General features: G+C 38.0%; 2 protein-coding genes and 2 long non-coding RNA genes across 10 annotated transcripts; 2 read left to right on the top strand and 2 right to left on the bottom strand.

Moving 5' to 3' along the window:
- The first annotated feature begins 22,718 nt into the window (after window positions 1-22,718).
- On the top strand, window positions 22,719-165,142 carry PDE5A (phosphodiesterase 5A). Of its 7 annotated transcripts, XM_039253809.1 has the most exons (22): window positions 22,719-22,840; window positions 42,755-43,343; window positions 52,970-53,059; window positions 78,398-78,469; window positions 80,125-80,214; window positions 82,511-82,648; window positions 84,695-84,762; window positions 92,090-92,198; window positions 93,398-93,485; window positions 104,136-104,311; window positions 108,201-108,260; window positions 130,566-130,712; window positions 135,499-135,624; window positions 137,227-137,321; window positions 145,698-145,785; window positions 150,141-150,241; window positions 151,923-152,000; window positions 154,039-154,102; window positions 159,076-159,150; window positions 160,758-160,841; window positions 162,617-162,801; window positions 163,698-165,142. In XM_039253809.1, the coding sequence occupies exons 1-21, from the start codon at window positions 22,719-22,721 to the stop codon at window positions 162,752-162,754; spliced, it is 2,598 nt and encodes an 865-aa protein (XP_039109740.1). In that variant the 3' UTR covers window positions 162,755-162,801; window positions 163,698-165,142. The 7 variants fall into 7 exon arrangements, 5 of the variants coding, with proteins under 5 accessions (XP_039109740.1, XP_039109739.1, XP_039109742.1 ...); XM_039253808.1 differs by lacking the exon at window positions 163,698-165,142 and having other exon boundaries at window positions 162,617-163,088; XM_039253811.1 differs by lacking the exons at window positions 22,719-22,840; window positions 163,698-165,142 and adding an exon at window positions 23,366-23,412 and having other exon boundaries at window positions 162,617-163,088.
- LOC120246343 lies at window positions 95,399-147,527 on the bottom strand. Its single transcript, XR_005532020.1, has 5 exons — window positions 147,449-147,527; window positions 144,624-144,724; window positions 136,808-136,872; window positions 110,319-110,537; window positions 95,399-95,617 (listed from the first exon to the last, which is right to left on the bottom strand). It is a non-coding gene; the product is annotated as an uncharacterized LOC120246343 (long non-coding RNA).
- LOC120246344 lies at window positions 163,536-191,648 on the bottom strand. The gene is made up of 4 exons (XR_005532021.1): window positions 191,563-191,648; window positions 190,031-190,091; window positions 166,926-167,018; window positions 163,536-163,584 (listed from the first exon to the last, which is right to left on the bottom strand). It is a non-coding gene; the product is annotated as an uncharacterized LOC120246344 (long non-coding RNA).
- A 1,821-nt stretch (window positions 191,649-193,469) lies between these two features.
- On the top strand, window positions 193,470-196,834 carry FABP2 (fatty acid binding protein 2). Its single transcript, XM_039253806.1, has 4 exons — window positions 193,470-193,536; window positions 194,723-194,895; window positions 196,279-196,386; window positions 196,784-196,834. The coding sequence occupies exons 1-4, from the start codon at window positions 193,470-193,472 to the stop codon at window positions 196,832-196,834; spliced, it is 399 nt and encodes a 132-aa protein (XP_039109737.1).
- The last annotated feature ends 23,477 nt before the right edge of the window (window positions 196,835-220,311 follow it).

Below are 220,311 nucleotides of genomic sequence, written 5' to 3'. Positions count from 1 at the left end.
AAGAGCTGACAAAGTTCATATGTTTTGTTCTTACAAGGAATGATACTGTGAGCTTTGTTTTATGGGAGATGGAGAGCCATCAAAGATAGTATTCAGGGGCGCCTGGGTGACTTAGTCGGTTAAGCGTCCGACTTTCGCTTGGGTCATGATCTCACGGTTCGTGGGTTCGAGCCCCACGTCAGGCTATGTGCTGACTGCCAGCTCAGAGCCTGGAGCCTGTTTCAGTCTGTGACTCCCTCTCTCTCTGACCCTCCCCTGCTCACGCTGTCTCTCTCTCTCCTAGAAATAAATAAAACATTAAAAAAAAAGAGAGAGATAGTATTCAGAGCAGTGAAATACTCAGATTTCAATTTAGGTAGATCATGCTGGTAGCAACGTGGGACAAGAATTGGAGAAATACAAGACTGGAGGCACAGAGATCCTTAAAGAAAAATGTTTTTGGCACTTTACATGGCAAAGCACTACTAGTAGGAATAGAGATAAGGGGATCAGTTACAAAGATACTGAGAAAGTTACTGTGAGTGAAAAGAGGAGGAAAAATTGAGAATGACACATGTCTGACATCAGCATATGTGTTGTTTGCATTTCTTTTTTTTTTTTTTTTAAGATTTTTAAAAATGTTCTTTATTTATTGTGAGGCAGGAGAAGGGGCAGAGAGAAAAGGAGAGAGAATCCCAAGCAGGGTCCGCATTGTCAGTCCATAGCTTGATACAGGGCTCAATCCCACTGACTGTGAGATGATGACCTGAGCCAAAATCAAGAGTCAGATGCTTAACCATCTGAGCCACCCAGGCATCCTTGTTTTTTGTTTGCATTTCTCACACAATTGCATTTCAATTGTATTGTTGAATTTGAAGTGTTTATTCCAGATTTAGAAATCTAAATTGTAGAATTTTGAGTTTGCAGCTGTGGGGAGAAAGTATTTGGGGAGCTGGGGAGATGAGTTTGGAGGGGCCTTAGAACATATCTGATGTATTGGGAATGGAAATTGAGTAAGAAGAACTGATAGAATAAGAAGAAGAAGAGGAAGAAGGCAAGGACCAGAAACCATTAGAAGCCTAGGTTATGGATAAGTCAGCATAGAGTTCGGCACATATTGCCCAATAATATTTGCCACATGAATGGACAAATGAACATCATATTTGCTCCCAAAGTGTAGCAGGAGAAATGAGGGGATAAATACAGAATGAATAAATAAGAATCCCACAGAATCTTCTTTTCCAGTTGTTTATCACAAGTGAAAATAAAGGCAGTCTTGTTCTGCTTTGGTGGGCATATAATTTTGGAAGTTTTTAGCTCAAAAATGAGATTGCTGAAGACATGAGCATGATTAAAATGGGGGCTGGAGACTGATCCTAGTTGGGAAGAGGAGGCAGGTCCAGCAGCTACGAGAGGCAAGCAAGTAGCCAGTGAAATGAGGTATAGGGAGATCAGACAATTGTCTGGAAAAGCCAATAAATAAAATGGAGAAGGGATGGTCACTTGTGCCAAGTGCTGCTGGTAAAAAAAGTCGGATGAGGATTGAGAATTTTATACTGGATATAGCATAGAGGTGATTGGTGACCCCAAGAAGCACTCTTTTATTGAATGGAAATGGAAGAGAACATAACTGAAATGAGTTCAAGAGACAGTGCCTCGAAGGAGTAAAAGAAGAGGGTCTGGGTGGAAGGTCCAAAAAGAGAGTCAGGAAATGAAGAAAACAGAAACAGGGATGGAGCTCCACAAAAGAGAGTAGAGAAAGGGACAGAAATATAGGGGGATGTGGAGTCAAGAGAGGGCTTTTTAAATAAAAGTAAGAAGGAAGATATTACAACATACTTTTATGCTGATGGGAATAATTTCCTGCAGATGGAAAGGATGATGCAGAAGAAAGAAAAGATCCAGAGAGCCTTGCAGAAGTTAAGGAGGAACACGATCTGACACAAATGAAGGGTAGGAGCCATGTTCCTGCAGGAAGAGCAGAGGATGTGGGTCCAGATGTAACAACATTGATAGATTAGGTAGAATTTAATTTAATTTAATTTTGCAGATAAGAAAAAAAGAGTAATAAATAATTTCCCAAGAACCAGGAAGCCAGAATAGTTAATTTAATTTCTGTCTAAAAATTAATGTGACATGTTAAATGTTGGCCTAAGTGGGATATAGCATCATTACTTAAAAATAATGCTATTGTTTTTATAAAGTAATTTGTCTCTTAGGAAGTTCAGACCAGAATAAGATGATAAAAATGTTTGAATATAGGAAGTTGTTGGTTTTTACATACTAAATAATATGAAAGCAAATACATTGGAATCTATGTAAAGGAAATGTTAACACAACTGGAAGATGTCTAGGGTCATTTGACTAGCTTAACATTAAACAGGAAGCCATCAATAGCAATATTTACATATCGAAATCAGACAAGCTCAAAGGGGTACATTTCCTTGCAAAATAAACAGAAAATGAATGGCCTAATAGCTGTCCTCCCAGTGATGGTATACTTTTCACAAAACACTTTTGAATAACTACAATTTATTTTACATGGGAGGCATTCAAAAATCTTTTGTCGTTGAACACACAAATGGATGAACAAACCATGAAGAAACAGGGAAGAGCTTTCTGGATCCTATGAATAGCTGACTTATCCTTCTGTCCACGACTTAATCCCCTTTCTAGAATATTACCCGTTTGGGTCCTAAAGCAACAACAAAACAAAATAAAAAAGCTTTATAAGCTATAAATCAATTAGCTTTTGCAGAAAAAAAAAAACAATATAAGGGATACATTTATCTGAATATAGTCAGGTTTTTATTGGATATTGTAGAGAGGCTTTAGCAGGCAAAGTTAGAGATATTTCAAAAGGCATTAGGAAACAGTCTTGTCTAAATTTAACACTTAATGAATGTTTGAGATGATAATCATTATCACATCCTTGTTTTGCAACTAGATTTTTTTTTACAGTCAGTGATTAGATTTTCTTTACTGTAAATATAAGTAGTTGGGATACTTGTGTCCACCTCCTGAGATGATGATGTGACTGGAATTTTATGTACAACAGGGAAAATAATAACATTTAAATATATCACTTTGTATGTAGTGGCTGTCAATAGTCAATAAATACTTAACTAATTTGGCTTAAAGATTGTAACTATTTCACACAAAGTAATAAAAATTCAACATAATTATTGGTCCAAGAAACAGTTGTAAAATAGTAACCATAAGATCAACCCAGGAGAATACTATAATTATATACAAGCAAATTCTGAACAACAAAGCAGATATCCTGTTACTTATTCAATTATTAAAAAAACAGTAGAATTGTTGTTTTTTGAAAAATACATAAAGATAAAGCAAATGCAAAATACAAAGAAGAAATCTGAGATTCCATAAGTCAATCCTCTAGCTTACATGAGAGCTGGATTTGTTTTTACCACTTTACTCTAAATAAATGTGCCATAAATACTAGTTGGGAAGGTGAAAAACAAGCAAAGTTAAAAAATAATCTTTCTTTACATAAAAAGTAAATTTTTAAAGTTTGTAATTTGATTTTAGGCCATAATTAATCACTTAAAAAAGTAAAAACATTTAAAATTTTATTTTATTTATTTATTTTTAATTTTTTTATTTGAGAGAAAGAGAGAAAGAACATGAGCAGGGTGGAACGGCAGAGAGAGAGAGAGAGAGAGAGAGAGAGAGAGAGAGAGAATCTTTAAGCAGTCTCCTTCCTCAGTATGCAGGGCGACTCCCGGCTGGATCCCACGACCCTGGGATCATGACCTGAGCTAAAATCAAGAGTCAGACACTCAACTAACTGAGACACTCAGGAGCCCCAACCATTTAACATTTCAAAGTGAATTTGGGCCTTATTTTATACTCAAAAGCTTATATATTCAAATGACAAGCATGCTTTTGAAATTTGAGTGTGACTAAAATGATAATTTATAAGTTGCTAATTATTCTTTCCTTCTAGGTCTTTAAGCCAAATGGACACATTATTTTAGGTTAATTGTTTGAGATAGAATCAATTAAAAACCCTACATTGATAGTTCTATCATAATTTAAATTCAGAATGGTTTTTAAAACTTATTGGGGCGCCTGGGTGGCTCAGTCAGTTGAGCATTCTACTTCAGCTCAGGTCACGATCCCATGTTTTGTGAGTTCAAGCCCCACATCTAGATCTGTGCTGACAGCTCAGAGCCTGGAGCCTGCTTCAGATTCTGTGTCTCCCTCTCTCTCTGTCCTCCCTCCATCCCTCGCATTCTGTCTCTCTCTCTCAAAAATAAATAAACATTAAAAAACTTTAAAACACTAAAAAAATTTAAAACTGTTATCTACTCAAGGGTCCAATGTTCTTTTTAAGGTGTAAAGTACCATTACAAACTTGAAGCAAATAGTAACGGCTCTGATTTTAGTGATTCTCTTTAAATGTGCCTAAAAATTAATTTACAGTCTTTTCTTAATTTGTTGGATTTTAAAAAGCTGTTAAGTTTTTTTTTTTTTTTTAATTCTCATCATTTCATATGGTGTTAAAAATGTGCCAAGTTTCTACAGCAATCCACAACCAAATTATGCACTCATCTTCACTCTTCACTTTCCTTTGTCAGGTAAATTATTACTTGGGTTTCTTGTTATCACAGGAAACCTGTAATTTCACAAAACATGCAATGTACAATGTCAGAGAATTGAAACTTTATGACTTCAGATGAACGGGCATACTTGAATTGGCAAGTTTTTTTAACTAATGTAGTCTTTAGAGGGTGCATATATGGCGTGGCAGACCCTTAAGTATAGACCTCTGGGCTTACAAGAGTCTCATCATTTTGATCCCATGAGCAAGAACTGTCTTTTTTACTTCCCTTAATGACTCAAAACCAGAATTTTATTAAAGCGGAACTGTTGATTAGAATACAATGTTGATGCTTCATAGGTTCAAATACTTTCAACTGTAAATGACAGAAAATCCGACTCAAACTAGCCTAAACAATTAGATATGTATTGGCGCAATTAACTAGAAGAGAAGGAGGTGAGGCCTTGGAGGTAACAGTCCTGCAGCACTAGATTTCTTTTCCCAGCTTTAGATAGAAGCTTCATCTTCACAGTAGTAGCATAGCAGCAAAATCTCCACAGAAGAATAATGGTAATGTCTGGAAGAGGGCCACTCTGAGCATCTCTCTCCTTGTGATGGTGGGTCTTTCTCAGATGTGCCTGAAGAGACTTTCCTCACACATTAATTGGATTACATGGCATCTCCTGCATACATCCCTTGTTCTAGGGATGGAATAAGCTTAGATGTAACAGAGCTACCTCTGGAGTGAGCAGTGAGCTCAGATTTTCCTGAGGCCCATGTGAGGTGTGAGGAAGGGGAAGACACTTGAATAAGATCTGGGTACTGTTGGAAAGAGGAGAGAAAAGAATGCTCTTCGGCAGCAGAAATGTCCATTTCAAAGGGTGATTGGTGAAACATAGCCTTCCAAAAATCAAAACCAAATAAAACCATTGAGAGGGCAATACTCTTCCACGTGTAGAGGATTTTTGTTTTGTAGCTTTAGAATTATTCAGTTGGGAGATGTTTTGTAATCCTGTCTTTCAAATTTATGATGTGTTTTCAACCTTTTTGCCAAAAGGAGTTATATAGCAGATTTGTCATTCTGTAGCCACTATTTTTAAAATCAGTCTGTAACTTTGGAAATGGTATCAAACATTTTTTTTTTGCCTCTCTTATATGTTACTGTGCATTGCAGATTATGTTTTTGCTAACCTTCTACTCAACAAAACTTTAATGAGCACTTCCCAATTTAAAGTATGGTGCTATGTTCTCTTTATCCATCTTTTATAGGCTATTGGGATATATACATTTCAGGTAATTGGTGAAGAAGATGAAGTTTAAAGGGGATATACTGGGCTAGTTGCTGATAGAATTTGTTTGGAGTGATTAATTGAAACAAAATGAGAGCTATGTAAACTGTTGTTATATTATATCTTATTATTTATATCTTCATTTTGTTGCTACACTAAGTGTATTCAAGCACTCTAGCAACATTCATGCCTCACTTGCCACTTGGTTTAGGTATGATCTTAATTAATGCTTATGGAACCACAATAATATGGTTAGACATCCATCTTTCAGAGCCAGCTAGAAGAAATTCCTAAACCCTATTAACACATTTCTTCATTTATAAAATAGAAAGAAAATCTATCTCATTGAACAGTGGGAAAATTTAAATGAGATGAATTATGTAAAATCATAATGTATGTATAAAGTAGACACTCCCTAAAGGCTAAGCAACTTCTGGAAAATTCGTATGAGGAAGGCACCCAATTAAAGAGGCTGATGTTATAACATGAGGCATATAAATGCAACTCCTATAATTTTATAGAATTGTAAGATTATTTATTCCACTTTTTAAAATGAAGAGCAAAAGTAAAGAATATAGAAACTGAAGGGGAAAAAAAGAATATAAAAACTCATGTAGTTTCATTTCAGAATCCCAAAAATACATAAGGAGAAAGCTAGAAATTCTTTTATCTTTCTAGCAGAACACAGACATGTATATCCAGTGTGACATGCTATGCGAACCTAGAGTATAAAAATGTATGCATATCTCTTATTTTGTTCCAATTAATCCAATCAGTCAAAATAAAATGTATTAGCGGAGACCCCAGTATATCTCTTTAAACTCCACCCCCTTCTGTCCACCATATTTACCTAGAACCTAATAGCAATTACTCAGTCGCCATCTGGTCAACCCAACTTGTATTTTTTTTTTAATGTTTATTTATTTTTGAGAGACAGAGAGACAGAGACAGAGAGAGTCAGAGTGTGAGCAGGGGAGGGGCAGAGAGAGGGGGACACAGAATCTGAAGCAGGCTCCAGGCACTGAGCTGTCAAAACAGAGCCTGATACAGGGCGAGATCAAGACCTTAGCCAAAATCAGACACTTAACTGACTGAGCCACCCAGTGCCCCTGGTCAATCCTTGTAGAGAGGCCAACTAGAGAGAGAACAGAAGTCCAGTCAGCCTAGTAGGGTTTCTCACTGCCACACTATGCCACTGTTGAAACTTGGTTCCAAAAGTTCCTCAGATCCTTTTTAAGCCTACAAGCTGGTCCAAGCCCATGTCCTGGCTTTAAGGATGACTCTTACTTGGATTCCTACAGTAGAGTTCTCATTATTTGTCCACAATTGCCTTATTCAGCCATTATTCCCTAAAAATGTGGCATCACATCAGGGTAGCAGGGTCCTGAGGGTCTTGTAGACTAAATCATAAGTTGTGCCAGACCAGTTGTCCCTACAATACTTAGGATTTAATGTTACATCTGGGTCAGCCAAGACCTCCCCACTTTCCCAAGAAAACTTTGTTCCCAGGCATCCCATTGCCCTTTTATATGATCGTGTCTTGGTCAGAACCACCCTAGTCTACCCTGACTGATCACTCAAACTCCAAATTTCTGGGTGTACATCTTGGTCTCAATCTCCCTGAGGCTTCTAGACTCTTCATGCAAATTTCATATCTGGGTTTTTAAGGAGTAACAACATGGAGTGCTGGATGCCTCCTCACCCTGTATTCACATAGCTAAGGAAACCACTTTTATTATTTTCCTATTGCTACTTCAAGAAAATTATGGCAAATTTAGTGGCTTAAAACACAAATTTATTCTTTTACAATTCTGGGGTTCAGAGGTCTGAATTAAGTCTTATGGGGCTAACATAAACCTGTCTACAGGGCTGGTTCCTTTTGTAAGATAATCTGTTCCTTGCCTCTTCCAATTTCCAGAGGCTGCCAGCATTTCTTGGCTCATGGTCACATCCCTCCAATCTCTATTTCCATTGTTACATTTGGTTCTCTTAACTGTAACTCTTTAGACTTTCTCTTATAAGGGCCCTTGTGTTTACATTGGGTCCACCTGGATAATATAGGATAATCTCCTTATCTTAAATGCTTAAGTTAATCACATCTGGGAAGTCCCCTTTATCATGTAAGGCAATATTTTCCCAGGTCTTAGGGATTAGGACATGGGCACCTTTGGGGACCCATTACTCTGTCTGCCATACCAGGCAGTAATTGCTTAGACAACAGAGATCTGCTTCAGGCGTGCTTTCTGTTTCCACGCTATGATTAGCAGAAGTAGCAAGATTTTTAAATATATGTTTCAATAGACATTGTTTTTTTTTTTGTTGTTTTTTTTTTTGAGAAAGAGAGAGAGTGCAAGCAGGGGAGGAGCAGAGAGAGAAAGGGAGGAAAGGGAGACAGAGAACCTGAAGCAGGCTTAGAGGTGTCAGTGCAGAGCTGACACAGGGCTCAAACTCACAAACTATGAGATCATGACCTGAGCCACAGTTAGAGTCTCAACCGACTGAGCCACCCAGGAGGCCCCAGTAGACATTCCTTTTAAGATCCACATTAACCAGCATCTGACTCACGTCTTTTTAGTTACACGGCAGTGAGAAAAATACATTAAACCGGAGTTCCTTTATCTAATAAGTTACTAAGTAATATGAGATTAGAGGTCAGTATGGTCAAAGGCATGATTTGAAAATGAAACTCAAAACTTGCCATTCCCATGGTCTATCATGAGTGTCTTCTATTTACTGCTGTGCCTTCCTGAAACTCAGGCATCAGGATACCCTTCATAGTTCTCTGCTTGAGCTCAAAGCTGTCCACTGGTGGAGTACAAACCATTAAGTAGGTTAAACTACTTCAGTTGGGCACCCAGGATGAGACTGCCATGAGCTATAGTAAGCAACATGCCTATCTCAAAAGTTTTGCTGACTTTATATTTTTATCTTGGCTCACTCCTGAAGAACCAAAAAATTTTTGTTGCAGTCCAATTAGAATAACTACAATTCTACAATTAAGTAGAATAATATTCTACTTAAGTTTTTAGGTAGTCTTAACTCAGAAAATAGCCAACAATAAGACAATGAGAAGCAACGTTTTCAGTTATCTAATATGAGTGTTTTTCCATGAGCAACTTTATTGAAAAGTACCAAGAATATTTGGTTGAACTATATGAAATTGCCAATTTTTCCAGTTTTTCTAACCTATAAAATGGTAATTTCATACAATACAACATATTATAAAGTCTGTTCATGGTGACATTACAAATTCCAGCAGAATTCACTTTAAGCTCTATAGGGGACAACTGGTGACACTCCAAAACACACTTGTCACTCCCACCATCTACCAGGAGAAATATTCTGGTGTGTTGGGTATCTCCTGTTTGCCTATCCAGGCCCATTCTCTACCTTTCTTACTGTCACTCTACTCTGTGGTCCTGGGAGGCTGATCTATATGAACTGGTTTGGCCGTATTGCAACCAATTGGGTTAGATAAGCGGGAGATTAGAGGGCAGGAGGACAATGACACAAGAGTATTTATTCACTCCACCAACTCATTCTTGGTTATCTGCATTCCTCCTTGAAGGCCACAACTCTTGTCAGACACTCTACAAATAGCTCCCCTCAGGGTTCTGGTAACTTCTCCCTTTCCTTCAGTTCCGGGAGAGATAATGGCTCTCTGCTGTTTCTAGTCCTGGGTTTCTACATAATCCCTATTTTTTATATCTTTAAGCACTCCTCACACTTTTATAATAATCCTTTTACCCAGTTCCAGCTTGCCCTCTGCTTTCTTCAGAAAGCCTGACTGAAACAAAGAATCATTTAAGCTAGGTTTTCCAAAATAGTAACTCCCACACATGAAACCATATTTCATTTGTGGGTGGCATTTCCTCTCAGCACTCCTGGGACCAGATGGAAGATGAATAGTATTCCAGGCTGCAGACTCAGCCAGGCCCACACAGGACTGAATAAGTCTTCAGATGAGACTCCATGCCTTCTACCTGAGACTCCAGATATAGTGGATTAGAGATGCTGCTGGACCCTCTCTGAATCCCTGACCCACGCAGGCCACGAGACATAAAAACATATCGTTGCTTTAAGCTACCACATTTTGAGGTAATTTGTTACACAGCAATGGATAACTATTACACTTGTCTTCTCTAGTGTTTATGGCCCTAGTGGCTCCCAATCTGTTTCTCTTTCTCATGCTTCATCATCTCAGATGCCTGTGAAAGAGGAGGCCCCAGCAATCACACAGTAGACCACCCAGGCAACTCATTTCTTCTGTTTTCTAAATCATTCCTTGCAAGACTTAACAGTGTAACACAGTGGTAAAGACTGCACTCTATAGCTGAACATTGTGGCTTCTAGTGCTAGTGTGGTTGTGAGCCTTTGGGCCTGCTATGTAACTTCTGCATACCCTGATTCCATTGTCTGTTAAATGGTGATAATAACACAGGGATGATAGGGTTATTAGGAAGATTAAATGAGTCATTCTTTGTAAAGGTTTCTGAAGAGTGCTGGAACATAGAAAGTATAATGTATAAATGATTGTTAAATAAAATAATGTAGTGTGCTAGGGAATGGCCATTTCTCTCACAAACAAAACAAAAGGATGAGTAAGACTTACTGAATCCAGAAAACCTCAAGGATGACCTAAAAGCCTAGTCTTTTCTAAAGTATTTCATTAAGGGCAACACACTAATTATTTGATATAAGTATATAAACATACCATTTTGCTAGGCAAATTTTCCTGCAGCTATCTGAAGCATAATTCTGAACCTCCTCACACAGACTATCCCTTTCTCCCTTGATCTTCAATATGTCTTGAGACATGTCTGTCAAGTCTGGCATATGAGCCAAGATCCTAAGGCATCCCAGATGACACCCCTAAACTGGGTAATTCAGGAGAGCTTAATTAAGCGGTTGTTTTTAAAAGGTGGACAGGATTCAAGAAAGCCAATAACAATGGCTAGTACAGCTAGCAAGGGCTGGGTGCCACTACCTTCCATAGGCTAGAAGGCATGAGGAGCTATACGGAAAGGGCTGCATTGAAGAAACTCGGGCAGTAGAACACAGCCAACCAGAGATGACACAACTGGGAGATTATGTACTGTGTGTAACAATACACCCCCAAACTTATACAAACAAATTTTCTGTAAAACAATAATTGTGTATTATGCTCACAATTTTGTGGGTCAGGAATCCTGGCAGGGCATAGCAGAGATAGATTATTTTTAATGTTTATGTATTTTTGAGAGAGAGAGAGGCAGAGCATGAGTGGGGGAGGAGCAGAGAGGAAGACACAGAATCTGAAGCAGGATCTAGACTCAACTGTCAGCACAGAGCCCAATGTAGGGCTCGAACCCACAAACCACGAGATCATAACCTGAGCTGAAGTCATACGCTTAACCGATTGAGCCACCCAGGCACCCCAGAAATAGATTATTTTTACTTCACAATGCTTAGAGCCTCAGCTGGGGTAGTTTGAATAGCTGGAAATGTCTGGAACAGCTCGGTGGGGGCCATATGTTTGGGATCTCAGTTCTGCTATTGGCTGGGTTTCCTGATTCTTCACAGTATATCTGCTGAAGTTGCAATGTACTCCAAGTCTTCACTCACATATCTGCCTGGAAAAGCTGGAACAGCTGAACAATGGAGGGCATTGCTTCCTTTCTAAGGGGTCTCTCCCTACAGTCCACTCCAGCAGGGCAACCCAAGGGTAGTCAGATTTCTTACATGACATCTCAGAGCTCCAAAAGTCAGTGCTCCAAAAGACATGGGCAGATGGGGGCTGCAAGACTTCTTGTAATGACCCAGCCTTAGAAGTTCCACAATATCAATTCTACTGTCTTCCTTTGTTTAAACAAATCACATAGGCCAGTACCAATGAAAGGGGAGAGAAGAATCAGACACTACCTTTCAGTGTGAGAGGTAGCAAAGACTAACCACCATGTTAGCCCACTGTTTCAGGGTTACTAAAAAGTTCTGAGCTCATTCCCCCTCCTGCCCCATCATTTCTTACTGATGTTCCCCATTAACCAAGGCAACCACTAGCCAGAGGGCAAAGATGCTTCTTGATATAGTCTTTCTAGTCAACCTTCTGGAGAACAGAATAGGACCTGGAGGGCCAAAGGGGAAGATATTCAGCATGTTCATTGACTCTCCTAATCCTCACTGCTGATGTTAGGGCTTTAAGCACTCTGCCAGAGGTCTGCAGGCGTGTGTTTTTGAGAACATAAGAATGACTATAAGGAGACAGAAAACTGTATAATTACCTATTACCTACATTTGTACCTCCCACTCTGGTACCTTTTACCGCTGCAGTTTTAATGAGTGTTCACAAAAAGTTTTCACTTGGACTAGAATTTCATTTCCAGAATACACCCTCCATTTATGGTACATCAATTTTTCAAAGCCTACAGGAAAAATAGGCTTACATCTGGTTGGAATCTCCCCATTGAAATATTCTTCCAAGTGATTCCTACACTAAGGCAGCTAGCAACGAGTCAGTTTGTATGTGCTAGTATACTGAGGTTTGGAGTGCATTGTGCTTGTACCCCAAGAGTCTAGCCACACTAGATGCTGTGTTTGTCTTCTTCCAGGACAAACCTTTGAGGCTTGCTTAAAAAAGGATTAGAGGGTCTGTGTGTGGAGGGCAGAGAATGGTGGAGTCTCAGGTGAAGGCCTTAAAAATCATACCTGACATTCTCTTTACTTTCAGTTTATCTTAGAAATCAAATAGTTAATACGTTCTTCAGCAAATACTAGTAAAATAGCACTTGTCTTATATTTCTTCCAGAATCTTCTCCTAACCATTGAATATCTGTCCAATGATTTTCAAACATTTCATGGTCTCATTTTAAACTAAGTCTTATCACACTATTCTGGTGATCAGAAATCAGAAAAAGTTCGTTTTCCTGAACTAGCCAAATACTTCTGATGACAGGTGATGTAGGGTACATTCATATCACAATAAGACTTCTGACCCTTCCTGGGGCACCTGGGTGGCTTAGTCGGTTAAGCGTCCGACTTTCGCTTAGGTCATGATCTTGCGGTTCGTGGGTTCGAGCCCCGCGTCGGGCTCTGTGCTGACTGCCAGCTCAGAACCTGGAGCCTGTTTCAGAGTCTGTGACTACCTCTCTCTCCGAGCCTCCCCTGCTCACGCTGTCTCTCTCTCTCTCTCTCTCCTAGAAATAAATAAAACATTAAAAAAAAATTAAAAAAAAAAAAAGACGTCTGACCCTTCCTGTCCTGAGACCAGGTGATTCTGAAGAGTGAGTGTAAGTCATTCTCATAACAAGGCAAGTAGCAAAAACTTAATAATACCTGGAATTGACTTTGAACTAAATAAAAGATATCGCCCTTAAACCAAACTAAATGTTTCCCTAACTCAACTTCTCTTAGCTGGATCCCAAAAATGTCTGCAGCCACTCCAGAGATTTTACTGAAGAAGGCCAAGGAGAAAATGTTGAGATGGAAAGAGTCAGTTGTCACAATCATCAGTTAATATGTATGACTATTAGGACACATTGATAGGATCCCCCTCAGAGACTCAGAAGGGGTCCCTTAAGTGAGGATGCTGAAGCTTCTGTAACGTTGGGATAAATCCATTTGCCTTTTGGCAGATGATTTTTCCTTGAGATAACAGAGCTATTGCTCTTGTCTATCTCTGTGCCTAAATCATGGACACCCTCATTCACCCTGACAGACTCGTGCCTCCATCCCCACACCAAATGCTAAATCACAGGGAATAATGACACACATTTTAATTTCTCTTCCGGAAGTTCCAGACTTCTTCTGCAAATTAACCTAATTTCATCCTAGTGACCTTTTTTACTCACAGGGGATCTCAGGGAATGGCAGTCTTTTGTTTCAACTATCTCTTCCCCTTGAAACAGGAAAAGCTTTCCTATCCTATATTTACATCAATAAAGGGCAGAACTTCTGCTGATTCTTAGCAGAACAAAGATCTGATTCAAAGAAACTTTCTGCCTCCTTTCCCAGAGGTTGGAGAGGCTCACTTAATTTTAAACCTCACCCCCTTCAGTGGGTACCAGTACATATCATCTGCTTCAAGAGTTGCCCTGTTACTCAAGAATAAAATTAACCCCTTTGAAAAGAGCCAAAAGGTAGCTATAAGCTTTCTTAAGTGAGAACAAGCTTGATTGATTAATCAGTTATATACTGTAACATTTTAGGTTAGATGATGTGGAACACACACAACTTACTATTCTCAAGGACCCTATAATCTGGAATTCAATACTTTACCTAACATAAAGTAGCCACTATGTGCCAGGTAGTATTATGGGAGCTGGGACCCAGTAATGAAAAAAACACAAATTCAACTTGATGGAGCTTATGCAGATCAAGTAAACAAGTGAATAATAAACATAGCATATAATGTCCAGAATTGATGAATACTATGAAGAAAAATAAAGCTGCATTTGCCAGTGAGATGGGTGTGTCCTATTTACTCATGTGGTCTGAGAAGATCTCTCTAGAATATGTAATTGGAGATACATTAAGTGAAAGGTTGAATTATGTAACTATGTCGGGGAAGATACAGGTTTTTTTCAAGCAGAGAGGGTAACCGCGAAAGCCTAAATTTGGGAATTAAAAAAATCCCCAACAACTCTTAATAACAATAAAAGTTGTTAATGAGTCACAAGAACTCTAAATAAGGCATCAGAAATATTATGTATTCATCTATTCAATAAATAATTACTGAGTGCTGTTATGGTCTGAGGAATCTATAAACATAGATTGGAGGGCACACTAGGACTAGCAGCAATGACAGAGTGTGTGTCCTCCAGGGAGACATCTGATGTGGAAATAAATTTCAAAGAAAGGGGATTACAATACAGTGCAATGAGTGTGCAGATGCCATAACATTACTTAAGAGGGATACGTAAATAAGCTGTAGGTGGCAGGTGGGGTCTAAGGGGTGCCTGAGAATGTGAGCTCTCTGGGGCACCTGATCTCTAAATTAAATCCAGAGGCAACAGTGGGAGTTATCCAAAAGCCAGAGTAACATAGCACATTTCAGCCACTTTTGGTGGCTGAAAAGTCCTGGTAAAGCAAGTGCATCATACATTTAAAAAATGTGGAACGGATGCCATTGCAATAAAATGGGTTCAGATTGCAATCGGCCTTATAGGTTTTACCAAGAAGATTATCCCATACCCAGACAACAATGGGGAGTCATTAATGTGTTTTAGGTGAGAAGCAGCTCCCATCAGGCTTATACTTTAGAGTGATCACTCTGCCTGCAACTTGAAGAATTCATGGGTTCATGGACAAAGACAAGAAGTAGGGTGGAGGAAAGGAGATGGATTTAAGTGTCATGATGCAAGGTCAATCTTCAGGACTCCACCACTGGTTGAAAAGAGAGAATTATGAATTAGTAACACTGGAGAGGGAGAGCTGACTTCAGAGGATAGATTCTCAGTAAGATTTGGATATTGTATTCGATTTGGAGAAAGGAGTTTGGTGGGTGTTGAGGCCAGAAGTCCCTTTATATAGTTATTCCCTCAGTAGGAATTATTGAGCTCTATGTACCAGGCACTCTAATTACTACTGTTATTTTTTACATCACTTAATAGTCACAACAAATCTATGTGGGCTGTTGTGATTCCTGTTATAGATAAGGAACTGAGGCATCGAGTAATGGTGTAAATTGCCTTTGGTCACACAGCTAGCAAATGTAAAGGATAATACAAACTTCCAATATAGAGAACAAATATCCATCCCATTACTCTCTAATCATTTCTCTCATTTTACCAAAAAAAAAAAAAAAACATTTCTCACCAGATCATAGGAAGAATAACTTTTGGCCACTTAAATTTTTGTTAACATCTACTCATTTTTGAGAGACAGAGAGACACAGAATGTAAGTGAGTGAGGGACAGAGAGAGAGACACACACACAGAATCCGAAGCTCTGAGCTGTCAGCACAGAGCCGGACGCCAGGGCTCGAACCCATGCACTGTGAGATCATGACCTGAACTGAGGTCGGAAGCTTAACCGACTGAGCCATCCAGGCGCCCAGACTTTTGGCTGTTTAAAATATACAAAGAAACAAGTTTCCTGTCATCATAAAATAAACAAACCAAAAAATTGCCATTAGTGATGAGACACAAAAAGACTAATGCTAACTCTGAAAGCATCCCAAAGAGAGATTACCAAAATGTTTTCAGCAATGGCAATGCGGTTTATAAAAATATATAGCTTCCAAGGAAATTACTGCAAAGAGAAAATCACTGGCATTGATAAATTCTTGAATTTTAAAACATTATTGAAATGTTTTTCAAATTCATAGCACTAACATAAAAGAGATTATGCAGGCCTTACTCTAAGGATGGAATAGCTTCTGCAGTGCTTCTAATTGATGCACTCAGTGATTTCATCGGCAGAGAAGAATGAAAACAAATGAACTTGAAGGAATTGGGGCCTGTGCTATGGATGTAGTTCCTTCTTTCTATTGACTTACTGATTACACTTCTTGGGTCTGCTATCATTTAAAGACAGCATTTTCTATGAGCATAGCTGGAAAATTTTTATTCTGGAACTTCTAAATTTGTATGGCTGCAAGTTATTCCCTTTCCACATATTGTAATTTCCCTCTAAGAAAGGAATGGAATCACTGTGACTGTATCTGTACAGAATGAACTGCTAGTTTAGTCTAGATTTCTATACAGCTTTTGTTCATTAAAAAAAAAAAGTAGCAGTTTCAAGGCATGGATCGAAGTTGGGTGAAAAATTCTGCACAATTTATACTATACCTACTTTTGGAGTCTTGCTTGAGTTTTATTAAATTACTTTTAGTAACTGGAAAAAATGTTGATTTTTTAAAAAGAGAATTAGTTCAAAGAAGTTTACCCAAAGGCTACTCCTAAAAGATGAAAATTATCACTAGTCATGAGGCTCCTTCTTTTTCTCTAGCTTGATAATTAAATCACATTTTTCCTGAATACTTGGGAGGAGACAAGTTCCACAGCGGTGTCTATAAAGATGTCTGAGATCTTTAAAATAAGGCTCTCAACATCAACCAAAAAATTTTTACCTAGAATATGTTTAAAAAAAAAAGAGAGAGAAGTGATTCTCTAGAATAGAAATACAAGATCAATAAACCTATTTCTCTAGATTTTCTTTTAAAAATACACATTTTTGTTCCTTCAACTTTAAAAAAGTCTATTTTAAATGACCTACTTTTAAACTGGTTTTTAGTTAAGTGTGTCACACCTGGATGTAGTTGACTTAAAAGTGTTTCACTCCTTGCTATTTCTTTCTAAACTAATTATTTTATTTTTAGTCACTCTGACTAGTGCGGGATATTTTCTCCAGAGAATGGAATTTCTTTTTCAGTAGGAAAGTGGACAGGAAGTGCAGAGATTTGTTCTGAGCATGAATGTTTTATGTTATATGTTCTGTTTCTGTGAGCAGTTAATATCATTTGCCAATGAAAACCACATAATTGCTCTGTTTAAGATATTGTCCATATGCAGGTGAAAAGGGTGGTAAGGAACCTGAAGAGCTCCTGAGGTGGATCTGTCTCTGATACAGGACTTCAAAGCATTATCAACAGATGGTTGTCCACTCCATTTGTAAAAGTCTCCAGAGGAAAATCCCACAGTTGTTTTTCATCGTAAATCCATCTGCATTGCATCCCTCTGTCAGGAAAGTGTGTCCAGTATCTGTCCAAAATCCCCCGTTTTGATGTAAGTCCATTTGCTCTATGTGTGACCTTCACTGATAAAAAAAAAAAACAAAAACAAAAAACAAAACAAAAAAAACCCCCAAACAGCTGCTCACCATCTTCTATGTAATTTCTTTTTGCATGGATCAGCCTTCGTATGTCAAGCTGAATTCTTGGCTGCTACAGAGCCTTGGGTAGAAAACTGTATGTTTGATTTGGGAAAGAAAATGCCATGTAATGATTGGAGTGATTGCACTATTACACAGCTTTATTTTTCATAATTTGGCTCTGTCTTTGAAATGGAGAATTATGATCCAATTTAAATTCACGCATTTAAGATAATAGGCTGGTCCCTGTTCGAGGCTGTGCAACAATTTGAACTGTGCAACAACTTGAAGCATGTACTCTAAAACTGTCCTCAGAAAACTGCTGTTTCACATGAGCCTAGTGCTGCTAAGTGTAAGAGGTGATTTTATGAAGTATGAAAAGACTTTCAAAGACCACTAAAAGAAATGACCTTCCTCAAAGATCAATTGCTAACTTATTTACATACAATACACAAAAGTACTGCCAAAGTATTCTAAGAAAACTTTTCTTCAAATTGCCCCACAAATATCTACTGAATACATGCTACATCACAGTCACTATGCTTTATTACACAGTGTTATTCTAGAAGAAGTCCTGCAGTAGCCTCCATGGATCTCCCTTCTGGTGTTCACACCCTGTTGTGATTCCCCTCCCCTTGTCCGAGGGCAGAACCTTGACTTGGTCACAAGAAACAGAATACGGCGAAAGTGATGAGGTGTGAGTGATTGTGTGTCCGTGATTGTGTGGGTATGTATATAATAAGACTATAGTGCCTGTCTAGCCAGAGTCTCTCTCTCTCTTGCTAGCTCTGAGGAAGTAGAAAGGCATGTTGGGATAATGAAAGCAAGGGAAAGAAGGTGGCTTCTAGAGGGAGAAAGGGGCTTCCAGCCAAGAGCCTATAAGGGTCTCCAGCCAGAACTCAGCAAGAAAAAGAATCTCTCAGTTCTACAATCACAATGAACTGAATTCTGCCAAAGGCCTGAGTGTACTTGGAAGCAGATCCTTCTCCTGTTGACCCTCAGGGGAGAATGCAGCTCTGGCTGATACCTGATTGCCTGTGAGACCTCCTCTGAGCAGAAGACACAGTTTGGCAGAGCCTAGACTCCTTATTCACAAAAACTGGGAGATAACAAACATGTGTTTCTTCAAGCCACTAATATTGTGGTAATATTGTTACAAAGTAACAAATAACTAAGGTCCTCAGTCTTTGTCTTTCTTGACCTTGAAAACTTGGAAGCATGCAGGCCAGTTATTCTGTAAAGTCTCTCAATCTGGGTGTGTTTGTTTGGAAATCCCTCAGTCTCATCCTCATGATTAGATTCAGATTCAGGAGTAACACAGAAGTGATGTTGTATCCTTCTCAGCATATCCTTTCAAAAGGTGTATATGCTTTATACATACAAGTGTATTATTGTATACATAAGTAATTGATCATGTGGTTAGATCCACAAGTCTTTCCATTGTAAAGATACTATTTTCCCATGATAACTAATAAAAGACTTGTGAGGAGATCCTTTAAGACTATGTAAATATCCTATTCATCATCAAACTCTCATTCATTGATTTTAGCAACCACTGATGATTTTCTAACTACATAATTCCTTTTGTATTTATTAGTTGTCATTCTCTTCTTTCTTATTGACTTACTTATCTAGTGATTTATTTATATCAGAGTGAAATCACAGTTTCTTATTTTAGTCAGTGGTTACAATTTGCTACTACTTTATGTTTTGATATTCAAATTGATCCAGATATGTTCATTGGAAGCTCCCTTCAGATACATCCTCTGTCCTTCTAATATATTGCCATCATTTTAAGCCTTTCTATTTTTCTAGCACAACAAGATTTTCCAGGCATATTTTATGGGTTTCCTGTCCTAGACCTGGAATTTTTTCTCCAAAGACTCCTGGTTCCTGTTAAAGTGGAGAATGGCATTTAGAAGCCAAAGTCTGGGTACTTAGTGTACTCATTGCTATTGAAATGTTATTGCTTTGAGTACCTCCCAGTGAGAGAGCCAAAGTAGATAGAGATATATTTAACAAAATATGTGTAAAACAAATGCACTAAAAACTGGAATACATTACTGGGAAAACTTTTAAAAGACTAGAATAAATGGATAAATATACTATGTGGATTGTAGGGCTCATTATTACTAAGATGTCAATTATGAAGATGTCTTCTTAGCATCTTATAAGGCTGCAAATCTACACATTGGCTGGGATTGTGGGCACATCTGAGGCTTGACTGGGGAAATACCTGCTTCTGTGCTCAAAAAGTTTGTTAGCAGAATTTTGTTCGTTGTATTGTGAAGACTGTGGGATTCCTTTTTTTGCTGACTAGAGCTCCTTGTAGGCTGTCAGCTAGAGGATACCCACAGTTCTCAGAAACTGCCTGTACTTCTTCATCATGTGGGATTTCCCTGCATGATACATGTGTGCATGATACACACCTACACACCCCTTCGTATTTAATTTTTAACCTCAAATTCTATTTGAACACTACAATGTATGTTCTAGTCTTTCCCCTTCAACAGTGAGAAAACTGAATATCATTATAAGTGCAAATATATTTTCTCAAGCCTGGACTATAGATTGCTGCAAGGGGACAGAATATACTGTGTGGCATCTGGAGGAGAAAAAGCAAGACAGGAAAGTTTCCCATGACTTTTATAATTCATATTCTTTTTTTTTTTTAAGGGAATTTGATCATCAAAGATTTTGTTATTTTTTCTGGTTGCATGATCAAAACCTTCACCAGTAGAGGTGGGTTAAAGCCAAATCATGTAGAACTTTGTAAGCCACATTAGAAAGTTTGGTCTTTATTCCAGTATAATGGGAACTGGAGGGCTTTCTGTTAAATCATTGCACATTTATTTGTTGTAAATATCATTAACAGCATTTTTGAAGTTACTTCCTGGTAACGTTTGTTATTTACTCAATATTCAACTCATTCGACAAGATTGGAGATGCTTAGTACAATCCATACCAGTAAGTTAAAACATTAAGTAATCTAACAAATAGGGATAAAGAATAAAATGGAGTTGGGAAACAAGAGGTCAGGGTGAGGTCGGTGCAAAATATGCTCGCCTTTAAGAACTTTAAAGTTACAGAGGTTTTGTTACAAATTTTATCTGATATTTCTGGAGACTAGGACAGTCTGAAATACCTCATCTTCCAATCTCTTGTGAAACTTTCACTTCAAATAACAGGCCTTCACAATAACCCCCAATCTACCACGTACACCACAGAGAATTCAGACTCGCTGATGGGAGAATTCATGGGTTGCCTTTTTTTTTTTTTTTTTGCAGTAACTTTTCAGAAAACTTCCTGGGTTCTAATAATTTAACCCTTTCAGGTTTTAAGAAAAAATGGACTTTAAGATCGTGTTTATTTAATCAAGACAACCAACTGAAGCAAACAATTCAAGACCAAAATTCACTCCATCTTTCGTAGGCAAGCAGAGTTTTAAATTATAATTGACCGCCTGTTAGGAGAAATGCATGGATTTCCACATTGAAAAACTGAGCACTGAGGACAGTATATAGTTCACAAGGACTGTAATCACGCATCATGATCATACTAACAAATTAGAGCTCACATTTTAAAATCTGACATAATTTATCATGCATTATGTCACATTCTACTGCCTTGCTTACTTTTTATTGGTTTGTGGCTACTTGCATACAACGGCGAAGTTTCAGAAACTGAAATTACAACAGTCAACTATTTAATGCAGGAAGGATAAACCATTGCATTGGGGGGATTGGAAGACATTTTCTAAAGTTCTTACATTATCAATTTAATTATGCATTTCTATGTAGTGAGTAATGTCTTACATTCTTGCCAAGAGTATTTCGAAAGGACTTTGTTAAAAGTATGTCAGCTCAATCACTTTGGGTATATCACTGCTAATGGTGTCCTTCACACGTTGTGAAACATACAACTCCAGATTTAATTCTGCTCCGAAATTAGGTCACTGCAAAATAACCATATTAAAACTGCAAATTGCGGGACAAGAAGATGGAGACCAGAACAAAGCAAAAGGAAGACACCAATTCCTTTTTGTAAAGGATGATTGGGATAGGAAGGCTGAGCCCTTTGGTTAAACAGATACTTTTGCGGGAAGGGGGGGCGAGCCCGTGTGTTAACTCCATTTAAATATGACGAATTAACTTAAACCTGTGCTAACCGGCTGCTCTGCACTGTACCCGCGCAGTGCCTGCGTTCTCAAGTTAACCTCATTGTACAGAGGTGCCCTTGTTCTCTGACTTCATACACAAACCATCATAATTATTTCAGTTTACCTTTTCCTTTTCCCAGGAAATCTTGTTCCAGCCATGAAAAGGGAACGTTTGATGCAGACACCTAATTTATAACTATTACTGTCGTTAATATTAACATTTTAAACACGGGAATGGCTTTGTTGGACCCGCAAATCTGTGGCACACGCCCCAACTCTCCTTAACCCGTTCGGTTGCTGGGGTGCTGAGAGCCCCCTGGGGCTGGCGGGGCTCGGAGGAAGGTCGATGGTCCCGGCTCCTCCCAGGCAGCATTGTTCGGTCGGTCCAGAGGAAGAGGGCCCGGGGGAGCAGCACCTTACTTTCCGTGAAAACTCCCCCGAGCCCCAGCTTTCAGGATTTAGGACGGGCGCACACACCACGACTCTCCCTTTCTGACAGTGGGGCATCTGCGAACACACCCAGCCACCTTCGAGCGCTCCCCGGGATCCCGCTCAGCACACAGCGCACCCCAGCGGCGGCGTGGCCTCCTTCCAGCCGGGGCCACTTAGCTTCCGGAGAGCTCGCCGCTCGCCTCCGCCGCCGCCTTGGAATCTGGGGACCCGAGACACTGCGAGACCTGGTCTCCAGCGGACCCTAGGGAGGGCGCGCGGCTGCCGCGCCTGCCCCACCCGCCACACCTGGGAGCGGTGAGGACCGGGAGAGGAGGGGCGCCGCACGAGGCTGGCCCGGAGCCTGAGCCGCTTCGCCGAAAGCCAGCCGGACTGGAGCAAGGCGGAGGGGGAGGGTCTCGGGGCAGAGTCCTGCTCCTCCGAGGGAGGGACCCCAGCTGGGGTGGAAAACAGCACAAACCAGCTGCAGAGACTCGGGGCGCGGATCATGGAGCGGGCCAGCCCGGGCTCCGGGGGGTCGCAGCGGCAGCGGGACCAGGATTCGGTGGAAGCGTGGCTGGATGATCACTGGGACTTTACCTTCTCTTACTTTGTTAGGAAAGCCACAAGGTAAGAAGAGGACCCCCTGGAAGACCCAGCCGGGGCGCTGAGAGTGACCTGGGGGCTCATCTCTCTCCCCTATTGATTTTTTCCCCTGCCTTCGCCATTCAACAACCTCCGTTCTCAGGCCGTTTGCTTTTGAAGTAGGTCCTTGGTCCTGTTAGGGTATAGAGACCTCGACTTTATGGCAAGTACAGTCGAAAAGCGCAAGCATGGGATTCGATCCAACTTGCTCGCAAAGTTCAAATACAAATATGTCCTTGTGGACCCCTTCCGCCCCCCCAAACACCCCGGCTGCCCTGGCATTCCCTGAAAGCAAGATTATTTACATGCACCCGCGCTCACGGGCCTTCCTCCAGCCCTTCTCTAGGCTCCTGGTCCCCCTAAATCTCCTTAGCGAAACCAAAACAGTTTGGGAGCCCCTTCCCTGCAGCTCCGGAAGCAGCGTTTCCAACTCGGTCCCAGCAGCTCCGCTCCTCCCCCGTTCCCCCTGGCCCCGGCCCTTGGCGGGGCGGGGAAGCCGGGGTAGGGGCGAGACCACGAGGAGCCCAAAGGCTGCAACATGCCGGGATCTTCCCAGAGTAAGTGCTGTCGCCTTTTGCCCCCTTCCAGTCCCTAGCTTGGCCCGCGCGCTTCCTTTCACTCTCCTCTGCCCCCAAGGCGGCGCCGCTGAAAGGGCTCCGCAGAGGGGCTCGCGGCGCGCACACAAAGGGCGCGGGGGAGGCGCGGCGGGAGCGGACGACCGCGGGCTGGCGGGTCCCGCGCGGCCCCAGCCGACCCCAAAGGCCAGCTCCTCCTGGGCGAGAGCCAAGCGCCGGGCGGCCGCTGCGCAGAACTGGAAGGAGGGCGCCTGTCCTTTGCGAGGCGGCTGTCCGGGGGGCCGTTGGGGCGCGCGTGGGAAACGCTCGCCTTAGAGGTGGGAAGGCATTGGGGCCGAAGCCCAGGAAGGAGGAGGTGGAGAGGAGAGTGCGTAGCGGGCGGATCCCTCAAAGCCCGAGGAGTTGGTGGGAAGCGGACTGGGGCCGACTCCAGGGCGCATCTCTTCGGAGAAGGGTCCCGAGTCCGCCGCCGCCGCCGCGTCCAGGCAGCGGCCGTCGGGCTGCGGGCGCTGGCCGCCTCGGCCGCCGCGGAGACGCGCTCGCGGCGGTGATGGTGGAGCGGCCGGCCGGGGCGCCGCGCTGGGGTCGCGCCCGCCCGCGCTCTGTCTCCGCTGTGCCGGGCGCTCCCCGCCAGGGGGCGGCTCAGCGCGGGACGAGCGGGCGGCGGCTGGCAGCGGCGCGGTGGCGGGGTCGGTAGGGGAGCGGGCTTGGAGTCACCGCCTCACCTGGGCGCGTCGTCGCCCTCCGGCGCCTTCTGGAATCCGGAGTCTGTGGAGCCCGTATGGTCGGCACTTCGAACTTCCCATGTTTGCTATGTTGCCCTTTGGAGACAAAACAAGGTAGTTAGTTCTTCAGCATCCCCTAGCTTCCCACCTTCCCTGGGGGCGCGGGGGCGCGGGGCCGGGTGCTGGGTGGGTGGTGGCGCCCGGGTTACACCGGCTGGGAGATGCTTAATTGAAAATGGACTCTGACGTTTTGTTTTCCTTTATTCTCCTGCGGTGTGTTACTTGGGGATCTTAGAAGGGACTCTTTTTTAAGGCTGTTTTTCCTAACGAGTTTGTATCGATTTATTCACTTTTGGGGGCTTTTGATAGAGGCGACAGCGTAGGGCAAATCTTACCTCCTCTGTTTAATTACTCCACCCTCCTTTTCAAGTTTGGCCTTCTTCCTTCAGAATCCTAAATCTCAAGCAAGCAGAGGATAAACCCTGAAAAGGAAGTGGTTTCTTTTCAAAAGACACTTTTCTGCGAGTTTCGGGTGAGGCACCAAGGCCATCTAGATCTGGAATTACCGATTGCTGTGGGCCGACAGTTTTCGGCTGTCACCTGCTACTCCGAGGCCATCTGCCTCGAACATTTCCACCTTTCTGCCCTCATTGAACAGGGAGTGAGCAGGAGAAATGGGCTGACTTTTTTTTTTTTTTTTTTTTTTTGTATGTCAGGGTGTTCTTGGGAGGTATTTTTTGGGCATATTGTTAAGAGTTGAAAGAAAAAAGTGATTTGTCTTATAAATCAGCATAGATTGTCTTTTTCTTTTTTCCAAGACAGAAATTTGGGATTGTTTGGTGGTTCTTTGTAAATAGTGGTAGGTAAGAACACTTCACTCAGAGCCTGCCAAAACTTTGAGAGTAACATTTTATTGGAAAATAAATGGGAAGAGTTAAGTTTCCGTTTCTTTTCCCATTATTTTTTCTCCCAAGTAGCAAACGATTAAAACCCTAATTTCTCAAAGTTACACTGCTCCATGTAAAATTTACATCATCTGAGACTCTATATAAAGATTTTTTTAGTTAGTGTTTTGTATTATAGTTAATATTGAAAACAGGCTGACCACTTTCTCTTATATGTATGTGTTGTATATATATATTCTTATATGTTTATAAGAGCTTATGTTGAGTATGAGTTGGAAAACGAAAGTATAAAATGTTTAAGAGTAGTACAGGCCCTCAATTTTAGGAGTTATGAAGTGCTGAAAGTTGTCAGTTTAAAGAATATAATCTGAGAGCTGTGTGTAGTCTAAATTTCTAGTGCGGTCTTATATTTGATGGCCTTAACTGGAGATTTGAGATTGAGAGATTAGACAGTAGTTGATTATAAAAATGCCAAACTTTAAACCTCCTGTGATTCTTATGGTTGTGGTAAAAACTTATTGCAGACATATTAACTTTACAACTAAGATGTTTTTTTAAACAGGAGCTCACATTACTCTCTTTTTTTCTTTTTTTACACTTGTAAGTGTACAGTGAATAATGTAAGTGATTCAGAAAACCTATGAAACAGACAGTTCTGTAGAAACATTTAACATACTTTAAAATTTAAAATAAATTTGGATTCACTTAGATTGGTCATCTGTGCCTGTAAACAGGCATGTTGATGGAATTGTTTCTGCCTTATTTGATTTGATTGTTGTCATTTGACATTCATGCATGCTTCTTTATCCTATCTCCAGACAATGATCTGTACTTAATAGTAGTCAGTGAACAGAATGAAGGTTCTGGCATTCCTAAATTCTCATTTAAGAACCTGTGAGTTCAGTTGACCTTGAAAGCAATTCTGCTGCTGTATTAGATTGTTTCCTATAAGTGTCTTCAAATACAGAGCTGAGCACCCAGTTAAAAGCTACAAGCTTGGAGCACAGATGCTTTTTAGTAATCACAGACTGTTTATGTGAATTTGAGAGTGTTAGTTGAACAATTCATAACATAATCTATTGGCATAAAAATTAATTCGAGACTAGTAAAGTACAACATATGGAAAATTTCCACCCTCACTATCCTAGACAATTTTGAAGTTCTACCCACCTCAGATACTGTATTAATTAAGGGCTCTAATCTTCATGCATTTGCAAATGAAGTCTTCTGGGTGCTAATGCCACTTAAACAGCTATTGTTATTGTTGACAGCATATTAAGATAATGTTACTTTTCATTAGTTACTAATCGTCTCTGCCATTGTGGGTGATGTTATAGCTTACTTAGTATGGTAGGAGTAACATGATTGACTTTTTATTGCTCTGTTTTGTACTAGGCAAAGGCTTGAGAATATTTGGCATATAATGGAAATAGGAGTTACTAAGTGAGGACAAGTTTTTATGACCACTTGGATCAAAGTCCAGAAACAGAAGTTTTACACTCTCATGTAGCTTTCTGTGATAGACTTTTTATTTGACACTGCAAAGCTGTGCTGAATTACTTGACATTCTTTCCTTTGTAATTTTTTCTCATCTCTGAAAGCTTAATATTTTTATTTGCAAGATATTTATATTAAAATCAGATGATGGATATAAAATAAATATTGCTATCTTTTACAAATTATTGTTTCTGTAATTACATGGGAATATAATTTTCAATTTTCATACAACTGATTTGTTAAGTATATTTGATTAAGCTGTTGCTAGTGTTGGATATAATAAAACTCTGGTTATTGACTCAGTCTGACTTTAATATTATTTGTAATATTTTTATGATGGTAATTCTGATGCAGTAATGGCCTTTTCTTTTTGTATTGTTTATTACCAGGGTTCATATAGCCAGCTCTAAACTGCTTTTTAGGGCCCTAAAAGTACTCTTTTATGTATATCGAATTCTTTCCTCCTAGAAGAAGCTGTAAGAGCCCCTGAAATGATATTTTTCATTGTCCTTCTATCTCTAGCATTTTCAAGGTTTCAAAATCAGATCCATTTTAGAGCCTACAATACAAGGGATCTATTTTAGAGCCTACAGTACAAGGTCATGAGTCCTAAAAATGTGATAGAATTAATGGAGTGTCAATTAGTCATAGATGGATATCTTGAAATAAACCTGTTTGGCTAACAAAAAGTTAAATAGGCATATAGTATAATTCAGTAGCTTTTTTTTTTTTTTTTTAGATCTGTAGAAATCACTAATATTTTCACTAGGATCACGTTTTCAACACCTCATGCAATTTTTAGCATTTTGAGTATGTTGTGCGATAAAATTTTCTTTTTAAGTAATTCCACCTAAATATTTAAAATATCTGAAACTAGCTTTCAAGTGGTATAGGTAAAGTTTCATCCTTATCTGATTACAGGGAAGGCATGTTAGTAATATGCTTCTTTTCCTTTAGATCTGAAAAAACAAATTAACTTAGAACCTTGTTTGAACCTCCCAGTGCATTGTAATAATGTTCAGGAAAGGTTTTTTCCTTCATTGAAAAGGCTACGCAGATCTGCTTGGTGTTTATTAGTTTATCCCCAAAACACTTTTCAAGTTAATAATTTATTAAACCTGTAACCGTTATGTTCAGTTAGATTTGTTCTTTGTTCTCAGAGCTGATTGTAGGATAAAAACCTCTTCCTAGGATGAAAGCCTTTGGTAAGGACTTAGGGCAATTAAGTAAATCACTGAGTTGATTGATGGTGGAGGGTTGAAAAATGACTAATTTCTGAATTTAGGATGCAGACTAGCTCCTGACTTTGCAGGACTTCCTATGAAATTAGTTTAGCTGGACAGATGTAGATTCCGTTGACCAGTGTTTACAGCTGATTGATGTGGTCTTGGAAATATCTGTTATATCAGGTTCTCAGTAAAAAGTGCCTGGGAGCTACATACCTAGGCATAAAAATTGAAGAAAGTCTTTCCACATGAGTCATTCATCTGATATTTAGCTCTGTAATCTTATTTACTGACTTGGTATTCTCATTTTATTTGGAATTATATATATTTTTCATGATGTAAGTGTTGTGTTTATTTTCTCTAACTGGTGGGAAATTATACATATTGCCAACCAAATATTTAAGGCAGGTAAAGCAAACTGAATATTAAGCTCTTAAGAATCATTTTGATAAGTATTCTAAAAATCTTTTTGAGACACTGGGGTGGCTCAGTCGGTTAAGCATCTGATTCTTGATTTTGCTCCGGTCATGATCTCACAATTTGTGAGATTCTCTCCCTCTCTCTCCCTCTCTCTCTTCCCAATCCCTGCTTGTGTGCACGGTCTCTTTCTCAAACATAAATAAATAAAAACATTAAAAAACAAAATAAATAAAAAGCCTTTAAAGATATTTATTTTTTTTTTCTGTTTTATAGTTTGTACAGAGCATGCTTTTTAAAGTGCTATGTGCCATTGTTAGCTTCCATATTCTTCAAGACTTTCCTCTTGATTTTGAATTGTAAAATTAACCTTTTGGAAATTATCTTCTCTGAATAATTTTATTAAATCTAAACATGGGAGAAAAAAAGATCTCCATCTAATATATCTCTAGTGATAACTATAAAAAATACAAATCATTATTTCTACTCTCTGTTGAATACCTATGCTGAGGTTACAAGAAGAGAAATAAGAAATCCTGACCTTTTAAGCTGATGAAATAATTAAAACACACACGCACGCACACACATGCACAGGATTTTTGAATTTTAGATTCAGAAGGGATTGTTTAATCCAGTGTTTCTCAAACATAAGTAGTATTCCCCTGATAAGAAAGATATCCTTATTGATCTGTAGTATGTTATTTGGAAAACTTATGGTCATAAGTGATATAAACTCTACTTGAATTTATACAAAATTGGCTTACATAATTACCTGCCTGGAAATTGGTTTGTCTGTGAAATTCAGATGATCAAAGATTATCAAGATTCTATTTGTATGTATATCTGTTTTTATCTTTTTGTTCTTCCTTCAGTCCATCCATTCATCTCTCCATCCCATCCATCCATCCATCCATCCATCCATCCATCCATTCTTCTGTCATTCTTTCTATCTGTCCATCCATCCATTTATTCATCCATCCATTTTTTGGCCCTGTGCTGTGTTGGCTTTATTCTTTATGCTTTCTTTATGTGCTGGAAGCTTTTTCATGGCAACTTTTTGTGGGTCTTAAAATCCTGATATTAGAGAAGTACCGTGTTATCTGTGTCAGTCCTCTCAAAATTATTCTGGCCTTACTTGCATCATGTGTCTGCTCTGGTCCAGTCAGTGTCCAGAAGAATAGGGTTGTCCAACTCCTTTCTTGGAGTAGGTAACCGATAATGTGATATGCCACTGAGGGAGAGGGAATTCCCAAAAGACAGTGATATAAGCATACCCAGAAATTCTAGGTATCTACCATATCTAATGTTGGACTTCCTTTTATTTAATGTTGGTTAAATATGGAATTCCTAAGAGTGGGTATAATTTAATCATAATTATAGCATTTTTCCAATTGGAATGCCAAAATAAATTTATAAGTTAACTCTGAATAAAAATGGTGAAACTGTAGCCAGATGCAGATTGACAGTATTTATTACATCACTCTTGTAGACTGCTTATGGCCCTGCCTGCTCAATAAAGAGTTTGGTGAGGTCAGTTCACCTTTGCTACAGTTGGCCTAATGATGATTCACTTCTCCTACTGGATCTAAACCGTCATGAAGCTTTTATTGCTGTAGCACAGCTTTTGTTTTTTTTTACTTGGTTTGAAAGCACATTTGCATATTAAATTTATCTCTTTTTTATTTTTTTCTTTATCCTAGAACCATTGAGCCGTTCGTGTGATTGTAAACAGAGATACAAAGCTGAGTGCTAAAATTACAGGCTAGTACTTGGTTTGAAGGTGATCATCCCAGTATTTTAAAGTACACTTCTTTCACCTTTTTTTTGGTTTTAATTGTCATCAGTGTGAAAACACAAAATTAGAACATTTTCATAGAAAAATTACAGATCTTTAAAACGTATTTGTTTTGGATTCTCAGGTCTTCTCATACCTCAGATTGAAAAATGACAATCTAATGCAGTCTTTCCCATATGTCAGCTGCGAAACAAATCATTTACATATTTACAGCATAGATGCCAGTTATTATGTTTTCTTTCAGATATAAGTAGGTTTTCCTTTAAGGAACATTTTTCATACGTGTGATTGCAAATGCATGGAAAATTACAAAACTTGTTTCTTTTAGCTCTTCATCAAATGTGAATGTAAAGCAATCTGAAGCAATTCTGCATTTTATTTATATTTGGTCCCCGTAAACTTCTCAGATGTTTTCATAGCTGGAGAAAACTTGGAAATACTAACCAACTTCAGGCAGAGCGTTCATTTCCTTTCCATACCAGATCCAAGAGAACTGATCACTGTAACATCACAGTAGAGATTATGTGAGGATATCACTTGGAGGTACTCCAAATCTCCCCAGTCTCATTTAACAAAATATTATTATAGTATATTCATTTTTTCTTTGTCTGAGCCAGTGCATCTCAAAAGGGATGCTATTGGCATTCAGTGGTGACCCTTTTTTGTTGTTGTGAGAGGCAGTTCAATGAATTGCAGGTTATTTAACATCCCTGGCCAGGTTATTTAACATCCCTGGCCCCCAGAAACTAAATGCCAGGAGCACTCCCATCATTGTGACCCACATTTCCAAGTGCCCCCAAGGGTTGGTGCTACTACTTGGTTAGGAGCCATTGTTTTGAATTGTTTAGTATTGATTTCTACTGATGGTGGTTAAGGGCCCTATGGTAGGAACAGTCTAAGCTTCAGCCCTAGAACTTTTTCTTTCAAAGAGTAAGAACTTAGATGCTTTATTTGCCTTTTCTGTAAAATGGAAGCAGCATTTACTTCATAAAAATTTAAAGAAAATAATGCATATTTCTTTCCCTTTTGGAGAGTAAATTTCAGTAGTTTACCTTGAGAATCATATAATTACAAACTTTGATAGTCATTTCTTTAATCTGGTAAGTGGGAATTGGAACAATAAAACAGCGATTTTTATAAACTTTAAGAGTCCTTGGGGTGCCTGGGTGGCTCATCGGTTAAGCATCCGACTTTGGCTCAGGTCATGATTCCGTGTGAGTTCGAGCCACACGTTGGGCTCTGTGCTGACAGCTCAGAGCCTGAAGCCAGCTTTGGATTCTGTGTCCCTCTCTCCCTTGTCCCTCCCCTGCTCATGCTCTGTCTCTCTTTCTCACTCTCTCTCATGAATAAATAAAACATTAAAAAAAAGAATCCTCATATTTTACATGAATATTAATTAATGATTTGAACAGAACCATTTGTGGATTGTTGAAGTACTGGAAAGGGAATTGGACCGGGAGTCCAGACCTCCCGGGGTCATCCCCAGCTTTGGGATTGGCTCAAGCTAATAACCCTGGGTTTTAAACTGGGGGTGGGGTGCGGTGGGGGGGGGAGGAATCAAGGCAGAGAAATTAGTTAATGAGCTGAAAAATCTTTCAACTCTAAGCATTCTTTATTCTCACAAGGAGAGCAGATTATCAGATTCTCAGATTGAATAGTTTCCTTCTTTAAGTACTTTCCAGAAATGAGTAGTGTATCCAGGTCAAATTATGCAAACAGTGTAACTAAAACTGTATAAAATTAGGATCAAAGAGCAGGAAAAATATCTAACATTATACTTTATGTGAGTTACTTTTGTGTTTTTCCTACTGATAATTTTAGCAGATTTCCATGTAAATTAACGACCATCCCTTTCTAGACAGGAAATTAGTACACTCTTTGTAACTCTGGTTTTAAGGTGATTAACTCACTCGACTTAAGAAATTTAAAAAGCGCTGGAGAGAAAGAAAAAGAGGTGTTTTAATAGTAAACTTAAAAACATAGGAATGCATTGTTTTTTCTGGATCATTCAGGGCCTGCAATTTTTTACTCTATTTTGTTTGAGGCACCCTACAAATCTCCCCAAATGTTACTCTGCTCATGGACTTGCTGCATCGCCCTCCTTGAGGCCCAGGCTTCAGCCTTCCTTGCATATTTTCCTCAAGTGAGCCCCTTGGGTAGGAGCTAAAACAGACCAATTTTAGTCCCCAAATCTCTAGCAGAGTGTTAAAGCATTCTTTTGTCTAGAATTAAAACCATTCTCCAGTTTAGAATTAAGGTTACTATGAAATATTGCTATGGTTTTCATTGTAGGTAATTAATTATGTTTTCTCACACGTGTTGTTAGTTTTATGTTATCTTTTGATATTTTGAAAAAGAATCATCCCCCATATCTCTAACTTAAGTTTGGCAAAAAAATTTTCTTAAAAGTAGCATTGGAGAAACAAATTATGTTCTCGCATTTATTTTTCTCAACTAAATGTTAAGCTCTTTAGTTTTATATGTTATTCATAAAATTAGGTCATAGGTAAGTGCAGTTATTTGCTAGGGAGTCTTATGTTTTTTCAGTTCTAATTTGAGAAAATACTAACATTAAAGCCACTTAATTTTTTTCATGTAAGTGTTTCTGTAGAGTTATTAGTGTTTTTAACCTAGGAGCTTCAGAAGAAGCAATGGCGAACATCTAGTTATTCCAGACGAGACCATTGAATACTTTTTCCAAAAAATCAATTTTGAAGATATACTCCATTAAATAATGTTTGAGTAACTTAAAATAATAATTATCATGTATTAAACACTGTATTAAACATAGAGTTTGTACTGCCCAGACTATGTTGTCACTGTATATGCATTATTTCCTTTAATTTTCTTAACAAACAGAAGGAAGATTATGTCATTATCTCTATTCATTTTAAGGATGGAGTGAATAACGTACCTCAGGTTTCACCTTTAGAAAGGAATAGCTGTGGGGTTGAAGCCTAAGTCTGTCCCACTTAGGACCCTTCCCCACTTGACTCCACTTAAATTTAGTGTCAGTGTTAAAGGAAGCTAAGGAAAAGCCCATAGATTTAATGTCGTGTGGAATTTAACTCAGGAAGAGGTTAAAGTTTCTCCTAGGGCCACTTAATGTGCATATGCATTACTAAATGATTTGCTTAGAGACTTTGCCCAAGTGGGTTTAATTTCCATCTATAATTTTAGAGTATAAAAAGTGGGAACTCTCCAATGACATTTTAAAATAGAGTGGCTGAATATTTAGGTACTAGGCCATCACAATTATATTTTTAGTATTAGAACACAAATACCCTGAGTACAATTTATTTTCAAGAATTTTCATCCTTTGGTACATTTTTTTAGGCAAGAGTACAAAACACATGAAACTAGTTGCTCTACAATTAAGTTTCATCTAATTGTGTTTTTACTCACAATTTTACTTTTTTCGTAAATTTTCCTTTTTTTCCTCCTTAGTTTTCTAGATGCCAAGAAATATTCTATAAAACCTAGACAGAGTATTTTAATCATTTTTCCCTTTCAAGACATCTGGAATATTAAATATGTATTTTAAAGCATTTCTGTCTTTTTTCAAGATTTATTTTGTAAGATGAGTAAGCACTTCAGCTTTGGTAGAAAGTAAATTTATTGGTAGAAAATAAATGTATTGCTGCATGGAGCCCTTAAGGACATAGGTGTGTGTGTGTGTGTGTGTGTGTGTGTGTGTGTGTGTGTGTGTGTCTTTTGCTAACCATATTTGAAATCTCTACAAGAGTTCACATCCGGCTGTCCTGTCAGTAGGTTTTGCATTTCCTATTTAATACTTTTAGATAGAAGGCATTTGGAAGAAACTGTGGCATGTCTAGATGAGTGGAAAATTTCTAGAACATGAGCTAAAAATTGTAGTTTTCTTTTCTGTCATAGGTCTATAATAATCTTGAGTGAAAATGAGAAACTGGAAAAGGAGGTGAGTTTTGATTCCTAACAGAATATGTGCCTTATGGTTACCTTTCATTTTTTTCAATGCGGATTGCTAATCAACTTGTAATATTTTTAGAAAAAAGATGAAGTGTACCTAATATACAAACTTAAACCTCTTTAAATATCTATAAAAAAGGTATTACTAGATTTGAACCATTAAATTAAATCATTAACTTAGTTGAGTCTGTTACTTTAAGAACGATATACTTTTATCTACTTACAAAAATAGAAGTACACAGGGTTTATCATTTTGAGGAAATAAACTCTGGTACAACTATGGTAAAAAAAAAAAATGACAGTTTATCTTCTAAGAAGCTTCTCCCCCGTCACCCTGAAAATTTTTTTATCCTTTTTTTTTTATCATTCACAAATGAATTTGGTCATCCCTCTTTGTATTACTAAAAATGCAAAATATCCAACACTGGAAATATGCAGATCAGCCTTTTCCTGCTGCAGCTATTGGAACCTGGCTGCCTGGTCTTTTGAGTGTGTGAACTCATTTAACTCTGTAGGTGCTCCACCTACTTTGTAACGCCATTTTGAAGGGTGTAGTGCTCGCAGTATTGTAAAGAACCCCAGTGAAATAAAAATGCATTAAATAATATTCTTCATGACACTTTATATCAAATTGCCATTGCATGAACAGTTTGGGCTGCAAGAGTCTTCCCTGAAGTAGAATATTGAGACTGTAAACTTCTGATTTTATTCATTATTTAGAAAGATTTGAAGTTTAAAATTCAGGGCACATGTATAACTACTCTTACAAGTTTTTGGCAACTGCCATTTGGCTTTATTTCCTATTGTCTAATTAATATCAGTCTTTTAGACTCTTTACACACCCAGGGTGGGAAAGGGTCCCTTTGTGAGCCTCAGCAGCATCTATGGTATGTACAGTTGAAACCGCAGATGGCATTCACATTGTGTTACCTGAGGAATAGCTCCTAATGTTGATTTTGGTGCCTTCCAGCGTTTCTCTACTTATTTTAAGACATATTGTAAAAGTGATAAACAAACACAAAACTAAATTTAATTTGCCCATTTAAAAATGGTGTATAATACAATTCATTTATGAAGTCAGAATTTTTTTGTGTCGTAAAATAAGAAAGGATATAAGTGGCTGGAAGATAATAGATTTTGGTGAGGAGAGAGGAAATGATTTGGATGGGATGTTAAACATCAGGATCTTGTCATCAAATATAAACTCTTGGCACCAGTTTTCACTGCATTTCCCTGGGCCACAGCTTTACTTCCAGTGTCTGGGCCCTGTTAGCTTTTATGAACAGCTTTGTAAAGTGAACTCAACCAAAGGACTCCAAGAGGGCCGCGCTGCTTTTAACCGCTTCCAGGTTTGCAGGGCAGTTAGCAAGAACATGCTTATCCATGACAGCGAATCTCTTAGTTGTTAGTGCTTGTAGCACAGGGTAAAACACCTGTGGGACTTGTGTCTCTTCTCTTTTTGCTCGGATGATTAGGATGCAACTTGCATAGAATTATGACGTAACTCTTATTCTTGGGGAGGAGGAGGAACTTCATGGTATTCTATAAGGAATGGCATTCTGCAGTATCTGCTTTGGCCAAGGACTCGACTCAAGGAGTCGTCAGGATGCTAGTAGCCAGCCTATTTCCAGACCCCATTTAGCCCACTTAGCCTGTGGGCTTGTACACCAGAAACACTCATCTCCCCTCATCCTTTTCTCTGATTCTCTTGGCGGAACTTTATGAAGAAATGAACAGCCACTGGTCCTTAGCCCAAATCCTATATCTCCATTGGAATGAGTACAAAGGGTACAGGAGATAGCAAATTCTTAAACATATGGAAGAGATTTTGAAATGCTTCTATAAGCATTTTCTAATTTGACTTATGTATCAGCCGTGTGTGGTGAGTGAAGGAATAAGGAGGTCTTTCTCCTCTTTAAAGGAGAGGAAGCCGAGGGGCAAAAAGACATTAAATGAGTCGAGGGACCTAATGATCACCCCTGACCTGTTGATAAAGTCAGGCTTTGTAGGGGGTCTTTGTGGCCTGTTAATACAACTGCCCATGTTTACACTTGGAAAAACTTGAACTCCAGAGAAGTTGTGATCGGTTCTGCCTCATATCTGTGTCGTCTTATAGGCGGAACTAGCGTTACCTTTTGACGGTCTGTGTGCTGTTCTTGACTTCGTACCTTGCTAAAGACAGCACCTTGCACTTCATAAAGTAGTCAGAACAGGTGGTGTTTTCCCTGTTTTATAGAAGATGAAATTGAAACTCAGGGGAAGAAAATTGTTTGCCACTGGCATACAGCTCATTAGTAGCAAATGCTTAGATTAGCAGCAAGTGCTTAGATTAAAAACATAGCTCCTTGATGCTTTGTAGTCCCAAGAATTTTTAGCAAGTAGATGGTTACAATTTGTTTTTTCTCCATGAAATTATGGTGTGGTTTTGAGAGTAAAATGAAGGAACTTAGTTTAGAGAGGAATTTTATACTATAAATTAATCTATAAGCTTTCAAAAGGTCCAGTTATTATACACAAGATCACAGTGCGGTAGTCCTTTGTGTTCTTTTGATGATAAAATTAGTATTAGTGATTTGATAATCTGGAACTCATCAGTATGCTGTATAGAACCCACTTTTTTTGTGGTCTATGTGCAACAATTTCAGTTGGGAAAAAAGAACATAGAAGGACTGGCGTCACCATATAAAATACAGGATACTCAATTAAATTTAAATTTCAGATACTATTCATACTAAATAATTTTTCATTGTTTATCTGAAACTCAATTTCAACTGGGTGTTCTGTATTTTTATTTGCTAAATCTAGCAACCGTAAGAATGACTCTTCCCTTGAACATACTCATTATACAGTTTTTCAGTGCACTGTTTTAGATTTATAAGACATGACCTGGTTTCAGAGAAACAGACATGGGATTCAGGCAGATATTTTTCAGGACACTATCCTTAAGAATCTTTGTTCTCTGAATCGTTTGAGACAGTTTATACCTCAGTGGCTTAATATGCCATCTTTTTATGATCTGAGTGTAAAAAATTAAGTTAGACACTGTGTTATTGTAAGTGATCTTTTCTTTTTTAAGTTTATTTATTTTGAGAGAGAGTGTATGCATGTGTGCACAAGCCAGGGAGGGGCAGAGAGAGAGGGAGAGAGAGAATTCTAAGCAAGCTCCACATTGTCATCACAGAGTCCCATTAGGGGCACAAACTCATGAACCATGAGATCATCTCCTGAGCCAGAATCAAGAGTTGGAAGCCTAATCAACTGAACCACCCAGGCGCTCCGGTCTTGTTCTCTCTATGTCTTATATGTGCGAATTTGAGTTTGACTCTTTCAGATGCACCTAGAAGTTAAGGAGTGTTTCCTTCGTAATAAGCATTGATGTTCCGGGAACGTTTTTCTTCTTACTGGCCATAAGACCTGGAAAAGGAGACCTGGATTTGACTCCTGATTTTGTTACCAAATACAGTGTCTTTGGTTCAGCCATTAATTTAGCTCATAATTTAGAAAGTAGGACTGTTAATGCCTGTCTCACCAGGTTTAAATATACTGTTATTATCATTCATATAAATACTTTTCAAAGTTTTACAAAATCAAGGAAGAGAAGTGAAAATAGAGATCTTATCCTAGGTCACAGAAGTGATTTGCCCAGTCAGAAGTACCATCGAGCTTTCTTGAATTCCTTCTGGTACTTTGTACCCTTATACCTGACATATTTATAGTCATCTTTTCCATCTTTATTCATTTTATGCATTTACATTTAACTTCATAGAAAAGTAAAATCCAATATATATAGAAATAAACTCCTGAACACCATATAAACTTTAATTTTGGAGGAGTGGTCACTGAATGATATATCTAGGGTTGTTCATTACTATATCTCTGGTGCCTGGCCGGCATCGTGCCTGACACACTCAGATCTTTACCTTATGAGAATAATTCATTCTATAAAAAAAAAAGACATTCAAACATGAATCCAATTAAAATAGGGGAAAATCAGTGAAAAGGTTTTTTTTGGAACTTTATCTTCAAAATGGAACCACAGATTATAAAAGTAAATTAATCTTAGATTTAATAAAATGTAGATTATAATGAGAATTCCATGCTAAATTTTAGAATAAACAATTTTTAACAAAACTATTTTACAGCCAATTAACTTTACTTTTTATGTTTAACTTTTACAACAGGAGTATAGACTTTTTTTTCAAAAAGAACTTTTTCAGACCTTGAAATATTTGAAGGTTTCATCAGTTTTTCCAAGGACCTTTCTATTTTTTAATTTATTAAAATTTTTTTTAATGTTTATTTCTTTTTGAGAGAGAGAGAGAGAGGTGGAGGGAGGGGGGGAGAGAGCGAGAAAGAGAGAGAGAGAGAGAGAGAGAGAGACAGAATCAGAATCAGAGGCAAGCTCCAGGCTCCAAGCTCTCAGCACATAGCCTGACATGGGGCTCGAACTAACAGACAGCACAGAGAGATCATGACCTAAGCCAAAGTCGGACACTTAACCAACAGAGACACCCAGGTGCCCCCCAAGGACCTTTTTAAATCTTGAATAGAATTATTTAAATAATTTTTTCTTTTTAAGGATCTGTTATGTCATTCCCCTTGTTGATTCTTTGTTAGTTGGTCTTTAATTGGACATAGCCCTTAATTGTCAGTGGCTTTGTGTAATATTGTAATGGTTCTCCAACATCGCTTTGATCTACTCCTAGAAATTCTGTACCTTCTGGAAGAATTTTAATTTTGAGGGCTCCTGTGTGGCTCAGTCAGTTAAGCATCGGACTTTGGCTCAGGTCGTGATCTCACGGTTTGTGAGTTTGAGCCCCGCGTCGGGCTCTGTGGCTGACAGCTTAGACCCTGGAGCTTGCTTCATATTCTGTATCTCCCTCATTTTCTGCCCCTCTCCCTTTCATGCTCTGTCTCTCTCTCAAAAATAAAGATTTAAAAATTTTTTAAAGAATTTAATTTTGATTTGCAGGTGATTTGTATTTGTTTATTAAAAAATTTTTTTATAATGTTTATTTTTGAGAGAGAGACAGAGAGACAGAGCATGAGCGGGGGAGGAGCAGAGAGAGAGGGAGACACAGAATATGAAGCAGGCTCCGGGCTCTGAGCTGTTAGCACAGAGCCCGACATGGGGCTCAAACCCAAGAACCTGAGATCATGACTTGAGCCGAAGTCAGATGTTCAACCAATTAAGCCACTCAGGCCCCCCGAGGTGACTTGTGTGTGTATAAACTGAAATATTAAACAATTATCGGGAGAGGGTAGATGATTTTAAGAGGAAAGCCACATTGGTCATACATTGCAAAACTTCAAGAGGTGTCTGGAGAGAGGTGTGAGGAATGATTTAATTTTATTTGTGGTTGGTTCTTAAGTGATTGTATGTTATGATAACGTATGTTTTCCTACCTAAGCATATGACTACAGGAACTCAGATAATCAATAATGTAGTCATAAGAAACCCCTTCCCCCATCACTCGTGGTTAATAAAAATTGTTGAATGAGTGAATATACGAGATCTGCTTTTCCTATATAATTCAATACTGAGTTCATCTCTCCAAGAAAATAACTAGAAATAAACACTCGTGTGACAAATGAAGTAATAAAAAACATATCAGTAAAGAATTTTTAAGCACTGGCTCTATTTAAGACATATCATAAGCCCTGCAGGATATATGAGGATAACTTAACCACAATCAGTTATGAGGCTTATATTCAAGAGGTAATAAATATTAATAGTTAAACCACAATGTAAATTTTCTGTAATGAATATACAAGCATTCAGATATTCAAAAGAGTGTTGTCTCTCTTGATGGAGTTAATTTAGGAGCCTTATTTATTGATTCTTTCACTGCACTCAAGAATTATTTATTGTAGACACACTATGAGACAGGCATTTTCCAAGTATAGGGCATTTATTGAGGATACAGTATGTAACAGGCATTTTCCAAGTACAGGAACAAGTTGGACAAGTAGTTCTGATGAAATTTACGTCTGGTCAGAGGAGACAGACAATAAAACAACAGATTAAAAAACAAAAATACCTGATAATAAGAATTCGGGTGCTGTGAGATGAGAGCATCGTGTATCAGATGCCACTTTAGGTGGCAGATCAGCGAAGACCTCTCTGAGTGGAGGATGTAGAAGCTGTGATCGGCCAGATGTTAAGTTCAGGGAGAGCATTCCAGATTGGGGGCAGTCAGAGCTTGGTGTGCTTGAGGAACACCAGGGAGGCCAGGTAGGGGATTAAAAGAGTTTGGCTTTTATTCTCGATTCTCTGAGAAGCCGAGTAGGATAATTAAGATGTTAAGATATGCTTTGTTCATATATTGCTCAGGGTGCTATGGGGAAAATGGATTTGAAAGGGGGCAAGTATAATGTAGAGAGACCAGTTAGATGCAGGTGGCCATAGTCCATAGTGAGAGATGGTGGTGCTTGGACCCAGATGTAGTGCAGGAGATAGAAATGAACAGATTGGGATACAAAATTTGGGGCGTCACATTGAAAGGACCTGTGAGATTTGAAGGAAACAGAAATTTTGAGTAATTCTTGGATGTTGGTTTGAGTAAGTAGGGAGGTGATGGTGTTCTTTATTAATATGAGGAAAACTGGCAGGGAGTGAGATTAGAGCAACACGATGGGTAAGGCATTAGGAATTGTTTTCACCATTGTAAGTAGTCTGTTTAGGTATCTACCTGGAGTTATCAAGTTGGTATTTTTATTAAAAAAAAAGTTGATCACCATTTTCCAATGAGAAGGTAAGAAATAAATTGTATTAAATTTTAGGTTGATAGCTGAAATAATTCAAATGACTATTTTTGTATTGATTTAGCAGTTTAGGTTTCCTGCGCATTTTTAAAAAAATCACATAAAATATGTTAATTTAGACATAGTGTTTTTTTTCTGTCTACATTTTACAAAACAATTTTATTCAAAAGCTTCCTGTACGTTTTTGACAGCTTCACATGCATTTTTGGCATCAATGTCTTTGGCACTACTACTGCAATTTTGGGGGGTTATGTGTTTCTTCTTAAAGGGATCTTTAAAAGGCTTTTATAATAGTATCTAACACTTGAAATTCTGAGGTCATCCTAGTAATATCTGTGTTATTATTTTTCTTACCCATTCCATTCTAGACTGGCACTATTTTAGAATAATATACATTTACCAAATAATACATTGTTGTTCAAAATAAAATAATTAAGGAAATACCTCATAAATGGAAAACTTAACAGATTCAGAAATAAGGCAACCTTTTCTTTTTCCCTCTGTATCCTTCTTTTTTTCACTTAATAAATTGTGGAGATTATTCACAGCAGTACATATGACCATTTTTCAACGTCTGCCCAGTAGTTAATTGTATAAATGTACCATTATGTATTTAACCAGCCTTCCAGTGGCGATATAGGTGGCTTATTATCTTAATAAACAGTGTACAGTGACTATGCTGGTACTTCTTTTGTGTAAAATCTCTGGAACAAAGGATAAATGCATTTTAAAATTTGTTAGATATTGCTTGTTTACCTTCCAATGAGGTGGTGGGAACAATCTTTCTATAGCCCAAAACACTGAAGAGTATATACCAACATTCTCCAAAATAGTGCGTTGTCAAACTTTTTTTGTCCAGGTCTTTTAGTGAAAATAATTAATGTATCATTGTAGAGTGGGGATTGCATTGTTTTTATTTTGGGCAAATTCGTTTAAATATCCTCAAAGGTAGCAACTTTTTGTCTTTTGATGGAGAATTTGAGTTTGGGAAAAGAAAGTCTTACGCATTAGAGGTATTAAGTTAGCTGTTTCTTTAAGGTTTGCTTCGGTTTGGTTTGGTTTGGTTTTTGTTCTATTTGTTAATTTTGAGGAGAGGGCTTAGTGAAAAGCAAGATCTAACTTTTAGTGAAAACTAATATTTATCTTAAAATTTTCTTAGAAGTTAAGTTTCAAAAGAAGAGCTCCAAAAATGTCTAAAGCAACGGCACTGTCAGTTGGTATAAGATTAAGTTTTTCCAAGGGGAATTATTTGAATTGAACACTCATTTGGATGTATAGTATGACCTGATGTTTGTTTAAAAATAAATCACCCACTGTGAAGCCTTTAGCTCAGATGGGTTTCTTTCACAGAAAGGTACATTAAAAACACATAATTTAAATTTTCATGGACAGAATTTTTAAAATTAGGTATTGCCTACTTTTTAATTTTCTTCCTTTTCACAAGAAGTAGCTAATCTAGAAAAAGAAGTCATTTTTACCATTATTGAACAAGCATTATTAGGACAATATTTACAAAAGTTTATAATTTTTCTACAAAGCAGATCAAAATATTTATATTTTCCCTTCTAAATCTAATCTGTATGTAGCAATATAGATAAAATTACCTAAAGTTAAATATATTAGCTATCCAATTTAGATAAATATTTGTTTTAAATTTTCAAATATTTAACTTCAGAACAAGTTGTATGTTTTAAACAGCGAACTGATTTTTGTATTTATGTTTTCTGCAGACTTTTGTCAAATTTTGTGTCTTTTACTCTAATACAAACTGCTTTTGAGAGAAGCAGACTTGCAGCTTGATGCATTATAAATCAGATATCTGAAAATCTATGTGTATAGGCATCAGATTTTATTAAAATGGTCATTGCACCAGTTCTCTACAGTTTTTCAAAATGAAACTGTCTTCAATAAACCATCTTGTTTTTATTTTCTGTGAAAAATTGAATTACTATCTGATCAGTTTGCTGTAAGAGAAGTTTTTAGCAGTTTTCAGGGGTAGCACCTTTCTGTCTTAAATATTTAATATGTCTGCATTCTGTTCTGCAGAGAAATGGTCAATGCCTGGTTTGCTGAGAGAGTCCACACTATCCCTGTGTGCAAGGAAGGCATCAGAGGCCACACAGAATCCTGCTCTTGCCCCTCGCAGCAGAGTCCCCGCGCAGATAGCAGTGCCCCCGGAACACCAACCAGGAAGATCTCTGCCTCCGAATTTGACCGGCCCCTTAGACCCATTGTTGTCAAGGATTCTGAGGGAACCGTGAGCTTCCTCTCTGACTCAGAAAAGAAGGAACAGATGCCTCTAACCTCCCCAAGGTTTGATAATGATGAAGGGGACCAGTGCTCAAGACTCTTGGAATTAGTGAAAGATATCTCTAGTCATTTGGATGTCACAGCCTTATGTCACAAAATTTTCTTGCATATTCATGGACTTATCTCCGCTGATCGCTATTCCCTCTTCCTTGTCTGTGAGGACAGCTCCAATGACAAGTTTCTTATCAGTCGCCTGTTTGATGTTGCAGAAGGTTCAACACTGGAAGAAGCTTCAAATAACTGTATCCGCTTAGAATGGAACAAAGGCATTGTGGGACACGTGGCAGCATTTGGTGAGCCGTTGAACATCAAAGATGCTTATGAGGTGAGTGGGGAATCATAGAGACGAGCTGGCGGGGTGAGGAGAGGAACATGGGAATATTGGACAACTGCTGGGAATGGTAGGGGTATTTTAAGCCGAGTTGTAATAGGATTACTGAGATGTAATAAATTGCATGCTTACTTAAAATTGGTATGTGGGGTAAGAACTTTCCCATCTTTTTAAATGCCAGCGTTTCTCTACTTGTGGTTGAGTCAAGGATATGGGCCCTAGAGAAAGCTTGTCTTGTTTTTCTCCTTGGTGATAATTTAACATAACTCATCTCATAGTTGTTTTCTCTTTTTACCGGCTGTCTATAATTATCCTTATCTATTTTATCTTCCAAGGATTTTACTGACAATCTAAAATGCTAGGTCCAAAACCTGTCAAAAATCCAAACCAGTAGTCTTTTATCATTCATTTGTTCTATTCATTGATCCATTTATTCAGATTAATTATATTCATTCATTTGAAGTCCCATTAACACCAAAATCTGATTTTATTTTTTTCCATACTTTGTTTCATTGGTTTTATTAAACTAAATAAATTTATGTCTTCAAAAAAATAGAAATTGTTGCTCTAAAATATGTCAGTGGAAACATTTGGTATTTCTTCCACTTTGCTCCAATTATGTACCGGTCTTTAATTATGTACTTAAAGATTACACTATATGATTCCTCAAATTTTTCATTTAAAATTATCTTTTTTATTAATAGAATTATGCTCTTTTTAGAAGATTTATTTAATTTTGAGAGAGAGCATGAGCAGGGAAGGGGCAGAGAGAGAAGAGGACAAATTATCTGAAGCAGATTCTGTGTTTACAGCAGTGAGCCTGATGTGGGGCTTGAACTTATGAACCATGAGATCAGAACCCGAGTCGAAGTTGGACCCTCAACCAACTGAGCCAGAATAATAAACAAGAATAATGGTTTTTAAATAAAACATCTTAGGGGCACTTGGGTGGCTCAGTGGGGTAAGTGTCTGAGTCTTGATCTCAGCTCAGATCTCACAGATCTCGAAGTTTGTGAGTTCCAGCCCTGTGTGGGGCTCTGTGGTGACAGTGCAAAGCCTGCTTAGGATTCTGTCTCTCCTTCTCTGCGCCTCCCCACTTGTTCTCCACCCCCCAAAATAAATAAATAAACTTAATTAAAAACATAAATAAAGCATCTTAATTGAATGGCATTTTGTTTATCAGGTGTTTTCTAGCACCATGATAGAACAATTGTTCTAGCTACTTACGTATCATGTGGTACACTAAATGTTCCGTGGCAATCCTGGCTTGCAACTTCTCTATGTAACTTGAGGGGCTATTGCTTTTTTTATTCATTCCAGTATTCCTGATGCCTAATGCAATGCCTGGCACATAGTCAGATGTTTTTTTTTTTTTTTTTAACATTTATTCGTTTTTGAGAAACAGAGAGACAGAGCATGAGTTGGGGGGGTGGTGCAGAGAGAAAGGGCGACATAGAATCCGAAGCAGGCTCCAGTCTCTGAGCTGTCAGCACAGAACGTGACAGGGGGCTCAAATCCACGACCCATGAGATCATGACCTGAGTGGAAGTCGGATGCTTAACTGACTGAGCCATTCAGGTGCCCCAGTCAAGTTTTAATAAATATTGACTAAATTAAAATTATATAGTAGATAGGATAGATAAATAGAGTAGAAAGGAGGTCATAATAGATGCCAAGGAAAATGTGGTAGGTTCAGGGAAACAGGAGATGTCATTAGTTGGGGAGATGAAGAAATGTTTCTTTGAGGAAGCAATACTTGATATGGACCCTGGAAAACAGATAAGATTTGAATAGATTGGTTTGTGTGCATGGTGATATCCAGATGTAAAGAGAAGTTGAAAGAAGAAACAGGGCAGGTGCACTATGTGTGCTAGTATAGACATGTGGGTAATAGTGTAGACACTGAGGAGCTATGGGAGCAGAGCCTGAAGATTATTGGGGTCTTGAATGCCAGGCTGAGGGGTATGTATGTGGGCCAAAGCCATGAGGGATAATTAAAGATGGTTTGAAAGCGCGATTGCTAAGATTCATACTGGGCTTTAGCAGGATGAATTTTACAGTGGTCATAAAATGAATTAGAAAAAAAAAAAATACTGGAAACTGGGAGGATAAATTATTGAACAGTGTGAGGAAGTGAGTACCTGAACCAGGACACTAGTCTTAATGAGCAAAAGAAAGGAATGGATTTCCGATAAAGAAGTGGAGTCTGTTGGAGTTGGTTGCTAATAGGAGATGAAAGTGAGGGGAAAGGAGGAGTTAGGATGACTGAGGGTTTGAAGACAGGTGAATAAATATATTAACTAGTGAGGAATATTGAGGGGAGGGATTTGGGTAGAGATGTAAAATCCTGAGGTACTTTCCAGAATCCATCCTATATAAGCAGTTTATTCAATTTTGATTCTTCTTGGAGCTCTCTCTGCAACTTCTATGAGCTCTGGAGCAATGTCACAATGTCACAGACTACAAGCAGGGTATTAAGGACACAGCAGAAGGATTGCTGCCAAATTTGCAGAATTCCCTTCCTGTCTTAGGTGACAGCTGGGTTTCCGCTTTTCAATGGCACTATAGTCCCACGTACGGTAGGACCATAAATATGCTTCAGCTTTGCTGAGAAAGCCTTCATTTGTCTGCGTGGTTCTAAGTTTCTGCAGCCCTGAGAATTTCTTCACTTATATGCATTTTGTTTAATATGCTTTCCATTTTTGACAGTGTCGTTTTTGTTCTGCAATTGGTAACGATGTAATTCTTGCACTGCTGTCTCACAGAGGCCCACATCCTTGATCTTCAGGGCTTCCAAGGGGAAGCCTCTTAGCCTGTGGATTCCTCATGTTGCTACCTTACGCTCAGCACCCGTGATCCGTGTCTATAGTGGCCCTGTAGAAGTTATTTGCATCCCAGGGATTTCACTTAGAAGTTGTGGAGTTGATCTGTGACATACAGTTCACATTGGTGTTGACAGTGGAAGTCAGTCAGCTAATGGATAATTCATAATTCAGCCCCACCCATGATTCAGATAATCAAAATAGTGTCCCATAGCCTCTTGTGAAAGTAGTCAGAATGCATTCTGTTTTCTGAGTCCTACCTCCTACCTCTTTAAACATGTATCTGTGAAAATGGCACCCTTAAAGCAGAGTTCTCAAAGCTTATTTGACCACAGAACCCTTGAAAAGTTGTAATGTAGCAGTGGAAAACCACAAGGTGGCCATGAAACATAATCATACTCGGGTTGAAGCTAAAAATTAAGAAATAGTCTCATAGATAAGTCAATTATAAGAAGTGGTCAACATTTGGTTCGTTTTTTAAAACTTTGTGACAATGATAAAAATGTGAGAATTCAACTATTTTATTACTAACAAAATAACACATTCATATATTTAAAATATAAAACAAGATCCATAACTCAAACCAGTGATTCTCAATCATACCACAAATACTAATGCAAGGGTATTTGCTGCCTATATATAGAAGTTCAATCACACATCGTCTCCTTCTACATCAGCCCATCATTCATGTAACTTTCTTGAATGTGGCACAGCATTTATTGATAATAAGATATTAACACGTAATAATCAGAGCAACTCAGGACAACTGTTTAAATGTGTTTGGTGTTTTCCTTATACGTGAGAACTAGATATCATCCAGTATCTACATTGGATTGTGTATTAGTCAGGGTTCCTCAGAGAAACAGACTCAATAAGATGTATGTATATAAGATAAGAGGTTTATTATAGAAATTAGCTTACTGGATTATGGGGTCATAGAAGTTCCATGATATGCCCACTGCCTGCAAACTGGACAAGTAGGTAAGCTGGTGGTGTAATTCAGAGTCTGAAGGCCTGAGACTCGGGCAGCCAGTGGTCTAAGTCTGGTGTGGGTTTGGTTCCAAAAGCCAGGGAACCAGGAGAGCAGGTGGGCAGAAGAACTTTCAACTTAAGCATTAAGAATGAATTTGCCCTTCCTCTACCATTTTGTTCTGTTCAGGCCCTCAGTGATTTAGATGGTGCCAACCTACATTGGTGAAAATCTTTGCTCAGTTTAGTGATTCAAATGCTAATCTCTTCTAGAGACATCCTTACAGACATACCCAGAAATAATGTTTTACCAGCTGTTTGGTCAAGCTGACACTTAAAATCGACCATCACAGATTGCCTTGAACCCCTAGTGGCATGCCCTACAGAAGCCTCAAGATTCCCCCAAGATTTCCTGTCAAAGGATTTATATTGTCAAAACACTCCTTTTTCTCCTAAGTCAACTAGAATGTGAAACTTAGACTCTTCTCTTGTTTCCATAGGACAGCCACTCCAGGCATGCCATGATTTCTAGGGAGAAGACTTGGGCGGTTTTAGGGAAGGGTCTCACTGCCATTCAGATGGCTTTACCATGTAGCTGCTGCTCTTCCCACCCTGATGACTTAATTCCTCCTTTTACATTCCTTATCTACATAAATAAGTCTTTACCATCTCTCACTTTGTATATCTTACTTTCTCAGGAAATTTTCCTAAAGAATTGTGAGCTCTCTCAAAGAATTTCTAATGAATAAAATTATTTCCAGAATGAATTTCAGAGGGAAGAAGTAACAATATCAATGATTTTAATCTTGATAAATCTGCTAATCTGTCATGATCTAATTGTACCCCAGGGAACATAGTTTGGGAAACACTATATCCGTCTTTGTTTAATATTCTCATAATCTTTAGACATTGTCTTAAAAATGCCACTCTGTGAGAGAAAATTGCCTATAAATTGGCAAGTCTACATATTGTTTTCTGTTATTTTTATTTTTATAGAATTTCAAGCTTAAGAGAAAATTGTAAGGCTAGTAGAAGAAACTTCCATATATATTCTACCCAGATTCTCCAGCTGTTTATGTTTTGTTCAGTTTGCTTTATCATTTTGTTCTTGTATATACAATACATGTAAGTAATATGTGTACACTTTTTCTGAACCACTTAATAAGTTGGAAATATTTGGGGCGCCTGAGTGGCTTAGTCGGTTGAGCGTCCGACTTTCGCTTAGGTCATGATCTCGCGGTTCGTGGGTTTGAGCCCCGCGTCGGGCTCTGTGCTGACTGCCAGCTCAGAGCCTGGAGCCTGTTTCAGAGTCTGTGACTCCCTCTCTCTCTGACCCTCCCCTGCTCACGCTGTCTCTCTCTCTCCTAGAAATAAATAAAACATTAAAAAAAATTAAAAAAAAAATAAGTTGGAAATATTTCTACTAAATCAGTGAATATTTTCTAATAAGAGTATTCTTATATATAATTGTAATATTTATCATAATCAGGACATTTTAGGATATAATCCTATTACCTAATAGTCCATAGTTCAATTTAGTTTATTGTCCCATTAATGTTCTTCTTTTTCCTCTGATTAAGAGTCTAATCCAGAATTACATAGTGAATATGCTTGTCATGTCTCTTTAGTCTTCTTAAATCTGGAATAGTTTCACAGTGTTTCTTTATCTCTCTTAGCATATATTTTGAGTGTTCAGGCTAATTATTTTGTCAAATGTCTTTTTGAGAAGACTCAAAGTAGGCATTTTGGGCAGAAATATCACAGATACCAATGATGAGACCCTGTTTGGTCTTCCAGACAACAGTCAGTTCTTCACTTTTCCTACACCAGGTGGATATCCTACAACCCAATTCAATTCTGATAGTAACTGCTAGTGGTTAGCCCTAACCACTCGTATCTAACTCCTGACACTATACTACTACTAGTTAGCACAGATCCCCACAGTCTAAAGACTCAATCCCACTAGATTGTCCACAGTTCCCAGTTCAGATACCGGCCTCAAACAGGGTCCCTAAGCTACCCACATTTTTGCCCACCTACAAATTAGATGATTCCTCCCTCAGTTTCAATAATTTGCTAAAATGATTCACATAACTCAAGGAAGCACTATATTTACAATTATTGTTATATTATAATGTATATAATTCAGGAACAGCTAAGTGGAAGAGATGCCTTAGGGCAAAGAATAGGAGGTGGGGGACAAATCCATGGATGAATGGATAAAGAAGATGTGGGGTGTGTGTGTGTGTGTGTTTATATATATATATATAAAATGCTTCATTCATACAGAATGAAATATTAGTCAGCAATCAAAAAGAATGAAATCTTGTCATTTGCAACTGCGTGGATGGAACTGGAGGGTATTATGCTAAGCGAAATTAGTCAGAGAAAGACGAATATCATATGACTTCACTCCTATGAAGACTTTAAGATACAAGACAGATGAACATAAGGGAAGGGAAGCAAAATAATATAAAAACAGGGAGACGGACAAAACATAAGGGACTCTTAAATATGGAAAACAAACAGGGTTGCTGGAGGGATTGTGGGAGGGGGGAATGGGCTAAATGGGTGAGGGGCATTAAGGAATCTACTCCTGAAATCACTGTTGCACTATATGCTAACTTGGATATAAATTTAAAAAAAGAAAGGAAAGGAAAGGAAAGGAAAGGAAAGGAAAGGAAAGGAAGGAAGGAAGGAAGGAAGGAAGGAAGGAAGGAAGGAAGGAAAGAAGGAAGAAAGAAAGAAAGAAAGAAAGAAAGAAAGAAAGAAAGAAAGAAAGAAAGAAAGAAAGAAGGAAAGAAAGAAAGAAAAAAGAAAGAAAGAAAGAAAGAAATTCTATTAAAAAAATAAATAAAAGGAGGTGGAGACACAAATTCCACTCCTTTTCCAGGGGTTGCACCACAATCCCAGCATGTAGATATCTTCACCAACCTAGACACTCCTCCAGACTTCATTGTTTTGAGTTTTTTTAATCAAGGTTTCATTATGTAGGCATGATTGATTAAATCCATTGGCAATTAGTGATTGAATTCAATCTCCAGCCCCCTCTCCCTTCTCTGGAGGTCAGGGGTGGGGCTCAAAGTTCTAACCCTATAATAAGTTGATTGATTTTTCTGGTAGCCAGTCCCCATCTCAAAGCTCTCTGGGGCCCACTCACTTATGACTCATCTCATTAGCATGAACACTGGTATGGTGGAAGGGGCTTGTGTTCACTATCAAAAGACTTTCCTGTTACTCAGGAAATTACAGGGACTTTAGGAACTCTGTGCAAGAACCTGGGACAAAGACTTAATATACATTTTATTAAATGCCCAAAGTCTTCTCAGCATATGTTATCAAGAAGCATGTGAATTTCGTTTATCCCAGTGTTGATGTTAATTTTGAAAACTTGGTTACTGGTGTCTACTAGTTTTCTCCACTATAAAGGTATAATTTTTCTATTGTAATTAATAAATCTTATGGGGAGATACCTTGATATTGTGTAAATATTCTGTTCTTCATGAACCTACATTTGGCAATTTTCGTATCCATTGATTTGCTAACTCCGTCATACCTTCTATATGTTTTAGTTGGCATTCTCATGTAAAGAAGAGTTTGCCTTCTTGATTCATTCATTTCTTTATTTATTTCACTATTTATTTATTTATTTCTTGTCAGCAAGAAAATACCCCTGAAGAAAGTCAGAGAATTGCCTGGTTGTCATGTGTATTCCCCCTTTATGTGGTCTGTAGTTTAGTTGTCTCATATATTAGTCTAGTCTTACATTTTTCAGTAGGAGGGTAAGTCTGGTACCAGTTGCTTTATTTTAGTAAGTGGATATCCAAGGCTTATGTTTTCTTTTACACTGTTCTCATAAACAGTGAAAAGAATAATCACCATAATAGTACTGCTCCATTTTTTCTTTGGTGTTTGCTGGGCCTAGAGCAGTTAAAAGTCCTCTATGTGTATTGCCTTTGCCCTGTTTGCATTATTAGGAAAATTTTTTGAGATGCCCAAATTCACCTAACGTGAATGTGAAGCATACATTACTCCTACCTCCTTCAATGAAATGAAATCCAGGCTGCTGTTGATTTTAAACTCCTAGAAGGACCCCAAAGCTTTGAAAGTCCTATTAATGACAGGCTGTCAAACTCTATTGCTTTGATTAGATAGTTGAGTTAAGTCCTCTTCTTTACAAATTGGTCTTGTAATTTAAATATTCATTAACAAAAAATTGCTGAGGATGCATCTTTATTCATACTTTGATTATTAGCTTGTAGAATAACCCACTATATAAGTTAATAATTTATGTTTTTAATTCAATATCAGTATCCTGTCTGCCCTTTTAGAACATTCCAATATAGTATGTTATTTAAGATTTTTAAAAAAATATTTAGCCGAAGTTTTCTCTGTGTCTCAACATAGCTTTGAGCATGTTTGCAAAAAAACCAAAAATGCAGCACTGTTTATTTAAAACATAAAATATTTATACTGATTTTCCACTATTTTATAACTTTTCTCTTGAAATTGTCTTTAAAGCCAAGTTTGGCTCTCTTGGGAAATTTGGCCTTATTTCTGACCCCAGTTGATGGAATCTAGTGTAATTGTTTACTTCATTCATAGCTTTGACTTTGCATGACTTTAGACTAATTAAAAAAAAAATGATCTTCAAAGATGAGGATTTTCCAATCTGCTATTCTATATTCTCTGAAGGGAATTCCAAAAGCAGAGTTTTTAGAGCAGTGTTGCTATTATTATGTTGAACATGTAACTTCCCAAGACTATTGATTGTTGGGGAACAGCACTCCTTCAGATGTTTATTTTTGGTATGTGTGTTTACATTCTAATCTTCAGATACAGTAGTATCTGTCCATTTCCCCTAGTATGGTTGCCCCCTTACTACAAGTTTTGTTTTAAGGTATAATAAACTAAAAATGATCACATCTGATAACTGTGATACTATTTGTTAATTCATTCCTTTATTTATTTAACAAATGCTTTTGAGTTCTTGTGCTAGTGTTGGGAATACAGTGACAAACCAAAAAAAAAAAAAAGAAGAAGAAAAAAGTCCCTCATAGAGTTTACAGCCTAACTTTAATCTTCCCAATCTAAAGTTCAATGAAAATAGCCTAAACCCTTCTTTCATTAACCCACATTTAGAACTTTTATACCTCTCAGAAGTCTTCTGTGGTTATTGGCTGTGTATGATATAATTTGTAAGAGGTAAAGAAATGCAAAAATTAAGGAGTTCTTTACAGTCTGATTGAGGCCACACAGCTTGTTTTATGTACACACACACATGAAATTATTTAAAATTCCTATGAAGACCTGAGATAGAAGAATAGAGTACTGAGGTGATATATAAGAAACTATTATATGGAAAGTAAAGTCGGTATTAAGTTGATCATTTTGGAGTTCTTAGGTTTCATAGGAAAAGTTTCAGAGCAGAGATGCTTTTCTTTGGGATGGCCCAGAAGAATCAGATAGTGGGATGGGCACAGGCAAATTATGTTACTGAGGTGGAGAGTTGCCACTTTTTTGTGAATCTAAGGAATCCTATCTAAATCTGTTAATACTTTGAATTTCCTTTATTCTGAACATTGGTTTGAGTCTGTATTGTTTTGTTTCTCATAAACACTAGCTACTAAAAACATAACATAAACATAAAATTATCTTAGTCAGAGATGATATGTACTTAGATGATTTTATGTCTTTCCCAATGATAAAATTGTCATTCAGAGTAACGAGGTAAGTTGAAGGTTAGATTTTTCTAATCTTATAAGTTGGAAAAATCAAATCTATCCTTGAACAGGTCGATCATTAAATTGAATTTCTTTTCCTTACCAGGATCCTCGGTTCAATGCAGAAGTTGACCAAATTACAGGCTACAAGACACAAAGTATCCTTTGTATGCCGATTAAGAATCATAGGGAAGAGGTAAGCCAATTTTCCATTTTGTAAAAGGTCATTTGGAAACCTTTTCTTTTTTGAAAGAAAGTTTTACTTTGCATATTTATGAAATATGACTGTAGTGACAAGTTAATTACGAAGTACTTAAATGTTCTGCTTGATTTTTTTTTTTTAATTTAGACTTTAGATAGGGCTGAATCTTGATAGAGACTTTACTTTGAGTTAGAAATAGATTTCAGACTTTTTATTTCCTTACCTCACCACCCCACCACCATCCCAGGACCTTTTTCTATTTTACAATACATAATTGTGATTGTGATTAGAATCAATTTATTTCATACTATTTTGGAAATGTCTGAATAATGCTCATTTCATAAATGGTTATCCAATTGCAGCGGTCATCAGCTGATTTTGTAGGGAGGCATTCAAAATGAGGTTTTGAAAACATGAAAATTGTAGCCAATTCCAAGTACATTTTATTGTGAAATTATAACAAGCAAATGAAATGTTTTGGGTTATATTTTGTCTAACTAGAAGGTTTGGATTCTGTTAGTACTAAATTCCCTCTTCACTCATACTTATTTGGAAAAAGTAGTTAATAAATTATCAGTCAAATTGTATGTTTCAGTTAAATGTTCTCAACCCTGGGTGCCCATTACAATCAACTGAGGAACTCTAAAATATTACCAATTAAATCTGAATCTTTAAGGGCAGTGTGTAGACACTGATATGTTTTTAAAGCTCTCCAAATAATTCTAAAGTGTAGCCTGGGTTGAAAATCGCTACTTGAAGTGAAAACAAATAGATTGGAAGCATCTGTACTGGGACATCTTAATCTTGGCTGTACATTAGAATCACCTGGGAAACACTGAGAAATTTTAATGCCCAGGCTTCACCGAAAATCAGTCTCTGGAGTTGGGACCCAAGCATCAGTATTTTGATGTTCCCAGGTGATTACAAAATGCAGCTAGGTTTGAAAACCACTGTCAAAGATACTAAAAACACTTGACTGCTTCTACTTGATTTATATTCAGATTATGACATCTTTCTTTTTTCTCCTCCATCCAGTCCTTTACCAAGTTCCATTGATTTTTTCCATTGGAGTTTTTCTTACTTCAGTTCCTTTCCTTTCATACCTGTTGCTGTAATTCAGATATTGAAGCAGTGCTTGAACTTTTAAAATATTCTTGTAAGAGGCTTCTGTACTTGCACTCAGTTTCCCTTCAATCCATCCTGCTATATGCCCTGGGAATTTTCCTAAAACATGGCTTTCTAAACCAGTGTTCCTAAAACATTAACGTTCATGTGAATCACATGGGGATTTTGTTAAAATGCAGTTTCTGAATTCCGTAGGTCTAGGTGGGACCTGAGGTTCTTTTCTAACAAGCACCAAGTTGATGCAGACGCCCCAAGTCTGCAGATCACAATTTGACTAACAGGATCCTAAACGAGTCATTTCCCAGTAGTCTAAAATGTGGTTCTTTGAGGGGAGAGTTAGAGCCAAAGTCACTAAAAGTACTTGCAGTTAAACCATGAATATGAAATCAATTTATTAATTACTTGGTTAATTAATTAATTGGTTAATTATGTGGGTGAATAAATAAAATTGAAAAGGCCATCGACTAATGATGAGGTTGCCAGATACAGCAACTAAAAAGCATGTTCCTTGGAATATTTGTGATGTACTTAAACTAAAAATTACTTGTTCATCTGAAATTAAATTTGACTAGCTTTCCTGTATTTTATCTGATAGCCCTAGTTATAAACCAAGAGCTAGGATTCTGTGCCCTGAGAAGACTATGTTCAGCTTTTAGTTAGTTAAATATACGGGAAAATTGTGACCCAAAAAACAACTTTGTACTGGCTAAGAGACTCAACCTGAGTCATTCTTTGATTAAACTTCTCTTTCTAAAAGTGTGAACAGTCTCACCAGCATTGGGGATTGGGGGAACCCATGAAAATGTGCAACAAAATCACCAAGGCAGAATGAGTGGGACTGCCCTTCTGTAAGAGAGTAACCACAGGATACATGTGTTTCTTTATGACTACCTGTAAGGATGATTTAATTAAATAGAGCAAACGGCTGTACTGAGGTATAATTTAACACAATAGAATTCACCCATGTTAAGTGTATGGCTTGATGAGTTTTGGCAAGTGTAACCCATTACTGCAATCCAGATATAGAACATTTCTGTCACCTCAGATGTTTCCCTATACCCCTTGCCTCCCCCCAATTCTCCTCCCCCCGCCTTCCCCCTCAGCTGCTAACCCCTAACAATCACTACTCTGTTTCTTGTCACTATTGTTTTTGCCTTTTCTAGAATGTCATATAAATGGAATCCTACAGTATGTAGTCTTGTGTGTCTGGCTTCTTTCACTTCTTTCAGTTCTTTGTAAGATTCATCCATGTTGTTGCAAGTATCAGTAATTTGTTACATTTTTTTTATTTTATTTTTTTAATGGTTATTCATTTTGAGAGAGAGTGCGGGTGAGGGAGGAGCAGAGAGAGAAGGAGAGAGAATCCCCAGCAAGCTTTGTGAGCTGTCAGCACAGAGCCTGACTGAGATCATGACCTGAGCCAAAATCGACATTTGAATGCTCAACTGACTGAGCCATCGAGGTGTCCCAATTCCTTTTTGTCGATGAGCGATTTATTCCATGGTGTGACTATACCAGTTTGATTATTCATTCATCGGTTGATAGATACCTGAGTTGTTTCCAGTTTTATGGAAAAAAGCCACTATTATGAAAGAAGCCACTGTGACTGTTTGCATTTGGGTCTTTGTGTGAAAATAATGCTTCATTTCTCTTTGATACATCTATAGGAGGGGACTTGCTAGGTCATATGTTAAGTGTATGTTTAATTTTTTTAAATGTTTTATTTATTTTTGAGAGAGAGAGAGAGATAGCATGAGCAGGGGAGTGTCAGAGAGAGAGGGAGATACAGAATCTGATGACAGGCTCCAGGCTCTGAGCTAACTGTTAGCCCAGAGCCCGACGCTGGGCTCGAACCCATGACCCATGAGATCATGGCTTGAGCCGAAGCCAGATGCTTAACCAACTGAGCCACCCAGGCTCCCCAGCGTATGTTTAATTTTATAAGAAACTTCCAGATTCTTTCCCAAAGTGGCTGTACCACATGTGTTCTTACCAACAACAGAAGAGAGTTCCAGTTGCTTCACCTTTTTGGCAACATGTGGTATTAGAAGTTTTTAAAATTTTAGCTGTTTTAATAGAGATGGTTTGAATTTGATTACATGAATATATAACCCCACTCTCAACTAGGGGGTCTTCTTACTTCCGGATCTGATTACAGTAGGTCCAGCTACAGGTCCCAGATTGTGATTGTCCAGAGCTCTTCCGAAGATTCCTGCTGGGTTCCTGAGCAACCTTGGTCTGTCTGCTTCCATGTTCCCACATCCTCTCCTGCTGTCTCTGCCTTACCCTGGAATGACTGGAGAGGAAGCCAGGACTGTTTACTGGTCTTCACGAAAGTTCACGCACACCAATCATTTCATGGAGCTAAGAAGCCTTCAGTAACTTCACTGGAGACTTAGTAACATTACTGAGGGGAGGATTTCCAAAAACAGCTTTTAAAAGGTCTTGCTTAGTCTCCTTATTCTCTACCTTCTCCCACCTGCTCCCTCTCCCCGCCATTGGCACCACTCAATTCCAAATTATTTTGAGAGGGGCGCCTGGGTGGCTTAGTCGGTTAAGCGTCCGACTTTTGCTTAGGTCATGATCTCGCGGTTCGTGGGTTCAAGCCCCGCGTCGGGCTCTGTGCTGACTGCCAGCTCAGAGCCTGGAGCCTGTTTCAGTCTGTGACTCCCTCTCTCTCTGACCCTCCCCTGCTCACGCTGTCTCTCTCTCTCCTAGAAATAAATAAAACATTAAAAAAAAATTATTTTGAGAGAATAATTATCCTGTGAGAATAATTTCTTCAGAGAAAAGGAATGAAGAGAACAGAATAGACATACTCTGCTGTGCTAAGAAAAAAAACTAATCTGGCTGACAGAACCAAGGCCACTAAGAAGATGCAGTATATGACTTTCAGAATTATCTTCAAATTTATAGCTATGTAGACAAACCCAGGGCAGTGTTACTTTTGTGTATATACAGAAGTACTTTTTTTCTCACAAAGTTTTTGAAATTAAGATGGAGAGGCACAAGTAAGGCTTTAAGAATAATTTTTTTTTTAATTTTTGTTTTTTAAAGTTTATTTATTTATTTCGAGAGAGAAAGAGTTCGAGAGTGCATGTGTGTGAGTGGGGGCAGAGAGAGAGGGAGAGAGAGAATCCCAAGAGGCTCCACGCTGTCAGCACAGAGCCTGATCCGGGGCTCAATCTCATGAACCATGAGATCGTGACCTGAGTGAAATCAAGAGTCGGTCGCTTATCCGACTGAGCCACCGAGGTGCTGCTGGGAGTAATTGTTAAGACTGCTGGCTCTGGGCTTGAATCCCATGTGTACCACTTGCTTGATAAGTAGCCAGAATGGAATTAGTTAATCCCTTTGGTTTTCGGTTTTCTCATCTACAAAATGGATAAAATGAAAAGATCAACCTCCTAGGGTTTTTGTGAAGAACTAATGCGTTCATGCATGCTAAGGGCTTACCTGGGACACTAAAAGTGATCAATAAATGTTATGCTTTTTTAAAAGGAGACATAGAACTAATAGAGCTTTTAGGAGAGATAAGGAATGATATAATTATATGAAGAGGTCTTTAGCCACATGGTGTAACCAGCTATCTAAGGCCAAGTGATAACCACAGCAGTCCCTGCCTTAACCTGATATGCTGTCCCCTAACTTTAAGCTTAAAAGAAAATGCCTTTCACTGTTTTTACTCATAAATAAGGCAAAATAAATTTGTGTTTTCCCTTTGTGTGATTCCAATTGTATTGAGTAAGCCAACACCGATTCCAACTGATTACTGGGGAAGCTAAAATGAAGTGTGATTTTGTAAACAGTCAGTTAATAGTTTATTTAACTGATTGTTCACAAAATGTCTTGGTACTTGTTAGTGACCAGTGTCAAGGCAGAGGCATTGACTCTGGAAAACTGCTTGAATGGAGAAGCTGAATATTGATTACTAAAGTCTGAACATAGTACGGAAAATTCAGGAAGACTTTTAAGATTCAGTAAAATATTTTATCTCCTCATTTGCTTCTTCTTCCTTTGAAATATTTCATCTAGTTAAACATTTTTAGGCATTCTTTTCATTAACGGTGTAATCTTAAAGTGTGATAGAACAGTGCCTTTTTTAGAAATCAGGATCATAGGTGTTCCTAAACTTCTGTGACAGATTTTTGAAAAGAATTGTAGTGGGTAAGTTTTTGCAATCTTCCCCTCTCCTGCTCCCTTCTAAGAGAATGGAGTTAATTCTCAAAGTATGGGGAGGGGAAACTGGAGAAGCTTGAAGAGACTAAAATAATTTATTTTGGAAAGGTCAAAGATCTGTTGGCTAGAGAAAATAAATGACGACGAGAAGAGGAAGGGTCAAGGGAGAAAAGATAGCCAGCCCAGGCTGTATATTTGAGTGGTTTGAGGACTGTGGGGTAAGGACCTTGGAAATAACTGCCTTTCCCGTGGAAACTATTCTAAGGACCTGGCATATATTAATTCACTTAATCTTTCTAACAGCCATAAAAGGTGGTCATTATTTGTTCCTACTTAACAGATGAGGAAACAGCCATGGAGCATTTAGGGAACTCACCCAAAGTCACATAACTAAAAACTGGCCAAGCTGAGATTCAAATCTAGGCAATGTGTAAGTGAAATAAGTCAGACAGAAAAAAGGCAAATACCAAATGATTTCTCTTATATGTGGAATCTAGGAAACAAAATTAAACAAATATATCAGAAACAGAATCATAAATATAGAGAACAAATTGATAGTTGCCAGAGGGTAGGACGGTGAAACAGGTGAAGGGAAGGAGATTAGGAGGCATAAACTTCCAGTTTGAAAATAAAATAGACACAGGGATGAAAAGTATGGCTTAGGGAATATAGTCAGCAATATTGTAATAACTTTGTATGGTGGCAGATGGACTCCACTTACTGTGGTCAGCATTTCATAATGTATGTAGTTGTCAAATCACTATGCTGTGTACCTGAAACTAACATAATATTGTAAGTCAGCTATGTTGTTGACTGTTCAGCAACAACAACAATGGACAATCTTCTGGCTATAGAGTAATAATACAGGAACGAGGGTTTCTTAAAATTCTGTTGGGAGAATGGGGCGTGCCTGGGTGGCTCAGTTAACCAGCCGAGTCTTGGTTTCAGCTCAGGTCATGATCTCATGGTTTCATGGGTTTGAGCCCTTTCGTCAGGCACTGCACTGCCAGTGCAGAGACTGCTTGGGATTCTCTCTCTCTCTCACTTCCCTCTGTCCCTCCCCTACTCACTCTGTCTCTCCCAAAATGGATGAACTTAAAAAAAATTCTGCTGTAAGTGATGACTGCATCTACTTTCTTCCCCTGCAGTTAAAGGGGTAAAGAAGGGGGTGCGAGGTACACTGGTATATTTAGTGTGGCTCTGTGCATGGGCAGGACTTGAGGGTGAAAACAAGGAGATCTGGCTGTATTCTGATGACTTTTAATGTTAAGTGTTCCAATCACTCGGCAGACAGACTCCAGGAGGAAATTTTCACCGGGGATAAAAGAGTTACAGGAGCATGTTTCATATTTATCTGGGCCAGTGAACCCCAGAGAAGAACCATGATGTGCACATGAAGCATAATGATAAAAATTGCAGCAAACATGATTTTAAGGTCTGCTGTCACATTTCTTTCAGACTTACTGCTGAATTTTTTAAACCTAGGCACTGGACCAGTTTTTATTTTTGTCATTTGCCATTATTTTTTTCTGTGACCAGACAATTCTTTTATGTTTAATAAAGAAGTGCAGGGGAAATTCAACTCTTTCTCTCTATCTCAGATGACCTATTTCTAAACTACTGTCCTCCCCTGAAGTATTGCTTATTATGACATGGGAGAGGTAAGTGTTCTTTTGTATTTATAGGTATTATAGAAGACATTATTGTGAAATAATGCAAGTTCTTTGAAAATGTCTTATTGATCTGAGCTGGAGATTGTATCCAATAATGTCTTTCAGGCTGGGCTGAAATACCTATTTTCTCTGTCAACTCTAGTTACTAAATAGAAATCTAATTTGGAATTGGAGATTTTTTTTCCTTCTTTATTTTTATTTTAGCATACTGATTTTATTTTATCACACTTGATATGCTTACAATTCTTCGATGCAAATATAAGTTGTTATTACAACTTATACATGGGTACAGGATACATGATAACTTTTCTCCATTGTGATAAAGGAGCATTTTAGCTAACTATCTAAATTTATATCTTCTTTTTTAAAAAAAACTGAAAATTTAAAAAAAACGTAATTTTTATGAGTGTTTTGTGAGATAAATACTTTGATGAATCAAAGAAATTTAATGTCTGCCAGAAATCACAAAATAAAGCATTAATGGAATCAAATGTGTAATTCCATCTGCAATTTGCAAACATAAAGTTTTCTAGAATTTAGGTTCTATGGCCTTCTCTGCTTGTTTTAAAGTAATCTCATTTTTTCCTTCTGAATTATCTTGTTTAGACAAGTAACTGTTGAATCACTGAAATATGCAGAGCACTGGTCTAGGCAGTGAGGCTATTTAAAAAATGAAGCAAGGAAGTTACTTGCTGGAAATTTTTTTTCAATTTCAAGATGTAAATCTTGTACACCAGACATTAACTATCAGTACATGGTAATGAGACAAATGTTAAATGAGTTTGGTATTCAACTCACTAGTTTACAGAGAAGACTGAATTTTGAGAGCTAGAGAAATTACCGAGGAAAGAAGCAAGCTATGGTCTCCTACAGCACATCCTGCTGTTTACATCATAGCATCAAGGGAGAAGCCCATACATGCTTTACATGAGACAGTAGAGGCAACGGTAGTTGCTTGCCAATATCTCGTGCTGACTGGGTCTTAAATTTGAAAAGTAAGGGAGGAACAGATAAACATTATGGCTTTCTGCATAATCCTCCAATTCTAAGTCAGGCTAGATGAAAATACAGCTACAAAAAGCAGCAGAGTTTAATTGCAGACTGTCCGTTGATCTAGATCTATTTTAGTCTTAAAGAATTAGCTAGTTTTGTGGCCTTTTTAAAAAACCTATAAATTGTTCACTGCACTTATTCCCCTGCGATACTCTTTCTCGTGGCCTTGTTTTTAGAAGGAAAACAAAAGTACTCCGCAAAGTTTCCGTTTGTTCTGGACTTTATGTTATGATGGTGATGATCTTTTCTCATTGCTTTTCCACATTGCCCTTTAGATAATACACAAGTGTATTTTACAAAAAAGATGGTAACCACTTCCCTAAGGAAAAAACATTTGTTAAGAACAGCAGATGAAAAACACGGTGCTAATAGGTTAAATCCCTGAGGCTACACTGCTGATCCAGAAGAAGAAGGAAGGGTGAATGAAAGCTTGAGACTGATGGGCTATATTTCCCCAAATCTCATTTTTAATGCTCAGAAAATCTGGTTCAGACCAAAGGCTATGTTTTATTCAACATGAAGCTTGTCTTCGTTAGAACTTTCAGGATAACCATTCTAGCACTTGTTTGAACGCATTACATTTTAATGTAATAGGTCATTTATAAATATAATTTTGAGAAGTTTACATAGGCCCTGAAAATAATGAATAGTAGAGGTCTGGAACAAGTTGCAGATAAGCATAAACAATTCCTTTGTATAATATCTAACCCAGAACTACATAATTAGGATTTTTAATTATTAAATAATATTTATTTTTTATGCATTCTTAACGAATTAAGGTGGTTGTCAATAATATTGCTACTCTCAATAGATATATGTGCGGATACCTATATTCATTTAGTAAAAGGTAAGATTACATAGGTAAATTGCTTTATAAATTGTTAAGTACTCTGTATTCTTTCTTATTATATCCTCATCTAAAAATCTCTGCTTATTTCACTTCTACCAAGGTGGAAGTGAATATTCCAGGCTTAAGAAAAAAATTTTAAAAAGCTTTTTAATGCTTATTTATATTTGAGAGAGAGAGAAAGAGAGTACGAGCGGGGGGGGGGGGGGGGGGGGGGGGGGGGGGGGGGGAGAGAGGGAGACACAACCCGAAGCAGGCTTCAGGCTCTGAGCTGTCAGCACAGAGCCTGACGTGGGGCTCTAACTCATGAACCATGAGATCATTACCTGAGCTGAAGTCAGACGCTTCACCAACTGAGCCACCAAAGCACCCCGAGGACAAGAAAATTAATATTTAAGAAGATTTTAAAAAACAAAGAGTGAGAGATGAGGATCTTTAAAAATTTGTGAATCATATTTTTCTATTTGCATCACTTCATGGCAGTGAAACAAAGTGGAAGTAACCTGGATTTAGAATTGCAGAGCTGCTTGTTTATTACACAGTATTTGATGGTCATAAGTACTGTATTCGTGGTGTTTTTCAACATGACAAATTGCCCCAAGCTGAGTGATTTTGAACAACACACATGGCTTATGTCACAGTTTCTGTGGTTCAGGGATTCTGGGGCGGCTTAGTAGTCTGACTGGTTCTGGCCCAGGTTCTGTGCAGGAGGCTGCACTCAGGAGATGGGCAGGGGTGTTTGACTCCTGCTTGAGAATCTACTTCCCAGAGAGCCCACTCACAGGCTTGCTTGTTTATAGAAGGCCTCAGTTCCTCACCAAGTGGGGCTCTCTATACGTTGCTCAGTTTCCTCACCATGTAGCAGAGCGGGGGCAAGAAGGAAACTCCAGAGCCCTGTCTGTCCTAGTCTCCAGAGTTGCTCACCTTCACTCAAGATACTCTCTTTAGAAGTCTGGGCATCAAGTCCAGCCCAGACTCAAGGGGAGAGGAATTCTGCTCTGCCTCTTGAAGAGAGCAGAATCAAAGAAGCCAGCAGAAGTACTACATGTACTTTGAGGCTTGATTCTCTTTCCTTAAAAATGGCCAGATGATAAAATAGGAATTCTGTTTGTCGGTTAAAATTATTTCTCACCGTTTTATGTACTGCACAATTACACAAATTCCCAGAAGTGACATAGGTTGGGTTTAATCAAAGGTGGAGAGTTGGTGTATATTCTGTGCCTGGTTGGCATGGGGGAAAGAGAAAAGAGGAAGCAGAAAATTAAAAAAAAAGGCATACTGAGGAGACACGAGGAAGATGTCTGCTTCTTTGAGCTGTGGCAAATGACTGAGGCATTAAGAGGCTTCTGAAATGTTATGTCACAAAGGCTGATCTACATGAGATCACTGTTTGCATGTAATTTAAATGTTTTGCTTCATAATATCCGCAGGAAGTGCTCACTGGAATATCCTCATTATCTCTCTGCACCATTGTTTTCTACATCCGTTGATGAGTCAAAAGCAGAGGGAATCTGTCTAGTCCTTTGGCACAGTGTTTGCTTGAGTATAAACTGGGCAGGCAGGCAGAAGCAAGATCATGAAGAGCCCTCCAATGCCATGTGGAGGGGGTGCTGAACTTTTTTTTAAGCCAGGAAATATTTGCTATTATTTAAATATCTGTATGGCTACAGCAATAATGATGAACAGTTTTCTTTGTTTAATATATAACCCAGAGCCATATAATTTGACACTTGATAGATCTTGATAAATAAATAATTTCCATATTTGTTCATATATGGAGAAAGTATTGTGTCCAGAAGCAAGGAAATTGGTAAGGAGGCTTTTGCAGGAATCCAAGCTAGAAGTGGACCCAGGCTGAGGCAGAGGAAACAAGAAGTGGATTTATGACACTTCTGTTTGGAAGCTAGAGGAATTGATAAAATGGAGGAATAAGCAGAAGAATCTATAATACATTTTAGGTTTTTTAGATAGGAGGTAACAGAGGAGAGTTGTGATATTCCCTACAGAAAAACATGTAACAAAAAGTATCGGTTTGTGGGGATCAAAATTATAGCTCTTTTTGGGATTATGAAATTTTACTGTTGAATAGTTTCTTCTCTCTCCTGGAATCAAAGGCCTGCCTCCCCACCCCACTTTCACCCCTGCATCTGAGTCCACATACTCTGGTTTCCTTTTTACTTCTAGGGACAAACCGTCTGTGAAATAGTGAGGATCAGTCTCGCATGTGTGCACCAGATTTCTTTCCAAGTCGTCTGCTCAAGGACAGATCTTGGCAGTTTCCCCTCCCCCAGCATGCCCATGTCCAGGATCACCAGTTTTTCCCTCTCGACCAAACTGGTTCGTTAGCATGCAAATATGCTGTTATTTCCCCCATCTTAAAAGGAAACACCACTGGACATCTCCTTTCAGAGACCACCTCATTCCTCTGATCAGCATCAGAGCAAGTCTTGCTTGGAATGAGTTGTCCACAATTGTTTGCCATTTCCATTTCCTCCCATTGTCTCTTGAACATACTCCATCCATGTCTTTGCCCTCCCCACTCTGTGAAAACCGTGCTTGGCAATGTCGTGTGACTTCCAGAGGGAGCCAGTGATCCTTCCTCAGTCCTCACCTGGCTGTGCCTGTCTGCAGCATGTGACATTGTTGGTGACCAGTCATTCCTCCAGGACAGAATTTTTTCACCTACTTTCCAGGACTTCAGAATTCCTCGTTTTCCTCCTGCCTCTGACAGCCTATCTGCCCCATTGACTGGTGTCCACTTATCACAGTGGTGCTGCGCGGCTCAGCCTTGAACCCTAGTCTCTGCTCTAACTACATGCACTCCTGCAGTGATTTCATCTACTTTCCAGGCTTTAAATACCATTTATATGCCAACCAAACAGATATTGCAACTGTACTGGTTCTTCAGTTTAAATTCATATGTTCAGGATGCCTGGGTGGCTAAGTCGGTTGAGCGTCTGACTTTTGGTTTTGTTTGGCCCAGGTCATGATCTCAAGGTTGGTGAGTTCAAGTGTCACATCAGGCTCTGCACTGTCAGTGCTTGGGATTCTCTGTCTCCCTCTCTCTCTGCCCCTTCCCCACTTGCGCTCTCTCTCTCTCTCTCTCTCTCTCTCTCTCTCTCTCTCTCTCAAAATTAATAATTAAACTTAAAAAAACCTCTTAGGTTCGTCTGCTTACTTCCCTGCCTCTGTATATCTAACGGGCATCTTGAACTTAACATATTGAACACTGAACTCCTAATCTTCCTTCCCACCCAAACCTGCTCCATGCTCATCCCCACCGCACTTAACAGCTTCTCTCATTCTAGCTAAATTCCTTGAAGCCATCTCTGCCTTCTTTCTTTCTTGCACAGTAGACATCTAATTTATCAGTAAGCCCTGTTGGCTTTCCCTTCAATCACTGTTCTCCACTTGCACCTCCATCACCCTGGTTCAAGCCACTGATATGTAGCACCTGAGTTACTGTAACTCCATAACTAGTGTCCCTGCCTCAAGCCTTTAAGTCCCTACACTCTATTCTGAACACAAACTTTATAAAACTTGTTAGATTTCATGACTCTCCTATCTTATACCACATCATCCCAGAAGAAAAGTTCCACATGTCCTGGCTTCTGATGTCCCTCTTATCTCATCTCCTGTTATTCCACTTCCCATCCTCTCTAGCACACTGGCAGTCTTGCTGTTTCTCAATAATCAGGTAAGCTCCAACCCAGAGCCTTTGCACATACTGTTACCTCTATCTGGAGGTGTCTCCCTTACTTGTCCACATGGTTCACTCTCTCATCTCCTTTGGGCTTTTACTCAAATGATATCTCAGTGAGACTTTCCTTGCCCATCCTTATTGAATTTCAACCATTACTTCCATCCCTGTTCTGTTTTTTCCATAATACTTAAGCACAATCACCATCTGACACACTACATATTAACTTAACTAGTGTATTTCTGTTTCTCTTCACTAGACTGTACACTCCACCAGAGCAAGCTTCACAGAGGAGGTGATGTTTAAACTGCATTTGTGGTATGCAGTCATCTGGTTTACCTCAACTTCTTTTGCAAATGTTTTTCTCTGCCGTCTTGAAACATGGTACCCAAAACAGATTGACAAGTTAAGTGATCACAAGTAGAAATTTAATCAAGGCTCTGTGTTAAGTAGCATAACAGCTGGGAGCTCAGTGCTGACTCTCAGAGATCAGTAATAATACGGTTTGTTGGTATTACCATCCCCATTTTAGATGAGGAAAGGTAGACTTGGTCAAGTACAGGAAATTTCCTGATATTACATATCTTCTCAGTGGCAGAGCTGGAGGTTAGACCCGTGTTGCCTATATTCTAAGGCTGTATTTTTCTCACCATGAAGTAATTATCTTCTTTCATCTTTATTAATGGTTGTACCTGAAAAGCTACCACCCAACTCTTTTCCTATTTTAGTTTTTGAAAATGCAAATTATGGACTGGAATAATATAATAATAAAATACAGAGTTGCAAACAATGATTCCAAATACTGTTTACTTCTTTGTATATTATCTGGCACAGCTGTGTGGAGGAGGACATGTCTTTTTTTTTTTGCCAGCAGCACCTACAATTAGGAGTTCTGCTAGTGAGACAGATGTCCACATCTGAGCTTTCATGTATGATTACCTTCTTAGGCTCATCTTCCATGTGAAGGAAAAAACACCTAGAGATAAAGTTATGTTTTGGCTATGTGGACATAACAGACTATATTCTCTGTGTGAAGAATCTGTTGAATGTAAGAAAAGATCATAAATATGCACATACACTCTTTTTTTTTTGGCCCTGGATCTCTTAAGCTAAGTGATACGGATATCTATCCTCTCATGGTCATGAGGTGGGCATGTGAGAGCAGGTGAGAGCAGGGATGTGAATATTCACTTCAGCTCTAACAACGGAGAGGGCCGCTCACAATCTTTGATGCCAGCTCTAGTTTGTAAATGAGATTCAGCCTGTTTTGTGTTCTGATTCATGAAACTTGCTTTTTGCCACTTTTGCTGTGTTACTTCTCTTTTGTTTGTATTTAGTGCACACTGTGAGCATGCCACTTCACTGTATAATTATCAAGAAGCTTTATTAGCACGGCATCTTGCCAGGCTGTAGAGATTTGGGCCTCTTATAAGTGCAGGCAATGCTGGAACAGACTTGATCCTGGTTTAACAGAGTCCAAATCCAGCAACACCATCCAGGGGTAAGACTGTGTTTTGCAGGCCAGCACCTGGTAGAATGCAGAACACCACCCTGAAAATAAATCTTAGTTCTTAAATAGATCTCAGACTCTGAAGGCATTTTTGGCAATATCGCATGCAAGGGTGGGCACAAACAGTGGTAGATTTATTGTGACACAAAGTGCAGTTATATAATACATACTGAGTATATAGTATTTTTTGTTATTTTGGACTTAGTCCCAATTAGGCAGAGACAGACTTTTAAAGAGAGAGCTCTGAATTTGTAGCAAAAATGATTTAGTCTTGAGTGCTGGCTTGAGGAATCAGTGATTCCTTTAGCAAGTTTCTTCACCTCTCTGTGCCTTAGGTGACTCATGTGTAAAGTTTCAACATGGAGTACAAACACATAGGATGTTTTTAAAGGTCCTAGTGAGACAAGGAATGTGACAGTGCCCACCACTGAGCTCTTCACCTAGTAAAGGTTCATAAAAATGTCTGTTTCCTCCCTTTATGGAGGGTGACCAGGCCAGACGGATGGGGGGCTGGAAATTTAAATGACAGTAAACACTGAACATACCCTGTCATGGGAAAGATGGCAGGCTCTTCTCGGCTATGTAACCTTTCTGTCTCCGGCAGTTTTTAAAGGGCACGTAAGGAGACTTAGCACAGTGGCCATGTGCTGCTCTTTCTCAGGACTGAATCTCTGTATCCCAAGGGATAGAAAGGTCTAATAAGAAGGCAAAAGGTTCCTCTGGTTCTAGATTTAAGACCTTTACCTCATTGCTTAAAAGCAAGTGAGGCACATAGGAGCACATGTACCCCAATGTTCATAGCAGCACTCTCCACAATAGCGAAAACATGGAAAGAGCCTAAGTGTCCATCAACGGACAAAAGGATCAAGAAGATGTGGTTTATCTATACCATGGAATACTACACGGCAATGAGAAAGAATGAAATCTGGCCTTGTGTAGCAACATGGATGGACCTTGAGGTTGTTATGCTGAGCAAAATAAGTCAGGCAGAGAAGGACAAATACCATATGTTTGCACGTATAGGAGGATTAGGAGGAACTTAACTGAGGACCATGGGGGAGAAGAAGGGGGGAAATGGTGGGGGAAAGGGAGAGAGGCAAACCATGAGAGACTCTTGAATGCTGACAAAAACTGAGGACTGATGGATGTGGGAGGGAGGGGGGATGGGCATGGAGGAGGACACTTGTGGGGATGAGCACTGAGTGTTATGTGGAAACTAATTTGACAATAAACTATTTGTAAAAAAAAAAAAAAAAAGGCAAGTGAGGCACAGAGTTTAGTATCTGGCAGGGGAGAGGAATTTTTTGTGTGCAAGGGGATGAGAATAAACACTAGGATCAAGAATTATGCCCAGCATCCCCTTGTCTGGAAGGAACACAGTCTCGGGTTGGCACCACTCCCACTGGACGTTCCTAGGGCAGGACAGTACTGACTCCCAGAGGCCGGGTTTGTCCTGACCCTGTCTGGGGAGCATCCATCCTGCCTAACAGCGCAGAGCAAGTGGTCAGAACCTCTGTCTGCTTTACCATTACCAAGACAGCTGGGAACTCGGTTGGAAGACCATCACTTTGATGTACCATCAGCAATTATAAATTTACTTTTAAGGGGCGCCGGCTGGCTCAGTCTCTTGAGTGTCCAACTCTTGATTTTGGCTCAGGTCATTCCAGGGTCATGGGATTAAGCCTTGCTCAGGTTCCATGCTGAGTGTGAACCCTGCTTAAGATTCTCTCTCTCTCTCTCTCTCTGTCTCTCTCTCTCTGTTGCTCTCTTTTCCTGCCGTGCCCATGTCCTCAGCTCGTGCTTTCTCTCTACAATTGAAAAAATTACTTTAATACTTTTAAAAACTTTTTGAAAACTGAGTTAAGTTTTATATACAGTGAAGTACACAGATGTTAATGTACAATTTAATGAGTTTTGACAAATGTGTATACATCTGTGAAACTAACACCCCAGTTAAGATATCTCACAACCTATGGGCAACACTGTTCTATGATCTACTTCTATGATCATAGATTAATTCTTCTTTTTCTTGAAGAATATACTTATTTTTGAGAGTGTATTATATATCCCTGAAATATAGGACCTTTTATGTTGCCTAAAAGGTTCTTGGATATATATGTCATAAGATTTATAATGGATGTCACAACAACTTTTGATTTGTCTGCCATTTTGGACCTTTGTTTCTTAAAGTTATAACTTTGAAATTGTTCCATTCCTTCTGATGAAAAGACATATTGTTAGGCAATTTGACAATAAATTATATTAAAAATTAAAAAAATAAAATACACATTAACAAGATAAGCATATGTATGGAATTTGCAGACAGCCAAGGATTTTGGAAAATCCTTGATCTTTACAATTCCTTTAAAGAATAGTACTGAAGAACCTGTATTTTACATTCATGCAGGTTTCGCTTTCCCTTCACGGGGAGTAGTAGAAAGAACTAGGTTTGGGGTCACACCTGCAGAGCATCTGAGTCTGTATGTTCTTGGACTCCTATTTAACTTTTCTGAACATCAGCTACCTCTGTGATAAAGTGGAAATAATAATATCTACCTTAAAGAGTTGTGACAAATTTTAAATGAGTTAACAGATATAAAGTGCCTGTCATATAGCAGACCCTTCCTTCTCCCTTTTTTAAATGGCAGACTTTTTAGGATTATGAATTTTTTTGGCTGGGAATAGATTTATTAACTGTATTAGAGATAGTGGCCATTAATCATGTATTTCTCATGTCAGTTATCCTAAGGGTGTTGCTGTTTATATCTTGTAACTTTCTCAAAGTTTCTTTTCAACTTGGCTGCCTCTTTCTAGCCTCTTGGGCCGTGAGAATAAACTAAAAGCATCCACTTCTCCTGTATTCATACTTGTGTTGTCTTCAACCTTGGAAGATCCATAAACATACTCTTGAGAGAAACAGTAGGTGTAGTGGTGCTTATGCATATAAATGGATAACATGGATCACAACCAAATAAAGTCAGTCTTACCAGTCATTTAAAAAAAATCAAACCTTGATTCTCAAATTTATTAGGAAAAGCCAAACAACAACAGACTGGTCAAAGTTCGAAAGTCACATGTAGGCAATACAGAAGAGGAGAACCAATATAGATAATAAAAATTAAAAAGCTGTTCATTTGCTCTAGTAATCCGGAAGATGCAAATTAAAGCAACAGTGAAATACATTTGTGTAACTGTCAGATGGCCAAAAATTTAAAACCTGATAATACTAAGTGCTGATTAGAATGTAAGGTTAACAAAAACTCTTAAGGTTTGCTGGTAAAGGTATAACTCCTATAATCCCTCTGAAGATTCACCAAAGAAGCTCCTAGATATATGTGCACAAGCAGACCTATATAGAGATGTTCACTATAGATGGTTTTTAGAATTCTATAATAGCAAAAAATTGGAAGCAACCCAAATGTCCATCATTTGGGGATTAGATGAATAAAATTTGGTATGGAATACAACATTATAAAATGAATAAGCCAGACATTGAATACAATAACAGGTTGCAAAATTATGCATTTCTTATTATTTTATTTGAGTAACCTTTTTGAAAGATGAAAGTATTATATCTGGTTTATAGACTCATATATTTCTTAGGAGTGCAGTGCTAGAGGTTGACTCTGGGAAGGAAAGACGGGAGGAAGAAGAATGGGCCTGGAAGGAGAGAAAGTCCAATTTACTTTTCTTAGTTTAATTTTGAAAAGGAAACATTCTCAAATATTAACACCTAGTAGTTCTTTATCCATGATTCTCAGGGGGTCTTTTGTCTTTGGATCAGCAGCATGTGGCATCACCTGAGAGTTCTGAGAAATACAAATTCTCGGGCCGCAACCCAGATCTGCTGAATTTGAACCTGTGTAGTGGGGCCCAGCAAGCCATGTTTAACAAGTGGCACACTGCCACTGTTCTAGGTGACAGACATATGGATGTTTACTAATTATTCTCTGTGATTTTCTGTATTTTTTAAATTAAATGTTAAAATGAACAATCTTAAGCTTTTCTTTCCCACTCTTCCAAAGTCCTTCTAGGCCCTTATTTCCAGCTCCATAACTAAAGGATTATTCAGAGCACAAACTTCTTACTCCCACATAAGTTCTCAGATATGGAGAGATCACTTAATATCAAGCAAAGGGCAGAGAAAGAAAGTGGGCAGATGTAATTAACTATTATTCGAATGCAAATTGTTGAGTAGGTACATCACCCTACAAAAGTATTTGCTCTCTCTGACACTTCCCATTATCATAAACAGCACATCTCCATCAAGCATTGAGTACATTCAGGACAGAGCAAAGTACTGATGCTGCAATAAGGCATAGATATAAATCATGTCCTTAGGAAACAATCTAGTTGGAGAGCCAGGACATGAGTAGAAATGAGGTATGGCCTACCCAGCTGCCACACAGAATCTCAGAAGGGTTTGAAGGAAAGCTTTCTGGAGACTCCACCTCAGTAGAGAAAGGGGAAGGTAATATTTCAAGGAATGATGTGAACAGAGGTCATCATAGCATTCTAATTCAAAGGCCCATTTAAATGATCTTGGTTCAAGCTGAGGGTGTGGAATTCATCATTAGGTTCCATCCTTTAGAGAGATAAAACATTACAATGTTTTGAGTAAAAAGGCGATTTGTATGTGCAGAGCAGTGTCCCAAGAAGATAAATTTGGCATCAGTGTCAAAGGTCGACTGAAGGCAGAAAAACAATTAGCAATGAGATGTCACGGCTTTCAAATAAAGTGAGGATTTAGATGGTGAAACACATGACACAGTATGGGGTGAGGAAAAGTGAAAAAGGAATGGAGAATGATTCTAATGGAATGTATTAGCTTCTTATTGCCTCTGTAAAAAATACTACCAGAAATTTAGTAGCTTAAAACAACACAAATGTATTATCTTATAGTTTTGGATGTCTGAGTCTAAAAGAGTTCTCACTGAGCTAACATCAAGGTGTCAGAGTGTTGTGTTCCTATGTGAAGTCTCTAGGGGAGGAATCTGTTCTCTTGCCTTTTCCAGCTTCTACAAGCTGCTTACATCCCTTGGCCTGTGGTCCCTTCTGTCTTCAAAACCTGCAGCCACCCATCCTCAAATCTCTGACTCCAACTCTTCTGCCTCCTGCTTTTCCTCAAAAGGATTTTCTTTTCTTTTTTTTTTTTTTAAATTTTTTTAATGTTGTATTTATTTGTAGGAGAGAGAGAGACAGCGTGAGCAGGGGAGGGTCAGAGAGAGAGGGAGTCACAGACCGAAACAGGCTCCAGGCTCTGAGCTGGCTGTCAGCACAGTGCCCGACGCGGGGCTCGAACCCACGAACCTCGAGATCATGACCTAAGCGAAAGTCGGACGCTTAACCGACTAAGCCACCCAGGCGCCCCTCCTCAAAAGGATTTTCGTGATTACAGTTGGAGGACCCGCTCAGATGAGTCAGGATAATCTCCCCATCTCCAGAACCTTAAGTTAATTGCATCTGCAAAGTTCCCGTTTGCCATTTAGGGTAACACAGCTACAGGTTCCAAGGATTAGGAGGAGAACATCTTTGGGGGACATTATTTTGCCTACTACATGGACTATGGCCACAATTTGATGATTGTCTAGGATTCAGAAGAGAGGTGAGAAAGCCCAGATTGGTCATGCCAAACCTGTCACTTTCAATTTGCTTACTTGTAAAACAGAAGGAGAAGGTGGTGTAGGGGTGAGATCCGCTTTCACGCCTAACACTCTGAGTAGAATGTCCCCTCCATGAGGACATAGATTTCTATCTGTCTTGTTCTCTGTTGGGTTTTCATTGCCTAGAACAATGACTGATACATGAGGGACTCAGAGATTATTTGTTGAATAAAATATTTTTGTTGAATAAAAGACTGAGTCAAGGAATATTTTGAAAAGAGCACTGGGAAGCCTTCTCCACTGGCTTCTATACCTATTAAATTCTCATTTGCTTGGAGAAATAAGGTTTTGGCTCAGGTTATACATAGGCCAGGGTCCTGTCATTATGACAGAGGCACTCCATGGATGGGAGAGAGGGATAGCTAAGAATTATAGAGTCTGTTCCTTTCCTCCCTTGCATTTTTAGCTTCCATCCTGAGTATTCCTTGGAATTGAGAATAAGGAAGTGTATTGAGATTGATGTATGGCCTCTGTAAGTGTCTGGGGCAGCTGCTAATTGAAGGAGAAATTGCTCACTGTGGCAGTGATCACTTGCCCCTGAATTGACCAGCTGTCACATTCCACACTGTTCACTCAGCGAGAGTCAAATCTTGCCCTTTACATTCCTAAAAGAACACTTCACCCTGTGAGGACATAATATCCATTTATGCTGTGGAAAGTGTCAGTAAAATAGAAAACAGAAGCTTCTTTGTGTTTAAAAAAATAACATAGAGTACAGGCATTTGAGGATCCAGGTAGCCAGCAGGTAGGCAAAGTGATCGGGCTTTCTGATGTGGAAACTAATACTTTCAAGGGGCTTTGCCTCTCAGATACAAGGCCTGACACACACTTGCCATAAAGGCAAGCTTTTGAAACTGACATTTAAAAAGCTTATGGTTAGCATTTACTTGGCTTGAAGATAATGAGCTAATTTGTTTAAACAGGCAATAGATGACCGAAGAAGCAAATCAGAAGGTGCTAGTTTTGCTTAGGATCCTTGAAATTCAAAGAATGAAACTCTTTTTGGTCTTTTACTGAATTATGTGATCTTGGACAAGTGCTACACTTTTTCTGTCAGTGCTGTTCTTAAAATGTCATCCATTAGGGGATGGAGGCACATGTACATATTAGATATATGTTCTTATTCTAATAACTCTCTTAGAAGAACATGCCTGTTTCTTTAATACCAGTTGTATTTAATTAATCATCTCTTAAACAAATTAACCTCAATATCTGAATCTGTAAAATTATTAGTTAGAGAAGTAATTGAGTACCAGAAAGGTTGAAAAATTTATCATTGGAAATCCTCATTCCATAACTTCGCCTAAAAGTATCTTGCTCTAATGTTAAGGGAAAAAATTGTGGGTTGGAGGAATTCAATATAGTAAAGATCTGGTGTGGAGGGGATACAAAGTAGGTATTAAAGCCTATAAGCAAGACTTCTGGTCTGTTAGCCAGACTGTACAGATGCAGAAGAATCCCCCTCCACAATTCTGCAAACAAGCAGAGATAAAATTTTATTAAAAACAAGTTTACAGGTTACAGATGCGCTCAAGAAAGGGAAAACCCTCAGGTGTCAGAAACAGAGGGAAACCCAAGATAAGAAATGTGAGCATGGAGTCCTGGCCAGATGGGCTCATGGAGGTCTGAGATTCAGGGTAGTGACATGAATGTCTAAGGGTAGCATCCGTAGACTGGTAATGCATCCACTCTCCAGGAAGGGCATGGAAGGGCAGGGACGGGAAGTCTAGATGAGTGATGGTTTCATTCATGAAAATGGACCTGGCAGACTCCACCAGCAGTCAGGAGAAGCCTCAAGGAAGCTTGCCTCCTACCTACTGCTGTGAGAGAAAGAAGAGACACCTGCATGAGCCTGTGCCCTAAATGGGCATGGAGTTCAAATTCACACTCCCAGGGCAGTGCCGAGACAAACAAGACATCACTATGCACAGACACTTCATGACTCAGGGAACATGGGACTCGTGTGGAAAACAACCCCTGCTAAAGATGAACTCACAGGCAAAGACATGAAGGACAATAGGTACTAGTATTTAGAGGAGAGGGAAGAAGAAGAAGAATAGACAGGTTTGAAAAATGAATCTGATCGAAATTCCAGAATGGAAAATAGTTATAAGTTTTTGAACCATGTGAACACTTTTGTGTTGGTTGAAAATTGTGAATAATGACTGATAATATGGTTTCAAGGACACTGTTTCTTTTAACTAGAGAGAAAACTTTTCAGAGTGTGGTTAGAAAACTGCTTATCATAGAAATATTCCTGAGTATCAGGGGCACCTGGGTGGCTTAGTCGGTTAAGCGTCCGACTTTCGCTTAGGTCATGATCTCACGTTCGTGGGTTCGAGCCCCACGTCGGGCTCCGTGCTGACTGCCGGCTCAGAGCCTGGAGCCTGTTTCAGTCTGTGACTCCCTCTCTCTCTGACCCTCCCCTGCTCACGCTCTCTCTCTCTCTCTCCTAGAAATAATAAATTAAAAAAAAAAAAAAAAGAAATATTCCTGAGTATCAAACATGCGGACTGAAACTGAGGTTGAAATTGGTATACAATTTTAATAAAGGAAGAGCTGAAGGGATCATCTCCATGTGCACTGAAGAAGCCTTGTTCGAAGAGCTCTTCTCCTTAAATGAAGTTGCTGCAGACTCGCTGGGAACAGGCTGTGGTCCTGTTTCTCTGGTAGAGGTTGATGCTCACTGACCCACTTTGAAAATATTTACCCTGCCCCCCCGCCCCTCCCAGGTCTCACCTACCACCTAACGTCAGTCTGCAGATAACTGACCAGGTTAAGGGTTAGCTTCAGCCTGCAGCCTTGGACCATGGTGAGCTCATTAGCCCATCCTGGCTTTGTTCTCATTCTCAAGGGACTCTAGTGATCTAAATTAACCAATGATATCATTTTTACTGGTCTTGATTTCAGAAAATTCATTAGGCAGCTGATTTTCCTCTTTTAAGACTAGGAAATTAACTGTTATCTCACTGTCAATTTATGGTGACATCACGATGGACTAAAATAGCTTGGTGATTATTTAATAAACAACTAGCTTTTTGTGTCTTTTATTGAATGAGTGGGAACTTTCTCTTTACTTTCTTGCTTGAATACATTGCTCACACAGCTCCACATACATGTAGCCCCTCACTACATACTTGTTTATATTGTGTAGTCATCTGAGAAGGTTTGCTTAAGACTATGTGTCTGTTTGTAAACTCCCCTTCCTTAAAATGAAGATTTAAAGTTTAAAGTTTATAAAAGATTTAAAGTTTATAAAACCATTTATTAAAGACGAATGAAAACTCAGATGTTACCGTGTCTAAGAAGCTGCCTCTTTTACCCATATATTTTTTTTAAATGTTTTATTTATTTCTAGGAGAGAGAGAGACAGCATGAGCAGGGGAGGGTCAGAGAGAGAGGGAGTCACAGACTCTGAAACAGGCTCCAGGCTCTGAGCTGGCAGTCAGCACAGAGCCCGACGCGGGGCTCGAACCCACGAACCGTGAGATCATGACCTAAGCGAAAGTCGGACGCTTAACCGACTAAGCCACCCAGGCGCCCCACTTTTACCCATATTATGTGCCCCCTTCTGTGCTCAGAGCAGTCTGTGGGCATCTGTATCATCCATCTGATGACACCGTCCTATGTGCTTTAAGTGTATGTTTGTGCATCACCCGTCTTGACCCTGAGCTTCTTCAGAGTAGTCTTTCTTCCAGTTGTCACTCCTCAGTACAGAGTAGGCACCTCAGTATTTGTTGGGTGAATGAATGATCACTTTAAATAACCAAGTTGATCGCACTGTATATTAGCCCCAGTGACCTGAAAGTAGCTCTTGTCAGTTATACTCAGGTGAACATGCTAATCCACAGTCTACACATTTTTTTACCATAAATAGAAGTTGATGTATACATTTAGTCATTGAGATTGGAGCATCTGAACATCTGTGAGCTATCGTGGGGCCCCTGGGTGGCTCAGTCTGTTAAGCATCCGACTTCGGCTCAGATCATGATCTCACAGTTTGTGGGTTCGAGCCCTGCATTGGGCTCTGTGCTGACACGTCAGAGCCTGGAGCCTGCTTCAGATTCTGTGTCTCCCTCTCTCTCTGACCCTCCCCTGCTCACACTGTTTCTCTCTCTCTTAGAAATAAATAAAACTTTAAAAATTAAAAAAAAAAAAAGCTATTGTGTATATAAAAATAAGGGAGAGTTGAATTAAGGACAACAAAAAGGTACAGGATAATTGGAGAATTCTGATTGATTGATTGATTTTTATTTTTTTAACATCACTTTACTCTGTCATGGGTCATGGAGGAAGGGTATTGAGAAGACCAGAAAAGTGTATCAGATAAGAATGCATTTCTCCTTCCTTGTTCCGCTACCTTGTCTGGGAATTTTATAGCCTTTTTTTAGAGCTAAGGGACCAGAAGGAGATGAGGAAAATACGATGAGCCATGCACACAAAACCAAGGGCTTTATATTCCTAAAGTGTAATCATTTAGGGGATAATAGCTTGTTCCACTGATATTAAATCACCAAGGAAGGAGAGAGTAGAATTTATAAAAGGAAAGAGGAAAAAAACACAAAAGGTAAGTTTTGAAGGTCTTTAAAAGACTAAGGCAATGACTCAGACTGAAGCTGGAACTAAACAGGTAAGTAAAATACACTTTCAAGCAGAAGGAAGAGAAGGTTCTTAAAGTGTTTCTACACCTTTTGTGGAAACTTAAGACATATTCCCAGAGTTTGGGCTCAGTCTTCTTAAGATACAGTTTACCTTTGATCCATTGGAAGGAAGACTCATCCTGTTAATTTTTGTTTTGGTTTTTCAAGATAACCTCTTTTCCCAAAAATAGGCCTACTGAGGGTAAAACAATTTTTAAGGTCAGATGTTTCAAAGGAAGTTGGACTACACCCCTACATTAGGAATTATTTTTCACCCTAATTGGCCACTGGGTCCTGTATCATTTTCAGTAAAAGAGCATGTTTAACTAAACCGTTTGAAGTATTATATTTAAAGCTAGTATAAAACGTTCATCACACATTTAATTTGAATGTGACAGAAATTTACAGTTTTTAATCCAAAAACCTTGAAAAATATTCACTTAAAATGCGATTGCCAATAATATTTCTCACAATGCAGAGTGAAGTCACAGAATCCAATATAGTAGGACGCGAAAAGCTGACAACATTCAAATTCTTATTAGAAAAGATGGGGGCGCCTGGGTGGCTCAGTCAGTTAAGTCTCTGGCTCTTGACTTTAGCTTAGATCATGATCTCATTAAATCATGATATGGGGCTCCACCCTGAGCATTGGGCCTGCTTGGGATTCTCTCTCCCTCTTTCTCTGCCCCTCTCCCCTGCTTGCATTCTCTCTGTCTCTCAAAATAAATAAATAAATATACATTTTAAAAATATACATAAAAAAAGAAAAGAAGGATGTAACAAATGATACAGAACTAGTTCAAAGCTGAGGGGTTTTGTTTTGTTTTCATAGCTCACTGCTATTTTAAAGCACATGTAGAAATTCCTCCATAAACACATTTTTGTGAATTTATACCAGTAATTTCAATCAATGAAATTACCACTTTTTTGTCCTTATACCAGGTTGTTGGTGTAGCCCAGGCCATCAACAAGAGATCCGGAAACGGTGGGACATTCACTGAAAAAGATGAAAAGGTACCAAAACTTACCTCTGCGTCGATGTCAATTTAAGAAGATGCTTTCTCTTTTTAGTGTATATAGACTTAGCTGTGGCTGAAATTGTTGATCACAAAAAAAAATCACAGTTTAAAATGATCTGAAATGTTCAACAGTGTCTCTTTACTGCAGCTAAAAACAGTGCTGACTTTGGGGTACTAGTGGTAGTCAGTCCTCAGAAATTCCCCAGCTACCTCCTCAGTGTGTCATCAAGTCCCCCCACCTCAAGGACTGTGTGCATGTTGGGGCCATACAGAGGGTTACAAGGTATATTAACTATCTCATTTGCCTTTCATCACCGCCATAAAGAAATCCAACGCTGAGTAAAAACCCCTGAAGCTCCAAGTTCAGAAATCCAAGTCAGCTAAAAATTGGAATTGCCTCCTGATGAAGCAAATTTCAGAATGTTTTATAAGCTTTGCACACAGACGGTGGGGCGCCAAGGTGTGAATTCAGGCTGGATGATGTGAATTTAGCTTCAGAAAGAGCGGCAGTCAGCATTATTTTATTACTCTTCCCATCCAACTCTAAAGGAATACATTCCATGCACCACATCAACATGCTTCCCGTTTAAGGACGGAAGCCCCTAAACCTGTTTATAACTTCATTCTGTCAGTAGGTTTTATTATTTCTCTTCTTGAATATGTAATTATATGTACATCGTGGAGCCTACTGAATTCTTCTTATTCAAGCCTATCGCTATTTATGTCTCTCCCCTGAAAATTAGTAGGAGCGTTTGGAAGACATTCAAACAGGTCAGAGTTATTTTTGTCTCCATGGTGTAGGCCCTACTGGCACTTGTTTTGGTCTCCATATTTTAATTGCTTCAGGACATAGCAAGTACCTTTTTGAATCAGTGTAATAGATATGTAGTCTCCTATTCTGTTAAAGACATCTGAGAATTTTTGGTGGGTAACATGCTCTAGAATGACTTTATGTTTATATTTATTTTTCATCATTTGCCCATTAAGGTAAACACCTCTTGAAAGAGCTGCAATTCTTGAAAGAGTTGCTGTATCATCTGTTGGCAAAATAAATATGATTGTAAATAAAGTATACCATAGAAAGATTTATTTTAATCAATAATTAATATAATTGTCAGCGTACCACTATAAAATATATAATGAGGATGATAATCCATGTTAGAAAGCATACTGAAGCTAATATTTTATACAACATTATATAGGACTGTTATTGCCAATATTCTCTCAATAAGCTCTTAGCTTTCGTTTGGCCCAGTAATAAGTTACAGGCTATTTATATAGCCTCAGCACAGATCCAGCTCTTAATATCATTCAGAGATGACACCAAATTTTGCATAGGGTGAATTTCAGTTTCAAATGGCATAAAGAGATCTGTGTCCTACTCCCTCCCCTCTTCTCCTTGGATATTTGTAACTAGTCTATGACTTTAGGAGGCAGGGTTAATACTTGTCATCTACATACTGTGTCAGTTAGCTAACACTTGCTCTGCATCAGTTCCTAATTTTGTGCAGAATTAACATGTACCCTTTGTGCTTTCTAGTATTTATTTCAACTATAAATACTTTGGGGTGCCTTCTGTGTTTCAGAAAACATAACAAGACAGTTGTGTAGACAGTTCTTAATTTGGCTGTTGTCTTACTTGTTTTCTAGGACTTTGCTGCTTATTTGGCATTTTGTGGTATTGTTCTCCATAATGCTCAACTTTATGAGACTTCACTGCTGGAGAACAAGAGAAATCAGGCAAGTCTGATTACTAAAGAGAGAGTATAGTAATTATTTTTTAAAAAATTGTTAAATTTTTATTCAGGTAATATATGTGTATGATTAAAAATCCACTTAATATTTTAACTGTATGTTTTAATAATTCTTTCCACTTCCTGTAATCCATGCTCTGTTGCTTTATCAGTATTAGAAAATAGTCATTAACTTAACAGATGTGGATTTATTTGATTTACATCACTCTTTACTTGCCATTATCCTATTCCACTAGTATCATTATATCTGTTTTAAGTTACTGATGGGTTGCATTTATAATGTTAGATAAGGCTTTTAGTTCTTGCCTTATCAACTAGAGACCTCATCTGTTGATTCTTTGCTTTGTAAAATGAAGATCTTAACATCTCTCATCTTTCCTTCTCAACTGCGATGCCTTACCTCTGCTTTTGTCATCAGACCTTTTTCTATTGCCCACATTGATAACATATTTTTAGTAAGCTTTGTCTAGTTTAATTCTAAAGTTGTGATTTAAAATAAAGTGCTTATAAGTACCATGACTATGTAAATATTGTTCATGTTGCACTTGCTATACAACTTTTAGTTTTTCCTGATGTTTCTGAATTCCATTCCTTTTTTTCCCCTTGAACTGTTTCCCTGAGCATAGAGCAACACTCATGTTGTTGGTTTTTCCCCAGACGCCCCATTATTTAGGCATTCTTTTGAGTTCTTTTTCTTGGAGATCTCCAAGTTGAGGTTTTCCACAATTTCTCTTCCAAGCTGAACCATATCTCCCCTGGCTGCTGCAAAGGTGTCATCATAGAATTTTCCTTTACTGCTTTCTCAGAAGGGCTCCACTGGTTGTCCACTGGATCCCATAACTTCTTATTTCTCAGTTTATGCCCTTGTTTTATTGCAGCACAATCTCAATTTCTTGAGAAAGAGTATTGATCAGGTAAGTGCGTATTATATCATCCCTACCAGTTTGGCTGGGTATAAAATTCTAAACTGAAAAATCACTTTTTCAGAATTTAGGGGTGGTACTTTGTCTTCTGACTAGCATCCCAGTTGTTCTGATCCTTGGCTCTGTAGGTGTTGTGGTTTGGTTTGGTTTTTGTATAAGCCTTTCAGATCATTTCCCTGCCTCTGCTTTTTATCACTTAATTTTATAATATGACTCTTTTTCATTCATCATACTGGTATCTGTTCATCCCTTTCCACCTGGAGGCTTAAGCCCTTCCATTCTATGTAATTATTTTTCATTATTTCTTTGATAATTCCTCTCTCCCACCCTATATTTTCTCTTTTTAGGTCTTGTGTTAATAAGGTATTGGATCTTCCATTGCCTTCACTTGCAGTATCTTCCTACCTTTTCTTCCTGCCCTGTTCTTGCCACCCATTAATCTAATCTCCATTTTTACAAACACAGCTGCAAGCCGGTTACTTTCTTCCTGCAGTCCATCATAGTCCAAACTGCTTCCCAAGACATACAAGGGATATGAAGTTCTTTTTCCACTCAACTCTGCAATTTCATCTCCCCAGCTCTCCTCCTCACACTCTATACCTCTCTTAAAACTTGATCAAGACTTGTAGTTCATGCTACCCTCTCTCAATTTAGTTGCTTTTGACTGAAATATTTCCCTTTCCCACTTCACCTGAATGATTCCTGCTTATCTCTCAGGCCTCAGCTAGCTTAGCATCTCTTCAAATAAATTTTCTATGATACCCTTTCCTCTTGCTCTTCACACAAATATTCTGTGAGTTTAGAAGACATTCTGTGTAATTCAAAAGAAAGTGATATTATCAGGAAAAAACACAAAAGGAGCTTTCCAAACTTTGTCTGCTTTGGACAGTATTTACTGTGCTATATGAAAATGCTGATAAATGTTGATCTCAGAAGCTTGGAACAGCAGCAATGTCAGTGTGTTTTATGTATCAGATAATATTCAAAATGCTTTATGAATGTTTGCTTATTTAGTGCTCAAAATAATCCTATGATTATTTTTATTATTTTTCTTATCCCCATTTTTAAGGAGCTGGCCCTACATCACAAAGCTCGCAGGAAGGGAAAGCAGGATTAAAAACTGACGACTCTGGTTTCAGAGTCTGTGATTGTAATCACTATACTAACTATACTAACAATCAGAATGGAAGCCTTGGTAGGAAATAGAGACTTACATATTTAATACTTGAACGCAAACTTGGTTGTAACTTGTTAGATTATAAATAAACAACTTGTAAACTGTATAAGTCACTGTATTTAATGATACTTTAACAATTACAAACAATTACTAAATAATAGCCTCTAAATTTTCTTGTCTAGGTGCTGCTTGACCTTGCTAGCTTAATTTTTGAAGAACAGCAATCATTAGAAGTAATTCTAAAGAAAATAGCTGCCACTATTATCTCTTTCATGCAGGTGCAGAAATGCACCATTTTCATTGTGGATGAAGATTGCTCCGTGAGTACAGAGTATGACTTCTTTATTTTTAGAAAGACAGAAACTTATGTTCCTTAAAGCACTGCTTCTAAACCTCATGTTAGCCTCAAATCTCTCGCTAAAACCCAACTGTTTATGGTTGTTTATGCAAAGCCAATCAGAGTAGGAGCTGTTCTGATTGAAAGGGGGTAGAGGTGAGGTTGGAGAATGCCTGCCATGCACCCTTTCACCTTTGTGTCCCTCCACTAAGTGGTTACCATGGGAATATCCATGTGCTGCTTTTGTCAATGGCTATACTCTCTTGATAGAGAAATACATTGTCATTATGGTATGCAGATCTTTTGTGATCAGGAATAGTGGTGCCCTGGTTGCTGTGAACAAGTAGACCCCCCTTCTGAATGGGTTGGGAATAAAATTTTCTTTTTCTCAGAAATCGTGTACAAACCAAAAGTCATGGCCCAATAGAAGCAATATTATTAAATTAGTCCTAAATCCTTTACCAACAATGGAAAACCACTACACTGTTCTAATTGGTGGATTTCAATCCATTGATGTGTAATGTAAAGAAATAGATGTGTATGGAAGATGGAGTATTCTCACAGAGTGCTGGTTACTTCTAGACAGGCCAATTGAGTCGTGATTAGAATAAGAACTTCTAGCCTGAAGCACTTTTCCTCTATGTAGTTTCTTTCCCTTTTTGACCTAGCAACCACTGTTTTTGGGATATGTCTTTTTGATGTCGTCATTTATTTTCTTTTTCCTTTAGACTCTGAGAATAGGCTTTTCATTCGTGGGTTAGGAAAGAGAGTGGGGATCACCACTTGTGTAGTCTGCTATAATCCATATGTGATATCCGAATTGATGGGTTTTTTGGGAAGTAGAATAATAAAAGACATGTGATACTTATTACAATTTTAAAAATTGTTATAGATAGTAAGACTGTACTATATGACATTATGTGAATTATTCTGTGGTGTATGGTGTCTAAGTCTCATTAACTGGATAGCAAATGAGAATTTGATATCAGTCTTCTCTTCGATACTATTTCATATTTTCAGTCAGTTATAATGTCCTTAAATATGGAGATGATTACCAGCAGCTATCCTTTTAAAGTTCAGGTCAGAACTCATTAATGCAGTAAGTCAATTTACAATTTTTGCTCTGTGACCTGTTCTTTAGCATTTAATTTTTGAAAGTTACACGCAAATCACTCCTTTTTTAGACAGCTTAAATATCACTTTAATTAACATTCAGCTCATACGTCTACCAGTTCACATCTGCTATGGCAGCAACTGACTTGGATCATTGGTGCTTTGAAGTATAGCTTAACAATAGGAACGTTAATACATTTTGTTCACTTTTTAACAGCTTAATTTGTTGGGTTTAGGAATCAAGTGGCTTGATGTTCATTTATATAACAACTTTTTGTTTAAAAATATTGCAACAAAAAAAAAAAAAAAATTAAAAAAAAATATTGCAACAACATGAGCAAAAATCACATGTAAGTAAGAAAAAAAAAAAACAGCACTCAGTTCTGTCCCCAAATTAAACTAATATCATTGTTTTATTTCTGTGTTTACCTTCAATTCTTTTTTCAGTTGTAAATGTAGCATGGGTATGAATATGTATTCTGTTTTTAAATGTAACTTTCAAAATACTTCTGTGTTGCTGATCTTCACAATTATTTTAATGACCTCATAAAATATATCTTTTAAGAAAATCTATCAACAGCAATCACTATATTCATAAAAGCTAGAACATGTGGATTTTGAATAAATATGGAGAAAATTTGAAGCTCACATATTCATTAACACCTGGTAGAAAAACAAAAAGCAAGTAGTACACAAATGAGCATTTTTGCAAGTGAATATCAGAAACTGGTAAGAACATGGGAAGCCAACTTAAGGCTGTCAGGCAGTGAGTACTTGTGTCAGTTTAGTCTAAGTTGAAAAATAACATTAGTATTGTCGTCTTCCCTCAGTTGCACAGACTTCCATGTGTGTATCTAAATAGATTTCATTACATTGTCAAACTTATTTCTCAGTCGGTGTTCTCCTGTGTTTTCAGGATTCTTTTTCTAGTGTGTTTCACATGGAGTGTGAGGAATTAGAAAAATCATCAGACACTTTAACAAGGTAAAGTAACTTCTTCTCTGTCTTTATCATAAGTCCAGCTGGCCCTTGAACAACTATTGGAACTGTGTGGGTTCACTTACACATGGATTTTTTTCAATCAGTAAATACAGCACACTACTATAAATGTATTTTCTCTTCCTTATGATTTTCTTACTAACATTTTCTTTTCTCTAGCTTACTTTATTTTAAAAATACAGTATAAAGGGGTGCTGGATGGCTCAGTAGATTAAGCATCCAACTCTTGATTTGGCTTAGGTCATGATTCCAGGATTGTGGGATCGAACCCTGCATCAGGCTCTACACTGAGCATGGAGCCTGCTTAGGATTCTCTCACATAGTAAAGTGTGAAAATACTTTACTATTTGATAACAAAGTTCAAGTTTTGTTTTTTTCTCTACAGTTGACCTAATGGAGAATTCTCAATATAGTGAATGGTGTCAAAATTTGTACAATCCTGGGTACAGCATTTTTGTGGACTGGCTCATTAAGGCCCATAAGTCTAAATTGCAGTTATATTTTTCATTGCATATTGGATGCTCACTGGAAATTTGATAGGCTTCTGAACAAACTTCTCTTCAAGTGTTCTGTGATTTGGAATCAGCCACAGGGATTTAATAACAGAAGGAAGCCTCTGGTCCCTGTCACACCAATGCATATATATATATGTATATATATACATATATACATATATATATATATATATATATATACCCTAAGGCTAGAATTAAGCCAGATCTGTATTGTAGCTCATGTGTTTGTCTTGTTTTTTATAATTTAAAAATTTGTATTAACTTTTTTGTTGTGGTTATCACTTGGATAATAGAATATATTTATAGGATTGGGGTGAGAGATATCATTGCCCCAATTTTATTTGTGCTTTTTGAAGAATTTTGAAAAGGACTTAAATTAAACTACCAAATGTTCTCAGATTCCCTTTCCACCCTTAGTAAAAAACTGGTGTTGTTTGCTTAAGTGATAGTCTATTCTGAGGAATACAGTTTGCAGGATAAAGTGTCAAGAATTCTTGGGTATAGATATTTATCACAGTTTTCATTGTTCATTTGTTTGTTATTTCACCCCCTTAAATAACTTATCTCAAATTTCTCAAAATTATTTTATCCCTAATTATCAATGTTATATCTAAAAGCCTCATATGATCATGGAAATAGAATATTGTCCTGTCTTTACTATTTGATATTAAAGTTTCATATTTTCTACTACAGTTAACCTATTAGAGAATTATTTCATGTAGTGAATGGTATTGCTGTTAGTACAGTCCTCAGTGACAATAAGTCCTTTGAAAATAACCTCTATGCAAATCTAAACTATATATAGAATATTTTGTAAGATAACTGGCCTGGTCTCTTCAAAAAGTCAGTGTTATTGAACAAAATGGAGGGAAGGACTATCTTAGACATGCCAGCCAAATGCAATGCATGAATCTTGGTTATTCTGATTAAAACAACTATCAAAGAACAAGTTTTTGAGAACAATTGGAAATCTGAATATGGATTGGATAGTAGATGCTGGTGGGGAATTATTGTTACTTTTCTTTGTAATTAGGAAGATACAGTGGTGAGTAGGAAACTTTTTATTTTTAGGAGCTTCATCCTGGTGTATTTATGGATGAGGTATTAGAATGTCTTTTTTAACCTTACTTTAAAATGCTTCAACCAAAGGTAAATGAGTAAGTATATCTACATTGTTTTTACATTTTTTTTAATGTTTATTTTTTTTAAGACAGAGACAGAGCATAAGCAGGGGAGGGACAGAGAGAGAGGGAGACACATAATTCGAAGCAGGCTCCAGGCTCTGAGCTATCAGCACAGAGCCCGATGCGGGGCTTGAACCCACGAACCGTGAGATCGTGACCTGAGCCAAAGTCGGACGCTCAACTGACTGAGCCACACAGGCGTCCCTAAGTATATCTAAATTTAATATATTTAAACAAGTGGATATATTCACACATACATATGTAGGTAAAACAAATGTGGTAAAACATTAAAAATTGTGGAATCTAGAATAGGATATTCATTTTACTTTTAACTTTTTTTGTATATTTCAAAATGTTCATAAAAATTGGAGGAAAATGTTTATAGTAAAATAATATTTTTGTAATAAATTCAATAAAACAAATTAGAAATGGAAAATCTCTGTAGATCATGTAAAATAGAATTGACTGAGTTTACAGCTATCTTCAAGAACAGAGTACTTCAGGGGCACCTGGGTGGCTCAAATGGTTAAGCGTCCGACTTCGGCTCAGGTCATGATCTCACGGTTCGTGGGTTTGAGCCCTGTGTTGGGCTCTGTGCTGACAGCTAGCTCAGAGCCTGGAGCCTGCTTCAGATTCTGTGTCTCCCTGTCTCTCTGACCCTCCCCTGCTCATGCTGTCTCTCTCTCAGAAATAAATACACATTTAAAAATAAAAAATAATAAAGAACAGAGTACTTGAGTGCACAGCCTGCTTTTGTTCAAACCCTCCTACTACTGACTCCCAGAGGGTCTTGCCGACCTGTCTTTCATTCTCTTCTGCCCGCATCCTCTCTCCCATTTCCTTTAGGTCTTCCCTCATCAGGATGGAGACACCGTTGACCATGGTGACTTAAAGTTTAGTTGGTTAGGTGATTCTATGTAAATCAAAACTCATAAGTTCTAGACTATTATTTTTAACAGTGTGATACAGTGAAAGACCTTTTCTCTTATTAAAAGACTTTGAGGAGGGGCGCCTGGGTGGCTTAGTCGGTTAAGCGTCCGACTTTCACTTAGGTCATGATCTCGCGGTTCGTGGGTTCGATCCCCGCGTTGGGCTCTGTGCTGACCGCCAGCTCAGAGCCTGGAGCCTATTTCAGAGTCTGTGACTCCCTCTCTCTCTGACCCTCCCCTGCTCACGCTGTCTCTCTCTCTCTCCTAGAAATAAATAAAAATATTTAAAAAAACAAAACAAAAAAAAGACTGAGGAATTCTCAAAGGGGCAGGTGTAATTTGGGGGCAGATGGGGAATTCATCTGACTCAGAAGGTACACCTGACTCAGGCCTTTATTGCTAACTTGGGCCTGGGGTGCGTAGTCAAAGTAGATAAACCATGGTATCTCTACCTGAGATTTTTCAGCTATTTCGAGTTTTTGTTTCACAAAATTAAAAGTCAGTAACTGGCCTTCATTTCCCTCTTGGCATTGCTGGTCATGACAACTTTATATCTCATTTCCATGTATAGTCTTTTCCTAAGCCCCTCTATGTGCTGTTATATTTTCTGACATATTTGACATTGTTTAATTAGTTTTGGGTCCTTTTTGTATGTGTGATAATAAGCCCATGTCCTGGTGAGTATGTGTGTTTCCCTTTTAATAAATGCTGGTATCTACTGCCTAGATCAATTATGAAGCTTCTTATTCTTAGGAGGAGCATTGATATAATTTTGACGTTATGATGCTATTACATTTTTTTGCTTTTTAGAAAGAATGTTTTAGAAAGCTTCTAGATAAGACACATGTAAATATTTGATTCTTTTACTTTTCAGATTGCATAATGAATTGCTATATATAGACAAATATATATTTAATGTATTTACATATATCTACAGGTATGATACTCTATATTAAAAGCATAAAATGATGGAAGTATATATGATATAAATGATGTGAAAATGACATAAATGATATTATGACCATAGGTGAAATTTAAGAAACAAATGAACCAAGAAAAAGACAAACCAGAAAATAGGCTCAAATACAGACAACTAACTGGTGGTTGCCAGAGGGGAGTTGGGTGAAATAGATAAAGGGGATTAAGAGTTCATTCATCTTGGGACACCTTGGTGGCTGAGTCGATTAAGCATCTGACCCTTGATTTTGGCTCTGGTCTTAATCTTGGAGCTCACGAGTTCAAGGCCCACATTGGGCTCTGTGCTGACAATGAATGTTTGGCCTGCTTGGGATTCTTTCTCTCCCTCTTTCTTTGGCCCCCTCCCCGCCCCCCAATAGATAAAACTTAAAAAAAAAAGTTTATTTGGGGCTCCTGGGTGGCTCAATTGATTGAGTGTCTGACTTCGGCTCAGGTCATGATCTCGCAGTTTGTGAGTTCAAGCCCCATGTCAGGCTCTGTGGCTGACAGCTCAGGGCCTAGAGCCTGCTTCCGATTCTGTGTTTCCCTCTCTCTCTGCCCTACCCTTGCTCATGCTCTGTGTATCTCTCTCTCTCTCTCTCAAAAATAAATAAACATTAAAAAAAAAAGAGTTCATTTATCTTGATGAGCACTAAGAAGCAAATAGGATTGTCAAATCACTACATATTGTATACCTGAAACTAATATAACACCATGTTAATTATACTTGAATAAAAAAAGTAAAATAAAAAAGTATAAAATGATGAGTTATATACATTTACCTTTGAATATTGAACAGCTGTATATATCTGTATAATTACATTTTATGTATTGGGATTTTGATTTTTATTACAAATTCAGCTGGTCTTCTAATTTCTAATGAAAGTTCAACAAGCCCAGTGATTTGGTATGATAGTGACCTCTACTGGTAAATATGCATTTTAAAAAAGTGTAGTCTTATTTATTTGATTTATTTCTGATAAACAGTGTGTTCCCTCTCTGTAGGCAAAATGGAAGATATTTTCCATTTATTTTTGTCATCATCCCAAGATACTTATAAAGGATAAATAAATAGGTCAGTGGGATTATCTTAAAAGAGAGTGATTTAATGGATCATTTTAACCAATTCATTAACTAATTCTATAGCATTAAAAAGTATTCACTGATGCCTTATGTCAGCTAAACATTTAAAGTTAGCCTTTTAGGGGCGCCTGGGGAGCTCAGTCAGTTAAGCGTCGGACTCTTGATTTCAGCTCAGGTCAGGATTTCCCTGTTGTGCAAGCCCCACACTGGTCTCCTTGCTGGTTGTGGGTCCTGCTTGACCTTCTGTCTCTCCCTCTCCCTCTGCCTTTCCTGCTCCTGTGTGCTCTCTCTCTCTCTCTCTCTCAAAATGATACAATAGAAGGACTTTTAGAGATATAAATCATTTTTATTTTTATAAAAGTTAGATATTAGGCCTAATTTTGCCAAACCTCTGAATTAAAAATAATGTGTAGTGACTTTAGCATTTTGAAAAAGGACTAAAGTGATATTGACACTTCACCAGCAGACTCTTTATTATGCTTCTAAAGTTGTTTGTTGATAGAATTCAGGACTCCCTAATTCTCATTATTAAACACTTTGCCAATCCAAACTCTCTCCCATGAGATGAAATGCTAGGCAATTTTATGATGTCAGCAGTAAGCAAATCATTCTTTTAGGCCATTCATTTCCATTGAAAAGCATGGCTCATTTGGTATTTGTCCAACCAAACTACTAATTATTTTTTATAAATTAACACATTGAAGACAGTTTTGAAATGTTGTGTAAAACTAAAAATAAATATTCAGGGTGAACATTATACATAATTATTAGAATCATATCATCAGTGACATAAAGCACAGTAAAGCTGTTGTGAGTTGGGTCGCCTAAGAATTTCAGAAGGGAAGCTCATCTCCAGGTGGTGGGAGGTTTAGGAATCTCTGCAGTTTGTTTCATAAGAGCCATGCAATTAGAAGGGAAAAAATGATATTTTAGTGCTATAATTCCATTAGTAGTTAACTTGATGTTAATTTATAAATGCACATTTTTATCATAATAGGAAAAATGCATAGAATTAATTCTTTAAGCTCACTTTCTTGTAATATGTATACTAGCTAATACTTGTTATTGATATTTATATATTAGAAAACACAATTATAGTAAATACAGCAACACTATAAAAAGTAGTAAAAAGGTTTTTACAATTTAAAAAACTGTGGATACTAAGTAGATGAAGGGCATAGATTCTGAAGTCAGACTGACTGAAATTTAAGTTCCATCTTTTACTAGCTGTAGGGCTTTTCGTAAATGATTTAACCCCTCAAAGCCTCAGTTTCTTCATCTGTAAAATGGGGATACTGATAGCAAGATTATAATAAGGACTAAATGAGATAATATACACAAAATGCTTCAGAAAATTTCTGGCACATGTTAAGTTCTAAGTCAGTGTTAGCTGTTATTTCCATGTCTCTTTGGTGTGTTTTTCTGTCTTTGGTTTACATAGCCTACAGTGATTCCCATTTAGTTCTAAAGCACAGAAATTTCTCAGTGTGTCCAAGCTCCATGCTCCTGTCTTCCCAAGAATATATTCATATACATCCATTGATACTCACTGTGCAAAAAGCAGTGGATGTCACAGTTAGCCCAAGTTCTCCATGAAGCAAATGCCAAGACTAGATTAAATGTGCAAGAAATTTATTAGGGGACCCCCCCCTGTGAGGATAAAAGGGGACAGAGCTAGGACAGCTGTGGACCTGCACACAAGTCTGATCTAGATTAAAAAAAGGGGAAAAGGGGGCGTGGGGGGGATGGGCAAAATGGGTGAAGGGGTGGGAAGGACAGGCTTCCAGTTATGGAATGAGTAAATCATGGGGATTAAAGGCACAGTCTATGGAGTATGGTCAATGATATAGTAATAGTGCCTGTATGGTGGTGGATGGTGGCTACACTTGTGGTACACAGCATAACATACAGAATTGCTGAATCCTGGGGTGCCTGGGTGGCTAAGTCAGTTGAGCATCCAACTTTCGGGTCAGGTCATGGTTTGTGGATTCGAGCCCCACATCAGGCTCTGTACTGACAGCTCAGAGCCTGGAGCCTACTTTGGATTCTGTGTCTCCCTCTCTTTCTGCTCCTCCCCGGTCATGCTCTCTCACTGTCATCTCAAATAAAAATAAACATAAAGTTTAAAAAAAAAGTATCATAAAATATCTCAAAGCAGAAAAAGAAGAGAGAAAAGCTTAATAAAATCCTTTCAAGCATGTTTGATTTTCCCCTTGGTTTGAAATGTGTAAACGATTATTGGGGTGGATACAGCAAATAACTGAGGAGGTAAAACAGACAGGGACTAGACCTCAGTCATTCTATAATGTGATGAAAAAATAAGACATGGAAGAAAATTTGTATGGATTTTACATAAATGACACAAAAATCAACCTGCCCATTAACGGTGGTAATAGCATTACTTACGACATTTTAAAACTTGTTTTAGAAATCTGAATAATTATGGGTCTTCATCTTTTCAAAACATTTAAATTGTAGTAACTACCAAAGTTGTAAGTCATCACATTTAAAGTGCATTTTCCAATAAGACACACACTTTGCCCTACCATTTAAGACTAGCATGTATTTCTTATCATTTATTTAACTCTGTTTTGCCCATGTTTTTTCACTTCACGGAAAGAACTCATATCTGTTATTTCTGCAGGGAGCGTGATGCAAACAAAATTAATTACATGTATGCTCAGTATGTCAAAAATACTATGGAGCCACTGAATATCCCAGATGTCAGTAAAGACAAAAGATTTCCCTGGACAGTAAGTAAACCAGTTTTAAATTTGGAGCTCCAACACTGTTTTCCCATTAGATCTGCACTTATAGGGGCGCCTGGGTGGCTCATTCAGTTAAGCCTCTGACTTTGGCTCAGGTCATGATCTCACTTTTCGTGGGTTCGAGCCCCGCGTCGGGCTCTGTGCTGACAGCTCAGAGCCTGGAGCCTGCTTTGGATTCTGTGTCTCCCTCTCTCTCTGACCCTCCTCTGCTCATGCTGTCTCTTTCTCTCTTTCTCTCTCAGAAATAAATAAAACATTAAAAAAAATAAAAATAAAAAGATCTGCACTTACAGGGACTCTTCAGCAGAAGGTCTTAGAACTGACTCTTTGTAGTGATCTGATTAAGGAAAGTAAAATAGTTTATAACATGTCTGAAGAGATGGTTAGCTGTACTCCCATATTTTCCCCTGTACTTGTATCAATTTTTAATGTGTAATAATTATCAACTAATCGGAGGCAATTTATTACCTACTTAATGTCAGTGACGTTTCTTAGATAGTATTGCTATAATTCTTGAGTTTAGCCTAAAAAATTAAGTTCAGTTTGGCTCGATCTTACATAGCTGGTAATCTACTTCAGTGAGCAGCTCTGTGGAGAAATGAGTATGTTTTCTTTGACAGCAAAGCTACAAAGGTCAGTGTCTCAGACGCTGAAAACTTTGAGTTGTAGTGTTTTCTCTCCTCTCTGGAAAAGCTTCACACTTTGAGGCAGCTGCCTTGATTTTGTTATTTGCATATCTAGAAGACCTCATAGAACTTTAGCAATATGAGCAATACAAACAGTGGCAGTTCTAAAGAAAGACAGGTTTGTAACATTAGTATACTAGGTAGTGTAGTGCTTTGGGGATTTTTGGATTGTGAAGTTATTGAGACATCTGCTATATCAGTATAGTAAATAACTGCATAAATATTTGCTTAGTATTACCAAAAGTTGCTTGGAAAGTTTAGAATGAAAAAGAAGGAAATATAGGATATTTATTACATTTAATAAAGACTAATTGCTTTATATTGTATTTATGTGAATTTCATTATAATTTGCACATTTTCTGCCCTCTGATGTTATCTCAAACTAATAAAAGATGAATAGATTAGTGGTTTCAGATACCCAGTATAATTTATATAGCACCTAATGGGCAAATCGGTCTCTTCATAATTTGAACCTGTTTTATTTTTGTTTTTGTTTAGAATGAAAACACAGGAAATGTCAGCCAGCAATGCATTAGAAGTTTGCTTTGTACACCTATAAAAAATGGAAAGAAGAATAAAGTGATAGGTAAACCCTTTTACTAACCCATACTCTGTACATATTAAATAAAAAAATGTATTTCCAGAAGCTTCTTTCCTTCAAGTGTAAATTTAAGAAATGTGTGAAAAAAGATAAAAATTGGAAGGAATAATTAAAGAATTTTAAAATACTTTTACAGTGATAAATGTTGACAGACTTGTTAAGTATCTTAACTACAATATATTTTTGTAATTATTATAATGCTATTTCAGCAGAATTTTTGTTGAAAAATGATGAGTTAAAAATTCGTAGACTGAGAAACATTAGGTTGATAATGTGTGTTATTTTAGTTTATCACTTCATGGCTTCTGATTTTCTGTTAAATATGTGGTTTAGATTTAAGGAAGTATTCATTCGTTCAAAAATATTTATTGAGCACGTCACTGTTCTAGGATGTGGAACAAACTGCCAAGCAAAGTGGAAATCCTTGCCCTCAGGGAGCTTACATTCTTACATTAAGCTTATAGAACAATGTCTACTTCAGGAATTCTGGAAGAATGCATCCTCAGGAAAAAATGGAATGATGTTTCCTATTATTGACATTTTTGTTTCTTGGCATTGCAAGTTATATTAAGAGTAGTACAGAAAATATGAGATTTTATATGTCAATCGTGTATGATTGACATGTGAAAATAGTCTGAACTGTTAACATTGTCCTGAGAACTTGGAAATAAAGGAAACACGAAGACTTCCTAAAGGCTAAATTTTTAAATAGAAAGCCTAATGCAGCAAGGTTTAGAAATGTAAGTTTACCTTAAAAAGTCGGAATAGTTTCTAGGTTGCAAGACTTAACTGTAATTTTATTGAAAGAGGGTATCAGAAAGGTGGGGGAGGAGAGGTATTATTAATGAAAATAGAAAAAAAAAAGGCAAATATGGAAAAGTACCTATCCAGGCTCCGTCCAGGGGTCAGGGAATCTTTGCCCCTCAAGTGCAGATAATGTATTAAGTTGTATCAGTCTGGGTAGAGTATTCTGACCACATGGTGAAGCCATTGCTTAGGAGGCCGCGGATGTAGCAGGTTGTAGCCGGCAATGATTCCAGTTCCTTTGCTGGTGCTCATCCTTCCTGTGAGACAGATACACCAGGGAATGCTGTGAAGCATCCCACCAATCAGACTTCCTTGTGCTGATTCTTTTTTTTCTCAGGATAGCTTAACTCACAGGGAGAGAACACATTATTCATATACTCAAAAATATATGAATGGCTTTGACAGCTGTTTCTAATTATAAATCAGCGAACAGGACTTGAGGCAATGGGTTGGTCTTGCAGGTGCACGTACTCCTATTCCCTGGGACGGATCTGTTTCATGCTGTACATGAATATTCTGCTGTTAAATACCAGCCTTGTGAACTTAGTTACTCTGACTCTACCCCCAGAGAAATGTCTCTGTCTTTAGTCATGGTAATCTAGTTTCTAAGGCTACAAGTCTAGGAGTCAGATTCTGACCATCCTGTGAATTGCCTACTCAAGTCTCTCAGAAACCAGCCTGGAGACTCCCGGCCAGGCTGTGTGGTCACCTGCACTCTACCCAGTTCTCAGAGAGAAAAATAGACGCTGCTGAATACACTGTATGGGAGTTTTCTTTTCAAGATTATCATCCATGAGTTTGCTAACATAAGCAATAAGGAAACAGACAAGAGTGCCTTACAATAGGATACCAAGTAAATGTTATATTATAAAATTTTATTTCCTCGGGAGTGCAAGGTGAAAACTGCATTGTAAATATTACACTTTTTTAAAAAGCCCTGACCTTTGAAAATGTGAAGTGAAATTCCAGAAGGGATGCATTATTTACTAGTAAGTTTTCATAAGAAGGACTGAGTGGCAGCTGGCTACATCAGGTCACATCTTTGCTTTTCCTCAGCAGCATCTCTTTGGAATAATAATCGGGAATGGGGAGTAGCTGGAGGAAGTTCTCCATCAGGCTTTGTCATCACTTGACAGAAATGCAAGCTGGTTCAGTGAAGTGCAAACAGCCCCAGGTGGGGAGGGGACTCAGCATCCTTTGGGCTCCACTCTTCCTTTAACCATTTAAAACACGAGCACATTACTCCCCTCTGCAGAGTTGAACCTTTCAGATCTGTTCAGAATTCATATTCTGTGATCCTGTCACGTTTCCTTCAAGTGAGCAAAAAAAAAAAAAAAAAAGAAAAAGAAAAGAAAAGAAAAATACAAGTTGAAGTGATCAGACTTGGCATACATTTTGTGTCACCCTACTTGATAACAGAGCCAAAAACAAGCAAATGTTATCTTTGGAGAGGAAAAATTCCCTATTAATAAAAAGAAAGAAAAAAAATGGGGGTTTTGGTGGGGGCTCAACTTGATTCCAAATAAGAGAAGGAACATTTCCAGCACTCCCTGCTGTTTAAAATTTGAATTCTCGCCTGTGTTTTATGCCCACAGATGCGGCATGGAAAATGTCATGGCTGTAGATAATTTTTCTTACATATCACAGGCCAGATTCCTCTATTATGTAATTCTAATAGAGAATCCCCATAGAGTTTCATGCGGAAAGGCAGACAGGCCCATGTGTTTTTTGTAATCTTCCTTCCCCCTCATATTTTTCCGTTACTGACATTTAGATGAAATTATAGACATTAGACCAGTGAGGGGCCTGTTGTATTCCCTGAGGCATTGTTTCATATCAAATGTTTTCTTAGTGCTCTGGCTAATAGAGAGTGTTTCCAGAGTTTTGCTTCCAGTGCTATTAAAGAAATATTTTTCTCATTCAATATTCATTTATTTTAACCAGCTATTTCCCGTATTTATTAGGCTACATATGCCTTTTTCCCAAATCATAATTACCAGAAATTCTTATTCCTATTTTCCATGCTGATTTCAGGACAGATTTTGAAGAAATAAGTCCCATTACCATCCCACTGCCAAATGTTTAGAACATCTCCACTTTTAATAACTTACATTTTTATCTCTTTGTTAATGAAAAATATAACAAAAATTATAGTGTTATATTACACATTGCTTGATTGTGAAATATGAGAAATATGTACAGTTGACTCCTCATGGGGATTAGTGGGGACTGACACCCCCTTGCCTGCAGTCTAAAATCTATGTATGACTTTTAAATTCCACGAAACTTAACTAGTAATAGCCTGCTGTTGACCTAAAGTCTCCCCAGTAACATAAACAGTTGATTAACACATATTTTCTTTATTATAGGTATTATATACTGTATTCTTACAATAAAGTAAGCTAGGGAAAAGAAAATATTATTAAGAAAATGATAGAAAATAGAAAACACATTTATAGTACTGTCCTGTATTTATCAAAAAAATCCACATATAAGTGGACTTCGCCATTCCAATCCATGTTGTTCGAGGGTCAGCTGTATTTCTTAACTGAATGTATTTTATAAACTGATTACTATCCTAACCCCCGCTCATATATGTGTTGCAATTTGATTCTAAGGCATAAATAAATATTCTAAAATTATATGTTTACATTTGACACTGCTTCACTTTATTTTTCATATTAAATGTTACCATTTGGCAATATCATTAACTGCTCATTTGCTTACAGAAATATTTGCTGGGATTTTCCTAATTCAAGTATAATTAAACTGTGCAGTGTCATCCATCGTACACATTGCTTGTAATGCTTCAAGGATCTGGGTTTTTTCTCAGAGAATTGGAAATTATGCTTAGTTATAATAAGTTCCAGGCAATGAGACTGTAGGGACACTAATAATTGGAAGAAAAAATTAAACTAAGAGTGTATAGGTTAAAATTATAAAAGTCAAAATATATGAAATAAAAATAAATCTAAGGATTATAGTTATAAGAAATTATTGAAAAAATAGCAAGAAAAACTTCATAGTAGCACTGGAAAACAGAAGCTTACCTTTACTGGACTAGAAAGAGAGGGAATTTCTGGAAGATGTGAAGTATGTACCATTTGTAAGAACACATTTTACACGAAATGGGCAAAATTTGAATAGAGATGACAATGTTAATATCAGATAAGGTCAAATTTAAGTTAAAAACATAATGTAAAGGGTTGCTTCAAAATTTATTAAAGTTAAAATCCACCAGTAAAGTGTAATTGTTATAAATACTAATAAACTAATATCATTGATATATAAAAGCCAAAGCTATTAAAAATAAAGAGAGAAATGGACAAAATGGTAGTCAATGGAAGTCTTTGGAACACATCTGATAGAGAGTTAAAGTAGAGGAAAAAATAAGGAAACATTAGAATTAAGATAAAAAATGAAGTGGATTGGGGTGCCTGGATGGCTCAGTTGGTTAAGCATCCAACTTCAGCCCAGATCATGATCTCGTGGTTGGTGGGTTCAAGCTCCACGTCAGGCTCTATGCTGACAGCTCAGAGCCTGGAACCTGTTTCAGATTCTGTGTGTCTCCTCTCTCTGCCCCTCACCCACTCGTGCTCTGTCTCTCTCTGTCACAAAAATAAATAAACTATAAAAAATAATTTTTGAAAATGAAGTGGATTTAATTGGCAAATATAGATTTACTTACATATTTCATAATCTAAAAATAGAAATTCCTGTCAAATATCCATAAGAAACTTACAGATATTAATGATACACACATATATAACACAAACTAGGTCATTTCTGAAAAATAGAATTGATGGCTACTCTCATAAATCACAATGCATTGGAATTGGAAATGCATAATAAAAGGATAAATGGGAAGGAAAATTCTCACTTAGAAACTGAAAAGCATTCTCCTTTGTGATGATCAAGAAGTCAAAAGCCAAAATGAGAGTACCTCATTTTAGAAAATTTTTGACTTTATCAATGTAACATAAAAATTCAAGGTATATGGTTAAAGCTACACTCTATCTGTAAAGAGAGATACAGCTTTAACTCATTGTTATTAATTAAGAAATAATAAAGTTACTTGAACTAAACATTCAATTGAAGAAATTAGAAAAACAACACCCTCTTTTCTCACCTTCTATGCTGCCTCCCCAATAAAGAAATAAATAGAAAGCAGAGAAAAGTAATTGAAATCATAAATTTATGAAATGGGAAGGGATAATGAAAAAAAAGATAATGGGGAAACATAATAATAATAAGCAAACATACAACACATATAATGAGGATAATAAGAGAAAAACACAAGTGACAATGAGAAAAAAACAACTATTGCCCAAAGGAAATTCTAGCCAAAGCAATCAGAAGGGAGGAGATGAAACAATGTGAGATACAGAAAAAGAAAAGGCAAAATAAAATAACTTCCAGATGATATGATTGTCAAGTGGAAAAACCAAGAGAATCAGCTGAAAGTACTTCTCTACAGAGAGTTCTAAAAGTTCCTGGCTTTCAAATTATTTAAAAAAAAATTTTTTTTAACATTTATTTATTTTTGAGAGAGAGAGACAGCATGAGTGAGAGAGGGGCAGAGAGAGGGAGACACAGAATCCGAAGCAGGGTCCAGGCTCTGAGCTGTCAGCACAGAGCCTGACACAGGGCCCCAACTCATGAGCGGTGAGATCATGACCTGAGCCACCAAGGCGCCCCACATGATCTTCAAATTATTAAAGAGAAATAACTTTAATATATTTGAAGACAAATCTTCAAAAATAATAATGGAAAACATCCCATACATAATAGCAAAGAATAAATTTAGCTAGAAATATGTAGCATCTTTATGAGGAAAACTGTAATAGTCTACTGAGTAACTTGATAATCTTTAGTAAGTGAACTGACGTAACATTTCCTGATGATAAGAATCTATTTTGGGACGCCTGGGTGGCTTAGTCGGTTGAGCATCCGACTTTCGCTTAGGTCATGATCTCGCGGTTCGTGGGTTCGAGCCCCGCGTCGGGCTCTGTGCTGACTGCCAGCTCAGAGCCTGGAGCCTATTTCGGAGTCTGTATCTCCCTCTCTCTCTGACCCTCCCCTGCTCATGCTGTCTCTCTCTCTCTCTCTCTCTCTCTCTCTCTCTCTCCTAGAAATAAATAAAAATATTTAAAAAAAAAAAGAATCTATTTTGTAAGATGTCAGTGTTCACCCAGATTAGGTTTATGTCAATTTTAATACATCTCCTCATAAGGATTTCTTTTTCAGAGGGAAAGGGAATTCCTGACCAACATTTATAAAACTCATCTGAAAGAATATAATGTAAAAAGAATCAAAGAATAAAAAAAATATTTGCTCTATCAGACATTAAAATAATGTTGTAAGGGGCACCTGGGTGGCTCAGTCAGTTGAGCGTCCAACTTAGGCTCAGGTCATGAATGATCTCATGGTTCATGAGTTGGAGTCCCACATCAGGCTCTGTGCTGACAACTCAGAGCCTGGAGCCTGCTTCAGATTCTGTGTCTCCCTCTCTCTCTGCCCCTCCCCCACTCGCACTCTGTCTTCCTCTCTCAAAAATAAATCAATGTTAAAAAAAAGTTGTAAAAGTAACATAATTAAAAGTATCTTATGTGTACCAGAAAAGATGGCAAGATCAATGGAATACAATAGAAAGTCTAAATGCAGGCCCAAATCTGGTACATGTATGTTAGTGTTATTGTATATAATATGGTATATTTCATTGTTTCTAAGATGCCATTGGTTGTAGTTCCAAGAAAGAAAAAAAAAAAAAGATTTCAATTAAACTATGACAAGCAATGGATTAGAGAGCAAACTGATTTCAAACATACTAAAATGTGGGGCACCTGGGTGGGTCAGTAAGTTAAGCATCTGACTCTTGATTTCAGCTCAGATGATGAACTCAAGGTTCCTGAGATTGAGCCCCAAGTCAAGCTGAGTCTGCTTGGGATTCTCTCCCTCTCTCTGGCCCTTCACTGCTTGTGCTCTCTCTCTCTTCTCCATATTTTAAAAATATTATTAAAATGTGAAAAAAGTACCTAGTAGTTCAAGTAAGTATGACTTTAGTGTTTAAGGTGGCAGTTCTAATCATTAGAGAAGGGATAACTATTCAGGTACTGTAAAAATCTAGCAGCAATTTGGGGACAAAATTAAGTTGAATTACAAAACCAAATGTGATACAGTGGATCTCTAAAAATACTACAGGGAAATATAGGTTTATATAAAATCTTAAAACAGGGAAGTTTCTTTTAAAAGCAAGACACCATACAGCAGAAAATCTCCTCTGATTAAGATAATTGACAAATGACAAGTACAAAAAAATATATATCTGCAAGACCGGTAATAAGGGCAGGTCTGACATATTAAGCAAGACGGGATGCTAATTTTGGAGCCCACACTGTGAGGTGGAGAGTACGTGAGACTACAAGCAGGGTGTGAGGGCTGGCATCCCCTCTGCCACAAAGCCAGGAGGAAACTGCTTGGTGACAACATCTGATGCCTAGAGTTACAGAAAAGGAAGTATGACTGTGTGATTTTAGAAACCATCTAGTCCCTTCAGAATAGTTGCTAGAGATGTCTCTGTTGGCCAGTGCAGCTCCCATAAAATATATTAATAATAAACAATAAATTAGTAATATATTAATTCAGTTTTACAGAATGGTTTTCTTTCTGGCTTTGCATGAAGTACTTTATTTATATATATAAGTTATTCTGATTTTATAAGGATTACTGGTAGCTGGGGTATCTCAAATGATCAGTTTTAAATTTTATTATTGTACTCTTTATCCAGTCTTCCAGTTATTAATGAAATTTTGCCATAAATGTGTCCAAGCTTTGTATTTTCTTCTCAAAAAGGACCCTGTTTGTTATAAACCTTCTTAAGAACTTCATAGTTTTTTTTTTTAACGTGGGTATTTTTGTTTGATAGAATCAAATTTTCTGAAGGGTGTAAAGAAATCAGCAGGATGCTCAAGGATGCTATATAAATATGACTGTCCATTGTGCTTTCAAAGAAGAATAGATTATATGCCTAAATGGATAATTTGTCTTCACCCCTTTCCTTGCACTGAGCTTAGCCCTGTCTACACATTGTTATCTGTAGCGGTGGATTGTAAAGCAAACACATTTTAGCTGTTCTGCTCTGAGCTGTGGTTGGTACAGCCATCTTTTGATATTTGTACATTTAACATTTGTTTCTATACCTTTGAATTCCAGAGGAATTAATACTTCTTAATGCACATTCAGTGACTTTTGACTAAGGCATAGATTTGAACTGACGTCCAGGAGAGTTACTTAGCACGGTCATAAGCCCAGCAGCCTGTAGTCACATCTCAGCCCCTTCCTGTTGTCTTTTCCTTTCCATACACACAGTAATTCTTATGAAGTGGTAAAAAGAAAAGTCTCGTTTATGGAAAGTGGCCAGTCAAGCAGGAGACAACTGTAGCAGAAATTGAAAGGCAATTACATTGTGATGTGAGGATAAGGCATGAGACACGTGACTCTCAAGAGAATGTGATCTGGGAGGTAGCCAGAGCCTAGGTAAACAGTTCCACATTTATAATTTGGGGATTCACAAAAGTTGGAGGACAAAACCCTTGCGTTGTACCATATATGGGACATGTTCTTTTAAGATAATGCCATTTTTCTTGTAGTGTCCAAACTCGTTATGTTTCGCTTAAAGTATTTCTTGATAGTGGAATAAGTGTTAGAAAAGTATTCCTTGTTGGGGCGCCTGGGTGGCTTAGTCGGTTAAGCGTCCGACTTTCGCTTAGGTCATGATCTCGCGGTTCGTGGGTTCGAGCCCCGCGTCAGGCTCTGTGCTGACAGCCAGCTCAGAGCCTGGAGTCTGTTTCAGTCTGTGACTCCCTCTCTCTCTGACCCTCCCCTGCTCACACTGTCTCTCTCCTAGAAATAAATAAAAAACATTAAAAAAAAAAAGTATTCCTTGCAATACTGATACGGACAGAGAAGGATGTCTTTACTGTCTAAAGTAGAAAAGCTGCCACAAGCAAGGACAAGCACAATGAGGGAGCAGTGAATTTGCAGCGCCAAGAATAAATTGCACATCAGTGGCAATAAAGGGACTCCATGTGCAATCATGGATCATTGTGGACTCTATGAAATCCTGTGCTCTGGGAAAAGTAACTGATAACAGACTATAGTCTCCATGGGAAAGTAGTTTGGGTCAGAGCCGCAGTCCTGCATTCTTTCATTAACTCAGTAAACATTTTTCGGGTTCCTGCTATATGCCAGGCATTTTGCTAGCTGAGGAAGCAGATCTGAGAAAATCTCTCAGCCCAGGGCATGTGCAGCCTAGGAAGAGGACAGAAATGAAGTCGGTTGTGATACACTGAGCAATAGGATTAAGGGCATAGAGGAGTGTCTGCCTCACCTGGGAGGTGAGAGGCCTCCAGGAGCTACTGTGAAGGAGATGTACCTGTCTGCTGGCTAATAGGAAGGAGAGCAGTGGGGAGCAGTAGAGGCGGGCAGAAAAGCACAGGCAAAGTCAGGAGCCAGCAAGATACAGTCAGGGGACTACCAGGGATCTGAAGGAGGTCAAAGGGCATAAAGCAGCGGAGTGTGGTAAAAAGTCCCCCTTGGGACTAGGCTGAGCTGGGCTTTGAATTTTAGATATAAGCATAGCAGCTAAGTGGCCTTGAGCAAATGACTTAACTTTTTGGAGACTCAGTTTTTACAACTGTAAAATGGGGATGGCCATACCTACTTCACAGTACAAATTGTGAGGCCTAGAGATAGTGTGTGTACTGAAGCATTTAGCGTAATACCTACCCCACAGTGGGCACACGCTGGAACTCTGTTATTAAATATTTAGAGACAGGAGAAATAAGGACTTAATAATAGCTTGTTTTACCCAGAGGTAGGAGATCACTGAACTCCTCAAAGAGAGGCCACTAGGCTCAGAATCCTATAAAACTAGGTCAGTAAAGACTTATACTGTTGCTGTAATTTTCCATTTATATTGACTATATGTTTGACTTTTTTTTTAATTTTTTAAACGTTTATTTATTTTTGAGAGACAGAGCATGAGTCAGGGAAGGGCAGAGAAAGAGGAAGACACAATCTGTAGCAGGCTCCAGGCACACAGCCCAATGCAGGGCTAGAACCTACAAACCATTAGATCATGACCTGAGCAGAAGTCAAACGCTCAACTGACTGATCCACCCAGTTACCCCTAGATGTTTGACTTTCCAAGAGAAGCCAGGATTTGGGAGGTTATGGTTTTCCGCAAAGATTAGTTTTGACTTTATTTCTAAATGGTCATTTTGCTTTGCATTTATTTGCAGTATCAAAAGTTGTCTGCAGATACGATTCTCCTGGATATAGCAGTGCTTATTTGAAGTTTGAGATTGTCTGTGTGTATTACCTCTTTTCTACATTCTGTTTTGTATGTTACTATAGTTTTAACTTCTGGTTTCTCAGTAAGGAAAGGCAGTCTGTGTGACCCAAAATTCTGATGTGCATTAAAATTGTTCTCTTGGCAAATGTACAAAAATCCAATTAGTTTCCAAAGGACAAATTGTCTTTGGGGACTCAAGTGATCTAAAATTCGTGACTGAGTCTGGAAGAAAATAGTACTCTAGGATTTTTTTGAACACAGGCAACGTACTGTGTGAAACAAGTTCTCATGTAAATTAATTCAGTTTACTTTTCTAGCTGTTATATTTGTGAGGATCTGTTTACTTTTTTGGAGATTCCAAGCATTCCTCAAAGCATAAGATAATCTTTTTTTGTGTGTGGGGGGGGTGTTAAAGTCAATAAAAAGTATGATAATTAATAATCTTATTTACTCAATTTCTTGGATTGTTATAGGGGTTTGCCAACTTGTAAATAAGATGGAGGAGAATACTGGCAAGGTTAAGCCTTTCAACCGAAATGATGAACAGTTTCTGGAGGCTTTTGTCATCTTTTGTGGCTTGGGGATCCAGAATACGCAGATGTATGAAGCAGTGGAGAGAGCCATGGCCAAGCAAATGGTCACACTCGAGGTGGGTTGGCATCTGCGGGACTCTCGGTCTCTGCAGCCACACTCAGCTTCTGCCTTTCCCGCCAAAACAACTTGTGGGGTCTCATCTCCTCACCAGAGTCAGACTGAATCCTTAGTTCCTCATGGAAACAGCTGAGGAAACAGAGATCCAGAATATTTTAGAAACTTGTCAAAGGTCATATGACCAAAGCAAAACTCGGGCCGTTTGTCCCTTCACTCTTTTGACCTTCAGGACGCATTCACGCAGATGTCTGCTGCCAGCGCCGCCTGTCTGTCCCTGCGCCAGTGCCTGAGCCTCCCCATCTCCTAGTGAACAGTTGTACTCATACATCTTGAAAGACAAATATAGAAACCCTAAGCACTCGGAGAATCAGAAACAAGGAAAAGGGAAACACTTTCAGATTACAGATGTGTGAATCCCACTTCTGAAAATCCTGATTCATAAGTTTTGGGGAGAGGCTGGGAATCTGCATTATTTTAGAACTTCCCACAGGTGATTCTGAAAGCGCAGGCAGCTTATGACCCACTGGCCTGGGACACTGACCTTCGGCAGGCTCCCTCCCGAGTAAGACTACCCTACTCAAGTGGGGCCAGCCTTTTCCAGATGTATTTTACTAACTGCCTGAAAATGTTCACTTTGCATAACCCAGAAATTTCTTAAATCACAGATCTAGTTTAGGGAAATAGACTTCAAAAGGGCAAATGTCTCTACTTATTCATACACTGGTGGGAAATATGTTTGAATGTTTGCTTACTCCTATGTAGTTGAGATCAGTGGGAATCTGTATTTAGAAATTGCAACTTTTCCTCCAATCCTCTAATAAGTGCCTAACCTAAATAGCTAGAAAGATATATAAGTAAAAATTTACTAATAACCAAGACGGTATACTTTCTAAGATGAATATATAACATGAAAAGTTTTGCCTTGGTATTATATAAGAACTTTGGATTATTAGCCAGTGGAAAACTTTTCAGATACACACACATGTATGTATATATGCATATAAACATCTATACAAAAATATATGTGTGTATATATGCACACATATACATCAAATTATATCTATACACATACATATATGTACATATAGTGTCACACATATATACATACGTATGTATACCTGTGTGCATGTGTGTATATACATATATTTTTAATCAAATTTTTTTTCTTTCATATTTTATTGTCAAGTTGGTTTCCATGTAACACCCAGTGCTCATCCCAACAAGTACCCTTCTCTATGCCCATCACCGCCTTTCTGCTTTCCCCCATCTCCATCAGCCCTTAGTTTGTTCTCTGCATTCAAGAGTCTCTCATGGTTTGCCTCTCTCCCTCTCCCCAACTATTTTCCCCTTCTCCTCCCCCATGGTCCTCTGTTAAGTTTCTCTTGTTCCACATATGACTGAAAACATATGGTATCTGTCTTTCTCTGCCTGACTTATCTCACTCAGCAGAACACCCTCGAGTTCCATCCACGTTGCTACACATGGCCAGATTTCATTCTTTCTCATTGCCATGTAGTATTCCATTGTATAGATAAACCACATCTTCTTGAGCCATTCATCAGCTGATGGACATTTAGGCTCTTTCCATGATTTGGCTATTGTTGAGAGTGCTGCTGTGAACACTGGGGTACATGTGCCCCTATGCATCAGCACTCCTGCATCTCTTGGGTAAATTCCTAGCAGTGCTATTACTGGGTCATAGAGGAGTTCTGTTGTTAATTTTCAAGTTTTTTATAGTTCCCTTGGTTTTGCACTGAATTGAATCTAAGCCAGCTATCAATTAGAAATTATATCTTCTTGTAAAAATGTTATTTTGGAAAATTGCAAACACATACAGAATATGAGAGAGAATAGGTATAATATAGAGAGACTAGCTTAGTGAGTGCCCATGTACTCTTTAGCCATCTTTAATAATTATTGACCCCTGGCCTACAGTATCATTCCATTCGTACACTTGCTCACTTTTCTGTACTCTTCTTCCACTTTAATCCATTGATTATTATGAAGCAAATCCCAGACATTATATAATTTTGTTCAAGGTCTTTGAGTATTTTCTTGATTGAGATTTATTTCAATTTTTACACTATAGTCTTACTTTAGTTAAATATATGAGTAATTAGGCTTTTACTTAGTCTAAACATTTATTTTATTTCAATTCACTATGAGAAGTCCTATCTATGCTCACAAGTTTAACCTTGAAAGAGATTCTCTTTTCATTACAGGGCATTGGATAAAAGCTACGGACACAAACCCCTCAGGTTTTCTTAAGACAGTGAATTATTTTGACCTGGAAGTCATGGTCATTATAATGACAATAAAACAACAACAATAATAGCTAACCTTTGTCAAATGCTTACTCTGTGTTCTGATGCTCACATGTATAGACGTACCTCATTTATTGTGCTTTGTTTTATCACCTGTCACAGATACTGCATATTTTACAAATTGAAGGTTTGTGGCAACCCTATGTTGAGCAAGTCTGTCAGTATCATTTTTCCAACAGCATTTGCTCACTTCATGTCTCTGTGTCACATTTTGGTAATTCTTAAAATATTTCAAGCTTTTTCATTATTATTATATTTGTTATCCAGAGCTGTGATCAGTCATTAGGACCTGTTGAAACTCAGGTGATGAGTTTCATTTTTGTAGCAATAAAGTATTTTTGAAATAAGGTATCATTTTTTTTTTAGAAACAATGCTATTACACACTTAGTAGACTGCAGCATAGTGTCATCATGACTCCTATGTATAATGGGAAACCAAAAACTTCATTTGACTCCCTTTATTACAATACTGGTTTTATTGCAGTAGTCTGGAAATAAACCCGCAATATCTCCAAGGTATATCTGTATTAACGAAGTTAATCATTACAACCCTATTATGAGTAAGGTGGTATTAGTATCTCCAGTGTGACAAAATTTATTTTTTAAAACATAGAATGGTATGTTATTCCTGTATCCATTTAAGTCTGAACATGGCTTACCTTTTTATCAGTCCTGCTAATATCTTTGGGATTTTTAGTAAATCTGTGGTGTCTCTGTCAAAGATGAACTTAAAAAAAATATTTTTGAAAAAATATGGCAGACCTTTTAAATATGGCCACTACCGTGGTTCAAAAGAATGTCTAAAATATTATCCTGTTACTTTGAAGTTATTACTTTTAGGAATATGGGGATTAATGATTCTTGTGTTAAGTGATGAGAAAATAGTAACTCTACTAGGGTAAGAGAAAGTATACTAGGTTAGGTATTGAAAGCAGGGTCCCAGGCCCCCTGTCCCCTCAGTAAGTGCCTCACACCCTGAGATGTCACTGTATGGATATATGAGGCAGTGTTGCCTATCTTGATTTGTGTGACATTATGTTCTAGCCATGCCATTTTTCTTTATGAAATTCTAGAGTAGTTACAGTTTTCCTCTGAGAGCCGCTTCTAGACTACTTGCTTTCCAAATATCAATGTTAAAATGTCAGCTGATGCAAATGATTTTTTGTGTAATTCTGTACACAACTAAAAATAACTGAAGTCAGTATTATTTTTTAAAAAGCAGTGCAAAAAGAAAAAAAAGCACCATGTAAATTTTCTGCAAACTCTGAGCCAGTAGCATGGCTTATAAGTAATGTGTTAAGGAACACATCAACATTGTCAGAATAAAAGTGACAAGACTTTCTCTGAAAACAGAGAGTATAACTTTCTGTCTTCTGAAATAAGCAATTAAGTCAGAGACTGGGATTGTTCTCTCTGTTAAAGAAAGTGGCAACCACGATTTGGAATCCTGAGGTGTCTAGTTCTCTCTCCAGAAGTTTTAGCAGAATCTCGAGCTTGAGACTGTGTCTACATTCGGCAGTTCTCTCCTGGATAACCTGTTCTCCTTTGTTTCTTACCCCGTAGGTTCTGTCGTATCATGCTTCAGCAGCAGAGGAGGAAACAAGGGAGCTCCAATCCTTAGCGGTAATTCTCCTTGTAAAAGTGACTAACTGCAGACATTTAATTAATGCATAAACGTGCTTCTGTTCGGATAACTACTTCCAATGCAGTGGTCCCATTTTTAAATTTTTATTATTATTAAGTTTATTTATTTATTTTTAAGTTTATTTATTTTGAGAGAGAGACAGAGAGTGAGCAGGGAAAGGGCAAAGAGAGAGGGAGAGAAAGAGAATCCTAAGCAGGATCTGCACTATCAGCACGGAGCCTAATAATGTGAGGCTCAAGCCCATGAACCGTGAGATCATGGCCTGAGCTGAAACCAAGAGTCAGGCATTTAACTGAGTCACCCAGGCACCCAAGCAATGGTTCCATTTAATTAAATGTGGTAAATATTTAGATGGACATTCATAAAAATATTTACTCAATTCTACTTTCTTGTAGGCCTAAAGAGGCACTGATGATACAAAGCAAAAGATAACATATTGACTTCGTGATACATCTTATGATTCTGATTTTTTTTTTTTTTTTTTTTGCAAAAATGTACGTCTTTCTTAGGCCAAAACTAAATTTACTTTTCAGTTCCTGGGGAAACAGTGAACAAGTGACTGACTGTGAGGTGGTTGTTTGGTTAGGGCAGTGACAACAATTTTATAGTTTGTTATTGATAATCTGTTCTGCATTATTGAGAATTGAGAGTGATTTTAATGTCTGACCACATGGCTTATAATGTTATTTGAAATTGGGTTCAAATAAGGTCGGTTCCTGAATTCTCATTACATCGTTATTTAGTAAGCTATGAGAAACAAAAGCACACTGATATGTACGTAGAATGTTAAATGTTCTAGGTCTTGATTGAGATTAATGAAAATTTGAGGCACTTAAACATTTATAGCAAAGACTGGCCTTCTGAGTTGAAATTTACTTGAGACAACACGGATAAGGTCTACGTGAGATGTGACAAGAGTCTGTAAAGAATGAAAAGGGTGTAAATATGTCACTGAGATTCTTTTTCATTACCATCATCATAGCTGGCCAAATGCCACCCCTCTGTGGCCTGACCTACATTTTCTCACTTAAACTGCACAGCTACGCTTAAGGGCCACACTGAAGCTAGAGAAGCTCAAGGTGACACTGTCAGAAAGTGGAGAAGTCAGAATACAAACTCACAGTCTCAACCCAGAGCCCATGCATATAACCACTGGGTTGTCTGCTATGAGCTATTAGCGACAGAGAAGATTAAAGATGATTGAAATGTTTTGACCTCCATAATTAAAACGATGATGGTGCCATGAATTAACAAAAGTGGAAATATTAAGAAGGAAAACTTGGCAGATTTGACTTAGAGCATGGTAAGTGTGAGGTGCTGGTGGAACAGCCAAATGGACATCTTCAATAATCAGGAAAGGCAGGACTGGAGTGGGCAGGGGCTGAACCAGAGGTGGCAATTTGAAGGTCCAGCCTTGCGATTTGGGGCATTCCCGTGGGGTAGAGTTGTTGGGAGAGGGGCCTGGAAGATTGAAGGCCAAACTTTCAGGAATCTGGGTTTCTGTGGAAGGAGTGGGAAAAGAACCCGGCTGAGGTAAAGATGTGGTCGTTAAACAGGGAGGAGGATTTAGAATGGGCAGTGGCACAGAAGGGCAAAGTTTGAAAAAGGAAGGAGGTCCCAAGGGTTATAGAAGGTTGAGTAACAGGACTGAGGAAGCCTGCTGCATTCTGCAGTCATGTGATTGTTCAGACAGCAGCTTTTGGAGTCAACTGCAAGAGTTAAGAATAAATGGTGACAAAATGGAGGAAACAAATACAGACTAGTTTTAAAAGATACGTTTTGTGTAAAACAAGGAGTGGAGTAGTAGTTATGAAAAATGCTGGCTGAAGTTTTTGTTTTGCTTTGTGTTGTGTGCAAGGTTTGCTCACAAGCAAGAAAACCAGCATGCTCCTGGACAGAGGGTGAAGGTACGGCGATGAGGGAGTGCAAGGCAGGGAAGAGATCTGGACCTTGGAGCAGCCTAGGCATTGAGTGAGACAAGATGGAAGCTATGATAGTAATAATAATGAGAATAGCTACATTTATTGAGCACTTACCTTATACCTGGCATGTTTGAAGTTCTTTGTGTGTATTTAGTCCACAGTAGCCCCATCAGGTCGGTACGGTTAGCATGTGGAATTTGAGCAATTTGAGACTGAGAGGCTTTAGGTTGTCCCCAGGATCTCCCAGGTCGTGAGTGATGGTGCCAGTACTAACTCCAGGCAGTCCCCATCCAGAGCCCACACTCCGCTGCGTGGCAATGGAGAGGTAATGAGCTGGAAAAGAAGGAAAGATGAGGACTTACAGAAGTTCTCAATTGAATCAGTGAGTAGAAAGCAGAGTCATTTGCCAAGATCAGTTTAAGGAACTTGGGATGTTTCACCTGAAAGGTTAAGCTTCTTTTGGGGTTAGCCTCGTTTGGGATGGGCTTTATTTATTTTGTTCATGATGGTATTTGAAGAAATGAACAGTTTTTCAATTATTTACAGAAGTTTATAGGTTTTAAATATCTTTCACATCAGGCTTAATTGGCCTGTTGGTCTAATCCTCCCAGAATGATGAAGTTTTGAACTAAATGCATACTGTGAGTTGGAAATTATCACATGGAAAGATATATCTTGAAGCGCTTGCGGGCACTGCGGGAGTATTAAATTAGTTATAAAATGAGGGCAAGGTTACCCTATGCCATGTGTTGTTTTAGATAGTAAAAACTAGCAAATAGAGCAGTTTCTAAAGATAATGCTTAAAAAATCACTAGGATATTAAGCTTTGCTTTTCACTTTGAAAATAGCAATCTTTCAGAAAAAAAATCTGAAAATTATTTTCTCAATTATTTTTATAATTTTAGCAAGAGGAAAACACTTTGGAATAACTGAAAATTGCTATATTGCAGTATTGTTCAAAACCATCTGTTGTTTCATTTGGAAAATAGATTTCTGGCAGCTGCATTGAGAAATTTAGGGTTACATCACTTGTAGGTCAACTAATTTATTTAAATTGGTTGAAATTCAGCAACTGAATTCAATACTGGTTTTCCATCAACCTAATAAAAATTCTTTTACAGCCCCAACCACACAGGTGTCTGCATCATCCAGCGACTACCAACGTTGCTGTCTTTGTCATGTATCTGATTATTTATCTCAGTTTAAGACCTAAAATAAATTGAGAAGCTGCCTATGGTTTCTTCACTTTTATTTTTACAAATTAGTTCTGGAGAGTTAAATAATATATTTAAATATACTAAATATTTATGCCTGTTTCTAGAAAAGTTCTCTAATTATAACAAAAGTATAAGAAAGTTGATAGGAAACTCAAAATACTTATTTTTCCCCCTTGTTTTACTTGAGTTTTTAATCTAATTTCTCTTGACTTAAAATTGGGTATAGCAGAAATAGGGCCTAAGAGAGGCATGTTGCCATATGCCTTTAATGATCCTTAGTTACAAGTTGTTGAGATAAAAATAAATGGACTCTCAGACCCTTTTGTGATCCTGAAAGGTTTTCTGCATCAAAATAGTGGGAGAGGGAGAAGCTGACCTCTAAGACAGGATTTCCTAGAACAGAATTTACTCATCTTGACCTTAATCTTTCAGAGCCAGAAACTTACCTGAACTTTCTTGATCAGGTGTATGTTCCTGCTGCAGGTGACAGCAGCAAAGGGGAGAAACATGTCCCTGACTCAAATCCCTGATGCCCAAGGCAGGAGTAGAGTATAGATCTCATTTCTTGTATTAAGATGATCACATTCCTCCACTTTTGGGGAAAATCTATATATGGATAGTCAGGTTAAAGAAAGAAAATTTTGAGCTAATAATAATAAATAAGAGTTGATGTTATATTCTTGATAACCAGTGTCACTGAACTGTAGTAACCTACGGTATCCAGTAAGGCACACTCTTCCTCAAACAGTCCTAGAATTACCCTGAAACCGCCTGAGTCCTTTGAACTTCCTGTATACCATCAGTTGGATACATTCGTTTTTATAGAGGTCTATAACATTAACTGGGCTGTATCTTTTCCACATTGGCAAGACTTAGTAGATTATGTTTGATTCTTCCTGCTTTCCTTTGGCAAGCTAATCTTATCTTTTCTGCTTTGGTTTTACTAGCAGACTACTTTCAATGGTAATCTTAGCTCCAGAGGATAGTGGCACCATTCTTGACCTTCTTATATACTAACTAGCAGCTAACCAGATCTCTGTTTATTATTCCTAATTTAGTAATAAATTTACCCTGAGAGTTTTACTTATTAGCATATGTGCATATTATCAGAATCTTGACATTATCATGTGCCATCTTTACATGGTTTTGAAAACTGTATGCTCATTTGTTTTTATATTCTGTGCCTCTTTGCCATTGAGATTAAAAAGATGACATTTAAGGACACCTGGGTGGCTCAGTCAGTTGAGCGTCCAACTTTGGCTGAGATCATGATCTTATAGTTCATGAGTTTGAGCCCCACATCGGATTCATTGCTCTCACGCAGAGCCTGCTTCAGATCCTCTGTCCCCCAGTCTCTCTACTCCTCCCCAGCTTGTGCTCTCTCTCTCAAAAGTAAATAAACACATTTAAAAATAAATAAATAAATAAAACATAAGGCTTATATCATGTTAGAAAAAAAGAAAAATTATAAAACATGTTGATACAGTTATTGAAGAAAATACTCTAATCCAGCACTGCTGTGCATTATTCACTTCTTTATTCTCTGTAAGACTTGGTTCCACATACTAAGTTGAATTTTTTTCTTATAGTTTATTGTCAAGTTGGTTTCCATATAACACCCAGTGCTCATCCCAACAAGTGCCCTCTTCCATGCCCGTCACCTCCCTTCCCCTCTCCCCCACCCCCATCAGCCCTTAGTTTGTTCTCAGTAGTCAAGAGTCTCTCATGATTTGCCTCCCTCCCTCTCCTTAACTACTTTTTCCCTTCCCACCCCCCATGGTCCTCTGTTAAGTTTCTCCCGATCCACTTATAAGTGAAAACATATGGTATCTGTCTTTCTCTGCCTGACTTATTTTGCTCAGCATAACTCTCTCAAGTTCCATCCATGTTGCTACACATGGCCAGATTTCATTCTTTCTCATTGCCATGTAGTATTCCATTGTATAGATAAACCACATCTTCTTGAGCCATTCATCAGTTGATGGACATTTAGGCTCTTTCCATGATTTGGCTATTGTTGAGAGTGCTGCTGTGAACCTTGGGGTACATCTGCCCCTATGCATCAGCACTCCTGTATCCCTTGGGTAAATTCCTAGCAGTGCTATTGCTGGGTCATAGGGGAATTCTGTCATTAATTTTTTGAGGAACCTCCACACTGTTTTCCAGAGAGGCCGCACCAGTTTACATTCCCACCAACAGTGTAGGAGGGTGCCCATTTCTCCACATTCTCGCCAGCATCTAGAGTCTCCTGATTTGTTCATTTTAGCCACTCTGACTGGCGTGAGGTATAGGTATCTCAGTGTGGTTTTGATTTGTATTTCCCTGATGAGGAGGGATGCTGAGCATCGTTTCATGTGTCTGTTAGCCATCTGGATGTCTTCTTTGGAGAAGTGTCTGTTCATATCTTCTGCCCATTTCTTCACTGGATTATCTGTTTTTCAGGTGTGGAGTTTGGTGAATTTCTTATAGATTTTGGATACTAGCCCTTTATCTGGTATGTTACAACTATCTTTTCCCATTCTGTCAGTTGCCCATTAGTTTTATTGATTGTTTCCTTGGCCGTGCAGAAGCTTTTATCTTGATGAGATCCCAATAGTTCATTTTTGCTCTTGATTCTCTTGCCTTTGGGGATGTGTCAAGTAAGAAATTGCTGCGGTTGAGGTCAAGGAGGTTGTTTCCTGCTTTCTCCTCTAGGGTTTTGATGGTTTCCTGTCTCACATTCAGGTCGTTTATCCATTTTGAATTTATTTTTGTGTATGGTGTGAGAAAGTGATCTAGTTTCATTCTTTTGCACGTTGCTGTCCGGTTCTCCCTGCACCATCTGTTAAAGAGGCTGTCTTTTTTCCATTGGATACTCTTTCCCACTTTGTCAAAGATTAGTTAGTTGGCCGTCCATTTGTGGGTCCAATTCTGAGTTCTCTATTCTATTCCATTTGTCTATGTGTCTGTTTTTGTGCCAATACCATACTGTCTTGATGACAGCTTTGTAGTAGAGGCTAAAGTCTGGGATTGTGATGCCTCCCATTTTGGTTTTCTTCAGTATTACTTTGGCTATACAGGGTCTTTTGTGGTTCCATACAAATTTTAGGATAATTTGTTCTAGCTTTGAGAATAAAGCAGGTGCAATTTGGATTGGGATTGCATTGAATGTGTAGATTGCCTTGGGTAGCACTGACATATTAACAATATTTATTCTTCGGGGCGCCTGGGTGGCTTAGTCGGTTAACGGTCTGACTTTCGCTTAGGTCATGATCTCGCGGTTCGTGGGTTCGAGCCCCGCGTTGGGCTCTGTGCTGACTGCCAGCTCAGAGCCTGGAGCCTGTTTCAGAGTCTGTGACTCCCTCTCTCTCTGACCCTCCCCTGCTCACGCTGTCTCTCTCTCTTTCTCTGTCTCCTAGAAATAAATAAAACATTAAAGAAAATTTAAAAAAAAAAACAATATTTATTCTTCTGATTCATGAGCATGGAATGTTTTTCCATTTCTTTGTGTCTTCAATTTCCTTCATAAAGTTTCTATAGTTATCATCATACAGATCTTTTACATCTTCGGTTAAGTTTATTCCTAGGTATTTTATGGCTTTTGGTGCAATTGTGAATGGGATCAGGTTTTTGATATCTCTTTCTGTTGCTTCATTATTTGCTATATAAAAATGCAGCCAATTTCTGTACATTGATTTTTGTACCCTGCGACTTTGCTGAATTCATGGAACAGTTCTAGTAGGCTTCTGGTGGAGTCTGTTAGGTTTTCCATGTACAGTATGATGTCATTTGTGAAAAGTGAAAGTTTGACTTCCTCTTTGACAATTCTGATGCCTTTGATTTCCTTTTGTTGTCTGATGGCTGATGCTAGGACTTCCAGCACTAGGTTAAACAACAGTGGTGAGAGTGGACATCCCTGTCGTGTTCCTGATCTCAGGGGGAAAGCTCTCAGTTTTTCCCTGTTGAGGATGATATTAGCTGTGGGTTTTTCATAAATGGGTTTTATGAAGTTTAATTAAGCTCCTTCTATCCTGACTTTTTGAGGGTTTTTATTAAGAAATGATGCTGTATTTTGTCAAATGCTTTTTCTGCATCTATTGATAGGATCATGTGGTTTTTATCTTTTTTGTTGTTGTTGTTAATGTGATGTATCACACTGATTGATTTGCGAATATTGAACCAGCCCTGTAACCCAGGAATGAATCCCACTTGATCATGGTGGATAATTCTTTTTATGTGCTGTTGAATTCGATTTGCTAATATCTTGTTGAGGATTTTTGCATCCATATTCATCAGGGATATTGGCCTATAGTTCTCTTTTTTTACTAAGTTGAATATTTACCACCCTTTGTATAAGTAAGATTTCTTTCTCATATGTATTTGGATTTACTTCCCTCTTAGAGAAAGATAAATTCTAACAGGCTTGTAAGTGGTGAGGATTTTTTTCTTTAAAAACATGTTTTCTATGCATGTGAAAAGTAGGGAAGAGAGACATTAACCTTCTGTAAAGTATAATGTGATGGCTGTCAAACTATCTATTCAAAGACCTGGAACCAAACTGCTCCGCATAAAATGGTGCCCCAGTAGGAAGGGGTAGTGATCAGGGACTGACAGGGAGAGCTTAAAACACCTGAGGGTCTCTCCTTGTAGCTACCAATGAACTCACCAGATATCTTAACATTCATTATATGCCTGAAAATAGTTTCCTTCAATAATGGATCGAGGGAAACCTCTTTTCCTCCTAACATTTATAATGAATAAACATTAGGAGTAATGTAACAAAATGCCTTTATAAAACACTGAAACTAATTGGAAGAATTTGACATTTTATGGATGGCCAAGTTCAGTATCTGCTCTTCTTTTCAAACTTATTTTAAGAAATAACTTTCTGAATAAGGAGCCTTATCGTAACAGTTGGCGATTAGTTGTTTTTCTAATTTTTATTTTAGCTCTTGAGATTTGATACTTCAGACCTAAGGCCAGTGGAATGCCTTTGATAGCAGCATGACCTTTTTTGTATAAAGATTATACAGTTGAGCAAATTGTGCAGCCATGTGGCCACATGTCTTTATTTTCTTCGGAGGTGACCAGGGACTTTGCCACAGGCTAAGTATAAACCTCTTTCATGAGGCATCCACCCAAAATAAGAAACTCAATAATTTTTAAATGATCCTTTTATTTACCTTACCCAAGTATATTATTTTCCACAGACACATGCTTTTTGGGTTTCAAGGAGACTATACACTTTACAAATAGATTATTCCCTATAAAGTTTTATTTCTGTTTTAAGTAAACTAAGAGGCACTCACCCTCTACACTTGTGTAAAGGCCTTCATAATAAGAAATAGTTGAATTTTAAAAAATGGTTGTTTGTCTTATATAAAGGACTGATAAGCTCAGGATAGATTCTCTTTGACTTTAGAAAAAGCGATGATTATATTAAGGTTCTCCAGAGAAACAGAACCAGTAGTAGAGAGATTTATTCTGAAGAATAGGCCCACACAGTTATGGGGCTGAAAAATCCAGCAGTCTGTTGTCTGCAAGGTGAGAGACCCAGCAAAGCCAGTGGGTTAATTCAGTTTGAGTCTAAAGGCCTGAGAACAGAGGAGTGGATGTTTGAAATCCAAGTCCAAAGGCCTGAGAAGATGAGATCAGATACCACAACTTCACAGAAAGCAAAAAGGCATGTTCTTCCTTCCTCCACCTCTGGTTCTATTCAGGCCCTGGATGGATGCATGATGTCCACCCACACTGAAGAGGGAAGTCTACTGAGTCTGCTGATTCAGTGCTAGTCTCATCTGGAAATACTTTCACAGACATATGCAGAAATAGTGTTTAATTTGGACACCTTCTGTCTAGTCAAGTGAGACGTAAAATTAACCATCACAAGTGACCAAAGAAGTAGTTAAGTGTATACCTTCATTTTCTGTCATTGTGTTATTAGGGATTATGTGCAAACTACTTACATATTTGTATCATTGCTCTTTAAAAACTATGTATTTCAGTTACGTATATGCCTATCCACTCCATCAGGCTGTTAGTTCTTGAGTCATCATCATCATCATTATCATCATCATAGCTACTACCATCTAGTGATTGAACCAGCTGAATAAGAATGTGGTTTACATATCTTGTTAAGTGATTGAGTGAGTGAATCAATCAGTAGATTCTGGAAAATCTAGAGTTTTAGAGAGCCTATAATCTAGCATGAAATAACATACCCCAAACTCCTTCAGTATTCAACAAGGCTTTGCTTTTTTTTTTTTTTAATGTTTATTTTTGAAAGAGAAAAGAGACAGAGTGTGAGCGGGGGAGGGGCAGAGAGAGAGGAAGACACAGAATCTGAAGCAGGCTCCAGTCTCTGAGCTGTCAGCACAGAGCCCGACTCAGGGCTCGAACCCACGAACTGTGAGATCATGACCTGAGCCAAACTCAGAGGCTTAACCGACTGAGCCACCCAGGTGTCCCAACTTTCTTTTTTCTTAAAATGATTATGAAGCTAGAAGTAACTTAATAGTTGACGAAATACAGAAAGCAGCATAGGTCTAGAGAGAAACCAGGTTCAACTTCTAGCTCCAAGATCTCAGGCAAATCTGACTTCTCTTTGTCTCAGTTTTTTTTATCTATAAAAAGAAGATAATAAAAGAATTTATCCCACAGAGTTGTAGTGACTGGAGTTCCTGCTACCTATGTCCCCAGGAAATATTAGTTATTGTTAGTAGTGGGTAACAGTGGAAGGAAAATCAGTTCTCAATCTAGGAGTCGTAGCATCAGGATCTTGATGTACCTTATCATGTTCCAAGTCTTTTTGCCTGAGCCATTCTAATAATGTGCACTTCAATGAAGTACACACTCATGTTTTAAATTAGTCTAAGTGGCACAGGTAGCTAGAATATCTGGAAGAAAAAAAGCACCATATGTTGTAAGAACAAGTGTAAACCTTTGTTTATAAAGTATAACCAGTTCTCTACTCGAGGGCATGAATCTAGAATTGACCATTTTAAGTAACTTCTTGCCAAAGTTGCTAAAAAGTAGATTTTGGTCATCACTTTCCCATCATGAGTTTCCAGTGTTCTTGGAAATAATGAGTCAAAACTTAGTGAGACTTAAGACAAGCTGAAGCTGATTTTTAAAAAATTACAGTAATGAAATATTTATTGTTCAGATGAAAAGAATGCAACTGTATTAAAAAATTTTTAAAGCAAATGAAATTAATAAGTAAACTACAGGGTAATAAAGTATATTCTATAATATATATGTTGTTTCTGACAGAGCACTGTTCCTTATTAATACTAACATTTGTATTAGACCTCTTTGCCTAATTAAATTAAATTAAATTAAATTAAATATTATGGAGAACTGGTTAGGTTCTTGATGATCACAAAATGATTTTCATTTGCACATTTATATTTACCTCCTACTCTATGTGGGCTCTACATTACAATAAATAAGTCTCTATCCTCTTAGAACTTGAATAGTGAAGGACTATATGTATAACATAATTATACAATATTATATGATTATAATCAGAAAAAAGCAATAACTTTAACGTGTAGGGCATTGTGAAATTATATAATATGGAGAAATTCTAGAATGTCTAGAATGGTCTGAAGTATGTGTAGGTATTCACATAAGAGATGTGGCAAGTCTGTGATTTCATACTACACTATAATTCAAGGACCTGGAGGGTAAGATTGTATCTAGGTTTTGGCTACATCAGTGCTTCAAGAAATACAATGTTTGGATTTGCAGTCAAGATCCAGAGCTCACTGCCTACCATGGACACCCCAAAACTACAACTACATATAAAACAACTATCTGGACACCTGGGTAACCAACTAGTTGGTTATGCGTCTGACTTCAGCTCAGGTCATGATTTCACAGTTTGTGATTTCGAGCCCCACATCGGGCTCTGTGCTGACAGCTCAGAGCCTGGAGCCTGCTTTGGAATCTCTGTCTCCCTCTCTCTCTGCCCTTGTCCCACTCACACTCTGTCTCTCTTTGTCTCTCAAAAAATAAATAAGTGTTAAAAAAAATTCTTTGTTTAAAAACAACTATCTCTGAGAACAACTTGAAGATGAGCAGAACTAAGATTTTACACAACTAAAGATATAAAGAAAAAGTTGCATCAAGACAAGCAGGACGGGCAGAGAGACAAAGACAGTCTCCTCAGCTGAGGACCCGTGCCTCCCCGGTGTGGCAACTCGCAAATGGGAGGGTATCACAACTGCAAAGGCCTTCTCTGAGGAACAAGGCTTCCAGCACTCGTACTGGCTTCTCTGACCCAGGAAACCTGTACTGGGAAAATGAACTCGCATGATATCTGGCTTTGAAAGCCAGTGGGGCTTAAGTCCAGGAGAGCCAGAGGATAGCAGGAAATCAAGACTCCACTCTTAAAGGGCATGCATACCATCTCACCTGCTCTGAGTCCCAGAGCAGAGGCAACAGTTTGAAAAGTCCCTGTGTTACATGTGAATGAGATTCAGTGACTAATTTAATTGACTAAATTTAGGGCACAGAACTAATTTGGGGGTTTGTTGGAACTTTCTCCAGGGATAGAAGTATTGGTGGATGCCATTTTTTTTTCACTCCCCTTCTACCTAGCTATCCTGAGTAGCTGCCCTACCTAGCAGGTGGCATTTCTGACACTCTCCATTTACAGTGCTAGCAGTGCTTGACCTACCCTGGCATTTCCCAGCCAATTGCCTCACCCAACCCACCCTGGCCAGTGCTCCTCTGAAGTGGCTGTCTGCTCCACCACACCTGATGGGTGGCCTTGGTGACAGTGGCACTGCCCCAAGTAATCTCACTACACCACAACCAGTGATTGGCCCTCCACCCTGCCACACCCAGAGGGTGGTGTTGGCTGGGATGGATAACCAGGAGAGTTTCCACTACAGGGCCCCACAGGACACCTTCTACATAAAGTTACTCCTTTGAGACAAGGAGACATAACTGATCTACTTAATACATAGAAGCAAACACAGAGAGCCGGGAGGCAAAATGAAGACAGAAAAATGTGTTCCAAATGAAAGAACAAGACAAAACCACAGAGAAGACAATAGATGAAATGGAGATAAACAGTCTACCAGAAAAAGAGTTAAAAGAAATGGCCATGATTCTTGTTGATCTTGGGAGACAAATGGTTGAGTACAATGAGAACTTCAACAAAGAGATAGAAAATACAAAAGAGATCCAGTCAGCTGAAGAATACAATAACTGATATGAAAAACTAGAGAGAATCAATAGCAGATGCAGAAGTACAGGTTCTCTAAGATTAGGGTGGTGGTAGGGGGGACTCATCCAATGGGAACAAAAATAAAAGAATTTTTTTAAAGTGAGGATAGTTTAAGGGATAACATTAAGCATACTAACACTCACATTATGTGGGTTCCAGAAGGAGAAGAGAGAGAGAGAGAGAGGGACAGAAAACCTGTTTGAAGAAATAATGCCCCAAAACTTTCCTAATCTGATGAAGGAAGAAAATATCCAACTCCAGGAAGCACAGAGAGCCCCAAAAAGATGAACCCAAAGATACCCATACCAAGGCACATATTAATCAAGATATCAGAAGTTAAAGATAAAGAGATAATCTTAAAAGCAGCAAGAGAAAAACAACTAAAAACAAGCTAAATACAAGGGAGCCCCTATAAAATCATCAGCTGATATTTCAGCAGAAACTTTATAGGCCAGAAGTGGTATGATATATCCAAACTGCTAAAAGGAAAACAACAACAACAATGAGAATATTCTACCTGGCAAGGTTATCATTCAGCATTGAAGGAAAGATAAGGATTTTTCCCAATAAGCAAAAGCTAAAGGAGTCTATCATCACTAAACTGGCCTTACAAGAAATGTTAAAGATACTTCATTAAATGGAAAAGGAAAGGCCATAATTAGCAATAAGAAAATTATTTTTAAGAAAATCTCACTGGCATAGGTAAAGAAAGATATAGTAAAGGTACTAGATCAACCACTTATATTAACTATAATGGAAGTTAAAAGACAAAAGTAATAAAATTTTCTATACAATAATTATTCAAAGGATACACAAAAAATGTATAAAATATGATGTCAAAAAATGTGTTGGGGAAGAGTAAAAATCTAATGCTTTAGAATGTACTCAAACTTTAATGACCATCAACTTAATATAGACTGGTATATGCCTAGGATGTTATGTATGAACCTTAGGGTAACCACAAATGAAATGCCTACAATAGATATACAAAAAATTGAGAGTAAGGAATGAAAACATTACCCTAAAGAAAGTCACCAAATCATAAGAGAAGAAATCAAGAGAAAAAGGAATAAAGAACTACAAAACCACCAGAAAACAATCAACAAAATGGCAATAAGTGTGTATCTACATATCTATCAGTAATTAAATGTAAATAAACTAAATGCTCCAATCAAAAGAAATAGGGTGGCTGAAAAAAAAAAAAAGGCCAACTTGTCCATTATCTGCAAGAGACTCACTTGAAGTCTAAAAACACATATAACGGTGCCTGGGCGGCTCAGTCATGATCCCAGGGTCGTAAAATCAGATCAAGCCCCACATCAGGCTCTCTGCTGAGCATGGAGCCTGATTAACATTCTCTCTCTATCCCTCTGCCCCTTCTCCCACTATCTCTCTCTCTAAAAAAAAATAAAGACACACACACACTGAAAATGAGGGGATGGAAAAAGATATTTCATGCAGATAGAAGCTTTAAAAGAAAAGTAGACTTTAAAACAAAGATTGTAACGAGAAAAAAAAAAAAAGGGCAGGACATAATGACAAAGGGATCACTCCAACAAGAGGGTATGACATTTGTAAATATCTATGCACCCAACATCTAGAGGCAGCTTAATACATAAAACAAATATCATCAGATATAAAAGGAGGAATTGACAGCAATACAACAATAGTGAGAGATTTTAACACCCATTGACATCAATTGATAGATCATACAGACAGAAAGGCAGTAAGATAACATAGGCTTTTAAATGACACATTAGACAGGACTTAACAAATATATACAGAGCATTCCATACAAAAACAGCAGAATACACATTCTTTTATGGTGCACATGGAGCATTTGCCAAGATAGGTTACATGTCAGGCCAAAACTATGTCTCAATAAATATAAGAAGCAAATATATCAAGCATCTTTTCCAACCACAACAGTATGGAACTAGTAATCAATTACAAGAAGAAAAGAGGAAAAAACACAGACACGTGAGGCCTAACACTATGTTACTAAACAGCCAGTAGGTAATGAACAAATCAAAGAGGAAATAAAGAAATTCCTAGAGACAAGTGAAAGTGGAAACACAGCATTCCAAAATCTATAGGACATAGCAAAAGCAATTCTGTTAGGAAAGTTTAAAACATTCATGCCTACCTCAGGGAACAAGAAAAAGTTCAAAAACAATCTAACTTTATGCCTAAAGTAACTAGAAAAAGAACAAACAAAGCCCAAAGTTGGTAGAAAGAAGGAAATAATAAAGATCAGGGTGGAAACAAATGAAATAGACTAAAAATCCAGTAGAAAACATCAATGAAACTAAGGACTTATTCTTTGAAAAGATAAACAAAATAGATAAACCTGTAGCTATACTCATCATGAAAAAAAGACAAAGGGCCCAAATAAATAAAATTAGAAATGAACGAGCAGTTACAACAGATGACACAGAAATACAAAGGATCTTAAGAGACTCCTATGAACAATTATATGCCAATCAATGTGACAACCTAGAAAAATGGGTAAAATATCAAAAATGTAACAGTCTTCTAAGACCCAATGACAAAGAAATAAGAAATCTGAACAGACCGATTCCTAGTGATGAAATTGATCAGAAATTTAAAAACTCCCAACAAACGAAAGTCCGGACCACATGTCTTCACAGGTGACTTCTACCAAATACTTAATAGTTAATATCTATTCTTCTCAAATTATTACCAAAAAAAAAATGAGGACAAAGGAATCTTTCTAAACTCATTCTGTGAGGTCAGCATTACCATGATACCCAAACCAGACAAAGACACCACAAAAGAAAGGAAGGAAGGAAGAAGAAAGAAAGAAAATTACAGGCCAACATTCCTTATGAACAAATGCAAAAATCCTCAACAAATACTAGCAACCCAAATTCAACAATACATTAAGAGGATCATACACCATGACCAAGTGTGATTATTCCAGGGATGTAAGGATGGTTCAGTATCTGCAGTCAGTCAATGTGATACACCACATTAACAAAATGAATGGTAAAAATGATATGATCATTTCAATAGATGAAAAAAAATACGACAAAATTCAATACATAATTATAATAAAAACTCTCAACAAAGTGAGTATAGCAGGAACATAGCACAAAATAATAAAGGCCATATATAACAAACCCAGATCAAACATCACACTCTATATGGAAAAGCTGAAAAGTTGTTCTCTAAAATCAGGAGTAAGATTGGGATGCCCACTCTTGCCACTTTTATTAAACATAATATTTTAAGACCTAGCCACAACAATTAGGCAAGAAAAATAAATAATTAAAGAACATCAAAATTGGAAAGGAAGAAATAAAACTGTCACTATTTGCTGTTGACATAATACTCCATATAGAAAAGCCTAAAACCTCCATCAAAAAACTGTTAGAACTAATAAATGAATTCAGCAAGTCATAGGATACAAAATTAATATACAGGAATCTGTACATTAATAAGAAACTACTACAAAGAGAAATTAAGAAAACAATCTCATTTACAATTACATCAAAAAGAACAAATATCTAGGTATAAATTTAACCAAGGAGGTAAGAGACTTGTTCTCTGAAAACTATAAGACTCTGATGAAAGAGTAAAGACACAGATAAATGGAAAAATCTACCTGTGCCCATGGATTAGAAGAATATTGTTAAAATGTCCACACTACCCAAAGCAGTTTATAGATTCAACGCAATCCTCATAAAAAAAAAAAAAAAAAAACGGAATTTTTTAAAGTTTATTTATTTATTTTGAGAGAGAAAATCCCAAGCAGGCTCTGCACTGTCCCACAGAGCCCTATGTGTGGCTCAAACTCACGAACTGTTGAGATCATGACCCAAGCCAAAATCAAGAGTTGGACGCTTAACTGACTGAGCCACCCAAGCACCCTCAATGGCATTTTTCACAGAACTCAAACAACTAATTCTGAAATTTGCATGGTACCACAAAAGCCCCCGAATAACCAAAGCAACCTTGAGAAGGAAGAACAAAGCAGAAGGAATCACACTTGCTGTTTTCAAACTATACTACAAAGCTGAGTAATCAAAACAGTTTAGTACTGGCACAAAAATAGACATATAGACCAGTGCAACTGAATAGAGAGTCCAGAAACCTGTGGTCAGGAGATTTGAGGACAGGAGGTCAGTTAATATATTGACCTATGGTTAATTAATCTTCAACAAAGGAGGTAAGAATATACAATGGTTAAAAGACAGTCTCTTCTATAAATGGTGTTGAGAAAACTGGACAGCTACGTGCAAAAGAATAAAAGGACCACTTTCTTACACCACATACAAAAATAAACTCAAAATGGATTAAAGATTTAAAGGTAATAGTGGAAACCATAAAGCTCTTAGAAGAAAACAGGCAGTAAACTCTTTGACATCATCTGTCTCCTCAGGCAGTGGCAACAAAAGCAAAAATAAACAAATAGGACTATATCAAACAAGAATGGTTTTACATAACAAAGAAAACCAAAACAAAAAGGCAACTTACTGAATGGAAGAAGATATTTGCAAATAACTCGTCTCTAGCTATGAAAGTCCTAGATGGCATCTTCTTCCAATAGAAGGTGCTTCCTCTCCATTAAAAACCTGTTGTTTCGTGTGGCCACATTTGTTAATTATCTTTACTAGATCTTCTGAAGAACTTTCTGCAGCTTCTATATCAGCACTTGCTGCTTCACCTTGCACTTTGATGTTATGAAGAATTTTCTTTCTTTAAACCTCATGAACCAACCTCTGAAAGCTTCAGATTTTTCTTCTACAGCTTCCTTCCCTCTCTTAGCCTTCACAGAACTGAAGAGAGTTAAGGTCTTGCTCTGGGATTAGGCTTTGATTTAAGATAATATTGTTGCTGGTTTGATCTTCTATCCAGACCGCTAAAACTTTCTCCATATCAGCAAGAAAGCTCTTTCAATTTCTTATCATTTGTGTGTACACAGGAGTAGCACTTTTAATTTCCTTGAAGAACATTTCCTGTTCATTCATAACTTGGCTAACTGGAGCATGAGGCCTAGCTTTTGGCCTCCCTTGGCTTTTGACATACCTTGCTCACTAAGCTTAATCATTTCTACCTTTTGATTTCAAGTGAGAGATGTGTAGCTCATCCTTTCACTTGAACACTTAGAGGGCACTGCAAGGTGATTAATTCACCTAATTTCAATATTGTTGTGTCTTGGGGAATAGGGAGGCCTGAGGAGAGGGAGAGAGGTAGGGGAACAGCTGGCTGGTGAAGCAGTCAGAACACATACTGCATGTACTGATTAAGTTTACCGTCCTCTCTGAGCACAGTTTGTGGCTCCCCAAGACCATCACAGCAGTAACATCAAAGATCACTTATCACAGATCATTATAACAAATAGAATAATAATGGAAAAATTGGAAAGTGCATGAAAATTACAAAACTGGGACACAGAGACATGAAGAGAGCAGATGCTGTAGGAAAAATGGTGCTGATAGGTTTCTCAAAGCAGGGTTGCCATAAATCTTCAATTGTTTAAAATAACAAATGAACACTCTGCAAAGCGCAGTAAAACAAAGTATGCCTGTAGTTCGCTGAAGAAACCAAAATTAAGCTGCAACTCTAGCCACAAAGGAGTCAGGAAAGTATATTTTTTAGTTTTCTAAGCTCTTCAGAAAATGAAAGCTCACCCCAGCAGAAAGTTGAAATCGATGCTAATGGAGTTTTGCTATAGGGGATATACCAGTGAGTGTGTCCCTGGTGTAGCTGGGAAGGATGAGAAAAGAACTAGCTATATGAAAACTTGGGAGATACATTCTAGGCAGAGGAAAAAGAGTACTGATTAACCTTAAAAACAAATGGCAAAAGTATAGACCTCATCCCCTCCCCCTGAAGAAACAAATGGTGATTTCAGGAAACTCAGATTTTCATTTAGAACATTATCCCAGTAAGTAGAGAGGCTGCTGCATACCCAGTCTCATCCTCCTCTACACTCATGCGGAGGTGTGGTCCTCTGTTTAGCCAGGAGCTGTGGAAGAGTCCCTTCTCTCATGTGTCACAAATGTGGAATCGAGCATGAAAACCACAACATAGCCACAACAGCTACGGTGCATCCATTCATTGACCTTAAATGATGAGAGGGTCAGAGACAGAGATTGAGCCTGGTACAGGAAGGTCACTGGCAAGATTCACCTGTAAGGTGGCATCTGGTTCCAAAAGAGAAGACAATAAGAGGTCCTGGAGCCCTGTGGCCAGAGAGAAAAATATACCATAAATTCAGAATATTAAACCTTAGAGACATTGTAACCCAGCCCCCCTCCTTCATTTTACAGGTGAGAATATAGACAGAGTGGCTGAACATCTTGTTGAGGGTGATAAAGTACACTGAACATTGGGACTAGAATCCTTAATAGCAAACAGACCTTTTTACCAAGTACTTCACTTTACTATAAAGTTGGTCTTTTTATGGTCATTATCTAATGCTGAAATGCAAATGTGATGGCTAATCTAGGGTTTTGTTAGCTGGTGATCAATTTAATATTTAGCTCCTTATCCGTCAAGATGGTGTTCAGAACAACTGGTTTTGAGCAACAATACAGAGAAATTAAAATATTATAAAATTTTGACCACTAGAACTCTTTTAACCCAATCCTGCCCTACTCTCAAGGATATATTTAGTTCCACCCTTAGCAAATTTCACTGCCAGAGTTGGTTGTGTTTTTTTTTTTAAATAATTGCAAAAATGGTGAAAAGGAGCCAGAGCTGTAGAAAGAGGGCCATAAAAAACAGGGGGTCGTAACAATTGACTTAAGTGAAGAATCTCCTCTAAAATGTCATGAAAGCTAACCTAGTTTCTTCATTAGTTTGAGTGGCAGATCCAATTACAGAACTCAGAAGAAAAATGAGATTACACTATTGACCTTTTTACCAGATTGAATCTTTAACCCGTCGAGCTTCGTGTATTTTGCATTCCATATTTGGTTATTTTGACACAAGTTAAACTCCCAACTCTAGAAGAGCTTACCTATATTTGAATTAAGCAATAAAATATCTAAACACTGTTGCCTGGGGAGTCACAGGCATCATGGTCCCCTGCGGAGGCATACGTGGTATTTGGTGGGATTAGACAGTATGATAGTCAAATTGGATTATTCAGCCAGAAAGCACATACACATTGATACAATGTGCTTTATAAAATCTTTAAAAATAGTTATTTCTGCTAGTCTTCAATACCACAATGCAATAAGTTATATCACCCCCTGAAGTCACTTTGCAAAGTCTAACAAAATAAACTGTCACTAAAAGAAGCAGTTGTGAAAATCCAGAATTATATGTACATAGCCTATTCCAGAAATACCACAAACCTTATTCTCTACTATTAGAAAACTGTAGAATATTTTGTTTTATAAAATGGTAAGTAAGACTTATAGGCAATATATTTTATCTAAAGTCACCTTTGTCCCAAACCTGTTCAAGAAAAACAGAAAGTTGAATTGTCTTGTGATGGTCAAAGAAGCAGTTTACAAGGTCCGTAAATGACATCTAACTTTCTTATGGCCTGTTAGCAATCAGTTTGAGAATTCTGAACCTCTGTATCACTGACCACCAGGTTCCGAAGGAAAATGTTTACCCATCCCCCCTGGGTCAGCTCTGAAAGTTTGAGTCGTGGTGTGGTGTGATGGAAAAAGCAAAAGATTCTTTTCTCTCAGTAGAGGGGCTGGGAATTAGAGTGTAAAAGGGGAGAGAAACAAGCTGTGTTGGCTGCCTGTGTCCAGTAGCTTTTAGAATATCCTTTGTGGAAGGAGAGAAAGAAAACTTCTTCTATAAGGATAACGGCGCCCTAAGGAAAAAACATCTGTTCTCTTGTTGAGTGCAGTATGTTTCGGGGAAGCAGCTGCAATCTGCTTCGAGTTAAAAGGTGGGCTTATTCCCACCTCCACACTTCGGAGCTGCACTCCAGTTGACTGTTCCAATCTCTGATGTCGAAGGCTGGGGTAAACAATGAAGCCCTTTATCCAAACATTTAAATCCTCCTCTCTTCCCCTGTTTCAGCCCACGCAGTAGCCTGTGGAATTGACTTAACAGAATACATATTTTCTCGTGAAGTTTGGGCTTGGGAAAAGATTCTTGGTCTGGAATATGAAGAGCGGGATATTAATTAAGTTTAAATATGTCTGGTATACATAGAACCAGGGGCTAGCACCCCAAGATTGGTAGGGGAAAGCTGTGGACTGCTCCATGAGATTTTACTATTTTGACTTTTTTACTTCCCAAAAGATGGAGGTAAAGCAGAGTAGTGATATCCTAGATACTCATAGGAAAAGTCAGGGGGTTGGAGAGAGTCAAGGAAAAGATGTTAAGGGGAAGAAACCAGGTTCACATTTCCTAATTTGTCTCCTTTCTGCCTGGCACCAAGTTAAAGCCTCTTTTCATCAGGTAAATCACAGTCCAGTCTGGCAAAAGCAGTTAGAGTGCTGGCTGGGTACATGGTCAGGGGGTGGAGGAATGGGGGTTCCTGCAAGTGCTGATGCCCACGGGGGCCTGATAGGAAATCTAAGAGAGGAGCCTGACAGTTCCGCTCAGTCTGAGGGAGCAAGGTGGCTTGCCTTGGCCAGTGTTGTTTTCATGAGAATTGAGGCTTGGAGTGGCCTGATTTTTCTGAAGCCAGAAATCCTTTTTTGCTATCATTGTTAAGATCTCCCAATTTTTAAATAGTATAACAGACTGGAATGCTCTTGCCAGGTTGGCTAGTTTTCCAACTCAGGTTAATGGGCTTCCCCCTCTTTGGAGGTTTTGGGACCTTAAAACTGGAACTTATGACTCATAGATAGTGAAGGGAGTAAAATTTTTTCCCTCTCATTTAATAAATATTCATGTTAACAAATATGAAAGCTGTATCCATCAATAGTCGCAATGGATACAAAGATGGGTACAAAGATACGGTCCTGCCTATGGATCCCAGTGTACTTAGGAGACAGATAAACAGGAAATTACATTATTGTGAACTTCCTATAATTAAACAGGTATTCCCAAGGTGGGGTCAGCTCTTTAGGGCATTCAACCCTTTTTTGGATAGGAGCTGTGTCTTAAAGCAGTCCATCAGTTAAAGAGAGTAGGTACTTTATAGGGGAAGCAGGAGGTACAAACAAACATTGATGAGAAAGAGCCAGGTATATTTGAAGAATTCAGTGGTGTTTACTACAATTAAATGATTATCAAATCAAAACCATGATACTAATTAAAAAACAGATCCTCCTCCAAAAAACAAAACTGGCTTCTGAAGACCCATTCCAGATCTTTTGAGTCAGAATCACTGAGTTTTTTTTTTAATAGGCACCCTAGGTGACTCTTATGATCAGACTTGAGTGAATTCGTCTCGAGTAGAGATGGTATCAAATCTGAAAACAGAATAGTTTGCCTGGATTCGAAGCTGGGCTCCATTCCTTAACTAGCTGGCTATCATGGGTAAGGCAGTTAGCCTCTAGAGCTGGAGCGTCAACTTCGTAAGATTGTCTTGAGAATTAAATACTTAGAACATTATCTTTATCCTGCTCACCACTTGATTCCCAGCCCATAGTACTGGGACAGGTCCAGAATAACTATTCAGTAAATATCTGTTGAATGACTAAGACTAGGGAGGTATAAACGGGCCAGATCACTGGAGTGCTTAGTTCTGCTTACTGTTATTGGTAGAGCCTCAGGGTAGTCACCCTGTCTCCTCCACCTAACCTTCCTGAAACTATATGAGTTACCCCACCCCCCACCCAGTGATTCATTTAAAAAACCAAAACAAACTGAAGTACCTCCTATATCAAAAGATTTCTAGAGTATACATTAAAAAGAAAAAATAAACACAATGTGCTATTTTTCCCTGTAGTAAAGTGAGAAAACTTTGTGAATCACTGCTGCTTTATAAAATTAACAGCTTTATTTCATTTTGTTTTTCTCTCTTTACCTAAGGCTGCTGTGGTACCATCTGCTCAGACGCTTAAAATTACTGAGTTCAGTTTCAGTGACTTTGAGCTGTCTGACCTAGAAACGGCACTGTGCACAATTCGGATGTTCACTGACCTCAACCTTGTGCAGAACTTCCAGATGAAACATGAGGTAAGAATACAGTCACGTCCTTTGGAAAAGTGAAAAGTGTGGGTGTGGGTGTGGGTTGGGTGGGTGAGTGTGTGTTTGTGGGTGTGTGTGTTAAGAGAGAATTAGTATGAATAGAGATTTTTAAGTCTCAGCAATTAATATACTATCACCTAATGCATCCCTGAGAGTTTCAAAGAAAAAAAAAAAAAAAAGATCAACCCTAACAAGACATGTATTGGGTTTTTAATATGCATCAAGCACCAGATGGAAGAACAGGGGATAGCATCCCCAACAGTGGGAGCAGGATGTACAAAGCCAGGAGGACAGACTGGGGATGGGGCTGTGGGGCCCTGGTGGGGGGAGTGAGAGTGGCGAGGGAAGCAAGTGGAGAGGAAGGTAAGATGCAAATCATATGTAACCTTGTAAGCTGTTCAGAGGAATTTGGACTTTATCCTGAAAAACGGTGGTGAGTCACTGAGGAGTTTTAAACGGAAGTAACTTGATCTGATTGCAGAGGTTACGATAACACAGGATGGGAAGGACTAAAGCAGAGTGAACTCCTTTGGAAATAAGGGAGTACAGGCGCTTGATGTGAGGCCAAGCTTGTGGTTCGAACAGGGGTTACCCCTATGGAATGTGGATGAAAACCGATTTTAACCCCTGTTGATTACCTTATTCACCTCTCAGAAAACAGCAAAGTTCAGTCAGAATCTTCTAAAACCAGCTGCAGATAGCAGGGAAAATATTCATAATGGCTATGTGTATTAGCATCAAAAACTAAGGGAGAATAGAAAGGATTGTTTGAAAACAAAATGTAATTTGCCTTTGAAGTTGTTTTTTTGTTTTTTTGGGTTTTTTTCCTTGTCAGTTGAATTTCTAGTCTTCTTACACAGATTTCCTGTCTGGAAATTTAAATACCCTGAAGGCCTCTACTATTTAGCAATCCATTAATTCATAAAATGAAAATTTATTAACATAAACAGTGTACTCGGCACTGTACTAAGTATTCATTTCAGCAAAGAGCTGTCCTGCTCTCAAAAGCCTCACAGTTAGGAATGAAAACTAAGGGCTAATATAGCTAGCGTTAATATAGTGTCATTTGGTATTCTTGGGGTATTCTTTCTTAAATTTAGCCAAAGTTTCTATTACTCTTGGATGAAAACAAAGAACTACTGTCTGTGGACTCTAATTAATACTTCACTCTTAATAGAACATGTTGATTAATATCATGTCATTTGATTATTTCAAGAAGCTCTCATGAAAGGTTCTCTGGTTGTTATTGTCTCTACAAATGAAGAAATTCAGATAGCTTGTTAAGAGTAAAAAGATCATGGACTTTGACTTACAGCCCTCCTAGTGAGCCACTCTTACTTCCTTAAGCAGTTAATCTCTCAAGTTCTCGGTTTCACAGTCTGTTAGTTGGGGATAATGGTATGACTTCCCTATGGGAGTCTTGTGAGAATGACATACACGCATCAATCTGATTGTCTGTTTGTGTCCATGTGTATGTGTGTAGATGACGTTTTGCTGCTTAACACAGTTGTAGAGTACATTTCAGTTCTCCCTTCAGCCAAATTCAACAATGGTCGTATCACTCTATCCAATTTCTCTACTGTAGTTTATAGGGTTCATTTTTAAAAGCGTTTTCTATCAATGGAATAAGGAGCTCATTTAGAGCCAGTTCTAAATGTGAATCTCAGTTCTGCTTCTTGCTAATTACAGGACCTTAAAAAGCAAGATAGCATTTCAAATCCCTTTCCATTCTCAGATTTCTGTACTTCAAACTAGCAATGATGCTGTTTAAAGTGCCTGGCCAGAACAAAGGAATGTGATCTGTTTACCTATGTATGAAATTCTTATAAGTTGTTTTATTTAGTTCTTAAAAACCTACACATTTTCACATAGCATTTGAGTGTTGCATCTGAAGATAGTCACTCAGAATTTCTTTAGCAATCTTTATTCTTACCTTTTCTTGAATTTGTGTCCATTAGGCAGATATTTTTCCTCAATGTCTCATTCACTTACCCTCCTTTTCTGTTTGAATAACTACTATTCTGATTCTGGCCAACATCAACCTTGAATAGCACAGTCGTTCTGATTGACCTTCCTGCCTTAGTGACTCTTCTGTCATGTTTATTTTAGATATTATTGTCAGCATAATTTTAGATGACAAAATTAAAACGTGATGCTGGAGAGGATGTTAGCATCACAACAAAGGATATTTCCTACTGAAAGATATGTCAAGTCTTCATGTCTCTTCTTGGCTTCCAGATTCTGAGTTACTTTCCTATAAACATCACAGCCATCACTCTTGCTGTTCTGTGAAATGGACTCTTGACTCTACTTGAACAAATCTGCATGTATTTATTTTCACATTCTGGTACATGTCATTCCTCTCTTGAATGAACTATTCCACTTGCAAGTCTGCCCCACTTCCTGCCACCACATACTTTTCCTCAGAGCCTGACTCAACCTCAGATGTAACTTCACCCCACTTGGACTATGGTTGAAAATTTGTATTGTCAATTTTACTTCTTTCCTTTATATGTGCATTTTTAGTATTTTCATTACTGATTGAGATTCTAGAAGGCAGAAACTGAGCTGTTTTCTGTTTCTTCTTTTTCTCCCAGAGCATCTTGAGTCTGCCACCCAGGACTTAGGAAGCCTTTGTAATTGTTGGAGACTGATTCAGTGCATTGAGCATGCTCCCTAGAGTTATCCAAATTATACATAATTATTCAGTAGTCCTGTACAAAAGACTGAATTGCAGATTTGAACATGCTAAGCATATCCATCAATCACAGAGCAGATCTGACCGTTATTTTCCTAAATGCTGTTAAGAATATCCTGATAGACGTATAAATACAGAGAGCAAACTGATGGTTGCCAAAGGGAAAGGGGTTGGGGGTGGGGGGGGAATGGGTGAAGAAGAGTAGGAGCCACAAGCCTCCACTTGTGGATGAACAAGTCACAGGAATGAGTGGCACATCATAGGGAATACAGTCAATAATGCTGTGATAGCATTGTATGGTGGCAGATGATAGCTACACTTGTGAACATAGCATGACAAATAGCGAAGTACTTTGTTGTGCACCTGAATCTAATATAACATTGTGTGCTAACTATACTCAAGTAATAAAATGTTTTTAAAAGATTATCCTGATAGCAGAATCTAAAACTGTACTTAAATGTAGTTTCTAACTACTGTATCCATTGGATTACCCAGTTCTCTAAGGCCCATCTTATTAGAAGCATAAGAGAATAGTCCATCAGAATTGTATTTCATAAAGCCTTTTTGCTCATTATTTAACATTATATGATATGTGTACATATTTAATTACATCTACAGATTTATGATTAGTAAAGAGATATGTTCATAGGTTAAATTTCTGGGTTTTCCTGCTTATTTTCCTTGAGTAATTAATCACCAGTAATTTTCTATAACACTTTACAGTTTCTAAGGATATGAAAAAAATGTTTAGAGCTCTTACTTAAAATTCTGCTAATAAGATGAAACTATCATCTTTCTAGTTGATTTTGTTCAGAAATGGTCACGATGAAAGAAACTGCAATGTACTTGGTGCTAACACTTGTTGGTCATAGGCACACAGAGGTCCTGTGCTAAGTATGGTGACTTGGAGGTTCAAGAGCTCTGGGGCATTAGGGTTGCTTGTTATGAGAATTCCCTGCAAACTGTGTTATAGAACAGGAACAGAAAGACCTGAAAAGAAAAGGAGGGTTATGAAAGCACTGATTTTTCTACTAAATCCCATATAAGCAATTTCTACCAACAATGAAGGAACCTCGTTGTTGGCCTACTTCTGCAGCCAGTCATTCTGTGTTGAATATTGTTAAAGCAACATTCTTTTCCCTGGTACTTTTTCCATACCCCAGGGCAATGCTTCTTGTGTTTGAAATATCTCCAGGGATATACGTAGGAAGAAGCACATATTTATTTTTACAGATCCCCCAAAGTATAGTAAATCATTCAGAATTGAAGAGAGGCAGACTCTGATGCTAACACAAACAAAAAATAACCATGCTTAGGGCCCATGAGTCCCTGGGGATCTCACTGAATACACTACTTAGAAGTTGAATTAAACCAAGCTTTTGAGATTTTCTGAGGTCTGCCTCTTTTTTCCATCTTTTAAAATATATTTTTTCATATGGACCCCAAGGCTTTGTTTTATATATTTTTAAATTATTTCTTGGTAACCAAGCAGTAACTCTGCCTTAATATTTAATCATAGTTTAAAAGGGACAAAAGACCTGCTGATTGCATCAGGACTTGGAGCTCCATTTTGTCCTTGGACATGTGCTGTGTATGATAGCCCCCAATCCACCCCCACAGCCTTGCTGTGAATACCTTCGCAGAATTAAAAACTGGGAGCATGAGAACTTGAGAGTGGCTGTTTCCATGGCTCTCTAAAAGTGAATACACACCTGACTATTTGGGCTCTCCTAATTAATGGCACATGGACATGATATCTTCTAAAAAGCTAGTCAGTGCTCCCCCTACCCATGCCAAAAATACCTTACAGCTGCCTTGCATTTTACATCTCATTGAGTTAGCATGGTGGGTTCTGAAGTCAGACTGCTCAAAACTGAAATTTAGCCCCACCTTTTACGAGCAATGTGACCCTGGGTAAGTTACCTCTCTGAAAGTCCGATTCCTCACCTGTAAAATGATCAAAGTAGTAGTGCCTCCCTCAGAGTCATGAGGGTTAGATGTAAATGCTTTGCAACATAGTAAATATATGATAGATGTTAACAAGTATTGTTACTACTTATGCTTTATTCCCTAAAGGTTCTTTGCAGGTGGATTTTAAGTGTTAAGAAGAATTACAGGAAGAATGTTGCCTATCATAATTGGAGACACGCCTTTAATACAGCTCAGTGCATGTTTGCTGCTCTAAAGGCAGGCAAGATTCAGGTACTTTTGAGACCCATTTTTCTATTTTAGACCTTTTCTTGGTTTAGTGGTAAAATTTACAACATATTCTTTCAAGTTTTTTTTTTAATGTGCACTAATGATGAGTGGAATATTTATTGCCACATACAAAATAAATTATATGTTGTTAATTGAAGAAGACCAGCATAGCAAAAAAATTTTTCCATGTTATTTGTTATTAATTTGTTATTATTTTTCTTTCATATGTAACCTATATGGCATATTTTTTTAAATCTTTAAAATTACTTCACATTAAATTTTAATAGTCTTCAGGCAAAGAAATACATTCATTCTCCAGAAGAAACTTCTACAGTATAAGAAAAATTATCAGATTTCTCATGTCCACACTCAAACTGCTCCATAGTAGAATTCCTCAAAAGCCACTCAAGTGGTGTCGTAGATAAGTCCAGGGTTCTCTATTGCATTTTCTCTGGAGCCCTCAGTTAAATCTTGTAAGTACTATTTCGTGGAAAGGGTTTTAGTATCATATACATTGTCCAGAGACTGTTTACAAGGAAGATCAATGCAGAAAACGTTCAAGTAATTCATTCCTTTCCAGGCCAAATTTTATCTATATCTCTGTCCTTAGATTCTAACTTCAGTGGGAATCGACTAGTTATTCTAGGTAAGTGATTCCAGGCATCCATCATATAACTGCTTTGAATTCAGAGCTTCCATGCTCTTTTTTTTTTAAAGTAAATTCTAAAAATGTTATTCTCTGTCTCCACTTCCCTAGGTTGTACATTTTAACTGGCTAGAGCTAAAAGAAGGGATTGTTGTCCAAAAAGCCATATGAAATACCATAGTAGTATTTTCCTGCCAGAGCAAGCATTTGTAAGAAATAGGGTAAACTTCTTTGGGGCTATGGAAAGGTCATCAGGATTATACCACTCACTGAAAACTATCCTTGCTTTTTATGAAGAATAACAAATTCAGGATCTTCATCTATGTGGTAAACATATTATGTAGAGCGTTGAGGATTTCCAGCAGAGTGGAGCTGATAATTTCAACTTATTTTCTTATGGATGAAGGAGAATAGTAGTATAAATAATACAAATGGCAGATATTACAAAAATAACCTATGTTTGGTGGTAGAATATATTGTGCAGTGTTTTAAAGCCAGATTTTCATTCCCAAGCCTCTTATTTTATATTGTTTTGCTTACGATTCACACTGCCTGTGTTCCTCAGGAATATGACAATGGAGAGCAGAGAGTGAGAGCAGCAGAATCTGCAAGGAACCAGAAAGCAGAGAGACAACAATTATTTAAAGTTTATTTTGATTATTCCACATACATGTAGACAATTAAAAGGTAATATTTACTAGCGGTGGACAGATTATTGATTGTTTGAGGCATTTCAACTTGTTCTGGTGAGAAATGACATTTGTAATAACCCCATTCGGAAGGAAAGTACCGCTGATCACCTGCAGCCCAGGATTCTAGCATGAGCCCTTTGCGACCATAAAGAAGTTTATATGAAAAGCTAGTCGGAAACACAAATGCATGATTGGTGAAAAGAGGTAGTCTCATGACTTAACCAAACTGCCTTTCTCTTTCTTTCCTCTGACGTCTTGGGTCAACAGAACAAGCTGACTGACTTAGAGACGCTCGCCCTGCTGATTGCTGCTCTCAGCCACGACTTGGACCACCGTGGTGTGAATAACTCTTACATACAGCGGTAAGGCACGTCTTCCCCAGCAAAAGAAGAATATGTTCCTTTTAAATTGTAGGGATGTCTTTTTTAAAGTAAGAGCCGCAGCAAAATTTGATGGTACCATGTTTCTATTGATCTGGGTCCCACAACATACTCTGGTGGTATTCATGTGAAATGGAAAAAAATAGTGTAAGTCCAGTATTGTGTTGGTAGCATTTCTGGCCCTAAAGCTCAAAAAGTTTGTATATATCTTATTTCATTAGATAATTACCAAGAATTTTGCTTTGGTGTATGTGTACCCAGCTTAAGAGCTTCAAAAAAGGTGGAATTTTAGCCTGGTCTAGAAAAGATATTTGAAAAGTGCTTTCCTCGATCCTGAGTACTTGGTAAGCACTCAGTGGAAGGAGGCTTTTGGTGTTAGTGGAGGCAGTGCAGCAAGTTTGGACCCTGAAGTCAGGCTGGATTCAAATCCTACCTTTGCCATGCAGTTCCTGTGTGACCTTGAGGAAAGGAACTTACTTCTCTGATTTTTAAAATAGAGATGATAGCAAACCTCTCTCATAGGGTTGATGTAAGTTTTAAGAGACACACATATCGATATGAGGTAGAATGTGCAGTGCATTAAAAAAATTTTTTTAAATGTTTATTTTTGAGAGAGAGAGAGAGTAAGTGGGGGAGGGGCAGAAAGAGTGGGAGACAGAATCTAACGCAGGCTCCAGGTTCAGAGGTGTCTCCACAGAACCCAATGCAGGGCTCAAACTCAAGAACTATGAGATCATCACCTGAGCCGAAGTCAGGCGCTTAACCCCATGAGCCACCCAGGTGCTGCCCCTGTGTGGTGCATATTTAAGTGTTAGGTCTTAGCAGCAGATGTTAGTGATACTCCTGGCATCATCAGAAGCCTGCTTTCTGGCTGATTTTGAGAGTAGATACTAACACTTGAGACAAGTGCTTCAGGCTCCCTTACGGGCCGTACTTAAGTGACATTTGCAATAACAAATGGGATGATGAAGTGACATCACTCTTCATCAGATTTTTGAGCCCCTGTGACATGTTTATTTTCTTGCAGCTACTTAGTTGAAAAGCTTACATCTTAATGGCAAGATCTCTTACTACTTAGCATTTTTCTAAGTATGCAAGTGATTCAACTAATGGATAGATCTCTTAAGGAAATTCCAGATGTCTGATATCTTGAGGGAATTTCAGAGAGCTCTCTAATCACATTCTCTTTATCTAAATAAATGGAAAACTTCATGTAGAAAGAATTATAGTGATGCAGCAACTGTGTCCTCTGCTGACCTTTGATGGGAAAAGATATCAAGCTCTTGCCTGAGTGTCAGAGACTGGCTCTTTCTAAGATCTAATGTTTTGGAGAACAGATTGGATGACATGTCCTTTGTCCTCTGTACTTTGTCATATGATCCTGTTCCTGAGCCTGACGTTGACACGGGAGTAATTATGAAAGGAAACAGTGACATGAAAAGGTGTTTAAGCACAGACGTAGCACAGCCTAAGGCTCCAAGCCAGCAGCGCTGTGTTCCCTCCATACCTCAAAGCTGAACGTAATATTATTAGTGTATGGTCACTCTAAGTTGCACTGTTTTAGAGTGAAAAAAAACCATTCAGCTATTTTTTCCTTTGTTTATTTAAAAAATAATTACCCAGAAAAACATCTGGAGAAACGTCATCTTCTCTTCAAAAAAAAAAAAAAAAAGCAAGTCCTGGGAAAAATTCATAGACTGCAGAATCTTGCCTTCACACACACCACAAAGCAGATTTCCACCAAGTAATAATAACTTTAAGAAAAAAAGTTAAAAAGTTAAAGGAGTTTCAGAAATTTTTATTTCTTCCTACATCTCTGTGGTTTGAGTAGACAAAATCAAGAATTTTCCAGGAATGTTTCTTTTTTTTTCTTTCCTTAGTGGTAAATGAGTGATATCTCAAGGAGGAATTTCTTCACCAGGGGACTCTTGGGAGATTCAGAGAAGCATAAACATTACCGTATAGAGAACTAACTTGTAAACAGGTGTACAGTGTCCAACCTCAGTATTCAGACACTACATAAAGAAAACCACCACAATAAAAGGCACAGAATGAAACTAATACATCCAAAAGAGAAAAAGCCCGCATGTGGTAGCAAAGTTAGATGCTAAACTTCTCCTGTCATTCATTCTTCTTGAACGCCTTTTCAGAAAATTAATTTAGAGTAAGATGTAGAGCAAACTATGTTTTGATTCATTATTGGGTTCTTTGATCCCTTCTTTGATTGGGAAGACTGCCACTGTGAGGAATACAGCTATGATGCCAGTGAAATATTTGGGGGAAGAGTTCACTGCTGTATTTTCTTCTCCCATGTGGGTGGTAAAAGAGGGAGTGGTTTCAGATAGATTTTAAATGATTACTTCAAAAAGAGGCAATAATACAGACATCTACTAGAGAAAGCACAATGTGACCCTCGGCTTATGTAGAGAAATCTCCCAGCCTGCAGTCCATATAAGAAGACTGTATGAGGGCATTTATTTGATTAGATTCAAGTTTGGTGTTTTATTAAGTAATAGAGTGAAAGAGTCCTACATTTTAGACAGCTGGCTAATGGGCAATTACTGGGGCCTGGCATCTTGCTAGGCAAAAAGAGAGTTATAAAGTATAAAATGTGGTCCCTGCTATTAAGGAATTGTCATAGCCTCATGAAACAGTGGTGATCAATATAAGAAAATTGTTTAGTAATGTGCACTGTAAGTGTTTAGCAGAGAAGGAGAGTGGTTAAGACCAGTGCAATCCCATCTCCACTGTTCCTGGAAGAAGTGAGACAGAGTGGATCCCTGAGAGTGGTAGGATTTGGAGAGGAGAGAGGATGAAGACATACCAGAAACACGATGAGGTAGGTGGGCATCCTCATTGAACAGTGATGACGGCTGGGCCTGTGCAGAGTCAGAAGGCTCACTGACCAAGGATGAAAAGGAAGAGAGTGAACAAGTAGAAGTTGTAGGACCCTTTAGAGAAAGCTATAAAACTAAGCCTATTCGGTGTAGCGAAGAAACAAGGAGCGGTTGCAGTGGGTAATAAAGATGTTTAGAAAGGAAAGACCAAAAGTAAGATACAAGGTATAATGGGTAATAAATAGGACCCCCAGAATTCAGCTAGTAAGCTGTTACAGCAAGCCGGATATTTGGTGAAAATCACATACCGGCTGCAGAGAGGAAAAGATGGAAGGATAAATGTTTTTCAATTTAACATTGAACAGGTGGCTATATGCATGAAGGAAGGGGGAAATCATGACTCCCGGTCCCAGAAGCTGGAACGCGGATGGAACTACTGATGACAGTGGGAGAACTGGGAAGTGTGTATGCACGTGTGTGTGCACTCAGGGAGGGAGGGACGAGAAGGACAGCAGGTAGAGGAGAAAATAATAAATAGTATGAGGAGTAGTTAGAGGAGGTAAAATGATCAAAGGAACGTTTTGTTTTTCAAGACTAAGGTTCCATAAAATCAGAATGAAAGCATTTCCCGGTTGTCACACTCAGACCATGTGTCTTTGTCCTGGACAACTGGTTCTGTACCTTGGTCTTCTCTGCTCTCTTAGAGGAACAGGAGTGAGCTGTTGTCACGGGCCGGCTGGCGTGGTGGCAACAGAATGTCAGCAGGCACTGAGGGACTCAACAGGGCGCTGAAGACAGCACAGGAGTCACAATTTGTGATGTTCAACTGAGTAGCGCCTGTATTAGCCAAAAATGACATCATCCCTGATAAGTTTGGAGGGCTTGAGAGACTGGAGATCCAGATATGAAAAAAGTTCAAATCCAGGGTATCCTAAAGTCACTAGTAATAATAATAATAGAAGTTAACACTTAATATAGCCCTTACCGAGTGGCATTGGGAACTCTTTTTAGTACTTCATATATATGAATTCAGTTAGTCCTTCGACCATGCCACAGTGGCTCTGATGTTTATGGTGGTTAAGGGCCAACTTGAGTCAGATGCCTAGGTACAAAAGCATATACCAGCTCCTCCTCTTAGCGTCTGACCTTAAGTGAGTCATTTAACATCTTTCTTTCTATTTCCTTCTCTGTGTAGGAATAATGACAGTACCTGTCTTGTAGTTTGTTTCTTTGTTGTTGTTTTTTTTTAACAAGGATTAAAGAGTATAAATAAATGTGAAGTACTTGGAACAATACCCAGGACATATTAAATGCTCTCCTGGTTTTAGCTTTTTCAAAGGGGGATCCTATTAAGGACATAGAGGAACGCAAGATCTTGCTTTGTCTCACGGTGAGACATGGATCAGGGAGTAGCAAAAATGGTGTGCCTGGTAGCACCGAGAAGCTGTGGAACCTTCTCCACAGGTAGTATCTATTGTTGGTACTATAACAACAATAGTATGGGAGTATCTTTTGTTGACCTGAAAGGAGACTATCTGTAGAGTCAAGAAGGTTAAACTAGGGTCAAAAAGCCAGATGAATCCTCACCTTGAATCTCTGTGGCATCTAATGTGATTACAGAGAATGCAGGATAAAATAACCCCTGACTGTGGGTTGTATCATCATACAACAATGATGATTTGGAGAGAAGTGGTCAAGTAAAGAATTAAATGGGGTTGACATGGTTTACAAAGAGTAGTTAAGAGATTGGAGCCCACAGCAATATATATGCATGAGAAGCAAAATCAAGGATGGTTGTTAAGAGTCTATAAAAGGATTACTGGGGTGGCGAGAATTGTTTTTCTCAGAGAACTTATATTTTCTATTGATTTCAGAGGCTTCCTGTTTCTAGAATGTTCTGACCTTGGCACTGGCATCCCCACGCCACTCTAAGAGATGGACAAACTACTACAGGACGAGAGGAAAATGCAGGGAGGGCATACAGTCCATACAAATAGAATCAGAGTGGGAATGAAATTCAGTGGAAGCCATGGTTTAAGTGGGCCCTTCTAACAGGCTCTCATATAAAGAAGCAATAAATAGATTTGTGTTTGAAACAGTAAAAAGCATTAGAATGGAGAACACATGGGTGTCCACGAATATTTCTGTAAACAGGAAACTTGGGGCATTTGTCACCCTTTTATGGATTCATAAATTTGTATTTTTAGAATGTAAGTAAAGGCAAAGACACATAATTTGCATTCATCTATCTCACAAGCCAAGAAGTTTTTCTAATGAGAAACAGTCCCGTCTGCATTGTCTAAAAATGTAATCTGCGCCTGAAATTTTAAACATGTTTGTGTTGTAGGCACCTAATTGCATCTCTGGTCCAGCCTCTAACTAGGTCAGTAAATGGATGCTGTGTGCAAAGTGCTACGGGGTCATGAGCCAGTGTGATGTGGTGAAAGGATGTGTTTGAATCCCAGCCCCACCATTTATATTGACCTTGAACAAGTTAGTCTCACTCTGAACTCTTGGCTGCCTAAAAAATAAATGCTAAAATGCCAATTGTAGAGAGGTCTCAGCCTGGGTCACCCTGGAGGCATAGACTGAGACAAACGCTGGTGTGCACATAGCTTATTTGTGCATGTGATCCCAGGGAGCAGGAATGCAGGCCTGGGATTGGGAAACCAGGAAGAAGGGGAAGCCAGGGGGAGGATGAGTTACCAGCTGTCTACCCATCCAGGCAGCTGATGCTTAGTCCTGCCAGGTGATTCTGAGAAGTCTTAGGAAATGAGATCCAGAACTGTGCGTAAATGGCTAGGGACAAAGTAGGGAAGGGGCGGAGATCCACAGGTGTCCATTCCCCACTGGTCAAAGATGGCCTCCTGGGCCTTCTGGGCCGTAACTCCTCCATAGCCCAGGCTCAACACACGTGAATTCAGCAAGAGAGTTCCTGCGGGCACCAGCAGGGGGCAGAGAGCTGCAGAGCAAACAAGGTGGGCACAGCAAAGTACCTTCTAATTGGCCCCTGCAGGGAGTCTATTAAATCCTGCGTGAAACTAGACACTGCATCAGTGGCTGGGGTCAGAGGTGGGGCTTAGGATTCTGATGTGGTGAACAGAGATGTCCCATATTAAATAAAAACGAAATATAAACTACTTAGCGCAGTGCCTGACCTGTTAGAGGCTCTCTATAAATGGCAATTATTATCACTGGAGGAAACAAAGCTGGCCAAATTCAAGAGGTTTACAGTCTAACAAGGTAATAGACTTATAAACAGCTAACAACTGGCAGAACAAAATGGATATTAAAGTAATACCATATGTCCTTGAATTTCCTTTTTTTAAAATGCTTTATTTATTTTTGAGAGACAGAGAGACACAGAGCGTGGCAGAGAGAGAGGGAGACACAGAATCTGAAGCAAGCTCCAGGTTCTGAGCTGTCAGCGCAGAGCCTGATGCTTGGCTTAAACTCACAAACTGTGAGATCATGACCTGAGCCCAAGTTGGATGCTTAACCAACGGAGCCCCCCAGGCACCCTGTCCTTTAATTTCTTACATAAATGAAAATAACAGATACTCTAGATGCTTTTCCTTATCTAAGTGAAGGGAATGAAGAAGGTTGCAATTGTCATGTTGAAGTTGACCTTAGCATAGCTAGTCTGAATGGTGAGAAAATGCTGTTGCCAAAATAGAGCATATAGAATGCAAGGCAGAATTCAGGAGGGAGGCCATCGTTCTGTTTACCCTGGGCCCTCCATTATCCTGCATCGACTCATCTGCTCCTGTGGCTTGGATTATTACCAGATATCTGCAGGTTATTGTGTTCCAAGTCTACATCTCTAGCCCAGACCTGATAAAAACTTCTATATCCACTTGGTGGACGTCAGGCACTTTAAAATCAATCGATCCAACATTGAATTACACATCTTCCCCTCCATCTCCTGTCCCTAATCCTCTCCCTTTTTTCCTGTGTCAGTAAATGACAAGGCAGAAATTTGGCATTCGTACTTTTTCCCTAGGAGAATCCCCACTAGGTCCCAACGTTAAGATTCTTTGCCAGTTCCTACCTCCTAAACAGCTATGAGACAACTCTACTTCTCTTTATGTGGGATTCTGTCACCCTAGTCCAGGCTGTCTCGTACCCGCATTACTAGAACTAGGACTACGAGCTTCCCAGTAGTCTCCTAACTGCTTTCCAGTATTCTCCATGCATCTCCAGTTTTGATTCCAGCAAATTTATCTTTTTTTTTAATCTGTTATTTTACCCATCCATTGTTTCCCCTTGTCCAGTGAGAAGCACAGGATCTGGTCCATGGTACAACTCACTAAACATGGAGGAGCGAAGAAGACAGGCAGGAGTTATCTTGAGAAAGGTTACAACACAAAGAGTGGCAGTTTGGGGGTCAGCAGTAATCAGTGGCAGATTAAACAACAGGAATAGAAGAGACTGCCCATTCTCCTACCTTTATTTCCCTTGTTTTACTTGTGTTTTCCCTTAAGCTTCTCTTACTCCACTCATTTTCTTGCCGTGTTACGTTCCTCCAGTCTTGGGCAGCTTCTCTATCTTTAAATTAAATGAAAAGTCAATTAATGATTCTTATAGTGGTATAAAGAAATAAGCCAGCTGTATTATCCAACACTTGTATTGTGCTTTACAATTCATAAACCCCTGTCCTATAAATTTTAGGAACAGAAACTTTCAGGAACTCTCACTTTTTATTTTTCTTTTAAAGAAAAACTAGTGAAAAATGTGCTTTATATTCACATATGAAGGGTCATGAGAAATAAGAGGGGGCGGACTGTGCTTGACATGCTTTAGACTTTGATTTGTGACTGCCTGTTACATACAGTGAACTGAGTATAATATCCCTTCCATTCCCTTTACTCAGCCAAATGGTCTTCACTGCTTTCCCCAAGTTCAAGTTAAAAGAGCTGCCCGAACACCCTATACTGAAATAACCTGGATCCCACATGGGGAGCTTTTTCTGACTCAGCTGCCTCCCTCTTCCCTTCAAAGGGGGGTGTGCACCAACTCTGCCCCTTTTCTTTGCCTTTCATCCCACCTACCCATTCATTCCACCTCAGTCCATTCTCCTCAGATACATAAGCAAGCACGTGTGAATATGCTGACCCTCAGCCTTATTTCACAGGAAAGGCTAGCATTGACATTTGTTTCACATTTTAAATTAATTGCAGTTTTGAAATTGAAAAATATAAGTGGTGCAAGCATTCCAGAGATATTTTTTCATGGTGAGAGAAAGTAGTCCTTTGTCCTTATTCGTTCTACTGTTTTATCAATATTAAAACCAATGAAATTGTTCATACTTTGAACTGGCAGTGGTTACCCTGATTTGGAAAACAGTTTGACTATTTATTTCCCAGAGATTACCTCACTCTTTTCCTCAGCAAAAGGAGAGAAATTGTTAAGTAGCCTCTTTTTTCATTAACTGATATTAAGTAGAAATTAATAAACTGATACATTGGGGAAACTAGTAATTTTTAAGCTGTTTTTCTCTCTGCAACAAAATGTTTTTCAGAAGTGAACACCCACTTGCTCAGCTCTACTGCCATTCAATCATGGAACATCATCATTTTGACCAGTGCCTGATGATTCTTAATAGTCCTGTAAGTACCTACTTTATGGTCGTGGAATTTTAAAAGAGAGCTTTATAAATTCAGTTTTATTTTTAAGTTTTGGACTTATTCCCAGAGTCATAAATTCTTGAGCATGCTTTATTCCTTTTTGGGTAAGGAAAGCAAAGCCAAAACATTTGAGATCTTCCCAGCCTCACTTCCCTGGGCAACCCAAACTGTCTAAATGTTGCCTGATAAAAGATATCTGGTTACTCACCTCTCTTTGGTTATGGCAAACTGGAAACAAACAAAACTGGTATTTTATGGCTCTCAGTTAATTCTCCCCCCCCCCCTTTTTTTTTCTTTTGGCCAAATGAAGTGGTTTATACAGCTCTCAAAGGTTTGCTTTCACAACACCATGCCTATTCCCCTTTTTACTGAAACTTCTGACCACTAACAAACTACTGTGTTAAGAAATTAAGCTATTCAACACTTTGGTTAAATGAATATTTATTAGTGTAAGAAAACATATGATATATTACGCTAGACAAATAAATGCTAAGGAAAATAAAATTAAAATAATGTATGCCAAAAGATTAACAAAGGTTTTCTTTGCCTAGTTATTAATTCTTTTATGTTCTCATTTTGATTTGTTCACTATTTACATTATCTACGATATACACGTATTACCTTTATGGTAAGAAAAAAGTGAACGTTGTAACTACTGTGGGGAACAAGCAAAATGCATGGTATATAACCTTAAAGCAATTTTACCGCCATCTTTTTGTGTTTGTCCCGTGTGGCTAGTTCCTCTCTGAGCCCTAGAAGAAAACTTGGGAGGTCTGTGACTTTTCTGGTTATTCTTTTATAAGTAAAGGCCTTCTAATTACGTTAAGTCCCAAAATAGAGTATACAGTTCTCAATTTAGAAACCAAAATGTCCAGTTCTGTGTAATACTCTGGATTTTGGACTTGGTTTAAAGTTTCAGGTTCTCCCCCTACCACCCTGGTTGGCTTCTCTCAACCCTACCTTGTGCTTCTTCTAACTCCTTCCTCATCCCTAACCCCCCATGTAGTTTCCTTACCCTCCAGACTTGGAGAGTAGGAAGGGAGAACAGGTGAGAAGAGAGGCAAGAAATTTCTCGACACAACTGGTACCAGTAAGAGTGTCTCACTCCTTGTGCCTGGCAGATGTTTAAACCAAGCTCTTTGCTTGTGGGGAAGTTCATGATGCCTCCCAAGTGCCCTCATTGTGGGGCTTTCCTACCAGATGTTCCTTTAACGTGAATGATCATTTCTGTCTGGCTTATTATGGCTCCTTCCCCAGCTCCTGAAAATCTGATCATTCACTTTCAGCTCCTTTCTGCTCAGGTTTTTTAGCCTTCTTTGTGGTCATCTTGAAAAGGACAGGGCTGAAACCAATCCCATGCCTCTAAAACTTGGAGAATGCAAGCCATCCCATATAGTAGTAACCTCCCCATTGCTGCCCAAGTCAGAGTGGCTAGTAAGCCTGTGTCTTGCCTTTTAGATTTTCCAGACAAGAATTAGACGCGAGATCACTGTGGCCCCTCCCCCTCTCACTACACTGCAGGAGACATATGTAGGGACTTCATGCCCCTCTCTCTTATTTGAGATGAAGGGGAACACAATCTCACCTCTCCCTAAACATCTCAGTGTGGATTAAGGGTTAAGAGTTATAGAGCCAGTTTGGTAACCTCATTATAAATTCTGCATACAGCAGGTGCCTGGATGGCTCTCAGGTAAGTGTCCGACTTCAGCTCAGGTCATAATCTCGTAGTTCATGGGTTCAAGCCCGATGTCGGGCTCTGTGCCGACAGCTCAGAGCCTGGAGCCTGCTTCCGATTCTGAGCCTCTCTCTCTTCCCCACCGTTGCTCATGCTCTGTCTCTCTCACTCTGAAAAATAATAAACATTAAAAAAATTTAAATTCTGCATACAGTTTAATACAGATTGATAAAGTATGTGATTAATAGGAGTTAGTTCATGTGTGACTGGTAATTGAATGATGTTAGTATAAGTGTACAAGTTGTATTCTTTCATCCACAAGTTCTCTTGGGTAAAGTACAAGAATTATGGGAGGTGAATTTTTGACCTTATAAAAGAAAGAAAAAAATCCCTCCACTTGGCTTTTGCTCAGGCACCCCTTCTGCTCTATTTCAACAATATTGAAAATGGGCATTAGCTCCCTTGCTTTGGACCACTTGTTTTAGGCTTCTAAGAGGTTGCTCTTCCTTCGGTGCCCCCCCTTAATAGCAGCCCCAGTGTCTCAGTGATCCAGTCCCATCCACGTTGTCTCTGGGCCCCACAAAGCATCGCCTCCACGCCATTGTTTCGTGCATCTTGAGTGTCCTCAGAGGGCCTCCAGACTGGCCAGCCTGAGCTGACGGGGTTACCTCCAGACGCACCAGTTTCCAGTTTGGCTTATGCTCTGGTTATAAAGTTTCCCGGGCTTTGTGCAATGTGCCCCAGCACTATTTTTTCCCATAAACCACGTCATTTTTAGTGTGCAGTTGTAGTGGAGACACCTGTACTTTCCTTGGGATTTGCTATCTACGTGCCTCATTTACAAATCCAAAGCTTTCATTTTAATATCTTGCTTAGTTTTAAAGAAAGGAAATATGCTAAACTTTTTCTAAAGCATATTTAACAGTATCCCTATCATAGGTAACTATGTTATTAAATAACATAACTTACTAAGTAATATGTTATTACTTATAAGAAATTTGGTTGTATAGATGGTTGGTCTCAAATTAGAAGACCATATAAATATTCTGTCTTTGTGAGCACCAAAACGTAAGAATTTACAGTCTCTGTTTTTGGAAGGGAGAATAAAAATACAACACCAAAAGGTATTTTCTTTTCCATTTGAAATTGTTTTATCTTAAAATAGATGAAAGTATCAGTTATTTTCTAAATAGTTTTCTTTCTGGCCCAGAATCTAAGGTGATTTCATATTTTAACACAATGTTTATGGTTGTAATTACAGATTCATTAATTAGATACATGCCACAATTTCAGCATTGCATTATTCTCTAGTTGGTGTTTTGGCCCTGGCCTACCTTACTTGGCAGTTTCTCTTTCTTAAGAAAAAATCCTCTACCTCCAGATGTCATTCCTATACCTCTGGTTTTTCTTGGCCCTGAGATTTAGGAAGCATGTCGACTCAACTTATAGATGTTGTTCTGAGTATATGCTGAATACCCTAGGAATGGTTTATGTAGTTCAAGATCTGAGAGCCACTATGCCTTAAATTACAGACAAGAAATAAAAAATGGTTACGTAACAGAAATTTTCCATTATTTGCACCTGGATTAGCCACCTTTCAATATTTCTTTTTTTAATGTTTATTTTTTTATTTTTGAGAGAGAGTGTGTGTGCAAGCGGGGGAGGTACAGAAAGAGACGGGGACAATGGATCTGAAGCAGGCTCTTCACTGACAGCAGAGAGCCCGATGTGGGACTAGAACTCACTAACCATGAGATCATGATCTGAGCTGAGATCAAGAGTGGGAGACTTAACTGAGCTACCCAGGCGCCCTTCAATAGTTCTTATAGATGATTCAACCATGCTTGCTTTTTATGACCAGTAAGTACACTTTTGGGTCATGCCCTGTACCACCCTCTATATTCGCATGTTCCTATACAACACATGCTGTTCTCAATATTAATTACATTAAATTATATAAATGTGCACCCAAAAATGTTATTAGATTTATTACAAAAACCATAGAGAAATGATTCTTTAAATAATCGATGTTTAAAAGTTTTATTACTCCATTCTAGATGTCCATTAATATGGCTTTGATTTGGGAGCACCTGTGTGGCTCAGTCAGTTAAGCATCCAACTCCCGTTCTCAGTTTAGGTCATGATCTCACGATTCATGGATTCAAGCCACCACTTCAGGCTCTGCACTGACAGCACAGACCCTGCTTGGGATTCTCTCTCTCCTTCTCTCTCAGTCTACTGCCCTCTGCCTTGCTTTCTATCTTCCTCTCAAAATAAGTAAAAATAAATGTTAAAAAATATGGCTTTGATTTTTCAGAGTTTCTCTTGCTGTTACCAACTAACCTGCCCCCAAAGGACAAAGGTATAAAGTTATTAGGCCTGGACTGAGACCTAAGGAGTGTAAGATTTGGAAAAGCTTGCATGTGTAGGTAGATGTACCATTATGAAGCTATATTTTCTTATATGACAGGCTGGTGGAGGGTGGAACATAGAGGGGAAACATCATTTCATGGCATTTACTCTAAGTAAGCAGCTGTCCTCTGTATTCATGAATTTGGAATACTAGGCATGTGTTTAAGATAAGTCACTGTGTCTTCAGATTTTGCTCCTGTCAGCAGCTTTTCCAGGTGGCGTGCTAATGATGGTTTTCTTTTTTATAAAGGGCAATCAGATTCTCAGCGGCCTCTCCATTGAAGAATATAAGACCACGTTGAAAATAATCAAGCAAGCTATTTTAGCTACAGACCTAGCACTGTACATTAAGTAAGCTTTAAGAAATATTCTGAGATAAATAGGTCTTGGAAGCATTTGCATTGTTTCAAACTTTTCAAATGCATTTTGGGAAGTTTTTAGATTATAAAGACAAATGTCCTGGCAAATCAAATATCTTGTTTTTCAAACTATGCTGCAGTTTCTTAAAGGAAGTCAGAAAAGCCTACTCCTTTGGCATATGACTTAATGCTAGAAATTACAGAAAACAGAGTCATTTCTGATATTTATCTACTGCTATGCCTTTGAAGTTCTGTACAAGGTAAATAACCATGCCAAGGTCATTCCAAGCTAGGTTGTCCAACCTGAAGGTTATAGAGCCCATCTTGCTTTTCCTCCTTTCCTTTACTCCCCCAGCTTCTGACCATGTTACAGTTGTTTTATACTGTCATCTAAGCCTAAGTGGGCAGGAAAAGGAGCTAACTGCCAGACACGTAAATCTTGTTTCTTTTTATTTGATTTTGGCAGAAGAAGAGTATTAATATAGAACTTTAATTAGTGAAGTTCCTGACTCAAAAATTAGAGTGCGCATTAGAATACTATTTGTCATGCATGTCTACATTTCCCTGTAATTAAACTGCCTCTCTAAAAGCGAGAAAAGACTTTGCTGCATTTGGGCAGGCATTAGTTTCCCACACGCAGACTAAGATCTTTGCTGCACGTGTAGGGGTGAGAGGAGGCCGGCAGTCACACTTAGGAGATTCCCTGAAGCCCAGGCCTCTCTCCTTATGCACAGGGATTCATATGTGTGGCTTTAACCACTCTTATGGGAAGTAAAAACAAATAGATACACAAAAACACATACCCCAGGTATCTACTGTTGTACATCTAAAAATAACTGCACCTAAAAGTGTCTGCATCCGAAAGTGTCATGCCATTGGATTTGGGAGCACTTTAATTAGGATAAGAGAAAATACAGCAACCTTCAGTTTATTTAAAATGATTACAGAATAAAGAATACAGAATAAAGAATACAGAATAAAGAGGATCAGATTACCAAGAATTTAAAAATACCTGTAACCACAAAGACTTCCCAGCCTTTCCAGACCACACGGGTCTTTCTTCTGGACCCTTCTGCAACTTGTTTTTCATTTTTGGTACTCAAGTCACATACAGTCAGTTTTGTTATATAAGTTTTTCTTATGTTTGTTTTGTGTCTCTGACTAGATTTTAAACCTTGTGAAAAGAACTCATGTCTTACAACTTCCCAAGATGCTTAACAGTGTTGGGCACACAGGAGGCATTCACTATATACTGAGTGAATAATAGTGTATACTTTTTACCCTATACCATAATGTCTAAGAATAAGATATAATTAATTGAACTGAAGCCATATAGATCTGATTATGCCATACTCAAGTCATTCTTGGCATCAAATTTTAAATTTGTTTTATTTTCTTAAAATCATGCTTACGAATTGAAATTACCATTGTGATCCGTAGTTAAAAATTAAGTACGGTTTTATTGTTTTACCCCAAGAAAATGGCACAAAGGAAGAAAGTGAGGTATTTTTTGCTTTTTAAATGATGATTTCTGTATCGGATTCTAAGATGGGGAAAAACCGTTAGAGATTTTTTTTTTCCCAAAAAATTTACTCCATGGGTCTTTGTTAGCTGAAGAAATAAGAGCCTGGGGACTCATCATAACTACCATATGTTTTTCTTTTACTTTGAAGGAGACGAGGAGAATTTTTTGAAATTATAAGAAAAAATCAATTCAACTTGGAAGATCCTCATCAAAAAGAGTTGTTTTTGTAAGTAGGTTTACTGTCAACGCTGAAGCTTTGCTCTCCAGTTAATTTTATAAGGATCAGACTTTATTGCAATTATTTGTTACAATGTGATGATCTGAAAGGCTGTCAGAATTCTCCGGAGTGTTGTATGAAGGGCTGAATATGAATATTTATTTGAAAAGAAATGCATTTGCGAATTCAAGTGAATAAATCACTCCTTTGTCCTAGAAGGACCTTTAAAATGTGCTGGAATATCACTACAAGGATCTAGGGTTCCCTCTGCTCACATCCCCAATTCTTTGGAATGGAAAAGCTGAAAATAGCACCCCAAAGATGGTGGGAGCAAGAAGGTGGTTGTGAAGTGTTTACTTCTCAAGTGATGGCAGAGTAGCACCATCAGGACCTTGAGATTTCCCTTTTCCTCACCTATAAGCTTGTCCCTCCATTCTAGCTATAGATACCATCCCTTTGCTGTTACTATTCCTACGTTTGTCGTTTGCCATTTGGCATGGCTAGAACTGGATCCGTAAAAAGAACAAGCGGTCAATAAAAAGAAAGAAAGAAAGAAAAGAATGACACAGAATACCGAATTCAGCACTATTACAATTCTGAAATCAACATTTCTTTAAATGGATTGATACTTCTTAGCATGCAAATGAAGATGCAAATTATAAGAAAACAGGACACAAATGCCTGGCTCTCTGTTCTATGTAACCATGCTTATTCCATAGCCTCGAAATGTGTTTCATAAGGGTCCCTTAGAAACGTAGAGACAGGTAGGGGCACCTGGCTGGCTCAGTCGATGGAGCATGAGATTCTTGACCTCGAGGTTGTAAGTTCAAGCCCCGTGTTGGGTGTAGAGATTACTTAAAAATAAAAATATTAAAAAAAAAAGAAAAAGTGTAGACATACTGTCATCATTAGGGAACACTTTTTCCCAATAACAACAAAGAAATCCAACCTTGGCCCCACGTCTGCTCCAGTTTCCGCTGCTCCATCCTGACCAAGGAACCTCTTGCAGAGAAGTGCCCATAGTTCTAGTGCTCATTGTCGCCACTTGAACTCATGTGTCCGATTTTAGTGAAGCTCATTTAGGAGCATAGTCTTCTTTGGGGGAGGCAGTTTATATTGGCGAGCATTGAAATCTTTGATGAAAACGGGTTTAAACAGTGATTAAAAATATCTCTGGTGCACTCACTTTTTCCAAGAGAGTTGGTGCAAGAGGTAGAGTAGCAGCAGAAAACCATTTTAAGGAGAACATGCTTTTAAGTTGGGTTTCCCAGCAGGCACAAGGGTTACCGTCCTTTGCCACAGTGTTTCTATATGATGGTGACTGGCCTTTTCTGTCTGTTTCTCCAAACAAATTATTACAAACAGGTATCTGGATCCAACAAGGGAAAACACATGCTAAATACAGAACCATTTTCATGCACTAGTTGTGGTACCGAGTTCTAGAGCGCCTTGTCACCAACTCCAGAGTCCAGCATGGTTTTTACTTCTCTGAACAACAGGAAGACTAAAGAGCACTGTCTTCTATCCCTCCTTTCGTCTGGCACATAGTGTTTTTAAGTCAGAGCTTTTTACATAGAAGTCACTGCACATGTTGAGTGCTTTGGGATAACCCACTCTAATTCTTGCTCTCAGAGACCTTATGTCAATAGGATATCTGATGTTATCCTTTAATGGTTAATTATTAGTAATCAATGCATTTTCATCTTACTGTCACTGAGAATGGAACACCAAGGTGAAAAAAAATAGTAACAGCAGGCACGTTTTTACCCGGGGGTTAATAATTTCCCTCGTGCCAATCTGAAGCTCAGTGAGGCATTTTTAGGGCAAATTCTAATCGTTCAGTGGGCAGCCAAAACAGTGACACTCCGCTATCACTGAATCAGCCACACTTCCATATAAGTTGTTTCTGTTTCTTCTGTCTTTGTAAACTGCCATCTTCATAGCTTAGGAAGCTTTCATTTAACCTTATTACCAGTAACTATTTACTGAGAATTTATATTCACATAGAAAGTAAATAGTAGTATTGGGCTTCTTTTTCCCTTAACAGAGCGATGCTGATGACAGCTTGTGATCTCTCTGCAATTACAAAGCCCTGGCCTATTCAACAACGGGTATGTTGCTTGCTGACAGTAAAAGTAGTAATTAAAAAGCCAAAGTAACAAAAGTCTGTATTCTTAAAGGTAGCTTATAAAGTATTGGTGGGATGTTTTATCTAATTTTTAAGTAGTATTAAAAGTAGACAATTGGACATAAACAGGTTTTCTTTCTTGGAAGATTCATTAGCATTTACTAATATTTATAACATATTAAGAAAGACAGCATCTATACTAACACAGCAAAACCTAGCTGCTGATAATCTTTAATTCCAGTACTACTTCTGGCTCACTTAAGAATGCTTTTTAGCACATTTTCTTAATAACCTTCAAAAGTAGAAAAAGCAAATTATTTTTCTTATCATTTTTCTTTATGGTTAGCCTACCGTGCTATACCTCAGCCCTACCTAAGTAGGCATTAGTGAGTAGAACTTAAACATTTCCTAAGTCTTTTAAATATAGGAAGTGTTGATATAAGGTGTCAGGAAGGATGTAATCAGGGCCTGTGGCTAGAAGGCTAGAAATATATCCTTCTCTCTAAATAAGTAACTGCCATAACATTTTGCAGAGGCAGTAAAGGCCCTCGTCTCAGAAAAGGGATGGCTATACATGCAGTGATATATGTATTGTGGTTTTGTTTTTTGAGACTGTGTTTTGAATCCTGAATGCACTACCTGACACTAATGACAGTCTGCTGTTGGTCAGGACTCAGATCTGCGAGTCATGGAGCCCAATGACAGGTTCACCTCATGAAACATACATGCTGAGAAAACAAGATCAGAAATGTACTGTCCATGTGCCAAAGCTGACATGCCATAAGCACTCTGGAAAGGTGGTCTTTACAGACTCTGCTGCTCTGTAACACACGGGACTATATGCCCATTTCCAAATAGGGAAGGGAATGGAAGAGGGAAAGAATTTGTCTTTTCGTTTATCCTTTCTTCTTAATCAGATCCTAACAGGTAGACCAGTGAGGTTGGGGTCCAGACATAAAAAGCAATACTAAAAAGCTTCTATAATTAAAACAGTTTGGCATTGGTGACAGGCCAGTGGAGTACAACAGAACTTTGAGAACTGTGTAGAACATTTAATATATAATAAAGGTAGCATTTCAAATAACTGGGGGAAAAGACTTTACTGAATAATGTTAGAGTGACTTTTACATCCTCTATAACCAAATGGCAAAAGACACAATTGGATCTATTCCACATACTTAACTTCCTAATGGAGCATAGAGTTCCATCTGGAGAATTAAACCATGGAAGTACTAAATAAAAACATTTGTGGAGTCTTCTATAACTTAGGAGTGAGAAAACTTTGCAAACTATGACTCGACATGCAGAAACAATGGAAAAGACTGATAAGTTTGATTACATAAAATAAAAAAAAAATAAAACTTTTGCATGGCAAAATATAAGCAAAGCAAAAGTCCATGAGAAACTGGTAAAGATATTTGCAACTTATATTTGGTAGATGACCTTAATATTAAAGAACCTGTAAAAAAAAAAATAGAGAAAGAAAAGGCCAGCAACCCTACAGAAAAATGGGCCAAACATTTGAACAAAAAGTTGATGGCTCTTATTTTATGCAAAGGTTCTCAGAACCCCATTCATAAGAAAAACTGCAAATTAAAACTTTACTGACACACACACAAAAAAACTTGTATAGAATCTCATAACAGCTTTATTCCTAATATAGTAGTAGTATCCACAGCAGACATGCTCCAGGACCCCCAGTGGATACCTGAAACCACCTGAGTCCTTATACATACTATGCTTTTTTTCCTCTACAAGCATAACTGTGGTAAAGGTTAATGTATAAACTAGGCACAGTAAGAAATTAACAACAATAACTAAAAATAGAACAATTATAACAATACTGTAATAAAAGGTATGTGAATGCGGGGTCTCTTTCTCAGAACATCTCCTTGTGGTGATGGGAGATGATAACGTGAGAGGAAGTGAGGTGAAGGATATAGGCATTGTGATGTAGCGTTAGGACCTTCCGAATATATATCAGATGAAGGATCATCTGCTTCTGGACCACAGTTAACCCCAGGTAACTGAAACCATGGGAAAGCAAAACTGTGGAAAGGGGGGACTACTGTAGTCAAAACTAGAAACAACCCAAACATCTTATTAATAGGAGAATAGCTAAACATATTGTAGTCCGTTCCTTATTCAGTGGAGCACTGCTCAACAATGAGGAGGAAGTAACCACTGATACATGCAGCAACATGGATGTGTCTCATAAACACTAAACGGAGCAAAAGAAGCCAGACACAAAAGAATGTCCTGTGATTTCATTTATATGAAGTTCTAGCCTAGGCAAAATTAATCTACAGTGAAAGAAATAAAATAGTGATTGTGAGCAGAGGGAGGAAAGATGAGGCAGGAATTGATTGAGAAGGGTCATAAAGACGATAAAAGTAGTCTATATTTTGGATGAGGTATTTGTTACATGGTTATATGTGTTTGTCAATACATTGAACTCATGGTCTATGCAATTCACAGTATGTAAATTCTATTTGATTTAGGAAAAAAAACCCTGAGATACCATTTCTCAGTACCGTTTCTCAGTTGGCAAAGTCCAAAGGTTTTATGATATACTCTATTGGGGAAGTTGAGGGAAAACAAGGAATGAAAAATACTGTAACTCTTGGGAAGTTTATACATATACATATTCATTATTTATCATTACTTCTAGGAATCTTATCCCAAAGATACACAGGAAAAAATATAAAAAGATATTTGTACAAGGCTATTCATTTTAGTGCTATTTGTAATAGTAAAGACTATAATAGCAAATACTCATCAGATTACTGATTGAATAATTTGTAGTACATTTACACAGTGAGTTCTATGCAGCTGTAAAAAGAAATGAGGATTATCTGTATACTACTGTGGAGTGATTACAAGGATTTCTACTTTTAAGTGGAAAAAAAGCAAGGTAGAGAAAAAGTATATGGTACTCTACCATTTATCTAAGAAGAGGGAAAAGGGGTCCCTGGGTGGCTCAGTAGGTTAAGTATCTAGCTTCAGCTCAGGTCATGATCTCACAGTGAGTGACTTTGAGCCCCACATCAGGCTCTCTGCTGTCAGCACAGAGCCTGCTTCAGATCCTCTGTCCCCAAATATCTCCCCGTTCATGGGTGCGCTCTCTCTCTCTCTCTCAAAAATAAAAAGAGAGTAAAAATGAATATATGTAGATATTTGCTTAGAATTAAAAAACCTGGGATTAACCACAAAAAAGTTAATGATTCCCTATAAGAGAAGGGAGAAACTGTAGTTTAAAATCATAAAGTTGAATTCTCAGCATTAAACCTTAAAAGTAAAATGAAACAAATCTGGTTTCAGTTGCAAAACCATAGTGAAAGGGACCGTTTCATTCCAAGTGACATTAAAACAGTAATTTGACCATGTATCTCTTAGTGGGAAGTACCCTAAAAGCAGAAAGGAATTACCAAAAAACAAAAGCCTTTAAAACTGTTTTCAATATGTTATTTATTAGTGGTAATTTTAAAGAGATATTCAATCACAATTGTAGATGATTTGGGATAAAAGCAAATAAAAAAAATTGTATTGGTATTGTTGAGAGCTAGGACTGTCAGTGTGAGTGGAAAGGTAAAGATCTAAGGTGGATTACGTTATGCAGAAACACTGTAGTCCTGATTTGAACTGAAATGTGTGAACTTCTGTTGTGTCCTAGCTCTGTCCTCTAAAAGGGTTTACAAATGCTGATCAACCTGGTAGTAATGAGCAAGCCTAGTTAGTGCCCATACTGAAGTTTCTAAGTACCTCATTAAAGGAACAAGAGCTCCAACAAAGAAATGTCTCGTTGCAGTTTTAAAGCAGGAAATGTACAAAATGAGCCTAGAGCATCTTCTATCAGAAAGCAGCAAAGCTTTCAGAGACTGATAGGATTGTTCAAAAGAACAGAGATGCCAACTTGCTAGGCTCCCACTGGCCAAAATGGAATAATCTGAGTTTCAGTAAGGATTGAAGTACATTAAATATGTTTAAATTTAAAAGTTGAAAATAATAATAAAATAATAAAATAAAACCTTCTCTGGTCATCTTTGATAGTTGCCTGGGAATCAGGTTATTTTTTATGGTAATTAAAGTGGAGAAAATCAAACATTTCTGCTTTTCTTTTTTTTTATCTCCTGCTTTTCTTACACAAATTGTACTTTAGGGTAACTAAATAATTGATGTGGGGAACTTTCTTTTTATCGTACTTCAACTAATAAAAGAAAAAAGAATGATTGCTTTGAATATCACCTTTTTGCAGCCCTTAAGGTAGTGGATCTACTAGACAAAGATCATTGATGTTTGCTAATATCACAAAAAGAGAGGCAGCCAAGCATTATAAAGCTCTTAATGGAAGTACACAGCACTGCCTATGAAGTAGTCAAAAAAACAAAAATTCAGTCTAGTCAAGCCTCTAGATCTCATTACCATTGTGTAGAAATACGGGGCACAGAGAAACAGTAATTGACATCATAAGAATGCAGTCAGCAAAATACAGATAGTAGGAAACTGCAGGATAAACAACCCAGTTTATTTAACAACAATAACAAAAATTATAAGGAAAAATTTTTTAAATAGAAAGATGTACCTGTAGATTAAAATTAATTTAAAAGGCCCAGCAATCACAATGTATGCAGCTATTTGATACTGTTTTTCACAGCACCTGTTATAACAGGTGCTTAATAAATGTCATTGTTTATGCATACAGATGGGCAGTCACTGTCTTTTTCCCACTCATTGCTAAAGTTGAAATAACATGTTGCTTTTTTTCTGCCTATGTGATTAGATACATATTTAAAGCAAATACAATATAATTTCTATTAACTCATTATTGTTTTATTATAATTTTGCTGATGTGGTTGAAAGCTAGATTTGATAGATTTTATTATCTTTATTCAAAGTTTCTATTCTATAGAGTTATGTGCTTTTAACTGCCAAAACTTAACCAGTTATTTATTTCAGATAGCAGAACTTGTAGCAACTGAATTTTTTGACCAAGGAGACAGAGAGAGAAAAGAACTCAACATAGAGCCTGCTGTAAGTCTGAAACCTTGTTAATAGGAATTATTTTAATACATCTGTTTAGTGTGGACTTATTACACTTCTATGAGATCTTTCCTTAAGAATACTTCTTGGGGCACCTGGGTGGCTCAGTTAGTTAAGTGTCCAACTTCAGCTCAGGTCACAATCTCATGGTTTGTGGGTTCGAGCCCCGCGTCGGGCTCTGTGCTGACAGCTAGCTCAGAGCCTGGAGCCTGATTCAGGTTCTGTGTCTCCCTTTTTCTCTGACCCTCTCCTGCTCACGCTGTCTCTCTCTCTCAGAAATAAATAAAACATTAAAAAATTTTTAAAAAGAATACAATTTCTTTTCATTTTATTTTTTAAAACATTTTTCTTATTAAAAGAATTACACATGTTTATCTCAGAAAACATAAGCAAATAAAAGAAGACAAAAAAGACTCTTTGGTTCATCATACTGTAGCTACTTTTTTGTAATTTGTTTTTATTTAAATATCATAAGCTACTTTTCATTCTGACAAATGAAATGTATATCATGTCTCTTATTTCTAGTGATTATCTGAAATTGATGCAGCCATAGTCTACCCACTACCTGTGGGGTGATGTTTGCAGTGTTCACTGGCACTTTGAGAAACATCTATGTTGCTAACTGTTTCTGTGCCATTTTTCATTATCTTGTTAGGATAAATTCCTGTAATTGCTGTGTTGAAGGGCACAGATTTTAAAGGTTTTTGATACTATCTTGTTTACATAGAGTATGGATCTCACAGACAAGAAAAAGATCCTTCTCAAATCATTTTTAGCTTTTGGAATGAGTTTTTCCTGAAAATGGAAGCATAGTCATTTTTTTAAATTCAAATGGTCATTTATTGAGCCCGTATAAATGGGACATGGTTATGACCCTCCCCCTCTTCTGTGTACAGTTTCATCCACTCTGCTCTTTAGTCTCGGCTGGGCACATCCTCTGTCTCATTAGTCTTTCACAATTAACTCAGTGTCCTATAATATAACGGTAGGCTCATTCAGAAGCTCAGAATCTTCTTAGAAAGTAAAATAGCAGAGTAATGGTAACAGCTAATGAGGAATTTTCTTCATTTTAAGCAAGTACTGTGACAGACTCATTGCTTCCCGTGGGGGTGCTGTGCTTGTCTGGTGCTCCAGCCATGACCTCCTGGGAATAAGCAGAATGACATCTGCATAGTCGTCACTAGAAGGCTCTCTGTGTGAACTGAATTGTAATCGGCTGTGGCCTGAGTGGCTTCCCCCTCAAAGCGGAGGGTGTTTGATTCCACATCAATAGACAATCCAAAGCCTGTGTGTTCTCCAAATACACGTCAGTGGTTGACTCTAGAGTAGTGATGAATTCCAAGGGTAGTGTGGGAAAGTCAGCCAGGATGAACAAGGCAGAGGATCAGGGCCTTTCTGAGCATGGTGCTGGCAGGGAATGCAGGAGTCTGGCAAAGGAAGGAGACAGATAGGCAGGTATCAGGCTTTCACCAGCTAACGCGGTGATTCATGTTTTTGGAGCCAACTTGCATTGTGGTTCTTTAAGTAAATACAGATCTGTGTGTGTGTGTGTGTGTGTGTGTGTGTATGTGCGTCTGTTTCTGTGTTTGTGTTTTCAGGATCTAATGAACAGGGAGAAGAAAAACAAAATCCCAAGTATGCAAGTTGGGTTCATAGATGCCATCTGCTTGCAACTATATGAGGTATTTATACAAAAACACTAGACTTGCTAAACTTAGACTGTATGAATTAAAACTTCAAGTAAATTGAAGCGATAACACTAGGCCTTTTTTTTTTTTCTTTTTTGGCTGATGAACATGCTGTTTGCGTTGAACAAGGAACACATTTTGTATTTGATTTTTCTCAAAAACTTTAATTCATCGATGTGTAACTGTCTATTGAGTGCCTACTATGTGCTAGACTAGCAAATGGATGTAGGAACACTTAAAAGGATTATATGCCAGTGCTACCTTACGGAGGTATATTGTGTATACTTTATGTCAGCATATTCTTCTAAGTTTAGGCCTCAACAAAGAAAAAATTATCCAGCTTTTTCTCATTATATAGTGTAGCTTTCATATTGTCAGGAAAATTTCTTTTAACGATGAAAAGGAGGTAGCTGGAAGAATATTACAGGGTTCCATTTCCTTGCACCTACTGGCTTGGGATTTTTATTTTTTAGGTAAAGATATTCTCCCTAAAACATCCAGTTTACTAGTTTAGATGTTGATGCCCAAAATACAGAAAATAGACGCTATCCTTGTTTGTAAAAGATTAAGTAGGAAACTGTCTTCAGTTTTAATTATTTGGGAAAACAGCATTTATCATAGAGTTATCATAGAATGTCAAAACTCAAACCCTAGAATCTTCTAATCCAGACATTTTCACAATTTAGTAACAGTTTAATCCTACATTGCCTGTGTGTGCAAGGATTTACTTCATTTGAATTTGCTGTTAAATTCTATGTAATACTGATATGTACTTTTACTGTTATTTATTATAGAAGTAGTAATGTTCTCACTGTAGAAAAATCAGAGATTTATAATTCCAGTACTCAGACACTACTGTTAATATATTATTGTATATGCGTTGACATTTTCATATTTTTTCATTCAAATTTGCTTTTTGGAATTCATAATACATCATAATGTATTTTTAAAGCCTGCAAAAGAGTAACATAATCTGCCTAGCCCTTTTGTTCAGTATTTACGTTATTTTCAGAGTTTCTCTATTTCAAAGAAAACTGCAGTGAACATTCTTGTATCTAAATACGTATGGTGCTATAGTTGGTAAATAATAATACCATGCAGAATTATAAATCAACCTTTGTTATAATCTTGAATACAAGTCCATTTTAAGTACATTATATAAAACTATTTTATAGGAAAACACAAAACGGGGTGCCTGGCTGGTTCAGTTGGTTAGACATCTGACTTTGGCTCAGGTCGTATCTCAAGGTTCATGAGCTCAAGCCCCATGGCTGTGCTGACAGCCCAGAGCCTGGAGCCTGCTTCCGATTCTGTGTCCCTACTTTCTCTCTTGCCCCTCCCCCACTTGTGCTCTGTCTCAATAATGAATAAACATTAAAAAAAAAATTAAAAGAAAAAGAAAAACACAAAACCGAAGCAGCTCCCAATTACAATCACACTTAAGGAGAGCCATCTGTACTAAAAAAAAAGAAAAAAAAATAGCCAAATGTTTTGTTACCCTGCAAAGTGGATTCCACACAGATCCATCTCTAGCACAGCTCAGTCACATGATTTTGGAACATGTGTGTTTCTCTCCAGCACATACTCCTTGTCTGTGGAATCATCTACAAATGATCTGCATATTTGTTCACACAGCTTGTGAAAACCCCCAACAGTGGGCCTGCTTCTGAAATGAGTGTGAGATGTGGCTCTTTGAAAAAGGCCTGGGGAGAGGGCTTATTTCCTGGCTGCCTTCTAGTTGTTTGCTTTTTTTTTTTTTTCTTCTTCAGGCCTTGACCCACGTTTCTGAGGACTGTTTCCCTTTGCTGGATGGCTGCAGGAAGAACAGGCAAAAATGGCAGGCTCTTGCAGAACAGCAGGAGAAAATGCTGATTAATGGGGAAAGCAGCCAGGCCAAGCGGAACTGAGTGGCCTATTCACGCAGAGTTGAAGTTTACAGATGGTGTATTTTGCAGTATGTCTAGTTTTGCCATACACTGTACAGATTTAGTGTATACTTTGCCACTGCTGTATTTTTATTTTTGCACAACTTTTAAGAACATAGCATGAAATGTTTTTAGGGGACTATTACATATTTTCTGTATATTTGTTTTATGCCACTGATCTGAGATTATCAATGATACCCACTCTTAGCACATGGATAAAAGCGCTGTTTGTGATCCTTTGTGTACTGCAAAGTGCAAGTTGAATTCTTGCACTGAGATTGTTTTGTTATTCATTGTTTTGGGGATTTTGTTTTTTGTTTTTTGGGGTTTTTTGCTTGGGGATTTTAAATAATTGCTTTTGTGTTTTCCGAATTATCCATCTTGTAAAGAATGTTTGGAATCTTCTTTCTCAAAAATAGGCTAGGAGAAAATTGAATGTATTCTGTGACATTTAAAACCTTCAAAGGATAAAGTGTTGTTGGCTGGGTGGATTTTAAGGGGAAAGGACACTATTTGTCAACAATGTATTATCTTCACAAAAAAAACTAAAACTCTTAAACAGATGGAAAGTACTAGAAGACAGTATTGTAAAGAAAAGGTATTGTTTGTTTTGCTCTTTTTGTTAGAGAGCAGGAAGGGAGAACTCTTTCATTTCACATACATCTATCCAGAGATGACCCATCAAACCATTTCAGTCTGACCTATCTGACGGAAAGCAGGGGAAACCTTAGGAGAAGACACTGATTTCACTGACCTCACGGTCACTGACTTTACTGAGGGAGGAGTGTGATCCAGAAATGAAATGGCCGTATCTGTCAGTGAAGAGAAACATTCTGTTAGAAGACTCTTATGAGTCAGTGAGTGTTTTGAATATTGAATTTCCTTTTTAAAATAACGTCCCTATCGTTTTTCTTACAACCTATAGTTTTTAAGTGAACATTTTAAGTCTCAACAAAAAATTGAGAAAAAAGTGCTAACTGGAACACTGACCTGAGGTAAGGTATGACTGCAGCTAAAAGGTAAAATGAACCATTACTTTTCTTTGGAAATATAGAGAATAGTTTTAATTATATAAACAACAAAGGGCTATCCTTGATATTGGCCTCAAAAATTAAATTGAGGGAGCACTGTAAGGTAAGAAAGCTTAGGCCTGAATAAATTTAAGAGTATTGAGTTTGCTACTGAGAAACTGCCCTATTTGGGTTTATAGGACTAGTCTGTTAGAACCACAGAAGTTTAGGTATGTATGCTAATTGCTGACCCTGAGCTTATAGTTGTTGGTATTCACACAGTTTTTAGTACATTTAGAAAATGCTAACATTGTCTTAGATTTGAGCCCATTTGGTTCAAATTGACCAACTGGTTCAAGAAAGGAAAATCTGTTCCAAATATGTGGAAACGTTTGGACTCGGTGAGAGTAGGAAGAGAAGAATTTCTCTGAATTGTTAACCACCTCCCTTCCCAAAACAGTTTCTGAGTTTCAGTCACTATAGCAAACCTCTTGGGGCCTTGGGGCCGCATTCCCAAACACCTTTCACTAAACAAGCAGAATGTTCTTTCCCTAAACTGCCTAAAATTCAACATAATTCATTAAGTTTTTAGAATTCTGAGAGTGTATCTTCTATAATGTGACTTAATTCTTACCTTTCAGATAAAAAAAAAAGGCAAAACAAATTATGCTGCCATTACTTTGTAGTGGTAAAGGCTAGTCTAGGAAGTTATCAGCTGTTTGTTGCTATATGTCTTATTGTTGTAATATTTGTATTTTTCAGGATGTTACTTGATTTTTATTTGATGTCATATAGGTGAGATCTATAAAATTGCCTCTTGGTGGCACTGGTGTATAAAGTACAAAGGCTGTTACTAAAATAACGTACCTATATGCCAGTATCCCCATGCATGCATACATAATTCCTTAGTATAGAAAAATTGTTTAAAGAATAGCAGTCTTTAATGACCTTTTTATCATACACGTTGTGATTTAGCAGTTATGCTAAAATCTGTAACCCTGTACTTCAGTAGTTTGTTTAGACCCATCTAATATATGCCACTGAGATGTATGGAGGTTTTATACATGTGTCATTTTAACAAGCAAGAAGATATAGATTAGAAATTGTTTGGTTTACCTTTAGACAGTGGTTTATTTTACTTTACTAGTTTAGCAGTTAGAAGCTGGGTAGTACCATGCCTATTCCATTGTTGCAAGTTTTAGTTCTTATGAGAAGAGTACTTATTTAGGACCAGTTAGTAGGTGCAAATAATTTTTACTTTTTAGGAAAATAATTCCATACATAGATTAATATCTGGTACAGGGGCACAAATCAAAGCTTTAGTTCTTATGTGAATATTTTTTCCCATTCTCTTCTCAAGTTGGAAAAAAAAATATATATATATATATAGTCTTCCCTCACCCTGCTCTATTTTTCTGTTACCCACAACTAGCAAGAAGTTGTTCTTTTTCTGGATTAAAGTAGTTCTGTTATAGTTATAATTGAATGACATATCATTTCATTTGAATTCTCAGCTCTAAAAGTCCCCACTATTTTACTAATTTGTTAAAACATCTCTATAAAATTGCCTTCTGCTTTTCACAAGATTGGCCCCTGCCAGTCGCAGTCCTGTGTGAACTTGCATAAGTCACTTGACCTCTATGTGCCTGAACACATTGGGCTGTTAAAGGAGTTACGTTTGGGTGAAGCTTTTGTCTTTAAGGAGGATGTCACAAAAGGCAGCTACTGTGTAAGCCCAAGTAGGTCCTGGCAACCACTGTCAGAAGTGGGATATTGGGCTACAGAGCACGGTGTCTAATCCCACATGTCATTTCCTGTTTTGAAAATTGAAAACAAGACAGTACATTTACTTGGCTTCTCATGTGGACCTCTAGTGACAGTGAGATTTTGAGCACCTTTTCTCAAGGTCCAAACTCTGGACAATGGTGTTGTCACCACTGATCTCTTAATTAGGAAGAATAGTTTCCTTCAAGAAGAGTGCTGAGATAAGAAAGCGTATGTATGACAATATACTGGAAAGACTAGCTTCTGGGAGGAAACTGGTCACAGATGTATTCTTGCCTAGCAGTGGAAGTGCCTTTACTGTCAGCAGAGAGCACAAATGTTAGACCTACACCAGTCTGATTTTCAGTTTTTCTGTGTTTTTCACCAGATTTTACTCCTAACACTTTCTAGGTCATCACAAGCAGTGCTGTTTTGTTTTGCTTTGTTTTGTTTACAAGAGTGATTTTAAGATGAGAGGAGGAAAAGGTGTAATCGCTGCCCTCCTGTGAACAACTGTGGTTAAAATAACGTGGTATAATTTAACTGCTCAGTATTAGACATGCAACAGTCCGCCTTCTATCGAGTCCCTGCGACATGTCAGGTACTGTGTTCAGCCATGGAGACAGAGCAGTGACCTCAAGGAGCTCACAGTCTGCAGGAAGTGAGACTTACCGGCTTCGGATCCTGCCGATTTAACATGAAAATATAGGGTACAGTATATCACTTTCGTTTTCATCTATAAAATATGTAGTATACAGTTTTCCAAGGACCTTTACCTGGAACTTACTAAGAATCTGTCTGTGAACATCCTGCCTTCTATCAAGGATGGATCACTTAGCCTGTTGAAAGCTTAAAGAACACCGTAGGTAAGATGTCATGTATTCTACTATATAGATTTTTTTTTCCATTTGCTAGCCAGGTAGAGCTTACTCAGAGTTCTCTTAAATCCTGCACAGTTTTGGACCCCTTCTGCTCCACCACAGGGAGCAAGGAAGAAAGTATTAAACCTCACTTGGCCCTTCCATATGCTTCTCAAAAGCCTGTGTAAACATGTCTTAATAAATGTCACTGAAAGCAGTGTAAATAGTTGAAAATATAAATTTCTATTATGGTTTAAGAAAATAAACCTTATGAATCATCACTAGCCACTGTTAATATCTATTTGTATTCTTATACCTTTTTCAATATATTTGAACAAATACATAGTTTCTGGCACTATTTTTGTACTAGGGTAAAGGAGTTACTATGTATATTATGTTTAGCTTTAAAGTCATTTTAAATAATTGTGAGTGTTGATTTCTTGTCTTTCCTCTTCCCCCACCGTGAGAACCACGTCAGATGACTCTTCTATGACAAAATCACTTTAAAGGAACACTTACCCACCTATGATCCCTGTAAAATCAAGAGATGGTCAGAGTGGTCTTCTGTTGTGCAAACTCTTCACCTGTCAGTTGTTTACTCATTTTGCTATGCTTTGTAAAAATAAAAAGAAGAATGAATAAGTAGGTATGACTACTGCGTGATTATTAGGGGAATTTTAGGCGGGGAGGATGGGCCCAATGCTTTGAGAGACTTTAGGCTAACTAGCCTTTGGTCATATTAGGTGAAAAAATATGGCTTAATCAAGTCCTTTCCTTAGTCACCTTAGTCAAGACTCCTCTCAGTAATAGTCTTTTTTTTTTTTTTTTATTAACATCCTTTGCTACCAATTTGAAGGCAACATTTTCCATACCTTCTGCACTTGAAGTAGGTAAAAGCTCTCTGAAGGGTGATTATTACCGGTTTCCTGTTGCACAAGGAGCTAAGGCTTAGGAGTTAAATACTTGACAAATGGCATGAGCTGGATTTGAGCCTGACCTGTCTAGTTTCAAAGCAGGTATTTATTCCATTTAGTTCTCTCTTTGAATTTTAATTCTAAAAGTTCCAAAATCCATGCTTAGTGGATCAAATGGGCTATCTGCAAGCTTTAGAGATAAGATTTACCATACCCAGCAGGTTTGGTTGTGTTTGGGTTTTTACTATTAACATTCCTGTAGTTTATCTGAATAGCTATTGTCCCACCTTCACAAAAACCCAGATATCACCCTGTTTCAGTACTGCTAATGTAGAGGCATAGAAGTATAATTTAATTCAGAGTATCTGATTCCTTATTTAGTTTTGCTAATATGACAAGCCCTCTTCATGTGGGACAGAATATCTAGGCTATACCTAATCCATAAAACTAAAGACAAAAATAAAATGAAAGCCCATGTAAAATAATAGTTTAGATTTTCTGACCAGCAGGGGGCGTGAGAGTTTCTGTTTTATTTAAAGAAGTACGCCTCCCCTACTGGGTACAATGAATAAAACTGCTTTTTTTTTTTAATTTTTAAAAAATGTTTATTTATTTTTGAGAGAGAGAACATGAGCAGGGAGAGGGGCAGAGAGAAAGAATCCCAAGCAGGCTCTACACTGACAATACAGAGCCCGACGTGGGACATGAGATCATGACCTGAGCTGAAATCAAGAGTCAGACACTTAACCAACTGAGCCGCCCAGGAGTCCCTAAATTTTTTTATTTTACTGTTAATTTATTTTTGAGAGAGAGAACATGAGCAGGGAGAGGGGCAGAGAGAAAGAATCCCAAGCAGGCTCTACACTGACAATACAGAGCCCGACGTGGGACATGAGATCATGACCTGAGCTGAAATCAAGAGTCAGACACTTAACCAACTGAGCCGCCCAGGAGTCCCTAAATTTTTTTATTTTACTGTTAATTTATTTTTGAGAGAGAGAGAGAGAGACAGCATGAGCTGAGAAGGGGAAGAGAGAGGATGACACAGAATCTGAAGCAGGCTCCAGGCTCTGAGCTGTCAGCACAGTCTGACATGGGCTCAAACTCACTCATGAGCTGTGAGATCATGTCCTGAGCTGAAGTCGAATGCTTAATAGACTGAGCCACCCACGTGCCTCCAAACAGCTTTTTAAAAGATTTTTACTACCTAAAGAAAAACAAAATGGAAATAATCAAGATAATTAATTCTTTGTTACTGCTCTTTGTTCAGTGATCATTTCACCAAGATGTCTTCCAAACAATAACTGATCATCTGAAAGCTCTGATTGATACTCGATATTCCATCCAGGAGACAGCATCCCATTTTGCAGAAAAAGAAAGCTATATGACAACTCTCTTGAACTCACATTCTTGCTAGTAACTGTGCTGCCTTCTCAACAAACCGGGATTCCTATGTTTGATATAACCAAGTGTCAAAATATGGTTCTCTCTTTTTAAGGCACATGACATTAAATCCACAGAAACTCTTTGAACTTGCAGATAATATTCTGGGATTTTAAGCTATATTCAGCCTTGGCAAACAAACAAAAACTATGTTTCCAGTTCACAAACCACTTTTTCAAAATAAACATGCAGAAAAGTTATGAATGGGATCAAAATAATTATTTGAAACCAAAAGAAATCAAATTAATTAAATGGTATACATGATTTCTCTCTGGCTTGCCTCAGTGTGTGTGTGTGTGTGTGTGTGTGTGTGTGTGTGTAAAATATACAAGAACAAAGTTGACTTTCTCAATCATCTGACAGCAATCTCAATGGTACTTTTTAGGATTCTTCTTTCTAAATTGCCATGTAAGGGACAAGATTGCATGGCCACACGGTGGTGGGCAGCAGGGGGGACGCAATAAACATAGACTGTCACAATAGCTTTCAACCTTAATATCCTCAACGTTAATTACTTTTAAAGCCATATATCACTTCATATCACTGTTTCTCCTTACCCAACAGGAGTGTTTTTAGACTCTATCTGACATATCCCTGAATGTCTATCTAGCATATTCCTGTAAGAAATAAGCTTCTCCCTTTACCAACCGGCCCTCTGAAATTCAGGGGTTCTCTGGTCTCACCCAAGGAAGAAAGGCATAAAACATGGTTAATGACTGCCTCAGCTACCACTGCTTGCTCTGCTCAACTGTGCTCACCTGCGCTCATGTTCTCTCTCACCTCGTGCATGCAAGCCAATAGGAGTCATTTCTAAGGGTGGTCTACTGAGTCTGTTAGAATAAGTTATAGATTTCTTGAGAGACGAAGGGACCATTATGTCCTACCATTATTCCCTCTTTTTTGAAACTGTTTCCTTTTTTCTGTTCTAGCTCCATCCCCTGAGCCTTCAAACACATTTGATTCTCTTGTGCCTAAGAACACCTTGAGTCACACAGCCTTCCTCACCCACCAGCATCTCTGCATCTTCCTTGTACTTTGAAGGTACTCGACAAATACTGAGTGAAAGAACAGATTTCCATAATTTTCCACCTGACCTAATTTTTTTTTTATAAATAAAGGGGAAGGTAATTCCACTGAAGGACAATATAGTGTTTTTAGAAATTATCAGTTGGATAAGAGCTGAAATTTAAGATGAAAAAACAAGTTGAATAAAATAATTTCTTAGGAAGAATATTTGTTTTCTACTGTGAAAAATAAGTTAGCTACCAGACTTTCATTAATAAACTGATAGCCGTTGGTGGCATTACCCCCAATGGGACTTTTACCATATTGCTACAAACCAAGCAAAAGTCATAAGGGCTAGAGGCCAACAATCTTATAGAGAAGGATTTATACTTAAATAAAATAAATAAGCAAACAAAAGTCAACAGATGTTTATTCATTCACAAACAGTTTATTCTCTACCAAACCAGGAGTAAACTAAAAAGGCATGGCCTCACAGAGCTTCTAGTCCAATGGAGGGTACATACAAGGAACACTTATCTCTGGTTTGTGCATTGAGGGTGGGAAGTGGAGGTACTTAATTCAAACTTGAGGGTTCACAGTTGGCTTCCTTTAGGGTGTGTTATTTGGTTTAGCCAAGTGAAAAGGGAGAACATTCCAGGCAGAAGAAACAATATGTGTGCAGATCTAGAGGTAGCAGACTAGAGAACTTGAAAATCTTCCCATTATTTATTTATTTAAATACTTGTTAGGTTTTTTTATATATAGTTCTTTTATTTTTGAGACAGAGAGAGACAGAGCATGAGCAGGGGAGGGGCAGAGAGAGAGGAAGACACAGAATCCGAAACAGGCCCCAGGTTCTGAGCTGCCAGCATAGAACCCAATGCGGGGCTCAAACCCACAAACTGCGAGATAATGACCTGAGCTGAAGTCGGACGCTTAACCGACTGAGCCACCCAGGTGCCCCACTACTTGTTAGTTTTATAGTTATGAATGATGACAATTAAAGCTATTTATAAAGTATCAATGTTATGTATAAATCTTTATAAATGTATAAAAGAAAGCAAATGTGCTTTAATAAATGTATATTTGAACTCTTAAGAAAGAGAAATTCCCAGAGGCCAAAATAAAGCTAATTAAAAAACAAATCAGTAAGCATGTGAACTTATACTTTGTCAGACCTAGGAATCTTTGCAGATCTATATAATTAAGGGTGTTTAATGACCACCCAAACAGGAAATAAGGTATTTAGGTAATGGTTCTCCAAGTAAAGCTGAAACTTTTGAAAAAAGTGAATTGAGGAAGCAATGCTACTCCGGGAGGAATCATTAATTTTTCACTCTTGTTTTCCAAATGAAGGAACACCTCTAAAATAACACTTTTATCCTCTTGTTTCACCTCTAACTCAACTCAGTCAAATTGATTGGAAGGTGATAGCCATCAGTCCACAGCCCTTAACTGGGTGAAGTAAATCTAATAAAAAAGTGAATGCTGGATATTTGTTACTTTTCTTTAACTTTCTAACCCTGATCCAATGTAAGTTGGAAATCCTAGGTAAATGTGTCTGGTTATGTGGCCTGTTTCAACATCTAGTCTGCTTAAGCGGTGGTTTTTGAGGCAGGGAAGGTTAGCAAACCCATTTAATCATAGCATGTTCTCCAACCTATACATGTTCTTCAAACACCTTATTTACCTAATTATCTCTCCAAAGCTCCAAATCAGCCAGCATCATATGGTTTTCTTGGAGTGCTATGCCTATCTCCTGTAAGGTCTTTCTAGACTGTCATTCTGCAACATCAGTGGGCCATTTCAATCAATGGCTTCTCCTGCTTCTGATCAATGTGGTAAATCTGCAGTTTCCATAGTCCTTCATAGGCTGTGCTGTTCGAGGAACATAATGTACAAGTCAGAACATTCTTCTTACTTAGCTGCTAGTGGCTGTATAGAAGGCAGGAGTGAGACAACATTGAACGAGATCCCATTTTAGGTAGGAATGCAGTGAATATGGCCCAAAGACTTGAAGAAAAGCATAGTTTTAAGGTGTTTTGTCCTATTTTGTGTTATAAAATTATGAAAGGTAAATTTAACATGACCAGAAATTATCATTCATATTTTTCTTCTGCCTATTCTAAGACTTGCATTTATTATGATCATCACTTGATGATCATCAGCTCACTGGCAGCCAGTATTCACAGGCAGTACAATGGATGTGGCAGTGTCAGAATTAATAATATAACCAATGTAAATAAATGGGATTAGGGAACTGCAAAAGCAAGAAGATACTATTTTCACACAAACAGGTTCTAAAGAGCCACGACATTGTGAGTATAACAGAGTTGCTCTTTTTTTCCCTCTCAGTGGGAATTATGAAATTAGGGAGGAAGAGCACATTTGACAATGAAATACACAAGCAAATGGTTCCTGAACCTGAAGAAGAAGAGATGGTACCTAGACACGACTGGTGTGAGCTGGTGTTCCCAAACACTACCTGGACAATGAAATGTGTAAACATCTCCTCTGTACTCAATCTTCTAAATTTTTTACTGAAAATTTTAATTGTATCAGACTCCGATTCCTGGTTTAATAAATTACCAGAAATGCATGTACTTAAAACAACACAAACATTATCTTACAGTTCAGGAGATCAGAAGTGTAAAATGTGTCAGCAGTGCTGCATTCCTTCTAAAGGCCATTTCTCTGCCCTTTTGAGATTTTAGGGCCCACATGCATTGCTTATTTCATGGTCTTTTCCTTCATCTTCAAAAAAGAAAAGTAGATTCTGCCTCTATTCCATTTAGGTAAGCAAACATTTATATGATAAAATAGATTTTATGGGGTTTTTGAAAGATATAAACAAAATGTGTTAAGTGCCTAGCACAAGAAGTATACACGTAAGAGACTAGCAGACCACGGTCATTGTTACTCTTTTCACAATGATGATATCGATGCAAGATTTCTATCCCAGAAGTTAAAATCTTAAGAAGAAACCTGACTACTGAAAGCACATCCAGAATGAGTTAAACTTAGATTGTGCTTTGCCATTTATCAAGCTCTTTCACATGCATGATCTTATTTCATCTCACCCGCAATTCTGTGACACAGGCATTATTTTCATTCCTGATTTTCTGATGATGAAACTGAGTCTTGATGACTCCACTGCTTCACCACTTGTAGGCTGCAGAATTGCCACCTGAATCCAAGACTCCCCCCCTGCCCCCCATCAAATCTGCTATACTTTTCATTACAAAATAGGTCTGCTCTCTCTAACAGTTCCAAATGGTCTGGCTTTTACTATGTAAATCAGTCATTTTCAAAGCATGGTTCTGGACCAGAAGCATCAGCATCACCTATTAAAAGTACAGATAGATGCTCAGGCCCCATGCCTGATCTGCGAAGGGTGAGGCTGAGCAAGATGAGTTTTTTATTAGCCCTCCATGTTATTCTGGTGTACGCTAAAGTTGGAAAACCACTGATCAAAAATAGTGCTCTTTTCTTCTAACTGCTTAATCCCAAGCTTAAATCACTCAGTGATTAAACTTTTATTAGAGAGATTCCTAGAAGTCTTCAGAGCAAACTCATTGAAAACTTTGTTCTAATTATTTGGATTTTTCATCTCAACAAAATTACAACATATTCCATCTATGTAGGAAAGAGAAAAGTAAAAAACCTGGCGGCTTTTAGATTAAATTTCAATAGGAACAGAAGTAGGATAATAATGAGGGTTTCCATTCGTCTATTGATCTACTGATGGACAGTTGGGTTGCTTCCATAGTTTGGCTATTGTAAATAATGCTGCAATAAAACTCGGGGTGCATGTATTCCTTCAAATTAGTGTTTTTGTTATTCTTCGGGTAAATAACCAGTAGTGCAAATTCCTGGATCCTAGGGTAGTTCTAGTTTTAACTTTTTGAGAAACCTCCATACTGTCTTCCACAGTGGCTATACTGGTTTGAGCTTCCACCAACAGTGAACAAGGGTTCCTTTTCCCCAAAATATCCTCACCAACACTTGTTTCTTAAGGTTTTTATTTTAGCCATTCTGACAGGTGTAAGGTGATGATTTGCATTTCCCTGATGATGAGTGATGTTGAGAGCATCTTTTCATGTATCTGTTGGAAATCTGTATGTCTTCTTTGGAGATATGTTTGTTGATGTCTCCTGCTCATTTTTTAATTGGACTATTTGGTTTTTGGGTGTTGAGTTGTATAAGTTCTTTATATATTTTGATTACTAATCCTTTATTGGACATGTCATTTGCAAATATTTCCTCCTATTCAGTAGACTGTCTTTTAGTTTTGCTTTTGTTTTCCTTTGCTATGCAGAAGCTTTTTATTTTGATGTGGTATATATATATATATACAATGGAATATTATTCAGCCATAAAAAGAATGAAATCTTGCCATTTGCAATAACATGGATGGATCTAGAGTATAATGCTAAGCAAAATAAGCCAGTCAGAGAAAGACAAATACCATATGAGTTCACTCATATGTGGAATTTAAAAAAAACAAATGAACAAAGGGAAAAAAGAGACAAGCCAAAAAACAGACTCTTAACTATAAAGGACAACAGATGGTTACTAGACAGGGGGTTGGTTTGAGGGATGGGCAAAATAGGAGAAAGGGATTAAGATACACTTATTTTGATGAGCACTGAGTAATAGGTGGAACTGCTAAATCACCATATTATACTAATATTGAACCTAATGTAACTCTGTATGTTAACTACACTAGAATTAAAATTAAAAAAATAAGTTGTGGGGTACATGCGTACATACATACATAAAATGATGGTTTCCAGAATTTCCTCTCCTTCAGTATTATCTGTAATTGGTTAAGCAGGACCTTGAAAGATTAGCTCTATTATCAGTCCTCCTCCTCCTCCTCACTTATCATATGCTTTCGGAACACTTAATTGCAACAGGCCAGAATGATGAGATGAAGTCCTCTCACAGTTGGAACAAAGACAGATTGTATGTGGCATGCCATAGGCTGAGAGGGGCAAAGGGAGAGCTGACGTTTTAGATGTTATAAATACTGCTTACTGGTAATACACCAAATTATTTCTAGATCTGGGAGTAAGGGCAAAGGTTCTCATTCTGATTTATCATCTATGTCCTGATGGGTTGAATCAACATCCAGGAGCAATTTGGGAGGGCAGAGATCCCTGCAGGTGGTCACAGCCTTGGTCCAACACCAGAGGCCCCGCAGGTTACCAGAGGCTCCTTAGCAGAAGCAAGGGACCAATCCAGCTTTGAAAGAGGCCCTGGGGGGGAGGGCGGCACCTGGGTGGCTCAGTCAGTTGGGCGTCCGACTTCGGCTCAGGTCATGATCTCACAGTTCGTGGGTTCAAGCCCCGCATCGGGCTCTGTGCTGACAGCCAGCTCAGAGCCTGGAGCCTATTTCAGACTCTGTGTCTCCCTCTCTCTCTGACCCTCCCCTGCTCACGCTCTGTCTCTCTCAGAAATAAATAAAACATAAAAAAAAAAATTGAAAAAAAAAAAGAAAGAGGCCCTGGGGAAGACTCCTAAAAGCATCCCCGAGGTAAAGCAGTCTGCCCCAAGTCTACCGTGGAGTGTCAGCATTTCAAAGTTTAGAAGAGAAGGTGAGACTAGCAGTGCTTTCAGCAGAAGCCCAGATCCAGAGTAAGGTTAGTTCTCTGCTTAGCCTTAGGCTTTCCTTGCCCCTGTAGTTTGAAGCCTCTCCCAAACCTGGGGTACACTCCAAATGAGAGTGGGGCTATTCCAACTCTTCAGGGAAAGAGCTGCACCCTGGCCAGAGAAGAGACCCTGGCATCTGTCCCGTTAGAGGTACAGTGAGAAATCTTTCTGCATAGCCCTACACCTCAGTTGGCCCCCAAGAGCCATGAAGCCAGTGTTCTGGGCACAATTGGCGGGTGATTTGATGTCTAAAGAGGGCTTTTCTATAGAATTCCCAGAGGACAATTCCCTGCAGCACAGCAAGGCCTTCTAGCAGAGTAGAGGGAAGGAGGGGAACATTTATTAAGCAGTAACTATGTGTCAGGCCTCTTCTATACATTAACTCATTTTATCCTTACAACAGTCTCACTTAGTAGATAACTTTATCCCCATTTTTCAGACAAGAAAACAAGGCAGAGGAAGTTAGGTTACTTACTCAAAGTCACACAGCTTGCAGGTGGCATAGCCAGAATATGAACTTCGGTCTGGCCTCAAAGTCCCTGCTCTCCTCACTACATTGCTATCACAGCAGAAGGAGCCCAATGAGCTCAACACCTGTCTCTGAGCAAAGGGCACTTCGGGGCTTCCTGAGCGGCTGTTGACCACAGATCAATGGAGGTCACAGTGTAGATATCACCTGTGCCATCTTTGCTGAGCCACAGACAGACATCCTAATTATGCTGTCCTAAGGGAGAATCATTATGCACTTCTCCTACCATGGAACAAGGAGATGGAGATCAAAGGACAGCGGAGTCCTCACGGATGATCCCTATTTATTTTGCCTCTTTCTCCATCCAAACCTCTTTCCTTCATGTTACCCCCATACATCCCAATTTAAACAGAAAGCCATCATCAATTGTTTTTGTTATCTCTTACAAGAATAAGAAAAAGGCTACGGAAAACATTTTATTGCAATGGAGGCCAAACAGCATTGCAGCAGCAATCTGCTTATTTCAGCATAATCCTCTAAGTGCTCTTTGATTTGCCCTAAACAAGCTTGATATACAACACAGTCATAACCATCAGTGATATTTCAGCCAGTTAATCATTCATTATGCTATCTAAGTCAGAACAACAGCTTTCTGTGAAGTTTGTATTTCCATTTTCAAGTTGGCCAAAGTGACCTCTTTTAGATACAGGACTGCTTTCTGCTCGAAATATATAACTTATTATTCCCAAGTGGGGATTTTAACTCTGATGGAACATTGCGATAGTAATTAATGCTTCACTCTATATATGCCGCCTACAAATATATCCTTCATTTTGCAAGCTGTTTGCAGGACAGTTCCATGACAGAATCCGTTCCTCCATACTAGGACAAGGTTCCTGGGAAGCACTGACTCAGGGGTACCAGTTGCCAGACAGAGCAAACAATTTGGAATGGAATAGAAGGAGAGCATTTGTAGATAGCCCAGGGTGTTCTTGTCATGGCCTAGATGTAGGAAGGAACACTTACTCTCATCTTTGTGAGCTGATTTTACTATGGCCATTTGGTCAGTCAATCTCATTTAGGAATTTTGCCCAAAGAATAAAGATGGGCATACACTGCAAGAGTGGGACATCAGCCTCCGGGATACAGTATATACTTATCAATAACTGTTGTATGGTGCTCTGTCTTCAATGGGTAGAATATATGGGTCTGAGAAATAAAGAGTAAAAGTAAAAGCTGCCCTACTGCCACCACTTGCCACTCCAACTCTGGCCTCTATGAGTTAGGAAATCCCATCTCCCAAGAGGCCAATAGGCAAGGAAAGAAGTTACCATCCTGGCAGGAATAATGAACCCAGAGTATCAAAAGATAGGGTTGCTTTTACACCATGGGAGCAGGAAGAAATATGTTTGGTACCCTGACTGGCCATCTAGGTGGGCCATATGTTAGAGAAAGTGCAATGTCTTTTTCTTTAGGTCTTTCTACATGGGCTGGTCAGATCCCCCAGAGAAGACTCTTCCAAAATCTTGTATAGAGAGTAAAGGCCTGGCTTCCAGTGTTGTAAAAAGTGAATAAGGTGGATGTCTCAATATTTAATAGGCACATATTCAACTAACCTTCCAATTCCTTTACAAATTTCTTGAGTATTTGTGTCCTCAACTGTGTCTACTTTTCCTCAGTCAAGTTCTGATTTAACTTCTCTGGAGAGTAATTCCGCTGGCTGTGAGGGACAATTACTCATGGTTTAGTATAGAGAATTTAACTGCTTCTTAAAATATTTTCAATCAGTTCACCATATTTCAACTAGCTCCTTCTATCCCATCTTCCAGAGATACCAATTATGGAGTCTTCTGAAGATTCTGCATATACATTAAGTTGGTCTGATTCCCTCCCATTACCCCTCACCCTATCTTAGGTTTGGCTTTCTCAGTTCTACCAAGTAATTTGCCATTCATCCATCTACTTTCCAGATTTAAAAATTTTCTTGATACTGTCTCATCTTCTCTTTTCCCCATCTCTGTGGATTTCTGCCTTTATAAAAATTTTAGTGAGATCTCAAAAGGGAACGAAAGTAGACACATGTATTAGGACTATTGTCTTTAGTAGGAAATGTGACTTAAGAAAAATGAAGACACACAATGTCTATTACTCAGTAATTTCACTTCTGGGTAAACTCTTGATATGTGTACCAGAAGAGATGTGCAGAAATATTCATAGCAGTATTAACAATCAATAAAAAGTAACTCATGGATGAATCTTAAAAACATAATGCTTAGCTGCTTAAAAGCTACAGAAGCACGTATACAGTATAAAATAAATCTGTTCAGTTGAGGGGTGCCTGGGTGGCTCAGTCAGTTAAGCATCCGACTTTAGCTCAGGTCATGATCTCACAGTCCATGGGTTTGAGCCCCGCGTCAGGCTTTGTGCTGACAGCTCAGAGCCTGAAGCCTGCTTTGGATTCTGTGTCTCCCTCTCTCTGCCCCTCCCCAACTCACTCTCTGTCTCTCTCTCAAAAAATAAAATAAAGACATTTTAAAATGTTTTTTAATTTGTTCAGTTGAAAAACATTAAAAATCCTAAAAATGTATTGTCAGTTACTAGTATCTTTAATATATTTAATAAAACCATTGAAAAAAAGCAAAGCAATGATAAACATAAAAAAAAATCAAAGCAGTAGTTACCCTTGGTTGCACAGAAACAGAGAGTCAAAATTGGGGATGAAAATAAGAAGCTTCAACAATATTCACAATTGTTAGGGTCCCCATAAGCAAATCCTGTTATGAGAACTTAAGTGTAACTAGCTTATTTTGGAAGGTCATCTCAGCAAATACTGGTAAGAGAGTAGAGAAGTAAGATGGGAAGGGAAGGAAAGGCAAAGAAAAGTAGTCAACACAAGGTAAGTTATAAGCAGATTATTACTGTGGACGACCGAGGCTGAATATCACTGGGGACCTCTTGAAGACTGTATAGAATACAAGTCAAAGTCATCCTACCTGAGGGACAAAGAAGCTTAGATATCCATCTCCCAGCTCGTGCCCATTATTAGTTGAGGTATGCTTCTGATGGCCTTAAATCTGCCCTAAGTCCGGCGTGCCCTGCTTCCACGGGCTAAGCATGCTTCTTGACCAGAGGAAATCCTGCAGGCAAAGCATCTCAGGTGCTGAAAGCAGAGAGCCACTAGTGCTTTTGGGGAAAGTGAGCACTAATGGGGTAAGCCTGCCACAGTACTATTCTACTTTTTCAACTAAAAGTGGCTAAAATAGGATTTATTTGGTTATTCTTCATACTATATGTGTGAAGTGTATTATTTCATATCAATGCTAATGTTAATTAAGAATATTAAAGTAAACTTGTACATGTTTCTTGAATTCCCACTTTATTCTTTGGGTGATGTTAGAAATTTGAACTTCAAAATATGTTTCATTTTCAGTGACCTTCTGCTCACTTGCAGCAATGGGGCCACAGATTCCCTGGTGTCACTGGGCCCTAATTCATTCTCTGAACAAGCTGGCCTTTCACTGCAGGAGGGCCATTGTAATTCAGTGTAAATACAGTCATTTATAAAGCAGCAGGAACTGATCTGCAAGAACTCTTCAGACAGTACATTTTAGGAGAGCAACATGGTGTGAAATTCAATTCAATTTGTGTCTCTGCTTTTGTATTATATGGATAATTTTTACATGGTAAGATTTTGGCTTTTGGGGTTTTAGAACTCACATACCGTGGGCTAAGACAACTTTGTGGATTATAATTAACTCAAATCCCAATTATGCTATTCTAAGCAAGAATGGTTCTTTATAATCCTCTTTTCTGGGACCAGCATACTATAGTTTAGTTTTTGAGCCAGATGCCTTTTAGGTTCTGCTTATGGAGACCACGACAACAATAGCTAACAACTGGATGTTTTCTAGGATAATATATTGCTGTTGGACTCAAGGGGGATACTTACTAATTTGTATTTGGTTATACAAATAGGTCAAAGATGCTTTAATTGAATTTAGAGAATTATTTCTGACTACTCAAAATCATTGGAGCCAACTGCTCTGTATGAAGTCAGCTGAACAGACAACAAATATTTATTGACTAAATTACCCTTTTAATACATCAGCTTTAAAAAAGTTTGAAAAGAGGTTTAAAAAAAATCTCAGTGCCTACAATGACAGGCATAGCTGTATTCTTTGACACAAAGTTTGACTTAATCCACTAGGTGAAAACAATTTCCTCTAAGGCAGCTGAAGGGTAATAAAAACACTCTTTACAAAGGAAATGACAATTATGAGCTTGAAGGCCCTTAGTTTTTCTGTGAACAAGACATTCAGTCTACCTCTGGAAGTGTCTCCATTTACACTGACAAACTAATCAGAAATTATGGAATGAGCTGTTTCAGAACAGCTAATAAAAATGGACTCTATAGATGTGGGGATGTAAGCAGAATAGAGCAGTTGGTAACATTACATGTTTTTTTTTATTTTTTAGAATTTTTTTAAATTTATTTCTGAGAGAGAGAGACAGCATGAGCAGGGGAGGGTCAGAGAGAGAGAGACACACAAAATCTGAAACAGGCTCCGGGCTCTGAGCTAGCTGTCAGCACATGGCCCGACATGGGACTTGAACCCACGAACTGGGAGATCATGACCTGAGCCGAAGTTGGACGCTTAACTGACTGAGCCACCCAGGCACCCCAATAACATGACATGCTTTAGGGGACATTTTTTGAAAAGTTTGTTTCTTTTTTTTAAATTAATTAATTAATTAATTAATTATTTTAAATAGTTTATTGTCAAGTTGGTTTCCATATAACACCCAGTGCACATCCCCACAAGTGCCCTCCTCCATGCCCATCACCCCCCCTCCCCTCCTCCCACCCCCATCAGTGCTCAGTTTGTTCTCAGCATTCAAGCGTCTCTCATGGTTTGCCTCCCTCCCTCTCCCCAATTATTTTGCCCCTTCTTCTCCCCCATGGTCCTCCGTTAAGTTCCTCCTAATCATCCTACACATGCAAACATATGGTATCTGTCCTTCTCTGCCTGACTTATTTCGCTCAGCATAACACCCTCAAGGTCCATCCATGTTGCTCCACATGGCCAGATCTCATTCTTTCTCATTGCCATGTAGTATTCCATTGTATAGATAAACCACATCTTCTTGATCTGTTCGTCAGTTGATGGACACTTAGGCTCTTTCCATGTTTTGGCTATTGTTGAGAGTGCTGCTATGAACATTGGGGTCCATGTGCCCCTATGCATCAGCACTCCTGTATCCCTTGGGTAAATTCCTAGCAGTGCTATTGCTGGGTCATAGGGGAGTTTTAGTGTTAATTTTTTGAGGAATCTCCACACTGTTTTCCAGAAGGGCTGCACCAGTTTACATTCCCACCAACAGTTAGGGGACATTTCTAACAGGAGAATAAAATACACTGTGACTCTCTTGAATTTTACATATCAGTCTAGGCTCAGGGCCAACTTGGTGAGGCAGACCAATTTAGTATTATTCCCTTTGTAACTGTAAATGCATCTCTTAAAATGAATTAGTCAGTAGCTTTTGAAAATTGTCTCTTTTTTTTTAAGTGTTATTTATTGAAGTGATCTCTACACCCAACATAGGGCTCGAACTCATGACCCTAAGATCAAGAGTCACATGCTCTTCTGACTAAACCAGCCAGCCTCCCTAAAGATTGTCTTTATTCTCTTTATTCTCCTTCATATCCAACCCCAGTAAATGAGTGGTTGGATTGATGGGTGGATAAGTAGGTAGACAGACAGATGGATAACTATAATTTAAGTTGGAAAATTTGACCAATACAACAGTACACAAAATAAATTTCAAAGGGAGTTGTTAGACCACAGAGCCTAAATTTCAACATATGTGTGAAAGATGATGGCAATGCAAAGAATTTTTTTGAGGATTATTTCATTGGAAAGAGAGATGTAATGTGGGTGAACAATGACACAAGTTGTTTGGAGTGAACCTCATGATAGTCACAGAATTAAGTAAGGATCTCCTGCATTAACCCTGTCTTCATCAAAAACTGATATCTTGCCCATCATATTTTTCACATTAATATTTATTTCTTTAAGTGTTTCACTACTGTTTATCTTGATTGCTGTGTTTTTTGGCATCCCCTTTACTTTTGCTCTTAAGGTGAGTGCCTTCCTAGCTTCACCCTAGTCCCAGTCCTGATTGAGGGGGACCAGGTAATCATGTGTGACCCTCACCTGTGTCTGCTAAAGCAGCCCATTAGGGCAGGATAGAGGTGGGTCACAAGAAAGGTACTGCATCCTCCTTTCATAGTGGGTCAAAAGTGTGGGAATTCTAGGAACTAGATGAAAACTAATGGTAGGAATAGTAGCCTGGGGTGATTTAAAAAGGTATCTTGTCCAAGAGGATAGACTGAGAGAATTGAGGACAACCTCAGAGTTGGCGGGGCAGAAGCCAAGGGGCACTTAGAGTGACCAACAGAAGGTGAGGCACTGCTACATCTGGAGAGTGAAACTGAGGTCCACCTCTCTACCCTCCACTCTACCTTCCACCCTAGAGGCAACAAAGCAAGAAGGTTTAGGGCATACTCTGCCCAGAAGACTGTGGGCCTGCCTGCAGCCAGGCCCTGGAATGAAGGTAGGATGTAGAAGAGAAATCTTAACTTTGAATGAAGAGTAAAGTATTCTATAATATGTTAGACAAAACATTCCCAAATACTGAATTAAAACTCCAATTTTGATATTAAAGTGGCCTTAGGACTCAAGACCAAGTTGCAAAACTCCAGGAGCATTATTCCCATTAGAATCTAATGGAGCTAAACTCCAAGAGACTCATTTATAAAAATTGCAAATGGTGCCCCCTGGAGTTGTGTGACTTGGAGAACATTTCATTACTTAATAGGTGGAAAAACAAGGGACTTCCTGGGTTTTTAGACAGGCACAGGAAGGGGCACCTGGGTGATTCAGTCGGTTAAGCATCCAACTTCGGCTCAGGTCATGATCTCACCACTTGTGGGTTTGAGCCCCACATCAGGCTCTGTGCTGACAGCTCAGAGCCTGGAGCCTGCTTCAGATTCTGTGTCTCCCTGTCTCTCTGTCCCTTCCATGCTCATACTCTGTCTCTCTCTCTCTCTGTTTCTCAATAATAAATAAATGTTTAAAAAAAGAAAATTTTAAATAGGCACAGGAAAAAACTTCTCCCAGTGAAAGATAAAGACAAAAATAAATTTGCATTTTAGTTAAACTCCATAAATTGTGCTCATCCAATGTCTGGTTACAGAAGGACGAATAGAGGAATAAATGGATGAATAAACAAACAGATTGTAAAAGGCCAATTTAAGTTATTGAAGAGAGTGATTCTATTTAAATTAATCTGTTTCTTTAACATGTAGATGATTTAAGAAGCAAATTCCTATTGAAAAGGGTATAAACATTCATTGGGGGCAAATTTCAATGTCTGACTGCCTGATGTTGTTTAGGGACTTTATCTGTATTTCAAAGGTTGGTGTTCCAGATAGATTAGCCAGCTGAAGAGAGAAGCCTGTGCCCTGATGCCCTTGCGAGATACCCTACACAGCTGGTGCAGCTGGCATCTGCTATTGGGTCATCAGTCCCTGACAGCCACCTGGGGCGTTCCCACATCTCCGTGGTTTTCTTTTCTCTAGGCTCACTTTTCTTATTTTCATTTCTCATTTCCCAGCAAGGTTACAACAATATTTAACTAGCCTTTTCTCTCAGATGAGTCCCTCAAATTCCTCCCATATTTGGTGCCAGATGAAACCTTCTAAAGTACAAATCTTGATCAAATGAAGATATGTGCATGGGTATCTACACACACAGCAATTTATATGGGTATACACATATCCATGCTTATGTGTACATACACATACATATATGTACATAGAAATGTATAAAAAATATACATACATATATGTGTGGGTACAAACATACATATATACTTAAAACTAGATGAATATAAATAAGTATTACATTAATTATGTACAGTTGGTAGAATTATAAGTCTTTGATTAATACTTTTTCTTTATGCTTTTTTGTATTTTCTAAGTGATTGGCATTTGCTGCTCATTAACCTTATAATATAAAAAAAATTTCTTAGTAATGTAGAGAAATTTTTTTTAAAAATGTTTTAATGTTTATTTATTTTTGAGAGAGAGAGAGCATGAACAGGGAAGGGGCAGGGCGGGGGGGGGGGGGGGGGAGGACAGAGGATCTGAAATGGGCTCTTTGCTGACAGCAGCGAGCCCGATGCGGGGCTTGAACTCACAAACAATGAAACCGTGACCGGAGCCGAATTGGACGCTCAATCAACTGAGCCTCCTAGCCACGCCTAATGTAGAGGAATAGTTAATGAAATTGAAAAATGTTGATAGAGTTGTTAATTTTTAAATATTTGTAAAATAATATATATAGTATAAGCCCATGTATCTGTGTAAAATGTATATTTTATATAAATGAATGGTATGTGTGTGCTAGTACTGACTACTTTGGGAGATGAGACCTTGAGTGATCTTTACTTTTCTTTGTATTTAGTGATATTTTCAATAATTTCTATAGCGATATATTCAGTCGTGGTAGTCTCCCCACGAAGTGTGAGTCTCTACGGCAAGGATGCACAGCTATGCTAGAAGGTATAGCAAAGCCATCTGATGCTTTTCCTAAAACTAGTAACATTTTCTTGATCTCTAGAGTATTAGTTCTGCCATGCCTAAAAAGTAGTGCTTTGGCAACATCATTCTTTCACTCTGAGATAAGTTTGCTTCATTTCATCAAGGATCTAAAGTCCCTGTAGTATTCTGCCAACCAAATAGCTTTGGAGCCTATTATCTACAATTAACTTTCCTCCAAAAAGCCTGCAAATGGAGGCTCCTTCATTAGGCTGAAAAACAGGAGATGGGGATCCAAATATTACACTGGGTAAACCCATGACTCTAGTACCAAAATAGAATGCAGTAGGGCACGGTTCATTATTAAACAACCTGCTAGCTGGTCAAATACTCACATGCTGCTGAACCCAGACTAGGAAACAAATGACACTTCTAAATAGGCAATGAAGTCTTTAATTAGGATACATAAGCTTATTTTGTACATATTTTGTACCCATTTTATATTGTCTCTGCCCTCAAATCTGAAAATCTCTTAGAAGAAAGAACTGGTTAATATATACTACAATCAATACAGTAAGTGTAAAGGAAAAGGGTTATGATGGCAATACTGGAGCACAGGCAAAGAAGAGTTAGCCCAGCAGGGAGGAGAAGGCAGGGTAGCTCATTAAATAAGTGATTGAGCTGATTCTTCAACGTTAAGTGGGTGTTAGGCAGAAAGAGTATGGCGTAAGGAGTGGGATTTACAGGCGGAGTTAGGAAGATGTAGAAAACACAGAGATGAGAGACACCATTGCACCTTGGATGGGGGAAGAGTAAAGCTGGGTGAACAGAAGTATGGAATATAGAATTTTATGCTGATGGTACTCTAGAATCACTGAATGGTAATAGGCAAAGACAGGACATGGTCAAATATATATATTCTATGAAGATAATTCTCTGGACAATCTGAGAGACTGAAGGAGGGGAACACCATTTAGATGACTGTAATAACCTAGGTGAGAAATATTGACTATTGGAAAATATAAAGAGGGATATATTTAAGTGATAATAGGGAGCAAAAATTGATTTGTTGATAAAATGGAAAGCCAAAAATAGAGGAGAGGGAAGACTTTAGAATTATCCCTAGGATGGCAGGATCAATCACTCATAAGAAATATAAGAGGGGAAAACAAGGGCAAGTGGAAAGTTAAGCTCCTTTCTGGTTAAGCTCCTTTCTGGTTGTGTGGAGTTTGAGGAGCCAATAAAGCATGCAGGTAGAGAAACCTCATCAGGAATAGGTACCCAGTAGGAGAGAGATTTGGGTTGTAGCTCTAAATTTTGGAATCACAGAGATGGACACTCAAGACATGGGAATGAAAAAGCTGGCCCAGGTACACTGTGTGGAATGAAAAGAGATCTTGAGATGCAACTTTTTTTTTATTTTTATTTTTTTAGATTTATTTACTTTTGAGAGACAGAGAGAGACAGAGTGCAAGTTGGGGAGGAGCAGAGAATGAGATACAGAATCTGAAGGAGGCTCCAGGCTCCAAGCTGTCAGCACAGAGCCCGATGGGGGGCTTAAACTCAGAGACCATGAGATCATGACCTGAACCGAAGTTGGATGTTGAACCGACTGAGCCACCCAGGTGCCCTAAGATGCTACTATTAATATAAGGTAGCAAATGAGGAAGAATTGTCCATGGAAGGGCCTAAAAAGGAGCATTCAGATTGGTAAGATGAATATCAAGAGAGAATAAGTCAGGAAAAGAAAAAGAGAAATTCCAAAGGCGGAAGAGTCAATGGTCTGAATGCTGCAGTGACATAAAGGCCACGATGTGTGATTAGTGTTTGGCAACAAAAAAGTCATCTATAACCTCAGTGAGTAGTTTCAGTGGAGTAGTGAATATGAAAGCTGGTATTGCAGTAGATTAATGCACTATTAGATGCACTTACAGAAGAAAAGAATGTAGAGACAAGTATAGATCATTTTCTCAAAAAGCCTGGCTATAAAGAGAAGAAAAAAGGCGGAATAGGTTCGAGAAATGTCAAACGAACCCAGAGAGAGTTCTTTTCACTTCTTAAGATGAGAAACACTTGATTGTCTTGATGTGAAGGAGAAAAGATTCTACCTCAGCGAAATAAATAAAAGAGAAATAGAAAGGTGGGGGGACGGGAATCTTTGCATGTACCTTACTATTATAATTTCAAGTCTTGCTTCATCTTGACTTAAACTATGTATTCATTCTTCTACTTCTATGCTTTAGCATAGAGCCTAGGTTACAGTAATAATTCTAGTATTTGTTGAGTGAATAAGTGGGTAAAAGAATTTATAGGAGTAAAGAAAGTAATAACAGACAATATTGAAAATGAGAAGGTACAAATTGAGAGAATTATAATTGGATGGCTTATTTCCTCTGTGGAGTAATATGTAGGTCATCTGCTGAAGGCAAGAGAAGAAGACCACAGGAAAATGATTAGACTTAACACCAAAAAAAAAAAAAAAAATCCCCAAATAATCTGATTAAAATGAGTGGAGGACTTGAATAGACATTTTTCCAAAGAAGACATAGATGGTCACCAGACACATGAAAAGATGTTCAACGACACTCATCATCAGGAAAATGCAAATCAAAACCACAGTGAAACATCACCTTACCCCTATCAGAATGGCGAGTATCAAAATGACATGAAATAATAAGTGTTGGTAAGGATAAGGAGAAGAAAGAAAAGAACCCTTTTGCACTTTGTTTGGAGGAATGTAAATTGGTGCAGTCCTTATAGAAAACAGTATGGAGGATCCTCAAAAAATTAAAAATAGAAATACTGTATGATAGTGTTAATTCCACTACTGGGTATTTACCCAAAGAAAACAAAAACACTACAATGTTTACTGCAGTACTATATACACTAGCCAAGAATGGAAGCAGCCCAAGTATCCACTGAATGATGAATTGATAAAGATGATACGGTGATGATGGTGTGTATGTGTGTGTGTTTATATATATAATGGAATATTACTCAGCCATATACAAGAATGAGATCTTGCAATTAGAGACAACATGGAAAAACCTAGGTGGTATTATGCTAAGTAAAATAAGTCAGACAGAGAAAGACTAATACCATATGATTTCACCTATATGTGGAATCTAAAACAAAACAAAACAAAACTCAAAAAAATAGACAAAGCAGAAACAGACCCATAAACACAAAATACAAATAGGTGGTTGCCAGAAGGAGGGGGTTAGGAGGATGGGCAAAATGGGTGAAGGGGAGGTATAAGCTTCCAGTTAGAAAATGAATAAATTGCAGGAACAAAAGGTAGAGCATAGGGACTATAGTCAGTGGTATTGTAATAGTGTTGTATAGTGACAGATGGTAGCTACACTTGTGGTGAGCATAGCATAACATAGAGCTGTTGTATCACTGTGTTGTACGCATAAAACTAGTATAATATTGCATGTCAACTATACTTAAATAAACTAAATTTTAAAAAAGATAAAACTCCACTTTTAATAGAAAAAAAGAATGATTAAAGATACAGTTACTGTCATGAAATGAGAAGGGAGTTGACTGAGATACAGAGAAGTCGTGCCAGGCAGTGCAGACGAATTCAGCTGAGACTACAAATCACGCATATGTAATAGCACCTGGGTTGGTGCAGGGAAAATGTGCAAGAGAGTTTTTTTTTTTTTAATTGGCAACAGGATATTGATTAGATAAAGAATGTAAATAAACCAGGAAGGGACTCCAATTTGGAGACAATAAAGGAAACTGATGTTCTTTCCAAGCCGTTTTCTCCCAAGATAGGGGAAAATGAAGGAGCCAAGATGATAGAGTTGTGGTCAGAGAGTAGCATATTAAATTTTACAGAAGGAACAACTCTAGTGAGGACAAACCACAGGTCATAGCCCTGGATGTAAGGCGATAAAGTATAATCGAAGTAAAGGTTACTAGAGATGACAAATTTAAGGAACTGTGAGGCCAGAGGGACAAATGGCTTATCATGTGGACTTTGAGGTCACTTAGGACGATGGCAGGACACAGGAGATGACGGCCAGCCAGCTGCTAAGATCTTCAGTGGTAGATGGTAGCTGATAGCAATGTTACATGGGAACAGATGGTAGATAATGATAGATGGGTGAACGGCAGATAACTATGGTGAAGTAGGCTGGAAGGTGACAGCCAAAAGGAAATGGTCTCAAAAGACTTAAAAAAAAAAAAAAAAAGGCAGAAACACGGTTTAGATGGGACAGTGGAGAGCTGAGATTTTGCAAACCCATCTTCCACTGCCTGTGGTATCAGGAGCATAAGAGATGAATGCTCTTCCAGTCAAATTGCTTGAGGGAAACTCATTATTTGGGGGATAGAACTGGATTACAAAGAAGGCAGAAAATGCAGGGCACCTGGGTGGCTTAGTTGGATAAGTGTCCGAATCTTGATTTTAGCTCAGGTCATGATCTCACAGTTCGTGAATTCGAGTCCTGCATCAGGCTCCTCCTAATAATGCAGAGCCTGCTTGGGATTCTCTTTCCCTTTCTCTCTGCCCCTCCCCTGCTCATACCATCTCTCTCAAAATAAATAAATAAACTTAAAAACAAAAAGGCAGGCAGACAATGAAGGAGTTATAAATCCTTCATGCAAGATCATTCAACTGACACATGTGGATCCCATAACATGGCTGTCCTGGTATTAAGGACAATCAGCAAGTCACATTCACCATTATATGGTAAATGTCCTGCTATGCACTGCTATACCTCTACAGTCTTTTTGGAACAAAAAGAACCAGCCCTGTCAGGTGCAAAATCTAAGACATAATTTAACAGGTCTTAATATTTCTAAAATTCAGAAGATTATGGTTAAAACATAATGAAGCAGTCTCTGTAGGCAAACATTAGAATTCTTTCTCGTTCTGCATTCACTGGTAGGGTTGGACATAAATCTTTTTTTTTTGTTTTTTAATTTATTTTTCAGAGAGAGTGTGCATGTGCACAGAAAGGGCAGAGAGAGAGGAAGAGAAAGAATCCCAAGCAGGCTCAGCACTGTCAGTGCAGAGCCCAACATGGCGCTCGTTCCCACAAACTGTGAAATCATGACCTGAGCCAAAATTTTGAGTCCTATGCTTAATGGACTGAGCCACCCAGGCACTCCAGTATTGGACAGTAATCTTCAAACTTCTTGTTGCTCCTTCATTATTCCCTCAAATCCTTTTCTTATATGGCCTGATAGAGACCACTATTTTTCTCTGACATGTCAAAGTTAAACAAGTTGGGATTGAAATCCTTATGTGCTTAAAAACAGCTGTTTTCCATAAATGATACATATTTTTAAAATACTCTGGAAAACCTTTCCCTCCTACTATACATGGGGTAAAAGGATAAAAGGTTTTCTGTGATCTCTAGAAAGCTATTCTTTGAGATGAGCTTGAAACACCGTACTGCCCTTCCTCAGGCTGTCTGTGGTCTTCATGATGATACTAATTATTTCCTTGGCTATCATGAATCAGCTGTTTTTGTCTTTTATGACTTTTATGGGACCTTTAGAAGAGAAGTATGCTTACCTGACCCACTCTTGTTAGTTCAGGACAGGCTTCTTAGAGTAGTAAGTGATCACGCTGGGACCTGAAGCAACAGAAAGCATGCACATTCAGGAGACTGGAGACTGAAAGGAGTTTAGTGTGCTTGGACCTTGGAGGACACAGTAAGGAATGAAAAAAAACTGGAGATATGAGTAGGAGCTTCATAAGCCATAGTAGGAATATAGTTTGCATAATCCCCTGAAGGAATGGCAGAGGGATCAGCAGGAGCTTCTACTGATTTCCTCTTCTTCCATTCAGTGGCTATTGTGGACTATGAAGCTCAGAGAGAGAGAGAGAGAGAGTACAGTTTTACCTACATAGCTCTGCACCCACATGCACATGCATACCCAATCCACTCACTCTCCCAAGCTTCAAGACACCTAAGTCTTCTATCATTATTAGGGAAGAAATAAAGAACTGAGTCTGCCATCAGCTGGGAGGTCCAATTATATCATCTGTAGGAGAGGTCTGTAGGGAACTTGGTTTATAGGTTCTGTATAATCTGTCCTTGGTGGGGTCCAGGTATGTGATAAGAATTGAGAAGCTACACAGTTGGGAAGCTGGAGAAGGAAAAGTATAATGTTAAAAATTTGATTTAGTCATTTAAAAAATACAGTGATGCCTATCTATAGACAATAGGGACTCTTTTAATTGACTTTCAATTAGGATACTGACACTGATAAATGGAAGACGGAAAAGTTTATGTTCATTCTGTTAGTAGGTTGCCCTGAGTCCAAGTGCTATTTGCTTACCTGATGCTATTTTGCTCCTCCTGGAAAGCTCAGTGTGGCCAGGAGACAAGACCATGTTCAGAAGGCAATGTTAGATGAACAACTGTAAGAAGCCATTCCTTGTTTTCTTCCTGCCCACCCTCCTAACTGAGTCAGACACTTTTATTTCAGCCATGAGATTACAGAGTAGACAAATGTATTCTAGAGGGAGCTTTATGGCATTATATTATTGTTCACAGGCAAATTCAAGTCATACCCAATCCCAATAGTCACCAGTGCAAGTCACTAAATACTTAAACAACTTTTGGGTGACTTTCAAATAAATAGCAGAAAGACAAGGATTTTATTTACAAAGTTAAAGTGGTTTGAACCTGAGATATATCTAAAAGTTTATTATTACTGTTGGAATTTCTTTCTCAGAGAATGAGGAGAGAAAGAAGATTTACTGAGGACTTGATGACTACCAGTTGCTCGGGTGTGTGTTTTATATAATTTGCTCAGACAACCCCATGTATTAGGTATTATTATTATTATCTTCATTTATAAATGAGGAAACTGAGGCTTAAACAGATTGAGTACTCTCATCAAGGTCCTTTATAGTATTGGGTATTATAGGCAGTACCGAAATCCAAATCATTTTGTCTCTAAAATATATCTTTATTTTACTGTACCATATTTCTATTCCAGTGACCACGTACATCTATTTTTCTAATCTACAAAGATATATCAGATCCATCATTCATGGCCTTCTAAATTCTCAAATGACCATAAATAGTGAATTACCTGAGAGACTAGTCCTTGGCTTTAGAGTAACCATGAAGTTTTCTACTGTTCTCAAGTTGAAAGTATCCCAAATGATGAGGTTTTCAGTACCTTTGACAAAAGGGAGAAAAACAAAGTTGAGGTAATCAACTTTTTTTTTTTTCATAAAGCTAGTTACAAATGTAAAAGACTTCTAGTACTCTAAAATTACAATCTCTCTCCCTCAACACCCACTCTTCCTCTTTTGGTCTCTGTGTTCTGATGTCTTTCTCTCTTTTAATGAAATAATGGAACTAGTAGAAGTTAGTTTGCTTTTTAACATGCTTACTTGATCAATTAATAAGTGGGCAAGTCCACTGAAAGAGTGTATCCAATGAATATAATCAAAATTAAAAACTTAGTTCTGTTCCCCAATTTCCTGTTTAAATGTGTTAGTTATGTCCTTCCTCTAACTGTGAGTGAAATTTTGGGCATGCTCTGTAGCTTCTCTATTGACCTTTAGTTAATAAGAGGCTCTCTGGTCACATTCACCCACAATAATAGTCTCTTTTTAGTATGTAGTAAGTTCAGGTTAGTTAATAATCAAAACTCTGATCTTCATAGTAAGTTAATGTGTTTCCTCCACCAGTTCAGTCCTGCTCCAGACTGAAAGCCTACAGTGGGGAAAGGGAGAAAATCGTGACCTCCTTGTTTTTTTACCTTTTTAGCTGTCCTCCATGGTGTCGTCCTAAAACATATTGAGTTTTAGCTTCTGATTGCACCAGGATTGGGGATGAGAGGGAATAAAATAAAGGAATGGTTTTAATTAATGGCATAGCTGACATCTAGCTTTTGTTTTCTCTGCCCATGGCAGATGTTTGAAACTAATTCTTTCTCTTATGCAAGTTTTCATGTAATCTAGCTACATTACTACCTCTTAAAAATTTTCTTGGTGGCCTATCACCATTCAAGACCAAAACAAAAATCTAGTGAGTACCTACTCTGTGTCATGCACTGTACCAGGATATTTACCAACCCAAAAGCACAATGCAAAAGAACATATTAGTAAAATAAATAAATCTTCAGTCTCAATATCATATTAAGTTTAACTTTTTATTTATATTTGGTCATAAAGTCTTACTTTACAAGGTAATTGCTATTGTAAAAAAGGGATAGGTCATTAATAATCTCATTTCCCAGATGTTATTTGATACATATTTTAAGTTATGTTACCTTCAGTGCACTTTGAACTTATAAGCAGAAAACCTATTTTCAAAGAGTCTGTATTCTAGTTCTTGAAGTAAATCTGCTCATAGATTGTACTTTAAGATGGAGTAGGTATTGTTTATCATGTTTTACAGTTGACTCCTGAGCAACATGGGCATCAGGGGCACCAATCACCCTCATGCAGTCAAAAATTCTTGTGTAACCTTAGATTCCTCAAAATTTAAGCATTAATAGTCTACTGTTGGCTGGAAGTCTTACTGACAACATAAACAGTCAATTAACTCATATTTTGTATGTCGCATGTGCTATATACTGTATTCTTACACAATTCTTATTTCTCTAATAAGCTAGAGAAAATACTTTAAAAATTGTAAGGAAGAGAAAATACATGTATAATACTGTGTTGTATTTATTGAAAAAATCCTTATATTAATACTGTGTTGTATTTATTGAAAAAATCCTTATATAAGTGGATCTGTATAGTTTAAACTCATGTTGTTCAAGGGTCAACTATAATTCAGTTGAATTTCAGGAGAGGAAGTAAGAAATGTATAGAAAGATAAACTATGATGGCTTGCCATTAGTGTAGTTAGGTGACCTTTTAAACTTTAAACTTCCACATCACAGTATGAAGTTGGTTCTGAGATAAGAAATAGAATAAATTGTCTCCTAAGGACAGACCTGAATCTCTGATTGCCTAGAGGCTGACTCAACAGGAGATCATGGCTTTTGATGGGACTTGGAAGATAGACCGGAATGAGAACTATGACAAGTTCATGGAAAAAATGGGTAAGGACTTAATTCTTTAGTGGCTTGTTATTTTGTTCCTCACAGATACTTTCCTTTCTAATTCTTTCTAAGCCTCAGGGTTTAGGGAATGGCTTTTATTCTGGTGGTGAGGATCCAGAATGTATGATGGTTCAGAGTAGGGAAAACAATATCCTCACTTCTTATATTAGGAAGACTATATTCTCTCACTAGTAAAAGCAAAGAGTTCCCTGAAACAAAGTGATTCAGGTGTGTTTCATCCACTCTTTAACTACTGATTGTGCCTATATCATTGAAAACTGATATATTTTTTTTCTTTTTGCATAGAGAATAAGAAAGGGCAGCATGTAATGAAAACTTCAAAACTTTGAAACACTGAATTCTAGAAAATAGATAAACAAAGATCATATAGTAAAGCAATGGGGAAAAAAGTTCTATCAAAACTCACAGTTCTAAATAAGTTAGACTTAATTCTCATTTCCTCTGACATGTAAAATTTGTGGGAATAATCTCATGATTCCATGTGGTTTATGTGTGGGTTTTAGCTAACTTTAATATCTATTCCAATACTCTGGCAGCCCATACACTGCACAAGATATACAAACAAATTTGATTCATTCCTCAAAAATAAAATCTGCATCTATTATATCCTATAGTTCCAGAATTCCATGTTGAAATTTATAGAATTTGCACATTCTTAAACTAATGAATTTGACTGTAATATTTGCCAATTTTTTCATTTTTTGTGGCAGTCAGAAATGCTACAAAAAGCAAAAAGAATTATGAAGTTCAAAATTTAAAAGCCATTATGGAAAGTGAAAAAACATTTTTAAAATGCTGTTTATGCAGAATTAAAGTTCTTTATAAATATATGAACATATTTAATGTTTCATTTGACATTTCTGGAATTTAGTTTCCTTAACACTAAAGCAAAGTTTGATAACTGTATTAAAATTATTCAGTTCTAAGATTCTACAATTCTAGTTTTCATTTAATTTTTCTTAAGTTTTAGAAAACTTGAATCACTACATTTGATCTAAGCTTGAACCTTTCCTGCAAGAGGCATTTTGAATGTTCTTGTGCAAAGGCAATGCTATCAGGCTTTCCTGCCTCAAAATGTACATAAACAAATAAATAAAACAGAACTTGTTGAAATGAACACTTTCTATGGCATTTTGACTTCTTCCCAACATCTTTTGCTTTGCAGGTATTAATGTGGTGAAAAGGAAGCTTGCAGCTCATGACAATTTGAAACTGACAATTACACAAGAAGGAAATAAATTCACGGTCAAGGAATCAAGCAATTTCCGTAGCATTGAAATTGTTTTTGAGCTTGGTGTCACTTTTAATTACAGCCTAGCTGATGGAACTGAACTCACTGTAAGAAACTTTTTATAAGCAATGTGTTCTTGATTTTTCTACACAATACTGAAATAATCTACTTTCTGTCATTGGATGGTTTTATTTAAGTCTCCTTCATTTATTGAAGCAGCCAATAGTTTATCCACATTATATCTTGCACAAATTTGCAGAATATTTAAATGTAACATTTTTATTTTCATACACATTTGTAAATAGTCTGGATAGAACAATAAGAATTAGAAAAACATCCTTCAGATGATTTGTTATTCATAAAGAAAACTAAAGCTCAGTGTTTTCAACTTATTATATACCTGATAGCAATAAAAAACCTTTAGATTTATGTAACTTAAATATAATAGTAATTTAATAAGTATACCAAAATAATAAAATAAATGAATAAATTAGTAAATGGATGAATGACAAAATGGAAAAGTCTAATGCTACACTGTAGGTCATTGGGAATATACCTTTTAATGTTTAAGATTAAAAATTTTAGGGAATCATATTTTCAACTGATTTTTTACAAACATTTTTGTCCTCAGGATTTTCTAGTTAAATTATATGTTTGTAATGACAAATTGTCAAATATTTTATCAGTTGCAATCATTTTTATTTATTATTTATTGTTTATTTCTTAAAGGTTTTATTTTTAAATAATCTCTACACCCAACTTGGACCTCGAACCCACAACCCAAGATCAAGAGTTGCATGCTCCATGGACTGAGGCAGCCAGGCACCCCTTGTGGCCAGTTTTAAATTATTGCAATTATAAAATTAAAACAAACACAGGGTTGTGAGGATCTCCATGAAACTAACTTGAAATATGACTAAATTTAGGACACTCTTTGTAACATGAAAGATTTAAAAAAGAAAACTGCTGCTCAGCTACCTTAAAACTTAGCATTTGGAAACACCTGAGTGAGACAAGCATAATGGTTACCAGCACATACTCTAGAGCTCCAGAAACCTATCCTGAATCCTGGCTCTGTGAGTTTAGGTGAAGTACTATGCCTTGGTTTTCTCAACCATAAAATGGAGATAATAATATCTACTTCATAAGGTCATTGTAAAGACTGAAAGAGTAGATATATAATATTCAGAACAGAGGCACCTGGGTTTCTCAGTAGGTGAGGCATCCAACTCTTGATTTGAGCTCAGGTCATGATCTCACTGTTTATGAGTTTGAGTCCTGTGCTGTCAGCATAGAGCCTATTTGGGATTCTCTGCATCTCCCTCTATCTCAAAAATAAACAAACATTTAAAAATAAACAAAAAATGCCCAGAAAAACCTACCTTAGAACAGTGTCTGACATATTTAAGACCCTAAAAAATATTATTTGTTGTTATTACAATGTAAAAATTATTTTTTATATTATTATTATCATCATTTTACATATGTAGGGTGCTTGGAACCTAGAGGGAAATAAACTTGTTGGAAAATTCAAGCGTATAGACAATGGATGTGAACTGAATACTGTCCGAGAAATTATAGGTGGTGAACTGGCCCAGGTGAGTTGTAAAAATATTTCTTGAAGACAAAAATAATTACATAACAATAATTTTATATTTGTGATTGCTGAGTTGTAGCTTCAACAAATAAACTATTACTTTTCTCATAAATCTTTCTTATTTTAAAGACATAGATATTTTCTGATGCCTATTTATTGAAGAGAGCTTATATATATGTCAAATATATCAATAACTATTTTAACTAAAAATGTAAGTGACTAAAAACCAAAAAAATGTGTTTTTAAGTGGGTATATCCTATATTAGGATAAAATGTCACTATCAAAGCTAAGAAAAAAATACTATAATCATTTCAAAGCTATAATAATACTAATATTTTTCTTAATATAGCCTTAAATATTAATGGCAAATTTCTCTATGTTTGTTAACACCTTTCAGACTTATGTATATGAAGGAGTAGAGGCCAAGAGGATCTTCAAAAAGGAATGAGCTTTGTTTTTGGAGCACAGCCCAGAACACAAATTGAATAGATAATTTATATTGTATTAAAACTCTTTTCCTTGCCCTGATTAGTCCTTTTGTAAACATAATGAGCGACTTACATTTCTAGTGTTGCCAATGCAAAAGAAGCAAAAGCTAATTAGGATTTAATTTGTTTTACATTCTCTAAAATGTACATTTATTGCTGAACTGGTGTAGGAAAACAATCTGTGACATGTTTTAAAACAAATGAATAAACTGTGTTCCCAAATTGCTTTATAAGTGGCTTTTCCTTAAAAAGAAGGGAGGGAGGAGGGCCATCTGGGTGGCTTAGCAGGTTAAGCATCCAACTCTTCCTTTCAACTCAGGTCATGATTTCATGGTTCGTGAATTCAAGTCCCACAGCAAGCCCATGTTGACAGTGTGGAGCCTGCTTGGGATTCTCTCCCTCTCCCTATCTCTGTTCCTCCCCTGCTTGTTCTCTCTCTTTCTCTCAAAATAAATAAATAAAACATTTTTTAAAATTTTAAATAAAGATTTAAAAAATGACAAAATAAATACATAAATAAAATTATGTAATATATGCATTGATAGACTATATGGAGTTTTCCCCCCCCACATTTGGTAAACTAAAACATAGTCTGCATGGGGGTCTTTAAAATCTGACACTGGTTGTGATTTTTCAGCAGAAACTTTGCAGACCAAAAGGGAGTGGCAGGACATATTTAAAGCACTGAAAGGGGAAATTTTACAACCAAGAATACTCTACCCAGCAAGGTTATCATTCAGAATTAAAGGAGAAATAAAGAGTTTCCCAGAGAAGCAAGAGCTAAAAGAGGTCATCATCACTAAACCAGCTGTACAAGAACTGTTAAAGGATCTTCTTTAAGTGGAAAAGAAAAGTCCATAATTAGAAATAGAATATATGGAAGAAAAAATCCCCATGGTAAAGCAAATACATGATCAAGAAAGTGAATCTGCTACTTTAAAAGCTGATATGAAAGTTAAAAAACAAAAATAGTAAAAACATCTATAACTATGTAAGTAGTTTAAAAATACACAAAATAAAAAGTAAAATATGACGTCAAACACATAAAACATGGGGAAGGGGTTAAAATGTAGTGCTTTTAGATTCACTTGAACTTAAGTGACTACCAATTTAAAAAAGACTGCTATATAAATAGATCAATATAGAAAAACCTCATGGTAACCACAAACCTAAAACCTACAATAGATACACAGGAAATAAAGAGAAAAGAGCCAAATATAACACTAAAGAAAACCATCAAACCCCAGGGGAAAAGACAAAGAAAGGAAAAAAAAACAGAAGAACTACAAAAACAACCAGAAAACAATTAACATGGCAATAAGTACATACCTATCAACAATTACTTTAAATATAAATGGACTAAATGTTCCAATAAAAAGACATAGGTTGGCTGAATGGATAAAAATAGAAGATCACCTATAGGGTGGCTACAAGAAATTCACCATATTTATTTTTTTAATGTTTACTTACTTTTTTTTTTCTAAAATATTTTTATTTATTTCTAGGAGAGAGAGAGAGAGAGACAGCGTGAGCAGGGTAGGGTCAAAGAGAGAGGGAGTCACAGACTGAAACAGGCTCCAGGCTCTGAGCTGGCAGTCAGCACAGAGCCCGATGCGGGGCTCGAACCCACGAACCGCGAGATCATGACCTGAGCGAAAGTCGGACGCTTAACCGACTAAGCCACTCAGGCGCCCCTAATGTTTACTTATTTTTGAGAGAGAAAGAATGAGTGGCAGAAGAACAGAGAGAGAGGGGGACAAGAAGATCTGAAGCAGGCTCTGTGCTGACAGTAGATAGCCTAATGTGGGGCTTGAACTCACAAACCCTGAGATCATGACCTGAGCCAAAGTCAGAGGCTTGACCAACTGAGCCACCCAGGCGCCCTGAGCCTCGCTCTATCTAAAGAAACACACAGGCTGAAAGTGAAGAGATGGAAAAAGATATTACATACAGAAAGAAAGAAAAGAAAGTTAGAGTAGCAATACTCACATCTAATAGACTTTAAAACAAAGATTGTCACAAAAGACTAAAAAGGACATTATATAGTAACAAAGGAGTCAATCCAAGAATCAACTAATTTGTAAATATTAATGCATCTAACATTGGAGCACCTAAATATATAAGGAAAATATTAACAAACATAGAGAAATTGACAATAATACAATAATAGTAGGGGATTTGAACACCCCACTTACATCAATAGATAGATCATCCAGGCCAAAAGGAAAAAAAAATCAGTAAGGAAACAATGGCCTGAAACAACACACTAGACTAGATGGACTTTACAGATATATACAGAACAGTTCATCTAAAAGCTACAGAATACACATTATTTCCAAGTATACATGGAATATTCTCCATGATCAACCGCAGGTTAGGCCACAAAACAAATCAAGAAGATGAAAATCATATCAAGCATCTTTTCTGGCCATCACAGAAACTAGAAATCGATTACAAGAAAAAAACTGGAAAAAACACCAACATGTGTAGACTAAATGGGTCAATGAAGAAATTAATATGGGTTTTTAAAAACACCGTAAAAATGCAAACACAATGTTTCAAAACAGTTCTAAGCAAAAGGGCAAAAACAGTTCTAAGAAGGATGTTCATAGCAATACAGGCCTGCCTCAAGAAACAAACAAAAATGCATATAAACAATCTAACCTTACACCTAAATAAACAAGAAAAAAACCAAAAATAACAAAATCCAAAGTTAGTAGAAAGAAGGAAATAATAAAGTTCAGAGTAGACAAGAATGAAATAGAAACCAGGGGAAAAAAATAGAAAAGACCAATGAAACTAAAAGCTGGTTCTTTGAAAAAATAAGTAAAACCAATAAACTTCTAGCTAGTTTCATCAAAAAAAAAAAAAAAGACAGAGGGCCCAAATAAAATCAAACGAAAGAGAAGCTATAACTGACACCATGGAAATCTAAAGGATCCCAAAAGAATACTATAAACAATTATAAATCAACAAAATGGAAAACCTAGAAGAAATGGATAAATTCCTTGAAACACACAACCTTCCAGGACCAAATCACAAATAGAAAATCTGAATGGACTCTTTATAAGTAATGAAATTGAATCAGTAATTTAAAAACCCCCAACAACAAAAGTCCAGGAACAGACACTGTTACAGGTAAGTTCTACCAGACATTTAAAAAAGAGTTCATACCTCTCCTTCTCAAATTATTCCAAAAAATTGAAGAGGAAGGAATGCTTCCAAACTAATTTTACAAGGGTAGCATTACCCAATACTGAAACCAGACACCACAAAAGAAGAAAATTACAGGCCCATATTCCTGAAGGACACATATGCAAAAATCCTCAACAAAACACTAGCAAAGTAAATTCAACAATACATTAAAAGGAACTTATACCACAATTAAGTGGGCTTTATTTCAGGGATGTAAGAATGGTTCAACTTCCGGGGCACCTGGGTGGCTCCGTCTGTTGAACATCCGACTTCGGCTCAGGTCATGATCTCACGGTTCGTGGGTCGAGCCCCACATTGGGCTCTGTGATGACAACTAGCTCAGAGCCTGGAGCCTGTTTCAGATTCTGTGTCTCCCTTTCTCTCTGACCCTCCCCTGCTCATGCTGTCTCTATCTCTCTCTCAAAAATAAATAAAATATTAAAAAAAAAAAGAATGGTTCAACTTCCATAGATCAATCAACATGATATACCACATTAACAAAACAAAGCATAAAATTCATATGATCATCTCAATAGATGCAGAGAAAGCATTTGACAAAATTCAGTGTCCATTTATGATAAAAACTCTTGAAGTGGGTGTAGAAGAAATGTATCTCAACCTGTAAAGGCCATATATGACTAATCCACAGCTAACATGATACTCAAGAGAGAAAAGCTGAAAGTTTTTTCTCTAATATCAGGAAAAAATCAAGGATGCCTACTCTCACAACTTTTATACAACACAATATTGAGAATCCTAGTCACTGCAATTAGGCCAGGAAAAGAAATAAAAGGCATCTAAATTGGAAAGAAAGAGGGGTGCCTGGGTGGCTCAGTTAGTTAAGCATCTGACTTTGGCTTAGGTCAAGATCTTGCAGTTTGTGGGTTCAAGCCCCGCATCATGCTCTGTGGCTGACAGCTGCTTCAGATTCTGTGTCTCCCTCTCTTTGCTTGCCCCAAGTCATGCTTTCTTTCTCTGCCTCTCTCTCTCAATCTCAAAAGTGAAAATAAATAAATAAATAAATAAATAAATAAATAATAGTAAAGAAAGAAGTAAAACTGTCGCTATTTACAGATGACATGATAGTATATACATAAAATCCTAAATACTATTGGAGCTAATAAATGAATTTAGTATACTTGCAGAATACAAAATTAATATACAGAAATTGGTTGCATCTCTATACACTAATAACAAGCTATCAGAAAGGGAAATAAAGAAAATAATTGCATCAAAAAGAATAAAATACCTAGGAATAAATTTAACCAAATAGGTGAAAGACCTGTACTCTGAAAACTATGACACTGATGAAAGAAACTGAAGTGACACAAACAAATGAAAAGACATACAGTGCTCAAAGACTGGAAGAATTAATATTATTTAAATGTCCATACTAGCCAAAGAAATCTACAGATTCAAAGCAATCCCCAGGAAAAATGCCTTTGAATTTTTCATACAACTAAAACAAAATATCCTAAAATTTGTTTGAAACCACAAAGACTCCAAATAGCCAAAGCAATCTTGAGAAAGGAAAACAAAGCTGGAAGTATCATGCTCCCTGATTTCAAATTATACTACAAAGCTGTAGTAATCAAAAGAATATGGTGCTGCCATAAAAACAGACACACAGATTAATGGAATAATATAGAGAGTCCAGAAATAAACTGATGCTTATATGGTCAAGTAATTTATGACAAAGAGGTCAAGAACATAAAATGGGGAAACGAGAGTCTCATCGATAAATGCTGTTGGGAAAACTGGATAGCTGCATCCAAAAGAATGAACCTGGACCACTATCTCACATCATGTATGAAAGATCTGAACGCAAGACCTGAAGCCATAAAACTCTTAGAAGAAAATACAGGCATAAACCCTTTAACATCAGTCTTAGAAATTTTTTTTGACTAGTCTCCTCAGGCAAAAGTAACAAGAGCCAAAATAAATAAATGGGTTATATCAAAGTGAAAAGCAAAGAGAAGGAAACCAACAACAAAATGAAAAAGCAACCTATTTAATGGGAGATTTCTGTAATCAGACATCTGAGAAAGGGTTAACATTCAAAATATATAGAACTTACACAACCTAATATAAAAAAAAAACAAACCCTGTTTTAAAAATGGGAAGAGAACTTGAATAGACATTTTTCCAGGGAAGACTTACAGATGTCTGATAGTCATATGAAACGATGCTCAACATCAGAGAAATGCAAATCAAAACCACAATTTTACTTCACAACTGTCAGATTGGTTATTATTAAAAAGACAAAAAATAAGTGTTAGCAAAGATGTAGAGAAAAGAAAAACAACATACATTGTTGATGGGAATGTAAATTGGTGCAGCTACTATAGAAAACAGCATGGAGGTTCCCCTCAAAAATTAAAAGCAGAACTACCATATGATCCAGCAATTCCACTTTGTGGTATTTATCCAAAGTAAACAAAAACACCAATTTGAAGGGATATTTACACTTCCATGTTCACTGCAGCATTACTTTCAATTACCAAGATATGGAAACAATCAAACAACCTATTAATAGATGAATGGATAAGGAAGATACACACACACACACACACACACACACACACACACACACACACACACTGGAATATTACTCAGCGATAAAAAAAAGAATGAAATCTTATCATTTGTGACATGGATGGGCCGAGAGGGTAGTATGCTAAATGAAATAAGTCAGACAGAGGAAGACAAATACCATATGATTTCACTTAGATGTTCAATCTAAGAAATTAACAAACAAACATATAAAACAAACAGGAACAGTCATGGATACAGGAAATAAACTGTTGGTTACCAGAGTGGGAAAGTATTGAGGGATGGACAATGTAGGTAAAGAGAATTAAGAGGTATTTATCCAAATATATCCAATATATATATCCAAGTTATAAAGTAAATGTCTTAAGAATGTAATGTACAGAAATGAAATACATTCAATAATACTGTAATAATTTTGTATGGTGTAAGTAACTAGACTTATGGGGATCATTTCATAATGTACAAAAATATGGCATCACTATGATGTATACCTTAAAATAACAGGACATTGTATACCAATTATACCTCAACAAAAATAAATCTTACACTGGTTGTAAATATTTTCCTTAGAATCATCCATTATTATAAAAATAATATACATTCAAATAGAACTCAGAAGAAAAGCAATTGCAAAATGAATATTTCCATAGACCTATAATCCAGAGATTATCACCATTCTGATTTTGATAGATATCCTCCTAGTCCCCTTCTCTGAGTGTAGATATGTATATTTCCCCATAAATATCACTCAGAATAATATAATAGGACATAAATGATGTACTATGTCAAAGAATTAAATTATATTTTTTACACTAGTGATTCTCAGACCTGGCTAAGAATCAGAACCACCAAAGAAACGTAAATTTTTTTGCATTCTTTCTTTTCTACTTTTTTAATGTTTATTTATTTTGAGAGAGAGAGAGAGCATGAGAAGGGGAGGCACAAAGAGAGAGGGAGAGAGAGAGAGAATCCCAAGCAGGCTTCATGCTTCCAGTTCAGGCTCTGGGTCCAGGATAGAATGCAAATGAGAAGAGGTTTTGTGGGAATCAGAAGGGGAGGAAGGTTACTACCAATGGATACTTCAAACTGTTTCTTTACCTTCTCCAACTACTTGCTTTCTCTGAACTGTAGTATAAGACTGCCATCTACTGGTCAATGACACAAACTCTTTCAAAGACTTTCAAAAAGTCTTTATATTTCAGTGTCCAAAGGATGACCCAAAATGGTTTAACATATTCTGCAGTTTAAAACAATAATTATTAAGTCTTCCCCAGTTACGACTTCCAAACTAAAGTAATAACAAATACCTGTCCACCTGAACAATCCCTTATATCTGCTTTTCTTTATTCAACAAAAAACAATTTTTAAAAAGCACTATATGCCAAGCATCAAATGTTCAATGATAAACACCCATCAGTAGAGATATTTAGGTCATTAAGAGCTTCATCGAATGAATTCAAATTTTTAGGATCATCTTCTGTCTAAATCATAACACCTAGAATACCATCATCATCTTTAAAACTGAGTGGTCATGTAGGGATAAAGTTACACTTTTATATTCAGTGTATGCTAATATGCAAGATGGTGTATATCTATGACCTTCAGGCCAAATGACCTACATTCAGGCTATTGGGGAAAGAAGACATTACTGTAGAATTGACTGGGGGAAAAAATGGTAAGCAAGTCAGTGGCAGAAGATGAAGAAAGTTAGGGGACGTCGAGCAAATTAATAGCCACCAATAAAAAATTGTTCCAGGGAGGTTCTCATTATAGAATATCTACCCCCACTATGAATTCTATCAGAATGAAGGGTTACCAGAAGCACTCCCTTCTATAATATGTAGATTAACATAAAGGAAAAAGGGAATTTAGCATGATGTATAAATTTGTCAAGTTACCAAGTTGTATACCTGAAACTAATGTAGCACTGTGTGTCATCTGTACTCAAAATATTTTTTTTAAAGGGAACTTAAATACCTGTACAATAATTGCTGGTGACGGCTGCTGTTAAGGGAGAAGAATAACAGAAATCTGAAATCTGGAGGAAGTTCTCCCCAGATCTCAGCTCAGTTTAAGCCCACATCACTCAGACTACAGGGGTATAACTGGTTATTTTCAAACAATTCTTATACACTCATTACACTTACTGGAGAAAATATCTGAAAACCAAAGAAAGACTCTGTTTCCTTACTCAAAAACAAACAAAAGTCCAGGGCCTGGTTGAACCTGGCTGGCTCAGTCAGAAGAGTATGTGACTCTTGATCTTGGGGTCTTAAGTTTGAGCCCCACGTTGGGTGTGGAGATTATAAAATATAATTAAAACAAACAAACAAAAAAACCCCAGAAGTCCTTTTGGTTAAGGAGTTTATGCTTAATGCCATTTCTTGGTTTGCTTTAGATAATTTTTTTATATAGTATATCAAGATTAACAAGGGTATCAAAGGACATAAACATGACACAGAACTTCTCTTCAACACATCCTTACAACAGGAAAACCTGAGTGAAGATGGAGCTTATTTCATGCTCCCAATCCCCACTGGCTGTTCGTTCTGTGATTCAATAGCACAATGTGCTCACCAATATCATTATTCTGTTTTCAGTTTGTTTGACTGTCTCCTCTAGTCTGCGAGGTTTAGGAGGGCTAGGATAGAGAGTTATATCTACACCCCACCATACCTCTTTAGCACAAAGTAAACATGAATAATTGTAGTTGAATGAATAAATGGAGCATGCTGAAAAGCCTCAGCCTCAGCAAGCCAGCCGTCACCATCCTATATTCTGATAACATATGTAGGGAAGCTCTACTGAGGGAATCAGTTCTAGTTATTCTTTATATCCATATAACCTTATTCTGAACCAGGTCACCAGTGCCCTGGCCATTTGATTAGGCCAGCTGATGCAAGGACAGTCAATCTATAATACTTGAGAGCAGCCTATGAGAATTTTGTCCAAGATCAATAATACTAATTAATTAAACCAGTTAGAGTCTCTCTTGGAAATTTGACTTCAGTACATGGAAAAAGTCATCAGCTAGTAATGATGGGCAAAAGGTCAAAGGCACAGAGGAAAAGGCAGAGAACAGAGGCCATGAGGCAAAAGGGGTCATGACTGAGTTCTGATAAAAAACTGGATAGAAGAAAAGAATCTGCAATAGTAGGTTTTTAGAGGTAGAAATAATGAATTCTTGCTTCTGGTGGATAAAAGTATAACTTGTTCACCATAGCATCCTTGGATCCTGGGTGGCCAAAGATACATATTTCTTTAACCAAATATGAATTAAGCACCTACTATGTGACAAATATGATATGAGTTTCAGTGGTGAACAATACAAATCTATTTTGTTCCCATGGAGCTTTGAATCTAGCTTAGAAGCTTAGAACCTAGAGGTAGAATACGGACACTGAACAAGTAAAAACAACTGTGATATGTGTTACAAAGAAGTAGTGTAGACTCTCATAGAAACATGCAATATCTTAGATTATATTTTCCATTGGCCTCTTTTTTCCTAAGATGCCTGATTATATAGGCTTTCCTGAATTCATAGAGGCCTAACATGCATTTCAAATTCTTTTCATTTGTAACGATACATGAAAATGCTACTTCCCAGGGCCTACAAAATCTTCAAAATACAAATTTCCTCCAAAATACAAAGAAGAAACTGTAAAATCTAAACAAATGTTTTGCCCACAGAACACATTCAGACACAGTTCAATGCAACTCTTACTACCACTACAAGTTAACACATATGGTGTTTATAATATGCTAGTTGTTGTTTAAAGAGCTTTATAAAAATCAGCTCACATCAATCCTCACAACAATTCTATACAATAAGAACTTGTATTACTATCCTCATCTTATAAAAGAAGAAACTGAGGCAAAGAACAGTTATATAACTTGGCCAAGGTTAACAGCCAGTAAGTGGTGGTACCAGGATTTGAACCTATGCAGTCTGGTTCTAGAGTCTATAGGTTCTGAAGTCCAGATTCAGTTTAATTTGATGTGATAATGTAGGCAAATTTTCTTCCAAAATATCATTCAGCAAATATTTATTGAGCATTTATTATATGTGGGTGCTGATCTAGCTGTTAGAGATACAACAGTGAACAACAATGACAAGAAAACCCAAAAATCCCTGTCTTCATGGAGGGGATACAGATAATATACAAGAAGTAAAATATATGGTGTATTAGATGGCATAAATGCTACAGAGAATAAAGCCAGGAAGAGGGATAAAGAGGAGTGCCAGGGGTGAGATTTTAAATAGGGTGTTCAAGGACATAACCTGAGTAGGTTATGTTTGAGCAATAACCTGAAAGAAGTGAGAGTATGTGTCATTCTAAGTGTGCCTTGTATGATAATTAGGTAGAGTAAGAGCCTTGGGTTTGGATCTCTGGACCCACAACAGTATTAAAATAGCCGTGGAGTTACATTTAGCGACTTTCTGGGATTTGCAATGTAAAGAGCCTAACTAGCTAGCACATTCTATGAGGGCTCTGAGTTGCTTAGTTTAGGAAGAGCAGAATAATGAACTGAATGAGCATTATTAAAAGAGCAACAGCCTCTTCATTTATTTTGAGCGGGAATTTGTGTGGGAATACTTTGTGAGTTGGCAGTGTTAAAAACCTCATGAACTTTATTCTTCCCAGTTTCTAAAGTCAATACACTATTCTACTCTGCCTGGGTTAGAACTGATGTAGTATATTCTATAGCTGTTGGGTGGAGTATCCCATATATGTCTATTAGATCTAATATGTAGAGTTGTTCAAAACCTTTATTTTTTAAAAATTTTTAATAAAAGAGAGTGCAGGGGGGAGGGGCAGAGGAGACAGGGGAGACAGAGAGGGAGAGAGAGACAGAGAGACAGAGAGACAGAGAGACAGAGAAAGAGAGAGAGAGAGAGAGAGAGAATCTCAAGTAGGCTCCATGCTTAGCACAGAGTACAACACAGGTCTTGATCCCATGACACTGGAATCATAACCTCAGCCAAAATCAAGAGTCAGACACTCAACTGACTGAGCCATCCAGGTGCACCAAGACCTCTATTTTCATACTGATCTTCTGTCTAGATGTTTTACCCATTATTGAAAGTGGGATATGGAAATTTCTAACTAGTACTGTAGAATTGTCTATTTCTTCTTTTAATTCTGCCCTTGTCTTCTTCATATTTTTTGATTCAAAATTTGCTTGGTTGTTGTAAATCTTTGACTATTTCCCAGAGTTCTGACAAACTTGCTTCAAATTGTTTCTGCTTATTTTTCAATGTTTCTGGAGTCTTGGCATTGCCTACTCCACCTATTTGAATGTGGGTCTCCCAAGGTGACTTTCTGACACAGTTCTCACCACAGCAGGATAAAAAAAAAAAAAAAAAACTAAATCTGGGGCATCTGGGTGGCTCAGTCGGTTAAGCATCCAACTTTGGCTGAGGTCATGATTTCATAGTTTGTGGGTTCAAGCCCTGTGTTGGGCTCTGTGCTGACAGCTAGCTCAGGGCCTGGAGCCTGTTTCAGATTCTGTATCTCCCTCTCTCTCTGACCCTTCCTTACTCATGCTGTCTCTCTCTCTCTCTCTCAGAAATAAATAAAACATTAAAAAATTAAAAGAAAACACAGTAAAAAAAAAAAGTAAATCTGTCTTCTAACAGGGCATATTTATAGATAGGAACATAAAGGTTGACCTTCTCTACTAGGGGCTTGAAGCCTCATTCCCTGCAGCTCTCTCTTCCATTTCATATCAGCCTCTGAGGAATCATAGAACTCCATGAAAAGTAGTTTCAAAAGCACTATTATATGCCATTATAATCCCTTCATAGTTATGTGTCTGCTGCTTATGATCTGATGTTAAAAACAATTAAATAATAATTTTGGGCTAAGTTATCTCTTGCTTATTTTTAAACTTACTTGTTTTCAAATAAACTTTCTTCTGAACTTCTAATGCATTTTTATTGAGAAAATTTGGAAAATATGAAAAAGCACAAACAGTAAAGTGATCTGTGATCCCATCTTCCAGAGATAACTGCTGTTAATATGTTGACATTTTTCACATTTATAAAATAAGTTTAATTCTGGTTAATATTTTATATATATATATAGCTAGCACATTCTATGAGGGCTCTGAGTTGCTTAGTTTAGGAATATATATATATATATATAGCAGTTATCACCTTGGCATCCATTTACTTAACAGTTATTCCATTCATGCCTATGTTAATATTGCCATGTCTACTCTTGGAAGCCAAAGACTTGTCAAGTATTGACTTCTCTTTCATTCTTCACCCTCAATGACTATCCCTCCAACACCTTTCAATAAAACAAAAACAGGTTGGAGCGCCTGTGTGGTTCAGTCAGTTAAGTGTCCAACTTCAGCTCAGGTCATGATCTCATGGTCTGTGGGTTCAAGCCACGCATCGGGCTCTGTGCTGACAGCTCAGAGCCTGGAGCCTGCTTCGTATTCTGTGTCTCCCTCTCTCTCTGTCCTTCTCCTCCTCTCCCTCTCTCTCTCAACAATAAATAAACATTAAAAAAATTATCAAAAAAAAAAAACAAAAAAAAACCCAACAACCAGACTGATCACTCAGTTGATCAGTGTAAAGAGATTTCTAGGTTGTATGTTTCAACATCTTTGTCATCTATGCCTACCAAGTTAAGCCTTGCCATACTGAAGTTGTTTTTATTTATTTTTTTTTAAATTTTTTTAATGTTTTATTTATTTCTAGGAGAGAGAGAGAGAGAGACAGCGCGAGCAGGGGAGGGGGAGGGCCAGAGAGAGAGGGTGTCACAGACTGAAACAGGCTCCAGGCTCTGAGCTGGCAGTCAGCACAGAGCCCAACGCGGGGCTCCAACCCACGAACCGCGAGATCATGACCCAAGCAAAAGTCGGACGCTTAACCGACTAAGCCACCCAGGCGCCCCTGAAGTTGTTTTTAAATTTTAATAAGGAAGCAGAATGCCTTCTTTATTTTGAAATGAAAATCTTTTATGAAACTCTAAAATTTAAATAAACAAAACTGAGCTTTTGTAGTTGAAGTGTGCATATGTGTGAGAAGGTAGGTGGAAGAGGATAGGTAGTTTGTTCACAGCCAATCCTGCTCAACCCTCCTAACACCAAAACCATAATGCAGAACCTCAGGGCTCTGGGACAGAGTGAACATCACATTGCTCTGCTAAATGTCCTCAGTCAGTACTGCTAATGAATTAAATGACCACTGCACCTAGGTCTTCTTTGGCTCCTCAGACAGTGCCTGACACACAGGAGGCATTCAAAGAGTATTTACTGAAATTAAAGACAAGAAATCCAAAAGAGGAGAATGTATTAGTGCATGTTCATTACTAGTACTGGGGTAAAAAAATTCAGGAAGTATCCTTACTGAGAGTGGTAGATCAGCAGCGACATATCTTAGTGGTATCATTATACTACTATGTTACAACAGAGGTAACTCCACAAGTATTTTTTGACCAGGATTGTATCAGTGGTTGCAGAACACAACCAAATGTAATTGAATAAATTTTTCTATGTTCAAGGTACTGTTGAAGGACTGTGGAAGCTACAAAGATGGTAAAAAAATATATAGTTTCCCTTCTAAAGGATACTGAGTACTCTAATAGGGGAGAAAATTTATATAACATTGTGCTATAAAGCAAGCCAGTGTGCCAGAATATGTCAAGAAAATGTTGGTGTTTTTTGAGTTGAAGATAGAAAAATTTTGAAAAATGATCTGTCCATGAGACAGCCTCATCAACAATGTAGAGGATAATAACTAATGCAAAAGGAAGGTAAGAAAAGTATGGAAGCAAATACTTCACTGCCTTGATCTTGAGAATATAACCGTCTCCTCAAGAAGAAAGCCTGGTATATGAAATAGGTGGGGACAAATTAAATGTGAAGTTTTCACAACTGGTATGTTAGAAATGCTGAGAATGGAGAGGTCATTGTTAATTCTAGAGGAAAACTTTATGAAGTTCGCATCTGAGTTGAAGAAAGGATGGGTAGAATTAGGATAGGTGGGGAGGCATTACAGGTTAATGAGAACAACATGCACCAAAGCCCAAAGGCCAAGAGGAGAACAGTTTCCCTGAGAAAGATGGAAGACGGCAATCTGGCTGAAGCAAAATATGTTTGCTGGACAGGAGTTTGGCTGAGAAGGTTGGAGACAGACTAATGGTGGGATATATGGATGGGAGGTGCTGAAGGCCAAGATGAAGATAAAAGGGAAGCTGCAACAAATAGCAATTAGTTATGATGACTATACAATGCTCAAAGGAAACTGTAACAGAAGTAAACAGCAATGATGATGGAAAAAACAAATAGACAAAATTCCCCTGAAGACGGAGAAATCACGTGGTGTACAAATCAACAGAGTTATTGGAACACTCATTCAGTTTGGAAAGGAGACAAAAATGGAATGAAGATGTGAAAGGGGTAACTTAAGAAAAACCCATGTATCCAGATGATAAGTAGCAAAGTTTTTTTTCCCCCACTGTTGGAGAGGTTACTCTATAAAATTAGTTTAATTCCTAGGATGATCATGAGGATGATTTAATACATGGACATACTAACTCGACAGCTGCCTGAAGAAATCTGTATTATCGCCTTAGGTTAAAGCATGATTTATCACCTTCCTCTTGAGAACTTAGTGCACTTGAATTTCTGAAGTTTGGAATGTCTTCCTAAAAATACCTATCTTTGGCCTGATGGTAATGGCATTCTCATACACTATCTTCTCTACCCTAGCTCCAATCAGATTAATTGTGTTGACAGTATCATGAACATGCTGGATCATGGTTGCAGTACAATAACTCATTCTGTACTTTCTGGTACATTATTTTTTACTTGGACATATCAGGGAGAAAGGCTTCAGGGAAAATGCTGAGCTCCTATATCACTAACAGTCTATCTGGATTTCAGTAAAGTACTTTATTTGAAATTAAATTGCTTATAATTAAAGGAACATGGTGAATTCCACCACCATACTCCATATTCATTTCTATCAGGTAAAATAATCAAGAATCACTGGAGTTTTTACAGGGGTGAAGTCTGAATAGGTGAGAGGCTCTTTGAAATGAATTTAGTCTAAATGACCCTTTTCTGTTTGCATCAATTGCTCTCCCAAATGTGACAGACCTTCCTCCTCAAGAAATCAGACCCTACTACCAACATCCTCTCACAGATGATCATGTGACTCTTTGCCAAGGACAAGTTGCAAACCATTTCATAACTTGTTCAGTTTATGTCAGGCTACTTCTACACTTACAATTTCAATGATTTTTATCAATCCTATTTCAATAATTAGAAGTGACTGATTCAATCTTGCCATTGAAAAGAACACTTCCATCATTATATGGGCAATAGTTTACTTGCCTCCATTAATTTTTGTTAAGTCTCAATGTCACTATGATGAGGGTCTTTTCCAATCTATTACCAGCCTATAATCTGCGCTACATCACTAGTCTAGCTTATTTTCAGGTAATGGTCTTCTCATTCCCCAAATCTACAAAGCAAAAGGACGATGGTATTTTTATTTAAGGTAGTAGACTATGTTTGTCTCTATAACTGGGTAATTGATTCGGAGGGAATTAAAGCAAGTGTGGGCATCTGTAGAAGAGCATTAAAAATGCTGGATTTGGAATCAATTCTAGGCTTTATATATATATATTTTTTTAGTAATGTAGGCTGTGTACTCCTTTTGTGTCTCACTTTCTAATTCTGTAAAATGGAGTAATCACAGCTTCAAAGAGGTTTTATGAAGATTTAGTGGCACACAGTCATATCTTCATTCATATGTACTAAGAGAACCACTAATACATACCTGCATTTTCGAACAATCTGAGATTCATAATGTGAAAAAGGAAACAAAATATTTAAAATTAGAGCCACCAGGGAAAATCTAGGCAGTATGGTGAAGGACTTCAGAGCATGTCACCCCAAAATATCCTGCTTTGGCACATTGATTATTTTAAGTTAAAGGAGCCTGGGAAGTAAGCAGGCACAGGAGGGACACTCTGACCTTCCTTATTCTTCCTGGCAGGAGAGAAAACTCCCATGTGAAAGATGCCCTCCTTCTACCAGGAGGAAGAAAAACATTCTCCTCACCAGGGATGGGGAATCCGGCTGAGAAATCATACCAACAAGACTTGTTACACTGATGCTTATCTTCCTAGTCGTTTCTCCACAGTTTACTACCCCTGACGCAAATTCTTTTGTCTTATTTGGTTCTATGTCTAAAAGGTATAAAAGCTTTCTGTCCTGGTGACTTCTTCAAGTCTTCATTCTCTTGTGAAGGTTCTCATGTACATATAAAAAAAATAAAAAAATTATATGCTTTTGCCTGTTAATCTTTTTTTTTTTTTTTTGAGAGAAAGAGCGCACATAAGTGGAGGAAAGGGGCAGAGGGAGAGAGAGAGAACCAAGCAGGCTCCATGCTCAGCTCAGCACGAAGCCCAACTTGGGGCTTGATCCCATAACCATGAGATTATGACTGAGCCAAAATCAAGAGTCCAACACTCAACTGACTGAGCCACCCAGGTGCCCACTCCTATTAAACTTTCTTGTGTCCATTTAACTTTTAGGCCCTACTGGAGACACAAAGCGTAGTCAAGGAGAATCTTTCCTCACCTACAGTTCTGCTGACAAGGATGGGATGTCACTGGCTGTACACTGCCCAGTCCAGGGCTGCTGTAGCTGAGACATCTTGGGACCTCTGACAGCCAGCACAAGGTGAGAATTCTTACCAGTCTCCTGGGTCTGTACCTGCAAGATCCAATCAGACAAAAGTGTTGAGTCTCTCCTCATCTTTTTCCTTTTCCAAATTTAGATGAGCAGAGGAAAACAGTGGTGTGAATTAGTGCTTTAGGCATAGTGATTCTGATATTTTCTGTTATGAGTATTCTTGTTTTTTATTTCTAATAGCTGTAAAAAAAAGGGGGGGAGGAGCTTAAAAAACCACCTCTCTAGACCCCAGCACCCTCAGAGGGTTCACTCCCCTTTTCCTCTTCTGTGGGACTGTACCCTTTGGATGGGGTCAACTAACCCCAAGGGGCACCTCAGAGCTCACCAGCAAACTCAGAGTAGAGGATCAGGAACTACTTCTTATCTGACACCGGTGTGACTTTGCCATCTGTTCAGAGGATTTATCTCTACCTGTCACCTCTGATTCTATTCAAGCTTTCAGTCTCTGGACCACCTATTTCACTGTCTATATCCCAGGCCTCTGGGATACCTTTAGGCCCTCATGACACCCATCATGCCTTCCCCAGCAAATCTCTTCAGTAGAGATTTGCTATGTAAATTTAATGCCACCATACAGTGTAATGAGAAACGTGTTTTTATTTTCCTGCATCTGACCAAACAGCAAACTTCTTTTCCCTAATGGAAACCCATCTCAACTGAAAATCTTCTGAAGAGGATGCAGTCTTAAAAGATGTCCCAACTAGCACCCAGGCCTCACATGCAAACGAGTAACAAATTGTTACAGCCATGGAGAGTTGTGCGTATTACCTGGAAAAGGAACAAACTTCCCCCAAGGGTAACCCAGTGCCACCCTCATTAGTGCCCTCCTTAGTGTGGGCAGCGAGGCACTGAACCTACTCTCTTTTAAGGCCGGATATTCTTTACTTTCTCGCTCTGTAACACTACAATCTTACCAGTAAAGAGGGAAATTGGACTCAGAATGGAATCAAATCTATTGATTTACAGAACATCTGAGAGCCATTAACGTCTTTGTAATTCCTCATCCCTCCATAGTCCCTAATTCAGTGACCATTCTTATCTCAATTCCTCCTGACCCAGACTGACTTACAGTAATTAACCTCTGCTTGGTTCTCTTTTCAACTCCACTGTACCCTGACTCACAATTCCTCTTTGTATTTACATTTAGAGGGAGACCATTAACATAGACTGGTATACCTCAGGGATATTGCAAGTCTCCCTCAAGACGGATTTTCCCAAGTCCCTAAAGCCAGCTCAGATTCCAAAGCTCTCCGCTCCTCTCCTCGTTCACTATGTTGATGATCTTTCACTTTGTAACCAAACTAAGCAGGATGCACTTATAGGGGCTGAAAGAGACCATAAATCCTCATACTCTAAACTTAAAGGGATACAAACAACTATTACCTACTTAGGACATGAGATAGCTCAAGTCATTCAAAAACTCACTCTCAAATGCCTTGAGTCAGTTTTGTCTATCCCTCTCCCACAAATGAAAAACCAGCTACATATAGAGGCAACTGGCTACTGCCACAAATGAATTCCTAACTTTGCCGCCCTGGCTAAACCTTCCAAAGCCTCCTCCTAGATGCACTGCTTCAGAGCTCACTTCAGGTCCTCATTAATTAATCTCCTTGGAAGGCTTAAAATTAGCACTGTGAATATCCGCAATTCTCAGCTTACTTAATTTTGACAAACCTTTTCGCCTATATTGCCACAAAAATACTGGGATTGCCATGGGAATTCCAGGAGAATCTTTGCCAGGGTAGGTCCTGTCGGCTGGATCCGGTGACAGCAGGCATGCGCTCATGCCTGTGTGCAGTGGCCACAGCTGCCTCCCTAACTGAACAAAGCCAGTGCCCTTAGATCGGGCTCCCTGTTCACCTCTGTGCTCCTTTATGTTCATAAAACACCACACCTCTCTACCTGGTGGCCCTTATGATCTAACCCTTCTGTCATCTTCCATCGCTGTAACACTTAAAATCTGACTACTCTTTTATCCCTGCCTTGATAATGGAAAGCATTACTTTACAAACACAGGATTAACTTGTAATTTTCACAGGATTACTTTACAAATACAAAAATTGTCGGGGCGTCTGGGTGACTCAGTCAGTTGGGCGGCCAACTTCGGCTCAGGTCATGATCTCACGGTTTGTGGGTTCGAGCCCCGCGTGAGGCTCTGTGCTGACAGCTAGCTCGGAGCCTGGAGCCTGCTTCAGATTTTCCCTCTCTCCCTCTGCCCCTCTCCCCTACTCACATGCTCACACTCTCTCTTTCTCTAAAAAAAAAAAAAATTTCCTCGAAGCCATGAAAGGATCTCTCAGATACCATCCCCTTTACTCCTCTACACAACCCAGTCTGAGGTTCTATTTTGTGATCGTTCCTACAGAGGACATTTCTGGGGAAACATAATAACTGGCTGTGCCATAGTTTCCCCACATAAAACATCTGAGGCACACTCTCTGCCCACTGTAAAATTAGCCAGCTCAAGCTGCTAAACTCATAGCTTTTACCAGAGCCCGAACACTGGCAAAAGGAAAAACTGCCACAATTAACACCAAGTCCAAACATGCTTTTGGAGCCCATCAGGCTGTTGACACAATCTGGAAATCCTGTAGATTCTTATCCTCTGCTGGTACTCCTCTCACCAATGGGCATATAATTGCGCCCTATACAAGCTATTCATTTCCCTGCTAAAACTGATATTGTTTGCTGTGTAGCCGTACTAAGGAGACAGATACTATATCTCTAGGGAAAGCAGGGCTGACAACCTCTGCAGCCCTAAACAGAACCTCTTTTCTTTTTCCACCCAATTTAAAACCCTGCCTTTATCCCTGACTGATAGTATTAACTATTCAGGTAAATACCCCACAATCTGAAGAAGACAAATGGATTCAAAAGGCTGCCAAACAATTAGATTATACATTGGGTCAAAGAGACTTCCTGTGGTCCCTTTTCTTTTGACCTTTTGGCGTGTACTCATCTCCCATCAGATGGAACATCTGGGTGGGTGGGAGATATTTAAGGAGTTAGAAAAGAATTGGTTTTTCTCTGGCATCCATAAAATTTCTGGCCAAATTATTTCCCAGTATACTACTTATAAATCTCACCAAATTTCTAGAGGAAACCAAAATACCTCAGGAAATCCTCCAAGGCCCACATTGCCCCTTGCCGAACTCCAAAACAGATTCCATAGGTTTGTCTCCAGTGTCAGGCTATTTCCACTATTTGGTTATGTCTGTATATTTAGTGGGTGGACCGAATACTATCCAGCTAGAAGTACCAAGGCCACAGCAATGGTGAAGAATTAATAACTGAGAATATTCCTTGTTTTGGCATTCCGTTATGGACTGGGTCACAGGAAGGAAGTAATTTTATAGCAGAAAATAACCACTTGCTTGCAAAAACTTTGGAGTACTCATTAAAATTTCATACTTTTTACCATCCCTAATCCTCAAGGCAAAGAGAATATAAAAATCCAGATGTCAAAAGGACTTCAGAAAAAGTCTGTTAAGAAACTGGACTTAATGGCCAGAAGCCTTAGCCCTGGCCCTGATAAAAATCTGGAGTACTCCAAATAGAAGACATTATCAACATCTTTAGAAATAATGTTTTGTCACTTTATTCCTCCTGGCATCTCTAAACCTTCTGTTCCTGGACTGCACGAACAGTATAGGGGCTTAAGTGAAAAATTCGATGCTATTGATGTGATGTGGGTCCGGAGCAGAAGATCAAGAAAGGTTTTTTGAGATGGTACAAAAAAGTGTTTTTATTATACCCTGGGACAGGACCCGGGGGCAGAAGAGCTGCAATGGTGACTGTGAGAAGTGGTTGATTATATATTTTAAGTTGGGAGGGGCACAGATAAAATCCAAAAGGATTTTCATATCCTCAAGAAGACTTATAGCATCCTAGAGGTCAGACTAATGTCAAGCTAAGGTTGCTTTTTGCAAAGCATTAACTTAAGGCAGTCATGAGTTCCTTGAGGAATGTCAAATTCTGCCCGTGTCAAGTATTTGTCAGTGGGCTGCAAGTTGTAAGGAGATTTAATTTTATCTACATTTCTTTGGCCTTTGTTCTCCATATCACCATGTCTAGCTATAGACAAGAACTAACTAGTTTAATTGGAGGATATCATTAGCAGGTTAAAATGGCACGGCCTCTGCTGAATGGCAAGATTTGCCATCCCTTTTGACCAGAAGATTAGATGTACATCAAGGTTTTCGGAAGAAAGCACACATTGTCACCTCACTGAGAAGACCATTGGGAAGTACTGCTAACCACTCACACTGCTACCATCGTAGAGTCACACAAACCATACCAAGTTAGACCAGGATTAGCACTCCCAGGACAACTGGAAGACCATCCCTAAGTTGACCTTAAAGTTAACATTTTCCAGGGGGCACCTGAGTGGCTCAGTCGATTAAGCATCTGACTTCAGCTCAGGTCAGATCTCACAGTCTGTGGGTTCGAACCCCACATCAGGCTCTGGAGCCTGCTTCAGATTCTGTGTCTCTCTCTCTGCCCCTCCCCCACTCATGCTGTCTATCTCTCATAAATAAATAAATAAATAAATAAATAAATAAATAAATAAATAAATAACAGAAAACCCTAAAAGTCCTTTGGAAAAAAAAAAAAAGTTAACATTGTCCAGGCAAATTCCTAGGCACCAGAAACAGACAAAATCATGAAGTACACAGCTTTTCCCAAGGTCACAGATCAAGAAACATTCACTTCCACCTAGTTTCTCCCCCACGGGGTCTTCCTACTCCCAAAGGGAAAATTTAAAAGATCTTCCTTTTTACAAAGCCTCTCCCTTCTTCAGCCATTTATTAAAAGGCTGACTGGATTTGCTTGTCTCAATCTATCCCATTTTCACTCTGATCTTCCATTATGAGCTCTCTTTCAAGCTGGTGTCTCATTTATTAGTTCTTACTGTTTTCTCAGCAGGTTATGCACAGAACTGACACCCCCTTAAACCACTTTTCCAAACCCTGGCCACATTAACTAATCAATCTGATTGCTGGTTATGTCAACATCGAGATCATGCAAAAGAATCTGCAATTAATTTTTATTCACGCCAATAAGACCAACTTGTAAACTAACTCTGGAAAATCGATGCATTACAGGATATGGCATCCACGACCAAAAAACACATCACTCTTTTCTTTTGGTGAGTCAAGTACATGGGGAAACCTCTATGGAAGCTCAAAGACTGTCCTTTGCTAAAAGACATTAGAAGGGATTTTTTATCCCCTTTGCGTTGAAAACTGCGATGGTACTGGACTTTTCCCACCTGACACACCGAGGCAATATTACAATCAAACCTTGAGGTGCACTTCCTCAGGCAGCGTCCTCAAGCTTCTCATGAAGGTCAGAAATGGTCTCAATACTTACTGACTCTTACGGTATAGATGCTTGCCAAACCACCAGATATTACAGCTCACTCACAAGTCACCCTTGTGTGACCTGGGAGCAGCTGAGCTGCCAGAGGCCAAAGATTACATATGGGGAGACCAAAAACTTGCACTAACTTGGTCAGGTAACAAAATCAAACCTTACAGCTGCCAAGGCCTAACTGCAGGTCCCTTGTATCAGATATTTCACAACCTGTTCTGCTCCTATGGACTGACAGGGATACAAGGTAGACAGAGATGTGCAGATAACAACACGACAGGTAACAAGATACACCAAACCCCAACTTAGTAAGTCACAAGTTTCATTCTGACCTTATCCATGAACAATACTGTTTTTTTAAATCTTATGTTATGATAAGGTACATAAAGAGTTCCACCTAGATGGTCAAGACAATGTGGCCTCAGATTCCTGATCCCCTCTGTCACCAGGTACTCCACCTTAAATGCCAGCCAAATTACAAACTTGGGCTCCTTTGGTCATAAAGTAGTGCCACATCAATATACTAGACAAGATGTTATAGAATACTGGCTTGTGCATCACAATTCTAAGGTTTTTCTCAATATTGGGCTCCTTTTTCCCAGGCTTTGGAACTTATGAGTTGGAAAAGGCAGTTCTAAATCTTTCCATAGTAATAGAACAAGAGTTTAGTTATCACTGCACAAATACCCGGAAGCTATTCTACCAGAAGTTAATAGTTTAGGCCCTATTGTATCCAAACTTGCCTTCCCCTACACACACTGACAGCCTCAAAGGAGGAGCTAATGCAGTCACTGGTGAAGAAGGCTGCTTCTATGTATATTGCTTGGGACAAATAATGTCTACCCTGCACCCTTTGAAAGACAAGCTACACACTCTCTGTCAGACAAATGAGGTTCAGCTGTTCTATAGGAGTGACCTATTCCCAGGCATGGGAGACATTTAAGGGGATATGGGGAAACGTGCTTAGTTTTGTTATTTCTTGTTTATTCATTCTTATTCAAATCTATGCTCTTCTTTCCCTTTGCAGATAGACTCCTTGCCACTTGGCTGCTAACCCAATTCTTCCTTCCAGTGCCACATATTTAGCTTTTATGTGAAACTTCTAAGAAACTTTCAGACAGAGAAATGAAGGACTTCAGAGCATGTCACCCCAAAATATCCTGCTTTGGCACATTGATTATTTTAAGTTAAAGGAGCCTGGGAAGTAAGCAGGCACAGGAGGGACACTCTGACCTTCCTTATTCTTCCTGGCAGTAGAGAAAACTCCCATGTGAAAGATGCCCTCCTTCTACCAGGAGGAAGAAAAACATTCTCCTCACCAGGGATGGGGAATCCGGCTGAGAAATCATACCAATAAGACTTGTTACACTGATGCTTATCTTCCTAGTCGTTTCTCCACTGTTTACTATCCTTGGCCCAAATCCGTTTGTCTTATTTGGTTCTATGTCTAAAAGGTATAAAAGTTTTCTGTTCTGGTCACTTCTTCAAGTCTTCATTCTCTTGTGAAGGTTCTCATGTACGTGTAAAAATTTTTAATAAAACTTGCATGCTTTTCTCCTGTTAATCTGTCTTATGTCAGTTTAATTTTTAGGCC

Source organism: Hyaena hyaena, unplaced genomic scaffold (assembly GCF_003009895.1).
Source record: "Hyaena hyaena isolate Hyena2069 unplaced genomic scaffold, ASM300989v1 scaffold_466, whole genome shotgun sequence".
NCBI lineage: Eukaryota > Metazoa > Chordata > Mammalia > Carnivora > Hyaenidae > Hyaena > Hyaena hyaena.
Note: the sequence above shows the minus strand (reverse complement) of the source record. Positions and strands in the feature narration are given on the sequence as shown.

Coding starts and splice junctions, on each gene's coding strand:
- FABP2 (XM_039253806.1), top strand. CDS start 193,470: ATGGCTTTTGATGGGACTTGGAAGATAGACCGGAATGAGAACTATGAC. Junction 194,896..196,278: donor CTGATGGAACTGAACTCACT/GTAAGAAACTTT, acceptor TTACATATGTAG/GGTGCTTGGAACCTAGAGGG. Junction 196,387..196,783: donor TAGGTGGTGAACTGGCCCAG/GTGAGTTGTAAA, acceptor AACACCTTTCAG/ACTTATGTATATGAAGGAGT.
- PDE5A (XM_039253809.1), top strand. CDS start 22,719: ATGGAGCGGGCCAGCCCGGGCTCCGGGGGGTCGCAGCGGCAGCGGGAC. Junction 53,060..78,397: donor TTAAGAATCATAGGGAAGAG/GTAAGCCAATTT, acceptor TCCTTATACCAG/GTTGTTGGTGTAGCCCAGGC. Junction 108,261..130,565: donor GGGAGCTCCAATCCTTAGCG/GTAATTCTCCTT, acceptor TCTTTACCTAAG/GCTGCTGTGGTACCATCTGC.